At 40.4% G+C, this 288,358-nt stretch overlaps 1 protein-coding gene across 1 annotated transcript; it reads right to left on the bottom strand.

Annotated features, from left to right (window-relative positions):
• Nucleotides 1-120,496: 120,496 nt before the first annotated feature.
• Nucleotides 120,497-288,085, bottom strand: LOC126416712 (eukaryotic translation initiation factor 2A). The gene is made up of 13 exons (XM_050084523.1): nucleotides 288,003-288,085; nucleotides 287,377-287,521; nucleotides 248,845-248,963; nucleotides 234,016-234,115; nucleotides 222,710-222,885; nucleotides 202,781-202,869; nucleotides 192,843-192,993; nucleotides 192,583-192,753; nucleotides 181,210-181,384; nucleotides 160,442-160,605; nucleotides 149,002-149,097; nucleotides 139,025-139,227; nucleotides 120,497-122,693 (listed from the first exon to the last, which is right to left on the bottom strand). Exons 1-13 carry the CDS (start codon nucleotides 288,043-288,045, stop codon nucleotides 122,568-122,570), a joined length of 1,758 nt encoding a protein of 585 aa, XP_049940480.1. The 5' UTR covers nucleotides 288,046-288,085; the 3' UTR covers nucleotides 120,497-122,567.
• Nucleotides 288,086-288,358: the final 273 nt, after the last annotated feature.

Here is a 288,358-nt window from a genome sequence, read left to right as displayed (position 1 = left end):
ATGTGATTCATCTGTAAAGGAGACCGCTTATAAAACACTAATATGACCTATTCTTGAGTACTGCTCGAGCGTTTGGGATCCCTATCAGGTCGGATTGAGGGAGGACGTAGAAGCAATTCAGAGGCGGGCTGCTAGATTTGTTACTGGTAGGTTTGATCATCACGCGAGTGTTACGGAAATGCTTCAGGAACTCGGGTGGGAGTCTCTAGAGGAAAGGAGGCGTTCTTTTCGTGAATCGCTACTGAGGAAATATAGAGAACCAGCATTTGAGGCTGACTGCAGTACAATTTTACTGCCGCCAACTCATATTTCGCGGAAAGACCACAAAGATAAGATAAGAGAGATTAGGGCTCGTACAGAGGCATATAGGCAGTCATTTTTCCCTCGTTCTGTTTGGGAGTGGAACAGGGAGAGAAGATGCTAGTTGTGGTACGAGGTACCCTCCGCCACGCACCGTATGGTGGATTGCGGAGTATGTATGTAGATGTAGATGTAGATGATTGCAAGAGGTGGTAAATGACATGGCTGCTTTCACAGGTAGCTCGACCCCTGATGGGATAGGGTAAACCTGTGACGGCACTGGAACAGGGAGTACTGGGTGGGTGCATTGGGCAGGTTTTGCACCTGGGTCGTCCAGAAGGTTGTTACGAAGAAAGATACGATGTTCCTTCGGACATGCATGCATGTCTGAACACTGCATCTTTCTTCTTAACAACACAGGCACTGCAGTACCGTATTTATCTGTAGCGCCGACAACCGCTCGGCCACCCCGGTCGGCATTTAGACAATGTCTTGGATGGAAGATATAGGGTGAACATCAACGAAAGCAAAACGAAGATAATGGAATGTAGTCGAATTAAATCAGGAACAGTTAGGGAATTAGATTAGGAAATAAGACACTTAAATAAGTAGATGAGTTGTGCTACTTGGGCAGTAAAATAATTGATGACGGCAGAAGTAGAGAGGCTACAAAATTAAGACTGGCAATGGCCACAAGTGTTTCTGCGGAAGAGAAATTTGTTAAAATCGGATCTATATTTACGTGTTTGTGTGAGGTGTAGCCATATTTGGAAGTGATATATGGATGATAAACAGTTCAGATAAGAAAAGAATAGACGCTTTTGAAATGTGGAGCTACAGACGAATGCTGTAGATTAGATCAGTAGATCATGGGGAGGAAGGAAATTTGTAGCACACAACTTGACTAAAAGAAGGTTCAAATGGTTCAAATGGCTCTGAGCACTATGGGACTTAACTTCTAAGGTCATCAGTCCCCTAGAACTTAGAACTACTTAAACCTAACCAACCTAAGGACATCACACACACCCATGCCCGAGGCAGGATTCGAACCTGCGACCGTAGCGGTCGCTCGGTTCCAGACTGTAGCGCCTAGAACCGCTCGGCCACGCCGGCCGGCACTAAAAGAAGGGATCGGTTGATAGGATGCATACTAAGACATTAGGGAAGCACCAGTTTATTATAGACGGAAGAGTGTGTGTGTGTGTGTGTGTGTGTGTGTGTGTGTGTGTGTGTGTAGGGGGAGGGGCAGGTAACAAGTGTAGAGAGAGACTACGAGTTGGACACAGTAAGCAGGTTAAAAACGATGTAGTTTGCAGTAGTTACTCTACATCTACATCTACATCTACATTTATACTCCGCAAGCCACCCAAAGGTGTGTGGCGGAGGGCATTTTACGTGCCACTGTCATTACCTCCCTTTCCTGTTCCAGTCGCGTATGGTTCGCGGGAAGAACGACTGTCTGAAAGCCTCCGTGCGCGCTCTAATCTCTCTAATTTTACATTCGTGATCTCCTCGGGAGGTATAAGTAGGGCGAAGCAATATATTCGATACCTCATCCAGAAACGCACCCTCTCGAAACCTGGCGAGCAATCTACACCGCGATGCAGAGCGCCTCTCTTGAAGAGTCTGCCACTTGAGTTTATTAAACATCTCCGTAACGCTATCACGGTTACCAAATAACCCTGTGACGAAACGCGCCGCTCTTCTTTGGATCTTCTCTATCTCCTCCGTCAAACCGATCTGGTACGGATCCCACACTGATGAGCAATACTCAAGTATAGGTCGAACGAGAGTTTGGTAAGCCACCTCCTTTGTTGATGGACTACATTTTCTAAGCACTCTCCCAATGAATCTCAACCTGGTACCCGCCTTACCAACAATTAATTTTATATGATCATTCCACTTCAAATCGTTCCGCACGCATACTCCCAGATATTTTACAGAAGTAACTGCTACCAGTGTTTGTTCCGCTATCATATGATCATACAATAAAGGATCCTTCTTTCTATGTATTCGCAATACATTACGTTTGTCTCGGGGATGAAGAGGTCTGCACAGGACAGAGCAGCTTCAAGAGCTGCATGAAATCAGTCTTCGAACTGAAGACCAAACAAGAGTTACCAGTCGAAGGGAAAAATATTTTAAATTAAGTCAATTTCGAATGTGGGAAATGCCTTTCCTCGAACGACACGCGCAGGATAATGTCTATTTCATGCGTGCACTGAGCAGAAGCAGCCAAGAAAATCTCATACAATTTTTGGAGGATATGTAAGTGACTGACAGCATTAAGACTTCGCTTAACTCCAAAGGATCCTACAAAGTTTATGATAAAATTAAATTACAAAGACAAGGAAAGAAAAAATTCTAAGTTGTGCAGGGTTGATATTAATGAAAATTTCTATTTCTTACGTTTGAAAATGTTTCTTTAATACAGTAGACGTCTGTCAAGATAATCACGTGAATAATTTCATTACTTTTTTAAAGTATTTTTGTAAAAGCTGTAATATCGTACAAACGTAAGATTATTTAGCGAGCACAGTTATCGCCTGCAGCGGTTAACAGCGACCTGTTGAAATAAAATTGCGAAGCAGCACACATGTTGCACACCACTTTCCTTTATTGGCACGTTTCACTCGTGAGACGCAAACATCTTAAAAAAAATTACGTGACCAATGGCCACACTTTAAATACGTCTGACAGATTTTTAAAAAATTGATTTTATCTGGATGATTTATCGTCAATTAAAAGTCATCCTTAATTGGTGAAGGTTTATAGGTTATGACAATTTTGTGGGTTTGTTATGATTGGCTTTCATTGTACCACCTCCTTCATTATCTTACACCGTCCATTTCCTTTCCACACTATACCACGGCTTTTCACACTACAGTTTAACTAAAGCCCTATTGCAAGTTAACTGGTAACTTCGAAACTCGACAAAAATAATTTTATGGGAGACTAGCCAGTAGGCTTCACTGTCAATAAAAGAAGTAGGTAAGTTCTGCTGTTCTTCAGGTCTACGTTACAGCAGCGAATCCGCTTTCCTTACCACAAAGGACTGATTCAGCATTTAGAAAAGTCAAAACAACCTTCGGTGAGCCGGCCGGTGTGGCCGAGCGGTTCTAGGCGCTACAGTCTGGAACCATGCCTCGGGCATGGGTGTGTGTGATGTCCTTAGGTTAGTTAGGTTTAAGTAGTTCTAAGTTCTAGGGGACTGATGACCCCAGAAGTTAAGTTCCATAGTGCTCAGAGCCATTTGAACCATTTGAACCTTCGGTGAAATTAAAAGCGTGAGTGTCAAAATTGATAGTGCAATGGGAAACTCACTGTTGTACACACTGAGTAGAGCGGACAGGTAAAAAGTAGACACTGAAGGTATTTAGGAAGGGGGGAACTTGCTCGATGACGTGACAGAAGAAACATTGTCATGTATTGAAAGACATTGAAAGGTGGCTACACTGTGCCACTGCGCCAGAGATTGCGCCAAAGAGTACTATTAAGCCGCCTCCACAGTGGTTGTTGAGAGTTCATAGCAGTCAGTGCTAGTAGAGAGCTCGTAGAGGACAGTGCGTGTTAAGAGTCGTGCCGAGATGTGCTAGTGGGCACTGCTTGTCGTGAAGTCGGAGCGATATGTTGTGGAAAAGAGTGTTGTTCCATGTCTTATGCAGTTATTTGATGGGAGAGATAGCAGATGTTATTGTAATGAGTGCATTTCGTCAATATATATGAAGGTAAAACTTACAATGTTCTTTTATTGGTTGTGTATCTGAAATAATGTGTCACTACAGGTTCAGTCAACAAAGCATCTGGCTTGTGTTCTTGGATTAGAGTGTAATTGTGATTTTCTTGCGTAATTATAGTTTTTCTAAATTTCTTTTGTCACGTCAGTATAGTTGGTATTTAAAAATTCTTGTCTTGTTGGAAAGGAACCGTGCCAGATGTGGGCGTTGAGTCACACTCCCACATACAGAACAGTTACTCTTGTGCTTGGATTTTGTAGGTTTTATAGTTGCTGGGGACTTAATTAATTAATTGTGTTTACGAAAATCTACTTACATTGTTTGTTGCAGTCAGATAGCGTAATAATACTAGTCAGGGCCAACCGATTACGAGACTTACGTAATCGGACATACTAAAATTAAAAGTATTTTCAAATTTATTTAATTAAGCCCCCATGCACGTGGCGACCCTGCCAGGATCGTCCCTTGGATTCTTCTGATTGTGAAAATTGTAGATTGTAGTATTGTTGTAGTAATTCTTGTCTTGTTGGAAAGGAACCGTGCCAGATGTGGGCGTTGAGTCACACTCCCACATACAGAACAGTTACTCTTGTGCTTGGATTTTGTAGGTTTTATAGTTGCTGGGGACTTAATTAATTAATTGTGTTTACGAAAATCTACTTACATTGTTTGTTGCAGTCAGATAGCGTAATAATACTAGTCAGGGCCAACCGATTACGAGACTTACGTAATCGGACATACTAAAATTAAAAGTATTTTCAAATTTATTTAATTAAGCCCCCATGCACGTGGCGACCGCTGCTTCGGATCGTCCCTTGGATTCTTCTGATTGTGAAAATTGTAGATTGTAGTATTGTTGTAGTAATTTGTAGTTTAGTAATTGTGGTCCATTTTGCATGTGTAGATTTGGTAATTGTCATTCTTCTAATGGTATTTTTTTTTCTCAGAATTAAATTTGTTGTCTTGTCAACGGTTTGACAATTTAGTGCAATTATTTCAATTGTTCGATTGATCGTGTTTGAGGGAAACATCTAGTGTGAATAGTATTGTTGGAGATAAAGAGTCACGGTGTGTAATTTTCGTACAGTGACGAATCTTTCGTATATTTTGTAAATGATTACGCGATCGATGAAAAAGACAAAAATGATGAATAGTGAGAACGAAATTGTTGACATGGCGAACTCGCCAACACAGGACAACTGTATGATGAATAATGGAGTTGAAAATAATTTAATAAGTCGGGAAGACAGTCCGGAACCATTTCAAAATTTTTCTCAATCGGAAAATTCACAGAATCTGAGATTAACGACAGAAGATTCTGAAATAGTATCGAACACAGATAGCCTTACAGCTGTGACGAAGGAAGTTAGTTTTGCGGGAGATGTTAGGGGCGAAAAGAATTCTGAACAATTTAACATGGAGCAGTTGATGAGTGTAATATTAAATTTTCAATCTGAATTAAAAACTGATATGGGAACAAAGTTAGACTCACTGGGATCACAGATGGGAACAATTAAAACTGAGATGGGAACAATTAAAACACAGATGGGAACAATGGAAACACGGTTTGGATCTGAATTAAAAACAGAGATGGGAACTTTACGGGCTGAATTAAAAACTGATATGGGAACAATGGAAACACGGATAGATTCACGAATAGGGACATGTTTCAAAAGTATGAAAGATGAATTAAAGAAAGAAATCAGGGAAGATTTAATGAACGCGTGAAAAAGGAATTTGAGGCATTACGGAAGCAAGTCAAGCAGATTGAAGGCGAAATTGTAGGAAAAGATAGCAGAAGAAATTTAGAATCACAGGTAGCAGAGGGGTTTGAAGAAAATAATTTGTTTCATTTACGGGATGCAACAAGAGAGCGCCAGGCGCGCGAACTTTACAATAATCGACATTCGGACCGGGACAGACGCGGTAGGTCTTTGTCGCCACGAGGCGAAAACTATGATTATAAACACTTTTTGACTGTCCGGAAATTTAAGATCTTCCGCAATTCTAAGAATGACATACATCCATGTGCATGGCTAGATCAATTTATGTACGCACTTCCACCAAATTGGCCACTAAGTCACAAACTAGAATTCATGTGTGGATATTTAGAAAACGAACCGGCGACGAGGATGCGCGCACTCATTAGAGATTGCAATAATTTAAATGATTTTTATCATGCATTTCTATCGGCATATTGGTCCGAAAACACGCAGGACAGAGTTAAACACAGTCTTATTATGCAGCGTAATTTCAAACAGTCTGAGTTCCGCACGCCGGCAGAGTACTTTGAAGACATGATTCGAAAGAATCAGTTCTTGTCCAACCCTTATAGCCCGACTGAATTAATTCGCATTTGTTTAACTAAGCTGCCACAATCCATAAGACAAATTGCTTTGGCCGGAAGATGTAAAGACGACATTGAGACTTTTAAGACTTTGTTGCAAGAACTTGAGTATGACAACGACGACGGGACCTCTTGTAACTTTTTCAGTAACAGTATTTACAATAGATTTCCAGAGAAAAGAGATAGTGATCGGAACGGGCGTTATGTGAGTAACTTTGAGAACGATAGACGTAACAGACAGGACAATAGATACCAGCCCTATGACAATAACAGACGTTCTAACAGAAATTACACAGACAATAGCGGTAATTCGTACCGGAATGATCAATCATACGGAAACAGTAATCGGTATCATCAGGACAGAAATTATTCATACAGTAATAGAAATTCTTTCTACAGAAACAATCAGGGTAGTAGATACAACAATAATTTCAGAAGTGACAGTCGAAATTACACAAGGAGTAGTTATGCAGACAGACAGGAAAACAGAAATTTTAATAACAGACACAGACAAGAATTTGCATCCAACAGACAGGAGGGACCTAATTGGCATCCTCCACGTGACAGAACTTCAGAGAGACAAGTGCAAATAGTAGAAATTGATCCGCGAAATGACGCGAATAGTCAAAGACGTGACGCAAACAATCGACAATGACTCGCAGCTTCGGCTTCTGGCAGCAATATAGACGGCTCAGAAAGTAATGACACTACGACTTTACACTACGTACGCCTGGAAGACATGAGAGACATTTTGTTAGACGAAAAGGAAAATAATGTTGACGTATTTTTACATCCTGTTATTGAAGTATGTGTGGGTAAGAATAAGTTCACTGCAGTTTTAGATTCTGGGAGCCCATTGAATGTCATTAGTGAATCAGTTTTTCGTATATGTGAAAGAACTATTGCCTGTCCTGTGTTACCTGTTTCTAAAACTACAATTCGAGGTGCTATTTCTGGAAAAAGTGTGGAAGTTAAACAACAGACCAATTTAAATTTCATTTGTCAAGGATACGAATTTTCTGCTAATTTTATTACTGTTCCATTACTCAGTACACAAATTATATTAGGTATGGAGTTTCTTAACGCACATAAGGCAATTTTGAACTTTAAAGAAGGAAGTGTAAATTTGACTGTTGCTGGAATGCCGAAATGTTTAAAATTTTTCGAGTGTTTAACAAGATCTGAGTCAGATACAAAATGTTTAAGGTTTCTTACTTCTGATGTTTTCGTTGAGCATTATGACGACAATGTGTTTATTCATGATAATGACAACAGATACAGAGACGCGGTGGATGATATAATTAATGGCGAAGAATTAATTAATGAAAAGGTTAAGAAAGCTGAAGTGCCAGATGACGTTGCAAGAGAAGAGCTGCACCACATTTTGACTTCACATGCTACAGTGTTTAGTCATCACACAGGAACTATACAAGGCTTACAATATTTATTTAAAGTAAAAGAACACACACCATTTCGCGGGAAAACGTACGCTATTCCTTTGGCTTACAGAGACAAGGTTAAGAATGAACTTCAGTACATGTTAGATCAGGGCATTATTGAGCCTGCAGTCAGTCCTTATACTAGCCCATTACACGTTGTTCTTAAAAAGGATGGATCAATTCGTCTGGTTCTGGATTCCAGACAGATAAATAATATCATTATTCCTGAAACTGACCGCCCACAAAATTTAGATGAACTTCTTCAACATTTCCATGGAATTAAAGTTTTGTCCACGATTGATATGCGCGCAAGTTTTTGGCAAATAGAACTCCACCCTGATTGTAGAAAATATACTGCCTTTTTAGACTTTGGTAACTGTTACCAGTTTCGGAAATTACCGTTTGGACTTTATACTGTATCTTCAGCAGCATTCATTCGTAGTTTAAACGAAATGTTACCTGTTTATCTTCGTGACAACATTACTTCTTATGTTGATGACATTCTTATTGCTAAACGTTCTTGGAGTGAGCACAACAAAATTTTGGATTCATTGTTACGTATCTTTGCAAGAGTTGGCATTACAGTGAACTTGGAAAAATATGAATTTGGTCGTTCTCAGGTGAAATTTCTCGGTCACATTATTTCTACAGAAGGTATTCTCCCTGATCCAGAGAAACTAGACGCTATTCGTAATTATGCTGTACCTACCGCAAAACGTGATGTTCGTAGTTTGCTTGGTGTCTGTAATTTTCTTAGACGCTTTGTTAGATTGGACAATTTGGCCACACCTCGTTTTTGCGATCTATCTGGAAAGTTCTTTTTAAACGAAAATCCGTCGACAACTCTGTTTGGTTAGTTTGTATTCCTGATGAGTGGGTCAATAAATTGATTTGGTATACGCATTTCAGTTATGCACACTTTGGTCCCAGAAAATGCTTTCATAAATTACGAGAAAATTGTTACTTCAGTAATATGGAAAAACGTATTCGATCTGTTCTTGCCAAATGCAAATTATGTCAAATGGCTAAGCCTCCAACGATTTCTCACAGAGCACCGTTGTTTCCCATCATTCCAGCGAAATTAAAGGAGATGGCTGCAGTCGATTTGTTTGGTCCAGTGGTTCGTTCTACTAATGGTTTTGCGTACATTTTCGTAGCAGTGGAGTTGACGTCAAAATATGTGTGTTTTACACCTTTACGCAAAGCAACAGCTCGTTCAGTATCTAACGCTTTCATCAAACATTTTCTTAAAGAAGTTGGTCATGTTGACAAGGTTATATCAGATAATGCATCACAGTTTCGTTCTAAAATGTGGCTTCGTACTCTACACCGTCGTAAAATTAAACCAATCTTCATTTCACTTTTTCACCCTCAATCTAACGCTTCAGAGAGATGGATGAAGGAAATCAATAAATTGTGTCGTCTTTATTGTCATCAGAATCACAGAACTTGGGATCAGTATCTTCATATTTTTCAAAACATTCTGAATGAACTTCCTAATGACTCAACTTCGTTACCGCCTCTATTGATATTAAAAAATAAAGCACCAACAAATCGCATTTCTGAAATCGTTCCTTTTCCGCCTTCACGGAAACTGCGGCATTCTGAAGTTGTCAACCTGGCTCTGCAAAATATTGCATCTGCGGCTGCTAGAAGAGAGAAATCAGCTAAGCGTCCTGGTCGTTCAAAAATCTTTTCAGTTGGTCAGAAGGTATTAATTAAGTCCCACCGTTTGTCTCATAAAGGAAAAGGCTTGTGTCGCAAATTTTTTCTGCTTTATAATGGTCCATATAGGGTTCGCAAAATTATTCATGATAACACTGTCGAAGTAGAAACTCTTAAATCACGACGCTCTAAAGGAATACATCATATATCAAACGTAAAGATTTTTGTGGAATGACATACTTGTGAGAAACTAACAGCTAGATGTAAACATGCGGAGAGTACAAGGATACCGCGCTGTGTTTTGGCGGCGGCACATACTCAAAGCAACAGTGAAGTCTGCGCGCCGCACAAGGCAGTCGTTGACCGCGAACAATAGCTTCCTACGTCATGCGCCCACAGCTGATCGAGCGCTCAGTGCGAATGCACTGACAGACATAAACAAATACACAGTTTAATTTCTCCGACTAAATTCAGTATAAAGCTATAGTGACTTGATGAATTGTGTTATTAACATTCAGTATTTTTCAGGATACGGTTCTATAAAATATTTAAGAACTTCAGGTAAATTCTGTGTGTCTCCGACGTTAAGACGACTTGCTATCGAGAAATTTTCAGGAAGAATGTAATTTCGAAGAAGAAACTAATTAACTAAAAAAAAAAAGGTAACTATTAATTGAGTTTATTTTCAGGTAACCTATTTCCACTTAGGTACGTACTTTAGACGTAATTTGCTGCTCGCGATTACGTGATTCATACTTTGCGCTAAATTTCATGTGCTATGAAATTACTTGTGAAGCGACGTGCTTGCGTACGTTAACTGATTTTGACAATGATTATTAATGAACTGGGTTGTGACTTGTATATATGATGCTTCGCTTGGCTGCACTGCTATTTCACTGATGTCATATTTTTCTATTATGTGCCTGCTGTGCTTATTTATTTAAATTATAATTGTCATCTGATTAATTGTGCTGACTGTGATTATGTATGTAAGTTATACTTTTTGGATTTATCTGCTTGCGCATCCATGTTTACTTGCTAAGATGACATATGAACATTTATTTGCTCAGGCTGATATGATGCTAATGACTTGTTTATTACGTAAGATATATGTTTACTGCTATGCGTATGTATTGCATATTTATACATTTCTGTTTGTTGTCATAACTACTCTTTAATTTGGTGTATAGAAATGCTGATATACTGTGTATGAACATAGAGTTTAGGTCACATTACTGTATTAATTATAGATTGTTCGCTTGGCAGAGCCTCGTTGTAGGAATTGTGCTGCATCCACTTGTTGACATTCGGTTCTCTACTGGTATATTTACTCGCTATTGCAAGTTTTGCTTACGCTCAGTGCCTTATATTTTTAAGATAAGAAAATTAACTGCTATAATTCGACGAACGACATTAGTACAAGAAAATCATTGAAGTCACATGAGCTAAAGTTTTATGGAAGCTGTATAAATTTATGCTAATAGGAAGGAAGCTAACGACATGACATACCAATACTAGGTTTAGACCATTGACAATTATTACACTGCATTTTTCGTGAGCAATTGAAATAGGAAGTGACACTTGACACAAGAAATACTCCACATGTTTGCTTCTGTCTGCCATAATTCTTGAAGTGGTGTACACACTGTGAAATATTATGATCATTCACACTCCGTAATCGTACTTAATTACTGAGAGTTATTCGAACTAAGTCTGTTAGAGGTCATGTATGCATTTCTTTGTTTATAATTTATAATGAGTAGAAAATTTGGGTCAGATGGATTACACTGAGGTTGTGTGTGGACACTGTGTCTTCGGATTGTATGGGATGCTGAATTGAAGTTGCACTAGGATTTTGTCTGTACTTGTTCGAGGAGACTGACTAGAGGAAAGAGTTGTGTTGGAAGCGAGATGATATTGGCAATAAGGTTCACATTTATCGACGTATTATTGAGGTATAGAGATTATATGAAGTTGATGATTATTGGAGTTTTTGTGGACAAGAGGTAAGGTAAATGATATTGATGATAAGACGTATTGAAGAGGTATTATTAAGGTATTATTGAGATTGTGTGAAGCTGATGATTGTTGGAGTTTTGGTGTATAAGAGGTAAAGTAAGTGAGATGCATATCTTTTTTTTGTTGGTCTTATGGAACAAGGAGGATGAAGATAGCAGACTAGAACACTAAAGTAGAAGGAAGATAGTCTATACACACACTTTGTTAAATCACTAAGCAGTATATACTTTTTTTTGGAGAGAGGAAGCATTGCATATCTTGCCACACTGACAGTTGTTCAGTAACAGTACATTTTGATCTGGCTTGGCAAACAGTGGTCTTGACATGATGACTATTATACATTGCTGCCAGTACTACTTGATACACATGATGAACATTAAATTTTGACAGAATTGCATTTACACAGTTAACACTATTCAATTACACAGTAGTACTTAATGTGGATGAGAGATGAGTGAGTGTGTTCTGTGTGTTTTCCTTTACTAATCCTACCCACCTATCTCCTAAATATTATTTTATTTGTTGGTAAGTGGCTTGCACTGACACCCATGAATATTATAGGTTTACTGGTATTTGTGTATTGTAATAGTTAATAGGACAATTATCTGACATCATTTGTGTGTTTGTTATGATTTGTATGTTACTGTAAAAGCATTTGTATGTGCATTCAAACTATTGTTCATGCCTGAACTGTCTGATTAGTGAAGATAAATATTCTGAACTGTTACCTGCACTTTTCGACATGATGTGTGGCATTTGGTAGTGTTTAATTTCTGCTGATGAACTGTGTGATCAGTGATTGTAAAAAAAAAAAAAAAAAATTATTATGGACTGTTACTTGTACCTTTTCTACATGATTGGTGCCACTAGGACATGTTTAATTTCTGCTCATAAACTCTGATGAACAGTGTGATCAGTGCTTGTGAATTTTTTGGAACTGCTTCTGCTGAGAGATGAGACTTGTTGGTGTCTGCACCTACTCAACATTGCTGGGTGCAACTGATGAACTGTTTCTACTGAAATGAAGTCACTTGTTGCTGTCTGCACCTGCTCAACATTGCTGGGTGCAACTGATGAACTGTTTTTACTGAAATGAAGTCACTTGTTGCTGTCTGCACCTGCTCAACATTGCTGGGTGCAACTGATGGACTACTCCTACTGAAATGGTGTCACTTGTTGGTGTCTGCACCTGCACTCAACATTGCTGGGTGCAACTGATGAACTGTTTCTACTGAAATGAAGTCACTTGTTGCTGTTTGCACCTGCTCAACATTGCTGGGTGCAACTGATGAACTGTTTCTACTGAAATGGTGTCACTTGTTGCTGTCTGCACCTACTCAACATTGCTGGGTGCCTCTGATGGACTGCTTCTACTGAAATAATGTCACTTGTTGCTGTCTGCACCTGCTCAACATTGCTGGGTGCAACTGATGGACTACTCCTACTGAAATGGTGTCACTTGTTGGTGTCTGCACCTGCACTCAACATTGCTGGGTGCAACTGATGAACTGTTTCTACTGAAATGAAGTCACTTGTTGCTGTTTGCACCTGCTCAACATTGCTGGGTGCAACTGATGAACTGTTTTTACTGAAATGAAGTCACTTGTTGCTGTCTGCACCTACTCAACATTGCTGGGTGCCTCTGATGGACTGCTTCTACTGAAATGATGTAACTTGTTGGTGTCTGCACCTACTCAACATTGCTGGGTGCATCTGATGGACTGCTTCTACTGAACTAATGTGACTTGTTGCTGTGTGTACCTCTTGAACTTTACTGAGTGCCACTGTTAGAACTGTTTCTACTGAAATGATGTTACTTTTTGCTGTCTGCACCTACTCAACATTGCTGGGTGCCACAGATGGACTGTTTTTACTGAAATGGTATCACTTGTTGGTGTCTGCACCTGCTCTCAACATTACTGGGTGCAACTGGTGAACTGCTTTTACTGAAATGAAGTCACTTGTTGGCGTCTGCACCTGCTTAACATTGCTGGGTGCATCTGATGGATTGCTTCTACTGAACTAATGTGACTTGTTGCTGGGTGTACCTGCTAAACTTTACTGGGTGCAACTGATGGACTGCTTTTACTGAAAAGATGTTACCTGTTGGTGTTCTTTTTTGTATAAACTAATCATTGAAAGCATTTTATGTGAACATTTGTATAAACTGATTTTTTGTATATTGTGTAAACTATTATGTAAAGTCACATGTATGAAAAGAAGTTGTATTGCTTACTGTATTTCATATATTAGGTTAGTAAAAGGTCAGTGCAAAGCCAAAATTTTTAACTAATTATGTGATATTTAGGTATTAATATTATCTTTTATTTTTGTCTGTATTTTTCTGGACGAATTTGGTGGTATTTTCACCACCAATGCTGGCAAAAATACCATCAAATTCTGGCCTGTGGAGGAGGGGCATATGAAAGGTGGCTACACTGTGCCACTGCGCCAGAGATTGCGCCAAAGAGTACTATTAAGCCGCCTCCACAGTGGTTGTTGAGAGTTCATAGCAGTCAGTGCTAGTAGAGAGCTCGTAGAGGACAGTGCGTGTTAAGAGTCGTGCCGAGATGTGCTAGTGGGCACTGCTTGTCGTGAAGTCGGAGCGATATGTTGTGGAAAAGAGTGTTGTTCCATGTCTTATGCAGTTATTTGATGGGAGAGATAGCAGATGTTATTGTAATGAGTGCATTTCGTCAATATATATGAAGGTAAAACTTACAATGTTCTTTTATTGGTTGTGTATCTGAAATAATGTGTCACTACAGGTTCAGTCAACAAAGCATCTGGCTTGTGTTCTTGGATTAGAGTGTAATTGTGATTTTCTTGCGTAATTATAGTTTTTCTAAATTTCTTTTGTCACGTCAGTATAGTTGGTATTTAAAAATTCTTGTCTTGTTGGAAAGGAACCGTGCCAGATGTGGGCGTTGAGTCACACTCCCACATACAGAACAGTTACTCTTGTGCTTGGATTTTGTAGGTTTTATAGTTGCTGGGGACTTAATTAATTAATTGTGTTTACGAAAATCTACTTACATTGTTTGTTGCAGTCAGATAGCGTAATAATACTAGTCAGGGCCAACCGATTACGAGACTTACGTAATCGGACATACTAAAATTAAAAGTATTTTCAAATTTATTTAATTAAGCCCCCATGCAACATACAATCAAATAAGATGGAGAGCACAACATTTTTCGAAATTTCTAAAATCACTGGGGAAAACTGGCAACCAAACGACTATTAAGGTCGGTGTGTAAAGTCTGTGAGACTGAGACATACCCTTTCATTTTCGGACAAATATCATACACATGATTATGAAGAGAGCAAGGGCAGATAAGTACGAGAACTGTCCCACAATCAGCGCCCTATCTGCTGACAAGAATAATATAAAGAAGAATTGAAATATATTTTAGATGACGATCAGTTTGGTTTTCGGCAAGTAAAAGGTACCAGAGAGGTAGTTCTAATTTTGTGCGTGACAATGGAAGCAAGACTTAAGAAAAATGAAGACCTGTTCATAGGAAACATCTTCGAAATTCTGAGAAAAAGAGGAGTAAACTATAAGAAAAACGGATAATTTAAAATATTTATAGGAATCGGGAAATAACAATAAGTAGGCTATGGAAGACTTAAACGAAGTGCTCACATTAAGAGGACTCTAAGACCAGGATGTAGTCTTCCTCCGCTACTGTTCAATCTACACACGGAAGAAGTGACGGAAATAAAATGAAGGTTCAATGGGAATAAAATTCAGGGCGAAAATATGTCAATGATATGATTCGCTTATGTCGCTCTCCCCCAGTGAAAGTGAAAGTAGAATGGCAATAGCGATTTTGTGCACTTTGTTTACATTTGTGATTTGTGCAGATGAGTGCCATGCGTATGACATCAAATGCCGCCCCCTCATCATGACGTCACAAGATGTGGCCACTTTTCATGACGTCTCAGTAATGATGTCATAAGCCACGCACCATTCACATGACGTATTGACGGGAAATTCAAAATATCGGCAATGGAAAGGGTACAGGCAAGCACAGCACAGTAGTTTACTGGTCATTGAAACGAAACAGCTGGTCAGTATGTAGCCACAATTTTCAAAAGTATCTGAACGTTCTGAATTTTGTGCCACATTCAAAAGAATCCGAATGGCTAGCTGTATTTATCTAAATACGTACGCCTGCCCTAACTTGCATAAACTGGCGTCATTTTCAAAAGTATCCAAATGACTTTAATTTAACATAAACTGACACCCATGTTCGAAAGCATCTTAATGATATGAATTTCTCACCTTATTCAAAATTATCCAAATGAACCAAATATTGTGTAAATTGGCACCATGTTCAAAACTATCTGAATAATGTGAATTTTGTGCCATGGTAATGGATTATTTATCAAAAATACATGACAACTTTGACAACACTGGCGTAGCTTGGCGCTAACGATCTGACATAGGTGAAGCAGCACTTGCCAACGAGCTTAGTCCGATCTCTGTGCCACGCTAGGTGTAGGGCACAAGGGAGCCATCCAAATTAAATGTCTCCACACCTACGGTATGTGTGCTGTTAAGCATGTACGCATGCCCCCCTCCCACACACACACACACACAGTGTTAATGTCAAGACTCACAATGTGATTTCCACGTCTAAACTATGTCAAAATTGATGTCTAAAACATGACTGTGGTCACTAAAATTGTGGCAATGCTGTGTCCATCTCTAAATTGTTCTATAACGGTACAAAACACATGTGACATGCTAAGCAGGCAGCTGACATTTCATTTTAAGCATAACTGAAGCTACGTACAAAAACGATCCTGCCAAAGGCTATAACTTTACCAAATACGTATGTTACCTAAAATACTATGCTAAATAGGCAAGCAGTGATAGTTTACACAAACAGATAGGTTGTCTGAATAACTGTTCTACAACTGTCAGATACTGGAAGAGTGCACTTAACGGGTAACTTACACTTGATGCCTATAACGTGAGTGTGGACTCTCAAATTAACTGCAACAATGCTATTTCCGTGTAGAAATTGTCTGTAATATTTGTCAGAATAAGTAGAGATATTGGCATTCCGGTCTTAGGCCTACTTGAGTCAATGTCGAAGGTGGTACAAGGATCAGACTTCCGTCATGTGACTTTTTTATCAGTTTTCCAGTAGTTCTTCGCCTCACCAAGCACTGTTTTATAGGGAAGAAGATAATGTATCATGTTCTCCAATACAAAAATATAATCTACTTGACTGGTTACTATAAATTTTTATTACATTTGATCTAGATGTACCTGTGGTAGTGGTTTATCCAACAATGTTACGTTTTTTCGACACTTCAGCTCAATAAATGCGTTGTGTTTAATAGATTGTTTCACTTACACTCCATGTTTTGGTAATATGCTAAGATAACTTAATAATGTTCCAAATACAAAATGTAAACACCGAGTGAGGTGTTAGCACACTGGACTTACGTTCGGGAGGACAAGGGCTCAAACCTACGTCTGGCCATCCTGACTTAGGTTTTCCATAATTTCCCTAAATCGCTTCAGGCAAATGCCGAGATGGTTTCTTTGTAAGTGAATGGCCGACTTCCTTTCCCATCGTTCCCTAATCCGATAGGATTGATGACTTCGCTGGTTGGTCCCTTACCCCAGATCAACCAACCAACCAACGATATGTAAATGCAACATAGCCAAAGGCAATGGACAAGGTCCCACACAAAGAGGAAAGTTTGATATCTCAAAACTATGATCTTTACACAAAAAATTATTTATCAAATGTGTAAAGATTCTGAGTACAAAACATACGCAATTTGCTTACATACTAACTCATCTCTCATCACGAACAAAATTTCAAACTTTGTTCTGAATTAAATTGCCTGCATCATTTAACAAAATACGTAAAGATTTAGAGTACAAAACAAACCATCACTGCCACCATAACATAAGTGTTTTATAACATTAAAAAAATACACATGGCTCACATAATAGCACTACTGATCTAAATTACAGATTAAGCTGCAATTGTCAAAGAGCTTAGTTCGATTATTGTACCACACAGTAAAGAACCAAAACTGTCTGCATTATTTATCAAAATATAAAAATTTAATGTTTATGATTCAAGCACCCACTACAGTTATCTACATCTACATCTGCAATCATACTCCGCAAGCCACCTGACGGTGTGTGGTGGAGAGTACTTTGACTACCTCTATCGGTTCTCCCTTCTATTCCAGTCTCGTATCGTTCGTGGAAAGAAAGATTGTCGGTATGCCTCTGTGTGGGCTCTAATCTCTCTGATTTCATCCTCATGGTCTCTTCGCGAGATATACGTAGGAGGAAGCAAGATACTGCTTGACTCCTCGGTGAAGGTATGTTCTCGAAACTTCAACAAAAGCCCGTACCGAGCTACTGAGCGTCTCTCTTGCAGAGTCTTCCACTGGAGTTTATCTATCATCTCCGCAACGCTTTCGCGATTACTAAATGATCCTGTAACGAAGCGCGCTGCTCTCCGTTGGATCTTCTCTATCTCTTCTATCAACCCTATCTGGTACGGATCCCACACTGCTGAGCGATATTTAAGCAGTGGGCGAACAAGTGTACTGTAACTTACTTCCTTTGTTTTAGGATTGCATTTCCTTAGGTTTCTTCCAATGAATTTCAGTCTGGCATCTGCTTTACCGACGATCAACTTTATATGATCATTCCATTTTAAATCACTCCTAATGTGTACTCCCAGATAATTTATGGAATTAACTGCTTCCAGCTGCTGACCTGCTATATTGTAGCTAAATGATAAAGGACCTCTCTTTCTATGTATTCGCAGCAGGTTACACTTGTCTACATTGAGATTCAATTGCCATTCCCTGCACCATGCATCAATTCGTTGCAGATCCTCCTGCGTTTCAGTACAATTTTCCATTGTTACAACCTCAAGATATACCACAGCATCATCCGCAAAAAGCCTCAGTGAACTTCCGATGTTATCCACAAGGTCATTTATGTATATTGTGAATAGCAACGGTCCCACGACACTCCCCTGCGGCACACCTGAAATCACTCCTACTTCGGAAGACTTCTCTCCATTGAGAATGACATGCTGCGTTCTGTTATCTAGGAACTCGTCAATCCAATCAGACAATTGGTCTGATAGTCCATATGCTCTTACTTTGTTCATTAAACGACTGTGGGGAGCTGTATCGAACGCCTTGCGGAAGTCAAGAAACACGGCATCTATCTGCGAACCCGTGTCTATGGCCCTCTGAGTCTCGTGGACGAATAGCGCGAGCTGGGTTTCACACGATCGTCTTTTTCGAAACCCATGCTGATTCCTACAGAGTAGATTTCTAGTCTCCAGAAAAGTCATTATACTCGAACATAATACGTGTTCCAAAATTCTACAATTGATCGACGTTAGAGATATAGGTCTATAGTTCTGCACATCTGTTCGACGTCCCTTCTTGAAAACGGGGATGACCTGTGCCCCTTTTCCAATCCTTTGGAACGCTACGCTCTTCTAAAGACCTACGGTACACCGCTGCCAGAAGGGTGGCAAGTTCCTTTGCGTGCTCTGTGTAAAATCGAACTGGTATCCCATCAAGTCCAGCGTCCTTTCCTCTTTTGAGCGATTTTAATTGTTTTTCTATCCCTCTGTCATCTGTTTCGATATCTACCATTTATGCAGTTGGTAACTGACTAAAGTCTATACACTTCCAGGTCTCAAGGTCTCAGCCACATTTTCAGGTGTATCTACAAATAGCAGGTCAAAACATCCATGTCAAAAGTAACTACAAGGCAACACCTCTGCCACACATGGCTCATTAGACTAAATATAAATATAAGCGCACACAACAAGCATCTTTCAACTGTAACTGACGTAATTCACCCTTATCCCGAAACCTGTAGTGAGGGGCATGGAGTGAAAGGACCGGCCAATCAAATCTTTATGTAACGCTTTCGTAAACAGTTGATGGATTGATCCTTTGACTCTGTGCCTCCTCGCCACCACTTTCAGGGTAAGAGTGACTTATGTCAGTTACAGCTGAATGGTTCTTGTTCTGTGGACACATTTGGGTATTCAGTCTGATGACACATATACAGCAGATGTGTTGCCTTGCAAGTTAGCTTTGACAAGGATGCTTCAACCTACTGTTCATAGATACACCTGAAGATGGAGCTGAGTCCCTGAATCCAGGTAATGTAAAGGCTTCGTTCGTTTGTTGTATTATTTGGGGGGAAGGGACCAAACAGTGAGGTCGTCAGTCCCATTGGATTAGGAAAGGGTGGGGAAGGAAGTCGGTGGTGCCCTTTCAAAGGAACCATCCTGGCATTTGCCTGAAGCAATTTAGGGAAATCATGGGAAACCTAAATCAGGATGGCCGGTTTGTTTTTGAACCAATGTCCTCCTGAATGTGTGTCCAGTGTGCTAACCGCTGGGTCACTAAAAACTTGAGACATAAACAACTATACAGCTGCAGCGAATATTTTAATCATGACCATTACATTGAACAGTTTTGGACCTCCCACCAACAAAAATTAACATAAAAATTGTTCTATGACTTCATAAAACATATATGACACTACTGTTGAACAAAAATACAGCATAAAGCATATTTATTGATGAGAATAGTTTGATGTTTGTACCAAAGTAAACAGTGTTATTCTCACATCTAAACTGTCTGTATTGTTTGTAAAAAATTCATCTTAGTATGGCTAAAATTGATATCAAAGTTATCCATACATTACCATGATCGCCAACTAGAATAAAAACATTATTTAAAAACTTTATTCAAAATTTAAATAGTCTTATTACACAACAAACAGACAGTACAGTTAGAATGCAATACAATAAGTAGTTTCTATGGTTCTAGAATAGTTTGATATTTGTTCCAAATTAAACAATGTTATTCCCACATCTAAACTATCTGTATTGTTTGTCAAAAATTCATCATATACGTCTAAAACTGATATCAAAGTTAACCATAGATTGTAGTGTCCCTATGCTAGGGTAAAAATTTTATTTAGCAGAACAAAATGTTTGTCAGCGCCTGCTAATAATGCTAACTTAGCTCTTGTAGAGTGGAGCCAACACAACACCCAACACATGACCATTTTACAGCAAAAATGTTGCAGATTGGCTCATACATAAACATGTTACAACAAAATCGTAATTAATTGGCCTGTACATCAACACTGCTACACGAAATCGCAACAAATTGCACTATGTACCGTCTTGTTACAGCAAAATTGTAATAAATTTCTACACACATTGCTACATTACAACAAAATTGTAGTGTATCATGGGCTGGAATTGAAAGTGAGAACTGAATTAGTAAAATACAGAGTTTCATTTATTAATTGAAAATAGTACAATTTCTGATACTCAAAATTTAAATAATTTCAAACACCAATAAACAGGCAATAGACAGTTTAAATTCAATACAATGAGCATGGCTCCTTGGGAAAGAATGTTCCTCCACAGGTTACAAGAATCAAATACTTAGGGTCCTTCTTGACCTCTCATTTAAATTTTGCATACAATAAATATTCTTCTCGTCTGGAAATAAATCACGTTAGAGTTTGGAGAAGATATGAGGTTACAGTCCCTGTACCACCTAAGCTCTCAAAATTATGGCAATTAAATTCCTTCTCCACATACAATTAAGGTAGTTAATATTTTAAGGACACATGCCCAGCTTGGAGTTTAAAAAGTTAATGGTATACTAGTGAAAAAACAAATAATACTTCATGAAATGACTAGCATGTGCTGGACAACATAGGTTCAAATAACACCCTACCAGATCAGAATTTAAAATTTAACACAAATGTTAATTAACAGTTTAAAATGACGTGTCATAAACTATCTACCACGTGGGGCTCCATTTGACTTTCAAAATCCCAAGACATCATATGTCACGTAATTTTAACACATAATTAATAACAGCAACAAAGTACTTGATTAAATCAAGCATTTAAAAGAGTTATTCCCTGGCCACCCCTGTGGTCTAGTTACAGCAAACATGATGGTAAACATTTTTTAAAGAAGATCTCCTGTACACCATGAGCTGCACATGAAACGTTTTGTTTGCAAAAACTAGTTTACTGGGTTTATAGCTCATCATTAGTGGCATCTGATACAGAGGAACAAACAACTGTATGGACATTGATTTCTACAAAATGATAACTGTACATATAAGAGTAATATAAGTCTACTTATGTTATGTATTTCTATAGCAATGACGTACAGTAGAATCTGACATCAGTCCCATAGCATAACACGCAGTTTGTCACATATGTTACTGAAGTCAGTTCTTAGGCAGTGACACCTATATGACAAAACAACCAGACAACATACTTAATGAACAAACAGATTTATAAAATAGCATGTATATACTAAATTTCAACATTGTTTTAACCAAATAATTTTCGTTTACTGTCTATGTCCTGCATATAAAATTACCTTTTATATTCTACCTCCATATACCAATTGTCAAACGATTGTAATTTTCATATATGAATGTACGTTATAGACATATAATACAAATATGACCTGACGAATAAAAAAGTCAGATAATGTAGATTCCTTGACCTGTCAGTTCCATATTTATTCTATAAGAAATTTATGTCAAATATTATCTAGAATTGTCACTGTCCACGATCTTATAGCAGTAGTATATGTAACAAATTGTGTACTATGTTATAGGACAGATTTCAGGTCCTGTCATGTCACAGAAGAATGCCAGGAACTGAGTGTTAGTGTCATGCAATGGGTATGGTATTAGGCTCCTAAGCACAGGGTTATGTTCGAGACCCACACTGTGAGTACATTTTAATTTCTATATCTAGTTCTAGTTCCTTCTAGATGTGCCAAGAACCAATGTTCATGAAGGTTCTGGAGGTATATATACTGTGTAATATTTCGCTGGACGCAGTTCACTCTATGCTTTTGTGTATGTGCATGACTTCAGTTCTCAACAAGTCTTCGTTGAGTTAAAACCAGTGTTCGTTATTCACCTTGATACATCTAAGAACACCCGATTCTTGTCAGCTATGTGATATTATTCTGGTGGAGGCGCTGGGTGTTTGAACTTGTGATCGCACGTATCGTTCAAGCAGCAAGTAATGACAGAGCAGCCGTTTGCGTGGCGAGATGCCCGAGTTCAAGCCATACTCTGCTGAGTGGAAGCTCTCGGCGAAAGAAGAAGATGAGGTAACAAAAATGGCGCCATCCGTTTGCCAACATATAAGACATCCAACGGTGTTCTCTGGACATAACGGCCAAGACCCGAACAAGTGTTTAACGATTTGAACGTATCATCAACTTCAACAAGTGGGTCGACCGGTGTGGCCGAGCGGTTCTAGGCGCTTCAGTTTGTAACCGGGCGACCGCTGCGGTCGCAGGTTCGAATCCTGCCTCCGGCATGGATGTGTGTGATGTCCTTAGGTTACTTAGGTTTAAGTATTTCTAAGTTCTAGGGGACTGATGACCTCAGATGTTGAGTCCCATAGTGCACAGAGCCATTTGATATTTTTACCCAACAAGTGGGACGAAACAGTATGCTTGGCTAACCCATTTTTCTACTTGGAGGGGACCGCCAAACAGTGGTATGAGAACAACAAGGTAAAGTCGACAAGCTGGAAAATATTCTTGTGGGAGTTATAGAAGTATTTTGGAGTCACCCAGCGACAGAAAGACCAGGCAAAAGAAAACTGAATTGCAGAGCATAGCATTCAGGAGAAACTAAAAAGTCGTACATTCAAGAGGTCTTGGAGCTGTGCAAAACTGTCAAACTTCGGATGAGGGAGGAAGAGACAGTTGCACATATTATGAAGGGGGTTGCTGAGAACATGCACCAAACTCTTCTACTGAAGGAAGTGTCCACAGCTAACAGTTTCATAAAATGGTTCCAGTACACTGAGACCATGCATAAAAAAAATGGCTACAAGTAGTTTGAACAACTTCCGACTATTAAATCGATGGCTGTGATGGAGAATGACAGACATCATTCGTCAGATAGTGAGAGAGGAAGTTCAAAAGGCACTGGGAGTACCCATCGAACGAAAAACATAGGCACTGCAAGAAATCATAAGAGAGGAAGTGCAACAACCTCTCATCGTCCAACTCCGTAAAAACGGTGAAGCAGTCGAAACCAGAACGAATATATGGTCCTACAACACAGTGTGAGAATCCTGTTTCTGCCACAAGGAAAATGGACATCTGGAGAACCCGGGACAACACTGCAGTATGTTTTTGACGTGACGTGACGTGTGGTGTGCTACTGTCGAGAAAGATGGCAAGTATTTAATGATGCCAATTTCAAGGGAATGCAAGTAGTACTAAAACGACGACAAAGAAGGACAAGAGGGTGTAATTACAGGATGTCGTAGATCACCTTCGTTGGAGAGGACGCTCCCCCACACGCTGATCAAGGTCTCCATCGCCGTTTATAAGCTCCAGCCGATCACCTAACTGCCAGCCACAGCCTGGAAAACTAAAGGGTGCGACCTTCCTTGGAGGGATGCCGTCGAAGAGAAAACTCCTCCACCATCAATCATTACAAAAATGATGGGAAACTACGTCGATATACCCATGGGTGGCTGACCAGCCCGAGCTCTTGTGGACTCTGGAGCATCGCATTCAGACATTTTGGAGAAACATCGCCGCCAAATGCAGAAGGCCATATTCGTCGATAGCAAAAACTCTTCGCTGAAAGTGGCTAATGTGAAGTATGTCCAACCTACAGGAAGATGCATTATTCGTGTCTGTGTAAATGGTCATGCACAGTCCTTTGAGTTCATTGTCTTACAAGAATGCAGTCACGACGTCATTCTCCAGTAGGACTTTATCAAGGCTTCTCAAGCAGTTTTAGATTGTGGAAGCTCAAAGATTGTTAGACAAGATGAGAGACTGTGGAGGAGAAGATACACATTCACTTGTGTTGAGACTATGTGTGCTGAATGAAGCGATCATTCCTGTGGCCAGCGCCGCAAAGGTAACTGTCATGTGTCATGCAGTGAATCAACCCATGGTTCTCATGGCTGAATGTAATAGAAGCGTACCACTGGAGAAAGACTTAGTCATTCCGGCCTCTGTTGTCTCATTTAAAAATGGATTTGGGAAATTGTGTGTAGTTAACTGCCACAAAGAGCCAAGATGCATATGTGTAGCAAACGCTGAGCCATTAACTGATTTAGCACACTGGACTCGCATTCGGGAGGACGACGTTTCAATCCCGCGTCCGGCCATCCTGATTTAGGTTTTCCGTGATTTCCCTAAATCGTTTCAGGCAAATGCCGGGATGGTTCCTTGGAAAGGGCACGGCCGAATTCCTTCCCCATCCATCCCTAATCTGATGAGACCGATGACCTCGCAGTTTGGTCTCTTTCCCCAAACAGCCCCAACCCCCATCAACTGAAGAGCAGCTGAGTATCATAGAAATCTCTCATGTTCCGGCTGCAAGTGTGATTAGCACTACGACTACAAGACAAGATCTTCATGCTCGGCTATTGCACGACCTAACAACAGGAGAAGCTACTTGCCATTCTTCAAGAGTTCACTGAATGTTTCGGTCCACAGGTGAAAATCAAGTTAGACAAACCGAAGGTGAAGCACTGAATTAACACTGGTAATCACCAGTCAATCAGCTAGGGAGCACACCACGTGTCAGCAATGGAGTGTGAAATAATTCGTGAAGAGATAGAGACAACGATGAAGGATGATGTCATTCAGCCATAGCAGAGCCCATGGTCATCGGTTGTTCTCGTAAAACTTAGTCCAAGAAAGTGTCTCTTTGGAATAATAGAAATCAACATACTTGGACATCTTGTGGCCAAATTTAGAGAAGGCGAGATTTACAACGGAACTTCCTATTCCTAAAAATAAGTGATGTGAGAAGCTTCCTTCGACTGTGTTCTTATTACCAGCGTTTTATTAAAAGCCAGGCCACTTCTTGTTAAAAGCTGATGCTAAATTTATCTGGGATAAACCTCAACAGGATTCTTTAAATACCCTGCAAAAAGTTCTGCCGACTGACCCTATACTTGTCTGTATGATGAGAGATCAGCTACAGAATTGAACACAGATGCCAGTGGATGTGGGATTGGGGCCATTTTTGTGCTAATTTCAGATGGAAAAAGAGAACGTAATAGCTAACTCTTCCAAGACACTTATAAAAACTGAGAGAAACTACTCTACGATGGAATGAGAATGTCTGGCTGTTATCTAGGCCATAAATTTCGACAGTATCTCTATGAAAGACCATTCACAGTTGTTACAGATTTTCATTCACTTTGTTGGTTGACAGGCCTTGAGAACCCATCAGGACGACTTGCCAGATGGGGGCACTACGTCTTCAAGAATATAACATTAGTATAGGGTACAAAAGTGGAAGAAAACATCAAGATGCTGACTGCCTCAGAAGAAACGTAATGGAAGGTCATCAGGAGAATGATGTAGACAGTGACTGCCTCACTATACTCCATGATCTCTTTGATGAACAGGACGATAAGTTATTACAAATCATACATGCTTTATATCAGTCAGAGGTTGTGAAAGGAGAATTTGGAAAATAGGTGGCTACCAATAATTCCTAAACATATGGGTCATTGACCTTGAACACATGAGGTCACAATCCAAGATGGTGGCTATATACTGATGGACTGATTCATTTTAATGGCCTGTTTCGTATTTGTGGCCAGTGTTTTGAATTTACAGCTAACATGGCGTTATGTAAACTTGGTGTGGCCTGTGGCGTCAAGATTATGACGCCATGAAAGGGAGTAATAACTGATGATGTCATGGATAGGGGTGTGGCTTGTGACATCGTGGGTAGATCAATGATCAGCGCAAATGTTGTCACAAATGTAAAAGAAAGTGGATCACAACTGCTGTAGCCATTTTGCTGGTGAAGACATGCCGATTGGAATGAATGGTCTAAGGAATATGATTGTGAGTAAACGTAAGAAAGAGGAAATAATGAGAAGTAGCAGAAATGAGATTGGTGACAAACTTAAAAACAAAATTGGTGATTACGGATTAGACAAAGTTAAGGAATTCTGCTGGCTTGAAGAAAATTAACACATGATGGACGAAGCAAGGAGAACATTAAAAACGGTCTCCCACAGGCAAAAAAGGCCCTCCTATCCCCGAGAAGTCTACTAGTATCAAATACAGGGGTTAATTCGAGGAAGAAATTTGTGAGAATATGCTTTTGGAGCTCAGCATTGTACGGCAGTGAATCACAGACAGTGGGAAAACCGGAAAAGAAGAAAATCGACGCCCTTGAGATGTTGTGCTAAAGCAGAATGTTGAAAATTAGGTGGTCAGATAAAATAAGGTGAGAATGAGGAGCCTCTTCACAGAATCGGCGAAGAAAAGAACATATGGAAAACACTGACATTTGTTACGACATCAAGGAAAAACCTTTCCGTGGTACTACAGCGGGCTGTAGAGTGTAAAAAATGTAGGGTAAGACGGAGGTTCGAATACATCCCACAAGTAATTAAGGATGTTGGGATCAACTGCTATCCTGAGATAAGAGGTTAGCAAAGGAGAGGAATTCGTGATGTGCGACATCAAACCATTCAGAAGACATATTAGTCCAAATAAAAAAAAGTAACTGGCAGAACTTACAAGCCATGATGGCCCTTGAGTAGCACGAGGCACGGTATACATTCATCGGCGTGCGTTTAATTTAAATAAATTTATTACCACGTACTGGCAACCCGCGAGGCGGCTTCGTTCGCTCGAAGAAGAGCCGGAGATATGAATTTTCTTCCAGAAGGTTGGCAGCTTGTTACCTTAGGTGGTCTGCTCCTTTATTTTCAACAGTTAAGAAGTAGAAGACTGAACTTAAATACCGCGCTACTCTTTAAAATGACTCACTGAAAGAACGCGTCAAAACTAGGAGTAGAGATGAAGACGTTGGCAAAACACACAAAATAGTATTCGACGGTTGGCGATGACACGTTTCCGAAATATCGCATGCCGTAGGTACACGATGGGAGCGTGCACAGTACTTTTCAAATGGAGACGTATACGAGGAAGAAGTTGCACGATGACTATCACGTTTTTCAACTTTTGACCAAAATCCAAGGTGTCAACCAATTTTCTATATTTTCTTTCTAGCTTTAAAAAAAAAAAATCCAACAAATATTTTGGGCGGATTTGCTACTACTAGCATTCTTACTTGCAACACTTCACACGCGAAATTAAACAGGAATCAGTGTAGTGGGTGCCGTTGACTAGGCAAAGCGAAATCGATTTCAGCTGGCAGAAAGATTATGATCAATATTTGTTATGTAAATTAATTATTCTTATTCTTTTACTTGCGAAGGAAAAGAATAATACGCATGAAAAAGGCACGCCTTCATTGCAGAGGAGAAGAATACTGCTTGACGAAACCGCACATACACAACAAATCTGCTTTTCCAGCGACTACACTGTGAGATTTTAAGTACGAATTATTGGTAGATCCAACCCCTTCACCGGATCTGACTCCCACTGATCTGTATGTACTCCCAGAACTAAAGAAATTTGTGGCTGGAACACGTTTTGATGCCACTGAAGAGGGGACAATGTGGATTGATCTAAAAGCGGTTATTTTGGAAGAGGAGATAAGTACATATCGTGGTGACAGTACTCACGACTCCAGAGAGTACCTCAGCACAATCGATAAGCCGCACTCGAAACACTCGTGGCGCAGCAGCTGTGTGGGTTGGCAGTGCGATCTACACCGAGGTCCGACAGGGGCCGCAGCTACCAACCCAGGGGCATAGCGATAGGTCGATGCCTCCTTAAATACCGGAGCACTGAGCTAAGGATACAAGATCCGAGCACAACTACAAGCCGGTAAGCCTACTGCCAGCCCTCTCTAAGGTTTTTGAAAGGCTTTACACCAAACGGCTATGCAGACATGTGGAGGATGAGCACCTCCTTCCGGATGGGCAGTTCGGTTTCTGGAGGAGGCACTCAACCCAACGACAGCTCCTAAGGTTGGCTGAACTGGACTGTAGAGAGTACCTTGGGGCGGTAGTCCTCGACGTGTGTAAGGCATTCGGTAGCGTGCGGCATCACGGCCTCCTGTACAAGCTTCTTGTACTGGTGGTACCGGAGTCACAAGTCCACCTGCTCAAATCCTACCTGAGTGACCGCACTTTTCGAATGCGGGAGGGAGCGCCGCAGGGGTCCGTTCTTGGTCCAATGCTGTACACTCTGTATACGTCTGACAAAAAATGTTCAAATGTGTGTGAAATCTTATGGGACTTAACTGCTAAGGTCATCAGTCCCTAAGCTTACACATTACTTAACCTAAGTTATGCTAAGGACAAACACACACAGCCATGCCCGAGGGAGGACTCGAACCTCCTCCGGGACCAGCTGCACAGTCCATGACTGCAGCGCCCGAGTCCGCTCGGCTAATTCCGCGCGGCATACTTCTGACACACCGAATATTCCCAGAGTGGAGCTTGCGCTTTACGGACACGACACTGAGCTCTTTGTGCGCAGTCTCAACGCCCACATAATGAGGCGTCGTCTGCAAGAAGCATGCGACAACCTTGGATCTTGGGTGACCAAATGACGTCTCAAGATGAATGCGGCTAAAAGCCAAGCTCTGGTCATCACCAGGAAAAAACTTCCTGCGGATTTAGTACCGCTTCGTATCATGGGAGGCCCCATCCCACGTTCACAAACCGGAAAATACCTCGGCATAACCCTAGATCGGCACATGACCTAAGGACTTCACGTCTGCGAAGTAAGAGGAAAATCTTTGGGTCACCTAAGCACGCTTTATCCAACCTTAAATCCAACTACGACGCTATCCACTCAGTGTGGATTAACACTATACCTGGCACTTATTAGGTCCATTTTAAAGTACGCTTCTGTGGTATGGGGAAATGCTGCCAACATCCACACTGAAAAACTACAGGAAGTGCAGAACAAAGCTCTTTGCCTTGCTCTGCACCTACCCAGACGTTTCCCCACTATGGAACTTCACGAGCAAGCTGGTGCTCCAATGTTAAGGGACTGCATCAAACAGACCGCCCGCCAATTCTATGAAGAGGCGCAGCGGTCTGAAAACCCATTAATCGCCAATCTGGACAACCAGATACACTGGCGGCCGACCAGAATGTGGCCGGACCTATTGCCTGTATAGAACGCGAAATAAGAGAAATAGGTTAATAAAAGAAGAATGGCCCTTAAAGCAGACATACCAGAAAGAGAAGATTTAAAAGGAAAGAGCACGTAAGTAGGCAAGGCACCACAAGTGCCAGAACTACAAAAGAAAACAGATCAAGAGATCTCCAAAAGGCAAGTGAGTGAGTGGGTACGGCGGACAGTTCTCCTCAGTGCGCCGAGCCGCGTACTGTCTGCAATTACCACCGACTCTACAGGCTGCAGTGATCGTCCGTCGTCTCCGAGACTCAGGCTCCGTAGGCAGCGTAGGCCAGCTCTGGACTCTACGTAGGCATCACTCCGAGGCACAGTGACAGGACTTCAATGTTTTAAAGGACTCGTAATTATTTCAAACAATTAATTGTGCAGCATATTTCACAAGAAGAAGCATAATTTGAGTATTTCTTCATATTTAATAAATATAATTTTGTTACTTATTTTTGGGAATCTTTCTGTTTGAAGATCACCTATTCTATCCCTTGCATTTCCATCACATATTTGGCGTAAGAATGGTTCAAATGGCTCTGAGCACTATGGGACTCATCATCTTAGGCCATAAGTCCCCTAGAACTTAGAACTACTTAAACGTAACCAACCTAAGGACATCACACACACCCATGCCCGAGGCAGGATTCGAACCTGCGACCGTAGCAGTCCCACGGTTCCGGACTGCAGCGCCAGAACCGCACGGCCACCGCGGCCGGCATTTGGCGTAAGATATCCCTCCTTACCAGATAGGAAAAATGTTCAACTAGCAGGAGAGCACCGCACAAGATTCTTTCCTCTGCTAACGTCGTTACGCTTGAGTGAGCGATTGCCGTTTCTAATATGGGTCTAGGGAACACAGATTCGCCGGCCGGTGTGGCCGAGCGGTACTAGGCGCCTCAGTCTGGAACCGACCGACCGCTACGGTCGCAGGATCGCATCCTGCCTCGGGCATGGGTGTGTGTGATGTCCTTAGGTTAGTTAGGTTAAGTAGTTCTAAGTTCTAGGGGACTGGTGACCTCAGATGTTAAGTCCCATAGTGCTCGGAGCCATTTATGAAGTTATTTCACAACATCGCGAAAAATCTTTATTGGAAATCATATTCGAAAAATTTTAATATTAAGAATCTTCTTCTCTGTGTGCACTAGCATATAGTGATTACTGTTTCGAATAAAGTACATCTATTGCTGAATAAAATGTCTTTATTGAAGAAAGAGGAAGGAAACTACAGAGAGCAGTACGGTTTCACGATAGGTGAGCCTTGTGGTTCACGTATGGGCACCTCCATTTACACCTTAGTGAATCATGAAAAAAATATTTCATTTGCATTCGTGTCACGCTTGTTTATTATTTTGCTGTAAAAAATGGAAAGAGAAATTTCCTGCCATTATTTTTATCTCAGGGGTAAAGAGGTCATGATCGCATGCTGAATAGCGTCTTGGTGAACATTTGGGAAGCTATACAGCATCCATTCTGCGTGAGATGGGTGCGACAAGTCATTGGTAGCTTTCCGTAGGTGTAGGGCACCAGGCGCCTATGCGGAGCTCATGCGCTTCTGGTCAAATGCAGGCCACGTTTTGTGCGCACGGAGCGTCCCACAAGTGTCCCACCGTTTACAGATCAGGCGAATTTTGTAGTCGAGGCATCAGCGGAGCATTCCCACCATGTAACGCAAACAACTGTATCGAGGTTCTGGCTGGAGGATGCCACTGACCTCGGAAAAGACCTCAAGCAAGAAGGAACGCAGGTGGTCCACAATAACGTTACTGGTTACTAGGTTACTACCACACGTCCCATCACGGCAGGCCAGTTGATTGTCTCCCAACACGTAACAAGCGCCGCCCCCCCCCCCCCTCCACCCTCCCCCGCCAGCCTCCGATCGTGGCGCAGTGCGCGTTTCGATCATCCGTTCGTCTGAATGACGCCGTATCCTGACGCGGCCATCGAGTTGGTGTAACGAAAAACGTGGTTCATCCTTGTAGGTAACACTTTCCCACAGACCCGCGATCTACATCTACATCTACATACATACTCCGCAATCCACCATAAGGTGCGTGGCGGAGGGTATGTCGTACCACAACTAGCATCTTTTCTCCCTGTTCCACTCCCAAACAGAACTAGGGAAAAATGGCTGCCTATATGCCTCTGTACGAGCTCTAATCTCTCTTATCTTATCTTTGCGGTCTTTCCGCGAAATTTTAGTTGGCGGCAGTAAAATTGCACTGCAGTCAGCCTCAAATGCTGGTTCTCTAAATTTCCTCAGTAGCGATTCACGAAAAGAACGCCTCCTTTCCTCCAGAGACTCCCACCCGAGTTCCTGAAGCATTTCCGTAACACTCGCGTGATGATCAAACCTACCAGTAACAAATCTAGCAGCCCGCCTCTGAATTGCTTCTATGTCCTCCCTCAATCCGACCTGATAGGGATCTCAAACGTTCGAGCAGTACTCAAGAATAGGTCGTAGTAGTGTTTTATAAGCGGTCTCCTTTACAGATGAACCACATCTTCCCAGAATTCTACCAATGAACCGAAGACGACTATCCGCCTTCCCCAAAACTTTCGTTACATGCTTGTCCCACTTCATATCGCTCGCAATGTTACGCCCAAATATTTAATCGACGTGACTGTGTCAAGCGCTACAGTACTAAAGGAGTATTCAAACATTACGCGATTCTTTTTCCTATTCATCTGCATTAATTTACATTTATCTATATTTAGAGTTAGCTGCCATTCTTTACACCAATCACAAATGCTGTCCAAGTCATCTTGTATCCTCCTACAGTCACTCAACGACGACACCTTCCCGTTCACCACAGCATCATCAGCAAACAGCCGCACACTGCTATCCACACTATCCAAAAGATCATTTATGTAGATAGATACTATGCTCCCTGCAATTGTAATTGACGCTGTTGTCGAGTCAATGTGGGTACACATAGCGGTCGTCCGCTCTCGATCCCCGTATTCAGCAAAGTGAGCTGAAAGTGTGCTCCGAAGCACTTGTGCATGCATCAGCATTGTAACTTGTCCTCAGTTCCGCCGCCGATCGCCGCCTAATTTTCTTTACAGAGCGGGCAATCCTCCGTCACCCTCGTTCAGTGATGAGGAACGAACGTCATACGGCTTGTCGCCTAGTAGTAGCTTCGCCATCCTTCCCGTTTTCCACAGCTGGTCACTACAGCAGCAAGCGAGCAAGCGACCAGCTGCATGCTCGGCCCATAACAATCTTCTCTTTGTCGTTTTGCTTATGTCTGTAGATTTTCCCATTTTCGACTCGTATTGTCGCTGGAATGAGTCCCCATTCGTCCCATCTCCACTTATTTCTTTACCAAATCACGTGACCTTAACGCCACCAGGAGGTATTAATTTTCACGGTAGGCAGTCGCTGTAATGTTGTGCCTCATTAGTTCATTTCACAGTATTAACTGACAAGTTCGCACAGAGTTAGGCGGAACTATTGCACAAAATGTGAATATTCCTATGCTCAATAAACATAGTTCGTAGCTTTACGACTCCGCGTAGCATGGACATCATCTGACCACCAAAGTTAACTTGTTTACCTTCCCATTCATTAGCTTACCTAACCACTCGCAAGCCAGAAAAAAGCTAAGGTCCCTGTCAAGTTAGTTCAAATGTGTGTGAAATCTTATGGGACCTAACTGCTAAGGTCAGCAGTCCCTAACCTTACACACTACTTAACCTAAATTATCTTAAGGACAAACACACACACCCATGCCCGAGGGAGGACTCGAACCTCCGCCGGGACCAGCCGCACAGTCCATGACTGTTAAGTTAGTGCGTTGCGTCTGTCGGTCTAGCCTCAAACCCACCAATAGGAGACAAGATTGTCAGTTGTGCCTCAAAAACCAATGTCACGTGTCCCACCACTTTGCAAATACGTGATGTGAGCATCTGCTCACAATACAGGGTGATTCAAAAAGAATACCACAACTTTAGGAATTTAAAACTCTGCAACGACAAAAGGCAGAGCTAAGCACTATCTGTCGGCGAATTAAGGGAGCTACAAAGTTTCATTTAGTTGTACATTTGTTCGCTTGAGGCGCTGTTGACTAGGCGTCAGCGTCAGTTGATGCTAAGATGGCGACCGCTCAACAGAAAGCTTTTTGTGTTATTGAGAACGGCAGAAGTGAATCGACGACAGTTGTTCAGCGTGGGGCACTGAGAATCCGCGGGAAACAACTCAGTATGAACGTGACTCGCCTAAGGTGAACGTTTTCTGTGCCATTTCAGTCAATAAAGTATTTGGTCCCTTTTCTTCGAAGGTGCTACTGTAACTGGACTACAGTATCTGGAGATGTTAGAGAATTGGCTGTTCCCTCAGCTCGAACAAGAAGCACAACAATTCATATTTCAGCAGGATGGAGCGCCACCACATTGGCACTTATCTGTCTGTAACTACCTGAATGTCAACTACCCGAGGCGATGCATCGGCCGCCAGGCAGCCCGTGACAGAGCACTTCATCACTGGCCTCCAAGAAGCCCTGATCTTACCCCCTGCGATTTTTTCTTATGGGGGTATGTTAAGGATATGGTGTTTCGGCCACCTCTCCCAGCCATCATTGATGATTTAAAACGAGAAATACCAGCAGCTATCCAAACTGTTACGCCTGATATGCTACAGAGAGTGTGGAACGAGTTGGAGTATCGGGTTGATATTGCTCGAGTGTCTGGAGGGGGCCATATTGAACATCTCTGAACTTGTTTTTGAGTGAAAAAAAAACCTTTTTAAATACTCTTTGTAATGATGTATAACAGAAGGTTATATTATGTTTCTTTCACTAAATACACATTTTTAAAGTTGTGGTATTCTTTTTGAATCACCCTGTATTTCGTCTTATATAAGTTTTACCACTGCAGCAGCTTAATTGCTCCAGTTGACATATACGTCTAATTACCAGGTTTTTGTTTTCCCAAGTGCTGTGCTTACACAACGGGGCTGCAGTCAGTGACAAGTTCGATAGATGAAGATAAATGCAGGAATGCAACCTCGACAGAACAGCAGTAAGGAAAACTTCTTAATTGTTGTCCGCCTGTTTAGCTGGGTGATGCCGGCCTCTGTGGCCGAGCGGTTCTAGGCGCTTCAGTCCGGAACCACGCGGCTGCTACGGTCGCAGGTTCGGAAACCTGCCTCGGGCATGGATTTTAAAAGACAGCACGGCAGCTCAGCGGATGTCTTGTGACGTCCGGCCAGACCAAATGTAACGAACTATATCGAACAAAATAAAAAAAAAATTAAAAAAGGTAGTAACGTGCTCACCTCCCGTGCAAGCGGGCCCGGGTTCAATTCCCGGCCGTGTTGAAGATTTTCTCCGCTCGGGGACGGGGTGTTGCGTTGTCCTCATCATCATTTCATCCTTATCTCCGGCGCGCAAGTCGCCCAGTGTGGCGTCGACTGAAATAAGACTTGCACTTGGTAGCCGAACTTTCCCCGATGGGGCCTCCCGGCCAGCAATGCCCTACGCTCATTTCATTTCATTTTTCTTAATTATTGTATCATAGACTCACACACAACTACAAAAAATGATGTTTATTGTAGCAAGAGGTGGTCTACAAACATGTGAAACAACGGGTAAGACCGAGCGAGGTGGCGCAGTGGTTAGGCACTGGACTCGCATTCGGGAGGACGACGGTTCAACCCCGCGTCCGGCCATCCTGATTTAGGTTTTCCGTGATTTCCCTAAATCGCTCCAGGCAAATGCCGGGATGGTTCCTTTCAAAGGGCACGGCCGACTTCCTTCCCCGTCCTTTCCTAATCCGATGAGACCGATGACCTCGTTGTCTGCTCTCCTTCCCCAAAAACAACCAACCAACCAACAGGTAAGAAAGAAATAGTTTAAGAAGAAATGTCTTTAATAAAGAGTTTTTTGTAAGACTTTAAGATGATCTAGGTACTGAAAAATACGATGAAGCGGAAAAAATAATGTGTCCAACAAAAGAAAGGGACGAACTCGCTAATCAGGAAGACGGTTATACACTGGGTGAGATACTGGAGGCTTTGAAACATGAAAAACAGGAAAGCTGCAAGGTCTTGTTACGACTGCACCAGAAGATTTTAAGTCTTTTATTTGTGTGGGCTGTACGCGACCTAAACGATTAGGCGGCTCGTTGTAATGTCGTACAGATTCGTCGCACACCGGCGCTCTGAAGCCCATGGATGTACTGAACGACTGACTTTAGTCCCTTGCAATTTAGTAGGCAGGTTAGCGAAATAATTTATAAAGAAGTAACCTGAGTAGATAAGTAGTTAAATACCGTGGGATTAATAATGTCGCCGAAATAGGATAATTATCGTTTAAATCAAATAAATATTTACTAAGGATAATTCATTTCATTTTAAATTTACCACCGTTTCTACCATTATGTGCATTGAGAAGTTCAGCCTTCTCCTCAAACTGACGAGTTTGTGAGTTGTGCCTTTCTAAAAACTTCAGTCTAAATACGAGGGGCGTCTGAAAAGTCCGTGCAAAGTCCGAGAGATGCCGCCACCAGAGGGTATCGAGGTCATGTCTTCGACCATAGATTCTAGTAGACTGGCCTTGCTGTGCAGAAGCTATAGGGCTGGTGTGGCTCCAGCATAAACCACGTGACTGTTGGCAAAACGTGGCGGGATTTCAAATCAGCGGTCTGCCATCCTATGTTTGTATCGTATTTTACCCACATTTCTCAATTGGCTGCCAAACGCTTCCAACACAAATTACTTTTTTATTTGCGAAAAATTATGTGAGAACTACATTTGACCTGGATTTGTTCACAGTACCATTTATAAAATCTAACAAATACATTGAACGCCCCTCTGGTGGGCAGCTGGACGAAATTACTATAAACTATCAATTAAAGTAAAATGTCGTTAAAATTCTTTTAAACAGTAAGAGCGGGCTCGTGTCAAAACTTTAAACATTGGATTCGCCCCGTTTTGAGCTCTAGTCACTTATAAAAGAAAATGGGATATGGGAATTATGTCAACTATAGGTGCCAAAATTGTCGACTTTAGGAGCAGGTCCATTTTAAAGTATCAATTTTAGGTGCACTTCAAAGGTTCAGTTCCTACTATTTTTACAAAAGTTTAAACTATCAGTTTTAAAAAAAATTATGTTTTAGATGAAAGATGAGACCCTGAAGTTTCAGAAAATAATTTTGGAACCTACATTTATTTAATAGTATTAGAAGGTAGAAAAAAATTCTCTTCATCTGTCGACTATAGGTGCTCTTACCATATTATAATCTCACTTGTATATAAAAAAGGGCGCTTATGTGCAGATGGCTTAAAATTTTTCCGTTCCAGGGAAAGCTGCCTTCGGTTTTCATCCTTAGGGAACCTTTGAGTAGGAACGAGAAACAGTTATACTTACTTCTGTAACCGAATTATCAAAGATACTTTCCAAAATGTAATATGAGTCTGACTTTACAGGCATCACTTTCAACACTTTAATTTACGTGATACTCTATTTCAAGTGTAAAAACATATAAAAGTCACTTCAGCAGATTTCAATAAACTCATCTGCACTATCACATAAACACTTGCACGTGAAATGTAATGCCATTTCCCAAACAAAACGCTGAGTACAGCCATAAGCGCAACACGAAAGAACGATGTTTTGCCAACATTCACGTGACTTTAGCCCAGAGATGTTGGAGCCACAAAAATGACGTCAGGGCCAGTCTATTATATTTATGGTCGAAGGGTCATGTTTAGTTAGTAGCATCTTTGGAAAGAATGCACTCCAGGTTTCAGCCATATTGGTCTATTTCTTTGTGTTTGGCATTCGTGTGAATCAAAGAAGTCGAGTGACTGTCTAAAAATGGAAGAAGAACAATTTCGTGTGGGGATTAAACATTACTTCATGAAAGGCAAAACGCCTCAGGAGACTAAATAGAAGCTTGATAAACATTACGGTGTCTTTGCACCTTCAATTAGAACAGTTTATAAGTGGTTTCAAAATTTTCGGAGTGGCCATGTGGGCACAAGTGGTGCTGAACGTTCTGGACGCCCTGTGGAGGTTACGACTCCAGAAATCATTGATAAAATCCATGATATGGTGATGGATGACAACAGAGTTAAGGTGCATGAGATTGTTAGTGTTGTGGGCATCTCAAATGAACGGGTACATAATATTTTGCATAAATTATTTCATGAGAAAGCTATCGTCAAAATGGGTTCCGCGATCGCTCACGCTTGACCAAAAACGGAATCGTGTAAAGTGTTGCAAGGATGGTTTTCAGCTGTTCAGGGAGAATCCGCAGGACCTTAAGCGTCGTTTCGTCACTGTGGATGAAACAAGGATACATTACTATACTCCTGAGACCAAACAATAAATTAAACAATGGGTTCCCAAGGGAGAATCTGCACCAAAAAAGGCGAAGACCAGTCCTTTGGCCGGAAAGGTTATGGTGAATGTCTTTTGGGATTCGCAAGGGATAATCCTCATCGAGTATCTGGAAAAGGGTAAAACTATTACAGGTACATATTATTCATCGTTATTGGAGCGTTTGAAAACCAAGCTGCAAGAAAAACCTCGGCGATTGGACCACAAAAAAGTCCTTTTTCATCACAGCAATGCACCAGCACACACCTCAAAAGTTGTGGTCGCAAAATTAATGGAAATAGGATTCCATCTCGTTTCACATCCTCCCTATTCTCCAGACTTGGCTCCCTTGGACTACTATTAATTCCCCAATTTGAAGAAATGGCTGGCGGGACAAAAATTTTATTCAAACGAGGAGGTGATTGCAGCAACTAATAGCTATTTTGCAGACTTGGACAATTCCTATCATTCGGAAGGGATTAACAAATTAGAACAGCGTTGGACGAAGTGTGTAAGTCTAAACGGAGACTATGAAGAAAAATAAAAAAGGTTTACCCTAAACACGTAAGCAGTTTTTATTTTTGCACAGACTTTTCAGACGCTCCTTGTATTTCTGCTGCATGGCAGTTCAGACCAGCTGACATTCTTTGCAGCTATGTACAACCATCAAAATAATAAAATCCATCTTCCTATCTTCCCCCCCAGTTAGCTGCGAGTACACACTCGAATTGATTCGCAGATATGTTACTAGATGTCCATAGCTGCATCAGTTGACAAATCTCTGGTGTTTCCAAAACTTGTATCTGCCAGATTCTCTTCCCTCTTATCGACACACTGACCGCCGGATCAGTTCTATGGTAGCCCTAATCCAGATATTTCCTCCGCTCACATCACAAATGAAGCTGTTTCATCGTGGTTCTCTCTTACATCCATTACTCTCGACATCTGATGTCGTCCTGTTGTGTTGTCGTGCTAGCCTGGTGTCTCCTCCAGCTATTTACAATACCAGACCTTGACCCACGTGATGCCATTTGTCCTGATTTTCGGTAGGATCTGCAGCTGCTACAGGTTCAGTAGGAGCGTATTCCACGCACCTGTTGTCCTGTATTTTACTGAATTTCTCTGAATGTTTGACTCTGTACACTGCTCTCCTTCTTATGACAACGTACTGCCAGAACCTGAACTTGTTCGCCTGTTTCAGTCAAATTCTGATTTTAGTAAGCTAGTTCCGTGATGGAATGCTCAAAAGTACTTTACAATTCAATAATCTGTACGTCACGATTGTTACAAGTTGGTTGTAATGTTCCTGCAACGTGCCGTTTGTGGCTACTACTGAGTTTTCAATTGTGCTTATCAATGCGCTTTGGTCGATAAGTGTATCGCTCTCTCTCTTGTAACGATTGCTGAAACAGGGTAATGTGTTACCTTGTTTGTCAATTGCTTCACGTTGTTTCCGCGTGTGTTTTTTACCTTGTTTTTGTGCAGCCTGACTTCGTTCGTTACCTTGTTTTCTTGCAACTTCACGTTGCTCTTGAATTACCTGTAAAAGTAATCGGAAATGCCCAGGTGCAATTCCTCTGCCCGCCGTATCCTGGCCCTCTTGTGTCGGTATAGGCGATTGCACGGCTTCCATCGGGCGTGGCTGCTTATCCTTATTACGCATGAGTGAGAAACGAGTTTTTGTCGTGTCGCCTTCGGCAAGTACACTGCGGACTGTCCCCTCTTCGGTTGAGTAACACTGATCTAGATAAGCTGGCGAGTAACAAACCGTGAAGTAATATCACCTATGTTAGCACGTCATTGTTGTTGCTTGGGCCCAAAAGCTTTATCCCCACTATCAGCTCTGACGTCATCTCTGCCACGTCTTGCTTTGGCTGCGACTGCACAGTTTGAGAATTTGTTTCTGTTCTAGGGATTGCGATCGCCGTAACCTTTTACCATTATTTCCTCTTTCTTCAACTCAGTATTTTCAGTGTTCTTACTATCGCGATCGACTCCGTCTAGTGACTCGAACCATAACTTCTAATCAAGCATCAAAATATTCAAAAGAAATACTATCCACGGTCTATCACGTGACATGTGTACTTACATCAGTAATTCCTAAGTACTCAATTTAAGTACGTTGCATGCCTCAACAAACTTTTCCAGTAAAATCATTGTAAGATTATATAAGGTTAGTTCACATCCTTTGCAAGGCTGTTACTCTATTTAGATACAGTGTTAATAACATGACAGAAACACGGGGCTGGTTTCATACCGAAGTACTTCACTAACACTGTTACTATTCCTCGTCAGTACTGCTGTATTGCAGATAGTAATAATAAAACTACGCATGTGGAATTTAGTGATAATATTTCCACTGCAACATATCCTGCGACGGGGAGCAAAAATAACTCGCTATCTACTAAGTTTTTCTGGTTTTGGACTTTTGATTGTTAATTTTTAAATGTTTAATTGCCCACTGGATTTTTAATATTTGTTAATATAACGTAATTCGATTATAATGAAATGTTAGTGAGAGAATATACACTGAAGACAAAAAACAAAACAAATAAACAGGTACACCTGCCTAATATCGTGTAGGGCCCCCACGTGCGCGCAAGAGTGCCGCAACACAACACGTCATTGACTCGACTGTGTCTGAAGTAGTGCTGGAGGGAACTCACATCATGAATCCTGCAGGGCTGTCTACAAATCCGTAAGATTACGAGCGAGTGTAGATCTCCTCTGAACAGCACGTTGCAAGGCATCCTAGATATGTTCAATAATGTTCATGTCTGGGGAGTGGTGGCCAGTGGAAGTTTTTAAACTCAGAAGAGGGTTCCTGGAGCCACTCTGTAGCAGTTCTGGACGTATGATGTCAGAGTCGTATCTAGACATATCAGGAGTCCCATATCACTCCAACGGCACACGCCTCACACCATTACAGAGCCTCCACCATCTTGAGCGGTCCGCTGCTGACATGTGGGGTCCATGGATTCATGAGATTGCCTCCGTACACGTACGCGTCCATCTGCTCGATACAATTTGAAACGAGACTCGTCCGACCAGGTTTCCAGTCATCAACAGCCCATGTCGCTGTTGACGGGCCCAGGTGAGGCGTAAAGCTTTGTGTCGTGCAGTCATCAAGGGTACCCGAGTGGGCCTTCGGCTCCGAAAGCCCATATCGATGATGTTTCCTTGAATGGGTCTCTCGCTGACACTTGTTGGTGGCCCAGTATTGAATCTGCAGCAGTTTGAGGAAGGGTTGCACTTCTTTCACATTGAACGATTCTCTTCAGTCGTCGTTGGTCCCGTTCTTGCAGGATCTTTTTTCTGCTGAACTGATCTCGGAGATTTCGTGTTTTACCGGATTCTTGATAATCACGGTGCACTCGCGAAATGGTCGTACGGAAAAATCACCACTTCATCGCTACCTCGGAGATGCTGTGTCCCATAGCTCGTGCGCTGACTATAACACCACGTTGAAACTCACTTAAATCTTGATAACCTGCCATTGTAGCAGCAGTAACCGATCTAACAGCTGCACCAGACGCTTTTTGCCTTACACAGGCGTTGCCGACCGCAGCGCCGTATTCTGCCTGTTTACATATCTCTGTATTTGAATTAGCATGCCTATACTAGATGTTTTGGCGCTTCAGTGTATGACTGATAACTTTAATCTTGATCATTGAAATTCATGAGTCTTTATCTTGAATCAATGTTCTTGTGGACCTTCCTCTTTGATGTCGTATTCTACTACATGTGCGTATAATATGCTCTTCGTTAGCTTCAAGATGATGGTGAGCTCCGCTTGAGTGCGTCCATCTTTCCTTGACACTGATTCACAGATAAATGATTAATGTCTTGTTAAATGTCTTATTAAAGACATGTCATTAAATGTCTTATTAAAGACACCTACAGTGATTCCTTTTGAGCCATGCTTTATTACTGCCATTTCCTTTTACGGCATTAGCTGTTGTCAATTTTACCATAGATTGCACCACATTTTTCACTATGTTCAGTATTCTGTCAAAAATTGTTTAGTACCTCAATATTTCTACAGCACTGCTCTCGATACTTGAGGCCGCTCTGTTGTCTTGTGATGCTATCCCGATGTTCCGTCCCGCTGTTTGCCACTCCTACATTGCACGCTGCGCTTTTCACCGACTGAACCACACTGATTCATGTGACCTGCCGACAACTGTAATACTCTTCCAAAAATCTGCCTTTTCAAAATGGTTCAAATGGCTCTGAGCACTATGGGACCTAACCTCTGGTGTCATCAGTACCCTAGAACTTTGAACTACTTAAACCTAACTAACCTAAGGACATCACACACATCCATGCCCGAAGCAGGATTCGAAACTGCGACCGTAGCGGTCGCGCGGTTCCAGACTGAAGCGCCTAGAACCGCTGGGCCACAACTGCCGGCTCTGCCTTTTCCTATCGCTGTTTATGTCAATAAAGTTCTGCATAAAAATGGGGCTTGTCGCTTCCCCGTACAGATTCTATATCACCAGCTTGGACGAAGGTGTGGCCGGCATGGCACAGCTAGCACGTTAACGACAACATCGGCTGAGGTCTGGCAAGTTACCTTTAACGGAGTGAGAGGGAGAAAGTTTCCTAGGATCCTTAACACTGGTGATTTTGGAACGGAGAGGAGAAGTTGTCGGTTTCGTAAGAAGTGAATAAAGGTGCAAAACTTAACGATTCGATTTAAGAACTGTTATCTACCAATAGTTCAGCCTTATTCGGAGAGTTTCTTACAACAGCTTTATGTCTTTGCAAATCAGTGAGTACACCGTACCACTCTGTGTACACTACTGGCCATTAAAATTGCTACACCAAGAAGAAATGCAGATGATAAACGGGTATTCATTGGACAACTAGAACTGACATGTGATTACATTTTCACGCAGTTTTGGTGCATAGATCCTGAGAAATCAGTACTCAGAACAATCACCTCTGGCCGTAATAACGGCCTTGATATGCCTGGGCATTGAGTCAAACAGAGCTTGGATGGCGTATACAGGTACAGCTGCCCATGCAGCTTCAACACGATGCCACAGATCATCAAAAGTAGTGATTGGCGTACTGTGACGAGCCAGTTGCTCGGCCACCGTTGACCAGGCGTTTTCAATTGGTGAGAGATCTGGAGAATGTGCTGACCAGGACAGCAGTCCAACATTTTCTGTATCCAGAAAGGCCCGTACAGGACCTGCGACATGCGGTCGTGCATTATCCTGCTGAAATGTTGGATTTCGCAGGGATCAAATGAAGGGTAGAGCCACGAGTCGTAACACATCGAAAATGTAACGTCCACTGTTCAAAGTGCCGTCAATGCGAAAAAGAGATGACCGAGACTTGTAACCAATGGCACCCCATATCATCACGCTGGGTGATACGCCAGTATGGCGATGACGAATACACGCTTCCAATGTGCGTTCACCGCGATGTCGCCAAACACGGATGCGATCATCATGATGCTGTAAACAGAACCTGGATTCATCCGAAAAAATGACTTTTTGCCATTCGTGCACCCAGGTTCGTCGTTCGCAGACGCCCCTGTCTGTGATGCAGCGTCAAGGGTAACCGCAGCCATGGTCTCCGAGCTGATAGTCCATGCTGGTGGAAACGTCGTCGAACTGTTCGTGCAGATGGTTGTTGTCTTGCAAACGTCCCCATCTGTTGACTCAGGGATCGAGACGTGGCTGCACGATCCGTTACAACCATGCAGATAAGATGCCCTTCATCTCGACTGCCAGTGATACGAGGCCGTTGGGATCCAGCACGGCGTTCCGTATTACCCTCCTGAACCCACCGATTCCATATTCTGCTAACAGTCATTGGATCTCGATCAATGCGAGCGGCAATGTCGCGATACGATAAACCGCAATCGCGATAGGCTACAGTCCGACCTTTATCATAGTCGGAAACGTGATGATACGCATTTCTCCTCCTTACACGTGGCATCACAAAAACGTTTCACCAGGCAACGGCGGTCAACTGCTATTTGTGTATGAGAAATCAGTTGGAAACTTTCCTCATGTCAGTACGTTGTAGGTATCACAACCGGCGCCACCCTTGTGTGAATGCTCTGAAAAGCTAATCATTTGCGTATCACAGCATCTTCTTCCTGTCGGTTAAAGCCGGCCGCGGTGGCCGTGCGGTTCTAGGCGCTCAGTCCAGAACCGCGTGACTGCTACGGTCGCAGGTTCGAATCCTGCCTCGGGCATGGATGTGTGTGATGTCCTTAGGTTAGTTAGGTTTAAGTAGTTCTAAGTTCTAGGAGACTGATGATCGCAGCTGTTAAGTCCCATAGCGATACGATATCGTATCGCGAGCCATTTATTTGTCGGTTAAATTTCGCGTCTGTAGGACGTCATCTTCGTTGTGTAGCAATTTTAATGGACAGCAGTGTATTAGCCCTTTCCAACAACTCCCGGTTCCTGACCTCTGCCGTTCGCCACCTGAGGCGAGAGCTGTGCTTGCAATACACAATCATATAGTTAACGTCAATGAGAGATAAGTGCAAGACACCGCTTGTCTTCTTAATATTCCGATACACGAAAAATATGAACTATGAGTCGTTGCGACTGTACGCAGTCATTCACAATAGGAAAGTCTGTAAAATAGCGCTTCTTCCCCTCTTTATATTCTGAGACATGGAAAATATCAAACATCACTAGTCACTACTGCCAGAGACATACTCTTGAGAGCATGTCCTTTTCTAACAGGCCTAACACTCAAGATAATACCTGTTGCTGGATAGTTATCGAAAGCTCAGTTCTCCTCCCTCAAATTTTTCAGGACTTCTCATAGTTGTTACCGCATCATCATCAGAGAGACACCTTATAATGACTGCTCCCGACAACTTGTCGGTCGTATTGCTCCTAGCTGCTTCCTGGTAATCGCTCCTGACTGCCTTTATTGCCTGTGCTGGCCTCAAATATCCTAATTTTTCGGGGCTCTTAGATGCATTTCTCTCATAGTGTCGCTTTCCCCTGATTCTTCCCTGATTTCTGGAAGTGTTCAAACTCGGTTGAAGTGATTCTCAAACGCGGACGACCTTGCTTCTGTTTACGCGTTCGCCTCTGCTGTCTGGCCGCTGTTACAACCATTGTATATCAGACGTCTTATTGCTTGGTAGCGACCTTGTGTGTTCGCCTCTCTACTTCCCGCTGACCGTATCCTACAAGTATCGTGCTTACATTACTACAATTCCATAGCCATGAGACCTCTTATATTAACAGAATCTGAAGGCCATGACAGGCTGAGTTCTGGCTGAATTTGAATCTGAATTTGAATATTTATTTGCCTATACAAAATATTTAATTATTTGTTAATTAACAGAAATGCGAGCTTACATTGAAGGTTTCTGAAGACACGGTTACCTTACCTTACGCCTTTCCGATGACCTGTTTTGCAGGGGGAGGGCCAGACAGAGCTGCACATAGCGGCTGGAGACGCCATGAGTCTATGGTCAAGTACTTCTACACGGTGCGGGCCAACCTCTCCTCATCGATAACTATGGTACGTAGGACAGGCAAACTTCTTCACACGCAAACACTGCCGTAGGCACTGAGTAATTCTACTGTGATCTTGTAATCGTAATTAAACATGCCAGGTATTTCCCTCTGCCGATTTTTCTACTCATCTTTGTTTTCGATTATAAACGTAACACTGAGGACGTTTCACACTGACTTGTTCCATCTTTGGAGTGCACACTTGAGCTTACTCATGCTTCCCTTTAGCTTCATCTGTGTTGGTTAGTTAATTAGTTACATGTACCATAAATCATTTCAACGATTCTTTAATCGAAGTGATGTGAACGAGTCTGTTTACAGGATATATATACATAATTAGTGGTAATTTATTTTACTGGCTACCAGTTTTTAAGCAGAAGTTCGTCGATAGAAGCAGCGGTCCAGGAGAAATGATTTTATATTAGATTTAAAACTTGCTTCGCCACCTGTCAGATATTTTATATCATTGGGAAAATGATCAAAAATTTTTGTTGCTGCATATTGAAGTCCTCTCTGAGCCATTGCCATCTTAAACAGTGGGTAATAAAGAGCATTTTTCCCTCTAGTGCTGTGGGTATGAACACTGCTGTTCTCAAATTGAGATCGATTACTTTCATTTCATGGGCGAAAATATCTAATGTGACAGCGTAGTTAAAATGCCTAGCTCCTTGAAGAGGTACGTACGTGACATCGGAGGGTGAACACCACATATTATTCTTACTGCTCACTTTTGTGCAATCAGTACTTTCTTACTAAGTTATGGGTTACTCCATAAAATTATCCTGTACGACATTATATGCACAATATGTCAAGAGGTTTATTCGTTTGTTTCTAGGATTAGCATTGTATGAAGAGCAAAAGTAGCTGAACGTAACTGTTTGAGAAGCTCTGTAATATGCTTCTTCCAGTTCAATCGAAGGCACAATCATTTAACAACTAACTACGCTGTGAAAGGTAATTATTTTTCGAACACGCATGCTGCCCCCTCCCTCTCATGCTCAAGCTGCGCTGCTTTCTAAATTTTCTTTTAAACAAATTCCAGCTTTCTGTGAGTGAGCCAAGGACGTTATTTTCCAGTCCCGGCAATCTTCGGACAAAATTATTGTAACTGTTTTCAGTTGTCCCATACAAAAAGTAAAGACGCGTGTGAATGTCCGTAGGCATATAGGCCCTATGTATGAACGTGTGAATGACTTGTGAGTGGAGAAGCATGCCTATCTATGCTTTGAGGTGCCAAAACTACGTAACAATGTTATACTGAGGCACTCAATGCAAATGGCGGAGAAGCAGTGAGGCACGTTTGGCCATTCTTTCGTTACGCGGATAATATATCGATCCAGCTTACTAAATTATTTGTCGTAAATATTGGAATACCTGCCTTCTTCTAAAATTATGACCCTCTACGCTTCCCTGTACAAACATGGAAGTTATTCCTATATTTCTTGCACATGTCCTATCATCCTGCTCCTTCATGTAATTGCTGTTATCGACATGTTTCTTTCGTGGACGCTTCTGTGGAGCATCTCCTCACTTCTTGCCAGTCCAATTAACTTTCGGCAACTTCCTCCAGCTCCACATATCAGAAATATTGATTCTCTTCTTCCTCCTGTTTTCCCACAGTCCTGTCGCCTGCTGGGTGTGTTTTGCCTTCTTGTTTCTTTCACGGCCTGCTCTCGCTCAGCCCACACAGCACGGACCCATAGCGTGGAAAACACAAGAGCTCTCGCTTGCAATTCGTGGCTTGAAAATACCGGCCTTATTTCACCAATTTATGGGACTTCATGAGAGAGAGCTATCCAAACAATTTCACACTAGGTTCACTGCGAGGCAGTCAGAATTGGGACAGGCTAGCTGAGTGATGCTTGGACTACGAACAACTAACATGGTTGTAATTTCGACCGCGCGGCTTTACGACTTCTATCCCAGCACGCGTTTCAGCTTTCCGGTGGAAAATTGTCATCCGAAGACGAAGGTAGTGGATTTCTGCGCGCTGTATGTGAATGTGCCGCCGATATGAGTATTACGCCTGTAATTGGACAAATCTTTAAGGGTAAAACTATTCGTTTCCTGCCATCTGTTCCTCCTCTCAAAGAACCCAGTTTTGGATCCTCTACTAGCTGCGTAATTTTTATTCCTAAGCATTTGGTATACCATGTGTAATGACATCACTACCGCAGCCGACGAGTGTAGACCCAAATCTGTTCAAATGGCTCTGAGCACTATGGGACTTAACATCTGAGGTCATCAGTCCCCTAGAACTTAGAACTACTTATACCTAACTAACCTAAGGACATCACACACATCCTTGCCCGAGGCAGGATTCGAACCTATGACCGTAGCTGTCGCGCGGTTCCAGACTGAAGCCCCTAGAACCGCTCGGTCACCGCGGCCGGCCTCAAATCTGTGTGTCCACAGTAATTGGACTGTTATTCTACATCGGCACTTAAACGTTCCTGTGCGGATGAAAAATAAATATGTTTCGTAAACACTTTTCTAGCGGTACCACTCCGTCCAAAGAGTTGTACGCTAAAGGAAGAGTAAAGTTTTATTCTATAAAGCACCAGCTCAGTACTTATGAAAACTCGAGGAGATGTTCATCACGAAACTGATATTTAACCCTTCAGTGTATTCAGAACTGATATCCATCAACATCTGTATGAGGTGTGTTTCCTATGGACACGAATACACTCATTTTATTTGTTGTGGCGTGGAGCAAACATCCCATGAATATCACCTTGAGGAATTTCTTGCCATGCTTAAAACACATGCTGCGTGAGTTTGTGAAGATCGCTGGTTTCAGGCTGCTATGAAAGTATTTGTCTTCCCAGGCGACCTCAGACACGCTCGATGGGTAACAAATCAGCGAATCGGGCAGGTCAGCCAAGCATCCGTGTATTCGTCAAGGTGTTTGTAGTGTGAACTGCAGTGTGGGGTCTTGCATTGTCTTGCAGGTTCCAAAAATGTTCAAATGTTTGTGAAATCTTATGGGACTTAACTGCTAAGTTCATCAGTCCCTAAGCTTACACACTACTTAACCAAAATCATCCTAAGGACAAACACACACACCCATGCCCGAGGGAGGACTCGAACCTCCGCCGGGATCAGCCGCACAGTCCATGACTGCAGCGCCTGAGACCGCTCGGCTAATCTCGCGCGGCTGTCTCGCTGGTCATAAATGGTACGACAACAGGGTTTACTAGTTGTTCCCACATACAACCGAGCATTCAGCCTCACTTCAATAATTACCAACTCGGACCTCTTATCGTAATTATCCAATAACTGTCCAAATATTAATCCCAGCTGTTGGAATGACATGGGTCTTGAGAAGCGCCCGTTCTTGTGAACTTTCACCAGGTATTTTACGAACACTTCAGTGTCGATCTGATCGCCGCGGAAAGAAGTGAAATTCACCGCCGAACGCCACGGAACGTCACTCAGTGTCTCAATCAACTCTAGCTCTGCACCGCCAAAGCCTCTGTTGTCAGTGGTAAACAACGCACCGAAACTCTTTATATGTCTCAATGAACGTTGGAGTAATCTGTTCCTGGCGGTTCGAGGTCCGATTCCGCCTGTAACATCATTCCAGAATCATCTGCTGCTTCCGTCGGAGTTCTATAAACGGCAATAAGCTGAACGAGCACGTCTTCTGTGTGTGCTGCGTCGCGATCGCCACCCAAAAAGTTGCAGTAAAGTCAGACGCACCCAATAGCCAGCCTGAACTCACGCTACAGTATGTTAAAAATAAACTCGGACAGCGATGAAATTTTAATCAACCGAACTATCAGTTTAATAAGTCACAGCTGCAAAATACTAACACGAATTCTTTACAGACGAAAGGAAAAACTAGTAGAAGCCAACATCGGGGAAGATCAGTTTGGATTCCGTAGAAACACTGGAACACGTGAGGCAATACTGACCTTACGACATATCTTAGAAGAAAGATTAAGGAAAGGCAAACCTACGTTTCTAGCATTTGTAGACTTAGAGAAAGCTTTTGACAATGTTGACTGGAATACTCTCTTTCAAATTCTAAAGGTGGCAGGGGTAAAATACAGGGAGCGAAAGGTTATTTACAATTTGTACAGAAACCAGATGGCAGTTATAAGAGTCGAGGGACATGAAAGGGAAGCATTGGTTGGGAAGGGAGTAATAGAGGGTTGTAGCCTCTCCCCGATGTTATTCAATCTGTATATTGAGCAAGCAGTAAAGGAAACAAAAGAAAAATTCAGAGTAGGTATTAAAATCCATGGAGAAGAAATAAAAACTTTGAGGTTCGCCGATGACATTGTAATTCTGTCAGAGACAACAAAGGACTTGGAAGAGCAGTTGAATGGAATGGACAGTGTCTTGAAAGGAGGATATAAGATGAATATCAACAAAAGCAAAACAAGGATAATGGAATGTAGTCGAATTAAGTCGGGTGATGCTGAGGGAATTAGATTAGGAAATGAGACACTTAAAGTAGTAAAGGAGTTTTGCTATTTGGGGAGCAAAATAACTGATGATGGTCGAAGTAGAGAGGATATAAAATGTAGACTGGCAATGGCAAGGAAAGCGTTTCTGAAGAAGAGAAATTTGTTAACATCGAGTATAGATTTAAGTGTCAGGAAGTCATTTCTGAAAGTATTTGTGTGGAGTGTAGCCATGTATGGAAGTGAAACGTGGACGATAAATAGTTTGGACAAGAAGAGAATAGAAGCTTTCGAAATGTGGTGCTACAGAAGAATGCTGAAGATTAGATGGGTAGATCACATAACTAATGAGGAAGTATTGAATAGGATTGGGGAGAAGAGAAGTTTGTGGCACAACTTGACCAGAAGAAGGGATCGGTTGGTAGGACATGTTCTGAGGCATTAAGGGATCACCAATTTAGTATTGGAGGGCAGCGTGGAGTGTAAAAATCGTAGAGGGAGACCAAGAGATGAATACACTAAGCAGATTCAGAAGGATGTTGGTTGCAGTAGGTACTGGGAGATGAAGAAGCTTGCACAGGATAGAGTAGCATGGAGAGCTGCATCAGATTAGTCTCAGGACTGAAGACCACAACAACAACAACATCCCACAGGCATGCAGTTTACGTGGACTTATGGCTCTTCTTGCTTCAAGTTAACTCCAGTATACACCGAGGTGACGAAAGTCATGTGGTAGAGATACGCACATATACAGATGGCGTTAGTATCGCGTACACAACGTATAAAAGGGCAGTGCACTGGCGGAGCTGTTATTTGTACTCATGTGATTCACGCGTAAAGGTTTCTGATGTGATTATAACCGCATGGCAGGAATTAACAGACTTGCGGAATGACAGACAAGGAATGATAGCTGGAATGTCCCACGCGTCTAGCTCCAATTCGGAAATCGTAAGGGGAACTCATTATTCCGAAATCCACAGTGTCAATAGCGTACCGAGAATACCAAATTTCGAGCATTGCCTCTAGCCATCTACAATGCAGTGGACGACAGCCTTCACTTAATGACCGAGAGCAGCGGCGTTTGTGTAGAATTGTCAGTGCTAGCAGACAAGCAACACTGCATGAAATAACCACAGAAATTAATGTGCGACGTGCTACAAACGCATCCGTTAGCACAGTACAGCGAAATTTGGGGTTACTGGCCTATCTCAGATCGATTCCATATTCCTAGATTTCCAGAAGGCTTTTGACACCGTTCCTCACAAGCGACTACTAATCAAATTGCGTGCATATTGAGTATCGTCTCAGTTGTGCGACTGGATTCGTGATTCCCTCTCAGAGAGGTCACCGTTCGTAGTAATAGACGGTAAATCATCGAGTAGAACAGAAGTGATATCTGGCTTGCGCGAGGTAGTGTCATAGGCCATCTGCTGTTTCTGATTTATATAAATGATATAGGTGATAATCTGAGCAGCCCCCTTAGATTGTTTACAGATGACGCTGTAATTTACCGTCTATTAAAATCATCAGACGATCAATTTCAATTACAAAATGATGTAGAGAGAATTTCTGTATGGAGCGAAAAGTGACAATCGGCACTAAACAAAGAAAAGTGCGGGGTCATCCACATGGATACTAAACGAAATCCGATAAATTTTGGGTATACGGTAAATTGCACAAATCTAAGGGCTGTCAATTCGACTAAATACCAAGAGATTACAATTACGAGCAATTTAAATTAGAAAGACCACACAGATAATATTGTGGGGAAGGCGAAACAAAGACTGCGGCCTGCCGCTGTGACCGAGCGGTTCTAGACGCTTCAGTCCGGAACCGCGCTGCTGCTACGGTCGCAGGTTCGAATCCTGCCTCAGGCAGTTAGTTAGGTTTAAGTAGTTCTAAGTGTAGGGGAATGATGACCTCTTTCGCTTTGTTAGCAGAACACTTAGAAGATGCGACAAATCCACTAAAGAGACAGCCTACATTACACTTGTCCGTCCTCTGCTGGAATACTGCTGCGCGGTGTGTGATTCTTACCAGGTAGGATTGACGGAGGACATCTAAAAAAGTGCAAAGAAGGGCAGCTCTTTTCGTGTTATCGCGTAATAGTGGTGAGAGTGTCACTGATATGATACGCGAGTTGAGGTGGCAGTCACTGAAACAAAGGCGGTTTTCTTTGCGGCGAGATCCATTTACGAAATTTCAATCACCAACTTTCTCTTCCGAATGCGAAAATATTTTGTTGACACCCACCTACTTAGGGAGAAATGAGCATCATAATAAAATAAGAGAAATCTGAGCTCGAACGGAAAGATTTAGGCGTTCCTTTTTCCCACGTGCCATTAGGGAGTGGAATGGTAGAGAATTAGTATGAAAATGGTTCGATGAACCCTCTGCCAGGCACTTAAGTGTGAATTGCAGAGTACCATATAGATGTAGATGTATACCGGGCAGAAGGAGATCTGACACAATATGAGGAGGTATCCAATGACTTTTGCGACCTCGGTGTGTGTCTCCTGCTTCTTGAGAGGAGGCGTAATTTCTATTCCCTAGATAATATTCGTCAACTTCACAAAGGCATCAAACTTTATTACCGAAGTGTAGTCTGTAGAGACAGACAGCCGTACAGCTTCTGTTCTGTCTTCAGCCAAACTGTAAGAGGGATATCTTTTCAGGATTAATACCTGGTTGCCAACTGGTTCTGAATGTTGTTGTTGTTGTTGTGTTCTTCAATCCTAAGACTGGCTTGATACAGCTCTCTATGCTACTCTATCCCGCGCAAGCCTCTTCATGTCCGAAATAGCTGCTGCAAGCTACACCCTTCTGAGTCTGCTTACTGTATTCATCTCTTGGTCTCCCTCTACGATTTTTATTCCTGCACTTCCCTCTAACCCTAAACTGGTGATCACTTGATGTCTCAGAATGTGTGCTATTAACCGATCACTTCTTGCAGTAAGGTTGTGCCACAAATTTCTTTTTTCCCCAATTCTGTTCAGTACCTCCTCATTAGTTACATGATCTATCCATCTAATATGCAGTACTCTTCTGTAGCACCACGTTTCAAAAGCCTCTACTCTCTTTTTGTCTAAACTGTTTATCGGCCGTGTCTCACTTCCATACATGGCTAAATTCTATACATGTGCCTTGAGATATTATCGATGATTGGTTGTTACAGTCATTAGCTTCGACACTAAACACAATACTAACAACTATCCAAAGGCACTCAAGTTTCAAACAGTGTATTAGAAACCTTTTTACTTATCGTCTGTCTGTAGCCTGAGCTTCCATATATTGCCGGCCGAAGTGGCCGCGCGGTTCTGGCGCTGCAGTCTGGAACCGCGAGACCGCTACGGTCGCAGGTTCGAATCCTGCCTCGGGCATGGATGTGTGTGATGTCCTTAGGTTAGTTAGGTTTAACTAGTTTTAAGTTCTAGGGGACTGATGACCTCAGCAGTTGAGTCCCATAGTGCTCAGAGCCATTTGAGCCTTCCATATATTATCTCGAATTCAATATCAGCTCCATTCTGTTCGTTTTCCTCCAGTTTGACGTCGGTACAGAGAAACTTTCCTTCAGCCATTCATAACTGTATCTGACGCTTGTATGGGAATCGTTTCTTTTTAGAGCAAGTGGTCAGCAGTTTTAATGGTTACGTGCACTACACTGTACTTGAATGCCGTGAGCATCTCCTCTCAGGGATTGGTCTGCATTTTCCAGTGGGTGTAGACTAACCTTGACTACTTACGGCAGCACTGACTGCATTTTGTCACTATTCTCTAGCCACTAATGTCAGCGAAATTTCCTGTTAGGAGGGCAGTCATTTCCGGCTTTACTTAAGATGCTGTTGTCTGAAGTTAATGTTCAGTTTGGTTTGGCAGTCCTAATGCTTCCTGTTTTCTTATCGACTCCAGTGTCACCTTACTTATCGGATCAATAAAGCTGGGGCTACTGCTTGTGAATACCAGGAATAATCTTGTATTTAGCTCCTACCGGGGGCTCAGTGCCACACACCAAACTGCGATGCACCTGACGGCGGAGAATGGCCATGCAGCAATCACTGAATCTTTGAGGGGCAGTGGCTATCACCAGGCATTATCTCTTTCAAGGGCGGTGGTTATCAATGTTAACCACCTATTTTACGACACCTGGTGACCGAAAGGGGCAGCAGTTGTCACTGCGAGCCACACAGTTAGTTGAGGGAGTTCTCCCTAGATGGCATGGCATTGGATATCACGCATTTTGCTTTCCTATTGTTGGTACAGCACAATTCGTTTGTTGCCTTGCAGCAGTTTTGTGCCGTTTAGTTGGTGTGCGTTTTGAAGAACAAATTTGGCCCATATATACTACTTTCATTTCCAAGTAAGTATATTAATATATAAATTTAGTTCATGCTAGTGGCCTCCAGTGCAATAGTTACATGAAACAAGTTTACTTATTTCATACTTTTGTTACTTTAATCTAGGTTAGCGCTCCTAACCACCGCGCAACTGGGATACAGCTTCCATTCAGTATGGCTAGGAGGTGTCTTAGTGATGATGAAATACGAAAACTGCTTTTCGTGGACCTTCCATCAGACTCAGATCGTGAAATAAGTTTGTTAGAAGACTCAGACATTGATCCTACATATGAACCTGACTGTGATAATATTGTGTTATCATGTTCTGCAGAGAGCAGCAATGAATCAGATGATAATTTACCAGAAAGTAATCATCACTTGTGCGATAATAAACAACCGTGCATGACTAAAATTCCATCAAATGATGATTCGTCTGCCTCTGAATCAGTTTCTCCGTCCATGCCTAGACGTTCGAGATCACCACTGGCTAAAGCAACGACATCTGTGACAGTTAATTCTTCACATATACAGCCAAACATCCCAAATCATTCTGGTACCTCTGGTGGATCTGGAAGTGTACCCGTTGTTCAGGATGATCCTCCACAATGGAGCCAAAATTTCAGAGTTGAAGCACTGCCTTTCGTGGAAAAAATTGGCGCTACAACTATTTTTACAGAGATGTCAAATCCATCGCCACATAAAATATTTTGTGAATTTTTTACTGATGAAATGGTAAAACATATTACATTTCACACCAATTTGTACGCCACACAAAAAGGAAAGCCTTTCATCACAACTACTGAAGATGAGATAAGGGTTTTCTTAGGCATCAATTTATTTATGAGTGTCAAAAAATTACCAAGTTATCGATATTATTGGTCTTCATCTCCAGATTTAAATGAGTCATATATATGTGACTTGATGACTGTAAAACGATTTAGTTTTCTCCTCAGTCATATCCATTCAAATGACAACTCGATGATGCCTAAAAGGGGACAGGTCAAATTTGACAAGCTTTTTAAAATAAGACCTCTTGTTGAACTGTTGAACAAAAGGTTTACACAATGCTATCAGCCTCATCAAAAAGTAGCAATTGATAAGTCAATGGTGAAATTTAAAGGCAGAAGCTCAATGAAGCAATATATGAGGGACAAGCCTGGGAAAAGAGGCTATAAAATATGGATGCTGTGTGATGAATCTGCATATAATTTGAAGTTCTAAATTTATACTGGAAGATTAGCTACAGAGTAGTCTGAACTGGGACTGGGTGCACAGGTAGTAACAGATTTATGTGAAGAACTTTATGGCAAAAATTATATTGTTTTCATGGATAATTTTTTCACATCTTATAATCTTTTTGTCCTACTAAAAGCGCAGAAAACGTTTGCAGTTGGAACTGTGAACCCTACACGTAAATTCCTCCCAAAACTGAAGGAAGATAAAAAGATGAAACGAGGGGACTTTGACAGCAAAGTCAGCAATCATGGTGTAGCATTTACAAGTGGATGGACAAACGAGCTGTGAATTTGATCTCTACTATGCATGATCCTAGTGACACCACAAGTGTAAATAGGAAGGAAAAAGATGGATCAAGTACTGTAGTGGCATGTCCCCGTGTATTGAGTGACAGTAACAGGAGCATGAATTTTGTTGACAATTTTGGTCGTCTAAAAGGAGACTATGGTTGTGATCACAAAAGTAAAAAATGTTGGCATAGGATTTTTTTTCCACTTATTGATATGTGTGTAGTGAATGCGTTTACCATACACAAAGAAATTGAAATGGAACAATTCACGAATAAAGACTTCTGAAGGAAAATGTACGAAGGACTGCTTGCCAAGGCAGTTGTCCATTGCAGTGGCCTAAGTCAAAAAGGGAAGAGCGTAAGTCTCAGTAAACATAAATCATACGTGGACAAACAAATCAGATTGGAAGGTAATGCACATCAGCCAAAACAGGCCACCTCAAGAAGATGTGCAGTATGCAGCACACGTACTGTTTCTGTTAGAACAGTGTGGATGTGTTCTTCATGTAATGTACCTCTTTGTCTACGAAAAGGCAAAACTTGATTTCAAACATTTCATTCTCAATAATGATGTACTTTTGAGTTGTTTGTGTAAATAATTTCCTAAGAAAACTGTTCAAAATTTTACCTCTCAAAATTTCTCAACAAATAAGTAACTAATGAATATTACGGGCGGTGGTTAACAGAGGTAACCACAATTTAAGTGACTGTAATTAGAAAAGTAGGCAAAATATTGTAAAATTGTATTAAAATAAATTGTTTTATTTGGTAAGAAGTTTTATAATTTTGACAAATCACGTGTTTTCACGGAAAAAAAAATTTCTGCCCCTCAAAGAGTCAAAAAATATGAGGTTAACACTGATAACCACTGGCCCTGAAAGAGCTAGCGGAAAGTACAAGGCGTCCATCTACGAGTGCACCAAGGAAGGCAGCACGCTGATGCACATCGCCACACTCGCAGTTTAAAGTTTGCAGTCCAGTTTTCTTCTGCGAAAAGACCAGTACAGAACACTTGTATCAGGGCATTCTGGAAAACTGACCCATGCCACAACTGGAGATCGACAGTGCTGACTTCATCTAGCAACTGGATGGTGATTATGATGTTTGTGAATTCTTAAACAGGAAATTTAGAAATCAGTGGTGGGGCTGATGATCAGCAATTCATGTCATGGCCTCCACACTCTCCCAACATAATTACATGCAATTTTTTCGTGTATAGTTATTTGAGAGAGTTATTGTTTACGCCTCCTCTACCAACAAACCTATCGGAACTATGAGTTCACATCAATAGTGCTTTTCAACAAATTGATAAGGATATGATGTGTCTAACGAGAAAAGAACTTGATTATTGATTTAATAATTGCAGAAGCAGTAGGGGGCACACAGGAGCACTTGTAATATGTCAAAAAAATGCTTTTTGAGTTTTTCAATGTGTGCAAAGGACTGTGACAATGTATCAAATAATGCAGCTACAGCAAACCTGTGAAATCGCTTCAATCATATATAACAATCTTATGTCTGTTTTAATGACGAAAAACACGCAGTGAGCTCTATGACAATTCCCCTTTGTAATGTGTGTTATATGCACATATTTAAAATCATCAAATATGAGTGTTATCAATAACAGTGGCTATAAGGAAATATTTTAGGACGTACTTGATGGCTAACGTTGTAATATCATTCATTTTTAACAAGTTATTGCGTAATTTCGCCACAGAGATTGCTCCCCAAACAACATTACGCGACCCTTCAACAAAAGTTGTGTAACGTGGAGTTTGTTCACTTTGTGGAAAGCGGCTGACAGGTGGTGACCACGTGTGTTTGCAGGGTGGTGAGCGCAGCATCCGCACGGCTGCACGCTACAGACACGTGGGTATCACCAGCACGCTGCTTCAGGAGGGCGAGAAGGTCGACGTGCCCATGCATGTGCGCACCACGTGGCCGAGGATGCTTCCCAATGATACAGGAAATATATTTGAAACTCGTACGTGAACTTTTTCGCTACTGACCTATTACTACCTGTGCTGATGGCGATCTGTCCTAAGCTACATACTTCCTTCTGTTGAACTTGATTTGCAAAGTACTCACAAAATGAGGATGAAATGACAAAGAACCCTTATCTTATGGATAACTGAAGACACTAGGAGCGTACTAAATGTGTGGACAGCCGATCGGTAATTACAGTACCTGGCAAAACAGGCGAAGCAGCCAGAATCGGAGTATAAAATCAAGTGAAACTTCACGGCCCGGGAGTGTAAGTGATGTTATTGCAATGATTATAAAATGGAGTCAAATTACAAAGAAGATAACAGTATGAAAGCAGTAATCAGTATGTCTTTGCACCCTCTCTGGCCTCGTTTCAAGCACTCGTTCGGATGGGAAGTGTGCCATAAGGCGGTTGTACCCCGTTCTAAGGCAAGCTGACCCAGAACTGCGGGAAACGGTCCTTGATGTCCTGGACAAAGTACTGGGACTGGGTTGACATCCTAGTTGGTCTCACACACTGGAGCAGGTCTGGAAGTCTTGATTGCTACAACGATACCTCAACATCACACAGACAGTCTACAGGGACATGTGCCTCGTGTCGATGAGCTGGCTCCTGTCGAAAAACAGCACCCGGCCAACAATGCCACATGATCATTTCATTTTTACCACAAAAATGTCGCATGGAAGGTAACTCGTGAGGATGCAGGATGTCCAAGGTGCAGCACTGTGCCATCTGAGTCCCCTCAGTCACTACCAGCTGTGAACTGAAGTCGTACCAATGGCTTCTCAAACCATGATGCCAGGAGTAACATCACAGCACCTCTCCAAAACGTCACAAGAATGAGAATCTCGCCAGGCCGCCGCTGTACTCGCCGACGACAGTCACCCAGGGTAGAGGAGAACCGTGCATACACTTCACAGTCATGGGACCAATTCAAAAGCAGCTTTTTGTGTTGTGGCGTTAATGGCAGCATACACTTTGCATGGTAATTCACTAGCCGGGCTACTGCTAGCCACTGACCTAGAATTATGTACACCAACATATCAACATGGATTAGTAGCTAACCTTGGGAGACACTGCATAGGGATATTGGGATCGAGGTCACATCCGACACCTCCTCCCTGGGCAGTGCAGGTGAAGGGACCTCTACTACTCAATCTGTCCTATCTTCTTCCTTTGCTCTCCTTAAATCAAATTTTCTCTTTTATAATTTCCTATTTCCAGTATGATGTATAATAATTTTACACGTACAGGGTGATTCAAAAGAACTTTCCAAATGTGGAATGATATAAAAATTTATCGTGTTAACTTACAGAATCGACAGATGTGTCATTTTGTAGCAGGCAACCTCAAGTTTCACATAAACGTGTCAAGTACCATTTTGGCTTGATGTGACTTCCATTTCTGATGCAGCAAACATTGCACAGGTAATCAACTTTTTCCCTTACAGGGGATTGGGAGTAACTTGTGCAACGGCAGTGTGGATTAGATTCTTACGCTCAGGTAAATTGTTTGATAGGTGAAGAACTTAAACATGTTTTATAATAAGACCTCACAGAAAGCAATCCATTGTTGCCAAGTATTGGGAGCGAGGTGGCCCTGCGACTGTTCCTTCACGGCCAACCGACTGACCGGGGAAGCGTTTGTTCAGAAAACCTAGGAAGCGATCATCGAGGAAATCTTGAACTTCCATGAGGAAGTGAGGTGGTAGTAAACAATCCAATCTCAGTCATCTTCATCGATCTGTGGAATTAAAAACTTTTCAACATATCCAGAGACACAATACCAGTGGCAGTTTTCTCCATGAAGAAGAAAGGGCTGTGCACTTTCAATTTCCTACGCAGACAAAACACATTAACTTTGGAGTTGTCATGAACGTGTTCCAGGGTTGCATGTGGCTTTTTGCTGCCCCATATTCTGCAGTTATATGTACCATTAATATGAAATATCGACTCATCATTGAAGATTATTATGTTTAGGAATGTCTCTTTGTCCTCTATCCGGTGCAATATATCCCCACCTAATCTGCATCGCTGATGTGCTCTGCCTTTGTCAATCTGTATGGCTTCAAACATAAACGTCTACACCGTACTCCCCAAAGAATCTTTTGTGGGATGCTATAATCCGTTCATCATAAGAACAAACCTGATGTAAACAAACACAAACGCTTCGATTGATCAGAAGCCATAGCACACGTACAATGGTGTTGTTATGCTCTTGGAAGTAGGTCCTACTTATGTATGAAATATCTTATTACTAAGTTACGTTAAATGAAACTTTAAGATATTCAAATATATTAATAGCCATTAACGTTTTTATTAATCACGCTTTAGCTACGTAGTTTCTATTTCAAAAATCATGTATAATCACAGCCTCTACAGCGTTGTGCTCTGATTGTCGCGTTGTTAATGCGCAGTACGAAAATGGCGTGGAACACGGTTAAAAAGAGCCGAAAAATAGGCTGTTCTTAATGTTTTTGATAAATTTAGGGAGATAATCGACTTTGAAGTTTTCCCAGCGTTGCATATACTGCAGTAGATAAACAAACCCACATTGAGCGTGTGGCGCAGTCGGTAGCGCAATGGAACGCAAATTGTGCGTTGGTTCAAATCTGCCCCCTCCATTTTTTTCCGTTCAATTTGAAATACATACATCTCGTAGTTATAAACCTGATCATTATTTATAAATAATGCACATCTTCTTCTTTCTAACTACAAAAATTGGTTCAAAAGGCTCTGAGCACTATGGAACTTAACTTCTAAGGTCATCAGTCCCTTAGAACTTAGAACTACTTAAACCTAACTAACCTAAGGACATCACACACATCCATGCCCGAGGCAAGATTCGAACCTGGAACCGTAGCGGTCGCGCGGTTCCAGACTCTAGCTCCTAGAACCGCTCGGCCACCACGGCCGGCCTCTAATTACATATTGGACACGAAACTCCTGTTTCCATTTCAAATACAAATTCTTAATCATCGATGTTTTATGAAAGACTGTTCATAAAAGTTGTTTAAATTAAGGAAACATTTTTTAATTTAATTTTTAAGGCAAAAATGGAAAATCAAATCCTCTTTATTTGGACTATGCCCACCGTTTTATACCACAGAGGTAACTAAGTATCGTAGAAACATGAACAACAATCATTTTCACAGCATCGAGCACATCATGCCAATGCCGCATTTTTACATTGTAGCTGTATCATTACAATATGAACACAACAGAACTGATCTTGGGCCAAGTTGCGGGATTTGGCCCGAGAAGTAGCAAGGGCTATTAAGCTGCCAGACGTACTGGAACTACACGCAGGCAGCTTTTTCACACGTCACTCCCGAACGCTGGCGGGATATAGAATGGCTCGTCATAAAAGAAGAGGAAATGCTGCGCCTGGTTGGTTTCGTAGGTTCTGTTGTTGATAGGCTCGTTATCAACGTAGCAGGTGACATTTGCAGAACTGAAATGTATTTCTCGGATTCGGATAAAGAAGGAGCTAAGAGATTACCCGACGACTGACTGTAAGTAATACCTTCAGTGGCTTTAATATTAAACTATACGGTGAAATCCTTCAATACTCTCTTACGTTACACACAGCTTATGTAGAAAAGTCACCCTGTCGTTAAGTCAGGAATTTTCATCATTCTTGTTTTTAATTACAATAGTACGTTAGCTAAAAACCATAACGTGTTGCGGTTTTCGTCTAAGGAGCGTATTTTGGGAGATTTGCAGCGTATTGTTTCATTATGCTTAAAAATTAACTGACATTTCGAAGCTGCATTGCTCCTCTGGTCGTCTCTTTTTACGTGTGGACTGCAGCTGGCCACGTAACTGCAGGCTAGCTGTACCAGCTGACCGGCAAGTCCTGTCCAAGTTAAATGCGCCGGTAAAACTGTTGTCCCGTACTATCGCTAAGCCGATGCGCGCGTAACGATCAGCACAAAACGTACGCTTATTATCGTACTTGACAGTACTCGAGAAATCTTAGGTGCATTCCCACGTGACACGGAAATCCAATGAGGTTCCAGGAAACGATGAAGAATACATAGTGCAATATTTACATCAGGTTTATTCTTACGATGAACGGATTATAGTCTCGCGAGAGGCACATTGCTTTGATTTTTGTGGACTGTTCAAAATGGTTCAAATGGCTCTGAGCACTATGGGACTTAACATATGTGGTCATCAGTCCCCTAGAACTTAGAACTACTTAAACCCAACTAACCTAAGAACATCACAAACATCCATGCCCGAGGCAGGATTCGAACCTGCGACCGTAGTTTGTGGACTGTGAGCGAAGCTGACCCTAACCTATTCGTCATAATCCTCAACACGCGGGCGACCTAGTGATTTATCATGTCGCAATGAATAACCCGTTTCAACAAAGTTCTTGTGTCAAGAGTGAATTGTAGGCCTGCTTGGAGGTTCTTTGGCGTATTTGGTGCGAAACTTAGCCGAACAGTTGTTCCAGAGTTCGTTTCATGAAACTAAAACTCATAGCGAGCACTCTCCGCACCAGTGAAAGTAGCCATTTTAACTGTGGACTACACTGGCGCTCCTGGTGGCGGAATTGGGTACTGATGCACTACGTGAATCAAACTTGATGTTGTTTGCTACAAAATGACATATCCAACGATTCTGAAAGTCATCTCAATAAAGTTCTGTATCATTGGAAAGTTGTACAGTCCTTTTTGACTCACCCTGTATTATGCAGCGCCACTTACGAAAAGAAAAGAGAACAAAAGATTTCGAGGCCCACGTCCACGTGGAGCCTGCAGCCTGAGCTCCACAGCGTAAGAGCTGCGTGGCGAGGGAATTTTGTTCCGACTGACTACTGAGTGTAGCACTAAGGCCCGCACGAAGCTCATTAGATGGCGAGCCCTAGCAGTTCAAATGCAGCAATGAAAAACAGAAAAAAATGAAACTGACAAATGGTGTGGTGTGGCACAGAATGTTGTGGGGTGTCCATTACTTGCTCTCGGGTGGTAGCCGCAAATGTGAAGGGGTTACGATGTGCTTGGTGCACAATGCAGCTGTCCTCCCCTGTGGTGGTCATACGTGGTCGATTGGACCTTCACGACTCACGGGCATGGCCAGTCCAACAGAGAGCAACTGTCCCATCCAAACGTCCCAAAAATCTCGATATCGCACTATTCGACTAACCAGCCAACTGGAGACTCACAATGAGACCTCTTTCAAACTGAGGCAGGTGCTGATAATGCTGATTTGTGGCATCCCTGTGTCCTTCTGACGCTGTTCCCGCCCCTTATATACGCTAACAGGCCTGTTAACAACAAACTCGAACAACACTAATGCTCTATGGTGACCATTCTGTCTAATAACCTACATACCCGCTAAAGCTGTATATGTGCACAAAGTTATATTTACATCCGACCATGTCTTCTGGGTGCTTCACTTTTTTTTTTTTTTTTGTCTGGCAGTTACATTTATACGTAGCCGTTGTCTGTAATATGGGGTTATAAACCGTGGAGTCACGTGATCGCAACAAAATCAAACAAACAAAAATCACCAAAATTAACTGAGAATCATCCAAATCGGAGCATCTAAAGGATGATGATCTTTCCCCCCCCCCAAAAAAAAAAAAAAAAAAAAAAAAAAAAAAAAAAAAAACTAATGAGTTAAGTTTAGCCCATTGGCCTGAAGTGCAGCCCACTTACCAGAATGTGACAAAGAAGTCAAGTCGTTTCTCTTCACAGTTGAAGTGAAACAGCAAGATCTTGTACATGTTTATGCATACATATAAACAGACCAGATCAAGAGTGTACCCAAGCTATGAGCTAGAAGTGGGAGGGACCTCCGCAGTGGATGATGAAATAGCTTTGAAATTTAACAAGAAATGAGTCTGGACACGTTTGGAACTAGTCATTGTCCATTATCTTTTCTAGTTTTCAGCGAAGTTATGAAGGAGGTGATTTTTCTTTTTCTGGGAAAGGAGGGGGCAGGAGGCATCTGCCCTTCCCAACCTTGTGCTGGATACACTTCCTGCCGACATAAAATTTTGGAGTGTTTGAATGAATAAATTCTGAGGAGCGATGGATACTATCGGAAGGAAACTATCGAACAGCGGTGGTATTCTGCGCGGTACTCACCAACACAGCAGACCATTTGCTTCTGCGCATTGGGGTTATATTCCTGGAGTTAGCAAACAGGAAACAGTCCTCACAGCACGAGTTTTCGCTGCTCACTCTTGAAACCTCGCCACAGTGATGATCTGTCTTTCCCAATGAAATTTAGAACTTTCTTTCGCCTAACGGTTATCCTGCCTAGTAACGGATCGGCTTTTTCAGGAGTTGTCAAATTATATTTCATTATGACCGTGGTCTAGGGATAGCGTCTCTGATTGGTGATGAAAACGGCCTGGATTCTAGGTACGAATCTAGCCACTGCTTAAATCATCAGCAATTGCGGCCGAAGACTGCCGGTATAACGAGACACCCTCGTTCTGCCAACGGCCTTCTCAAAGAGAGCGGAGGAGCGGGCAGATTTTCAGATCAACAGCTTGCCCTTAAGGTGGCAAACAGTCCCTAAATGGTGGAACAATCAGCTATGATTGACGGTGTGAGGATGCAAAAGGCAATGGAAATCACTAAATTAAAGACGTGCGATGTGTATCCGCAGAACTTGTGATCTGTAATTGAAAAAGCGTAATGATGATCTCTCCACTGGCAAAAGATTCCGGATTAGTCTCCCCTTAGGATCTCCGGGAAAGGGTTCAAATGGCTCTGAGCACTATGGGACTTAACTTCTAAGGTCATCAGTCCCCTAGAACTTAGAACTACTTGAACCTAACTAACCTAAGGACATCACACACACGCATGCCCGAGGCAGGATTCGAACCTGCGACCGTAGCGGTCGCGCGGTTCCAGACTGTAGCGCCTAGAACCGATCGGCCACACCGGCCGGCCTCTCCGGGAAAGGACTGAATGTTGTGTGTGTGTGAATTTCTGAGGGACCAAACTGCTGAGGTTATTGGTCCCTAGTCGCACACACTACTTAAACTAACTTATGCTAAGAATAACACACACACACCCATGTCCGAGGGAGGACTCGAACCACGAGGCGGGAGGGGCCGCGCAGTCAGTGACATGGCGCCTCAGACCGCTCGTTCACTACACGCGGCGGGAAAGGACTACTAAGGAGGAAGTAGCCATGAGAAAAAAAAACTTAATAACCAACGAAAAGGTAGCACACTACGAGTCAGAGCATGGGATGTCAAAAGTCTGAACGTCGTAGGGGAGTTAGAAAATGTGAAAGAGAAATGAAGAGGCTTATCCTAGATATAGTGAGGGTCACTAAAAAGAATGGAAAGAAGAGATGAATTTCTCGTCAGATGAAGATAGTGTAATATCAACAGCAGCAGAAAATGGTATAACAGGAATGCGATTCGTTTTGAACAGGAATGTAGAACACAGAGTGTGTTACTGTGAACAATTCTGTGACAGAAATGTTTTCATCGGTGTCGACAGCAAACCAACTCCAGCAATAATAATTTAGATATACACGTGGACGTAACAGGCAGATGACGAAGGTATAAAGAAAGTATACCGGGATAATTCAATATGTAGAGAGAGATGAAAACCTGATAATCATGGGGTATGGGAAACCGGTGGCAGGGGAAGGAACAGAAGACACAGTTGGGGAAAATACGGGCTTGGTAGTAGAAATGATAGACAAGAAAGATTAACGGATTTTTGCATTACATTTCACCAAGTAATAGCTGATAAAATGTTAAAAAAATAACAAGAGGAGGAGCTATAGTTGGAAAAGACTGGAGACACGGGAAGATTCCAGCTGATTACATCATGATCAGAAATAGATTCCGAAATCAGATATTGGACTGTGAGGTGTACCGAGGAGAAAATATAGACTGGGTTCACAGTTTATTAATGACAAAAGGAAGCTGAAGATAAAGAGAATCGTCCGGAAAAATCCCACTGTATAGCGTTGAAAGAAAAGAGATACTAAAGTAATGGGGATTGATGAGATGCGTTTGCAGTTCTCTGAGACTGTAGATGCTTGAGTAATGTATATCACAGTAGGCATTCCAGCTGACGTGAGATAGACATCTCTAAAAAGTTCAGTCACAAAAGTTGGATAAAGTAAACACAGATAAGACGGAGGTCACTGCGAAGAAACTATGAGTAACAGAAGAAATAACTCAATTGATCGACGAAAGAAGAAAGTATAAAAACATTCAGGAATTTATTTAGCTTGTGGCTAGTACAGTCATATCAATGATTACGTATACGTACATACAAATGTAGAGATGAGAAACAGTAATGTCTGTGCTTGACAACTGGATATTCAGTCCTTCAATCTAGCGCACAGCATCTGGAGTTGCCAACAGGAAGTCTTTTTCATGACCATGAAAGACTCGAATCTTGCAGTCACTGACAAAGTGATGAATAGTCGGGTATGGAGCTCCGCTGTCATAGTCTGGATTAGGCAGCTTTTTTCACTTGTGGAAAACATCTCCGCAACGGCCATGGTCTGTTCTGATTCTGTTCAGAGCAGTCCATATCTTGCGTGACAGGTGGGATCCACTTGGAAGTCCAGCATCAGTAAAAATATTATGCTGAGTAGTCGTTCAGAAAAACAGAAATGTAAGTCACTTAGGAATGAAATAAAGAGTAAGTGAAAGGAAGGCATGAGGAAATGGCCGCAAGAAAAGTAAAGAAATCGAAAAAGAATTCACCTTCGGGAGGACTGATACAGCATGTACAAAGATCGAAACAACATTTGGTGAAATTACAATAAAGTAATGGCGTCAACATTAAAAGGACAGTAGGACGCAGAGGAGAGAGCAGATATGTGAAAAGAGTACTTTGAAGGCATGTACTAGGAGGAGGAAGATTTGTCTGATGACGTGATAGAGGAAGAAATGGGAGTCCATACGGAAGACCTAGAGGATCCTGTACTAGAATCAAAGTTGAACAAAGCTTTGAAAGATTTGCGATCAAATAAGGATGATAGATAACATTTGTTCCGAAACTCTGAAATCACTTTGGAAAGTGGCAACGAGACGAGCAAGTTGATGTTCAAAATCTATGAATCTGGGGACATACCATCAGACTTTCGGAAAAATATTATCCACACAATCCCAATGACAGAAAAGGCAGACAAATACGAGAATTATTGCACAATCAGCTGGACGGCTAATGCATTTAAGTTGCTGAAAAACCTGTTATACAGAACTATGGAAAAGAAAACTGGGTGTCTGTTAGGAGACGACCAGTTTGGCTTTGGGAAAGGTTAAGGAACAAGGGAGGCAGTTCCGACGTTGCGAATGATAATAGAAGCAAGAGCGAAGAAGAATCAAGACACCTTCATAGGATTTGTCGACTTGGCAAAAGCGTTTGACAATGTAAAATGCTGCACGATGATCTAAATTCTCAATAAAATAGGAGTAAGCTGTGGGGGAGAACGAATAATATGCAATACGTACAAGAGCTAAGAGGGAACAATGAGAATGGAAAATTAAAAATGAAATATATGGATTAGAAAGTGTATAAGACAGGGATGTGTTCTGCCAACCCTTGCTGTTCAATCCGTATGTCGAATAAGCAATGACGGACATAAATGAAAGAGTAAAGAGTGGGATTAAACTTCTTGGTGAAATGATATTAATGATCAAATTCGGTGATGAAATTGTCATGCTCAGTGATAGAAGGAGCAATTACACGCCCTGTTGAATGGAATGAACAATCTAACAAGCACACACTGTGGATTAAACGTAAAACAAAGAAAGACATAATAAGAAACAGCAGTAATGAGATTACCAATGAACTTAACGTCGAAATTGGAGACCACGAAGTAGAAGTGCAGGAGCAAAATTACACAAGACGGACAGAGCAAGGAGAACACGAAAGGCGGGCTAGCAAAAACAAAGTGGACATTCCTCGCCGAAAGAAGTCGATGAGTACCAAACACCGGTCTTAATTTGAAGAAGAAATTTTTGAGAGTGTATGTAAGGAGTGGAGCGCTAAATGCAAGTGAATCATCAAACGTGGGAAAAGAAAAGAATCGAATCATTTGAAATGTGATGCTTTAGAGGGAAACTGAAAATCATATTGACTGATAAGATAAGAAATTTGTTGAGTAGAGAGACCTCTGAAAAACATTGACAAGATGAAGGGGCAGAATGCTAGGACAGCAGTTAAGAATCAAGGAGTACTTGGGAGCTATATGTCGTAAAAACTGTAGGGAAAGGCAGGCTTAAACATAGGGTTGAGGCCTGAGTTAGTAGTGTTTTTCCATAAAACATAGATGTAACAGAGACTTTAGTCATCAATAATATATTCTTCTTCACTATTTACAACAATATTCCAACGCTGGGGTAACTTTTCGGTTCCGCGACTGTAGAAATCACGTAGTTCTGAGGCCAAGAACTCATCAGGCCATGTTCGGAACGCATTTTCCTTCGGCAAGAAAGTTCCTTGAAGGCTGTTCGATAGTGAGCGGAAAAGGTGAAAATCTGAGGGCGCAATATCAGTGAACAAGATGGGAGCGGAATGACTTCCTAACCTAACTACTGTGTAGTGTTTTTGTCAGTCTAGCAGAATTTGAGCGGGCATTGTCGTGGAGTAACATCACTTCATACAGCCTTCCTGGTCGTTATTCTTGTGCTGCGACTGCAAGACGTATCAATTGTTGACAATAAGTGTCAGCAGTGATGGTTACAGCAAATCGCAGTACACCACATGGTCGCCGTTCCACCAGATGCATAACATTATCTCTTGTGGAAGAGCGCAGGTCTTTGTACGTGGAGTGGTTGCTTTGTTTGGGCTCATCGATTCCTTTCTTTTCCTTAAGTTTCTATAAAGACATCATTTCCCGTAACCAGTAACAACACAAGTTAGGAATAGTCGGTGTTGTTTGCAAGCCGATTGATGCCGAGCAAACAGAGACACACATATGATCACCTGCTGATTTTTGTGATTTTAGCTTAGAGCATGCGGTACACGACTTTCTGAAAGTTCCCCATTGGATGTAAATGTCGCGCGATAGTGGAGTGAACACAGTTCATCATGTTTTCCCGTTCTCGAGTACAATGACGTGGATCATTGTGGATTAATGCGTTTAAACCATTTTGAGCAAACCCTGAAGGTCTTCCCGAATGTGGAGAGTCGCTAATGCCAAAAAGATCCAACTTAAAATGGGAAAACAATTTTTTTGCCGTGCTCTGCCCAATGGTATTATTCCCATACACTCGGGCAAGATCAGTTTGGATTCCGTAGAAATATTGGAACACGTGAGGCAATACTGACCCTAAGACTTATCTTAGAAGCAAGATTAAGGAAAGGCAAACCTACGTTTCTAGCATTTATAAACTTATTGAAAGCTTTTGACAATGTTGACTGGAATACTCTCTTTCAAATTCTGAAGGTGGCAGGGGTAAAATACAGGGAGCGAAAGGCTATTTACAATTTCTACAGAAAGCAGATGGCAGTTATAAGGGTCGAGGGACAGGAAAGGAAAGCATTGGTTGGGAAGGGAGTGAGACAGGGTTGTAGCCTCTCTCCGATGCTATTCAATCTGTATATTGAGCAGGCAGTAAAGGAAACAAAAGAAAAGTTCGGAGTAGGTATTAAAATCCATGGAGAAGAAATAAAAACTTTGAGGCTCGCCGATGACATTGTAATTCTGTCAGAGACAGCAAAGGACTTGCAAGAGCAGTTGAAAGGAATGGACAGTGTCTTGAAAGGAGGGTATAAGATGAACATCAACAAAAGCAAAACGAGGATAATGGAATGTAGTCGAATTAAGTCGGGTGATGCTGAGGGAATTAGATTAGGAAATGAGACACTTAAAGAAGTAAAGGAGTTTTGCTATTTGGGGAGCAAAATAAATGATGATGGTCGAAGTAGAGAGGATATAAAATGTAAACTGGCAATGGCAAGGAAAGCGTTTCTGAAGAAGAGAAATTTGTTAACATCGAGTATAGATTTACGTGTCAGAAAGTCGTTTCTGAAAGTATTTGAATGGAGTGTAGCCATGTATGAAAGTGAAACATGGACGATAAATAGTTTTGACAAGAAGAGAATAAAAGCTTTCGAAATGTGGTGCTATAGAAGAATGCTGAAGATTAGATGGGTAGATCACATAACTAATGAGGAGGTATTGAATAGAATTGGGGAGAAGAGGAGTTTGTAGCACAACTTGACCAGAAGAAGAGATCGGTTGGTAGGACACAGCTGATTCAGGTTTTGCTGATCTCGCAGTCTCACTAGATGGTGCACTGCACATTACACTATACGAAAATCTCCAAATACAAAATTATACACCAGTGTCTATGTATACAAAGTGAAACAGAGAGAGGAAACTATAAAATAACAATTTACGTGTGTGATGATGGGGTATTATATGGTGAAAGGAGATGAAACAGATTCCTTTCACATTCTGCTGGCTCTAATCTGCAGAACATCCATTTTTGATCAGCATAAACGTTATGCTTAGCTCTGTTCTTCCTTGAGTCTCAGACTGCTGAATGAAGTGGTAGTGTGGCATTGATGGCCGAGAGGTCCCACCCGAGAAGTTCTGCCGCCGGGTTGCAAGTCTTATTTCACGTGACGCCACAACGGGCAACTTGCATGCCGGTGAGGATGAGATGATGATGACAACACAACACCCAGTCCACGGGCGGAGAAAATCTCCAATGCGGCCGGGAATCGAACCCGGGCCCGCTGCGTGGGAGGAAAACACGTTACCACTCAGCCAAGCGGGCGGACCTGTGCTGAATGATGAGTGTTTTTAGAGGGACAGCCACGAGTAACGCAGACACAATACTCTGTAAACCACATAGCTACTTTCGGACTGGGAAGACGTAAAACCCAGCAACGTACAGGGCAGTTGGGAAGCTTCTGAGATGTCGTGATGTTTCACCTGGTGCGACTTTGCCCTCAGGACTACTACACGGCTCTGCAGATTGCTGTGGGTGCTGTAAACCTGCCATGGTGGAGATCGTTGCTGGGATACCGTACGGATGTCCATGTCAGAGGTAAGTCATGGCGGCCGGGCACCTTCGACGCAAACCTGCACATGGCAACAGTGGAACGCTCAGCTGTTGGAGCGACTGTCCAAACAATAGTTGCGTAAGCATGAAACAGGCGTTACACACAACACACCACACTTAACAGTATTACATAAAAATGACGATAGACATCTGAGACATGGTCAAGCCCTTCCAGAACATAGTCATGACACAGAAGAAACACAAGTACATCTGGACACACCGAAACAACATAAACGTAAATTAATCATCCCCTCGCCAGAGGACAGATTACCGTATAATGAAATAATAATACAGACTAATACACACATCAAAAAAAGTTTTCATCACCCCAGTTCCCAGATGAAAATAGACGTTGACTGTGGATATTGTATCACAGACACTGTCCCTCTGACTGTTCAGAGATGTCACTAAACCCACTCAAAGAAGTAAACAACCGCGCATGAGCAGCGCCTATTAGACGGAGGGGGTCTGACAGCCGATCAGTTCCAGTCATTCCACCAGGAGGGAGGTACACGGCTCGTGTTGTCTGTAGTTCAACCATACCTAGACGGTCAATACCGCGGTTCGATCGCGTCCGCATTGTTACTTTGTTCCAGGATGGGCTCTCAACAAGGGAAGTGTCCAGGCGTCTCGGAGTGAACCAAAGCGATGTTGTTCAGACATGGAGGAGATACAGAGAGACCGGAACTGTCGATGACATGCCTCGCTCAGGCCGCCCAAGGACTACTACTACAGTGGGTAACCGCTACCTACGGATTATGGCTCGGAGGAACCCCGACAGCAACGGCGCCATGTTGAATAATGCTTTTCGTGCAGCCACAGGACTTCGTGTTATGACTCAAATTGTGCGCAATAGGCTGCATGATGCGCAACTTCACTCCCGACGTCCATCGGGAGGTCCATCTTTGCAACCACGACACCATGTAACGCTGCACAGATGGTTCCAACAACATGCCGAATGTGCCGCTCAGGATTGGCATCACATTCTCTTCACCGATGAGTGTCGCATATGCCTTCAACCGGACAATTGTCGGGGACGTGTTTGGAGGCAACCCGATGAGGCTGAACGCCTCAGACACACTGTCCCGAGAGTGCAGCAAGGTGGAGGTTCCCCGATGTATTGGGGTGGCATTATGTGGGGCCGACGTACGCCGCTGGTGGTAATGGAAGGCGCCGTAACGGCTGTACGATACGTGAATGCCATCCTCCGACTGATAGTGCAACCATATCGGCAGCATATTGGTGAGGCATTCGTCTTCATGGACGACAATTCACGCCCCCATCGTTCACATATTGTGAATACTTCCTTCGGGACAGCGAGATCGCTCGACTAGAGTGGCCAGCATGTTCTCCAGACATGAACCCTATCGAACATGCCTCAGATAGATTGAAAAGGGCTGTTTATGGACGACGTGACCCACCGACGACTCTGAGGGATCTACGCTGAATCGCCGTTGAGGAGTGGGACAATCTGGACAAACAGTGCCTTGAGGAACTTGTGGTTAGTATGCCACGACGAATACAGGCATGCATCAATGAAGAGGATGTGTTACTGGGTGTTAGAGGTACCGGTGTGTACAGCAATCTGGACCACCACCTCTGAAGGTCTCGCTGTATGGCGATACAAAATGCAAAGTGTGGTTTTCATGAGCAATAAAAAAAAGATGGATATGATGTTTATGTTGATCCCTATTCCAATTTTCTGTACAGGTTCCAGAACTCTCGGAACCGAGGCGATGCAAAACTTTTTCTGATGTGTGTATAAATATGACTCATCAAAATACAAACAAACTGTACGTTTCATCCACGGTGGGAATACGCACGAAAAGACAGCGCAGTTGCAAGAAACGACTGTCAGTGTGAAACAAACGCACAGTAAAATTCAAACAACAAAAAGTGACCATGCGCGGTATGGATAGTGAAAACAACATGAACACTCAAAAAGCTCACACTAAAAAAACACAAAAATCTTTAACTGACGAGACTCTGCATCACTAAAAAACAGAAATTACATAAAGAGAACAGAAATTACATCAAGAGATAAACACCACGATCCGTTACATCAGAGCTACAAAGCCATGAAGTACGAGACAAAATAGACTTTGATGACATCTAAGAGAACTGCGCCTGTGTCGACTGAAAAAGAAAGGAATTTATCAAAGTGCGCTAGTACTAGTAACAAGACTGAATCGCCCACAGGGCGACACTATATGCTAACCCATCACTGAACAAACAGAATAATTCTAGGAACCGAAAACCTACCGATAAATAAACGCGAACTCTGTCATCTTTTACGCAGATCATGTGGATGAAGAAATGAAGCCCTGAAGCTTCACAGTGTTTGCAAACACCTGGTATGTGAGTGTGGACGCTTGTACCTCGATCACTCCCAGAGCGCGCCGAAGCGCTTAGTTTTTACTAAATTTCCATAGTGAAAGACTTGCAGCTAAACTATATGGGAAGCACGACGGTGGACGCAGAGCTTGGCAGGCTGGTGAACTGGTGAACGAGGTGTGCGCGGACACATTGTGTCTACAATGACCACACGCACACGAGGTGGAAGAATTTCACGCCTTCCGAGGGAGTATACGCAAACCACAGACGCAAACAAAGCCATGGCTGCAATCGTTGTAGTAAACACCGACTTTACAGTAACACAAATAACGCAAATACGCACGCAGTCGAAAAGAACATCAGGCAGGAAAACATGGATCATCTCGTCGGTCTACGCGCGGCCTTTTGTTGAAGTAATAAAAGAAGTTCTGCGATTTGCAAGTGGTAGATGTCTTCCTATCTTAACAGATGTAAATACTCGGTCAACCATCAGGTAGACTGACAGAACGGACGCCAGAGGACAAATGATAGTCGACGTTATAAATGAATGTAATCTTCTCATTTTTAACAAACTTGGCCAGCCACGAACTTCCCGCAGAAACAGTGGAGTAGGCAGCAACATACATTAATATTTCTCTGGCAAGCGGCGCGTCATTAATACAGGTAACGAACTGGCAGGTGCTCGATAGGAGAACACTCAGAGATCATAACTCAATAATTGTATGCCGCAAACAAATACAGACACAGAAACATCACAGCATCCGAGGCTGCTGCCACACAAAGCAAACTGGCAAAAACTAAGGCATGGCCGGCCCCTGGTGGCCGAGCGGTTCTAGGCGCTTCAGCCTGGAACCGCGCGACCGCTACGGTCGCAGGTTCGAATCCTGCCTTGGGCATGGATGTGTGTGATGTCCTTAGGTTAGTTAGGTTTAAGTAGTTCTAAGTTCTAGGGGACTGATGACCTGAGATGTTACGTCCCATAGTGCTCAGAGCCATTTGAGCCAACTAAGGCATGTGATTGAATTTTCCTCTGTGTCACCCAATAAAGTATCGATTATAGAGCTCACATTCTAACAAGACGTTTTACAGAGGGCACAAGTTTCAGCAATACCTGTAATACACGACGCACCCAAACAAAGGGCACCAAGGCTAAGGAAAGCCACTCGTGATAAACGATGATATTAATACAAATGGAATGCAGCACATGAAAGAGAAATTAGACATCAATACCACCACGACGCTAAAACACTAAACAAACACGAACAACGAGGGTGGTTTGAAAAGTTCTCGGAATCACCAAGCCAGGTCAGCACCAGCGCAACGAGTTGTTCACGTGATCTTCATTGGGCTGTTGCTTATAAACACGTGCCACTTCAGTGCTCTTGGAAGAGAGCTGTGGGGGTGACATGGTTCTGTTATTATTCCCACGTAGTGATCTTCGAAGATGGAAAAAATCGAGATTCGAGCAGTGATTAAGTAGTTCTCAAAGAAAGATATGAAAGCAAAGGACATTCGTGAAGATTTCCAGAATATACTGGGGGACTTTGCTCGTTCAACTGTTGCCAAGTGGACAAATGAATTTGAACTTGGTCAGGAGAGCTTAGATGATGATCCGCGCACTGGTCGGCCAAGATGTGTCACTACTCCAGAAATCATAGCAAAGGTGCCCAAACCGGTCATGGAGGATCGCCGATTGAAAGTGTGTGGAATTGCCCACGCTTGCGAGATTTCATCTGAAAGGGTATATCACATATTAACTGAAGAATTAGAAATGAAAAAATGATTTGCAAGATGGGTGCCGTGACTCTTGGCACTGGATCAAAAACATGTGCCATCGCCATGGCAAAATTACACGAACTAAGGTATGAATTGTTGCCACACCAGCCTTATTCACCTGATATAGTTTTGTCAGACTTCCATCTCTTCCCAAAATTGAAAATTTTTCTTGGTGGCAGAAGATTCACTTCAAACGAAGAACTGATAGTCAGAGTTGACAACTATTTTGCATGCCTGGAGGAAACTCATTTTCGAGACAGGATCAAGGCACTGGAACATCGTTGGACCAAGTGCATTAATCTACAAGGGGACTACATTGAAAAATAAAAAAGTTTCAATGATGTAAGTTCCTTTTTTGTATTCCATTCAGAGAACTTTTCAAACCACCCTCGTATATAAAATTAGGAAAGACCATTGGGACACATATGTTAGAACAAACTTACGGATCAACATCTGGGAGGAGCCATTTAAACTGTAGACTGAACGTATCAAGACCTTGACAGATTATCAACACTGTAGAAACCATATGGTACCAGCACAAGAGGTTGGAGATGCACAGCACAATATCTCCTCAACAAACTACTTGCTGACGATGACTACACTCAGGATAACCAACTAAATACCGACCTTCGCAGACTACTTGACGACAAACATGAAGAACGAACGCATCGCCATTCCCTTTGCTTGCGAGGAAGTTGCATTGGCAGTACGCAAAATAAAGAACATAAGGGCTCCAGGCCCAGATGGCATCCACCCGAAACTATCAAACGAGCTACTTCACTTACTGAATGATGCTCTACTAGAAGAACGAATGCCGAATCTGTGGAAGACGGAAATGCAGTAATAATCAAGAAAGCAGAGGACAAAGACCCGACTGACCCTAAGAAATACAAGCCAACATGCTTCATTAATATTCTGGCAAAGGTGCAGGAGAGATGGTGCTCCACAGCTTTCAGCTGTACCAGCGCTATTTGTTCTTAGCCCATATCAGTTTGGTTTTCAGTCACATAAATTCATCATAAATTCATCGACAATGCAGTAAACACGGCCACAAAAATGACACAGACAATAAATGATAAATACATAGTAGCAATCCTAATTGACAACCTTTGGTGACCAGCAATGCTTGCAAGACTTGGAGAGATAAGTATTCTGCTGGCTCTGTACAACTGCCTTAGAGATTATTGTAAAAATAGGGTACCAGAGCGGAAGACTGGTCGCCAAAAGTTTATAAAGAGGATAACCAGGGGCTGTCTGCAAGGATCCACATGTAGGCAGAGCCATAGAATAACTACTGAATATGTTAGAAGACTACAACATGCAAATGGGGTGGTTGCATACTCAGATGAGCTTGTGGTCATGGTATGTGCAAACTCCAGGTTCCCATCAGAGAGTAAAGCCATGCACCTTGTGTTCATTGATGAATGGTAAAAGACAACAAACTCACAACAGCAACTAACAAAACTGTTTACTTACATCTAAGAGGCACACTGAAGAGAAATCCAATTATAAAGTTAAACAACATATCTATAAAAAGGAAAACTATGACAAGATACCTTGGCATTTATACTGACAAACATTTACACTTGAATGATTATGCCGAACTAACAATTAACAAAGCGATGAAAATCATACACAGACTTGCAAGACCGATCACTATATGATACAGGCTACCCCTACAGACCATGAGGAACGCTCTTTAAGTAAATAACTTGTTTTCTGGCTAGTGCTTTGGGACATTGATAATGCTTATGTACACATAAAACCACAATGAGGCACAACCAGAGGAGTGTTCTACTCAAAATCTCGCAGCTTTCAGTGTGACCTCAGCTGAGGCACTGTGTATGATACTGGGAGTTTTACCTATAGGCATTACGGTTCACCACAGAGTAGCAGCCTACTGGCTAATGAGGGGAAGTCATTACAAAACAGGAGAAATAACTGGACAAAACATAACCGACAAATGGAAATGAAACAAATGGAGTATTGACACATGGCAGAAAGACTGGGACACAACTGACAAGGGAAGATGAGTCTACACATTCTTCCACAGTATCCAAGAGCAGATGAACTTGAAGTACATAAACCCAACACACAGCATGGTGCACTTTCTCATGGGCCATGGCCCATATCCTCTACACCTCCACAGGTTTGGCCTAAAACAGACTCACACTTGTGCCTGTGGTGATAATGGCTGACCTGAACACGTAGTATTCATACGCAATCCGCTAGGACATGTGAGGCAGAGTTTATGTAATCAATACATAGGACAGTTAATGTGCAGACAGCATGACTGGAACTCTGTGAACAACATCGCAGACAAAGAATTATGTGCACTACATACGACATACAAACAGAAGAGACCATATGCTCCACATCTGACAGATCAGCAGTACAGGGATGCTATATCACACACAGAAAGTGAAGACAGGATACACATACAAACGTAGTAAAAGTAAGCTAAGGTCTTCCACCATTAAATCGCCTCTATCTGAAAACGCAACTCTCTATGTAGTTGGTTGCTGTACCATTCTGGAACATGTGACATTATCTGAAGATGTGACATTTATTCTTCTTTTGCTGCATCAGGTGTGTTTAGTTCCAGGTCTTACCGAGCCCTTGCGCCTGATGCAGATGATTATGACATATTAAATCAGCTCCCAATCTCCACTATTACCGAAGTTCAGAAATATATTGTAACCTAAATGATCAATATGTTACTCATTATTACCCCATATGTACCACACCAGTATTACCACATATGTAGCAGATGTATACCAAACACATAAAAGGTATAAAGGGAAGAAATATCACATCATATCTAAGTCAAATTTAATGTACAGCAAACACACAGAGGTATAAAGGGAAGAAATGTCACATCATAATTATCTAAGTCAAATGTATTGCAATTTCCTGTGTCTTCCATTAAATACAATTTTAATTTTAACTTAAAATACACCCACAACCTTTCATGTGCCTTATTTATTATCACTACGTATGTTAGCAACAAATTTAAACAAAACTGTATATATGCATTTGTACTTCATTTCTACTTTTCCTTTTTTTGTCCTTTTTTAAAATTCTTAAAAATTGTATTTACAATAAAACGGAATTTGCGTGATATAACATGTAAAACCACAAAATGTATGACCTGCTATATAATAACAGGCAATTGATCTTTACTTGAGAAATAAATAAATAAGAGATAAATTGACTTAATCATTCCATATGTCCCATCAAGAAAGACAATGGTCAGGAAACTGCAACTTGACCAAAGCGAACATTAACTAAAAGATAAGCAAATTGTAGGAACTTGACCTGTCTGTCCAACAAGCTGAGCCAAGTGCAGGATATGTAAGTTCTAAAAGTTTGATGTCACCTGTAATTTTCTGTTTACTGCTATCACTTGGTATCAATAAAGACTTACTGAACACAAGAAAAATGTAAGAAATATAATATTAAATGAATGTTATTACTATCCCTTTAACATTAACGTACCACAGTCCAAATAACTGCACAAATTACTAAGTGCAATCTAAGTATACTTATTTTTCTTGTTGACCAGAAGCTAATTGTTTCCTGTTAGGTGAACATGAGACAAATCAATTGAAGCAAACGCATTATTTCTTGTCTGCTGGCTGCAGTATTGTTATAGTGGTACACATATAACAAGGCCAAGTGATAAGATGAAGTGCAGTGGCAATGAACGAAGAAGTGCCATGTGATGATCTCGCCAACACTTTGTGTTTTGAGGTGCCTGTGTAACATTTAGCGCTGATTTTCATGTTAGATTAAGTGCTGTAAGTGTACTTAGACACTGTAGTGTTCATTATCGGTGGGACAAAGCAAACATGACAAATATTGGGTTAAGTGGTGACAGCGGTAGTTTATCAAGCATTTAAATTTACCTAAGGAAAGCCAGAAGCAGTAAAAGTGGCAGTTCAGTGTTGTCAGCTTCAGCTCCCACAAAATAAGGTGGCCCGTGTGCAGAAACGCATTCTTGTCATCGCCACTGGGTGAATCCACCAGCAGTAGGGAGATGGCAATTTTGATATCAAAATGATATGCAAATTAATTAAGCTGATCAATTAATTACCCCCCCCCCAAGATGATATCATGTGCTTTCCTCAGCGGGCACATGGGTCCCCGCCCTCTTCCCACCCCTCCGCCTCCTCCACCTACCCTATTGGTGGGAATTTCGAATTTTGGCGGGAATTTTAAATTTTGGCGGGAATTTCAGAGATGGCCTCCAAGGCTGTACTGACCTCCCACTCAACTCCCCACCTGGGAATTGGGGGGAGAAATTCGAAATGGCAGTGCCCTTTCCAGGCCTCGAATCCCAGTCTGGAAGGAAAGCCCGAGTGCAGCCCCCCACACAATTATACCACCAGAGACGCATCAAACTGGCATTAGCCAACAGGAACACAGCATCTGATCACATCAGGGATTTAAGGTGGGCTCAGCAGCTCTGCAGCCTCAGTTGTAGTCAGCATGAAGTGCCAGCTGAGATTGTCCAGCACTACCCAGCATCAGCAGAATAGGAAGAAGCCACAAAAGAGTAAGTACCCCTTACTTTACGTCTGTGTTTACTGTCTTGTGAGGAAGATGAAGTCTTTGTGCCGCTATTATTGCTTGTAACGTGCAGTGATGTGTCTCAACCTATTGGGACCCACAGCAGCGGCAGCACCCTGGGATCCAGTCGCACGTCTGGTCAACTTGTTGGAGCAGGACAGTGAGCTGTCATTGTCAACTGAAGACACCCAGCCGGGTCCTAACTCACAGAAGTGCCCTGAGGTACTAATGAGCAGGCTGCAGGTCGGTATTGGTCCTGATCAAACATGCCATCACAGAATATTCCAGTGACACTGCATGGACAAAGGGAGGATGTAGTGGATGAGAAGATACCAATTAAGTCCTGTGCACCACTACAGTTCACTTCAGTTTATAATTTAACCGCTGGTGGTTCGAAGCATTTTTGTATTGGTATAGAAGTGTCTGCAGACAGAGACTGGCATGTTGCCACAGAGATGGAGAATGCAACTAAAAGTGTCAAAGTGCAGTTTATGGAGGTAGAATGGGATGAACTGTGTAGTACAAAAGCCTACACCAGGCAGCAGTTGACTGCCGAGTATCATCCAAGCCGTCCTCCTCCAGAGACTTGCTGTGCTGCTCTTACTCTATCCATTACAACAGTGTACGATGACTCTAACTCCACATGAAATCAGGTAACACATCCATTTATCTACAGCACTCCACCATTACAACCTTGTTTGGTCTACAGATGACGCCATTCATTGTGTTGGAAAGACTGAACAGATGGCTGATTTTGTTAAAGCCGTATATAGGGACATTGTAGAGTATCAGTGTACAAACAGGATGCATGTAGATGACTTTGAACAGGGATCAATATGGTACTAACGGAAACTAATGTACTGCCAATAAGTTTGGGAGAAATACATGCTGAATTCTGGGCCTACAAGAAGGCCTCATTTCCTGTATTCTGTACTGGCGTTAAAGTAAGGAAAGAACCTGTTGATATAGTGCACCCCGTGTAGAATTACTGAATAAAAATTTTTATAGACATGTATATGTTTTTATTTCTTACTTCTCATTATATTGCAAGCACTAAAGCTATTGCTACCAGTATTTTCACTGTAAACATGCAACAGCAAACAAAATCACGTCATTTAACTAAATTCACTGTAAAAGCCCATTGCACACTAGTACCTGACACACTCGGCTTCATGGCAGGGGATGGTGTTCATTATTTTCCATAAAAACCCTTTGCACACCAATACCTGACGTAGTAGGTAACATGGCATGGTGGTTGAAGTATAAAGACTTTGTTGTAAGCGACTGGAGCTGTGACGGCGAGCAGAAAGACTGGAAGAATGGCATCTCCTTCCCGACTTCATATGTGCAATAATTGTTGGTCCATCCAACCGCAGCAAGACAAATGTTCTCATGTCACTGCTAACATACCCCGATGGAATCCGCTTTGAGCATGTATGTGTATTTTTAAAAATACTGTTTCAGCCCAAATACCAACTACTACTGGAGATATTGCAGGGTGTAGATGGTGTGACATACACGGCATTCAGAGAGAGCAGTGATATCCCTCCACTGGAAAAAAACAAACACAGTGTTCGTGTCTGACGACGTTGCTGTGAAAAACCAAGATCAACTTCGACGATATTTCTGTTTTGGTCGTCATATCGCTGTCGATGTATTTTATCTGAGTCAGACATTCCAGAATCCCACAACAGCTGGAGAGGGGTAATGCAAACCTGATTATAGCATTCAAACAGGACAATCTGAACCTAAACACATTTACAAGGCTCATGTAGGAACCGATATGTCATTCAATGATTTTGTAAAGATATGTGTAGGTTTCTGGAATCACTCACAGTATGGGTTTCTCGTTACTGATAAAACAAGAAAAGTGAATGATGGCAGGTATAGATGGTTTCGTGTACAACGAGATGTGGACGAAGCATAAAGTGATCGAGGAGTGGAAGACCGTTTGAGAGAAGCTACAGTTGCTGAGGTTAGGGCATTTGAAGATAGAGCAGACACTATAGAAACCTTTACACCAAATACTCAATCTCTCTATGAATTCTCAGCGAAATTACACAGTGACGATGATAACGTTATTGCCGATTTCATTACCCATCACAGTGATGCTAGGATAGACAAAACATTCGGTGTCAGTGGTAAAAAATGTTGGGCACGCAACCTATAGCTTTAACTGGGAACACAATAAAGATAGCCAATACACAGTTTGAAAGAATGTCCGGTCTACTGAACCTTATTTTTCTAACACCCATATAAAACTGTAAATTATTCGCCTAATAATCTGTAAATATATCGTAAAATATTGCTTCTGACTGATTTGCATAAGAATGCAAAAAGCTGAATCAATGTGAAATACAAATCCATTATAAAACCTGTATTTGATGGTGAAAAAAACAGCAGGAGTGACGGTATTAGCATTCAGCATGAAAGATTGAGCAATCGACTCCCACAGTATGTACGAGGTGTGGCTAGAAAAAAACCGGACTAGTACTGGTGAAACAACAAAACGAATGCAATAAGGCTGAAAGTCGTGTGGCCTGTCACGTGACTCTCGCTCCGCCTACTGCTCGAGTTTCATCTGCCTCCTGCACTCAGTCTGCCCGTGGCGTCTGTTTTAAGTAGTTGACGTTTTGTCTGTGCGTCGGAAAATGTCGAGTGTACAGAAAGAACAGCGTGTTAACATCAAATTTTGTTTCAAACTAGGAAAATCTGCAAGTGAAACGTTTGTAATGTTACAACAAGTGTACGGCGATGATTGTTTATCGCGAACACAAGTGTTTGAGTGGTTTAAACGATTTAAAGATGGCCGCGAAGACACCAGTGATGACACTCGCACTGGCAGACCATTGTCAGCAAAAACTGATGCAAACATTGAAAAAATCGGTAAACTTGTTCGACAAGATCGCCGTTTAACAACCAGAGCAGTGTCTGAGTTAACAGGAGTTGACAAGGATTACCGATTTACCGATTTTTTCAATGTTTGCATCAGTTTTTGCTGACAATGGTCTGCCAGTGCGAGTGTCATCACTGGTGTCTTCGCGGCCATCTTTAAATCGTTTAAACCACTCAAACACTTGTGTTCGCGATAAACAATCATCGCCGTACACTTGTTGTAACGTTACAAACGTTTCACTTGCAGATTTTCCTAGTTTGAAACAAAATTTGATGTTAACACGCTGTTCTTTCTGTACACTCCACATTTTCCGACGCACAGACAAAACGTCAACTACTTAAAACAGACGCCACGGGCAGACTGAGTGCAGGAGGCAGATGAAACTCCAGCAGTAGGCGGAGCGAGAGTCACGTGACAGGCCACGCGACTTTCAGCCATATTGCATTCGTTTTATTGTTTCACCAGTACTAGTCCGGTTTTTTTCTAGCCACACCTCGTATATTACAACGACCCCAATGAGCGAATACATTGGCTACGACTGTTCATGGCATCAGCTGCCGCTGGTAATATAGGTCATTCGAATGAAGTTGTTTAAGTAACATCTAAGCACAGAGAGACATCATCGAATAAGCATGGAGACTGTAGTTCGAGAACTGCACAAACCAGCATGCAAAACATATCCTCGAAGATATGTTATGATTAAAGTTTTGGACGACCTGTCACAGGAGCATCTTCTCAACATGAGGGAATATTCACATGTGAATAACGGATTCAAATATATCTTAATGGTCAATGATACTTATTCTAAATTTTACTGGGCATTACGCGTGAAAGTGAAAACAGGGAAGGATGTCACGCATGTGTTTGAAAAGTCATAAATGCCAATCTGGTCAACCGAGATAATCACAGTTTTCAAAGTGTGAAGAACGAATCCTAGAACCTACCTCTTAAAGGACAGCAGCGGTACTGAGATTGCACAATTCTTTTCCGCACAAGAGTTGCAGAAGAGTTCGTAAGCAGATGCGTAATCTCGTACAGAGGGTCATACATACAGTGTCAAGAGAATAGAGCATTAGTTAAATGGCTTGGTTCTCCCGCATCACAAAACACTGGATCGATGCTGACGATCTGCTATATAACAGGGAGTGGAGACCACAGCCACCTCAGTAGCATAACACGCATGATAGGAGATGCATTAGAGGAGGAGGCGCTATTCTCGACAAACTACCAGTCGAATCGCACAATCCTGGATATAACTACGGTGTACCTGGAATAAAACTTCAAAAACGATTGGCTCGCGTTGACAAGAGAATAAATCTGCTCGAGGAAGCGTGTGTGGAACACGACATCGGAGACACAACAAATAAAGATCGTCACACTTCTCATCATATTGTAGCTGATAAAACTAAGGCAATACATGCGAGAAGGGATATTTGTATAGGTAAACGCATTGCAGCATTTGCAGGTGGAAAAACTATTAATGGTAAAGTTAAGCTGGGCTACGGTGTGAAGAAGTTCAGCCAAGTTATGACCGCTGCACATAGGGTGCTAAGGAAGCAGATGACAACCAAAGGGTGCATGAAAAACTGCGCCATTACAGTGATGTATGCAGCTAAAAGTGCAGCAGAAAGGAGCAAGAAAAAGAAGATCGATTAAACTACCCAGGGTTCTACCAATACCCAAGACGTCGGTTGGAAACATTCCCTTTCTCATTTCTGCCCTAGCTGGTCCCTCAGCGATGGGTTCACTGGCTACGGGTGCTACTGCTATTGCCAGGATGCTCAAGAATGTCACAAAACACTCAGGAGCAACTGCAAGAGGCACGAAGACATAACCCATGTTGGAGGCAGCAGCCTTCGGAAAAGGGCTATACTTGAAACCATACAAGAAATCATAAACATAAAAAGCCCACTAGCAGTCCTACCAGACAGGGCGCTTACACATGCAGATCTGCTTGAGTTTTTTTTTAAGAAGAAATTCAACATTCCGAGATTCCAAGGGGTGTTTATGTGGAATGCATTACCAAAGACTATATGGAAATCTGGGGAATGCGGAATTGTGAATCTAGATGTATCAGGAGGACCTGGTACTCACTGGGCAGCATATGGTAAAAAAATAAATGCAAATAACGTCTACTACTTCGACTCATTCGGCGACCTGCAACCCCCAGAAGAACACTTTAATGCATTCCTGTGTGGTCATCTATGCATCACGTTCCTCCTGACATTTATGAATGATATATAAGGATGGGCATTAACCATACATTCACCAGTTGATGTTTAGATGAAACATCATACACTCTGACATTAAAAGAATGATCTCTGTATTACGTGAGAATTACTTCCCACGAATTGATTTAGGCATTTGAGGTTGTAGTATAACACTGATGGGACTCTAGACACACAACACAATTCCAAATATTGCAGAGGCTAACAGTAAACGGCATCTGGAAATTAATGGTAGGAACGAAATTGTGCAAATTGAACCTGGATATTCACAACTTGACTGAAGTTTTAAAACAGTCTGGAGAAGGGATTGAGATCTGTGCAAACATCAGTACACTTAAATCTGAAATAAGGACGGTGAATGCATCGATAGACTTTAAGCAGAAAGATTCAATAGCCCCACTACTGGGTTTCACAAAGGGACGGGTTTTGAAGGTAGATCCCAGTAAATTTTACAAGTGTGATCAGTCAGTGAATATTTTCCCTGTCAGTACAATCCGTGTTGAGTGTAACATTGCAACAAACTCGTATCTCAATGATAGACTGATTCATTCAGTTTACGGATTCTTTCCATCATTTGGAACAGTTATAAGATTGTTGGGACTCCTACCAATGTTGTATACCTTCCAGTGACAGTTCAGACATTGGACTACCCGGAGCTGCATATTGTGGACCAGAACAACCAACTTTTTTACTTTCATGGTGAGAAATCCAGTGTACGACTACATCTAATACATGATAGGCATACGGTATAAATCCAGCGCACACAATGCACAGCACAGCACTTCGCAGCAGAGCCGCAAGGCCATAACACGAGCGATATCGCTCAGTGTATCTTACCAAGTGGAATATGATGAGTGAATCGTATGCCAGGAATATTTCTCACACAAACCTTATGCTTCAACAACATTTGACTTGAATGATGAAATTAGGATTGTCATCCAGCACCAAGAGACTTTAACTCTTCCATTGAGAGTTTCATACATTTGGATGGATCATTTAAGAAAAAGGATAGTAGTCATACAGTGGGATCAAAGATTACAAGTAATGCTTTGGCATTTCTGTTCTAGGAAATACGATATGAACTTAATGGGGTAGACATTGGTCATATATGTAAAGTTGGCATGGCATCAACCCTTAAATCATATGTCTCACCATCATCCTCGGATTTGAATGGTTTAGAAAATGCAAGATGGTTCATAGATGAGCCTGTGACCAGAACAGCAGAAGAATACCGTCGATTTACTGCATGAATACCTCTAAAAATGCTTATGGGGCACTTTGAGGACATGCAGAGAATTATTATGAATGCTAAATGGAACTTATTCTGATGTGGAGTGCAATGGATAGCAACTCATACATTCAAGGAGCTGAAGAGGTGAATCAGATTATCATGAATAAAATTATATGCAAAATGCCGCACATCACTGTGGCAGACGAGGGGCGTTTGAAGCTTTTAGAAGTTCTGAATACTGACGTATTTCCGCCATTAACTTTCTGCTCATGAGAGGTTTTTGAGTATCCAAAGCTACCGACGGCGAGCAGATAAGCATGGGCTATTAAAACCTCCATGCAGCTGCAAGCACTGATATTCATCATATTTTCATTTCAGACAAATAGAAGGGGAAAGTTAGCACATGATTCCACCATATTTGACAAATGTAATTTAACTAACGTCAGAATCTACTTGAATTCAGAATTTACTACTGCAGTGGGACCAAAATGTATACAGTCTAGCATATGACATGTATGCACGGTTCTGTGCTTCTGTCTAGCATATGACATGTATGCACGGTTCTGTGCTTCTAACTATGATGGTGTTGAAGAAGAAGGATACCTACTCAATCCATGGAAATTCAAGGAGGTGGCACCAAACATTACATCAGACCGTTCTAACATGACTGAGATAATAAAATCAGGACCAATAGATGAACGAATCGAATTTGAATCTTCATCCACTTTCCCAGAATACACTGCTGCATATACTTTACCTCTACATGAAGGTGTGATTAACTATTGCCCACTTACTGGTGTTGTGCAACGTCTGTACAAATTACCAAGAGTTGTGTCTCACCCAGGGCATGATAACTTGGAGTATGAATGTCATTGCTGACATTCAAGGTTTCTCTGATGATGAGTACAGGCAATTCGTATTTAAAGATTTTACATTCACAGCATACAAAGAAGATGCCAGTACAATAGAGTTATTCTCAGGAAGAAATGCATCACTGAGGCCTTTCAAGGATGCGAATTGTGCTAAAACATGAAGGAGTGCAAAGTGGTTAACATGTTTCTTCCATGGACTTCAGTGGAACGATCCTGGTATGCCTTATAAAGAAATTATGTCACTTTTTAGTATTCGATCATCTTGATACCATCATCCATGTCAAAGACGAGGAAAAGATCACATGATTGCAACGAATCTGCAACTTTTTATCTGTTCAAGATCTGGAATTCTATGGGTGCCCAGCTATCCATTCCATCAGCGGAAGAAGAAGATATGTGAAAATAGTGTTGTGTCTGCTTATGAAAATGTAAAATTACTTTTAAGTTGTTTTTAGACAACATAGTTATATGGAGATAAACAGCGATTAATTTACTTATAATCAATTATTCAAAATTACAGTCACAATCGCATTATTTATTTTGCCACCAAACGGTTTCAACCTGCAATGGGATCATCTTCAGGGCAATTTACACCATTTGGTCGCTCGCTGGAGTCGTCACCCTCCCTGTGCACGGTTGGTAACTATGCCAACAGTGCGCAGGCAGGGTGACGACTCCAGCGAGCGACCAAATGGTGTAAATTGCCCTGAAGATGATCCCATTGCAGGTTGAAACCGTTTGGTGGCAAAATAAATAATGTGATTGTGACTGTCATTTTGATAATTGATTACTTTTAAGTTGGATTAATGAAAATAAATGAATTTTTTACCTCATGTACTATGTTTTTCTTTCGTTACACTCAGTTGCCACTTAGATAATATGTAGCATTGCCCAGACCCTATGTGTGTGGCTTTGTTCAAGAACAGGTGATATAATTTCAGACATGTTTGCCATATGTCTTTGGAAGTGTACACAATCACGCTCTGCCTGTTCCCAAAATCCTACACATGCAGCACGATGGGTGAAATCCCATGCAATCATTCCATATATTTTGATTTCCCCCATCTTAAATGTCACCTCCCTCTTGCTTCAAACTAATACCTTGTGCATCTTGCACAGCCTATATATACATTTGTAAGGGTAACAAATAACAATTTTTTATGCAGACATAAATATTCACAGTAGCAAGACAGCTTAACATCCACAAGTCTTGTTGTTTTTACAATACACGAAGTAATATTGCTTTTAAGTTCATAGTTATAGTTACTATTTGAAATTTTTTATTCACAGTTCTTGGTTTTAAAATAATAGTACTGGCTGAAAAAATGTTTACTTTACATTGCAATACTGATTACAGCTATTGCAGAGCTACAGTTTCTCTTATACTAATACTGTTACTATTACAAGTGAAATCCCACACAAGACTTAATTTATACATTGAACTGGGCGGATCTAACAAACTTTCCACCTAAATCAGCTGAAATAAATAAATAAAACAATGAAGTGGATGGGCCTAAACTGTCCATCCCAAACAGCTGCACTAAAAAGAACTGGGTGGAACTCACACTTAAAACTAGTATGACTTAGACCGCTAACATTAGGTGAAACTCAAAAAATATTCTATTTACACATGCACTCACACAATCACATACATACATGAAGTGCAAAAGAGAGAAAAATATGGTACAACTATTTTTTTCTCCATTTACAATTCCTAAACTTTTTTGATGGTTTTACTCCAATTTTTATACTTTCGTATAAAAATTGCGTATTTTTAACTCTTTTTATGACTTTTATAATATTTTTTTCCAGCACAGGGTGCTTGTGTATTCATGCATATGTAGTATGCTACTTATTAAGAAAAAAATAATGTGTTTAAAAACAGGCATACATATTTTCACAGGCATCCACACTCAAACGCACTCACAAGCATATACACAGACACATAAGCAATCACAGATGCAGGCACATCATACATCACATGCATATTATATTTGCACTATGAAACTATTCAGCACAAGCTCCCACTCAGCCAGTCACTCTCTCTTATTCATGCTCTCAGAATCCCCCACCCCTTCTCTCATGCTTAATGCAAATAGTGTGAGTACAGGTTGGTTTCGATCCTGTCGTCACAAATGGCTCTCTCATCGTCATGAGGTGACAATCTGACTTTAGATTGCAGCACAGTTTACACCTCACGACCTCGTGATCGAATACTACTATGCTGTACCAAATTTGGAGGTTGTGACAGAGAATCGTCAACACCACCATACAGGCACTGTATGTAATCTTCGACCATGAGGACATGTAATGTCACATGTCACACATCCTTAGCTTCCCTCTGGGTGGCCCCATCTCGATATGATTAAATTTTGGATCTTAGACCCAATAACTCCACAGTCAGCAATCCATCTGATTCATCTTTCATTATGCCATAACCTTCTTGTTCTGAGGAACAGTACGATAAGAATTATCGATTGCATATCCTGAAGTGTCGAGTTCATTACTTCGTGTGGATTGCAGTTCTTCACCCAATAGCTGAAGCTGTCTGTATCCATATAAAGTAACTTTGGTTCCACAAAATGAATTTTATCAAACTGGTAGTGGAAGTGGTACATGTGGAGTTTGGAGATGTCCAGTATACACATATCCAAATATATAGGTTTTTGTAAAATCTACCAAAACCTTCGACATCTCCACAGCAACAAAGTTCTCATTAAAAATAATGACCTGTTTAAAGTTTGGTCTTGTGATGTAGTTTGCCGGCCGAAGTGGCCGTGTGGTTAAAGGCGCTGCAGTCTGGAACCGCAAGACCGCTACGGTCGCAGGTTCGAATCCTGCCTCGGGCATGGATGTTTGTGATGTCCTTAGGTTAGTTAGGTTTAACTAGTTCTAAGTTCTAGGGGACTAATGACCTCAGCAGTTGAGTCCCATAGTGCTCAGAGCCATTTGAACCATTTTTTGTGATGTAGTTTCTTAGGCCCCAAGGCCCCTCCTATTCAGTGCTAATCTAAATATCGTGTTCATTTCTTACATTCTGCATGGTTTTGCCGAAAAGGGAATTATTCATTAATTTATGAAAATCTTTTTTGGAAATGACTAGTCACACCCATCCTCTTTCCGGTATTGAATTCAATATACTCCTTCAACCAGGGGGACTGATGAAGGAGACTGTCCAGGTGATTCTACATAGCTCCATCCATAAGCTGAGGCACTGCTGGAGGTTACAATAACGAATAATGTACCTCTGCTTGTGTCCAGTAGTGGTCGTCTGTTTAGGTATAGTGCTTCCTCGCTGAACTTGTTGCTCCTGACATAATAGCAAGTCATTTGTCATTTCATGCATACCAACACGGTATTTGAGGTCTGCCTCCACCACATACCCTACATCAGAATCAGCTGCCAGACCCATATTTTTCCTCCTAATCCTTCTAATTCGACTTGGGCACCCATTGAAACCCATCAATTGGCAGTGGTTGCATCATGGCATGTCCATATAAGTTATTCACATCCAGATATAGAATATAACTTTAATTGAGGGATGCATTGAATCCTGCACCCAAATGTGGATTTTTTGCCTTGGCGTATCTATGGACACACTGGAAAAGTCCCCTACAGATCCTGTGCTCAAAGAAAATAGGCATATCAGTGTCAGTCAAAAGTTCGATGCTGCGCCTCATTGTCTTGTTCATCATGTCTCCGAACTACTCAGAATCTATGCATTAAACAGTGGGGTCTAGATAGTTCTTTTCAAAAATATCCATAAGCAAGTGCACATCGGTGTCCATGTTTAATCTTGCATATTCACCCAAATTTGGAATGTTGAATTGCTCAAAGACATTCATGGTGTGCTCATAATCTGCACTAGTTATTGCATCGCCTGTAAGAGTACTGGTAAATGCAGATATTTGGATAGGCTGGTTTCGTCGCATTTCACCTTACTATCCAGATACTCTTTGGAGGAAATTCCTTTCCTAGCCACTAGCTGAAATTTTTCCTCATTGAGGTATTCAGATTGGGTGATACGCATATCCTCCTGAGGTAGAGTTTTAACGAGTTAATGGAGTCGTGCCTGTATAGAACGTAGTGTATAAAGGAAGCGGAATGTAATATTTGGCGTCGTTCATTTCGAGAAAGAAATATACTTCTCTAGAGAGCAGGCTTTTCTCCTCAGCAGCACCCTGATATATGGAAGAGTGAGCCAACTCACAGCAGAATACTATGTTACATTCAATGGCATTAAATCTTGGCCCATCTATGGTGCTGAGGAGCTCTGCCTCCAGCACTGTGATGCATGCTTCTAGAAACCTGACTATATTGCAATACCCTCTGGCTGGATTCTCAATTCTGGTGAATGAGGTACAGCCCTCAAAGCCCCTGTCAACCACTGAGTATTCTAGAGGGGTCATGACTCTGCTAATCTGTTGTCCTTCACCATCAGGGTGGGAGGGAGCACTAGCGCTAGCTAGCCACAGGTTCATTATCATTAACACTACAACTAGGAGACAACTGCACCCACCTGGTGGTTGATGGTGATGGGGAAGGGGTGGCTTCTTGGGTGAGGTATATGTGCCAAGGCACACATATCTTTTGCTACTGGCGAGGGCAAACAGTTGGAGCTGGAGCAGGAGGATAAGGTGGCAGCGAGCTCCTGAGGGAACATCCAGCCTGTGGAGCGGGTAGAGGCTGCTGCATGCTGCTGCATGCTGAAGCCATCGTCCACCTGTGGGGTGGGAGATCGTTGCTTCGACTGAACCACACACAGACGCCAGAGGGTATGTGATAGTGTAGGGGGCAGAACTACAGCAACCACAGCTGTTTCAGCTGCCTCTTGCACAGTCACGAGCAGCACTTTGCATGGCAGTGAACCTCGCTTGGTACATGTTTGATGCCTGCCCCCACAACCACTGCTCTAGGTGCCCATGCGACAGCAAGCTGTTGTGATGGTGGTGTTGGTGGCACCTCTGTAACATACGAATAATGGAAAAAATTAAGTACAATGCTCAAGATTTTTTAAATATATGCTGTAAACAAATAACAACATTTAAGTACATCTGCACCCAGAACAATAATTATATACTATAATGACAATGGTGCATTACAATCAGCTTTTACACTCTGGATCCCAGGAATGAGCAGTTCAGTCGATCTTTCTGCTAGTTCTCCTACCCAATCAAATATTACCTCCTCCTCATCCAAAAAGGGCGAGAAGGCACTGCCTTTCAGCAGGCGCCATCTCATGCAACCACTTATATTTCACCATCGCTGGAATTGTTGTTGTGGAGCCACTGATCCATCTCACAGAAATGTCTACAACAAGATACTGGTTATAAGAAACAACAGCAAAAGAAACCTATGCTGAATTTGGTTGCAGTGAGATATTGATTATACATAACTACGAAAATATAAAAAGTTCATACCAGATGTAAGTGATGACTCCTGGTGATCATTCTCGATGCATACCCCTACTAGATTCTCATTTTCCTCTTGCTCCATAGCAACATCTTCAACAATGAAGAAGATATACCCCACACAAATGTATACGATGAAAAAAAAATATCTAACAGCAATATATTACAAAAGTACTCACATTTTTTCTGCATTTCGGTCTCCAGCAGCCACTCAGGATTGGTCAGCTGCAGCTCTCATGCTACAACAGTGACATCAAAAATTGTATAAACACTTATTACGATTTGAATACATCAGGAACTGTTTTCCAAATATGCAAACTACCATGCAGAATTTGGGGATGTATTTACATGATGGTAGCACAACCTCTTCAGCCTCCTGGCGACTTTCACCTTCCAGCTGACACTCTAATTCAGCCAGCATTTCGGGATTGAATGCTAAAATAGCAAGAAATAGAACTTCGGTAACCATTTGTCACGAAAATGTATCACAATCTCGAAAAATCTGAATACCTTGCTACATTTTATAACTGTCACAATTTCAACTCTTATTTTTTTTTATAATAACTTACATCATAACTGCCCCAGGCTGGGCCGTTTCCCATCACCACTGCCACTGGCATCGCCACTGGCTGGCCATTTCATATTGTGAGAGTCACACAGACACAATTAGGCACTGTCAAAGACTGAAGATGGTTGTGTGTTTGGGGGCAGGGGGGAGGAAGGGGGTTGGGCTTTATATTCCTTCAGACTCAATCCTGTGTTTTACAAAGGACTAATAGCAACTCAGATTGCCATACCAGTAAGTTCTAGCTTACCTTCTTTTTCTTCAAGCAGGTGAAGGAGGCTTGGTTCAGGTGGCTGAGAAACAGAATACTGCCGTGCAGAAGAAAAAAATTCTGGGATAGACAGATAGAGGGAACTATTGAAAACATCTGCACCATTGATCACGAACTGATTGGGGCTCTCTGGTTTGAGCTGAGTGGAAGGATGGAACTAGGGTCTTCAAGGTTCTGTTACATGCTATGTGATGACTCCCTAGCCTTATGACATGGAGTTAAAAACTGTAGGATCCCACTAATACATTCTACAGATCAAAGACTGTTACCCAGGTGGCTACCTGTGTGTGGAGTGCACACAGGATGTTTTTTAGCCGTAATTGACTCTTCATCCAATGCAGATAATAACAAGTATAGGAGAGATATGGTCAATTAGCAGCATGGGGGACTGCTTGCGACCTGCTACTGGTTCTTGTGCAGCCCACCAGGACAGCCAGAATTTTTATGTAACGTTTTATACCTCTTCTGAAATGTAAATTATTTTAAAAGGAGTGGCCCTCCCCTAGCCCCTGCTATCACAAAGTGGCCTCTGAGCTAAAACTATTGATCACCCCTGCTATGGGAGACACAGAAGTTGTAGCATAAAACCGTTGAACTGTCATCCAAAAAGTGATAAACTCCTGAAACATTCACAACAAATTCATTCCCAAAAATCAGTGGTGCTCATATAATACTAGGTGCAGAGAGTGGGCTAAAACCCAAAATTGACAGCAGTCGGATTTTTTGGGAAAATCTAAGTGTATATAGACATAAAACATAATAACAATATAACGTTTTTTACAAAAAAATATCATTCGGGATCAGTACTGGATGAAATTAATGTCTCTCTATTTTTTTTTCAAATTAAATATGTCACCCACCATGAGGGAATGCTGACAGTTCTTTCTTTTTTGTCAGACAGGCAGAAGAGAAGAAATGATGATATAAGTCATGGTTTTAACGTCAGCTGCAAGTTAGTATTGTGTGTGCAGTGATAGATTCAAATGAAGACTGTATACTTATTTTTCATGTTATTGAGCCGACTTGTTCCAAGTATGTACAAACTTAAGACATGTACTTGTTCCTGGTTCAGGAACACTTCTCCACACAAGTGACTTATCATATGGAGCCCCCATCCCCTTTCCCTTGTATACTTTCATGTGCCAATTTTTGCGACTAATTGTGATTCACATTGCATACAAAACAAGCCTTTCAGCTTGGCACCCCAGGGTGACGACTTGTGTCACTTGGGCCTTAAACTTACCCTACTTGTATGTTAGATACAGCCACATGATGTAGTGCATTTGTTAAGGCGCCAACCTCAAATTTGAGGGGATGGAGCATGATGCAGTTGCCTGGCCATCCTGGCCTAGATGTTCCATGGTTTTCTTCACGAAAATGCTGGAATGATTACTTCTACAAGGCCACATCTGACCACCTGGACTCCCTTTATCAAAAATGTGTATATTTGTATGTCGACACACACGAAAAATGAGACAACCTTAACTTTAGGATAGGGCACAACTGAACAAGTACATCTTAATAAAGGAGGATGTGTTATAAATTCAAGAAATTCAGTCTAGAATTTCAGTGGCTAAGCAGCCATTCTGCAGGAGAAAGAAGCTACTTTGCGAAAAACTAAACAGACCACTGAGAGAAAGACCTGTTAAATATTTTATGAGGAGTATACATTAAGGAAGGAAGATGAAAAATGACTGCATCCTTTGAGAAGTGAATATGGAGGGAGTATTGAGAAGAAAAAATGAACAGAAGGAGTTAATAATCAAGAAGTATGAGGAAGAGTTGGTGGAAAAAGGCAAAAATTTCACTGGATAATGGTGTCTAAGTGGGCTATCGTTCCATTTTAACTATCCTCAAGGTATGTCTCTATCCTTCCCAAGAAATGAACTATTAGCTCGGAAAGCTAGGTAGTATTTAGTGTGTCCCTTTAACTTTTACATGTGTTTCCTGGAGGCAAGGGTAGCGATTATGTCTCATAAATAGGGACAGAAATGTTTTACAAAAACGATAACGCGAAATCGATGGTTTTTAGCAAAGTAACGCGAATTTGGCGAGATATTTACAAAATACTGAAAAACTTTTCATTTTTCCGCATTAGAAATGTAATAAATTTGAATAGGACAGTGTATCAATATTCGTAACTGATATTAATTGAATGTTGAAATTTCTTTTTTCCTTCATTTTTCCTTCAGACTGAAGTTCGTGTACTCATATAATTTTAGAATGACAATTATTTTCCTGCGCAATCATCTATGAAATTACGTCAAAAATAGCACAAAAATTGGCAAAAAATTTCGGACTTGGTAAGAAACACCGGATATGGCACAAAATTACAACGAATTTGATAAAAGAAACGCTGAATGATACATAATAAAGACCAATTCTGGTAAAAAGGAACACTGAATTTAGCAGAAAAGTAATTCTGAATCTAACAGAAGTTTACATCAAATATGGCAAGAAATTACACTGATTTTGGAAAAAGAATAACACCGAGTTTGTCAAAAGTAACACTCAATTTGGCAAGAAATAACACAGAAAGTGACAAAAAAGCCTCAAAACAAACACCAAAAAAGAAAAAGTATAATACCAAAACTTGTAAAAAAAAGTACCTGCGACATCGAATTTAGCAAATAAAAACTCACCAAATTGGCAAAAATCACAGGATGGCCAAACTGATCAAAACTAACACCAAATTCCGCACAAATATAACACCGCATTTGCCATAAAGGTAATTCCGAAATTGAGAAAAAATAACAACGAATTCGGCAAAAAATAACACAGAATGCGACCATGAATCAAAACGATTTTTTCCTGTCCCTGCTCATAAGTTATTAGGTTTCCCAGTAAATTTTCCTTTCATAGAAACAAGTGTGTTGGCTCATTTTGCATGTTTTTATTCCATGTTGTCTTACGAAATTATACTCTGGGGCAATGCACCCAAAGCAAATAATATGTTTTTTCAGCAGAAGCAAGCAGTAAGAATATTGTGGAAAGTAAACAGCCATAAATTTTGCAAAAGCCTGTTGCCCACAGAAATTATCCACTCACTGTGATTTCCCTTAATGCCTCCATAAACGATCAAACGTGTTTCACAATATCAGTCTTATTAGCTATGGATTTTCCAATTAAGCCTGTACAAGTTCAAACTATGTTTGTCATGTAAACCTCAGTCTGAAGTAGATGCTGTTCATGTTCATGAGTATTTTGACAGTAGTAATAACAGCTACAAACACGCACAACACAGTCCTGGCGTTGACTCTGGCATTGTGTTTAAAGAAGGAGAAGAAAACAAAACTCTGGTCCAGCAAATGGCTTAAAATTAGTGATTTGTCCATGAAAATCTTTTAAGGGGAATTTTACTCTCAGAACCTGATGATTGTTTCAATTTTCTTCCAATGCACAATTAAACTATTTAAAACATGTTAAGACCTGATAAAAGAGCAAACTTTTCTGTCAGGTTCTTTCTTATTTAGCCAGACATGTGTCAAACAATATAGTACATATACTAATAAAGCTTGCTAATTTAACCTTACTTCTGAATCAGGTGCTTTTCGTCTATTCTTTATTTTGGCACTAATGGGAATGGCTACAAATGCGGATAAAGCATTTCTAGCATTGACTTTGGCACTGTGTTTAAAGAAGAAGAAAAGAAGAAGGTAATACAGGGAATGGTTTGAAATGAAAGAGAAATATAAACATGAAAACCTGTTAGAGGGGAATGTTACGCTTAGTACATGATGATTACATCAGCTTTCTACTGATGGATAGCGAAACCCTTGATATCTTGTTTAGCGTTACGTTGCCCTTGCATTGAAAAAGAATACAAGTCTGTGAAATTTTATTCCCTTTTACTTGGTCCTGTAACGACAGTTCATTAAAATACCACAACATGGGAACATCATCCATGGAAGAAACGGAGAACATCGATTTCCTTTGTTTCATTCCACTCCTACTTGTATGATACTGTATGCATAAAATATTGATCTCCATGCATAATATATGGTTGATTTTGTTCTTAACTTCTTCAGGTGTAATAGGCCTATATGGCTGGGTAAAACGTGATTTCTCTACCATTTTGGCACTTGTCAGTGCTATTTTGTTTTTATACTTAATCATAGTTTCCAGAGATATGGAAACACACAATACAGTGTGAAAAATTGTAATGAAACTATTTGTCACTAATAGTATGCTGCAAAATATCAACACAAACAACGTCTGCCATCTTGTCAAACTTTTCGTCAGTCAGAATTTCTCGCAAACACGACAGATACAATCTGAGATTGACAAACACGTCAAACAGTATGGCACATGACCATATATTTCGTAACGACAAAATGGTTGTTTGTTTACGACGCTCAAAAAATCTCGGAGTCTGGTTTTCCTGACTGTTGCATCTTGGTACATTATTTCTGAGCGGTTACGGCTTGAAGTCAGGAACGAAAAATGAAATTTATTGTAATATCTGTGTAATGTGAATTTTTCATAACTTTGTCATATGTGTACAATTGAATCTTTGGGCAGCAGAACTGAGGGTCCTCGTCTTTGTCACAAAACCGGTCGTATTGTGTGTGTGTGTGTGTGTGTAAATCTTATGTACTTTGTAGTCAGTTTTAAATAAATAATCTTAACAAGTTATGCATACAGACAGCGTGAGAACAGCCGCGAAGTAATTGTTTTCGCTCGTGACTAAAGTAACGTGAATTTTTCCGTTGTTAGTGCGTTCGACGAAAATGGCAGCCGGTGTTGGTGATTACAAAATACAAGTAGAAAAACTCGAAGCACCTGAACACTGGGTGGGTAATTTCCAAGAATGATTGCCTATCGAAGTCCCTATTTCCAAACGATACATATCGAACGTGCGATCGTAAATCGATCATGCGACACTGGCGGGCGTTATGAGTATGTTTATGTTGGTCACTACAGCAACGACATAAGGAGAGCGTTACAAAAATACTTTTAATTGCAAAGGAGGCGACTTACCTTACTCGACGTCGGTGTTGTCGTCATCTGAAAGTCCATTACGGTGATCTGGATGGATAATTTGGAAGTGACGAACCAAGTAATCTTCCTGAAACTCGTTCGTTTTCCGCACTGTCAGCAATGAAATTGTAACGGTATTTCAGCATCGAAACTGTTCTTATGGAGTTTTATACACTTCGCACCACCACAGTCTGCACAGTCCCTTCTTTCCTTGTCTGGTAGTACTCCATATTTGCGACAAAAAGTCGAACAATTTTCTACGATGTATAAACATGGAATTAGACTCTTCCATGTGAGAGAATCCGCCGAAGAAACGTCAAGAACACCAGACATCCCACTCAGTAACAACATAAATTTTCTGGGTTTCCCTAGCAACTCACAAATAATTCGCGAAGGTATGTAATTTATAGCAAGTAAGGGAGCGACGGAAAACAGATAAAAATGACCATCACAAGTAATCGATCACAACGCCCGCCCCCAGCGTCGCATGATCGATTTACGATCGCACGTTCGATATGTATCGTTTGCACCCAGCGACTTCGATAGGCAATCATTCCTGCCTTCTTGGAAACAGTGTTGCCAAATTAGCGACTTTGTCGCTAGAAATGGCGACTTTTGCCTTCGTCTTAGCGACAAAAAAAACCTTTTTGGCGACAAAAATTATTTAGCGACTTATCTGGCGACTTTTGGACTACTAACGACTTTTGAAGTACAAATCAAAACTATTTTGGCCAGTATTTTCATTAACAAAACTAAGATTTTAACTATAGAATGGGTACTACACTGACTTTGTTCGAGATTTAAGAAGTTAAATTAAGCTCTTAGCAGATCATGTAGCATTGTTCAGCATTTAGTAAGCCTGAATGTAGGAATTGCCTACAGAATAAGAAAACCTTGACTATAGAACAATTTATCATTCATTACATAATAGCCTGTTATCATCGATAGCGTATCGATCTATAGTTCTTCAACTTTTGAACTCCTTTTATTTTTCGAATTGACAAAAAACATACGTAATATTAAGTACAATAAAATACATTTCTGTCCAGCAACCTCTAATTTTTCGAAATTTTAACTAGCAGTGAAATTATTACCACATGCACAGTGGTAACGCAAGAACAATTCGGTGAGGGTACCTCAGGCATTATTAAGTTTTAAACAATGAACAATAGGACTGATATCGAGTTACCGAGTGAGTAGATTGTTTCATGACTTCTAGTTCGCCTGAGTTTTGATGTATTTTCAGTGATTATAAATTGATGAAACTTATGTTGTGGTGGCTTACATAATGGATTTACTGCAGAAGAAGAAGCAGCACGCTCAAAAATATCGGAATGCGTTGGAAGCAGAACCTGAATTCAATGGGCGGCTGAAACCAGAGTTGGAGACTTATCCAAGGCAAGATGTCAAGTATGTGCAACAGAGTTTGTGATATTAGAAAGCATTCGAAAACTATTAAGCATAAACAAAAAATTGATTTAAAAGAAAAACACAAACCACCTTACCTGTGAAAATTGTTCCGAAAACTACAGTTGGAATAGCAAGCAGAGTGGAAGGCGCCTTTTCTTTATTTATTGCTGAACATTGTTCTATTTTAGCTGTAGATCATTTAGGAATACTGTGCAAGATGGTGTTTTCCGCTGATGATGGCGCTAAAAACATGCAATTACATCGTATGAAGTGCACTAACATTATAACTGAAGTTTTGGCTCCATATTTTACACAATCATTGACTGAAGCTATAGGTAACCAAAAATACAGTGTACTAATAGATGATTCCACAGATGTATCAATATCTAAAATGCTAGGTATCGTTATACGGTACAATATTGTAAACAACCAAACCATTAGATCAGCATTTCTCAAACTCGCTGTAGTAGAAACTGGAGATGCACGAAATCTGGCTGTTGATCTTGTGAATTCTTTGAAAGATCTCAAACTTCCAATCGCTAATATGGTAGGAATTGGCACAGATAATGCTTCTGCAATGGTTAGAATAAACAATAGGCTTTTTGAACAACTCAAGAGAGAATATGGTTTGAAGCATTTGGTATTGATCCGTTACATTTCTCACTCTCTTCAGCTTGCAGTTTCGCTCGCCTCAGTGAATACCATATCTAGAAACATAGAGTTTCTTGTATGGGAAACCTACGATTGATTCTCCATTTCACCCAAAAGACAACAGGAATATGAAAAGGTGTATAAGACAATAAATTGTGGAAAACAGCCACTAAAAATTTTGAAGGTCTGTGCAACACGTTGGCTTTCAATTGAACCAGCAATACGAAGAATTCTGGAGCACTGGGAAGAACTAAAGCTACATTTTTCACTTGCCATGGTTCAAGACAGTTGTTACACTGCCGATCTTTTGTATAAGATGTATTATGACAACTCAAATCATCTTTACATGTGTTACCTTAAACATGCTTTAAAAGGCGTACAAATAGCAATAAAAGCTTTTGAAGGAGAAGGCAATGACCCCACTAAATTACTACATGCACTTGTATTTCTCATGCAGTCCCTCGGACAAAACATAGTTTTCCAACTGTTGATTTGTTGACAAAACCAGTTCCAAGAGAATGTATGAACGCAAATCCGAACCTTGGCTTTATGTTTGAACAGAAATTGTCTGAATCAAGTTTGTCTGAAGAAAACAAAGTTTATTTGAAGAAAAGATGCATTCAGTTTAGTATGAAACTCACAAAACAAATTTAACAAAGACTGCCAAGTAACGTTACGATCCTGAAAAAAAAGGTCAATGCTGAATGTTGAAGAAACACTAAATGTGAATAAAAATCATGCTGTAGCGGATGTAGCCAAAGAATTAGGTTTTAGTGGCGATTTCACAGACGGTATGCTGCAAGAATCGCATAATATCAACTTCATTAGCTGGAATAACACTTCTAATACTGTTCGATTTTGGAGTGAGGTTTTGCAGTATAAAAACGCCGCAGGTGAGAATCCCTTTTCTTTGATTTCACAACTAGCAATGACTGTTCTATCCCTACCGCACTCAAATGCAGAAGTGGAAAGAGTATTCAGTTCTATGAACATTATAAAAACTAAACAACGTAACAGATTATCGTTAAAGGCAATTAATGCTTTGATCATATTGAGAGACCAGTTGAAGAAACAAAATAAAGATTGTGCATCTTTTGACATACCATCAGACGTATTGGAGCTTATTGGTGCGAACAAAAGTTACTCTTTTGCGACAAAACCAGTCGAACTGCAACATCTTTTGAGCGATGTTCAACCCTGTACATCAACTACAGTTCTGTCAAGCATGAAACAGAAGAGTTATTCGATCTTCTGAGTGACGACGATGAATAGCTCACATACCGGTATGTATATATTTTGTAACCTAATTTGAGTTCTTGCTTTCTTTTGTTACAAATATAGTTGTATATTTCTAGTATATTTGACTACTGTGATTGAAACAACAATTTATGTGTTGTGTCAATTATGATAACATGTTTAATTAAACGTTAGTGTATTTTATATGTATGTTGTTGCAAGCGATGCATCATTTAATTAAGACAATATAGCAATTATGTATGAGACAATTTTTATTAATATTTTATTACCCCCCCCCCCCCCTCCCCACTGGCTTATTGCACCATTCAAATTTTCAGTACAACTCTAGTAAAATCAGTTTTAGCGACTTTCTAGCGACTTTTGATATTGAATCTAGCGACTCAGGTTTTTTAGAGTTGGGAACACTGCTTGGAAATTGTCACTGGGTGAAATGGAAATGGCACGTGTCGCTGCTGATGCGAGCATTGCTCTTGAAGTCACCGTCAATGGTACACACAAGTGTCCTGAACTGCCACACGATGCAACTGCGGAGAAAAAGGTGGCACATAAGCAGTGACTGAAAGACGATGCGAAAGCAGCAATTTCACTAGCAAGTGCATTAGGAAAGTCCATTCCCAAGCTCGTGTTAACATGCACCCATGCAAGTGAAATTTGGGATATGTTATTGTACATGCGCTTGTACCAGTAATTTAGTTTTGTAAGCACCCGAAAATTCTCAAACTAACCTATTTCTCAAGGAATTATACAACGAAAGAAGAGAACGATTGTTTTGAACGAAGATAGGCCTACCGTTCTCAAAAATTATGAAAAGAACACAGTTTAGTTTAGGCCTACAATTGATGATAACAGTACTAGTTTACCGCAGCGCTCTCGAATGTTCGAAATTTCACAATATATCACAGTACAAAAGGGCATTGATACAATCAATGAAAGATTACACAGAAGCGGCGCTGACAGTAAAATATGGGAATCTAGAACTTTAAATCAGCACATGATCTTGTACATGCAGCGTCACAAAAGGGAATAAGTCGGTTGTTATAAATAAACGTGCTTATTGCACGGATTTTTCACTTAGCTGAATCTGTGCACACTTCTACATTAATAACACCACAGCGTTAGTTTATCTCGATCAAAATCGCTAAAATGTGCAGCACCAAAAAACACGTCTTCTGCCTGTTGCAACTATCAATGCTCTAACTCAATTAATCGAGTTGTTTAGTGATTTGTGATGGCGCAAGGGACATTCCTGATGATAAAGAAATTAGTTTTTGTGTAGATAGTGTGATGAAAATTTGGACCCTCATGAAAGTTATTTGGGGTTCCATAAAACTCATTTGTGTGGAGCAGACATAGCTGCACTCATCTGTGATATTGCTATAATATATTGCACTTATCTATAAGTAACCTTCACGGGCAGATATGTGATGGGGCAGAAAACTTAGGCGGGATTCATAAAGGGACACAATCAGTAATAATTGACAAGCAAACTCTGGCATATTGTATAAGCAAACTGCGTAATTTCAAAAATGTCAAAGACTCCATGAAAGCAGCAATTAGGAATACTATTTTCAAATACAAAAACAAAAGACAAGTTTATTCTTATTATTGGAGCTGCGGCTGAAGGACCTGTCAGTAATGTCACCAAGATCATGGCTTTATGACCTACAAGATGGCTATATGGGTGGTCACAAATGAATGAAATTTTGAAAAAAAAATTCTTTGGTTCTCAACATACTGAATGAACAAGGAAGGAACCATTGTTCTACTTAGTGTTTTTGATGCCGGTTTCATAATGGAAAAAGAAGTAATTAAGCTTCTAGAAATCTTGAACAAGCATTTCCAAGGACTTTACCCATGAGCTAAATTTGTAATTGAGGGCATTAACAAGCGCAGGGTGAATACAAAGTTTTCTTCCTTATACAAAGAATGTAATGTTAACGTATCTGAGCTTGGCTTAGAACAGCTGCAACTTCCAAGGAAAAAAGAAGTTCCTAAGTTGTTGTCCGAGGGCACAGGTCCACATGAATTTCTAACGCTTGAAATCATTGAGATGGCCTTCCAAGATTTTAGATTTGAATACTTGGCCAACCTTGCATGAAGAAACACATTTGCTTGGGAAAAGTGTTGTCAGAGAAGAAAGGACATGACATGGGACCTCCATGCCCAATCAATATCCAGTCTTTGAAAATAGAGCTAGAACTCTTTCATTTACAGTACAACATAAAATGCCTGAAAGGCACTATAGATGTTTTGGTATCTATGAAAAAAGAAGTTTAAGAATTATTTGCTAATGCTGAAGCACTGGTAAGACTTATGCTTCTGTGTCCAGCATCAAGCTGCAAAGCAGAACATAGTTTTCCTGCTCTATGATGACTGAAACACTATTTGCATTCAACAATCATACAACAGAGGCTCAGTTACATAGTAGTTTGCAGTGTGCAGAAGTTTCTGTTCAATCAAATAGACTTAGTAAATGTTGCCAGAATATTTATATCCAGTTTTGATAACAGGAGGAGTGTATCTGGATCACTATAGGATGAACTTTGTAAAACTATTTTATCGTATGCTCTTTACATTGTATTTAATTATTGTTTCTCACTTTTTAACAACTTACATTTTTATTCCCAGGTTTTGTAGTTTTTTGTTTGTGTTTTTAAATGTATTTTCGATGTTTGAAAACTAAACCAAATAAAATTGTATACATAATAGGCTATTTATTTACTTTTCCCATGAAAATCAAGCAAAATTTAGTATCAAGAACTTCTCAACTCGAAATAGATGCCATGGTACCCAGAATGAAATTTTCACTCTGCAGCGGAGTGTGCGCTGATATGAAACTTCCCGATCCTGAGTTCGAGTCTTGGTTCAGCACACAGTTTTAATCTGCCAGGAAGTTTCATATCAGTGCACAATCCACTGCACAGTGAAAATTTCATTCTGGGAACATCCCCAAGTCTGTGGATAAGCCGTGTCTCTGTTATATCCTTTCTTCCAGGAGTGCAAGGTCTGCAGGAGAGCTTCTGTGAAGTTTGGAAGGTAAGAGACATGGTTCTGGCAGAACTGAAGCTGTGAGAATGCATTGAGAGTCATGCTTGTTTAGCTCAGATGGTAGACCACTTGCCCGAAAAAGGAAAAAGATCCAAATTCGAGTCTCAGTCTGGCACACAGTTTTAATCTGTCAGAAAGTTTCACATCAGTGTACACTCCACTGCAGAGTGAAAATTTCATTCTGGAAACATCCCCAAGACTGTGGCTAAGCCGTGTCTCCACTATATCCTTTCTTCCAGGAGTGCTAGTTTTGCAAGACTGCAGGAGAGCATCTGTGAAGTTTGGAAGGTAGGAGATGAGGTACTGGCAGAACTGAAGCTGTGAGGACAGGTCATGAGTCATGCTTGGGTAACTCAGATGGTAGAGCACTTGCCCGCGAAGGGCAAAGGTCCCGCATTTGAGTCTCAGAGTGGCACATAGTTTTAATCTGCCGGGAAGTTTCAGATTCCATGGTTGTTTAGTACATACTACATAACAATCATACACACTGTCAATTTAAATGTTAATATTATATAACTTTTTATACATGGTAATCATAAAATGTGTTTTAATCCAGGCTTAAACTTGCACACTTTAGGAGTTTTTAAGTCTATTGAAATATAATGCCCCAAAAATTGGTTTTAGGTCCTAATTTCTTACATGAGATCTCCTATTTAAACCCCCTTGTCACATATAATCAATCTATTGAGTCATGTCCCCGCTGCCTCACCCCATCCTTCAAGTAATATAATGCTGCCACCTGGGCTCTGGTCTAACATAAAACAAGAAAAAAGAAAATTCCAAAAACCTCATTAGCCTCTCTTTCTACAAATTATGTGGATATTTAGATTAAGGGATTGAAAAGTTCTGTTACCTACTTGGCAAGGAGGAGTTTTCATGCCAAATCTGCATGGCGTTTTGATGAAGTGTGAATAGGACTCAGTATTTACAAATGTTAGTAAATATTTTCTTTGAAAAATAACATTGTGATCAAGTAAATATTAAGCTCTCAATAAACAGCAGCTTTATAGTATAATTGAGGATGAAGCATTCCCCCCCCCCCCCCCCTGAGGCTTAGTAGGTGTCTTTCTAATTTACTGAGTTAAATTTTGCTGTCGTTAGCATAAATAGGATTAAATAATATCGCTCTAGATTAAGGTCCTTTGATTTCTTTGTCTTTAATTAATATATGCCTTGACTTGATCCATATTCCTAAAGGTTGTCCTCCTTGATGGAATCTGTGGAGCATGATGAATGAAGCTACTGACATAATTTAGCAGGGATGATGAAAGAAAAAAGAAAAGAAGGAAGGAAGATCAGAGTTAATGTTGACAGCATGGTCATTAGAGATGGAGCCCAGGCTTGGATTACAAAAAGATTAGGTAGGAAATGTCCTTTACAAAGGAATCATCCTGCCAAATGGCTGGAGCAATTTTAGGAAAATCGTGTAAAACCTGTGGAGCAGAAGGAAGGAAGGATGCTCGGAGGGTTATTTACACAGTTGTCCTCCCAAATGCCAGTCCAGTGTGCTAAGCGCTGCGACATCTGACTCCATAGCAGGAAAAGATACCAGTTGATAGATAAAGTGAACATGCAAAACAATTATGTAATGACAAAAACAATGGCTGAATATAGAGAAAGATGGGGAACCTAGACATGCTTAATGGGCAGAACACTAAAATAAATATAAAATCTATGTATGATTTTTCCTTATGTTAAGTTGACAAATCCTGTATTATTATTAAATACCCTAGAATGCATAATCACTAATCCTAATACTCTCTTTATTAAATATATTATGAAAATAGTGGTAACCTCACTTCATTGCATTGATGAAACTGTAACATCTAATTACAAACACTATTCATGTAGAGAAAATGATGCATGGAAAACCTATACTAACAAGCAAAATTGGCTGAAGCTTAAAATCAGAACATGACATTGAAAATAGGTTTCCAAAATTTTATTTCCATCTTCCACAAGTTGTGTCATGTTATTCTTTCTTCATCTGGGACCCTTACCACATACAATTTACAAAAGATGTAGGAAAAACACAAGAAAGAGCACTACTTTTTGTCATGAGTTTACCTAGCAAGAACATGAGCATCACAGAGATGCGTGTCCAACTTAAGTGACACACATTAGTAGAGAGTTTTACTGCTACAATTCTGAGTGTGCATGTTTCAAGAAGTGTCAAGCATGTATCTCTTAAAATGACCCTTATGGTAAAATAACTGATTACTAGCAGTCATCTGTTCTACTCACAATTCGGCAATAGAAGAGGAAAGGTGGGGGGAAGGGGGGGGGGGAGAGGGGGCCATCACAAGGGTGTCAAAAGTATCCCCACTGCTCACAATAATGTAGTTTGTGTATTATACTTACAGATGTATACACTGTATACAGGATGAACCACGTAACAGTTACTTCCCAAGCATATCGTAGCTGTGTCTATAGGTATTGAAACAAAGTTGCCAACAAATGGGAGCAAGCAAAAGCGCAGGTAATTTAGCCTGCCCTGTGCAGTCTAATGTGTTGCTTACTGAGGGGAATGACGTGCTGGTCCCCGGCACGAATCCGTCCGGTGGATTAGTGTTGCAGAGGTCTGGTGTGCCAGCAAGCCTGTGGATGGTTTTTAAGACAGTTTTCCATCTGCCTCAGTGAATGCGGGCTGGTTCCCCTTATCCCACCTCAGTTACACTGTGTCGGTGATTGCTGTGCAAACACTGTCTCCATGTATGCGTACACATAATTACTCTGCCACACAAACATTTGGGGCTACACTTGTCTGCTATGAGATGTTCCTGGGGCAGGGGTCCACTGGAGGTTGAATTGCACAATAACACTGGGTTCGATGTGGGGCGGTGGCGGGATGTGTAGACCGCTGTGGCCTGTTGTGGGGTTGTGAACCACTGAGGGATACAGCGGGATGAAGCTTCTATGTCATTTTTAGGTTCCTGGTTCAATACACACGCACAGGTAATTTGTTTTATTGGTGACAGTTTGTAATATATCATTCTCACCCATGACACGGGTCATCCTCTTGGTGGATAGGGACGCCACAATTGGGTGCTCATATTCTGGTGAAAGAGGGTTTTGTACAGCTTGGAGCTGGCAGAAGCCAGCACTTTTCATAGAAGTGTTATTAGTGGAGGCGGGAAATGGTGGAAGAAAATGCCTGCACTTCAGCTCCTGGGGACAACTAGTTTAAAGGCCTTAATTCTAAAAGGATTTTGTGGAGCTGTATGATAGCCCTCCTGGGTGCAGGAGGTAAATCTTGGGCCCCGTATGGGAGATGATGTTTTAAGTGTGTTGCATATATCTAGTCAGGTATGAGTTATCATTCATGATCCACAGTGTTATATGTCAGTACAGAAAATCTCTTGTAATTCCCCAGTGCATTTCCATGTACGGGAGTAGAATTCTGGTTGAGTCACTTCTGACTCTAGTTGGAAGTCCTGGATTCATGAGTGTGGGTATGCTTAGGAGCAAGAGGCCTCTTTATCAGAACATGGAACATGCAGCCAATATCTGTCTAGGGGCAGTATTTAATAAAAGTGACAGACTTGAAGTGCAGTTTTTTGTGATTATTGAAGTATACTGCCTGATGAAAGAAAAATTAAGCACTCAAGAGGGGAGGAGCAAATGAAACAAAACTTCATGGGTTAGAGGGTATGTTAAATTTAGTGATTAAAAAATTAGTAAAATGTAGAACTAACTTGCCAATATGAGCCCACTTACCAGTATGGCATTGCTCATCCTCTGACCTGGATGCATGTACTGATTTGGTTGGGAAGGGTGTGATAGAGTTGTTGTAGCACCTCCTGAGACAAGCTGGCCCACATGATGTATTGAAGCATGTGGAAGAAAGGAGAGAAAAATAGAAGGGAAAGCTAAATTAGGGGAGAGATAACAATTTTCCAGTTTATTTTGAAGAAACCATTTCAACAAAATTTGTATAGAATGATTCAAGAGAAAGAACAAATTGAAGTTGTTTATTAAAACATATGAAAGGTAGAAACATGTTGTGCTTGGCACTGGATAGACGAAGGTTCAAAGTTTTATGTTCACATAGACACTATACCATACATTCAAAATGAGCACCATGCATTGCTCGAGAAATCCCGAAATGGTAGTCCATTTCATTCTACACACAAATCAACAGGTCCCTTCTTATTGAATCAACAGCTTCAGTTATTTGATTTCTCAACTCTTGAAGAGTAGCTGCAATAGGTGGGAGAAAGACTCGGTCTTTTATGTCTCCCACAGAAAAAAAATGCAAGGTGTGAGGTTTGGTGACCTGGGAGGCCAAAAGCAATGAACAAGATCTCATTGTCTACCTCTTCCGATCCAACATTGTGGGATGGTGTTTTTAAGGTAACACTGCACCTCAAAATGGAAGTGAGGTGGGGTGTTATCATGCATAAAAATGAAATCATTTGAATTTTTGAGAAGTTGAGGAAGCAAACAATTTTGCAGCATGTCCAGATATGATATTCCTGTCATAGTTTGCTCTGCAAAAAAAGAAAGGTTCATAAGCTTTATGAACTTGGGACAAAACAGATTCTCTTTTGGTGAGTCCCTTTCATGTTGATGTCAGCATCAGGATTTTGTGACCCCGAAATTCTTACATTACGGTGCTTTACTTCACCCATGAAATGAAACATCAATTCCTCTGAAAAGATGAGTAGTTTGAAAAAAGTGTGCGCTGACATATCCTGGAGAACTGAAATGCGAAATTCGTACCATCTGTTGTGGTCACCAGGACGTGTTTGCTGCAATAACTGCAACTTGTAAGGCTTTATATGCAGGCATCGTTTTAGAACACACCGCACTATTTTTTGAGGAAGTTGGAGTTCCTGGTCTGTCTACTTGGTAAGCTTACAAGGACTCTGTGCGAATAAAACTTGGATACACTCAACATTTCCAGCAGATGTACACACGATCTACCAGTTTTCTTCGCTTTGCATGTGCAACCAACTTCATAAACTTTGTATGCCAGACAGAAATGTGCTCATGCAGAAGCAGCTTCTTGCTAAATCAGTGTTGGTTCTCGCTGAATGGAGAGCGGAATGCATGTTGCATTTGAACAATAGATTGATTTCATGCAAATTTCAAAACACAAAAGATTTCTCTTGGGTGTAGTTACCATGTTGCTACAAACAACAGCACAGTTGTGTCAAAACTTTGAACCTTCCTCCATCCAGTGACGTGCACAATGTGTTTCTATCCTTTATAGTTTCTCTGACAGTTCAATCTGCACCTCTGTCCACATTAAACCCGCCAACTACCAACAGTACCTGTATTTCAACAGCTGTCATCCCTTTTACACCAAAAACTCCCTTCCGTACAGCCTGGCCACCCGGGGATAGCTGAAGGTCTCACCATGGCCTTCACAGACAGACACTGTCCCCAGACTTAGTCTGCAAACAGATCTTCCCCTGCCATCTCCCTTCACATCCTCAACCACCAAGAACCAGCCAGGAAGGAATGTCCCCTATGTCACCCATTACCACTTTGTACTGGAACAAGTGAACCACATCCTTCGTCAGGTGTCTGATTACCTATCATCATGCCCTGAAATGAGGGCATCATACCCAAGATACTTTCCATCCCAAATAAAATGATTTGTGTGATTTTTCTTGTTTTGTTCTGTTTTAGGGCACAAAAACAACTAGGGTCATACACACCCATGTCAAAACTGTAGAACACAAAGAGTACTGGAGTTAAAAATGATTACACATCAATCCCAATCAACGGAAGAGGAGACAGCTAAAAACAGGGACGTGGAGGAACGTCTGTAAAATACGCCATAGAGAAATGAAGTCCAGAACTAAACAATAAATGGGCTTCTCCATATTGCTACAACAGATAAAAAGTAACACGCAGTCAACAGCCCGCGCATTGTTTGCTAAAGTGGCTGATAACTCAGACAGAAAACACAAATGAGAAAGTATGCAGTTAAAAAATGGGTATTCTGTCAGAAAATGGTGGATTGTCAAAACATTAGCACAATGTGCGCAAAGTGGTGGGGGAGCACCACTTAACAAATGGCAATGGCTAAAAAGACAGCGCCCAATACGCAACCTAGTTAAAGCGATCTCCTTGTGGCAAGAAAGCTGAGAGGAGGTTGTCCAACCCACTGGGTGAGGCTTAATAATCTAGAGCTTGTTCCCATGAAGAGAATACCAGTGGTGATGCCAAAGTGACACCACTTCCTGACACACAGCAACACAGAGATCATCAGAAGGAATGTAAGAACTAGCGGGCCGACGTATGAGGACTGCAGCCTTGGCATCAGCATCAGTGGTCATGTTTCCTGTCAGTCCAACATGACCAGGAACCCATATAAACATTAGAGTGGCTCCAATCAGAGTGAGCAAGTGACAGCTTTATTGGATCTGTTGGGCTAAGGTATGAAGAGTGTGCAGCACACAGAGGATTTGAAGGGCACTGAGAGACTCTGAGCAGATGATGCAACTGAAAAGCCTGTGTCGCTGGATGTACCGCATGGTCTGACCTCTACTGCAAATACTGAGCAGTGTTCTGGAAGCTGATACCGAAAACCATTGGTGCCAACGAAGAAGAAACACTCAACATTACGCTCAGTCCAAGAGCCAACTATCCCCAAGTTCCATGTGGAGGTCATGAAACTGAAGGCGATAGAGCCAAGCTGGAGTAGTGTCCTTAGGAAGTGAATGAAGGCCAAGACGAACAAAGGCTACTGCACGAAGTCAGTGAAGGATTTACACCCACCAGGAAAGTTGCAGGCAGCATGAAGTTAAGCTGCCAGAGCAAGAGCCGAAGCGAATTCCGGGAGGTAACAGAGAAGAGGGACGTGCCCCATACTGGCGATCTTAGGAGTCATCAAAGAAGGAGGCATAGGATGCGTGGCAAAGCATGGCAGACAAATGGCATGCATATCTGTTGAGGAGAAAGTCACAGAGGAAGGTAGTGGTAGTTCGTCAACTTCTGCATACAACCAGCTCGGCCACTCCGGCCGGCCGGACAAGAAGAGAATAGAAGCTTTCAAAATGTGGTGCTACAGAAGAATGCTGAAGATTAGATGGGTAGACCACATAACTAATGAGGAGGTATTGAATAGAATTGGGGAGGAGTTTGTGGCACAACTTGACAAGAAGAAGGGACCAGTTGGTAGGACATGTTCTGAGGTATCAAGGGATCACAAATTTAGCATTGAAGGGCAGTGTGGAGGGTAAAAATCATAGAGGGAGACCAAGAAATGAATACACTAAGCAGATTCAGAAGGACGTTGGTTGCAGTAAGAACTGGTAGATGAAGAAGCTTGCACAGGATAGAGTAGCATGGAGAGCTGCATCAAACCAGTCTCAGGACTGAAGACCACAACAACAACAATGGTTTGATCTGCACCCCAGGAAGTACCATGAGGACATGTAGGACACTGAGGGACCATACACGGTGGGCTGCCAGGTAAGACATGTCAGAGGACCAAGGGAGTTTCGTATCAAGCGTGAGCCCCAGGAATTTCCTAGTTTCAACGAACGGAAGAGCAACTGGCCCAAATGTAAGGACAGTGGAAGAAACCAACTGCGCCACCAGAAATTCATACAAACAGTTTTGGCAGTGGAAAATGAATGCTGTCATCAATGCTCCATGAGTAAAGACGATCGACAGACTGCTGAAGATGCCGCTCAATGAGACAGGTCCATGGAGAACTGCAATAGATGGCAAAATCGTCAACGAAAAAGGAGCCGGAATGTCCGGTGGGAGACATGCCACAGCATTCGATGGACATTGACACGAACAGGATAGCCATAGAGGACTGAAGCTGCAGCAGTAGTGCTTGAGAATGGGAAGTAGTTTCCAAAAGCGAAGTGCCATTGCATAAATGAGAGCAGGATTTCACAGGGCCAGGTATTGCGTCAACACCTTTCTGAATAATAAACAGATCTGATAGCGAAGAACTGACCATCTTCAGTCCAACTGGAAGCCCCCTTCAGAAGAGGGCGCACCCGCATTAGATGATTGTTCACACCTCAGGTCACACCTCCCACACACCTGATAGAGGGACCAATCGGCAATTTGGGAAGGTAGTAGCTCAGCCAGGATCCCCTTCCTGGGCCTGGCCTGTACCAGGGGGTATGTGCGAACCCTATCTGCCAACCTGGGGCTGGGAATAATGCATTACCCAGTCACTTGTTATGCGTCAGATGTGCGGACTGGCCTTCAGGAGTGCACAGTGAGGAAGAAGAAAAAGAGGAAGCTCAAGCAAGAAAACAGAGGAAGGATAGGTGATGGGGAACGAAAAAAGAAAGAAGGAACAAAAGACAGTTGGACAGACTGTTCTGATATCAGCGATTGAATATGCAGAACACATTTCCAACAACATTCCAGACATGTTCCCCAAGGAAGGGGAATAAGAACAGCAAGAAGAAAGACATGCAGCATGGAAGGGAAAAGATCCTGCAAGGGCTGGGGCTGTGTGGGAGCCAAGCACAAACCCGTCAAAGAGCAGTGAGCCCCCTGAGGGGACATGAAGTGGTGTTCCATCGCTCACCCAACCTCCAAAACATCCTAGACCATCCCTACGCTGCCCCCCCCCCCCCCATCCCAACCTCTCACCACAAGGATATCATCCCTGTGAGAGACCCAGGAGCAAGACCTGCCCAGTCCATCTACCCAGTACTTTCTATTCCAGTCATGTCACAGGTTTATCCTTCCCCATCATGGGCCAGGCCACCTGTGAAAGCAGTCATGTCATTTACCAGCTCTACTGCAATCATTGCACAGCTTTCTATATCAGTATGGCAACCAACCAGCTATCCACCAGGATGAATAGCCACTGCAAAACTGTGGCCAAGAGGAAAGTAGACTACCCTGTAGTGTAACATGCAGCTGACCCTAACATGCATGATTTCAATGGCAGCTTCACTACCCAAGCCATCTGGATCCTCTCCTCACCACCAGTTTTCCTGAACTGCGCAAATGGGAATTATCCCTACAACACATTCTCTGCTCTTTTAATTATTCTGGCCTCAACCTTCGTTACATACTGTCCCCACGCCGTTCACCCAACAGTTCCATCTCGTTTTCCCATAACCTCCTCCTCATTCTCGGCTCCCACCCTTTTTGTTTGTCACCCTCTACCAATGCACCCGACCATCTTTCCCTGCTCTTCTAATTCTTTTGCTCCTTTTTCCCCACCACCCTGCCCCACAACCTCCTGACATTCTAGTCCTGCACACTCTGCCACACAGTGTTTGTCTCTCTCTCCACCCGTAAACTACTACCCCTTCCTCTTCCCTGTCCCCTCCAAATTTCTGCTTACATTCCCCATGATAGTTGCATTCCGGCCCAAGATGATGGAGATGACGGTCATGTGTTATGTGTGGTTGTTTGTAGGTAGCAATGGTGTGTTTTTCTCGTTTGCTCATGGAGACTGTGGCTGAAAGCTTTATGCAAATGTCTCTTAATTGTGGCTGTCTGCAGCTTAATGTGTCTTCTTTACAGTAAGTAGCAATCTTATCTTTTCTTGCATTGTTGATATTCCTACCTAGAGTTTCCATTGTTTGATTTAAACAAGATGTGTTAATCTTGTCAACCTGCTTTGGACTGCCTTAACAGATATGACATAATGGTCTAGCAACTTTTAGCAATGTACTTGAGATTGGCATAAATGCCGAAATCTTGATAGCACAGAAGATAAATATAGTAATACACAGTCAAATGGCAGTTTACTCTTTTAAGAAATGTGTCATGATTGTGACTCAGCACCTTCAAAAACTCTGTGTGTTCTCAGCCTTGGCCTACCTCAACACTTCTTCATTATTTCAGCTTTGCTTGATCCCTCTCCAAATTACATCACTACAGTGCGACATTTCATTTAGCAGTGGGAAGTGACATCGTTTCTTTCAACCGGTGGTGTGGCATTTTACAGTCAGTACGACTTTCTTCAGTGCGGCAGAATCATGGGGGCTGCACTTTCTATCCTTCGCTGTTTGCTGAAAGTGTAAAGTAATTTGAAATGTCCAGTGACTCTTCGTGCAAAAGGTTCCATAATCAATGAATACTGCAAATTTTCTGTAGAATAGAATAACACGAATAGTCACTAAGGACATAAAGACTTGCTTGACTATGAGAAAACAAAAAGTTACAATGATCAATTGACAATTTGTACAGGATTCGTTTTATACATAAAGAATAACTCTGTAGGCATGGAGCATGTGATCAAATTAGTGGTACAAATAGTACATTTTCTGAAGCAGCACTCATTATTACACCATCAGTTTCAATAGTTGTTAATGATACTGAACAAAGAGCGTGGAGACAGTATTATTACTGCAAAGTGGATTAGTTAAGTCAGGGTGTATGAATGGAATGTTTTTTTGATTTAAGACCTGCTACTGTTGAGTTTATAAAGGAGCCAAATTTACAATATCCAGGATGGATTGCAGATCTTGCTTTTTTAGTGGACTTCACTGTGCACTGCCCTCAGTAAGACAAGAAGCAACTTATTTCTGATTTGATTGGGAAAGTGGATGCATTTGTACTGAAAATTGGATTTTTGGAAGACAAAATTTTTGACAAAGAACACCACCAATTTTCCTAAGCTCTCTGGCGTTAAAGGAAACCTAAGGTTTGGTGAACTCTTTGCAGTGTTGCAAAGTCTATATGAACAGAATATTTTCACTCTGCAGTGGAATGTGCGCTGATATGAAACTTCCTGGCAGATTCAAATTGTGTGCCGGACCGAGACTTGAATTGGGGACCTTTGCCTTTCATGGGCAAGTGCTCTGCCAACTGAGCTACCCAAGCACGACTCACAACCTGCCCTCACACCTTCATTTCTGCCAGTACCTTGTCTCTTACCTTTCAAACTTCACAGAAGCTCTTCTGCAAACCTTGCAGAATTAGCACTCCTGTAAGAAAGGATATTGCGGAGACATGGCTTACCCACAACATGGGGGATGTTTCCAGAGTGAGGTTTCCACTCTGCAGCAGAGTGTGCACTGATATGAAACTTCCTGGCAGATTAAAACTGTGTGCCGGAGTGAGACTTGAACTCGGGACCTGAGCTCAGTTGGTAGAGCACTTGCCCATAAAAGGCAAAAGTCCCGAGTTAGAGACTTGGTCTGGCACACAGTTTTAACTGCCAGGAAGTTTCTATAGGAACAGCTTTCTAAAAATTTTCAGAACACTGTCAGTCTCAAATCTGTTTTTGAGATAGTTAACCATTTCCGTTGAAAGTGCTCACGTACATGTGCAGACAGAACTGACTGATCTGTAATTCCCATTTGAAAGCCAAATTATTTTACTTTAAAACTGTCCAGGAGTACTATGTTGTTTTCCTCGGGTAGTTTTTCCACATCTCCATAATGAGGCTGCAAAAGTGATGTCAGTCTTTTGATCAACATATGTGTGTGATATCAAACAATGGAAAATCCAAGATGGAATGTAACAATATTGTGAAAAGGAAAGTTGCTACTCGCCATATAGCAGAGATTCTGAATTGCAGAAAGACACAACAAAAAGACTTTTGGCCAGTAAGGCCTTCATCAAAATTCGAAGACAAACACACACGTACACACTCTCGCAAACGCAACTCTCACACACGACTGCAGTCTCACGCAACTGAGGCCACACTCAGTGTGTGGCCTCAGGGTGTGGTCTCAGTTGCGTGAGAGTGCAGTCATGTGTGGGTGAGTTGCGTTTGTGAAAGTGTGTGTTAGCTGTCCTTATTGGCCAAACGCTATATTTGTGAGTCTCTTTGTTGTGCCTATCTGCGACTCAGAATCTCTACTATATGGTGAGTAGCAACTTTCCTTTACACAATATTGTGTACGTGATATGCTTCTTTAATAATTATTATTATGAAACTTAATAAGGCACAGTTAGGTGGAAACCTAAGTGATGAAAATTTGCGAAAGTCCGTGTCTATTCATACATCAACAGTTTGTGCCAAATATAAATATTATTACGTCTTCGGCGAGAAACATGAAACCAAGTAGTTCAAATTTCCTTGCAAGACTACATTGCCATCTAATGAGGCACATCCACAGTTTCCCCATCTTCTCACTCAGACAGTGTGGGAATGGTTATGGGTGAAGTGTACAGTCACACAAGAGAGATCCACAGTGTCCTTGGCTGCCTTCATTATGGAGAATCTAGTAAGTTTAGTGAAAGGCGTATTTATATACATCTGCGTATCAACTTTACTGAAGTGTGATACTAGTTTCAGTCAATACGGACCACCTTTTTGCATTTCATCTAACAAAGATTGGAAATATATGTATGATCACATTTTATTCAATAGTTGTTCTAAAATTTACGGTCTTTTGAAGTAGCCTAGTTTAAGAGCTACAGAGGTGAAATTTTGCAGTTAACTGTTACTTCACCACAAAACTCAAACCCTACAAACCACACTTGGTCACCATTCTTATTTTAGGCATTACTGAAATTTTATGATATTTCACGTTTTTTCTATATCAGTTGCATATGGAGTACTAGAAATATTTAAGACATAGTACATACTTTTTGGTATAGATTAAAGAAATTGATACAACTGTTCTGGGTCAAATTGAACACTCGTAGAGAAAAATTATTATTTATGCAAGAAAAATTGCTATGTACAGCACATGTTCTGACTGACTGTCTTGTAGAGAAAAGCCGGCCTGTGAAAGCAGGAGAGCTGCAAGTCACCTAGGAAAGTGACTGACCAATTGAATAAAGAATAGAACTGGATCATCTTACATTTATGAGCTTGGAAATGAAATCATGATATGGCATTGCTGGCTGGAAACCCCCATCTGGGGTAGATCAGCCACCTAGTGCAAGTCCTTTTTTATTTGAAGTAACTTCAGAGACTCTCACATCGCGGATGACAACAACATAGCTCACAGTCCCCAAGCGGATAAAATCTGTGACCCAACCAGGAATCAAACCCAGCATGGCAGTAAACCACCAGTGACCACTTGCTACTGGGGAAGATAATTGGTCTCATTTAGTGGACTACAATGCTTCTGGATACCAGAGCAAGCAAGTTGTCTCATGTTGTTTGGTGAGAGGATCTGTGTTGTTTGGTCATCTTGCACCTCAGAACATTGAAATAGTATGGGACTTAAGACTATTTCTGTACAATGTCTTCACTGGACATGTTTTCTTCACCAAGTGTTCACGAACCAGGATACAAACTTTTCATGTCATGAAGGACTTTGATTATTATTATTATTATTATTATTATTTGAGTGATGTGGTGTTGGGAACTCGTACTGCCTCTCAGGACAGTAAACATTATCTTACTGTATATCATCCATTAAATTCTGAATGGCAACTGAAACATTTTTCATGACTGAATTATGAAATGTTCATCAAATAATTTTTCTATGCAGGAAGCATGGATTTACAGTACATTGGTTCTGAGAAGAGAGTGTGAGAGAGTGTGTGTGTGTGTGTGTGTGTGTGTGTGTGTGTGTGTGTGTGTATCTAGTTTTTGTCTGATAACTTAGTTTACTTTAAAATGTGCCCGTCTGCCTTCCAATGCCTTCTCTTTGGTATGTAGCAATCTATCTGAATTCATTTTGTTACTCTATCCTTTATTTTCCATCATTTCATTTCACCTAGTGGCCTCACACACACAATTCAGTCAAGATTTTGTACCTCCTAGGGTAATCATTTCTGGTACCAACGGTAGCACATCTCGGTTGACTCAATTTAGGATTTTCTATTGTCTGCATTATTCTACACCTGAAGGATTGAAACACCTTTAATTTGAATTAGCTGTTGAACTTTTAATTACTTACTAAACATACTTGGCAGGAAACATTATCCACAGCCTACAGCTCACAACATACTAATGGAAGAAAGTGAGGGATGAAATTGTGCAACAGAGCACAAAATAAACTGTCCCAGAAGCACAGTGGTTTGCAATATTAATACAATTTTATACATTTTGTCTCCAAACTCCACATCAAAGATGTTCATTTAAAGAGACACGTCATTTTGATACCAGCTTTTCAAAAGCAATGTATTTCTTTTTTTCTATTTACACCTCCATAAAAAATTGTAATTATCATGGACACACAAATGGGTGCTAACAGTCAACTCTTTGCATCTGATTAGGTGTCTGCAAGCATATCTTAAAGTCACAAGCGTCTGTGTAATTTGGTGGTGTATGGTAGCAGGTCAGAGTTCAAATTCCACCAACAGTCATATTAGAGGTGCAATCTATATTCAGCTGACAATGAACTGAATCTGCTAAGGGATTTGCCAGCAGGGAGTCTGAGACTAATGTAAATCAGGATTTAAACCCACTTCTCCAAATATGAGTTGTATCTTATCACCATGCAAGTTTCTTCAGTAACTCAAGACTTTGTTCTCAAAAAGATGACTGGCAATTACCTTCAGGTGTTAATAAAGCATTCTGTTTTAGTACATATTGATGAATCCTGAACTATATGGGATACTCTTATAATGCTATACCATTGCCAGATGCAAACTTATGGCACTTTCCCCAAAGAAAATAATGTGTTTTTCAGATTTGAGCACAGTTATGCTTGTGAACATCTGTCCCAGATATCTAAAAAGGTGACAGGCATCATCCATCTCAGCCAAATTAAGGCAATTGTGAATTTAATACCAACAAATAAACATCCTAACAGTTACCTGAAATATTTCAGAAAGCTCAGTGAAGATTTCAGTCCCACTCCTGAACATCAGTATGTAGTTGTAATCATTAGGTATCACCGTAAAAGGCCTACATCAGCTCCGACATTGTTCCGACACAGGATAATGTAAAGCATTCTTATTTAACACTGCACATGAAATGTAACAACTTAGCTGTTTATCAGAAAAACAAGATGTATTAATTTTCTTTCTAGATTGCTGTATTGGTCATTTGAGCATACAAAATGAACAAACGATTAATTTTTGTCATCAGAATACTGTCCTGTATATTATTCTTTCATGAATCTTGCTCATATGATTTGTACATGTACATTACATGTTAGTAGTATTCACAATCACAGTGCACAGATAAATAATTTTAGAACATGCACACACAATTCATTTTGGCAAATAAATGCTCTGGTTTTATGTCAACAAATGCACAATGCAGCTCACATAATTTTATTACAGCCTTTTTTCTGTTAGATCATTGTTAGAATATTCATAAATATAAGCCCTTATTACATTACCATCTCGTTGTAACAATATATTGTGCAATTACAACTATGTAAAGATCTAATGACATCATCACACTTTTTAAGTTGTCAAAAAGTTGCTGTAATAACATAATAGAGGCATGTAGGTCTTTGTATGGTAAAAAAATTCCACTTGAAAACAACCACAAAACTTTCAGAATAAAGTTATGTAACATTACGTTCCGTACTCCATTGAAGAAAAAAATTTCACCATCACAGTAATAAAAGGTGAAAAGCTGAAACACTCTCAAATGTAACTGATTTTGTAACAGTATTCCTAAAACACAGCTAACCATCTGCTAGACCTGACTACTGTATATAAGTCCTTCAAAACACACATATATTTAAAAAGAAGTCAATGTCAAATTTGCAATTAACTTTAGTTTTTGATTCACATCTGTGACATTTGTGCATTATTAAATAAAAGAATTCTGTTTTCAAAGCAGCCAAATGTGGATGATCTATACAACCACTAATTTTGAGAACTGAAAGAAACAGAGAGAAATGGCATACGACTGTATAATAAAAACACAGTCGGTTTTCTATAGCACTTATACTTAACAGGTCTTTGGTTGTAATCCACTACAGAACAATACTACATAAAAGGAACATAATAGGCAAGTAACTGTGCTAACATCTCTTCCAATATAAGTGTAATTATATATTTTTAAAAATCATAACCCCTTCATAACAGCAGACTGTACAAGCACACTTAACAGCAGTAAGAGTACACTAAAAGCAATTATTTCAGCTATGAAGTATGGAAATCATACTGCACTGAGGCAACAGAGTCATCACTTCTGTCACAAACAAATATTATAGTGTTAAAGAAAAATGGAAACACTGATATGTCAATGTGTTTGTTCAGTACATAATTTTTTTTTAAATTTTTTTCCTTACCAAGTGACACTGTGTGATGACTGTAAAAATGACAATATATTGTCATTTCAATAGGTAATGGAATACTATACTGGACAACATACACTGCAAATCGGTTTTTTATTTTTATAGAGCATCATCAGATCCTGAAGTACAAAGAAGTTATGAATGAGATTCTTAATGTAAAAAAAAAGTCTGTTCTGAAATTCGTATTGATTACGTACCTACCCCACAGCTGTCTTGCACACAGCAGTATTATTTGAATTTTCTTTTCACAACAATAATAAAAAAATGCAGCATGCAGGAAACAAAGGTAAATCAGCACCAATTACATGAATTATGCCCACTTTCTATACAAAAGTATTAGTAACACTTGCTGAAGAAAAAATTACTCCAATTTACTGCCTTCTTTTAATTAAGTGCTGATTTTAACACAATTCCTGTACATAACATGCCCACTCAATATACATAAAATGTCACACAGCCATTTAAATAATCATAATAGGTACATAATTTCTGTCACTTGCAACCATAATTACTGTACTGCATAATGTATCAATTTCCAAATTACAATATGGAAAATTTTATACATAAAAAAAGAGGAAGAAGAAAGAAGAATAAACAATAATCTGGCAAAGCAATTGCAAAGTTCATTATCAGATATTTTATTCAAACCCAAAGGATGGTGAGAAGTTTCACATGCGAACATAACACAGTTTCTTTGAAACTGTTGACAATTAATGTCGACAAGATGTTATCATATTTTGTTTTATATTCTTTTCCAGTTTGAGGATTCACTATAATACATCAAAAATTTTAAATCTGAAAAGAAACAAAACTGCGCTTAGATAACTATGTTCATGGACTCATCAACGCCATCTATACACATCATATTTATAGATATATATGTATATAAAAATATATTTTGCAATGAACTTATTTAAGCTACTATTCATATGAAGACATATGTATGTTGCAACACTGATAAACAACTGAATGTCACTGCCTTTTTCTATGTTCAAATGAGCTATTAAATTAAAGTAATACCAATCACAAAATTCAGAATACAAATTAAGCACTCCAGTATACATTTATGTTTGTAAACTGGGCAAAATAACATGATCAGAAATTTTGTTTACTATCACAAAATGAACAAAATACATAGAGCAAGCTCTAGACTTTATACAGGAAAATTACTATTATACTCTCATATAGAAAGTTACATGAGGACACAGAATCTGAATTTAGATTTACATTTAGGACAGTACATAAATAAGTTTTCCTACTGTAATTTTTTCATATTTCTTGTCAGCTAATATACATATCTAACAGCTATAATTTATATTTGTTTTAATGGACTGTTCCAGTACTTAAATACATCTTAAAAAGATCATTACGTGACGAATCAGCTTGACATTGACAAAATACACTCCTCAGCAATATATAAATGAATCTTTTCTGTATTTATCTATTTCCATGTATCATACAAATTTCACATTTTGATCCGGCATAAGCAATTCCAACAGAGACCAAATGCCTGACTATGTTCTACTACTGAATGTGCTCCACAAATGTTTTGTTTTGGTCTTAGTTGTTCACATCCAAAATTACTCAGTTACACACTCACTTTTATTCTTGTTCAGGTCATTTGTTTCTAAACTTCAGAGTAAAATTATGTACATATAAATTTTCATTAAAGTATAATAAAATGTGTAACTCTCATAGAGAATATGTAGCACCACCCAATCAGTAATAATATAGTATAATTTTAATCCATTTCATGTATTCTTTACATTGTTTGAACATTACTTTTCAAATCAATGTAAAGCTAAGTCCCATAACAACACTATTCACTATATCACAAAAGAAAATTTATACTGATACGTCCACAAACAACAGGCAAAGTAATTCACATCAAAGCACCAAGTATAAACTGCATACATACCTCTTCAAGAAAATAAAAGAAGACTGATTTTCCAGCTGTTTCTATAACACAATTAGATATCCAAAAATAATTACACAAACAAAAAAATACTTTCTGAACTGTAGCGATGAGTCAGGCAAAGCAATTGACAGTTCATTTTTGCTCAATATTGATGTGAAATCAATGACATAAGTTTGGAGGTGTACTGTTTGCTTTCAACTGTGCGGGAACTTTTTGTTTACGAGTTGGCAACATTTTGAGATTGCACAACCCGAGCCGTATATCGTTTTGTCATGTCGGAAGCCCTCAAACTGTAACCACTGGTCCACTATCACAAGACGAGGCTCTGCAATTCCTTGAGCAGCTCATCTTCCTTTTTAATCTTTTCGAGCTGATTGAGTTCCAGCTGGCGACCTGCAGCACGTTGCTCCTTCAGGCGTGATATTTCAGTCAGCTTCTAAAAACAGAAACAATCAAATAACCATTTGATTCAACATTAGTAACACAATGTCAACAATTCACCTCCACTTTTATCATAATCACTCTATCTTCTCCTCCTCCTCTCCTTGTTACTACTACTATTAAAAAATTGGCTAAGAAGGTTTTGCATGTGGCTCACACTGAACAAATTAAAATTTTGTTCTGTGCGTGTTTTGATACATGCCCACATGCACTATAACCTCTCCTACTGACTTTGCCACTACTGTTGAAAGTTAGCAATCAAAAGGTACCACATTTGTTGAAGATAAGCATATTCAAGGCACATCTTTCCTGAGGCTTAAAAGTTGGTCATTGCTATTATGAAACATGTTTCACATTTGAAATGGATTTTAATCATCATTTTGGAATATTTGGATGGCTCAGAGAATTTCCGAGGCTTAACTTGCATATTTGCATACCTAAAATGCTCCCATTTGGCCCACCTTTCTTCAAGAGTCTACTCATGATAGAAATATATTGGCTCTATTGCCTACAGATAGACCTGAGGATGTCCACTTGTAACTGGTATCAGTGACCATAAGGCAGCTGTAGCCACAGCGTTTACCACATTATAAATGGAAACAAAAAGAAGTAGAAAGATTTGCATGTCCATCAAAATAGATAATGAGACAGTCAATAGTATCATATCTCAATGAAGAGCTTTAAACATCTAGCTCTGGACAGAAGTATAAAAAAATGAATTTTGGTTCACTTTTAAGAGAGTAGTTCCCAATGCCCTAGATAGATATGTACCTAGTAGAACGAGTTCATGCTGGATGGGACCCAACACAATCACTGAAAAGACACTTCTAAACCAACAGAGACTTCTGTGCAATTAGTTCAAAACAAAGAACAGGGACATAGATAGAAAGATGATGAATGAAATGTGTTTGGCTTTCAAGAAGGCAATGTGTGAAGCCTTCAATGACCACTGTAGCAGAATATTATCAAAATTCTGGTCATACGTAATGGATATTTGTGGCACCAATGTTAGTCCTCTAATGACACAATAACCAAAATTGAGGGTCGCAAAGCAAAGGCAAGAATGTTGATCTCAGTTTTCAAATGTTTCTTTACAAAGGAAAACAAAGAAGTATTGCCCAATTTAATCTTTGCAGCACTGCAGACAGTAGCATCAGTGGTGTTAAGGAACAGCTGACACTGCTAAACTTCAACAAAACTTAATTAGTGCTGCCATAAGTTTCCCTGACTGAAATTCCCTGATATTTCCCTGATTTCCAGACAGTTTTTAACATTTTTCCCTGACAAATTTTGACATCTCAAGGATAACTTACGACGTAAGTTGACACACCTCTTTGCAGCTACGATACAAGAAACAATAGAATAGTGCAAATGACGAAACATCTAACAAAAACTTGCAAGCAGATGATGTTTCCTGATATGAGCAAAAATATTATGTACTAATATCAACATCTTTTGTAATGAACTGTTTTTAAATGGAGAAAGCAAGACAAATGGTATACATTTTTTATTTAGACTACTGATTTTATTTTTTTCAAAAAAACAAAACACATTTGGTGACAAAAATATGAATTTCCTTGGAGTCGCAAGACAGGTCTAAAATACCTTCACTGATTTCAGAAATAACATCAGAAAAAAAATTGGGTCCCTTGAAAGAAGTGTATAAGGTGGGGAAGAATTGTGTAGACCTACACTGTAGGTGACTGCAACAGAATGTTGGTTCTACTACGTTCATTATTGTTGGTTATTACTCACTGAGTTCTATCTATTTTTTTACAGGTATTTTGTGATTTTTATTTTGAGTAATCTATGAATACATAGCATACAAACTGTCAACAACTGACACAATTTTCTTCTTCTTATTGTCCATACTTTCCAACATATAAACTATTTTTGAAGTGCAAAAATGTACTAGAACGAATAAACTGTCTATAAAATGCCACACTGTACAACACACTTGCAGTGAGGCAGTTGCAAATCCTGAAATCCATCACCCGTGCCCTCTGGCGTGCTGATGAGCACCACAGTCCTGGGTCCATGGATAAACCGTAAAAATCTGCTGCTTTACTCCACATACAAACAGACCTGGCCAACAGGGAGATCGGGGAGACTCAATCTGATGAGCAGGGTCTGCACATTAGTGGGAACCGAATGTCTTCAGATCAGCAGGCACAACCCCATTACAGATACCCGCAGGAACAGCCTGTGGTTTTGGCCTGTTGTAGAAATCCACTCGTGTGGCCAGCTATTCATGAGCCAAAGACAACATGTTGTTGAAATGAGACCACAGTCATCAATCCACGCAACAATAATTTGTTCAAATACTCTGAGAATCAATAAAAAATGAGGACAGGTAGCAACTCACCAAAAAGATAACTGCTGAGCTGCTGACAGGCATATAGAAAAGACAATACTCTCACAACTAAATTTTCAGCCATAGCTTCTGTCAGAAAATGAGAGCACACGCACACACACGCACGCACATCCACACAATCGTTCAGACACAACTCGTGCACACACGACTGCCATCTCCGGCCACTGCATCTATTATCTCTGAGAATCAGGTCCAAACAAACCACTCCTCATGCCCTCACGCCTCCCTGCCTCTTGTCGGCAGCTGCTAGGCTAGTGGCAAAAAGTAGTGGCAGCACTGACTGCAAGCTGAAGGGAGGGGTAGGAAGGGGAGAAGCAGTAGTAATGAGGAGGGAGTAGGGAAGCAGTGCACGTACTCAGTTGCACCTAACCAAAGATAATGCACAACACTTCAATAAACAAACCATTTCATCTACTGAGACAAAAACAAGATTTTTCCAGTGTTTTTTTTTTTTTTTTTTTTTTTTTCCAAATTTCCCCGAGTTCCGTGACGTATTTGAAATTTCCCTGATTTCCAGAACCTGTGGCAACCCTGTTAACGGCCTGATGGAATCTCTAAAGATTCTATACAGAATTTGCAACCGAGTAATGAAACATTCCCAGAAAATGAAAGAACGACCAGCATGAATTCCCAAATCATCACACAAAACCCAATTCATTCTTTCCTCACACAATATCCCGAAAGCCTAAGCCGTAGATCAGGGTAGTCAGGTAAATGCAGTATTTTCTGAGTTCTGAAAAGCAACTGTTTCAGTACCACACCTGTGGTTATCATTGGAAGTAAGATTGTTTGGGGTACGAAGTGAAATTTGCAGCTGGACGGAAGATTTCTTGGTAGGAAGGGCAAAGAATGTACTTTGGATGAAGTCATTGACAGATATAAAAGTAACTACAGATTTGCCCGAGGGAAATGTTTTGGGACCCTTGCTGTTCATATTGCGTATTAATGATTTCCAGACAATATCAACAGTAATATTTTTTCACGAATGACACTGCTATCTATAATTCTTTACTGTCCGAAAAAAGTTGCACAAATAGTTAGTCAGATCTTGATAAGATTTTAAAATGGTGCAACGATCAGCAAGTTGCTTTAACAGGTTTGGATATGTAAAGTTTTCCACTTTACAAAATGAAAAGAACATAGTATCCAAGAATGACAGCATCAATGAATCACTACTGGAACTGGTTGCTCATACAAATACTTAGGTATAGCTATACTGAATCCTACTACTTATCTTCCAAGGTAAGTTGAAGAAAGCAATCTCACTTTTATAGCATTTGTAGACTTAAAGAAAGCTTTTGACAAGGTTAACTGGAGTACATTCTTTGAAATTCTGAAGGTAGCATGGATAAAACACAGGGAGCAAAAGGTTATTTACTGGTAGTACAGAAACCAGATTGCAATAATAAGAGTTGTGGGGCAGAAAGGGAAGCAGATGTTGAGAATGTAGTGGAACACGACTGTAGCCTATCCTCAATGTTATTTGATCTGTACAATGAGCAAGCAATAAAGGTAACTAAGAAAGGGAATTGCAGTTGAGGGAAAGAAATAAATATTTTGAGGCTTGCTGATGACAATGCAATTCTCTCAAACACACCAAAGTACTTGCAAAAGTAGGTAACCGGAATAGGTAATGTCTTGGAAACAGGTTGTGAGATGAACAACAACAAAATTCAAACAACAGTAATCGAATGTAGTTTAATTAATCAGGTGATGCTGAAGAAATTTCATTTGGAACTGAGACACAAAGTAGTAGATGAGTTTTGCTATTTGGACAGTAAAATAACTGATTATGGCTGAAGTAGAGGGGGTATAAAGAGCAGACTGGCTATAGCAAGAAAAACATTTCTGAGAAAGAGGAAATTTTGGAACATCTAAGATGAATTTAGATATTAGGAAGTCTCATCTGATGTTATCTGTATCAAGTGCAGCCCCCTACAGAAGGGCAATGTGGACAATAAGCAGTTCACACAAGAGAATGAAAGCTTTTGAAATGTAGTGCTAAAGAAGGATGCTGGAATTACAGGGATAAAGTTCTTAACTGATGACGAAGTCTGAATTGATTTGGAAAGAGTTCTTTGCCTTTACAAATGTCTGCTTGTGTCTGTGTATGTGCGGATGGATATGCGTGTGTGTGCGCGCACGAGTGTATACCTGTCCTTTTTTCCCCCCTAAGGTAAGTCTTTCCGCTCCCGGGATTGGAATGACTCCTTACCCTCTCCCTTAAGACCCATCTCCTTTTGTCTTTCCCTCTCCTTCCCTCTTTCCTGATGAAGCAACCGTTGGTTGCGAAAGCTAGAATTTTGTGTGTATGTTTCTGTTTGTTTGTGTGTCTATCGACATGCCAGTGCTTTCGTTTGGTAAGTCACATCATCTTTGTTTTTAGATATATTTTTCCCACGTGGAATGAAGATGATGTGACTTACCAAACGAAAGTGCTGGCAGGTCGATAGACACACAAACATCACACAAAATTCAAGCTTTCGCAACCAACGGTTACTTCATCAGGAAAGAGGGAAGGAGAGGGAAAGACGAAAGTGTGTGGGATTTAAGGGAGAGGGTAAGGAGTCATTCCAATCCCGGGAGCGGAAAGACTTACCTTATGGGGAAAAAAGGACAGGTACACACTCGCACACACACCGATATCCATCCGCACATACACAGACACAAGCAGACATTTGTAAAGGCAAAGAGTTTGGGCAGAGATGTCAGTCGAGGCGGAAGTACAGAGACAAAGATGTTGTTGAAAGACAGGTGAGGTATGAGCGGCGGCAACTTGAAATTAGCGGAGGTTGAGGCCTGGCGGATAACGAGAAGAGAGGATATACTGAAGGGCAAGTTCCCATCTCCGGAGTTCTGACAGGTTGATGTTAGTGGGAAGTATCCAGATAACCCGGACGGTGTAACACTGTGCCAAGATGTGCTGGCCGTGCACCAAGGCATGTTTAGCCACAGGGTGATCCTCATTACCAACAAACACTGTCTGCCTGTGTCTATTCATGCGAGTAGACAGTTTGTTACTGGTCATTCCCACATAGAAAGCTTCACAGTGTAGGCAGGTCAGTTGGTAAATCACATGGGTGCTTTCACACGGGGCTCTGCCTTTGATCGTGTACACCTTCCGGGTTACAGCACTGGAGTAAGTGGTGGTGGGAGGGTGCATGGGACAGGTTTTACACCGGGGGCAGTTACAAGGGTAGGAGCCAGAGGGTAGGGGAGGTGGTTTGGGGATTTCATAGGGATGAACTAAGAGGTTACGAAGGTTAGGTGGACAGTGGAAAGACACTCTTGGTGGAGTGGGGAGGATTTCATGAAGGATGGATCTCATTTCAGGGCAGGATTTGAGGACGTCGTATCCCTGCTGGAGAGACACATTCAGAGTCTGATCCAGTCCCGGAAAGTATCCTGTCACATGTGGGGCACTTTTGTGGTTCTTCTGTGGGAGGTTCTGGGTTTGAGGGGATGAGGAAGTGGCTCTGGTTATTTGCTTCTGTACCAGTTCGGGAGGGTAGTTGCAGGATGCGAAAGCTGTTTTCAGGTTGTTGGTGCAATGGTTCAGGGATTCCGGACTGGAACAGATTCGTTTGCCACGATAACCTAGGCTGTAGGGAAGGGACCGTTTGATGTGGAATGGGTGGCAGCTGTCATAATGGAGGTACTGTTGCTTGTTGGTGGGTTTGATGTGGACGGACGTGTGAAGCTGGCCATTGGACAGACGGAGGTCAACGTCAAGGAAAGTGGCATGGGATTTAGAGTAGGATGTCTGCTTGTGTCTGTATGTGTGGATGGATATGTGCGTGTGTGCGAGTGTATACCTGTCCTTTTTTCCCCCTAAGGTAAGTCTTTCCGCTCCCGGGATTGGAATGACTCCTTACCCTCTCCTTAAAACCCACTTCCTTTTGTCTTCCCCTCTCCTTCCCTCTTTCCTGATGAGGCAACAATTTGTTGCGAAAGCTTGAATTTTGTGTGTATGTTTGTGTTTGTTTGTGTGTCTATCGACCTGCCAGCGTTTTTGTTCGGTAAGTCACCTCATCTTTGTTTTTATATATATATATATATATATATATATATATATATATATATATATATATATATATAGGGCGTGTGTGGGGGGGGTGATTAAAAATTGTAGAGGGAGACCAAGCAATGAACACTGTACATAGATTCAAATGAATGTAGGCTGCTGCAATTATTTGGACATGAAAAGGCTTGCACATGATAAGACTGGTGTGAAAGTCACGTCAGATCAGTCTTTGGAGTGGTGACCACCACCACCACCACCACCACCACCACCACCACCACCACCAACAACAACAACAACGATAACAACTTGTATGGATGTAATGGAAGAATCACTTAGGTTAAGACATATGTAAAACAGGTTCAGTGGCAGGATACTGGAAAAATGCAATCATTCTACAATGCAGGTCTTACAAATCATTCATGCAACCTACAATATTGGTCAAGTGTGTGAGGCCCATACCAATACGGATAGCAAGAGGCATTGAACAAATACGGAAGAAGTGTTGCATGTAACAGTCACAGGCTTGCTTAACCCATGGGACAGAAAGTAGTGGAGATGCTAAATTGGCAGATGCTTTAAGATAGATGTGAACTTTCCATAAATATGTAGTTATAAAGTTTCAAGAATAAATTTTAATTGAGGAATCTAGGATTATACTACAACCCATAGGGTTCAAGGGGACAAAATTAGAATAATTACAGAGCGCACAGAGATATTTAAGCAGTCAGTCTTCTTGCCTTCAATATGTGCATGGAATCGGAGGAAGCCCAAATAATTGGTACAATGGGAAGTATTCTCTTTCGTGCACTTCACTGTGTTTTGCAGTGTACAAATTAGATATGTTTCACAGATGGTCATCTTTATACAAATTATTTTGCAAAAATAAATAAAAAGAATCACCTAAGGAACAATCTGTGTCCAAAATTGTATTTAAACGTTTTGTCCACTATATAATAAAGACATCTTCCATATTCCAATGACTCAGAAAAAAAGAATGATTTGATCCTGTAAAATTGGATGAAAAGAATTATGTACTGCCATTTCTGATGCAGCCAATCAGAACCTTACAATGTTCATTTGAAGACTACAGGACTTGCAATGCACAATCTGTATCGTACTGTGTGTCTGGAGATTAGGAGTGTGGATAGACATGTGTCAGTTTTGGCCTTTTCTTTAACCCCTTAATGCCAGATATTGCAAATTTTCATCATACCAATGTGACTCTAATAAGTGAAAGGGTAACTGTTTTCGAACACCAGTGCCGGCAGGCAGAGATTCTACATGAAGCTACCAACACTCCTGACATCTGTCATGTCCTGAGAGTTTTTTTCTTCCATAAGAAATTTATTCAGGTATTAAGCCATTAATGACAATAACTGGCATTTAATGTTGATTTATTCCGATGGAATACAACAGACCTATAATTCTGCAAATGTTAAATCTTTCACCAATCACCTTTAACATATAATGAATAATTATTGCTACTTTTCTCTGCAATCACATTAAAAATACAAGAGTTTTAGTTATAAATAGCCCGTTTAAACACAGGAGTCTTTAATGGTGTCTATAAATGACTAACACATTTTTAAATTCTGTCTGTGTTCCTCATTGCCACAACAGAAAGTGCCAAAAACAATACGTTTTGTACCTGAAAATATCTGTTAACAAAACTAAACAATAGACAGAGCAACAACAACATGGAATATATAGACTGGTACTCACCACACAGAGGAGGCATCAAGTCGCAGGCAGACACAATGAAAAAACTGCTCAAATAATAAAACATTTGAGCAGTCAATTTTATTGTGCGTATCTGCCACTCAATGGGTGAATAGCAATCTATCTTTTCCATATATCATCTAACAAAACTAGTTTGTTCATTTGTTGGGTCAAACATCTTTACTTCATCACAGTTCATCTTGTGCCTTTCACTACAGAATCTACAGCATTACTGGTGTGTATGGTGCCAGCCTTGTTATATGAGGGGCATTCAAATAAGTAATACAACCCTTTTTTCCTCACCCAATTTCAGTTTAAAAGTGTGAAATTTGTTGTGGAACATCATGGAATATTCCCACTTCAGCCCCAAGAGTTTCAAAATGGTGTCTATTACGGATGTGCGTTTCAACCAGAGGGCTCTTATTGAGTTTCTTCTGATGGAAAACCAGAGCACTACAGGTTTCCAAATGTGCTTCCAGAACGTCTACAAAGACCTGGCAGTGAACAAAAGCATGGTGAGTAATTGGGCAAGGTGTCTGTCACCATTGGACTGTTCTTGCTCATCCACTCTACAGCCTGGATCTCGCACCTTCCATCTTGTGACTGTTTGGTCTAATGAAGGATGCACTTTGGGGAAAGCAGTATCTGGATGACATGGACATTACCGATGCAATAAGATGTTGGCTCCAACATCGACCAGTACAATGGTACTATGTCGGCATAAAGGCCCTCCCAGTAAGGTGGATAAGGCTTTCACATTTAATGCAGATTATGTTGAAAAATATGGTTTTGTTGCAAAAAGAATGGGGAATAACATGGTATATGGGAATACTGAATAAAATCAACCTGTTTTCATAAAAAGGTGTTGCATTAATTATTGAGCACTTCTCATAGCATAACCTATCAATGTTCATTGATATTGTATTGACAATTTATGATTGTTGTTTAACTTATATGCTAATAATTTCTGCTTTATTACATTTTCAATTTGAAAGTCAATAATTTCTTTGTGCAATTATAACGGCAAACAATTTCAAGCACTAAATTGAACCATCAATCTCTGATGATGTGCCTTTGATCTAATTTCACTACACTGCTGGAGACCAAATTTTAAACAGGCCACAGGAAAGAAGGGAATTTCCTGAGGAAGAGGAGGCTAATGAAACTTAGGGATAAGATAGCTCTTTGTCAACACTCTCATCACTAAATGTAAGTAAATGATTGCTCGATAAGCTATTTCAAGGTAGTACAGACACAACTGCATATACCTCACTCTTTATGAAACAGATGCTCTTTTCAAGATTTTCTGTCACTATTCTGATGATTTGTTATTTGTCAAAACAGAGTGAAATCAACTGATAATATGATTACATTTATTTAAGGAATACAAGGGAAATGTATAAAATACTCTTGACATTGTTTTGTTTTGCTTTGTTTTTAGGGTGCAAAAAAACAACTAGAGTCATACGCACCCAAGTCGAAACTATACAACATGAACACAGAGAGGAGGGAAACGACTATACGTCAGACCCAATGGAAAAAGTAGGAGACAGCTAAAAACAGGGACGTGGAAAAAGGGCTAAAAAAATACCACACGAAAATGGAGGTCCAAAACTAAAAATTAAATGGCCTTCGCCACATTGCTTCAGTGGATAAAAAGTAAAACGTGGTCAACAGCCCGCGTGTCATTCGCTAAAATGGTTAATAAATCAGACGGCAAACCCAAGCTGGAACGTAAGTTGTTAAAAAAAAGGTCATTCCAACAGGAAGTGGCAGACAGTTAAAATTTGGCCGCAATGCTTACAAAGCGGCAGGGTAGTGCCACTGAGAAAATGACGATGGCTAAAAAGGCTGTGCCCAATACGCAGCCGAGTTAAAATGATCTCCTCCTTGTGGGAGAGCCGAGAGGTCGTCCAAGGGGACAGGAGAGGCTTAATAAGCCATTGCTTATTCCTGTGAAGGGACACCACCTCCTGACAGATGGCAATGCTGAGATCATCGGAGGGAATATAGGCACTTGCAGGCTGAGGTACAAGAACTGCAGCCTTGGTAGCAGCGTCAGCAGCCTCGTTTCCTGGCAGACCAACATGACCAGGGCCCCCACAGAAACATGAAATTGGTTCCACCAAAAGTGAGCAAGTGACAGTTTCCCTGGACCCACTGCACTAAGGGATGAGCAGTGAGCAGCACACAGAGACTTTGGAGAGCGCTGAGTAAGCCTGAGCAGAGGACGCAATTGGGAAGGCTATGTCACTGGATGTACTTCGTGGCCTGATACAAGGCGAAAAGCTCAGCTGTAAATACTGAGGAATGTGCTGGAAGCCAATGTTGAAAGACACAAGTGCCAATGACGAAGGCACACCCAATCCCATGGTCAGTTCCAGAGCCACCAGTGCATACAAAGGTACTATCATGAAGTTCCATATGAAGGTCGTGAAACTGAAGGTGATAGACTGAGGCTGGAGTAGTGTCCTTAGGAAGCGAATGAAGGCCAAGGTTAACATGGGCTGCTTCACAAAGCCAAGGTGGTGAAGGGTTCACTCCCACTGGGAAAGTTACAGGTAGTATAAAGTTACACCACTGTAGCAAGTGGCGAAAGCTGACTCCAGGAGGTAACAGAGAAGACGGATGAGTCCCATACTGACGATCAAAGGAATCATCAAAGGAGGAGGCATAGGAGGGGTGCCCACACATGGCAGACAAACGGCGTGCGTACCTGCTGAGGAAAAAGTCACGGCAGTAGGACAGTCTTAGTTCAGCAGCTTCAGCATACAGACTCTCAAACAGGCTAGTGTACTAAGGTGCCCATGGCCAAAAGGAAGCCATGACGACAGATACTGTTGAGGTGGCATAAAAGGGATGGGCGTGCAGATGGATAAACAAAGCACCCATAGTCGAGTTTTGAACGGACAAGGGAGCGGTACAAACGGAGGACAGTGGTTTGATCGGCACCCCAGGAAGTACCATTGAGGACACACAGGACATTGAGGGACTGTATACAGTGGGCTGCCAAGTAAGATACAAGGGAGGACCAAGAAAGTGTCCTATCGAGCAGGAGCCACAGGTATTTTGTAGTCTCAATGAACGGAAGGGCAACAGCGCAAAGATGGAGACATGGTGGGAGAAACCATTTGCGCTGCCACAAATTCATACAGACGGTTTTGACAGCGTAAGCCATTGTCGATGCTCCAGGAGTGAAGACGGCCAAGACAGTGCTGAAGGTGCTGCTCAGTGAGACAGGTCCATGGGGAACTGCAATAGATGGCAAAATCATCGACAAAAAGGGAACTGGAGATGCCCAGTGGGAGACGCACAATTATAGGTGATAGCAAAGAGGACGACGCTCGGGACAGAACCCTGAGGCACACCATTTTCCTGGCTAAAGGTGTCTGACAAGGCAGAACCCACACGCACCTTGAAAACTCTGTCTTGTAAAAATGCCCAAAGAAAACAGGGCAGGCGCCCACAGAAGCCCCACGTGTAAAGAGTACAGAAGATACCAATTCTCCAGGAGATGTCGTAGGCCTTCTCCAAATTGAAAAACATGGCCAGGCTGGGATTTTCGCAGAAAACCATTCATGACATGGGTGGACAAAGTAACAAGATGGCCAACTGCAGGACGCCGCACTCTAAACCCACATTGTGCATTCATTAGTAAATGGCGAGGCTCGAGCCACCACACCAGCCAGGCATGAATCGTACGTTCCATCACTTTGCAAACACAGCTGGTAAGAGAGATGGCGCAGTAGTTAGAAGGAAGATTTTTGTGCTTACCAGGCTTAGGTATGAGTATTACTGTGGTTTCACGCCAGCGTCCAGGAAATGTGCCCTCAGCCCAGATGCGGTTGTATGTGTTAAGCAGAAAGTGCTTGCCCAAAAAGAGATGTGCTGCAACATCTGAATGTGGATGGTGTCTGCCCTTGGGGTGGAGGATTGGGATGAACTGAGAGCATGATACAGCTCACTCATAGTAATGGTGGCATTGTAGCACTCACGATTCTGAGAAGAGAAGGGTATCGCCCAAGTCTCCTCCACTCGTATCTGATGGATGAAGGCAGGGTGGTAGTGGGAAGAGCTCAAAACTTCTGCAAAATGGCGGCCCAAGGTGTTGGAGATAGCAATAGGGTCCATGATGACATCGTCAGCTACCATCAGGACAGAAATTGGGGAATGGAGCTTGGTTCCAGAGAGCTGTTGGAGGTTGGACCACATGACAGAGGAAGGTGTGGAACTGTTAAAAGAACTATTGAATGAAATCCAGCTAGCTCTTTTGCTATCCCGAAGAACGTGACGACACTTTGCACTCATTTGTTTATAATGAATGCAGTTTTCCAGCATAGGGTGGCGATTAAAAATGCGGAGAACACATCTCCGCGCGTGAATTGCATCGCGGCATACCTCAGTCCACCGAGGGACTGGGACATGACGTGGTAAAGAGGAAGTGTGAGGAATGGAACATTCTGCAGCAGTAAGGATAACATTGGTGAGATAGTCCACATGATCATCACAACTGGGGAAATCTTGTTCTTCGAAGGTCGCCAGGGAGGAGTAAAGCTGCCAGTCAGCCTTAGTAAGCTGCCATTTGGGTGTGCATGCGGACGGGATAGGAGTCAGCAGACGGAGTGCACACAGGAAATGTTCACTCAAGTAGGCGACAGGAAGAATGAATCTCTCAAGAGGATGGGCAAGCTGGGCAGTGAAAAAGGATAGGTCCAAACGGGAACAGGTGTGTGAGGAGTCCGAAAGGAAAGTGGGTGCTCCAGAGTTAAGGCAGAAGAGGTTAAGTTGGTTAAGAAAGCCAGCCAAGAGGGCACCTCTCTGGCAGGTCCTGGGAGAACCCCAAATGGGATGATGCACATTGAAGTCACCGAGTAACAGAAATGGGGAAGGTAGCTGCCCAATAAGTTGAAAGAAGTCGGCCCTGGTGACAGCGAATGATGGAGGGACATATATGGTACAGAGGGAGAAAGTCAGGTGGGGAAGGGAAATGGAGAACTGCAACAGCTTGAAGACTGGTAGTCAGGAAGGTGGATTGACTATGAATGTCGTCCCATATGAGCAGCATGATGCCCTCATGAGAGAATGCTGACCTCAGGGGGACAGTCAAAACGAATCGGTAAGTAATGTGAAAGCTCAAAGCAGTCATGAGGGCACAATTTCGTTTCCTGAAGGCAGAGTAAATGGGAATGCTGCGATGCTAAAAGCAGCCGTAAATCCTCTTCGTGGGACTGAAGGCCACGAACGTTCCATTGGAGAACAGTCATGAGGAGGAAGAGATGCAGGTGTGTCAACTCGACGGCCACCACGTGACAGGCGGTGGAGAGTCGCTACTACAGGGCACATAAGCAGGAGGATCCTGCTCCGTGGTGTCCACAGAAGCATCGGCGTGCTTGTGCAGTCGGTCTGTGGAGTCCAACGCTGAAAAACGGTTGGTGGTGCGCACCGGCGAGACAGAGGCTGGCTGGGCTAAGGGACCACGTTGCGACACCTTTGAGTAGGATCTTCGAGTTGGCAAAGGAGAAGACCATTTGTCTTTAGCGGACTTCTCCCAGCCCTTCTGGTTAGAGAAAGACTTGGGTGTTGTTTGGCTGGAGGGACGGAGGAAGTTTTCACGGGAGTACTCTTTCCGTCCTTTCCTGCCAGCTGGTTGTGTAGTGAGTGGCTTTGCCCCTTGAGGCGAGAGTTTGACAGTTTGTTACACAGCGGGACGGCGAAGCTACCTTGACACTGGGCGATTTCTCAACCGCAGAGCCGAATTTGAGGTTGCATGCCTGTGAGGCCATGTCCTTCATGGAACGAGGGGTAAAAAGAACAGAACTACAGGTGCCAGAATGGAGAACACAGGGTTTGTGACTAGTCAGAGACATGCGAGCTACTGGGTAAGGCACTTTTTCCTTTACCTGAATCTCTTGAACAGACCACTCATCTAGGTACATGGGACAATCCCAAGAGGAGATAGCATGGCCGCCATCACAGTTGATACATCAGGGAGGAGGCGGCGGGCATTTACCCTTGTGTGCATCCCTGTCACAGGTTACGCATTTGGCTGGGTGTCGAAAAGATGTTCGAGTGTAGTTGAAACGATGACACTGGTAGAAGTGCATCGGATTTGGAATGTACAGCTTGAATGTGATAATTTCATAGCCTACTTTGATCTTGGACGGCAGCACCACCCTATCAAAGGTGAGGAAAATAGTGCAGGTTGGCACCAAGGAGGAATCGATCTTTTTCATTACACGATGGATGGCAATAACATCCTGATCAGAGAGGTAAGATTGTATTTCAGCCTCAGTTAGACCGTCAAGCAGCCTGGTGTAAATTACACCACGGGAAGAATTCAAAGTTCTACGTGCCTCGAGACAAACAGGGTAGCCGTGGAGAAGCGAGGCAGGAAGCAGTTGTTGTGTTTGAGAATCAGAAGCCATCTCCAAAAGCAAAGTGCCATCCCGTAAACGAGAGCAGGATTTCACAGGTCCAGCAATTGCATCAACACCTTTCTGAATAATAAGCGGATTGACCGTGGCGAAGGACTGACCGTTTTCAGTACACAAGACCAAAAGGAACTGTGGTGCAGTGGGAATGATCTTTGAATCAGGAGCCTCATTAGGTTTATGTTTCATAGACATTGATGAGGAGGATGATTGAAATTACCATGATTGCCAGCATCTCCGATGGCGAGCTCCTTCCAACTGCGGGCCCCCTTCACAAGGGGGTGCACCTGCCTTATGTGATTGTTCACACCTCAGGTCACACGTCCCGAACACCTGACGGAGGTACCAATCGGGAATTTGGAGAGGTTACAGCTCAGGCAATCACCCCTCCCTGGGCCTGGCTTGTACCAGGGACTACGCGCGAACCCTACTTGTCGACCCGGGGCTGGGAATTACGCGTTACCCAGTCACCTGCTACGCGTCAGATGTGTGGGCCAGCCTTCAGAAGTGCACAGGGAGGAAGAAGAACAAAAGAGGATCCTTAAACACTGAAACGGAGCAATGAGAGGAGACGGGAAACAAAGAAAGGAAAAGGGAGCCAAAAACAAAGTTGTGACTGTTCGTACGTCAGTGACAGAATGCAGAACAGTGACAATAATACCCCAAACATGTTCCCCAAGGGAGGGGAGAAAGAATAGCAAGAGGACAGACATATAGCACGGAAGGTAAAAAGTGCTGCACAGGTGGGGGCCCCATGGTAGCGAAGCACGAACCTGACAAAGAGTGGCGAGCCGCCTGGGGGGACTCTTGACATTGTGTACATGGCCACATATAAACACCATAAGAACTATTGTTAGAAGTTTTTTAACTGTGATAATGGGAAATTCCTGTATGAAAACAAAAATGAGCAATCATTCACATACAGCTGACCGGCAGATGATGCACAGACACCCTAAAACAGCCTAGAAAACTGAACTAGCCTTTGAATGAAACAAAGATGCTGTAACTTAACCAAACAAGAAAGCGCTGGTAGATAGACACAATAAAAAACACACACACACACACACACACAAAAATTTCAACCTTTCACAACCCAAGGTTGCTTCATCTGGAAAGAGGGAAGGAGGGGGAAAGACGAAGGGATGTGGGTTTTAAGAGAGAGGGCAAGGAGTCATTCCAATCCTGGGAGCGGAAAGACTTACCTTAGGGGGAAAAAAGGGACAGGTATACACTCGCGAGCACGCGCGCATACATACACACACACACACACACACACACACACACACACACACACACACACACACATCCATCCGCACATATACAGACACAGGCAGACATATGTAAATGTTGGGCATTTACATATGTCTGCCTGTGTGTGTGTGTGTGTGTGTGTGTGTGTGTGTGTGTGTGTGTGTGTGTGTGTGTGTGTGTGTGTGTGTGCGCGCGCGCGCACTTGAGTGTATACCTGTCTTTTTCCCCCCCTAAGGTAAGTCTTTCCGCTCCAGGGATTGGGAATGACTCCTTACCCTGTCCCTTAAAACCCACATCCTTTCGTCTTTCCCTCTCCTTCCCTCTTTCCTGATGAAGCAACCTTGGGTTGCGAAAGCTTGAAATTTGTGTGTGTGTTTTTTATTGTGTCTATCTACCAGCACCGTCTCGTTTGGGTAAGTTACAGCATCTTTGTTTTTTTATATATATTTTTCCCACGTGGAGTGTTTCCCTCTATTATATATAGTGTGTGTGCGCATGCGCGCATTAAGAATAAATAATTAACTTACACTCTTTATCTTCTTGATTTTCTTGCTTTTCTCGGGATCATCGGGCATTTCCACTTCTGCAATTGCAGGTGGGAGCTTCACTGTGTGTGAGGTTACTGGAGCTGATTCTCCATTTGTAACAACCTGAGAATTGTCTTGCTCTTTCCGTGCCTTCTTGGCTTCTCGTTTCTTCTTTTGTTTCAAGGCAGCTTTGGATGGGTTGGCTGTAGGGAAAAAAACACATTTTCTCTATATATACAAAAAAACAGAAGCATACTTCAAAAACAAAATTTTGTGGCTAAATTCCACAATTATTATTATTGTTGTTATTACAGTCAAAACTCCATATAACAATTACCAATACAACGATAAACCTGGGTACAGCAATAATTTTATATGGTCCCGGCTGATTTCCCATATGTACTATGTTAATTACCCTCATTACAATGATGAACTTAATTTAGCAACACCCTGTTATAACGAAGACAAAATTTTGAGCAATTTACTGTTTCCTACTTCTAAGCAGCTCACTATAGTGGTATGTATTGTTTATTTAGCTACTAGACTTTCAGCGCTTTATTTCCTGAAGTTTCGCTACACAAAACTGTATTTATCCTAGCGGTAAAGAGAATAGCATACAGCCACAGGCGGGCTGTGCTGAGCGGCAAATGTCAGAGAGCTCCTTTGTTTGAACGAGTGTTTAGTTTGTCTGTTGTTGAGATTCAGTAGCAAACAGAAGTGTTTTGTTGGGCTCACAAGCAGCTTATCTGCATGATTTTTCCAATCTGTGAATGTTTTTAATTGATGAAAACACTTTGGACTTTGCTAAAATTTGGACAATGACTGGAACTCAAAAATAAATAAGGTTGGAGACAAAAGCGGAGGTTTCCAAAGACACTGATAATGGAATGAAACAAGTAGATGTGGTGAGGAAGTATGGACTTGCATGATCGACATTATCTACAACCCATAAAAAATGAAAAGAAATTGAAGAAAGTTTTGTAGGTGGCAAATTTAACCCTTCAAGAAAAAGAATGAAGATGGCTGCTGCTGATGATGTGGACAGTGCTAAACCGCAGCGGTTTAACGAGATCTATGCACAGAATGTACCAATTGATGGTCTATTGATATGCCAAAAAGCTTTAGTCGCTTGGTGATTCTAATTTTAAGGCAAGTAAAGGATGGTTGCAAAGATTTAAGGGCACGCATGGGATCATTTTTAAAGCGATTTCAGGAGAAGAAAAATCAGCATCTTTAGGTGATGCAGAATGTTGGAGGAAAAACACCATGTGTAAACTGTTAGAAAAATACAGTCCTAAAAATTTGTACAATGCAGGTGGGACGGGATTGTTTTATCAACTGATACCAGAGAAAACGATGGCCTTTAGAGGAGAAAAGTGTAAAGGAGGGAAGCAATTTAAAGTATGCCTAACTGTTCTTCTCTGCAGCAGTGCATCATCAGGGACACACAAATTAACCCAACTGGTGATCGGACTATCAGCAAACCCATGGTGCTTCAAAAATGTAAGAAGCTTACCAGGTAACAGGGTACATACATTTTATTTTACCTTCCTATAATTTATAAGTTAATTCAGTACAGTATAGCTTCAGCTGTAATGTTTTGCTACAGACTTATTGTGAATGTGATTTCTTTTATTGCAGTCAATTACAAGGCAAATCGAAAAGCATGGATGACGTCTACTCTTTTTAGTGAGTGGTTCCTTTCGCTTGATAAAGAGATGTCAATGAAGAATAAGAAAATTGCAGTGCTGGTGGATAACTGTAGTGTGCATAACAACATGCCAGCTTTGAAGAATACTGAACTATGCTACTTCCCCCCGAACTGTACTTCGATTCTTCAGCATGCTACTTCCCCCTGAACTGTACTTCAATTCTTCAGCCACTAAATATGGGGAAAATTAAAAACTTTAAGAGAAAATACCGCTCATGTTTAGTTTAACACATGATTGCAAACACTGAAAGATGGGGTGAGCAATTCCAACAGTTTCAATGTGAAGCAGGTTTGTGACATGACTGCTAGTTCCTGGAACAGTGTACAGCCGAACGTGATTGTGAACTGCTGGAAAAATGCAAGAATTTGCTAAAGTGAAGATGTTGGTGAGAATGTTGTGGTGGATTAAATAACACAGGACGATATTCAAAGTTATCTGGAGATTTATTCAGCAGTTACTGGTAAAACCAAGGGTGCTTCAGTAGCTGAATACTTGTCAGTGGATGACGAGGCATTGGTGTTTGAAGCATATACCGACAAATCTACAATCGAGGAGTTAACGAATAATTCACCTATTGAAGATTCTGACGATGACAGTGATGTGATAAGTGTGATCCCCCCTCCTCTGATGAGGTAATAGGTCAGCTGGAAACCATTCAGCAAGTAGCATCTTCAATCCCCAGTGTTTCAGCACATAAATTGATTGTGGTAGAGGAGATAACGACAATATGCACAAAGAGAATATTTAGAGAAAAGAAACAAAGGAAAATACGTGAATTTTTCTGTACCCAAAACTAAGATATTCTACAGGTATAGTATTAATAATGAAGTGAACAAAATGTGTTTCATTATTTGTCTTTTAACGTTATTTTTCATCAGAAAAGTACTACAGTAATGCACTTCTCAGCCATGAAAACATGTTTCCTTGCTCGAATCATGGCAACAAAACCTCATTATAAAAATAGCCCTAGTACAGTTTGGTTGGATTGTGGGGGGTTGAAGGGACCAGACTACAAAGGCCATCGGTCCCTTTTTTCCACGACCATGAAACACCCACAAGGAAGAAAAACAAGCAACAGAGAGAACAAGAAAGACACAGACAAAGACCAGAAAAAAGGAAATAAGAGCACACAGAGTTTTACAGTGGTTGGCCGACCATGGAAACAAAAAGAGGGAAAAGCCAAGCACCAAGAGACACACTAAAAAGCCCAATATAAAACTGTAGGCCAAATGCCAGACTCAACACTCAAAAGAAACAAACCCTCAGATTGAGCGATAAAAGCCCCCTGCGCAAATAAAACTCAAAACTAAGCCTGCCATTGCAGCATCATCCGTTAAAAGTGCAGGGAGTGTATCAGGCAGCGCAAACGTCTGCCTGAGCGCAGTTAATAGTGGACAGTCCAACAAAATGTGGATCACTGTACGCTGAACCACAGTGACAGAGAGGTGGGTTCTCACGGTGCAATAAATAACCGTGCGTCAGCCAGGTGTGGCCAGTGCATAGCTGGCAGAGTACATCGGAGTCCTTGCGAGAGGCCCGCAAGGAGGAGCACCACACACCGGTAGTCTCCTTGATGACCTGAAGTTTGTTGGGTGAAGGCAGGGTGCCCCATTCATCGCCCCAAGTACCAATGCCGCAAAAAGGACTGGAGATCACACTCCGAAGGGCCAATCTCCAGGGCCAGTGCACCAACAGCCTGTCAACCCGTTCATTACCCGATATGCCGACATGACCCAGGGTCCACACAAAAACCACAGAGCGGCCGCAACGGGCAAGAGTATGGAGCGACTCCTCGATAGTCATCACTAGACAAGAGCAAGAAAAACACTGGTCAATGGCTTGTAAGCCCCTCAGGGAGTCACTACAGATGACGAAGGACTCACCTGAGCAGAAGCGGACATACATGAGGGCGTGAGAGATGGCTACCAGCTCCGCAGTGAAAACACTGCAGCCATCCAGGAACGAGTGTTGTTCAGAGTGATCTCCAAGAGTAAAAGCATAACCAACTCGACCAGCAACCATCAAACTGTCGGTAAAGACTACAGCGGAGCTGGCAAACGTGGCAAGTATGGAAAGAAAGCGGTGGCAGAGGGACACGGACCCGGAAAGGAGGCAGGAGAGGGAAAAACTCAAGCCCAGAGAGAAGAGACCGGACACAAACTGCAATTGGACACCCTGACCGGGGTCGCCATTCTGGAAGATGGACGACCGAGTTGGGGAACAGGAGACGGTAATTAGGATGACCGGGCAAGCTACAAACATGTGCAGCATAAGCGGCCAGCAGTCGTTGGCGCCTGATCCGCAACAGAGGGACATCAGCCTGTACAAGTGGGCTGTCGACAGGGCTTTTGTGGAAAGCTCCAGTGGCGAGTCGGATCCTGCAGTGAAGGATGGGGTCAAGCAACCGCAATGCTGAAGTGATGCCAAACCGTAAGCCAGGCTCCAATAATCGAGACGGGACTGAATCGATGCATGATACAGATGGAGAAGGGTAGACCAATCGGCACCCCAGCTGGTGTGACTCAAGGACTCAAGCAATGAAGAACAGCCACCACGTTTGTTTAAGCTGCCTAAAATGAGGGATCAAGTCAACCAGGTATCAAAAAGCAAGCCCAAAAACCAATGTGTCTCCACTACGCAAGAGGTACGCTGTCAAGATAAAGCCTTGGCTCAGAATGAACAGTGCGGCACCAGCAGAAATACATGATGCAAGTCTTGGCGGCCGAGAACTGGAAGCCGTGCGTGACGGCCCAAGACTGTGCCCTGTAGCTGCCATTCAGCAACTGCAATGCCAGTGGAGCTATAGTATAGGCAAAAGTCATCAGCATACAAATAAGCCAATACGAACATTCCCACAGCAGCAGCTAGTCCATTGATAGCAACTAAAAAGAGGCCGACACTCAAGACAGAGCCTTGAGGGACCCTATTCTCTTGAACTCGGGAGGAACTATGGGAGGGACCAACTTGCACCCAGAAGGAACAAAGCGACTGAAAATTTTGAATAAAAATCAGGAGCGAGCCCCTAAGACCCCGCCCATGAAGTGTGGTGAAGATGTGATGTCGCATTGTTGTATCACATGCCTTCCGCATTTCAAAAAAGACGGCAACCAGATGCTGATGGCAGGCAAGTGCCATACGGATGGCAGACTCCAGGCAGACCAGATTATCAGTGGCAGATCGGCCCTTATGGTACCCACCCTGAGACAGAGCCAGAATGCCTCGAGACTTAAGAAGCCAACTCAACCTCCGGCTCACCATGCATTCGAGCAACTTGCACAGAACATTGGTCAGGCTAATGGGGTGGTAGCTGTCCACCTCCAGTGGGTTTTTGCCCTGCTTCAACATTGGAATGCTAATGCTTTCCCATCACTGAGAGGGGACCTCACCCTCAACCCAGATATGATTGAAAAGGTCTAGGAGGTATGGCTGGCAGTCCAATGAGAGGTGTTTGAGCATCTGATAGTGGATGCAATCCGGGCTGGGAGCCATATCAGGGCAAGCAGCTAAGGTACTTTGGAATTCCCACTCAATGAATGGAGCATTACACAATTTGGGGTGTTACGTATGGAAGGAAAGGCTCCGACGTTCCAACCGCTCTTACAGGGAGCAGAAGGCCAGCAGGTAATTTGGAGAAGTGGAACTCTGAGTGTAATGCTCTGCGAAGAGTTCGGCAATCATGTCTGAGTCAGTACAAACGGCTCCATTCAGGAAAAGCCCAGGGACACTGATGGGGGCTTGATAGCCATACAATTGCCTAATCTTGGTCCAAACCTGCGATGGAGAAGTACGGATGCCAATAGTGGAGACATACGTTTCCCAGCACTCCTGCTTCGGTTGGCGAATAAGGCGATGGGCTGGGGACGGAGCCTCTTAAAGGCAATAAGGTGGTCCAGGGATGGGTGCCTCTTATGACACTAGAGGGCCCACCTGCGATCTCGAATCGCCTCAGCAATCTCTGGTGACCACCGAGGCACAGTCCTCTGCCGAGGGGACCCGGAAGAGCAGGGGATTGCAGATTTCGCCACAGAAATGATGCCAGTGGTTATCGTGTGAACCACCACATCAATGGCATCATGAGATAGAGGTGCAATATTGGCAATGGAGGCAAACAAGTCCCAGTCGCCTTATTCAAAGCCCACTTGGCAAGGCGCCCAAAAGAGTGATGCTGCGGCAATGACAAAAAAATCGGAAAGTGGTCACTACCGCACAAGTCGTCGTGCACACTCCAATGGACAGATGGTAGAAGGCCAGGGCTGCAGACCGGAAAGTCGATGGCTGAGTACGTGCCATACTCCACACTTAAATGTGTTGAGGCACCATCATTTAAGAGAGAAAGGTCGAGCTGCGCCAACATATGCCCAACGACAGTGCCTCGGCCCATTGCGACCAATCCACCCCACAAATGGTTATTGGCATTGATGTCGCCCAGTAACAGAAAAGGCGGCAGCAGTTGGGCCACCAGCACAGCCAATACATGCTGTGGGATATCACCATCCGGTCGAAGATAAAGGCTGCACACAGTAACAGCCTGCAGCGTCCGCACCCTACAAGCGACAGCCTCTAAAGGTGTTTGAAGAGGGACACGCTCACTGTAAACAGAGTGAAGAATGTAAATGCATACTCCACCAGATACCCTTTCATAAGCTTCCCGATTCTTATAATAACCGCGATAGCCATGGACGGCGGGGGTTTGCAATGCTAGAAACCAAGTTTCCTGGAGAGCAACGCAGAAGAAAGGGTGGAGGATGAGAAGTTGTTGGAGTTCAGCAAGGTGGTGGAAAAAACCACTGCAATTCCGCAGGAGGATGACACACTGCAGCCGGAAAAGGCGTGAAGGGATCGAGGGGTCAGATTATGCTGCTGGGTCATTGACAGGCACCAAAAAAGAGAGCCTGAATCGAGAATCAGTGTGTCTGAAGTAGGGACAAGATTGAGGTCATCGGGGGATGCCAAAAATCTGCAGATCCTCCTCAGACTCGGAGCTGGGAAGAACAGGGGGCACAGAGGCAACCTGAATCTCGTCCGTCTTACCCAGTCAATTCTCCTTCTTCTTTTTCTTCTTCTTTGCCTCCTCCTGCTCCTCCTTAGGAGCAACCTGGGAGGGAGACTCAGAAGGAGCATCAGGGACAGACGAAGAGCAGGAAGCTCTTCGATCCACCGCTCGTGGCTCCCTGAGCCACTGACTGATGTCAGCTGTCGCGCTGGAGGAGGCCTTAGAAGATAGACTTCCAAGGGACTCTTTCTGCACGAGAGAAGCCAAAGGAGGCTGCTGTACCTCTGGCGGGAGGGGTGGGGGCGGGTGGGGTGGGGGGTCCGACATCCCCATCAGTTTTGGGGGTTGGTCTCCTAAAGGAGGTGCCTTGGGAGTACCAGAAGAAACAGCGGCCCCCATCACAGACACGGGGGGATGAGCCAGGGCGGCCCCGAGGGCCCACTGGAGGCTTAACAACCGCAGGGACAGCTGTCGCCACAGGGGCAATGAAGTCACAGTCTCAGCATACGATGTAGTCATCTGCACAGGATGAAGCTGTTCATATTTCCACTTCGCATCCTGATAGGCGAGCCTGTCCAGGGTTTATATTTTCACGATTCGTCGCTCCTTATGGAGAACAGGGCAGTCAAGCAAGCAGGGGGAGTGCTGCTTCCCACAGTTGACCCAAGTGAGAGTAGGCACTCATGGAGCGCCTGGGTGCATAGGACGACCACAATCCCTGCATGTGGTGCTGGAAGTACAACAAGATGACATGTGACCAAACTTCCAACACTTGAAGCACCGCTTACGGGGAGGGACGTATGGTTTCATGTCACAATGGTAAACCGTCACCTTGACCTCAGGCAACGAGTCACCCTCAAAGCCAAGATGAAGGCACTGGTAGCAACCCTGTTGTCTTTGTGTTCCCTATGCATGTGCTGGACGAAGTGGGCACCCCGTCACTCTAAGTTAGTGTGTAGCTCCTCATCCGACTGCAAAAAGAGGTCACGATAGAAAATAAGACCCTGAACCAAATTAAGGCTTTTATGGGGAGTAAACAAGACGGGGATATCACCCAGCTTGACACAGGTGAACAATGCCTGTGACTGCGCAGGGGAGGCCGCTTGGATCAAAATCGCCCCACTGCGCATTTTAGACAACGCCGCCACTTCCCCAAACCTATCTTCAAGGTGGTCTACAAAAAAGCGGGGCTTAGTTGCCTGAAAGGTCTCTGCATCAGTCCTGCTGCAAACCAGGTACCAAGGCGAATACGGCTCACGAAACCGAGTCGGCCTATGGTCCTCCCAAGGTGTGGCCAGGGGAGGATGGGAGGTAGGGAGGGAGGGGGGGACAATCGAGAATCATAGGTCGCAGCACCAAATTCATTTCGTACGTGCTTTGAGACTGCTGGGACTGAGCATCCACCAGATTGAGTTGATTTAACCCGTTTCATTGAGGGTCAGCCTCTCCGATGCCACCCACTCTGATCAGGGGCTCTCCCCTTCGGTGCCACCCAGCTGCAACAAGGGCCACCTGGCAGGATGGCCATTGCCGGGAGTCCTAGTGCCCCAGAAAGGATGGGCACCTACTCCTTGGCATATGCGGGGAGGTCATAGCTCAGGCATCAGCAGTGTGATCCCTGTGTTGCCAGGCGGCTACCACCAAGAGGGTACTTGACAACCCCACCACGACGGACTGGCTACCGCACTGGATTTAGGGTGGCAAAATGGTCCAGAATTGTCGAAGCCGCGAAGGATGGTACGGTGCGGGAGACAAGAAGTAGGCAACCTACAAGACTGAGGGGGCTAAGCCCGCCACACGACAATAAGCAGCATGCAAGATCTCAGTGCATGATGGACAAACAAAAAACACCTTATAAGGCATCCTTCCCCAAATGGCACACACTATCAATAGAAATCTGAAAAAGGTGGGGGTCAAACCCAAAAGGAGACCATCACAGAAAAGCCGAAAAGTTGGAGACTCCTTTTAGTCGTCTCTTACGACAGGCAGAAATACCATGGGCCAATTCTAACCCCCGAACCCGCAGGGGGTAACCCTGGTACAACAGCTTAATTTTCATGGTCCCAAGATATTCGTTATATTGAGGTTTGACTGTATTACAACTTTATTCTCACACTTTTTGTTTCAACAAAAAACGATGCAAGTAATATACAAAAACATAATTACAATGAGGTGTATAAAACAATTATCTGCAGGAATAAATGAGAAAATGAACGAGGTGCAAGCTGTGACATGTAGATGGGAGGAAGTAAGTAAGGAGCATGTGGAAGTGATCACAAAACAAAGAGGGTTCAAAGGAGCAAAAAATAGTCAATGGTTGGTTAAGATGAAATAGCTGCCAAGTGACATCGTTTAGATAGCAAATTTATATGAGCTGACATGTACAGGGGCACGACAATCACCTCAGTTAATGGGATTTTATTCTAAGAATGATTTTACTAATCTTTGCCACCTGAGCAGAATACAGCTTTGATATACTTTCTTCTCATTTGCTTGAATCTGGTTATTTGATGGTGTGGTTTATATAGTGTGACAATCTGCGTGACAATGAGAGGTATTCCGTATTTGTGTTTTAGGAGGTGGTACAGACAGTGTTGCTTAGATAAATCAGGATACAATATGCAATTAGATGACCCATGATGCTCAAATTGGGTCTCCGCCATGAACTACGAGTACATCCTAAGACTTCATACTAGTGGGTAGTGTTCACTGTGACACAATGATGACAGCTCAGGCTTCAGTACCCAGGTAACAACTGGACTGCATTGCCGATATTTAAGCTCATAAATCCTGGTTGACTAATCTTAGCTTTTCTCTGAGGATGTAACAGAGGAATGGAAACGCATTCACAACGTCCTGATAGCAATTTTGCCCCAATTTCTGCAATTCTTCACAGTTTCTGAACATTACACTACAGTTATATATCAAGATGTGATGAATTAATTGAATTTTGAGACAATTCATCATTTTTCATAAAGCATGATATCTGATTTGGGGCAATAATGATTAATCATTACATATCTGACTGAAACAGTCCTTTGGCGAACATGTTAGTAGTCTGAAATCAGAATCTATTAAAAAATCATAATATTTGAGCTTAATATTCCATTTTTCCGACCAATATTTCAGTGACTGATCTAGTTGTGGTCTCAGGTGACTCTGTCAATCAACATAATATTTTGAAGAAAGATTAGAATTGTCAAGCTGGCTACATCGATCATATTTTATCACAACTGTGAAGGAAACTATGTTAATTTTGATGCTATGCTTACACTCTGGTTTAAGGTTGGTTGGTGGTTCATCTTCATGTAGCCGAAAGTTGCTCTCCCTGCCACGAGCTGATGGCGGTCTGTATACTTGAGTTGAGGCTGCAACAGAATTAAAAACAAATATCACTATTATCACCAACACTATTATCAGTCATTATGTCATGAAATAATTAGTAGGACATTAGGAACCAAGTCAGAGAGATTGTGACAATGTCCTTTGTAGAAAATTAGTAGAAAAATGAGTCTGATCAGTCAACCCTTTCTGTATAATTTGTTTCGTGTACAATGGGCATCATAAGGACATTTTATATTCAAAGAGTAAGTGGTTGAGTGACAGTTGGGAGAGAATGTCACAGGAAGACTATAGAAATGTTTCAACGAAATGTGGGGACCACTTCTGCAATGCTTATTAAGCACAAAAAGTACTGTTGTCTATGATACAACAGATGAACAGATCCAACAGTCCACATCATCTTCACACAGGGACATTAATAACAGAAACTGCAAAGAGTAAAAAACTCAAAAACAGATTCCAGTATCTCGGGGTCTGAAATTGCATCTCCCCATTATGCAAGGGAGAGCCAATATGTAAGGGAAAAAAAAGATCTCATGCATGCATAAATACCCCATGCAAATTAAATTCCACATCTAGGAAGAAGAGACAATGAAAGCTTTCAAATGCTGCTGGTAGATGGAGTAGCTACGCTGCAGCACTTCAAAATACAGTTTCCACATGGAATTGCTGGTCTATATAGGTCGGCAATTGAAGCAAAAACTTTAATTACGTTTTTGCATCTAAAGGAAAAATACCCAGGTGCAATTCTTCAAAATTTTATGGAGTGATCGTAATGTCATGGAAACAGGTATGGTTCACCTGCCATGAATTCGAGAAGGCAGTATAGATGTGCAAAGCTAGTGAAGGGTGACCAAGCATGTTAACCGCAGCTAACAGTTTGTACTATGTCAATAGGTGATTCAAGCTGATCATCGCAGTCACGTGAGGCAGACCGCAACATGAACACACCTCCACTAGCAGTGTAATGGATATCGTGTGTGGCACATTCGAATACTGGAAAACTTTGTCATGCTGGGTAAAGCTCCAGACAAGAATAAAGCCATATCAATAGCACTGCTTTCAATTATATTCTATAAAATCTTCATCCATAGCTTGTCATTGAATGGACACATTTATTAATTCAGAATGATGTTCATTAAATAGTGGGAGGCTCTTAGAGGTTATTCTGTTTTCTCTAGTCTTCCAACTATTGTTAGCATTATCATTTCTGGTGGACTCTCCTATCTGAGCAAATTCCAAGCAGAAAACTGGTATTTCTCTGTTGCACATGGTAAAAATGGTGCAGAGAGTATGATAATTGCCAATAAACTGATGACAAAGGGTGTTGCACTGGCAAATGTTTATCTCCCCAAATGACCAACCATAGCTTGGAGATAACTCAGTACACCAAATTATGTAATTATAGCACACTGATCGCTTGGTAAGCCTTTCTTAATAAATGTCACACTCCAAAATATGTATTATCAATATTTCTATTTTATATTCATTACTATCTGCTGTAAGGATTGGTACATCACATCCTATAATAACCTCTTTATTACACCATAGAAATGCATGTAGTGAGAATGCCTACCATTCTCCCTGGCCATGAGGCAATGGACAATCATCGTCCACAGCCACAAAATCCTAAAATATTTCATGAGTTAATAAAAACAAAATTCTATATATGCAATGAACTACTACTTTCACTTTATGCCTTTTTTAAAATAATATCTCATTATTTCCTTTATAATAATAAATTTAATCTCATTTATAGCAAGCTCTATTTTGGACCAAAATATAAATAATTTAAATGAATATTCAATTCATGGCTGACATATTCATGGTTGACGTTACGTATTAATATCTGAATCACGTATAGTACCCTCCTATCCTTTTAAAACCATTTAATTGTTATCTTATCCTTTTAAGTTATATAATGAGGTTCCAACCTCAACTGCACAACAGTAACATATCGTTAACAGCAAGATGTAGTACGTTTTTTGTAATTAAAGATCATGGCAATTTACTGGTTGTAACAGTAGGCAGTAACTTATCAGTAATAACAGATGATGACAATTTATCGGTCATAATCAAAGCTAGCAAATTTTTAATAGTAACAAGAATTTGTAAACTCTCAGCAGTAACAGGTGGTAGCAACATATTAGTAGTGACTGACTGATGACAAAATCTCAATACTGACAGGAACTGGTACATTCTCAGTAATACCAGAGGGGAGCAAGTCTTCAATGGTAACAGGAAACAGCAAGTTCTCAGAAGGAACAGGAGATGAAAATTTATCAGTAGTAAATGAACCTATTAATTTATCAGTATTAACAGAAGAAAGTGGCTTCTCTATCAATCTCTATCATGTATACTAACTTCACCATCACAGAATCCACAATAACTTCTACTATCTGCAACTGTGGTTCCATTTTATGTGTAAATATTGTAACAGTATCTATATTATTAGCTGTAACTTGTACTAAATTACCTGTTTCCAATAATTGAGTTTCTAGCATTTGCTCTTCATTTACTGAACTAACATTAAAAGCACATTCAACATTATTTTCAGTCTGATCTTCCTCTAAATCTAAACTTCATCAAAATCTTGTACCTGTCCCCCCCCCCCCCCTCCCCCAAATGTACTGATCTATTTTGTCCATCCTTCCATTCACGTGAAAACCAAAGTCATACAGTTTATAATCCATTTCATTTATTTGTGTTGATATATTTTAAATTGTCTGCATAATTTCTCCGAAAGTTATACTTTCCTCTATGAGAGCCAACAAATATTAATATGAAAAGTCAGAGAAACTGGCATTCAAAAGTAACTAATAACAAACTATTTGGTTTTATATATAAAATAAGAGAAAGTCAACCACACATGTATAGCAGACTAATGTGTGGCAAATAGACACATGTAACAGAAATAGTGTTCATTAGCTTTTGAGCTCTTTGACTCTTCTTCTGGTAGAAAGTACGTACACATTCAAACGTACGCTACCGTGGTGACATTGGTTATTGATTATCAATCACTGAGAGCAGTTGCCTGACTGATGGGTGTGGGGACAGGGTAGGGACAGATACACGAGACAAGAAAGAGCAGTGGGGTAGTGTGAGGCACGGGGTGGGAAGGACAGATGACTTAGACCACACAACAAAACAAAAGGAGTTCTGAGGAGGTATAGCACAAAGAAGACGGCCCACAGAGTTCAAAAGCTGCTGAACACTGTTTTCTGTTATGTATGTTTACCATCAGTCAACCATAGGATAGTGGTTGCCTTTCTGTTGTTTTATTTATGTTTCACCCAGGAATTTAAATTATTTAGTTTTGTTTTATTTATGTATTTCTAAATTCAGTAATTAATTAAATTCCCTGAACAAGTTCTCTCTTTCTAAACTGAAAACTGTTTGGCAGATTTATTTTTTAACTGGGTAGTCACCTAACCACTTCATTCTACCAACTGACAAAATAAATTGCAACTGAGAAATCACTTCACAGTTTGTTGTATCTTAAAGCAACAGAACCCACTGGCTTTTAATACTGTGGACACCGCTGGGATGTTTTTATAAGTGTCTGCCACCGGATGGAGGAGAATAGGAAATGAAGAGTGGGAGACAAGGAGAGAAGAGAGCAGGGAGAGGAGTGGGAAAGGGGAGGGAGAAAGCAAGGAGGGAAGAGAGCAGGGAGAGGGGTGGGAAAAGGAAGGGAGAAAGCAAGGAGGGAAGGGGAGCGGGAGAGGGGACGAGGGAGGGAGGGAGGGAGGGAGGGAGGGAGGGAGGGAGGGAGGGGGGGGAGAGAGAGAGAGAGAGAGAGAGAGAGAATATTTGCATCGGGGGGGGGGGGGGGGAGGTGAGAGAGTAGGAGAAACCAGTTTCATTTTGTTTTAGGGTGCAAAAACAAGTTGACTACTTGTCATGCCCACATAGAATGCTCCACAATAATTTCAGCATAGCCTGTATGTAACATGGTTGCTTTCACAAATGGCACTGCCTTTTACAGTGTAGGAAATGCCTGTGAGCGGACTGCGGTAGGAAATGGTGGGTGGATGTATGGGATAGGTCTTGCACCTGGGTCAGCCATAGGGGAATGGCCCATGGGGTGCAGGATTGAAGTAGAGATGAACAAGGATATTCTGTCAGTTGGGTGGGCACCTGAATGCTACTTTGGGTGATGTGGGTACGATTTTAGGAAGGATATCTCTCAGCTTGAACAAGAACTCAGCATTCAAATTGTATTTAGAAGCTTGATATACCACAGTGATTAGGATGGTGACAGCATTTGATTGTGTTACTCTTATTTTGTCCACTACCAAACTTTAAAAGTGCAGATGAGGTTTCTCCTCAAAATGCATGAACCAATCTGCAGAATGACAATCGGCACATTTGGCTAAAGCAGTATCATCAGCATCAAATTCTTGAGCTGCAAAATCAAATGGCACTTGAATCACATTTTTTAGTTTATCAACCTGTACAGGGGTACTGTAACCAGCTGTTTGCCAGGAATATTGAAGCATAGGCCGATACACTGGAGCAAACAGCTGGATATGAATAATAGAGTACATTTTAATTATGAAAATTCCATTTCCTAATTTTCTGTCGAAGTCACTTCAGAGTCCTTATAGAGTCTTTTGTCCTTCTTGCATATATTTCACATTGCCTAAAGAAAAATAAATCCAAAGGCTGTAAGTATTTCATCATTTTTTGGCAGAGTGATCATGCATTCAATGTTTTTACCAGAAAATGAATCATTTACTATTTTTGTCTCCTTGTGACTACTCCAAGAGCCAAAAAGTAGTACAAACTTCTGGATATTTGCGACATTGACATTAGCAACATTCACAAAATGTTCCTTTGGCATTTTCCCCTCATACGCTAGCCTCCAGATCTATTTTTGGTGGAAGATTCAATTCATCACACCTTTCAACCTGACCATCTCAGATTTCTTTCAAATTTGGTGCATTCAATGACCCAGATAAGAGATGGAAAAATATCAATTTGCAGATGCGTATTACAACTGTGAAGAAAGTTACAGGTCTGGAAAGTTTGGAATTTGTGCTAAATTTACATGCGTATGTGACAACATAACTTACTGTAATTCTGGTTCAATTCAGTTACAGCAATGAAAATGGTACCACTGGAAAGCTAACGAATAGACCTTTACATTGATATGCCACATGGCAGGTTTCTGAGAATTTTCATACTAAAGGTAACTGGCCTTGGCCTTTGACCTTTAATATCTAAAAACACCCCATTTTCAATTTTTTTTAAAAAAATATATATAATTGCACCAGTATGTTCTATAAATATGGTAAATATCAAGATGGCACACCAAAGGCATCATGCACCAAAAATTATTTTGTCAACTTAGGTACACCATCAACATGCAGTAAGCAGCTACATATCCAGTTAATTAACTAAAATCTCATAGAAAAGTGGATAAACAAGTTACACAAATGCAAAAGTCACATTTATCTTGTTTGCTTGACGTGCATCCTGAGGAGTATGGGACGTGCTGGTTATCGATTCAAACAAACCCTGAACTCTACCACAAGACAACAAGAATTCATTTCTAATACATTTGGCCGAATATTAACACTGAAATGAACCGAACAGCACACAGCGGAAGAAATGGAAGAGAATACTAAAGCATCTGATAGGAACAGCCAACAGTAGCGACAATGACTAACTTTGGCAATATGGCCAGGTTACTGAATCACCATTTTAGTGGAGTGTGAATGTCAAACACGGCTGAACAAAGGTGTATGATAGGTCTTACTTTGACTGATGCACACTCCAATGAATAGCTACTGGTACGGAGAGACAGTCTTGCTACCACACCGGCAAAATAGAGGAAACAGCACTGATAGAATTTCCGTAACGCCTTGAATCAGACACCTCTATAGAGACTCCCAGTACAAAGACCTGCATGCATCCACAAGGGATAATGTTATGCATATGGTGGAACAGCGACAGGGTGTGGTGTGCAACGAACTGCTTCCCTGATGAATAACGATCACTGTCGACATTTACTGTCAACAACAGAGACTTTTTGCAGATGTAATCCAAAAACAATAACCAGGAAGACTGCGTTTAGTGATGGTACTCCACAATAACACTTGCCCGCATTCTGCTAGACTGATGAAAAACACGAGTTGGTTTGGGAAGTCATTCTACACCCACCCTATTCACTTGATCTTGCACCCTCAGATTTTCACGTTTTCCACACTCTATTGAACAACCTTCAAGGAATTTCCTTTCCAGATGAAAATGTGCTCTGAACATGGCTTGACGAGTTCTTCACTTCAAAACAACATGATTTCTATAGTTGCGGAATCAAAAAGTTACCCCAATGTTGGCAAACTGGTGTAAACAGTGAAGGAGAATATATTATAGATGACTAACGTCCCTGTTTTGTGTATCTTTGTGTTTATTAAACTTATGGAAAAGAGCTACAAACTTATGCACTTACCTAATATAACCATGAACGGTTGGTTGGTTGGTTTGGGGAAGGAGACCTAAATCAGGATGGCTGGACGCGGGATTGAACCGTCGTACTCCCGAATGCGAGTCCAGTGTCTAACCACTGCGCCACCTCGCTCGGTTAATCATGAACGTATAGATATATACATTTTCCATGTGGATACACTCTTAACACACTCTAAAATGATCTGCCATTCTAGAAATACCCCCCAGGCCATGGCTAAGCCATGGCTCCGCAATACCTTTCTTTCAGTAGTACTAGTCCTGCAAGTTTCGCAGGAGAACTTCTATGAAGTTTGGAAGGTAGGAGACGAGGTATTGGCAGAAGTGAAATTATGAGGACAGGTCGCGAGTTGTGCTTGGGTAGCTTAGTTGGTAGAGCACTTGCCCGCGAAGGGCAAAGATCCCGAGTTCGAGTCTCGTTCCGTCACACAGTTTTAATCTGCCAGGAAGTTTCAGATCTGCCAATATTTTACAATTCATTGTTGACTAATGTTCTTTACTGAAGGATTAACATTGCCTATACTGTGGCTATCTTTAAGCAGTCCACATGGTGTCGTAAACTCCATATTATAACACAACACAAACAAATATTTATGGTAACACATGATATCATATGTATAAAAATGTGCCCCTGCTCATTAATTGAAGCCTACTCTCTGTTGTAGCGTTGACATACAACAAGTTTTCTCTTTCACAGATGATAAGGATACACGAGTCATCACACCTCTGACTTTTAAGAGAAAATACTGAATTTAATTCCACAAAAATTCTGTACTCTCATGAGCTGGACAGGATTGCAATTCATATTTACACACCAACATTCACTTATTATGGTGTCATATGCAACATAATCTTGACATTGCCTTAAGGTGAAGTAATATGAGAAAAAGAGGATGCTGCTCACTGTTGGCAAGACAGACATTTCAAGTGATCCCAGTTGACAGCGTCCACAGGATATTATAGTCACCAAGGCCCTACTTGGTAAGTAGCTTGTTTTATCTATCCACTCACATTATATTGTCAAAAACTGATTATTTTTGTTGCTATAGGTCACACTAAACCAGACCTATACAATAATCAAATTAGGGATGATTGGCTACGCTTGTAATGGATGAGGTACACTGGATCGAGCTGAACTTCCAATGCCAAATTCCTGTCATAACCTGCATGAATATGTCACCTTTTATGGGTGAAGCTGGTTAAGAGCTATTCCTTCTTGAGAAAGGAACAACATTTACAAAGATTTTTGAATTTGAGTGCTATCTGCCTCACGTGAATACAACCATCAGTTTGGACCAACCCTTTACACATGCTTGGTCACCCTGATCTTTGCTCATTTTCACATCTGTTGTGTCTTTATCAAATCTGTGGCTCCAACAACATCTGCTTTTGTGACAGCTGACTCGTTCTGTAAACATCCATTAGTTCGCAATGAATTGGAACTGGATTTTTTTTATTTTTTTTAAAATACCAAGAGCCCCCCCTCCTCCTCCTACTACTACTATTATTTCTTGTGCCTCTGTCCACATCAGCATAGGGTTAGTACAGTTATGAATGGATTGGGCACAATCAGTTTAAGGGGTGGCCCGATGCCTTTTCTGTCACCATCCTGTTAATCCTGGGATGGAATATGTGTACTCAAACTGTCTGCAGTTAGTGTTATTCAGGTGAAAGCAAGTGAAAGTCTTCCAAATGTTTGGGAATTGTGTAATTGAGGCAGTACTTGGGTACCAGTCTGATATTCATCTAGTGGGATGTGGAACGCTGCCTAAAAATCACATCCAGGATGGCTGGCACAAGAACCCTCATTTTTAATCTATTGAGTGGAGTGGTGCACCTCCCAGCTCTGGAAGCAGCAGTTTAACTTGCACAGCTATCCACGAGGGTAAATACTAAGATATTCTTCAAAGGAATATATCTCACCTGGCTTCTACAAGAGGAGTTCTTTACAGATAGTAGGGATGGTCATTTGTGTCAAATGTAATATTTCATTCAAAAGAACTGACAAACTAAAACCTTGTAATATACTGAACAAAACTTTTAATGGTATGCAATAGAATAGTGTTTTCAGGGAAAAAAATGTGCAACTATGGCACTTTACTGATTTCCCCGTTCAGAGCACAGGATTTTTCTCACCATATTGGTCACTGTGTTACACCCAATTCTTAAGAAAGAAATCAAGTTGATTTTGCGTAGTGCTTTCAACTTATGTTTTCTTGACTGATTTGTTACACAAAAGAATGTTAATGATCTGCTGGAGTCCTACAGCCTGATAGATAGATAGATAGATAGATAGATAGATAGATAAATAGATAGATACATAAATATTTGTTACACAGAGCATGAATACGACACTTTGTAATGATGTGGGACGTGTCAGTTTAACATAGCCCTAAGGTTTCTTTACACAATACCATTATTTATTTATTTATTTTTATGATTATTACTTCATCTAAAAATTCCTCTATTGAGTAGGATGAACTGTCATACATAAATTCTTCTAATTTGTTTTTAAATGCTGATTGGCTCTCTGGTCAGACTTTTAATGCTACTTGGTAAATGAAAAATGACTTTTGTGGCAGCATAATTCATCCCTGTCCATGTCAAAGTCCAATTTAATCCAGAATAGTAATGAGCATCATTTCTTCTGGTGTTATAGCTACACACTTTGCTATTATTTTTGAACTGGAGCTGTACAAGGGAATATTTGTACTGTAAAGGTACTGTGAATATTCCTACACCCTTGAATAAACATCTGCAAGGTGATCTTGGGTGGGTTCCAGCTATTATTCTGATTACACACTTTTTTCCAATGAATACTTTTTATATTAATGACGAATTATTCCAAAATATGATGCCATATGAAAGCAGCAGTGAAAGAAAATAGGCACAGTAGGCTAATTTACTGATATGCTTATTATCAAAATTTACAATAAACTTAATGGCATGAGTATAGTGAACCTAAATGTTTCAGCAGATCATCAATGTGTTTCTTCCAGTTCAACTTCCCATCATTGCACACATCAAGAAATTTTGAATATTCTGTCTTAGCACCATACTTCAGTTCAAAGTCTATATTTATCACTGGTGTTATGCCATTTATTGTACAGAACTGTATACAGTGTGTTTTCTCAAAATTTAGTGAGAGTCGATTTGCAGAGAACCAATTAATAATTCTCCGAAAGACATTATTTATTCCTCGGCTAATTCTTGTTTGTTGGGTTTGATTACCATACTTGTATCATCAACAAAAAGAACTAGCTTTGCATCTACCTCCCCAGCTAGAGGACTCTGCTGATTTTTGCAGACACTCTATACTGCCAATTTCAACCTTCTGCATTCTTCCAATTAAATATGAATTAAATCATTTGTGAACTGTCCCACTCATCTCACAATACTTAAGCTTATCTAGAAGGATTTCATGGTTCACACAGCCAAAAGCCTTTGAGAGGTCACAACAAATCCCAATGGGTGATATTCTGTTATTCAGAGCATTTAATGTTTGATCATTGAAAGCATATACAGCATTTTCTTTTGAAAAGCCTTTCTGAATACCAAATTGACATTTACTTAGTACTTCACTTTTACAAATATGTGAAGCTTATCTTGAATATACTACTACTTCGAGAATTTTGGCTAAAGCTGTCAAACGCGAGATTGGGCAGTAGTTGCTAGCATCAGACCTATCACCCTTTTTATACAATGATTTAACAATGACACATTTCAGTCTATCTGGAAAAATGCCCTGCTTCTGTGAGCTACAAGAAATGCAGCTGAGAAGCCTGGTTATCTGTTGGGAACAAGCTTTTAGTATTCTGTTGAATATGCCATCAATTCCATACAAGCTTTTACTTTTTAGTGACAACGTACTCTAGATCTAGGACAAAAAAGCAGCACAGTCAGAGATAACTTCATATACTTAAATTATTTAACTAAGAGACATACTGCGGGGAAAATATATTGGTGGTCTTATTTCATGATGATCAAACATTAACAGTGATAGGAATCAAGACTCAATCATACCTGAAGGGAGTAAAGTAAAGATGTAAATATACTGAAGTATTTTAAATATACGCATTTGAAGTCAAAGAGTGCAAGAGCACACTTGGCAAGAAGACCAAATACAATTTGTATGGCAAATATATTTTTAATAATATTCTTCACTTTATTTGATGGTTCTTTCCATTAAAAAGCTATAGGTAGTATTAGTAAGCAACCAATCTAGTAACTGTTGGAACTAGAATATAATGCTATAATACAATACGAAGTAACAGTAGTACTAAAATATAAAGGACCATCACAACACAGCAACACAATTTCCATGCAGACAATACCATTAAGTGCTAACGATATCAGATAGCTTAAGCTATGGATTAATAGGGAGCTCTAAGAACAAAATTGAAAATACATGGTCAGTTTTAGCAGGTATAAGCTGCAAACTGAACATACTAGATCTCTCTTAAGAGAGAATAGCACTGTTGGTGATCTACCAGAATCTTGAAATATCATTAACAGCCACTTCCTGAAATTAGCTGAAGAGGAAAATAAAAATTTTGCTGATGAAGTACACAGAAGCAAGTGTTTCAAGACAGTTATGTATTATACAGTTACTGACTGAATTATCAAAAAGAAAAAATAATAATAAAAAATAAAGTCTAAAATCTCTCACATACAACAGGTGTATCAATGCTCACTTCCAGTTGTAAGGGATCTAATCAGTATCACAGATTGCTTATATTAGTTCAAGTAGATACTTTATCACATTTGGAGAGGCTTATTTTCGTAACTCGACTGTTACACCTTTCACTGACAATTCATCAATCTTTCGCTTCCTCATCTTGTTCATAGTTTCTGTATTACCCTTTTTGTGGTTACTACAATTTTTTTAAGTGTTCTTACCTGGAGTCTGGCTAGGCTGAATTCCTTCTACAGGTTTGTAACTGATTGGAGGTTCCTTAAATACTCCTTGAGGAAACTGCTGCCAGAGGACCTCCCATAATTCTTCTTGTTTGTTCCAAGGGCGTTCATACAACAATGAACCAGTGTAGTGCCATATTTTAAATCTGTGAACATTATTCAGTAATCAAGGGAAGCACTCAAAAACACTATATAATTGTAATAATACCTTAAATAGTACATGCCCTATTTATCCGAGTTGACTATAAGACGAGACCCCCCCCCCCCCCCCCCCCAATATTCTTCATTTGAAAAATACATGGTTGTCTTACATTCAGGGTAAAGCATTGTGTAATAGCTTAATATACGGCTGTCTTACATTCACAGACTGTACTTTGGTAGCTGAGGTCACACTTATGTTTAATTTGACAATTTGAAAAGGATGGGATGGGGTGTGGTGCCACCAGCCCCGGCCAATGTTGGGAGGGTAGAGGCCAGCAGGCAGCAAATATTTGTCATGCTGCCAACCATCCCATATACCTGGCTTTTTATGAATGTCTACCACATTTGAACTGCAGTTCATCTGAATCTAAATGTAGTTGGAACTGACTGACTTTACAAATGGGCAAATAGTCAGAAATATTACACATTCCTGCAGGAGGCAAATTAATTCTAATATAAATATGTTCACACAGAACATCTGAAATGTGACATAATAAATTAACCATGAAGGTCATCAAAGGTGCTAAAACAACTACTGTTCCACAGCACTATTGTTTTTCAAGGTTGGCAACAAATGCTGAAGTACACTGTTAGCTCAAAGTGGTCCCATTTCGGCTGATTCAGCAGATTAACATAATATTGTTACTCAGTTTGTTTAAAGTTGTAAAAACTGTAAATTATAGCAACTGATAATGGATGCAAATCACAGCCACAACAGTTGAGAAATGTGGATCTAAGAGTTTGCAGTCCACAACTGGTTCAATCAGACAATACAAAACTAAGTTTAGGTTTATTGTTAATCATGATGCAAAGGCTACACACACCCATGCAGGGGGAAGAAAATTTGATGTCACAGAAACAAATGCAATGAAACGACACAATTTCAGAGACTTTACTGGTCTCATACAGATATAATTTATGTATACAGACTCAAGCGGCAAGTGAAAATTTGTACCAAGGCCAGGAATCAAACCCAGGTCATCTGCTTACTAGGCAGGTGCATTTGCCACTGAGCACCCTGGCACGCCTCCCTCCTCGATCTAAATCCTCACTGCCACTGCAGTCTACTTTAAGTTCCCCCTTACATACGAACAGTGTGCCAGAGTAATACATGCAGTTTTGTGAACCGCTGTGCTAATGTAGCCAGTGGCTAATGCACCTGCCTAGTAAACAGCCTTGATACAATTTTTTACTCATTTCTTCAGTCTATATACACAAAAACAGAAACAAATGTTTGTATGTAGCTTCAGATGGAGAACGAATTATAGATAACCATTTTTACACACCAAACTTTCAGGGGACCAAATCATGGAAGATTTCACAAAGAGTAGCAGCAGGTTGTTCAGTATATGCAAGAGAATCACAATTAAGGCTTCCCTATTACTTGAGAAATTATCTGAATGAAGTCACCGTAGATAAAGAGGAATTTTCCAACTGCATATGTCGCAGATTCCAAAGCAAGCACTGAGCGAGGTGGCGCAGTGGTTAGCACACTGGACTCGCGTTCGGGAGGACGACGGTTCAATCCCGTCTCCGGCCATCCTGATTTAGGTTTTCCGTGATTTCCCTAAATCGCTTCAGGCAAATGCCGGGATGGTTCCTTTGAAAGGGCACGGACGATTTCCTTCCCCATCCTTCCCTCACCCGAGCTTGCGCTCCGTCTCTAATGACCTCGTTGTCGACGGGACGTTAAACACTAATATCCTCCTCCTCCTCCTCCTCCTCCAAAGCAAGCACAAGCCGGTGTATGACTGCAATGAAGAGGGTGGGGCTTACATTATGATGCAAAACAAACACAAACTTACAGACTTCCCGTAGCTTTAGGCGAGTAACTACTTGCATATCAGCATCACATCAGTCCATCAAGAGACACACAGATAGAAACAAAGTGTTGACTTTTTTTAGGCAGATGTCTAGATATTTTATGTTAATAAAGCAGTCTCTAAATTCAATTGTCAGAATTCAATAAAAACAAAAATTTCTCAACGAAATTCCTCGTCTCCTCCTCCATTGTCTTATATTCAGGGTTGCCTTGAACATTTCCCCCAGTATCTTGTAAAAGCCTGAACCAAAATTTTCATTTGTGTTTTTCTAAAGTCTCATATGATGCAGCATACTTTCTCTTGAAATCTGGTATCAACAATGAAGCCCTGTTAAGCTTAGAAGTCTTCACAACAGGAGTTATTTTAAACAGATGCACGGACAGTGGAGGGATAATTCCTGGGATTAGCAGCTTGTGCTCAGAACAGTGAGCACAATGTATGGCCCATGTGGCAAACATCAAACAGAATTATTTACAGGACACTGTATGATATGGTTGTTTACAGTTTGGAGCAAGACATAAACTTATGTACTGTCTCCGTGTTTACACATTTATTTACTAGTAACAGCAATGGTGCTGAATTGTTGCTGCAATGGATGCAGTTTGAATTGTTTGTCAGAAGAGGAAAAGGTACTTTTCATACTTTTCCATAGTTTTCATTGCCTAAAGGTTAATTACTGCTATCATACTAGCAAAAAGCACTTTGTGTGTTGATTATTATGAAACACACTATAATGAAGGCATAAGTAAAATTGTGGAACTACTTTATGTGACTGTATGGCCATATATTTATGATATATGCATTGGATAATTTTGGTAGTATGAGAGTGTACTACTGATCAGTTTGTTGAAGGTGCACACATTTTCATCAACGTTGCCCTGCAGATAAAATTTATATAAGAAAACCTGAGTCATTTCTTTGCTTCACATTAACCCGTTTTCCAAACCAATGTGCTTTTTCTGCAGTAATCATGAAGTTCCTATGATGCATGAATGATTATGTGCAATTAATATTTTTGTTTTCTGAAGGATGAACAAAGATTGTACCAGAAAGTAAAAACAGAAGATTTCATGTTGAAAAATAATTCAGAGTGAGGTAAATCAATAATTTGCTGTATGTGACAGCTCAAAATTCTAATTTTTTTGAGATACTTTCACTTTGGCATACTACAAAGCCGTTTTGCAATGGAGCCACAGCATAATTCATAAAAAATAGATGAAACAAAACAATAAAGTATTGTAGAATATATATATAAAAAATGGTGATTAGACTACTCTTTCTTTTCCTATAACGCACATGTACACAGTAACATTTCAACTGTAATGCTTGCTGCAAACATGTGAAATACCCTTGGAATTTATCTCTTCAAAGGCTTAAGCCAAGATCATACCAGATATCAAATTCAAATTATTACAATACCTATAAGATGCAGGTAGGAAGCCCATTTTACTTTTGAATGGGATCTCTTTGTACTAGTGATGTAATGACACTTATAATCTGAAAGGTGCTTATGGACAACCTTACATCACACCACATCAATGTGACTGTTGCTGTCCATTCATGTGAGTGGCAAAAATTATTTTCTGTCCATACAAATGCTTACTCCATTGATATTCCTACCATATGACTAGGAAATGTTCAATATTAAAACCTTGATATGACAACCCCTACACTATCAGCCAATGACTTGGGGCACATTTCTTGCTGTAGTGACACCCACTCACATTACAAGAGCTAAGCAAATAACCTCTTATTACAGACCCATTTAAGGCCTTCCAGTCTTGCCAAGAACTTTAAGAAAGTGGCCTATAACAGAATGATGGCTCATTAGTCTGAGCAGGACTTGTCAACTGCCTTCAGCTGGGTTTCCAAAAAACGATTCTCCACAGCAAAAAATCATGCTAGACCTAGAAATTGCAGATCTATCAAGTGATCTAGTTACTGGGAAAATTAAAAAGCTGAGGTATTAACAGCATCCCTCATGCATTTGAGTCTTAACTTTTTAACAGAAAGCAGACATTCACAGAGTCATACTGTGTCCCAGAAGTGAAATTAACTTCGGAATGGAGGACATAATGTGATGCACGACATCTGTAGCCCTCTGAGTCTTGTGGAGCTGGGTTTCACACAATCATCTTTTTCAAAACCCATGCTGATTGTAGTAGATTTCTAGTCTCCAGAAAAGTCATTATACTCAAACATAATACGTGTTCCAAAATTCTACAACTGATCGACATTAGAGATATAGGTCTATAGTTCTGCACATCTGTACAACGTCCCTTCTTAAAAACGGGGATGACCTGTGCCCTTTTCCAATCCTTTGGAACGCTACGCTCTTCTAGAGACCTACGGTACACCGCTACAAGAAGGGGGGCAAGTTCCTTCGCGTACTCTGTGTAAAATCGAACTGGTATCCCATCAGGTCCAGCGGCCTTTTTTCTTTTGAGCGATTTTAATTGTTTCTCTATCCCTCTGTCATCTATTTCGATATCTACCATTTTGTCATCTGTGCGACAATCTAAAGAGGGAACTACAGTGCAGTCTTCCTCTGTGAAACAGCTCTGGAAAAAGACGTTTAGTATTTTGGCCTTTAGTCTGTCATCCTCTGTTTCAGTACCATTTTGGTCATGGAGTGTCTGGACATTTTGTTTTGATCCACCTATCGCTTTGACATAATACCAAAATTTCTTAGGATTTTCTGCCAAGTGAAAGATCTTGCCGCAAACCCGAGAAAATCTTGGTCATTCATAAAATCACTAAGTAGCTTGAAGGTTTCTATCCAATTACTATTTAATTGGCAACAGATGACAGCAAAAGAGAAGCTGAAGTTTTAAATTTCACATTTAAGAAATCATTCATGCAGGCAGATTGTACAAACATACAGTCATTTGACTGTCACACAAACTCCTGCATGGACACAAAATTAGGCACCCTTGGCATAGAGAAGTAACTGAAAGAGTTGAAAACAAATAAGTCACTAAGTCCAGATGGAATCCCAATTTGGTTTTCCACAGGGTACTCTGCAGAACTGGCCCCTTACTTAGTTGCATTTATCATGAATCTCTCGCCCAATGCAGCGTCCCAAGTGAGTGGATAAGAATGCTGGTGACTCCTGTATATATGAAAGGTACAAGAATGGACCTGCATAATTACAGACCAATATCCTTAACATCAGTCTGCTGCAGAATTCTCTAACACATTCCAAGTTCGGATATAATAAATTTCCTTGAGACATAAAAATTTCTGTGCATAAAACAGCACAGATTTAGAAAGCATTGCTTATGTAAAACTCAGCTTCCCCTTTTCTCACTTGATACCTTAACAAACCACTGAGAGACGACAATAGGCTGATTCCATACTCCTAGATTTCTCGAAAGCATCTGACATGGTGCCCCACAGTAGACTGTTAACAAAGGTATGAGCATACTGAATGGGTTCCCAGATATGAGAGTCGCACGAAGACTTCTTCAGTAACAGAACCCAGCACATTTCTCCCAACAGTGAGTGTTCATCAGAGATACGGGTATCGTCAGGAATATGCCAGCGAATTGTGATAGAAACGCTCTTATTCTCTGTATACATAAATAATATGGCAGACAGGGTGAAGAGCAATTTATGGCTTTTTGTTGGCGATGCTTTGGTGTACAAGAAGGTGTTATCCTTGAATGACTGTAGGGGGATACAAGGTGACTTAAACAGAATTTCTAGCTGGTGTGGTGAATGGCAGCTTGCTCTATATGTACAAAAATGTAAGTTAAAGATGATGAGTACAGAAAACAATCCCCTAATGTTTGAATATTGCATTAGTAGTGTGCAGTTTCAAACAGTCACATCAATTAAATAGCTAAGCATAATGTGGTAACACAATATGAAATGGAATGAGCAGCCCATGTTGATAGTCATGAAGACAAATGCTTGACTTTGCTTTGTGGGGAGAATTTTGGGAAAGTGTAGCTCATCTCTAAAGGAGATGGCATATAGAATCCTAGTGTGTTTTCAGGTCAAATTAAATAAAGACATCGAAGCAATTCGGAGGGGGGCTGTTAGATTTGTTACCAGTAGGTTCAATCGGCAACCAAGTATTCCGGAAATGCCTTGTGAACTCAAATGGGAATCCCTGGAGGGAAGATGACGCTCTTTTCACAAGGCACTACTGCGAAAGTTTAGAGAACTGAGATCTGAGGCCAACTCCAGATCAATTCTATCACCACCAACGTATGTGTTGCATAAGGACCATGAAGATAAGAAAAATCAGTGTTAGGAGACCTATAAACAGTTGTTTTCACCTCGCTCTATTTATGAGTAGAACAGGAAAGGAAATGACTAGTAGTGCTACATGGAACCCTCCGTCATGTACCTTGGCTTGTTGAGTATGGATGTAGGACACTTCAAAAGAGTAATGTTTGTTGATGAAAAGTATGCTGATTAAGGGCTCACCAAAACCTTACTAAACATGACCAAAAGATAGTTTACAAGCCTACAGCTAGTTCATAGCTAACAGTTCAAGCCTTAACTTCACAGAGACTCGCATCATGCAATTGATGTACAACAGAATTATACATTAATGGTCTACTAAAATAAATTGAATGTAAAATTCGTTGGAGTCTAGCTGTATAAATAGTAAAAATACAACTGTAGAATCAAGAATCTCATTTTGGCACGTTTTGCTATTGGTAGTCTCTCTCATTTTGTTGGGCCAAAGACAGGAGGGTTGCCTACGATGAGGGCAACCAAATCTTAGATCGATGTACAACGAGTGTGTTAATGGCAAGGTGTGCGGCAATGATACGATGTCAGAGATAATTGTGTGATCTGATGAGGCACTATTTTTCAACTCAGTGCTAAGTAATCACCACAATCGCATCTACTGGGCTGCCGCGTATCTGCATGCCAATGTGGACAAAGCCGCGAATGGACCACAAGTAAATGTGTGGAGTGGTGATCTTATTGGGGATTTTGGGTTTGATTAGATCTATCTTCTCTGATGGAAAAGTTACAATGAAGTTTACCCAATGAAGCTAAAGACATCCATTGTACCTGCCATCTGTGAACTATATGGGAATGAAAGGTTTTACTTTCAACATTATGCCCCATCCCACTATTTTGAACATGTCCGGGAGTACCCCAACAAAAATATAACCACACGATGGATAGACCAAAGAGGTACTGTTGAGTATCCACCATGTTCTCCAGACTCAACATCTCGAGCCTTTTTAACTACAGAGAACACCAAAAGATGCCGCTTATGGCCAAAACTCATGAAAATTGGATGAACATCAAGACTGCAGCAAACATTCCTGAGCAGCTACCCATCTAGACACATTGAAGTCAATTTTGAAATTATTAGCAATTTAACAGTGCATACACTTTGTGGGGCACTCTCTATGTTGTGTACAGTAGATAACTACATAACTGCAAAGTGTTCTGGAATTCTTACACCCTATTCCTTAATGGTTTTTGTTACTGATAAAAATCAGTTCTGGCTTAACTGTAATGCACACAGTCACAATACAACATACAAAAATAATTTTAAGTAGGCTTTGTCTTCTTCTTACGGTTCAAAGTGAAACTATTTATTTTTTTGAATGATTTAATTATGCTTTCAGCTGCCATTATCTTTAAAAGTGAAACTATTTATTTTTTTGAATGATTTCCTTATGCTTTCAGCTGCCATTATCTTTATTCCATGTGCAATTATACAATTTTTATCTCAGACTATTTTCAAGCATTTTATAGACAATTCTTTAGTGATATATTACAGTACATATGTCCTTGCTCCCATGCCTGCATGTAACTGTCACAAAATAAGTTAAAGAAGGTTTTTAGCTATTTCAGGAGTATGTTACTTTTGAGCCCGAGCTCATAAAACAACGAAAAACTTTTTCTAATTTATTTTGTGACAATTTCACACAGTCATAGGGGCAAGGATGTTCATGGCATAATAGACCACTAAAGAATCATCCATAAAATGGTTCACGGTGAAAACTCAATGACTGCACACGGAATAGAGAGAATGGCAGTTGAAGGCATCATGAAATCATTCAAAAAATTCACTGCAGCTGCAGACCCTATCCCAATGAAAATTATGAAGCTACTTACTTTGGTGCCATGGTCTTCCAACAACAAAAAATTGGGAATCCAAACTAATTCAAAGGAAAATTAGAAATTTACCTCATCCGCAATTCCTACGAATGTACTGAAGGACTGAAATTTACTGTTGGCTACATGGCAAGCAGCCACATTCATCATAAAACTACTTCATGAGTAGTAATACAGTGTAAACAGGCATGTGGTGTTATAGTTGTGGCTATGTTTTTATGGTAATACTATATTCTTGTGAATATTACACTACCAGTATGAAACAAATAGCAGTTATATTAAATAACTAAGGAAGCAACAGTGCAGATTTGCTAGGTTGCATTACGATGGTGTAAGTATTACTTAGTAGTAGTAGTAGAGAGTGAGTCTGCTTTTAATACAGTGTACAGATTAAGTTCCTGAAATTTACAGTTCTATTTTTAAGGTCTGTCTTGACTAACTCCACACCCCTGTGATGGAGATGTGATCAACAGAACACGAGGCATGAATAAATGGGTGGAATATAATTGTAGCAGAATGGAACAATGACATACACTTAGTTTGCTTCTATATTATTTTCTGGACTGCAGATTGTGGTGACAGACTGATTTGCAGAATAGTCGCTACCTCCACATAGATAGATGGCAAACCACTCTAGCGATGGCAGAGCCACATACTAGTTCCAAATGAGTATGGAGTGCGGGAAGAGTAACTGTTTAAGTACCTCTCTCTCTCTCTCTCTCTCTCTCTCTCTCTCTCTCTCTCTCTCTCTCTCTCTGTGTGTGTGTGTGTGTGTGTGTGTGTGTGTGTGTGTGTGTGTGTGTGTGTGTGTGTGTGTGTCCACCTTATTTCAAGAGCTGACTGAATATTTGTGCAGCTTTTTCAGATAGTGTTCATTACAGATAGCTGCATCATCTGCTAAAAGTATGACATCACTATTGCCTGCCACAAAATTAATATACAAGATACCGTATTTACTCGAATCTAAGCCGCACCTGAAATTTGAGACTCTAAATTCATGGGGAGAGAAAAGTTTTAAGCCGCATCTCCAAATCGAAACAAAGTTGGTCCACTGTAATATGAGACAATTTAGTTCAAATGAATGACGATACAGCTACAGTAGCTTGGTTCGAGTCGTAAGCTTAGCAGTTAAGCTTTACCAGGTAGCCATTGCTATGCGTCAGACGCTCCGTCCGTATTTATACGGGTACCCTTCCTTTTTCACGTGCTTCGTCTGGTTTGAATAGATTGCTTATTTTTCTTTGATCTGATAAGCTCCGTTTTCTTTGTTATAGGTGTTTACGTCACTCTAAGCTGAAAATGCATTACTGTATTGTGTCATGCATTGTCGCATTCTGGTAGTGCGTGTTTACGGCCTGTCGCCGCTCACGGCATGGCTTGCTTTTGTGCGCGCTACCGCCGCTTACAATTAAAAAAAAAGAGAGAGGAATCGTCTCATTAGCCAAACAATGGCAAGAGACTGCTATTTGTTGTTACTTACACTGCTGCTTTCTTTGATAACGATCAACAAGAACCAAATAACAGACTGTGTATGATAGATGATGTTCTGATCGAGAGTTTAGCGAAAATTTTTCTCTGTTTGAAAATCTTTGCAGGCGCCTCTTTAGTACATTACATTCTGCACAGAAATTAGAGTCATCTTAGATTTAAAACTCTAGTCAATTGCCACGCTTCATTTCTGACTGTATCACTATTAGGCTTAAGAATAATACGAATATGAACATGACATGATATGTATATTCTTCCGCGCTTGCTGTTGTCTCACTCTAGTTTTGTAGTTTATTAGGCGGACAGGATTTAAATAAGATAGCAGCAAACACGAAACAATACATGGCAAAATGTTTATATTCGTATTATTCTTATGGTGAAGAGAATACTGCATGTGATTCACAATTCATAAAAGTTCCTATTAGCAACCATCTCTTCTCACAAGTAGGAAAAAATTCAGAATGTAGAGTTGGCCATATCGACAAACATCCCAAACAGGCTTGCCAGTCGGAATTTCGTAGTACATTGAAATGCTCCTACATTCGAAGATGAACAATACGGAATTTGTATTTACTTCGTTGGATAATGTATGAAAATGCAGTGGTCGAAACTCGTGGTGCAGAAAAAAGCTCGTCTTTTACCTTTTATTTAAATTTATTTGCTGACGCAGAGGTTTTGGTGCCAGTATTTATCTTTGGTGTGCCTTTAAAGCATGACTGTGTAGCGCTACATATATTCGACGGCAGAAGTTAGTTGTGGTGGCACCCACCAACATTTTTCAGAACTTCCCCTTGCTGTGCACTCGATTCTAAGCCGCAGGCGGTTTTTTGGATTACAAAAACTGGAAAAAAAGTGAGGCATAGATTCGAGTAAATACGGTACACAAGGATTTCAACACACTTCCCTATATCACATCTGGTCTTACAGCTACATCTGTCAATGGGTCTCCATCCAAGAAAACACACTGCACCCTTTATATCAAGAAATCCCCAGTCACAAATTTCGTTCGATACCCCTTATGATTGTACTTTTGATAATAAGCATTGGTGTGGCATTGAATCAATGCTTTCTGGAAGTCTAACATCGACCAGGTTGACCTGACCGAGGCGTTTCAGGATAACAAGTGAAAATAGCTGAACTTGATTTTGCATGATTGATGTTTGTGGAATCTGAGCTGTTTGTCACAGAGATGGTCATTTGTTTGAGATACCACATGTTGTCTGAGGTCAGAATATGTTCTAGGATTCTACAACAGATGGACATCAAAGAGATTGGATGTTAGTACTGTGGTGGTTCACTTCTGCTACCATTCTTGTAGACAGGTGCAATTTGTGCTTCCTTCCAATCGGCACAGTATTTCATTCAAGTGATGTTATACATTATGGTTAAAATGGGGACTAACTCTGCTGCAAATCTGTACAGAATCTGATATGATCCAGAAGCATTGTTTAACGTTAGTGATTTCAGCTGTTTCTCATATACATGTATCATTCATCTTTGCAGTGATGCGAGACATGAACGGGGGCAGTCCTTGGTATCTTCATCAGTAAAGGAATATCTGGAAAGAGAGTTCAGCATTTGTGTTTTTGCAACACTGGTGCTCAGTTTTGGATCCTGTGTCATCCTTGAGTGTCTGGGCACTTACATTTGTGCCAGTGACATCTTTTACAAATGACCAGAATTTCTCTATGTTATATGTGAGATTATTTAACAGTATTCTTCTGCAGTAGTAATCAGAGACTTCACTCATTGCCCTCGTAACAACAAAACATGTTACATTCAGCATCTCTCTCTCTATAGCCCTATGCTTTGCTTCATAGTCATTGTGCAGAATTTGCTATTACTTTAAAAGTTTCTTTGCAATGACTTATACATGGAAGGTCAAACCAACTATCATGAACAGTTCTACTAGGAACATATCAGTCAATGTTAGAGTGGAAGTGATGAGTTTGGTTGCAAGTTTGCAAATCTACATAATGTGATATCATGAGAATAAATATAATTCTTGCTTTGTGTGTATTTTACACAATTAGATTTCAGTGATAAGCATCAGATATGTTGGTGAATGTTAATATCACTTCTTCTTCAAAAGTTCTAATTTCTTTTCTAATAAACATTACTTACACAAGGACTTTTTTGCCTTAAGAGAAATACTTGCTTTTCTTTCCACTATAATTTTAAAAACAGAATGTGTGATGCTAATAGTTAAGAGATATAAAGCAGTGTTACCTATATTACTAAACAATAGCCGCACGGTCCTAGTTGCAGGTTGCCTATCTAACAGCTTCCAGGGGCATCAAATTTGATTTTCAATATTTCATAAAATTTAAAATTCTGCTGTAATATAACTGTTCCAATGTCCAACCTTACATTAAAGGTTTAACACGAAAAGTCAAGTATTACAGGTATAAACTGTGTCTGTGTCTTGGCGCCGTCTCATGCAGTGTTTAAGAATAAGAGCACTTAGGGATTTATAACAAACTTTACACATGATTTCAAATCTTTTTGAAACTTTTATCCTCCCTGACACTACTCATAAAATAACGAAAGGAACAAAGTTCACGGCTTACTATGATTTCACTGTATATGGAGTAAAATTTCAGCATCAGTCACGACATTTAATTTGAATGTCACTGCAAAATTACAACATCACTGTACAGCACATAATTCAGGTGGCATGGCGTGGTGTACAAGGTACTTTGATATTTTAAGGAATCGAGGGTAACAGTCCGTTGTTTGTTTCTTTCTAACAGAAAGCACTTATGCAACTGCTGCACATGTACTTTAAACATGACTCCCTTGTAACCAAAAATAGAGAAAATGAAAAGCACATATACCAAAGTTTACCATTATCTTATAAAATAGATTAAGGAAAGGCAAACCTAAATCTGTAGCATATGTAGACTTAGAGAAATCTTTTGACAATGTTGACTGGAATACTCTCTTTCAAATTATGAAGGTGGCGGGGGTAAAATACAGGGAGCGAAAGGTTATTTCCAATTTGTACAGAAACCAGATGGCAGTTATAAGAGTCGAGGGGCATGAAAGGGAAGCAGTGGTTGGGAAGGGAGTGAGAAAGGGTTGTAGCCTATCCCCGATGTTATTCAATCTGTATATTGAGCAAGCAGTAAAGGAAACAAAAGAAAAGTTCGGAGTAGGAATTAAAATCCATGGAGAAGAAACAAAACCTTTGAGGTTCGCTGATGACCTTGTAATTCTGTCAGAGACAGCAAAGGACCTGGAAGAGCAGCTAAACGGAATGGACAGTGTCTTGAAAGGAGGATATTAGATGAACATCAACAAAAGCAAAACAAGGATAATGGAATGTAGCTCAATGAAATCGGGTGATGCTGAGGGAATTAGGTTAGGAAATCAGATGCTTAAAGTAGTAAATGCGTTTTGCTATTTGGGGAGCAAAATAACTCGTGATGGTCAAAGTAGAGAGGATATAAAATGTAGACTGGCGTTGGCAAGGAAAACGTTTATGAAGAAGAGAAGTTTTGTAACATCAAGTATAGATTTAAGTGTCAGTCATTTCTATGGACGATAAATAGTTTAGACAAGAAGAGAATAGAAGCTTTCGAAATGTGGTGCTACAGAAGAATGCTGAAGGTTGATGGGTAGATCACATAACTAATGAGGATGTATTGAATAGAATTGGGGAGAAGAGAAATTTGTGGCACAACCTGATTAGAAGAAGGGATCGCTTGGTAGGACATATTCTGAGGCATTAAGGGATCACCAATTTAGTATTGGAGGGCAGTGCGGAGGGTAAAAATCGTAGAGGGAGACCAAGAGATGAATACACTAAACAGATTCAGAAGGATGTAGGTTGCAGTAGGCACTGGGAGATGAAGAAGCTTGCACAGGATAGAGTAGCATGGAGAGCTGCATCAAACCAGTCTCTGGACTGAAGACCACGACCACAACAACACCACCACCACCAACAACAACAACCATTAATTATTATGTTAGAGGTAATTTCCCAATAAGAACAAATTTATTGCAAGCAATAAACTAATCATTGACATAGTAGGCATTTTATCTGCATGTTTACTACATTTCAAACAATGGAAAGTTCAGGATGGAATAACAATCATATGGAAAGGATATCCACACAGAAGAGGCAGTAAGTCACATACAGGAACAATGAAAAAGAATTCTATAAATTTTTCAACTTTCAGATAAAGTCTTTCTCCAAAAGTAGAAAAAACACACGCACAAGCTCAAAGGTGCGTGCATGGTGGTGGTGGTGGTGGTGGTGGTGGTGGTGGTGGTGGTGGTGGTAAGGTGCGTGTGCATGGAGGAGGACTTTGTCTGAAAGCTGAAATACAAGGGTCGGCCACAAAGTAGGTTCCGTTTCTATTTCTATCCGTTGCAGCACTACTATCACAGTTCCGAGCACGTGCAGCAGTTACTCTGACTCAATGAGAAGACACGTACGCCATTTTCAGATCGCTGCTGCCGAAGTGTGCTTTGTAGTGGTTCTTTATATCATCAGCCGTAACTGAAAATGCCGCCGTGTGTGAAATCAGATCTGTGATTCCTTTTCTATATGCAAAGAAAGTTAAACCAAAGGAAATTCATCGGCAAATCCGCGAGGTTTACGCACAAAATGCTATGAGTGTTTCACTGGCTAGAAGATGGGTCAGACTGTTCAATAAAGGATGTGATCAAGTGCACAATGAAGAATGAAGTGGATACGCGTCTGTGGTTACTGATGAACTGGTTCACACAATTGAAGAGAAGATTAAGCAAAACCGTAAGTTTACACTTAGTGCCCTTGCAAAGGAAGTTCCGCAAATCTCACAATCATTAATTCATTGAAAAACTGAAATTTCGAAAACTCTGTTCACATTGGTTACTCAAAATTCTTACTGAACAACACAAAAAACAACGGATGGGCAGTGCACTTCAGTTTTTGACGCACTAGAATGGAGAAGGCGATGATTTTCTTTCTCGGATACTCACGGGGGGGGGGGGGGGGGGGGGGGGGGGGTCGAAACTTGGGTATTGTACGACACCCCTAAAACAAAACGGCTATCAATGGAGTGGAGGCACACTTCATCCCCAATGAAGGTTAAGCCTAAGCAAATCTTGACACCTCGAAAAGTCATGTGCACTGTTTTTTGGGACAGAAAAGGCATTTTGCTGCTTTTACCATGAGGTCAAACAATCAACGCATGTGGTTACTGCGAGACCATTAAGAAATTGCACCACACAACACAGAACAAGCACCGAGGATTACTGTCAAAAGGTGGTGTTTTTTTCCACGATAATGCCCGACCTCACACGGCGAATGTGACCAAACAACTCTTACGGGAATTTCACTGTGACACATCTGATCACACTCTGTACAGCCTAGACCTCGCTCCTAGCAACTTTCATCTCTTCTTACACCTAAAATCTGTCCTTGGTGGTCAACACTTCAACGATGATGAAGAGCTGCAAGAATGTGCTACCACATGGTTGAATACACAGGCAGCAACCTTCTAATGAAGAAGGCATACAAAAACTTGTGCCACGCTATGACAAGTGCCTACAAAATTTTGGAAGCTATGTAGAAAAGTAGTTTATCAGTTGTAGATTTTTGTACAATAAATATTTTTTTCTGTATCTGTACATGTTTGTTTTATATAACCAAAGGGAACTTACTTTGTGGACGACCCTTGTATTTCTAGTATTCTTTTTCATTGTGCTTATCTGTGACTTAATGCCTCCTCTATGCCATCTCAAGTAGAGGTGAGTAGCAATATATCCTTTCTACATAATTGTCGTTATTCCATCCTGGACTTTCCATTGTTTGAAATGTAGTAAACACACAGATAAAATGCATGCTGTATCAATGACGAGTTTATGATATACAAACATTTTTATTGTTTGTTTTGTTCTCTTTGTTTAAGTTACTCTCAAGAATAGAACAGGCAGTGGAAGCAAGGCACAAAAAGAGAGACATGCAATGAATGAAATTGCATTACTTTCATGTTCCATGGACCATTTGCACAGTAAATCATGATGAAGTGGAATGAGTCATTTTACATTCACATCAGAAACTTTCTTTGTAAATATGGCTGCATACTGATTATTTATAGGTGTTTATTTCATTTTTATTTTAATGACATAAAAGTGTGTCAGTAATATCTACCCACACCTCTTACACATTAAAATAATAGAAATTCTTTTATGGAATACGAGGAGTTGTCAAGGAGAAACTTTTTCAGCTTGTTTTCAAATTCTCCATCTGTCACACATTTTACATCACTGGATAAGTGCTAAAAAGTTTTTGGCTTCACCACTGAACACTCCTGTTGTGCTACAGCCAACTGTATTTTCCCTTCTTGTATTGTAATTATGTACATCATTGTTCCTTTTCAACTGCAGTGGGTTATTTACAACAAACTTCGTAAGGCAATAAATGTACTGTGAAGCAGTAGTAAAAATGCTTAAACACCTCAAACAAATGCCTTCAAGATGACTGTGTGTGAGCACCACATGCCAGTCTTACAACATATTTTTGGACGAGGCAGAATTCCTATTTAAACATGAATTACCCCAGAACAATATTCCATATGAAATTATTGAATGAAAACATGCAAAATATTTCAACTTACTGATTTCTCTCTCGCCAAGTTCTGAAGCCATGAAGGCCCAATGGTACAGACAGGCCGCCGCGTCATCCTCAGCCCAAAGATGTCACTGGATGCGTATATGGAGGCGCATGTGGTCAGCACACTGCTCTCCCGACCGTATGTCAGTTTCCAAGACCGGAGTCACTACTTCTCAATCAAGTAGCTCCTGTTTGCCTCAAAAGGGCTGAGTGCACCCCACTTGCCAACAGCACTTGGCAGAACGGATGGTCACCCATCCATGTGCTAGCCCAGCCCAACAGCACTCAACTTCGGTCATCTAACAGGAACCGGTGTTACCACTGCGGCAAGGCCATCGGCTTCCCTGAAGCCAAAATGATCACCATCCAACAGATTCTCAGTTTTCTTTTCCACTCATCTGTATATTGTTCACGTCAGCAACTTGGACATATGAGCTGTTAAGCTGATTGTGTGATAATCCTCCAACTTGTCAGCTCTTTTTGTCTTCAGAACATGGGGAATGATGTTTTTCGAATGTCTGATAGTATACAGCCACTCTCACAAATTCTACATACCAAAGTGAATAGTTGTTTTGTTCCCACTTTCACCAATGATTTTAGAAATTCCAATTGAATAATATCCATCCCTTCTGCCTTATTTGATCTCACGTCTTCTAAAGTTCTTTTAAATTCTCATTCTAATATTGGAATCCCATCTTTTCCCTACTGACTCCTGTTTCCCCCCTCCCTATAGCATTGCCAGACATGTCCTTCCCCACATAGAGGCCTTCAATGTATTCCTTCCACCTACCCACTCCCTCATCTGCATTTAACAGAGGAATTCCAACTGAACTCTTGATGTCGCCGCCCTGGCTTTTAATTTCACCGAAGGTTGTTTTGACTTTTCTATATGCCAAGCCAGTCCTTCCGACATTCCTTTCTTTTTCAATTTCTTTATTTTTCCATTCAGCCATTCCACCTTAGCTTCCCTGCACTTCCTATTTATTTCATTCGTAAGTGAATTGTATTTCTGCATTCCTTAACTTCCTTAAACATTTCTGTACTTCCTTCTTTCATCAATCAATTGAGGTACCAACATTTGTGATTGCCCTTCTTAGTGTGTCCATGCCTCTTCGCCTGAACTGCCTACTGAACTATTCATTATCACAATATCAACAGCCTCTGAGAACTTCAAGCATATCTCATCATTCCTTAGTATTTCCATATCCCACTACTCAGCACATTAATTCTGCCTGACTTGTCTACTCACTATCATTACTAAATTGTGATTTGGGTCTCTATCTGCTCCTGGGTACACCTTACAATCCAATATCTTATATCAGAATCCCTTCTCGACCTTGATGTCCCAACTGAAATCTTCCGTATCTCCAGGATTTTTACAAATATACATCCTCCTCTTGTGATTCCTGAACAGGGTGTTCAGTATTACTGCCAGAAATTTATTAAAGAACTTTTTGTCTTTCTCCTCTCTCACTCCTACTACTAAGCCCATATTCCCCCTTAATCCTTCCTTCCAGTCCTCCTCCTATGATCGTATTCCAATGAATATTATATTTTCATCTCCCTTAATCTTCTCCATTGCCCATTCAATATCCTCATATAATTTCTTTACCTCTTCATCTTCAGCTTGCGACATTGGCATGCATACATGAACTACTGTAGTCGGTGTTGATCAGCTGTCGAATATGATGAGAACAACACTATCACTGAACTATTCTCAGTACCTACCTCTCTGCCCTAATTTCCCATTCATAATGAATCTTACTCCCACAATACAATTTTCTGCTGCTGCTGGTATTACCCTGTACTCATCTGACCATAAACCTTTGTCTTCTTTCCGATAAATTAAGTCTTAGCATTTCTCTTTTCAGTTTTTCTAGCTTCCCTACCATGTTCAAACTTTAACATTCCACGCACTGACTCTTAGAACTTTATCCTTTCCTTGGTTATTCAATCTTTTCTCATGGTGACCCCCTGCCCCCTCTGGCAGACCCTTCCCAGCGATCAAAATGGGGGACTAGTCTGGAATCTTTAGCCCATGGAGACATCGTCATGTCACTTTTTCAATTACAGGCCACATGTCCTACGGATACAAATTATTTGTCATTAATGCAGCAGTTTCCACTGCCTTTTTTATTCTCATGACTTAAATCACTGCTGATCCTTGCACCTTTTAAGGGCAGTTTCCCACCCCAAGTACAGGAGAGTGTCCTGAAACTCCATCCACTCCTCCACCCTCTTTCATAAGGCCATTGGCAGAAAGGTGGTGACTTATTGTGCTGTAAGTCTTCAGGCACCATTGCTGATGATTTTTACACAAAATTTAAGCAGTGGCGAGGTTTGAACCCGGGACCTAGGATGTTCTTAATTACTAGTCAAAGATGCTACCCAAAGACCATGGTTGCAACTGTGATTTAAGGAAAATATTATTGTTGCTCAGGTAAGATGGTACTCAACAATATATGACCACCTCAAGAGTTTTGGAAAATGATGTCAGTAGTGAGCAAATTGGTGTGAAAGTGTTTAAAAATATATCTGCACAGATTTTGGGTAAAATAAAATAATATTTTAATTATGTTTGTAATGTAAAAAGCTTCTGTATAACTTAATTTACATAATGTCATTTTGTAAAATGATCCAAGGTAAAATAAATAGCACTACTAACTGCACTGCTGGTCTTCAGATCACACAGGCTTTGATAGAAATAGCCATTTGTGTATCATGCAAGCATTGACCTGTAAGTGGTTCTTTCTTTCAGTGACAATTAATCTTGTCAGATACACAAGACGAAAGCAGTTGTGCTCTAGTACTTCTTAACACCATCTATGCAGAATATTTTGCATATTGATCTACATGTCATCATACGTTGTGGGGCAATGGGCAACAATTTTTACAATATCAGAAATGTGGCCACTTCTATCTAATACGAGGATGCAGATAGTGTTTTCCTGATACTGAGTATGCTAGGTAAAATTTACTAGGGGAGGGAGAGGGAGAGGGAGAGGGAGAGGGAAGATAAATGTCCCACAATAACAAGTTGATTAGAAATAGTGCATTCGCTCTAATTGACATGAAGTTAAAAACTGGTGACAGTTTTTTCAAAGGAATCATTGTAGCATCCACCATAGGCATTTCAAGGAAACCATGGAAAAGGTACATCAAAAAGGACCAGGGGGATATGAACTCCTGTCCTGAAAGAGAATTCAGTGTTTTAATCACTGGGCCATTTGCTCAATCAGAATTTTCTGTTGTTTCTAGTGGAGTACTGTGTGAAAGTGCTGCGGATACACTGCTGTATAGGAATGCTATTCAGTTGTTTCACCTACACAGTATCAAGCACTCCTGTGAAATGAAGCAGTACAGTAGAGCTGTATCGCCATACCGCTTCTAAAAACAATGGTGATTTTTTTTTTAATATTTATTGCCTGACAAGTGCATAAGCTGTTTCAACTGTACAAAATTTTCACCTTCAGATCAATATGCAGCAATGTGTTTTTAAGTCTTGAAGTCAATGCAGGATCCTTAATAAGACTAAAGCCACCATGCTGCACACTTATATTAAAATGGTTCTGTGGTTCGGTTGAAAGTGGTCTTATTAGAATACACTTGTGATTGTGCCATTATGCATGTATTTTTGTAAACAAATATTAGTCACAGGTCTCTTCATATGATTGTGATGTCAAATTTAATAAAACTGGGTATTTTGCCCGACTTTTATTCACTTTCAGATTCGGAATTAATGTTATTTTGACACGTCAATATTTTAGGATGCTCTAATTTGCTTATCCACTAACACAACTGTTCTAACTGCCAAGTATCACATATCCACATTCAAATTATCAAGAGTAAATATCTTTTTTATTTGTCTTACATACTTGGCAGTTACAGAACAATGAGCATTATAGCAATACGCAGATTCTGGAGCGTTAGAGCACGACAAGATGAATATTTAATTTCCACAACACTAAAGAAAATTTTGCAATGGACATCATTGGCAGGTGTGGACTGGTGGCACAAGTTAACTCTACAAGCCACTATAAGCACATTAAATGTTGTTCAGAGAAATTTTCATTCATTTCAAACAATATTCACTGCCATTTGCAAAGAAATGACAATTAGGACAGATTATCTGTAGAATAAAACACAAAGTTTTTTAAGAAGAAGACGAAGAAGAAGAAGAAGTAGTAGTAGTAGTAGTAGTAGTAGTAGTAGTAGTAACTTGGTAATGATCAGCTCCTCATATCTACTGGAGATAGCAGCAGCAGCAACAGCAGCAGCAGCTGCTGCTGCTGGTGTTGTTGCAGCAACATTCATAATCTAAGGTTAAATCAAACTAAATATAACATGAAAAGCTTAATGGTCACTGATTCTAGTAAATCATGCTGAAATTAAAATTATTTGTAAGTAAGGTTTTTTATTCAAGCTTTAGACAGTTACAACCTTATGTTCATGGAGACAATAACAGGAACTCTGGGTATCTCCACGACTACAACACATAGTAGTAAAAGAAATTCAGTCATAGCTTTACTTACCCATTGCCCACTCTGAGCCGTGGAGCAGTTGTGGCAGTCATGAAATGTTCACCATCTGGTGACCATAAGAGTAATGTTGTATCAGGGGCACTCATTTTTGTTATCAGCTTCTTTGCTTGTGTGTCCCAGATTTCTACATAGCCTTGCAAATTACCAAAGCCTCCCAGCAAAAGAAGTAGATAAAAGTCAAGGAATACATATGATAAAAAATACTATAATTTATATGCCGTTAATACACAGTTATAACATGATGACAGTTATGTAACTATTGAGTCACTACGCCCCTCCCCCTCCTCCTTGCAAAAGCACCATATGTCTTTTAACACCAAAATATTTGCTAGAAAGAACTAACAGCAACTTATTAAATGCTACTGGCTACTGATTACCACAAGCAATTTTGGACAACTTCTAACAAAAAAACACAATCACTGCAAAACTGTAAGATACAGGGAAACATCAGTACATCTAGCAAATATGTTCCTAGTGACAGGCCACAAAAATAATAATGTGAATACTAACATGAGCAGTATGCACGGTTAACTGGTGTTATGTCTGGGTAACACATGCTGTTCACAGGCAAACAGCTGTAAGGACATTATTAACAAACTGACAATCTATCAGGTACATTATTTATGTACTTTTAAACTAAGAAATGACCATCCACTGTACCATTAAAACATGATAACTGACAAAATATGCAGTTTGTATGATATGTATGAACTTTACAAGAAGAAATTTATAGTTACATTACAAAGTATGCTATGAACTAAGCCAGGGTCAGCCGAGGCATGCGAAACTGCACATGTGCACAGTGTGCTGCAAGCGCATGGTCCGAAGTGTTGGCCTGCCTTAGCACTGCTCAGTCCTCCTTTAAACCATTCTGAACAGCATGATATTTGCTTTAGCCCTGCTATGTAACACTGTTTCTTCCACCATCTTATGCAGAATTTTTTGGCTGGTACACCTTTCTCCAGTTACATGGAATCTAGTTTTGGTGCTGTTTATCCTTCACTACTTATTTGTGGAATAAAGGGAGTTCATAGGTTAAGTGGTTGTTTGCAAAAATAGAGGCTGTATAGTGATTTATAATCTCAAGTTTTAAAAATGTGTAGAAACCATAGAAGGATGAGAATTCTCAATGGTTATTTTGCAATCACATAATTGATGGGTACCACAAATTTGCAATAGAATGACATTACATCACCATGCATAAAGAAAGATTTAGTTGATGATGAAAGAGCAAAAAATTACAATAATCAACAGACTCATTGTGCTGTACATCAAGAAGTACTTTGTGCTAAATTAGCAGGCATGGAGCACGTGATGCAATTGGTGGTATGAATACTAAATTTTCTGAAGTCACATGTGCTAGTAGACTGTCAGTTGCAACTGTTGTTCATGCAATTGAACGAAAAGTGCGGAGACATTATATATTATTGCGAAGTACATCGGTTAAGTCAAGGGGCATGTTAGGAATGATTTTTCAATTTTAGGCCTACTATTGTTGAGTTTCTGAAAGAAAAAGGAAAGTAGGAAGGAAAAATTAGATAATCCAGAATGGATTGTAGACTTCACTACACACTGTGCATGGTAAAACACTGCAAGGTAAAAAAACATCCTATTCCTGATTTGGTCAGGATACATTGCGAAAGAAAATCACATTGTGGTAGGGCTAACTTCTAACCAAAAAGTTGTCCATTTCCCTGAGCTCACCGGCATTAAAGAAAACATGTATTCTGAAGAATTCATGGTGATCCATGTTGTCATGAAATATGAAGCCAGGCCACATACAAGGACTCAGTGTTCCTTGCATTAAGTGTTGCCATCTAAATGTGGCACATTCACAGTTTTCCACTCTTTCTGATCAGATATAACAATAACATAATTTCCTAAGTGTTGGACATGGAAAATTTCATTTTCTGGAACAGATAAATGTACCTATTGGGAATATTATCTGAAATGGGTCACTACCCTATATTACATAATGCTCAAACATAAAATCTTATTTTTAATGAAACATTTTGTGTTATATTAAGCCACAATGAGATGAAAGAAATTGGTTAGACAGTTAAGAGGGGAGAAAAATTTAATTGTGATGGGGGATTTGCATACGATAGTAGTAAAGGAAAGAGAAGGACAAATAGGAGAATATTGACTGGAGGAAAGGAATGAAAGAGCAAGCCGCCCTGCAGAATTTTGCACAGACCATACGTTAATCATCACTAACACTTGGTTTACTGCTCATGAAAGAAGGCTGTATAAGTGGAAGACACGTGGAGACACCAGAAGGTTTCAGATTGATTATATAATGCTAAGACAGAAATTTTGGAACCAAATTATAAGACATTTCCATGAGCAGATGTACACTCCAACAACAATTCATTGGTTATGTATTGAAACTGAAGAAACTGCAAAAAGGTAGGAGGGAAGGAAGATTTTCGTTTAACACCCTGTCGACAGTGATCATTAGAGATGAAGCACAAGTTTGGAGTGTTAAAGGATGGGGAAGGAAACAAGCCATGCCCTTTAAAATGACCCATCCCAGCATTTGCCTGAAGTTATTTTGGCAAATCACGAAATCCCAAACCTCGGTGGCTGGAAACAGATTCAAACCATAGTCCTCCTGAATGCGGGTCCAGTGTGCAAGCCACTGTGCCATCTTGCAAGAAATGGGACCTGAATAGAGTGAAAGAACCAGAGATTGTAGAAAGTTTCAGAGTAAGCATTAGGTAATGACTGACAAGAAATGGGGAAAAGAATAGAGTAGAGGAAGAATGCGTAGCTTTTACAGATGAAACACTGAAGGCAGCAGAGGATGAAATAGGGCAAGAGGCAATGACCAGTATAAATCCCTGGATACCACAGGAGGTGTTGAATTTAACTGACAGAAGGAGAAAATATAAAAATGCACCAGATAAAGCAGGCGAAAGGGAATACAGGCATCTAAAAATAATTCTGGCCATACTCAAAAATAAAAAAATGTTGCTCATCCTATGAAGGATGAAGTATATAAAATGGCTCCACCTCTCAGCGATTTATGGGGAATAGTACTTATTTGCAGCAATTTACATGGAATTAAATTTAGCCTGTTGGACACTTAAAATTATTGTTACATCACAAACACTGCAGCACTGAGAATTCACAATATGTACTGAAATATTCCGAGTGGAACTCAGGCAGCTGGGCCCACAAAGACTTTTAGGTCTGTACTGCAACCTGTGTTCGAGTCATTCATCAGTCTTCCCATATCACATGAATGTCATCCAAAGTATTTTATCTTTCAAAAAAATATAGTGTTTTCATCAAAGCTACATTTTGGCTTGACAAAGTACCACACTTGATTTAAAGGTACAAATTTAGTGAAGTGCAATGTACGTTCACGACACTGATTTGTATTGTTTCTGTTAGAGCTCAGACAGGATACTTTATGAGATTACTTTTTTAACATTCTAAACAATATAAAATGTAAACTTACAAGGCCAGAAATGTCATAATTAGTAAAATGCTCCTGGCTATTACGCTGAGGTCGAACGGATCTCACCTTCAAAACCCAGTGTTTCGTCCCCATCTGAAGAGGACATTTTCATGGCGGATCGTAGCTTCTTTGAATGACCAATTCACACCCTGGCTCGCTACTGACTACAGCAAAATTCCGCTTCTGCGCAGTGGCGCGACGTCTCATTTTTTGAATGTGCAAACACAGTTGGCTGTTGTCAACTGCTGTCATCGTCACCCCAAGTTGGAAGACTGGTACACATTTTCTTCAGCACTGGAATCCAGATGTCATTCAATTTCATGCCCTTCTCCTCCATATTGAAATGCCTGGGGTGTTTTACGACCTCTATGGCCTCTCTCTATAGCCTTTCATGGTATCCGCCTTTGGCTGCCAGTCCTTGAGTCCTATAGAAACGAATGTGGTGGTCTCCTGGCTGCAAAGCATTTTCTGCAACAGCTGATCCATCAGTCTCTCCTCTTCTGTAGTTGTCCTTGTGCTCTTCTAGTCGTTTTTTGACCGTTATTTTTGTAGTACCCACATACACCTGCCCACAACTATACAGGATCCTATAAATTCCTGCTTTTTCCAGTGCTTGGTGAGCATCCTTAGCCAATTTTAGGTCATCTTGTATCTTCTGAGTGGGTTTGTATGTTACTGAGATGTTCCGCTTCTTCAAGATTTTTCCTACACGGTCAGTAACGTCCTCACTGAAATGCAGGAAAACTTTTGATTTCACCAGTACTTGAGCATTACTATGATTTCTATGCAGTGGTCTTAATGTTCTTTTCACCTCAGCGAACGAATAACCGTTCTTGAGCAATGAATGCATTGGTGAGATGTTTTAATTCTGCATCAAGCAGCTCTGGTTCGCACATTTTCCTTACTCTGAAGGGACCAGACTACTAGGGCCATCGGTCCCTTTTTCCATGAACTTGAAACACCCACAAACAATGGAGATGAAAAGAGACGACACAGGACAAGAAAGATACAGACATAGACCATACAAAAGGAATTAAAATCACACCGAATGTGACAGTGGTTGGGCGACCATAGGAAAAGCCAACCACCAAGAAATGCACCAGTCTAAAATTGTAGGCCACAGGCCAGACTCGGCACAAAAAAAAAGGACAAACACTTAGATCAAGCGATAAAAACCCCCTGCACGAATAAAACTCTAAACTAAATCTGCCATAACAAAGTCAACTGATAAAAGTGCAGGAAGCGTACCAGGCAGCTCAAACGTCTGCCTGAGCGGAGTTAAAAGCGGGCAGTCCAACAATATGTGGACCACAGTCAAAGCTGACCCAGAGTGACATACAGGTGGGTCCTCGCGGCGCAATAAATAGCTGTGCGTCATCGACGTGTGGCCAATGTGCAGCTGGCAGAGGACAACAGAGTCCTTGCGAGAGACTCGCAAGGAGGAGTGCCGCGCACCGGTAGCCTCCTTGATGGTCCGAAGTTTGCTGGCTGAAGGAAGGGCGCGCCATTCTTCTCCTCAGGTGCGAAGTACCTTCTGCCGCAAAACTGACCTGAGGTCACTCTCCAAAAGGCCACTCTCCAAGACTGGTGCACCGACAGCCTGTTTGTCCAGCCTGTCAACACGTTCATTTCCCGGGATGCCTACATGACCCGGGGCCCACACAAAGACCACAGAGCGACCGCAACAAGCAAGAGTATGAAGGGACTCCTGGATAGCCATCACCAGACGAGAGCGAGGGAAACAATGGTCGACAGCTCGTAAACTGCTCAGGGAGTCACTACAGATAACGAAGGACTCATCTGAGTAGGAGCAGATATACTCTAGGGCGCGAGAGATGGCGACCAGCTCGGCAGTGAAAACACTGCAGCCGGCCGGCAATGAGTGTTGTTCATAATGATCCCCCAAGAGTAAGAGCATAATCGACGTGACCAGCAACCATCGAACTGTCAGTATAGACAATGTCAGAGTCTTGAAACGTGGCAAGGATTGAAAGAAATCGGCGGCGGAGGGCCTCAGGAGGGACTGAGTCCTTCGGGCCCTGTGCCAAATCGAGCCGAAGACATGGGCAGGGCACACACCACGGGGGTGTACGCAGAGGGGCCCAGAAAAGACGTGGAAGATGGAAAACCTCAAGCCCAGAGAGAAGAGCTCTGATGCAAACCACAATCATACACCCTTACCAGAGCCACCGTTCCGGAAGATGAACGACCGACTGAGAGAACAGGAGACAATAATTGGGATGCCCGGGCAAGCTACAAACATGTGTAGCATAAGCGGCCAGTAATCATTGACGCCAGAACTGCAATGGAAGGACATCTGCCTCCGCAAGTATGCTATTCTCACGGCTGTGAAGGATGGAGTTGAGCAACCGCAATGCGGAAGGGGATGCCAAACCATAAGCCACGCTCCCACAATCTAGATGGGACTGAATTAATGCCTGGTACAGCCGTAGAAGGGTAACTGATCGGCACCCCAGCTGGTGTGACTCAAGCAACGAAGAGCGTTAAGATGCCACCAGCATGTTTGTTTAAGCTGCCGAATATGAGGCAACCAAGTCAACCGGGTATCGACAACCAATCCCAAAAGCCAATGAGTCTCCACCACAGCAAGAGGTTCGCCGTCAAGATAAATCCGTGGCTCACGGTGAACAGTGTGTCGCTGGCAGAAATGCATAACACAGGTTTTGGCAAACGAAAACTGGAAGCCATACGCTACAGCCCAAGACTGCGCCTTTTGGATAGTGCCCTGCAGCTGCTGTTCAGCAGCTGCAATGCCAGTGGAGCTTTAGTATAGGCAGAAGTCGTCAGCATACAAGGAAGCTGAGACAGACGTTCCCACCACTGCAGCGAGCCCATTAATTGCAATCAAAAAGAGGCAGAAACTTAAGAGAGATCCTTGCGGTATCCCATTCTCCTGAACTCTGGAGGAACTATGGAGGCCGCAACTTGCACACAGGAGGAACGAAGCGACTGAAAATTTTGTATGAAAATCGGGAGGAGACCCCGAAGACCCCAACCTTGAAGTGTAGAGAGGATGCGATGTTGCCATGTCGTACGGTATGCCTTCCGCATGTCAAAAGACGGCGACCAGATGCTGATGGCAGGCAAAGGCCGTACAGATGGCAGACTCCAGGCACACCAGATTATTGATGGCAGAGCGGCCCCATATGGAACCCACACTGAGACGAAGCCACAAGGCCCCCAAGACCCAAGTAGCCAACTCAACCTCCGGCTCACCATGCGTTCGAGCAACTTGCAAAGAACGTTGGTGAGGCTAATGGGGCAGTAGCTGTCCACCTCCAGTGGGTTCTTGCCAGGTTTCAACACGGGGATTACGATACTTTACCGCCATTGCGACGGGAACTCACCCTCAACTCAGATACGGTTGAAAAGGTTTAGGAGGCGTCGCTAGCAGTCCACCGAGAGGTGTTTGAGCATCTGACAGTGGATGCCATATCAGGCAAGCGGCTAGGGCATTTTGGAATTCCCACTCACTGAACGGAGCATTGTACGATTCAGGGTGCGCGTGTGAAATGAAAAGCTCCGATGTTCAAACTGCTCTTTCAGGGAGCGGAAGGCCAGTGGGTAATTCACAGAAGCGGAAGTCTGAGCAAAATGCTCCGCTAAGCAGTTTGCAATTGTGTTGGAGTCAGTGCAGACTGCTCCATTCAGTGAAAGTGCAAGTATGCTGACAGGCTTCCGATAACCATAGAGTCGCCTAATCTTTGCCCAAACCTGTGATGGAGAGGTACAGTGGCCAATGGTGGAGACATACCTTTCCCAGCACTCCTGCTCGCGTTGGCAAATGAGGCGGCGGGTTCACACACAGAGCCATTTAAAGGCGACGAGGTGTTACAATGAGGGATGCCGCTTGTGACGCTGGAGTGCCCGCCTGCAATCTTTAATCGCCTCAGCGATCTTGGGCGACCACCAAGGCACAGTCCTCCACCGAGGGGACCCATAAGAACAGGGAATGGGAGATTCTGCAGCAGTAACGATGCCGTTGGTGATCGAGTGAACCACCGCATCAATAGCATCATTGGAAAGAGACTCAATAGTGGCAATGGAGGTGAACAAGTCCTAGTCAGCCATATTCATAGCCCATCTGCAGGGGCGCCCAGAAGAGTGACACTTTGGCAGTGACAGGAAGATCGGAAAGTGGTCACTACTGCACAAGTCATCATGCAAACTCGATTGGACAGATGGTAATAGGCTAGGGCTGCAGATCGAAAGGTCGATGGCTGAGTATGTGCTATGCGCCACACTGATGTGTGTGAAGGCACCAGTTATTTAAAAGAGAAAGGTCAAGCTGTGCCAATACTTGCTCAACGATGCTGCTTCGGCCTGTTGCCACTGATCCACCCCACAGAGGGTTACGGGTGTTGAAGTCACCCAGTAACAGAAAAGGTGGCGGCAATTGTCCTATCAGCGCAGCCAGGACATGCAGCGGGACATCACCATCCATTGGAAGATAGAGACTGCGGACAGTAACAACCTGAGGCATACAGACCGGAACAGTGACAGCCTCTAAAGGTGTTTGTAGAGAGACAGACCTGCTGTAAAGGGAGTGAAGGACGTATATGCAGATGCCACCAGATACCCTCTCATAAGCTGCCCGGTTCTTATAATAACCCCAATAGCCACGGAGGGCGGGGGTTCGCATTGCCGGAAACCAAGTTTCCTGAAGAGCAATGCAGAGGAAAGAGTGAAGGCTCAGAAGTTGTCGGAGCTCAGCAAGATGGTGGAAAAAACTGCTGCAGTTCTACTGGAAGATAACATTGTCCATGACCGAGAAAGTCGTGAAGGGACCGAGGAGGCAGATTACGCTGCTGGGTCACCTGCTGCCACCGATTGAGTACATGTGTGAGTGACATCCATTGCGTCCGAGAGTCCGGCGAGATCTAGGAACTCAGCAGACGCCAGAATCTCTACCTTGCCCTCATACACAGAGCTTGTAGGTTTTGGTGGGGTGGGTGCCACCGTAAGTTCCTTTGTCTTAGAGGTCTTCTTCTTGGACTTTTCTCGCTGCTCCTTGGGTTTCACTGGCTGGGAAGGCTTCACTGATTCAGTCTCTGGGACGGAGGAGGATCGCAAAGTCCTATGACCAGCTGCTTAAGGCAATTATGCCACTGTCGGGCGTCATCCTTCCCATTTGTGGAAATCTGGGAAGGGAGGGACCCAAGTGAACCCTTGCAAGCAAGAGGAGCTGAAGAAGTTGGAGACTTCTCCGGCTTAGAAGCGGGGACAGATGTCCCCAATGGGTGGGGAGGGGGGAGGGAAGGGGGGGGGGGGGGGTGTTGCTCCAGAGGCAGGTGGCGCAGGAGCAACAGGGTGGGTAGTGCCCCCCATGGGCAAGGGGGCAGGTGGAGTTGTACGGCTTTGTGAGCCAACTGGAATGCGCTGAACTGATGGGGCTATAACGGTTGTCGTAGCGGGGGCATATGAGGAAGTCATTCGCACAGGATGGAATTGTTCATTTTTCCTCTTAGCCTCAGTATATGTCAGTCTGTCCAGGGTCTTGTAGGGCTTGACATCACAGCGGTAGACCATCACCTTGACCTTTTCCAGTAATGTATCACCCTCGAAGGCCAAGATGAAGGCACCGGTAGCAGTCTGATTATCCTTCGGACCCCGATGAACACGCCGGCCGAAATGAACACCTCGACGCTCTAAATTAGTGCGCAGCTCATCATCAGACTGAAAACGAAGGTCCCTATGGAAAATAATACCCTGAAACATATTTAAACTCTTATGGGGTGTGATGGTAACTGAAACATCCCCCAACTCGTCACAAGCAAGTAACCTTTTTGACTGGGCAGAGGATGCCGTTTTTATCAATCCTGCCCCGGAGCGAATTTTGGACAAGCCCTCCACCTCTCGAAACTTGTCCTCTAAATGCTCTACGAAGAATTGAGGCTTCGTTGACATGAAAGACTCCCCATCAGCTCTCGAACAAACTAGGAACCGGGGCGAATAAGTGTCACTGCCATCCTGAGCCTTATGCTCCTCCCACGGTGTGGCCAGGGAGGGGAACGTAGACTGCTGGCAGCTGGCCACCAGCAAGAGATGATGTACCACACTTCATTGTAGATCATCCGCCGTGATGCCACCCACTCTGATCAAGGGCGCTCCCCAGGGCGCCACGCAGCCTCAGCAAGGGCCACCTGGCAGGATGGCCATTTCCGGGAGTCCCGGTGCCCCAGGGAGATAGGCATCTACTCCCTGGCATACGTGGGGAGTTAACGGCGCAGACATCAGCAGAGCGATCCCTGTGTTGTCAGGGGGCTACAACCAACAGTGTACATGGTGGCCTCATCACAATGAACTAGCTACCATGCTGGATATTAGGTGCAAGGAAGTCCGTGGTCAACGTCTCCGCAAAAAGCAACAATGCACAATGCATGGTGGAAATCGCACCCAGGAATGTATCCTCGCCCAAGAGATGGAGAACGAATGGGATGGCAATGCAACCATGAGAAAGCTGGCTAAAGGTCTCAATGCATGATGGACATAATGAACCATGTAAGGCTCCCTTCCCCAATTGGCTCCCCATTCGGAAGAATTTGGGAATATGGAGGTCAAACCCGAGAGGGGACCATCACATACAGGCCAAAACGTTTGAGACTGCTTTTAGTCACCTCTTACAACAGGCAGGAATACCGCGGGCCTATTCTAACCCCCGAACCCGCAGGGGGTGCTTCTCGCTGTATTCAAATATCTGTTCAGTGCAGTGCCATGATACGTCTATGGACTCAAATGGAATACTGTTTTTTTACATACATAGCCACTCCCCCACCCCGCATGGAACTCCCTGCCAGTTAATCTGTATCCTGGTAAAGGAACCCTCTGAATTGTCCAATTATTTAAGTGGTGCTCCGATATACCAATAATTTCAGAATCAACTTCTATGAGGAATTCACTAAATTTATCTCTAATACCTCTTATATCTTGATGAAATATGCTAATTTCTTCTCTACTTGGAAACATGATGTCCTCTGAAGGTGAGCCCTTAGTTAGAGGGACTTCCTTTAAGCAAGTATACCTAACAGTGACTTCAATCTAAAAAAGATGCAGCTCTAACACCAACTACCACAAGAATTTTTCCATGAGTGATCCCACCACCACCCACTACACTTGTCACCTATAAGCTTTGCCAGCCCCCCCCCCCCCCCTCTCCCCTTTCCCATACCTATTGAGGTACTGCGATCCTCCATCTTCCATTGTTTGTTAATGCGATATGTCCTGCACATTTCCATTTTAGAGCTTTTACCATATCGACAATATCCTGAATGCCTGTTATTGCTCTTACATCTTCACTTCTTTTCTGACCTTTCTAAGTGGTACCTAGCAGTAACCTTCCCATAACTCTGAGTTATTCGTCGTTTTATTTTGAAAAACCAGTTAAAAGTCAATTCCATATGCTAGTATTGAAAGAACACACTGACTGAGAACAGCTTTTTTAAATGTTTGTTGGCATATTAGATTTAAAAACAGTTGCAATTCTTCCGTAAGCCCTCCAAATATTGTAGAGGGAGACCAAGGTTGGAAAACAGCTAGCAGGTTCAAATGTCTTCAACTGACTAATGAATCAAAGGTAAGCCACAGATCACTCAGATGTTGGAACAGTTTTTTACAAGTACATTGCAAACAAAGGAATGACAAAACATTGGATGCATGCATCAAATAGCAGCCCTTGAATATTCAGCATAATCAGCAAGTAGTAAAACACTACTCTTGCCTGAATTTAGACATAGTTAATACACACAATGAATTTGACTACGTGTTCATTTTTATACAAAGTCTATAACTAAGTGTTAAATACAACCACAAGTTAAATATGTTGTCATAATGCAATTCAAAACACAATAAACAAAGACAAATTGCAGTAAAAAGGATATTATTCCCATGAGGATTGTAATGCACACAATTACGAGGTCCTGTGCCAAAATCAAATACTGGTTCACATTTGATATTATATAAAGTAGCTTTCGCAGGAACAAAACCATAAATAACACAGAATTCATTGCCCTTCGGACTCCACTCAACACTGTAAATTGGACCTTCTTTACCTATAAAAAAAAGTTGAAAGCAGTAAATGATGCTGCATATACGAAGGTATGAAAGATCTCAAAAGCAAACACACAAATGGAAAACTCACTAAGCAAAACCATCGCAGTTTCGCCTTTAGTGCTGATAAAATGAAGAGCTTGTTTTCCATAATATGAGGATCCTGATTTGTCAATCTCTGTACTTGTCATTAGCAGCACACCATTTCCTTTCTTATTCCACATCATTTCAACTTTATCAGCCTGAAATGTAAGAGTTTGTTACATAATTACACAAATACGACATAACAAATTTTCTACAAAACATATTTCTTATTAATTTTTCCATCAAATCAGTGTCTCAAAATAAAGAAAATTCTTCCATGAAGTTTTGGGAATGGTTGTCACACAAAATATCATGGCAAGATGTCGACATCATCTGGCTGCAATCCCAAAACCTCTGGGAATAATACTGAGAAAACTTCAAGACACACAAAGGAAATTCTGTTTCTGAAAACAAATTGTGTGAAAGAAGTAATTTACTGTCTCTATGAAAATATACAAACAATATTATGAAAAGGATAGTTGCTACTCACCATATAGTGGAGACGCTGAGTCACAGAAAGGCACAACGAAAAGACTTAGAAAGTTAACTTTCAGCCAACAAGGCCTTTGTCAGTACAAACATGCACACACTCACACAAACACAACTCACACATACACGACCACAGTCGCTGGCAGCTGGAACTAGACTCTGCCCAGAGTCTGGCTCCAGATGCCAGAGACTGTGGTCATGTGGGTGTGAGTTGCATTTGCAAGAGTGTGTGCATGTATGTATGTTGGCTATTTTGACAAAGGCCTTGCTGGCCGCAAGCCATTTTTCTGACAGTCTTTTTGTTGTGCCTTACTGCGACTCAGCATCTCTGCTAAATGGTGAGTAGCAACTATACTTTTCATTACACTGTTACAGACCATCCCAGATTTTCCATTGTTTAAGAAAGACAAACATATGCACAAGCAAAACAGTCAGAAATCCAAAGCTTGGCTTTGACAGACTAATTCCTCATTATAATTGATATCAGAAGTATGTCCTTGCTCTCTTCTTATTTCAGTAATGAATTATCAAGCAATACTAAGATGACTGAAGTTTAGCATGAAATTAGTGGCTCACTTTCTGGCCTACTTCCCTAATGGTACAAAGCCTGTTCCCATGATACTATTTTCTGTTGCTGTTGATATTACCCTATATTCAATTGAGCAGAATTAATTTTTTTTTTTTTTAACTCGTCACTGACCCCCACTCTATCTAAAATGAGCTTTTGCATTTTCCTTTTTGGATTTTCTAGCCAATTCATAGAATGTTATCCCTTTGTCGCTTATTCCATCTTTTCCTCAAGTTCAGCTCCCCTTTGTCAGTCGCCTCGTGGAAATCCGAATGGGGGACCAATTTGGTATCTCTTGCCAATGGAAAGATAATCATGACACTTTTTCAATTACAGGCCACATCCCCTGTGGATACACACTACGTGTCTTTAATGTAGTGGGTTCCATTGTCATGCTGTTGATCATTGCTGATTCATCTGCCTTTTTGGGGCAGTTTTCTAACACAAGGACAAGTGAGTGCCCTGAATCACTATATGTTCCTCTAGCTACTTTGACAAGGCCATGGTCTGAGCGAGGGTGACTTCTTATGCTAGTAGTCTTCAACTGCCACTGCTGATGATTTTTATTCAAAATTTAAGCTGTGACTGGGTTCGAACCTGTGATCCAGGACGTTTTGAATATTAGTCAAAGGCTGGATTAACATGATGGAAGGAAAGGAGATTGGAAGAACTGTATTCCATCATTACTATTTGTTTTCTTGTGACATGACACACATGAAAAGGCTGAAAATTAGTGACTATTGGTGCAAAGACATACTTCTGGATATTTCAGTTTTCAGCTAAACTATGTTGGTTGGTTTGTTTGGGGAAGGGGACCAAACATTGAGTTCATTGGTCCCATCGGATTAGGGAATGCTGGGGAAGGAAGTCAGCCTTGTCCTTTCAGAGAACCATGCCGACATTTGCCTGAAGCGATTTAGGGAATCATGGAAAACCTAAATCAGAATGGTCAGACACCAACTCGAACTGCCATCCTCACTAATGCAAGTCCAGTGTGCTAACCACTGCACCACCTCGCTTGGTAAAAATATGTCCAGAGACAGTTTTTTCAGTTAATTCTGAGAATGCTTAACTTCAGCTACAACTCTGCCAGTGACAGGGACAGGTTATTCAATAACAGAAGCATTCCATAATGAAATTTTCACCCAGCCACAGAGTGTGTGCTGGTATGAAACTTCCTGGCAGATTAAAACTGTGTGGCAGACTGAGACTCAAACTCAGGACCTTAGCCTTTCGCAGGGAAGTGCTCTACCAGCTGAGCTATCCACGCATGACTGATAACCCATCTTCACAGTTTCACTTCCGCCAGTAACTTCGTCTCCTACCTTTCAAACTTCACAGAAGCTCTCCTGTGAACCTAGCAAGATTGGTGCTTCTGGAAGAAAGGATAAAAAGAAAAAATTTCATTCTGGAAACATCCCCTAGGCAGTGGCTAACCCATGTCTCCATAATACCCTTTTTTCCAGAAGTGCTAGTCTTGTAAGGTTCACAGGAGAGCTTCTGCGCAGTTAGGAAGGTAGGAGGAGATGAACTGGCAGAAGTGAAACTGTGAGAATGGGTCGTCAGTTGTCCTTGGGTAACTCATTTGGTAGAGCACTTGCCCGCAAAATTGTGTAGACAGGTGCAAAACAAAATCTGGCTTCCACAAACTGGGGAAAAGTGAGAGTGTTGTGGGATAACCACTTTTCATGATGTTCTCAAGAACAGGCACAAGATGCCAAAACTACAGCACAAACTGAAGCAAGAAGAAAGAACTGAAGCAAGAGAGCACTTGCCCGCGAAAGGCAAAGGTCCCGAGTTTGAGTTTCAGTCCGGCACACAGTTTTAATCTGCCAGGAAGTTTCATATCAGTGCACACTCCGCCGCAAAGTGAAAATCTCATTCTGGAAGAAGAAACCAAGTTTATGTCCACTGATATAATGCTTGCCATGAAGTGGGGCAATAAAAGTGAAGTGTGAAACTTGACAATCTGGAATATCTCATAATAGTTTAAGATGGGGAAAAACTAACAGAAAGACTGGTCAGATAACCAAGAAACTGTACTGTGTTGTAGATTTACAATTAGAGTATGAGGCACTGACAAGCAACTGAGTTTGCCGAATCAGTAAAGAAGACTGAGGTGGTACAAGAAATTCATTTTCCACACATTGGACCTGTGCATTTTTAATGGTCATGCTTTTTATGAGGTAGTAACAACATGAAAAAAGTTTCATCTGCATCTGGTGAAAACTTGTTCAAGCTTATGTCACACAAGAGTAAAATCCAGCAGAAAAGACAGTCAATGATAAAAATTGCCTATTATTTACTGGGAGGCATATTCCAAATATTGTTGAGAATGAACACTCAAAGACAGATATGCCAGTTTGCCTGTGTGTAATTTGCTTGAAACAAAAAGTACTGCAAGAAACCAGACAAGAATGCAGAACATGCACAATAGCATTATATGTTATCCCATGTTTTACAATTTATGATTATAAAAAAAGAAAAAATAGTTTGACAATGACTAACTGTATAGTAAGGATGATCTTACATTGAGAATGCTTTAAAAAAAGAGAAGGCAGAACACGCACGCACGCACGCACACACACACACACACACACACACACACACACACACACACACAGAGAGAGAGAGAGAGAGAGAGAGATGGGGGGGGGGGGGGGGGGAGAGTAAAAGTCAAGTATGTCCAAAGCATGGATCAAACAGAACGATAGAAAATACATACAGAAGATGTAAAAGATAATCAAATACTGAAAAGGTCTTGACTTAGAAAATTCTCTACATATGAATTACTGTGCTAGTAAACACACAAACTTCACAAATTTAATACGCTGTAATATCTATTTAGCATATTAAGTGCGAAAATTAAAAACACAACATACATTGTGTTGCTGGAATATATTTATACAGAACAGCCTATTTGTAATGTGCAACTTTTATTTGGACACCTACAAAAAAGAGTCTGATTCATTTATCATTTAGTTTTGAGGGCTGCCAACAGAAAGTTTTGGGGTTTGTGCTTGAAAGGTAACAGTACTTCTGAGGAGTTTTCTGGTACACACATCTTCTCTTGAAATTTGTTTGCAAAAGAGTTACCTTCCTCACACAGATGAATAAGAATGGTTGGCCATTTCATTTTCTATAGCTGTTGGAGTCAAGGGGCATGAAAGGAAAGCAGTGGTTGAGAAGGTAGTGAGACAGGGTTCTAGCCCACCCATAGTGTTATTCAATCTGCACATTTAGCAAACAGTAAAGGAATCCAAAGAAAAATATGGAGAAAGAATTAAAGTTCAGGGAGAATAAAAATAAAAACTTTGAGGTCTGCCAATGACGTCATAGTTCTGTGAGAGGCAGCAAAGGACTTGGAAGGACATTTTAATGGAATGGACAGTGTCTTGAGAAGAGGATGTAAAATGGGCATCAACATAAGCAAAACAATGATAACAGAATGTAGTCTAGCTAAATCAGGTCATGCTGGGGGAATTAGAACAGGAAATGAGATGTAGTAGACGAGTTTTGTAAAATAACTGATGATGGCCAAAGTAGAGAGGATATAAAATGTAGACTGGCAATGATAAGAAAAGCGTTTGTAAAGGAGAGAAGAGTGTTAACACTGAATATAGAGTCAAGTGTTAATAAGATTTTTCTGAAGGTATTTGTCTGGATTGTGGACAATAAACAGTTTAGACATGAAGAGAATATAAGCTTTTGAAATGAGGTGCTGCATACAAATGCTGAAGTAACTAATAAGGAGATACTGAGCACAATTGAGGAGAAAACACGTTTATGGCACAATATGACTAAGAGAAGGGATCAATTAATAAGACGCATGCTGAGACATCAACGGATCACCAGTTTAGTATTGAAGGGAAGCGTGGGGTGTAAAAATCATAGAGGGAGACAAAGACCTGAATATAGTAAACAGATTCAGAAGGAAGTAGGTTGCAGAGATGAAGAGGCTTGCACAGGTTAGACTAATATGGAGAGCTGCATCAAATCAGTCTTTGGACTGAAGACGACCACCACCACAACAACAACAACAACAACAACAACAACAACAAAGTTTATTTCATAATTTACATTTACAAAACTCACTATCACTGTGCCAAAAGAAGTTCATTTGGAGAGAGTCAACCATTCCCAATTGACAAGAAATGATTCAAAATTAAAGTATTCTTCGGTTAGTCACAAGACAGGACAGCAACATCCATCCTTCACTAATATTGTTCACGGATATAGTTATTATAGGTAGACAATTTGTCCACCTGTGACTAAGCTTCTAGTTTCCTACAATTCTAAGGAACATAACATACAAGAAATTACCAAACACCTCTCATGTAACAGATACAACAAGACTGACTAAAAAAGTTCTTACTATGGTTCACAATAAATGCCGATGTATTAAAGTGGTATGACATACAGTCAAATATCCCTTCTCCTATAACAATGTAATAGGATGTTTTGACCTACAAAACCACCCATAGGCAGTGGTTTGTTCTATCCTCCCTTGAGTTAGTGCAGCAATGAATACATGGCAAAGACCAGGTATTAAGGATGAGTACGAGGGAAAACTGAACTACCTTTATGAATCTAAAATTCTTTGTAAAGAAAATAATTTTAATGACTCTGTGAATTTGTGCAGTTTTCATCTGAAGAGAAGCTTCAAAGCCAATAACTGGTACATTAAATGATTTGCTATCCACTAACAGCCAACTTTGAGGACATGAAAGCTTTGCTACAATATCTTAGAGATTGCTACTATCCATCCGCACTGTACAAGGCGTGATCAAAAAGTAATGGGAATTATTGTTTTTCTTAAAATATCTTTATTTATTCTTTTCTTTCTTTTTTTCTTTGGGTATCTTTAGTTATTCATCAATATTAACTCTGCCCCTTTCAAGTAATCCCCCTCAGATATAACACAACTGTGCCAGCACTTTTTTCAATCTTGGAAGCAGTTCTGGAACTCACTTTTCATTATGGCGTTCAGCTGCTTCACCCATTCTGTTTTTATCTCATCAATGGTGGCAAAATGACGTCCTTTCATAGTTCTCTTCAACCTCGGGACTGGAAAGAAGTTGCAGTGGGCCATGACCAATGAGCACAGTGCCTGAGGCAACATAACCTGTTAAGTTTTTGCCAGAATATCGTGAACATGCATTGAGGCATTAGTGGGGGCATTATCGAGATGCATCAGCAATTCCTGGGCAATATTTACACAGCTTTGTTTTTGGTTGAAATTCAACAATTTTGAAACAAACTTTGCTGCTACACTTTTCATGCCCAAAACAACCGAAAAAATTGCTTGGCATGAGATAAAGGATATGCCGACATCATTAGCAACCTCTCTGATGGTGATATTCCAGAAACACTTTGTTTACTTGTTCCACATTGTTATCAGCAACTGACATGTTAGGGCATCCAGTGCAGTCATTGTCATCGTCATCTTCAATATCTTCTCGACCTTCTCTGAAACATTTAGATCACTCGTAAACTCCTGACTTACTCATAGTACAGTTGCGGAAAGCCACAATCAATGTTTTGAAGGCAGTGCTGCACTTTATTCCAGTTTTCAAACAAAACTGAATGCAAATTCTTTGATCCATCTTTCTCGTAAGTAAAAATTCTCCAAGCACTCAAAAACAACTATAATCATTTTTGATTGTCAACAATAAAAACTCAAAACAGCTGAAAATGTAAACATACATCAGTAATGTGTATACCAACAAGATTAAAGAAAAGTTATGAAAATCAAATGTATAAGGCCCGTGAAATTAAAAAATTTCCATTACTTTTTTACCACACCTCATACACGCTGATATTTGCCTTAGATGTATCCAAATCATACTCCTAGAGCAATTTATCAATAGTTGTTTAGCAACATGTCCAAATTTACTATGCATGAAAATACATCTCATTTGAATTTATTTGAGACAACCAAAGATGGTGGCTATATGAGGAGGAGGAGGAGGAGGAGGAGGAGGAGGAGGAGGAGGAGAGGGAGGAGCCCAATTGTCTATGGCTCAAGACACCACTTCACATTCAAAACCACATAGAAAACATAAATTTAAATATTACACAGAAATGGTCATGTTTCCACTACATGACTTACAGTTGCCAAATATTAAACAAAGGAGGTCCTTAACAACACTGAAAATTGTGACAAGAATTATGATAAATCTTTCTTGAAACTGTAACAACTTAATCAGTTTCAAACCTCTCCAGTGTAACTCTTATAAGGTGCAATCTGCTTCTGAATTTACCAGCAAATATTGTGCTGAAAAAGCATTCCTTACTAAATATCACATATGTGACTCACTAACATGTACGACAATTATGGACCCATTTGCACCCTGTTATGAAGACTCTTATATGATCAGGTTACAATACTTTGAGGCAAGAGCTCACAGCTGTCACAGCCCAACTGCTTCTGGTTATCGCTGCCGACAACCGAAATGGATGGATCTGTTAGTGATGTGGCACAAATACGGCCACACAACAACATGTCTTCAGTTCGCAGGCTTGTATGAAACAGCCACCAACAAACCATACTTTGCTGGTAAAACACTGCATGTTGACTGGCTTTGCTACACACACAACTTTGGATCTGGATTACAGTTTTATTTGTACTCACAAAGTAAACATACACTTAGCTCATTTGTTTTTGCAATGCTGTTCACTCTTATAATTTAACTCTGCTGCACTTACCAGTACCCTCTTTCCGTCTTTCTCTATCGACAACTAATGTGACAGTAAAGACTTGTAACTCTGCTGCTCTGATCAGAGTCTGTCAGTGTAAATAATATTTGTGTACACAGTGCTACAGTAAAGGCCCTTTAATGCCGACAGTAACACCGATATACTGAATTACTATGAAGGTGGTCATATACCAGAGTATGTTTTCAAGTGCCACTTTGTACAAATGAGAAGCTTAATTTCTGGTACCACTGGGTGTCCTACACAATTACAAATCATGGGTAGTCTAAAATGAATCATTTTGTCAGGAGAATAATGGATATTAAGATTGTCTGTGCCTTCTGCCCTTTTATGATGCTGTACTGGAAAGAGACAATGTTTGCATATACGAGATGTGGCTAGAAAAAAACCGGACTAGTACTGGTGAAACAATAAAACGAATGCAATAAGGCTGAAAGTCGTGTGGCCTGTCACGTGACTCTCGCTCCACCTACTGCTCGAGTTTCATCTGCCTCCTGCACTCAGTCTGCCCGTGGCGTCTGTTTTAAGTAGTTGACGTTTTGTCTGTGCGTCGGAAAATGTTGAGTGTACAGAAAGAACAGCGTGTTAACATCAAATTTTGTTTTAAACTAGGAAAATCTGCAAGTGAAACGTTTGTAATGTTACAACAAGTGTACGGCGATGATTGTTTATCGCGAACACAAGTGTTTGAGTGGTTTAAACGATTTAAAGATGGCCGCGAAGACACCAGTGATGACACTCGCACTGGCAGACCATTGTCAGCAAAAACTGATGCAAAAATTGAAAAAATCGGTAAACTTGTTCGACAAGATCGCCGTTTAACAATCAGAGCAGTGTCTGAGTTAACAGGAGTTGACAAGGAAAGTGTTAGGCAGATTCTTCATGAAAGTTTCAACATGAACAAAGTGTGTTCAAAAATGGTTCCAAAGTGTCTCACAATTGAACAGAAGGAACGCCGAAGAATGATTTGTTCTGACATCCTGGAAAACATTGAAAGTGATCCCACCTTCTTACAAAATGTTATTACTTGCGATGAATCGTGGTTTTTTACTTACGATCCCGAAACTAAATGCCAATCGATGCATTGGAAAACTCCTGGTTCTCCACGACAAAGAAAAGCACGAATGTCAAAATCGAAATTCAAGGCAATGATGATTGTTTTTTTTTACATCAAAGGGATTGTGCACATTGATTAGGTACCAGAGGGACAAACAGTGAATCAGCATTACTACATTAGCGTCCTGGCTACCCTACGTGAGCGAGTACGGAGAAAACGGAACGATTTGTGGAGAAAAAAGTCATGGATCCTTCACCAAGACAATGCCCCAGCTCACAGTGCGTTGTCAGTGAAGACGTTTTTGGCAAAACACAACATTCCCATCTTAGATCATCCACCCTACTCACCTGATTTGGCCCCCTGTGACTTTTTTCTTTTCCCTAAAGTCAAGTCAGCTTTGAAAGGAACTAGATTTGAGACTGTTGAAGCAGTAAAAGAAAAAGCGACGGAAGTAATGTATGGACTTACCGAAAATGATCTGCAGCATTGCTATGAACAGTGGAAAATTCGTATGGAGCGGTGTAGAGACCGAGGAGGAGAGTACATTGAAGGAGATAACATGAAATTGTAAATAATTGTAAATAAATTTTTTTTTCCAGCATCAGTCCGGTTTTTTTCTAGCCGCACCTCGTATTACATATTTTTAGGCTTTCTTTGTGATATACCAATTATAATTTCCTCATAGGCCACCTTTTTCATGAAGAAGGTAATCAATGAAATGTCTGTTGTCATAGCAACTAATACATCCATTTCCTTAAAAAATTGCCAACAGACTCTAAAGAGAATTGGCTGTTAGGGAATATATCACAATACACAAAAAACCAGACAGTTCCACAACATGCTGAAAGAGGAGTACATTGTGGCTTCACCAAACACTCGTTTTACATCAATTGTGTGTTTTATTGTAGTCTGAATTCTTAAAAAGATTTTAATGTTAGTTACATGTGATAATGCTCACAGCTTTGTATAATTAAGATCACCATGTCTTTACATGTACGTGCACATGGAGAAACCACAACAGCTATCTAACAGTGTAATACAGATGACCATCTTCACTACACTCTCTGAAACCATAAAAAGAACAAGCGCATTAATCTCCAGAAAATAAAATTACCTGGAAGAAGCTCTTGTTTGCTAAGGAACTGTTGCTGTCAAATTTCGGATACTGAAATAGTCTGCCAAAGGATGGTTGTCCAGATTTTCCTAGAAAAATACATGAAAAATACAATATGGAAGAAGTGTGACGTGGAGAACCGTTAATAAGTACAAAAACAAAAATAATTGCATTCACAATGTTTTAGCTTACATAATTTTCAGGTTAACTACGCTGCTAATGAGTCTTTAGAAGTGCAGCTGTTTGATGATTCACCATATTACAAGCCAGCCTTATTTCAGAAGAAACTGTGTGGTATCCACAATGTTGTCCAGGAGTCAACAGTATCAGAAACATTATTTATTAAAAGTGTCCAATAACTGTAATTGTGCATGTTAAGAGCTTCTTGAAAAACACACACACACACACACACACACACACACACACACACACACAGAAGCAAGCACACCTGATGCACGCATGACTACCATCTCCGGCAGCTTGGGCCTGAATTCCAGTGTGAGCTGCCGGAGATGGCAGTTGTGTGCATGAGGTGTGCTTGCTTGTGTGAATGTATGTGTGTGTGTGTGTATGTGTGTGTGTGTGTGTGTGTGTGTGTGTGTGTGAGGGGGGGGGGGGGGGATTATCTTATTTTCTGAATGATAATTATATAAAACAGTTACATATTTAAGTAGAAATTCAAAAAGTTTTATGGCTCACTACATAATTTCTCCATTACTAACAACAACAACAACAACATAACTAACTCACTTGAAAACATTTTTTATGAATATATATTTGTGATTAAGAACTCAGGGAAACAACATGGGGATGTAAAATGGGGAAAGCTAGTACGTTATTCTGAATTTAATGACGTACCTACTCTGAAAGTCCTCCACTTACTCTTTTCAGTAAATATTTTATTTTTAACCTCCTATTTCAAAACTCACTCATAATTAAAAGTTTCTGTCGTCCAGAACCTTTTATTTTTTACCACCACTTCTTTCTACAATTCCTTTATTTTTGTAACTTTTATTTTTCTGATTACAAAAGTGCCTACTTCTACTAGGAAAACACATTAGTTTGCTGGCTTCAGCTGCCCGATTGTGATCACGTGTATGTGTTGCGTCTGCGTAAGTGTGTGTGTGTGTGTGTGTGTGTGTGTGTGTGTTACAAAGGCCTTGTCGGCCGAAAGCTCATTATGTGACAGACTTTTTGTTGTGCCTATCTGCGACTCAGCATCACTGCTATATGGTGAGTAGCAACTATCCTTTTCATAATATTGTTACATTCCATCCTGGATTTTCCATTGTTTAATCTAGAAAATTACATAAATTACCCAAATTTGGTGGAAACTGGGAGTCACAGGAGTAGACAGGGCATTCACAATATGGTCCATACAATTTGATCACTTTTCCAGTCATCCAATCCCAAAGTGAAACAGATTACTTTTTGGCTCAGTTAGATAAGAGTAAATCAAAATGTAAATATAAAATTCAATAATTATTCATACGCTCCTCTATAAGTAAAACCACTGGACAATGGCCCAGTGAGCCATAACTTTGCCACCAACTAGAGAACAGCTATGTGTACCATTTTTAGGACTCACTCTGTAATTAATTAGTAATTGACAATCATAATTTAAACTATTGTTTAGGGACCTGTAACATATGTAGGAATTGTGGTGCTAAATTTGATAATGAAACTGTTCTTTCTTGTGTGTTCGTGTATTTACCAAAAATAGTTCTGCATTGTAACATCTGTGTAGTGTGTAATGCCACCTTCTTTTGTATGGATAGGGACTGTGATTGCTATTTACAGATACAAGTCAAGTTGGTGACCCTTTGCTCATTTCTCCATGCAGTGCTGGCTTTGGTAATGCAGCTTGAGTCTGTTGTCCATGGGCATTACAGTGGGGGCAGGAGCGTTCTCAGGGACGTCCACCAGCACATCCCATGTGCCCTCAATCGGTCCACTACTGTGGCTGCCCCCGTTACTGCCTGCACTGAGACAGACCCCTCACCCATGGCCGAGTGGGAGATTGTTGGTAGGTGTGGCAGGCAATGAAAAACTTCCCAGGGTGTGAATCAAGAGGCCTCTCTGGTTCGTTTGAATAACAGATTTCAGGCACTATCTGTGTCTGGTGAAGTACCTGAGCCAGATGGAATCACTTGCCCTGTTTCAAAAGCCACTTCGTATGCAAGATTTGGACAGTTACAGAGGGTGGGATTACTGGTAGTTGTGAGCTCCAACGTTGGGCAGGTAATCGAGATCCTTAGGGATATGGCTGCCTAGGAGGGGAAGAAGTCTAAGCTGCACTCTGTGTGCACACTGGGGTTGGGAGTCATCCCAGAAGTGGAATGGGTGCTTCCAGCTGTCACGAAGAGCACATGATGAAACCAACTACAGGTGGTGGCTCATGTAGGTGCTAACAATATCTGTCACTTTGCATTGGAAGAGATTCCCTCTAGTTTTGGGTGGCTATCTGAAGTATTGAAGACTGCCAGTCTCGACTTGTGAGGTGAAGGCAGAGCTCACCATCTGTAGCATCGTCAACAGGACCAAGTGCACACCTTTGGTATAGAGCTGAGTGGAGGGTCTAAACCAGAGGCTCAGACAATTCTGTAACCTACATCAACTTACATCATAGGGTGGTGGGTTTTCAGGTTCCACTTAGTATGTCAGGGTTCTACTGTCTATACGAAGCAACTACATGGGTAGCAGGGGCCGTATGGAATGGACTAGGCAGGTTTTCAGCTTAGAGGATCTCAGAAAATTACAGGAAAGGTTCCAGTCTCAAAGCATGTAGGGCAAATGCAGGATGAGGGTACACCTAGCAATAGCCAATACTGCTGTTGTAAACTCTCACAGCTGTGTTTGGAAGAACCAGGGATCCAAGTGCCAATAGAAAACACTGAAGCTCAAATCATTATAGGTACTGAAAGCTAGTTAAAGCCATAGATAAGTTCAGCTAACATTTTTGCGATGGACCTAATGGTGTTCTGAAAGGGCAGATGTATCTAGAGCTGTTAGAAGTAGTTTACCTTGTAGCGAAACTGGAACAGATGTTCTAGTCGCTGTGAGTCAGTAGGGTAGAGTTTATCTTTACAACCAGACTAAATTAATAATTGGCTTCTTTTAACGATCCCAGACTCTGATGACAGTTGTTGCACAGTTCAAAGAAAACTAAGTCTCATTTCAAATAAGTACCCCACCCACAGAATTACATTTGGGGACGACTTCAATCTACCTTTGATATATTGGTTAAAATGCATGGTTAACATCGGTCATTGGCATAAAACGTCAACCAACATTGTACTGATAGTTTTCTCTGCAAATTATTTTGAATAATTCATTAATGAGCCCACTCGAACTGTAAATGGTTGCAAAAACATACCTGATGGCTTAACAACAAATAATCCTGAGCAAATAGGGAGCATAATGGGGAACATGGGGATTAGTGACCACAAGATTGTTGTAGCAAAACTGAATATTATAATATTCAAATCCACCAAAAATAAATGCAAAATACGAGATAGAATCCAAAATTTTTGGGACTGGTGCTGTCATCTGGAAAGTAGGGGTAGTAGATCTTTGCACCGCTGGACGGCGGGAGCTGCATATCTGACGAGTCGGTGTGCGGAGTGGCATTCAGCTGGGAGGACGTGTTGCATGTCCACAGTGATTTCTGTAATACTCTGTGTTTGATATGTGGCAATTTTACGATGGTTCTGCGAACAAAACAGTACGTGTGTATCAAATTCTGTGCGAATCTCGGGAAAAGTGCTATGGAGACCCTTGCTGGATTTACGGCTATGACCCAAAGACAAAGCAACAATTGTCCCAGTGGAAGAGCTCGGGCTCTCCAAGAGACAGGTGAAGAGCAAAGTGAAGAGCATGATCATCGTTTTCTTTGATACCAATGGAATTGTGCACAAAGAGTTTGTCCCACCCAGCCAAACAGTAAATTCCGCATACTACTGTGACATTTTGGGACAGCTCCATGAAAACGTGCAGCGACGGCGGCCCGAACTTTGGCGTCAAAGGAATTGGCTGCTGAATCACGGCAACATGCCCTATCACACGTCCTTGCTCGCCAGGACTGTTTCGGCAAAAAACAACATGGCGGTTGTACTCCACCCACTGTACTCGCCAGATTTGGCACCTTGCAACTTTGCACTACTCCCAAAACAAACTCAAGTTGAAAGGTTGTCAGTTCGACACGCTAGAGAGGATTCAAGAAGCATTGCTGGCGGTGATTAATGCCTTCAAAGAACAGGACTTCCAGAAAATGTTTGACCAGTGGCAGAAGTGCTGGGATCAGTGTGTACGTGCGGATGGGAACTACTCCGAGGGTGATGGTGACTATTAGTCCAAAGGCAAGGTTTTTAACAGATGGCAGCACCAGTCCCGTAAATTTTGGATAGCACCTCGTATATTCTAAAAGACAGTATCCACTCCTTCCCCAAAGTATCTATGTGAGTGTAGATCAGATGCAGCTTACATTCAAAGAAGTAGTTTCAATGGCAATTAAGATATATATATACGTATCAAGTAAATTAATATAATGGAAAGAAACATTCCACATGGGAAAAATTATATATAAAAACAAAGATGAGGTGACTTACCGAACAAAAGCGCTGGCAGGTCGATAGACACACAAACAAACACAAACATACACACAAAATTCAAGCTTTCGCAACAAACTGTTGCCTCATCAGGAAAGAGGGAAGGAGAGGGGAAGACGAAAGGAAGTGGGTTTTAAAGGAGAGGGTAAGGAGTCATTCCAATCCCGGGAGTGGAAAGACTTACCTTAGGGGGAAAAAAGGACAGGTATACACTCGCACACACGCACATATCCATCCACACATACAGACACAAGCAGACATATTTGTGTCTGTATGTGTGGATGGATATGTGCGTGTGTGCGAGTGTATACCTGTCCTTTTTTCCCCCTAAGGTAAGTCTTTCCGCTCCCGGGATTGGAATGACTCCTTACCCTCTCCTTTAAAACCCACTTCCTTTCGTCTTCCCCTCTCCTTCCCTCTTTCCTGATGAGGCAACAGTTTGTTGCGAAAGCTTGAATTTTGTGTGTATGTTTGTGTTTGTTTGTGTGTCTATCGACCTGCCAGCGCTTTTGTTCGGTAAGTCACCTCATCTTTGTTTTTATATATAATATCAAGTAAATTAACAAGAGATGGTACTGATTCCCTGTGTTATACAAAACAGTTAAGAACACTGTTACAGAAGCAGTGAAACAAAGCATGCCAAATTTAAAAGAATGCCTAACTCCACAATTGGTGATGTTTTACTGAAGCTCTAAATTTAGCACTGACTTCAATGTGAGACGCTTTTAATAGTTTCCGCAATGAAATCTGGCAGAAAATCCAAAGAGATTCTGATTGTATGTAAAGTACCTCAGCAGCAAGACACAACCAAAACCTTCACTGTGTGATAGCAATGGTAATGTTATCAATGAAAGTGCCACTAAAGCAAACACAGTTTTCCGAAAGTCCTTCACTGAAGAAGACAAATGTTTCAGTTCAAATCAAGAACAACTGACAAAATTAGTAAGTTACAGGCAGATATCCTTGGCATTGCAAAGCAACTTAAATCACTTAATAAACGAAAATCTTCCAGTCAATATAACAACTAGATTCCTTTCAGAGTATGCTGACAGAATAGCTCCATACTTAGCAATCATTTACAACCGCTAGAATGGCGGAAAGATCCAGACCTAAAGACAGGAAAGTTTTGCGGGTCACATCAATACTCAATAAAGGAAAACTGCTGAATTACAGATCTATATCACTAATGTTGATTTGAGTAGGATGTTGGAACATATACTGTGTTTGAACATTATGAATTATCTTGAATAAAACTATCTAGTGGCAAACAGTCAACACAGATTCAGAAAATATCATTCTTGTGAAATATCACTAGCTCTTTATTTACACAAAATAATGAGTAATAATGAGTGCGATATGCTGGGACCTCACATCAAATCCATATTTCCAGATTTTCAAAAGGTTTTTGACACCATTTCTCACAAGCAACTTCTAATCAAAGTGTGTGCCTATAGATGATCGTCTCAGTAGTGCAACTCAATTCATGACTTCCTGTCACAAAGGCCACAAAGTTTGTAGTAATTGACAGAAAGTCGTCCAGTACAACAAAACTGATATCTGGCATTCCCCAAAGAAGTGTTATACACCCTTTGCTATTCCTAATCTATACAAGCACCTTAGAAGACAATCTGAGCAGCCATCTTCAAATGTTTGTAAGTGACTGTCTTTTACTATCTCATAAAGTCATCAGATGATCAAAAACAACTACAAAATGATTTAAACAACATATCTGTATGGTGCAAAAAGTGGCAACTGACTCCAAATAATGAAAAGTGTGAAGTCATCCACATGAATACTAAAAGGAATCCATCCAATATATTTTGGTTACATGATTGCACTTATCTAAATATTGTTGTTGTGGTAAAAGGAAAAAGGTTTTAGTGTTCACTGTAAAGTGTTATTCCTTGGTACTTCTGAAATATTCTTGTTTTTATATAAATAATTTCTTTGAAGTTTGTTTGATTTATGAAGTAAAGCTGTACCTTGAGAAAATATGCCGTTCCTAAGGAAAACTGTGTTCTTCAGGCTTTATAATTTACAACAGGTTTTGGGCCCAGACCACATCTAAATGAACGAAACAGTCTAAAAAAAAAATAATAAATAAATAAATTGATTCAATCCAATGCGTGCTGGCACAAGAATTTTTTGTTGAAACGAGTTGTACAGTAAGAACATGGCTACAAATGGAGATTATAAAGTGAATGCTGATGAACGTGAAAGACCTGACAACTGGTCAAAATGGAAATGGGACCTCTATGGCACTCCGTTGATATTCCTGAAGTGGTTTCATTAGGAAGGTACTAACATGCATGCATTTGGTCAACCGTCTGTATCAAAATAAGACAAAACAATAAATGGTACTGTGCTAGAAATGAAAATGTTTGATATGTGGCGATGCAAGCACTCATCTGTTCTCAGCCAGAGCAATTGCATGTAATGCCTATGACATAATATTTGACAGCAAAAGTATTGGAATTCGGGAAAAAGCCAGTAGTGACATCGTCCTGACATGCTATGTGGAAAATGAGCTATACATGTTGAATATGTATGTTATTAGACCAGAAAAGGTAATCAAGTAAACATATTGACATCTTCTGAAATATTACAAATGTACTATGAAAGATTGGGTCACCAGAATAAACAACACATCAAGAACACTTTGAAGAAACTTAACATCAATGTAGAAGGTTGTAAGGATGAATTTTGAGATGGTTGCGCAATACGGAAGATGTAGACACTACCATTCAGACAATGAGCAAATCCCTCCACAGATGCTGGCGAATTAATTCACATAGATGTCAATGGACCATTTAGTGCAGAGTTGTTTGGAGATGCTCATTGTTATGTATGTTTTACAGATGATTTTAGCAAATTTCCTTGAATTTTCTTTTTCAAGCACATACATGAAGTGTATAATGTGCTTAAACAATTTTTAAATGAAGCTCAAACCAAAGGTCATGCTGTTAAATAGTTTAGAAAGGAGGTAAAGAATTTAATAACAACAGAGTTAAGGAACTGCTCATATATAAGGGAACAAAATTACTAATTCCCCCACCCTATGCTCCTGAACAAAATGGTTTGGTCAAATGTGAAAATAGAACAACTACTAAAGCTGCATGTTCAATGCTGAACACAATCAAACTACCGAGAGGATTGTGGGCAGAAGCTTGCAATACTGCAATCTATATTTTAAATCATATTGGAAGGTCTTCAGTCCCAGATGAGAGGATTGTGGGCAGAAGCTTGCAATACAGCAATCTATATTTTAAATCATACTGGAAGGTCTTCTGCAGGTTCAGACAAATTTCCTTATGAGCTGTGGTGTAGGAAAACTCGATCACCTCAGAATTTTTGGCACAGGTTGCTCCATTCACATAAACATTTTTGTTCAAAGTTTGATGATAAGGCTTATTGGGTCTGCCAGTGTCAAAGATGGATTTAGAGTCTGGATTCCTTCCAAAAAGAAAGTGGTCTTGAGTTATGATACAGAATTTAAGCCAGAAATAGTTTGTAATTGCCATAGTGACATTCCTGAGCATTCTGCTTCTGGAGGAAGACAAAGTGAAGAAAAATTTAACGCACTTAATTCTGGAGGAAGTCAAGTATCAGATGACTATAACATAGAATCAACAAAATTCCTGAAAGCCGGAGCTCACAAATTTTCTGATGAATATAAATTGAAGAGCACAAGATAATGAAGAAAACCAGCCTGGATAGAAAGTGGAGAGTTCTTAATGCTAACAAAATTCAGTGCTGGCAAACATAAAGATTCAAATTTTTTTCTGACATTTTGCTTTCAAATGAAAAGGTAAAAGGATGCAAGCTATTAATGAAGAAACAGAAACACTCAAGAGGAACAATATGTGGGTGTTAGTCGAAAGTCCCACACATGCCAATGTACTGCAAAATCTACATCTATACTCTGAAAACCACCATGAGGTGCACAGCAGAGGGTATATTCCATTATACCAATTATTAGCTCTTCTTCCCATTCCATCCTCACATGGAGCACAGAAACAATGACTGACCGAATGCCTCTGTGCATTGATTATTAAGATGCACATAAAACTTCCTGGTAGATTAAAACTGTGTGCTGGACCAAGACTCAAACTCGGGATCTTTGCCTTTCACGGTGCAAGTGCTCTACCAACTGCGCTACCCAAGCATGCCTCACAACCTGCCCTCACAGCTTCAGTTCTGCCAGTACCTTGTTCCTACCTTCCAAACTTCACAGAAGCTCTTAGGCGAACCTGGCAGAAAGACTCTCATTCTGAAAGATGCATATAGTCTTGTTGCATATTATGACACTAATCAAGTTTTGCTAGCGGTAACTGCTTTAAGAAGATGGTGATGAAACAATTTGATGTGTAGATGGTCTTTTTGAATAGAATACTTCAGGATGAAACAAATATTGGAAAGATTTCGAAACGCAGAATCCAACATGATTTCAACTGCAACTGGGTACTGTAATGGATCTGGGAGATTTTATTTTTTACCGTATTTGTCGATACTGAATTGAAAATGTTTTCTTATATTTTTGTCAGAATTTATTATAATTTGTCTTATTATTTGTTAATTTACTTCTGTTTTTGAGAGTAAAAGCATATTGATTACTATTAGAAAATGTATAGAAGAATAGCAAAGAAACTGATTGTGTAAAATATCTTTGACGTTGGAGTAGTCATTGACTATAGTCAGTCCGAGTCGGAAGCTAACTCTTGGTGTGTGTTGACGGACGAACAATGTGAAGGTCGCAGTCATAAATAATTTTGAATTATGTTAACTATTATTTTTGTATTATCTGAAAAGAAGAAACTACATTGGAAGAAACTGTATTTGAAACACCAAAATGAGAGAAACACGCTGAACCACGTCATTTTCTGCAGCCGACAACGATGCATTGTGGAATCATACTTAGACAACTGAAGCCAAGACTTATATTTGCTTGCAAACGTCTAATGGAAAAGGTACTGTCACGAAATATGGCAAATTTAAGTTTATAAAAAAATAGTGACCACATTTTCAACTTGTGTAATAGCCGGGAAGGCATATTTCAACTGGGGACTGTAGCCGGGATATTGTGTTCACGAGATCTTCAACAGTGCTACGAGGAAGAAAATTTTTGTGTGTTAATACCAGTTTCTTCAGAATGTGTGTTACAGTGTTTGTGTTCATTGGGAAGTAAAAGTTTTGGAGAAGAAATATTTCGGCAAAAAAAAAATATAATTTTCGACAGAAGAAAATACTTCAAGAATTTTGGTCAACAATCACATGGATGGAAAACGTGGTTTTGCAACAGTTGAAGAGTGTTCCAGATAAGTCACGAAACCCTCGTATTTTGTTAAAACAATATTTTTATCTTGTTTTGTATTGTTGTGTATAAATTTTTGTTCTTCACAATGACTTATGAGATTTTCGAGAGTATTGTGCCTAAAGTAGAAAGTAGTAATTTCATAGACTTCGAACATCAGGACAGGTCAAATGAAAGAGAAAGAACCGATCAATTTGATTTAAAAAGTTTTCTTGTAAATTTCACGAAAGAAATTAAACAATCAGTTGACGACAATAAGACATACTGGGATGAAAAAATTGATAACATTTTGTTGCAAGTCCAAGCAGTCAATACCCAAGTGGGTGAGCTTTCGAACAGAGTTGGCAGTGTTGAGGAAAAAATTGAATCTGTGGAAGCAAAAGTAAATGAAATTGATGTTAAATTGAGTGGTGAAATTAATACTGTAAAAAATGAGTTACTGGTAGATAGGGAAAGAAATTTAATTGATTTTAATGAGATAAAAGGGGAAATTAAAAATTTGGATGAGAATACAAAAGTTTTAGTTAAAAATGTACAACAAGAAACTGACAATCGTTTGGTTACTCTAGAAGAAAAAGTAGAATGCTATGATGTGGAAAACAAAAAATCTGTCAAAGAACTTAGCGAAAAAATTGAAATTTTTGACATTGAATTTCAAAGCAAAAATTACAATGTCAACACGTGTAATCTTATATCTAATATTCCAGTGAAGCACTTTTCGGTAGATGGACCCTTACATCCCGTTGATTTTATGCAGTATTATAAGGATTGTTTTTTTACCTCACTTACCAGATGAAATAAAAATTAAATTTGTGAAAAAATTCTTGGAAGGGGAAGCTTTGACTTCGGCAAACCAGATTGTAACTTTGGGGATGACCTTTTCAGAATTTGAATCAAAATTTTTGGAAAAATTTTGGGATGATCTTAAACAAACTAGAATCAAAAGTGAATTTTTGAATGGGCGAAACTATAGGGAATCAGATGGGAACATGAAACAATTTTGCAAAAGTGAACTTCAAAAACTTATTCATTTAACAAAACCTTTGGATGACTTGATCAAAATTGATACCTTAAAGAGAAGATTGCCATCAGCAATGCAGTTGAGTTTAGTTCATTGTCCTGATAGTAATGTAGAGCAGTTTCTCAATTATATTGAAAAGTTGGATAGGGTAACAACAAGAACACACAGTGGGTTTACTCAGAAAGGTAATGGTCAAAATTGGGGAAATGACAACTTTCAAAAAAGGGAACAAAACAATTATCATGGTGTCAGTCAAAATTCAGGGGGATATAACAATTTTGAAAAGAAGGACCATAATTTTTATCCAGAACATTTTCGCGTTAATAATCAACAAAATAGAGAACACTTTAGGGATCAAAATCACAGAAATTTTGGTAGAGGTCAGTACAATAGAAACTACCAACAATCAGGTAATGTTTGGCATAGGAATGGGATCAGAAATGTTGATCAGAGACATTGGCAGAACCATAATCAGCAGTTCAAACAGGAACCGGAAATAAAAAACGAGTAGACGCCCCCTTGAAGGTCCGCAAGGTTGAGGCAGAAGGTGAGCATGATGAAAGGACCAATGGATGTGACTATCATAAACCCAAACAGGTCAGTTCCAAACCTAAGCTATCACATGAGGTCATTAGTTGTTACTTATTGAAGAAATTTCAAGAGGAAAATAATAATGATAAAGATAACATTTTCAATACACAAGAACATACAGTAGATAAAAGTAATTGTGATTCATTTAATTTAACAGAGTTTTACACTTGGGCAGAAAAGAAAAACACTTTGTCGGATGATGTAATTTGCAGTAGTTCAGAGATGTGTGTGAATGAAAGAGAGAATGCATGCTGTGAGAATGAAAATGTTGGTGAAAGGGATCTGGTAACTTTAGAAAGGGGAAATAATATTTTGGGGGATAATTTGAATGTGTATGACCTGAATATGTGTAATGATAATGATGTTGTTGATAAAGTTGATAATGATGGTAATGGTATTGATGATGATGTTGAGGAAAGGTATTTCATTAGTTTAAATAGGGAGTTGGGTATACACATGGTTGAAAATGGATTAAATAGTGAGAATATTATAGAAATTCCCAGGGATGTTACCAGGATGAATAATACTCGCAATCTGGGTGTATGTAAAAGTGTGAATTCAGATGTTGCTGGTAAAGAATCTGACTACACAAATAACGATGACACATGTATAACTTCTTACCTAAGTGAAACTTTTATAGATACTAATGATACACACACATTTCTTATGAATATATGGCTGAACAGTGAAACTATTTCTTTTGACAAGAACTTTAGAAAGATGCTTATTAATGTATGTGAAACTGTATGTCCTGAGTGGTGGAAAAAGATGAGATATTTTATTTTTGAAAAGCTGAAGGATAAGTACTTCAATAGTATACAATGTGATTTGGATGAAAATTCTTGGCTATTTGAGATAATAGAGAGTACTAATGACAATTTTGTATCTTGTGCAAATTTTATAACTGTGACAAATAATACATATAATGGTATACCATATGATTCTGATAAGTATAGGTTTGGGGAAATTGAAAGTGATTTATTACATGAGGATACAGGTTCTGAGAAAAGTGATCAATTTTGCAGTCCTTATATAAAAGTTCAAATTGGGTCATGGATTGGTAAATGTTTAATTGATACAGGAAGTGAGATCTCGGGAATATCTGAAAGATTAAGCAAAAAATTGAAAGTGGGGAAAGATTATGTTGAAATGCCAGTTGTTGGGGTAAAGATAAAAGGTGCTACTGGGAAGAGCAGTAAATTGGTAAAAAGCCAGGCTTTAGTGACATTTTTAATTGAAGGCAAGTTGTTCACACATGGATGTTTTGTAATTCAGGAATTTAATGAGGATTTTCTTTTGGGTATGAATTGGATAGTAAAAGTAAATACAGCATTTGATTGGGTTGGAAGAAAACTTTTGATAGAAACTAGTGAAAGGGAATACATTCAGACAAATTTTGTGAACACACTTGGTGATCAGAGTAATGGAAATTTTGACAGTATTAATTTACTAAAAGAAAACAGATTGGAGAATATTGAAATTCATAGATTTGATACTGATGAAGTTGAATTTGGGAATTTAGCAAATTTGAAAATTTCAGAAACACAGTATTTATCTGGGGAGCAAAAACAACAGTTAGAAAATCTGCTGTGGGAATACAGTGATGTTTTTAGTGACATACCTGGTAGGGTAAAGGGTTACCAGTGTGAGTTTCAGGTAAAACCTCATGAACCATTTTTCATAAAACCATACACTATTGCAATATCAAAAAGACCTGCTGTTGAGAAAGAGCTGAGAAAGATGGAAGGATGTAATATAATAGAAAGGAGTATCAGTGCATATAATAATCCTCTAGTAGTAGTTTCGAAAAAAGATGGTGGAGTAAGATTGGTTTTGGACTCTAGACACTTAAACAAAATTGAGTTCAGACAGACAGACCATCCTGAAAATATTGATGAGTTACTCTATAAATTTACAGATATAAAATATATGTCAAGTTTGGATCTAACTTCGGGTTTTCATCAAGTACCACTTTCGGTTAGTTCTAGAAAATATACTGCTTTCTTGTACAATGGTAAGAGTTACCAATATTGTGTTGTGCCATTTGGGTTAAATTCTTCTGTTTCTGAATTTATAAGAGCTTTGGATCATGCACTGGGGCAAGAACTTGCGTCTAAACTGATAATCTATGTAGATGACATTTTGGTTACAGGGAAAAATTGGGAGGAAGATTTTTTGATTTTGAAGTCAGTTTGTGAAAAAGTTAGAAAAGGGGGGATGACATTGAAATTAGAGAAATGTAAATTTGCAGTTTCTGAATTAAAATTTTTGGGTCATGTTGTCACAGATAAGGGAATTTTGGCAGGTCCAGAAAAAATTAAAGCAATTTCAGAAATTCCTATTCCTAAGACTAAAAAACAATTAAAGTCGTTCTTTGGGTTATGCGGTTATTACCGAAAACATATAAGTGATCAGAGTCTGAATGCACCATGTTTAAGTCAGTTACTTAAGAAAAACACTGTTTGGGTTTGGGATAAAAGTTGTCAGGAAGAGTTTGATAAAATTAAGCAAGAGTTGAGGAAGCAACACTTATTACACAGACCTGATTTTAATTTACCATTTTGTTTGAACACTGATAGCAGTAATTATGGGCTTGGAGCAGAGTTATTTCAAGAAAGAGTAGAGAATGGAGTTAAGATACATTGTACCATAGCATTTGCAAGCAGAATGTTGCTCAAGCATGAGAAAAATTATACAGTCACAGAGAAGGAACTTTTGGCAATTCATTGGGCTTTTACAAAATTTAGAATTTACCTTATTGGACATAAAACCATAGTATTTTCGGATCACAAAGCTTTGAGTTACTTACAAGAGTGCAAATTATACCACAGTAGATTGACCAGATGGGCAATTTTTCTGCAACAGTTTGACTTTGAAATCAAACACATAAAAGGTTCTGAGAATGTAGTAGCTGATTCACTTTCAAGGTTACCAATTGGGGGAGAAAAGGAGATTTTTGAACAAGAGGAGGAAAAATTTAAAATTAGATACTTGAAAGGGGTGGAAAATGAAAAAACAATTAGAGCTATGTGTAACAAAATTAGAAAAAAATCAAAATTTGGATCAGAGTTGGAAATTAATCAAAGAACGTTTAGGCAAGAAGGGGTATGAGAAACTTGATAAATTTTACAAATTACATAAGGGGATTTTATTTCGGAGAACAGATGTAGATTCTGATAATTGGAAACTGTGTTGGCCAGAGGCAGATGCTGAAAAGCTGATCATTTACATACATGAAAGCTTTGGTCATTGTGGGATACAGAAGTGCATTCAAAAGATACAAGAAAATGTTTATTTTTACAATATTGGAAAGAAGGTAAGAAAAGAATTGGCAACCTGTGACAAATGTCAGAGAGTTAAAGTGAGCAATCAAAGACGTGGTGGAGAGATGCAAAACATTATTCCGGAAAAACCTTTAGATCTTATCACAGTGGACTTATATGGAATGTTACCAAAGAGTAAAGGTGGTCACTGTTACATATTTGTTATGGTAGATGTATTTTCAAAATTAATTAAACTATATCCAGTGAAAAAAGCTACTAGCCATGAAATTATAATAAAAATTGAGAGATTATTTCGCACAGGTGGGTAAACAAAAAGCTATATTATCAGATAATGGTTCACAGTTCACTTCAAAAATTTGGAAAAAGTTTATTGAAAGATCAAAATTGAAGCATATACTTATATCTGTTTATTCTCCGTCGACTAATCCTGCAGAAAGATATATGAGGGAAATTGGGAGACTTTGTAGAACCTATTGTAGCCATAAACATCCAACTTGGTTTGAGCACATTCGAAATTTTTAAGATATTATGAATAGCCTACAACATAGTTCCACAGGATTTTCACCATATGAGATTATGTTTAATATTAGACCTCCAAATCTTATATCAGAACTTATTGAATTTCCTAAATGTACACCTTTAACTATGCAAGAGAGAGAAGATATTGTCAGGGAAACTATGAGGAAACAAGGGGAAAAGAGGAATAAAAGACATAACAATAGGGTAAGATTAACCACTTTTAAAATTGGGGATCTTGTTCTGGTCAAATCTCATGAAATATCAAAAATGTTAACTTCAGAAATTAAAAAATTCTTTGATATCTATATTGGGCCTTTTGAAGTCATAGAAAATCCACACCCTAATGCTTATCGTTTGGTGTATCCTAAGTCAAAGAAATTATTTGGTCTTAGGAATGTTGTCTCTTTAAAACTGTATAAACAGAAATCATAATTTCAAAATTTAAATAACCTATTATCATCTAAAACAAAAGTCCTCCACTGGAATATGCTTGTTAGAACAAAACTACCTGTACAACCAAGTATGTATATTTGCATGTATAAATTAATAATTTGAAGTCACATGTTAATTGAAACTGATGAAAAAAAAAACACTGATGTAACAAAGAATGAGAGAAAGATTTATTTTTACTTTTTTACAAAAAAAGTCTCCCTAGTGAGCATTTCTGAATTTTTCTAATTTTGGAAGCTAAGTCTTCCCTGTGGGTGAAGGCATGCATGTGAGGACATGCATGCAAAGGTATAAGTTTCAAAAACAATTTTAGATAAAGCCTCATGATATATGAGCAGTTTATTGTTGTTTATACTGATGTTGTGGGGAGCAAAAGTACTCTTCACAAGAATGTGACTTGTAGTAATATTGTAGTAGAGAGGAAAGTGTACATAAATAATTGCAAAAAATTTAGATAATACTGATGTATCTTTAGCTGTACTAAAAGAAGAAAATCATAAAAAAATATACAAAAAAAACAAAAAAACCATGACTAATAAAAAAACATAAAAATTAAAAAAATCAGAAGTTAAAAAATATATATATATAAAAGGCAAATATAGAGAAAAACACATTACACTATATATGTCCAGTATCATTTTTACTGTTACAATATGTAAGCATAATGAAATTAACATTAATATAAAAAAAAAAAAATTAAATCTTATTCTAGGAAATGAGTTTCACCTTTCTATTATTTTCAGTCTGTATGCTGTATGTTAGAATATTTCTCATGTATGTTTTATACCATGTATATTTGTCATGTTAAATAATTTCTTTACTTGAAATTTTTGTGTATGGGATTGCTGGGGAAGTATCATTGCAACAACAGCCAGTAACAAGTCCACAGATTCAAAGAGTCCAAATTTGGAAGAGGTTATCAGACTGCATCATTAATGTACTAATTGTGTAATACAGATCCATCACTGAGTGTTGTCGGGATTTTGTTGTATATGTCCATAACAACAAAAGCCCTGGGGAGCAGTTGTAATGGATCTGGGAGATTTTATTTTTTTACCGTATTTGTCGATACTGAATTGAAAATGTTTTCTTATATTTTTGTCAGAATTTATTATAATTTGTCTTATTATATGTTAATTTACTTCTGTTTTTGAGAGTAAAAGCATATTGATTACTATTAGAAAATGTATCGAAGAATAGCAAAGAAACTGATTGTGTAAAATATCTTTGACGTTGGAGTAGTCTTTGACTATAGTCAGTCCGAGTCGGAAGCTAACTCTTGGTGTGTGTTGACGGAAGAACAATGTGAAGGTTGCAGTCATAAATAATTTTGAATTATGTTAACTATTATTTTTGTATTATCTGAAAAGAAGAAACTACATTGGAAGAAACTGTATTTGAAACACCAAAATGAGAGAAACACGCTGAACCACGTCATTTTCTGCAGCCGACAACGATGCATTGTGGAATCATACTTAGACAACTGAAGCCAAGACTTATATTTGCTTGCAAACGTCTAATGGAAAAGGTACTGTCACGAAATATGGCAAATTTAAGTTTATAAAAAAATAGTGACCATATTTTCAACTTGTGTACTAGCCGGGAAGGCATATTTCAGTACGAAGAAAATTGCCAAGACGAAGCAGTTTCATCCTCAGTCCAGTATCACGAGGCAATTACATGTCTTACGTATTTCTCAAAAGCAGCTTGTCCAGACATAATTCCTGGAGTGAATAAAACTGCTTGAGCTATGGAAGAACCATCCACTGAGGACTGGAATCGACTGAAACATTTCGGTAACTGAAAGGTACATTTCATTATGATATTATCTACGATAGAGAAGGAAATTCCAGGATTTACAGTGGTGCTGACTTCCCTGGGGACAAGTAGGCACAACATTAAATAACTGGCATTGTGGTGGGGCAATATCAGGGACAAGTCAATTGCAGAAGGTTGTGGCGACATCTACAACCGAAGCAGAGATTATTTCAGCAAGTGAAGGAGCTAAAGAATTCATTTAGTTACGTCATTTATTAAGTAAAGTAGTTTACATGCTATAACAACCATTAACATTTTATATTGACAATGCCAGTGCACTAAAAACATTAGTATCGTCGCCAATCAAAATATATACAGCACTTTTATGTTTGTGAAAGGTTTCTGAATGGCGAAATTATGTTGGAATGTATAGTTGGAAGGAACCAGCTGGCTGATCTTCTGACAAAGCAACTGGAGTAAGTTCACTTTAGTTTGCTGTGTGCAGAGGGTGGTGTGCAGGAAGTCGAGCAGTAACTTGTTATATATTTATTTGATTGATTTTTTTTATTTTTTTATTTTATTTTTCCTTCTGGTGCATGTGTTGTGTTAAAATGAAAAATGTTTTAGCATGCAGTGTAAAGTGTTATTTCTTAGCTATTTCTGAAATATTCTTGTTTATATGTAATCTCTTTAAAGTTTGTTTAAATTATAAAGTAAAGTTGTATCTTGAGCATATATACCATTCAAAAGTAAAACTGTGTTGTTCACACTTTATAATTAACAATTGTGAATTCAGCTAAATACTTAGGGAACAACTGCAAATAACTTAAAATGAAATGATTACACAGAAAATGTTATGGGGAAAACTAACCAAAGGCTGAGCTTTACTAGATGAACACTTAACAAGATGCAACAGGTCTACTAAAGAAACTGCCTACACTATGCTTATCCATCCTCTGACAGGGTACTGCTGTATGGTAAGGGATCCACATCCAATAGGATTAATGGAGGACATCGAACAAGTTCGAAGAAGGCCACCACATTTATCATAAATACAAAAGAGAATGTCATGGATATGATATACAAGTTGTGGTGGAACAATTAAAACAAAGGTGTTCATTGTGGCAAGATCTTTCCACAAAATTTCAGTCACCAACTTTGTTCTACAAATGAAAAATATTTTTTTGGCAATCACCTACATAAGAAGAAATAATCATCATAACACGATAAGAGAAATCAGAGCTCATTAGGAAAGATTTAAGTGTTTGTTTCTCCCAAGCACTGTTCAAGAGTGGAACAGCAGAGAAATATCTTGAAGGCCATTCATGAACACACTGCCAGCCACTTAAGGGTGAATTGTAGAGCAATCATGTAGATGTAAATGTAAATATGGATGTAGGTATGTCAGTCATTTGCCCATCAGGTTACTAAACCAACCTGTTTCCAGAAAGAACAAGAATTAGAACAATATCTACCAACGTACGTGTAGAAAAAAAGACAGCGTGAAGCCAGGAGTAGTAACTGTGAAGAAATGCTGAGATACTAGAAATTAATGTAAATTAAAGCCAGGCAGGTGGCTAGAACCACGGACATGCATGTCATAGAGCCAGTTCCAACCTATCACTTGTGGTGAAACAGTCACCACGGTCAAAACTGTCATGTTGTAGGGCATTCTTTGCAACAGGATTGCCAGTATTCACCATTTGCCTATGCCCATTCATCCGAACTGATAACTTGGAGGTAGTCATGCTGATGTAAAAGGCCGAATAATGATTACTTAATAGCTGGTATATAATATGTGTCATTTCACAAGTGGCTCTCTCTTTGATAGTATATGTCTTGCCAGTTACAGGGCCAGTATAGGTGGTGGTAGGAAGGTGCACAGAGCAAGTCTAGCAGTGGGGATGGTCAAAGGGATACGAGCTATAGGGTAAGGAGATGGTTGCAGAAGGAACACACAGTGTGACAAGGATATTGCGGAGATTGGGAGGGCAACGAAAAGGAATGGTGGGCAAAATCTCATACAGAATGGATCTCATTTCAGGGCATGATTTTAGGAAGTCATGGCCTTGTCGAAGTAGCTGATTAATACATTCAAAATCAGGATAATCCCGAGTGAGAGCACAGCTCTGCGGTTGTTTTTCGGTGGGATCAGCAATACCAGGATTCGGTGTGATGGCCCGGAGAATCTGATTTTGAACTAGGCTGATGGGGTAATCTGTCAGTTAACAATTTTAAGTAACCCAGACTTGAAAAATATTTAAAAAAAGAGTGAGTCACACTAGTAACATACGTTGGTTACCGTTCATAGCATATCACTCAAATTAATTCTATAAAGATTCATTACTTTTAAGAACCACTGTTGACATTGGGTATCATTACACTCACCAGGACAATAACAGAGGACGTGGTATGGTGGAGTACCAGGAGCAAGACTAAAGTTTTCCACCTTCTGAATATGAATCTTATTTGCAACTGCATTAAAATTAGCATTTTCATAAAAAAGAACATCATTGTTCACAATTCGGGCACATATCTTCTCATCCTGGCTCCATTGTGGTTCCCTGCAAAAGAAAGCGATTTCTGTTAAATTAATATTAAAGGACATCATAAACATAAAATACCTGTTACTGTTGTGCTGTGAGTGTGTTTTCTGAGAAAACAATCTGACACTTTCAAGGAACATGCTAAGTCATATAATTACGGTGAAATGCATCCATTAAGTAAAATTAATACTCCATATTACGTCTTAAGAGGTCCTCAGAATTCTGCCTTCGTAGTGACCATGAAGGTGCTCAATAATGTAGAATTCACATGTATTGAGATTCCAGTCACAAGCAAGACAAAGCGGTGAATGGTGAAAAAGTAGCTTCGAAGGTGTTCTCACACAGCACTATAGTGACATGCTAAGAGAATATGCAGCAGAGCAAGATGACTATCAAAATCTTTTGTGGATGAATAATGACTCTTTCAATGAATTGGTGAACTTCATCATATCTTATTTACACAGAAAAGATACCGATCATATACTCATTGTACTTTGCTTTCCACAATGTTAGTAGTGATCTATAAACCTGAAAAGACTAAGATACATTACTTTAGACACATTACTTTTGTTGACTGTTTCTATAGCTAATTACTACATAAATATTAAATATGTAATCAAACTACTCCCCTGTGTGTACTTCAACAGATGATTCCTTTCCCCTACCTTTCCTCATGTATTCATAGTCATCATATGAGGTCACTGTCTTAGTTGTTCGCATGTCCGTACACCACGAAGTCTCGACAGGAACCGATATGTATTACACAATATCCCACCAGGCGGTTCGACATACTACACAATACATTAAGCATGCATCAATATATGTAAAACTCTTCGGTCTCCTTAAATATATTGCACAAACTGTCTGTACCGCTCTCAGATGGCCAATGATATTGTGCAATATTCAGTACAGCACAGTAAATATTGAGTGTATGGGGACCCTTGAAAATGCTGCTTGTTTTCACTACCTTTATTTATTTATTTATTTGGTTTTTATGATACATATAAACGAGAAATCAGAAAGTGTGTTGGTATCTGTATGATGTTGTTGCTAAATATTCAGCTATTATGGAATATTTGTATTTGTATTTGTATTTATTTATTTATCCTGTGGATCACATATTGTACAAAGTACACATGATATAGGACAAGTCATTTTTCTTAACAAATATGTAGTTTGGAGAAAAAAATAGGCAATGGACTGCCATTTAAAAAAATGTACACAAAATTGTTCATTGATGAATATAGTAACTTCACATACAGAGAATACAAACAATTTACATGGGGAACTAAGAAACATGTAGGCAATGTAGTGCTACTTTAAATTTACACAAATAATCACTGAGATTACAGAATAGTGAAAATGTCAACTGGAAACACAACAGAAACATGTAGGCAATGTAGTGCTACTTTAAATTTACACAAATAATCACTGAGATTACAGAATAGTGAAAATGTCAACTGGAAACACAACAGAAGGACAATGTCATTTAAAAACTACATTAAACATGAAATTAACATTGAGATTTCACAGACAATTAAGTTTTAATACTAATAGAATGTGTACTTGTACATTCAAAAAGCGAGTTAAAAAATTTGGGGAAGTGAAACTGAAACATAGTTGCGTATAGTAGAAATTAGGTTATTATTTTGCCTACAGAATGTTTTACTCTAATCACAGTATTTGCAAAGGAACTTTATAATTTTTCATTTCCAAGAATTCTTGTACTGAATAGAAACAGTGCTTTGTCAGAAATGCCTTTAGTTTATTTTTAAATATTGGATTTGGAGCAGTTTTTATTTGTTCTGGAATTTTATTGGAGGCCATTATTTCAAACAATGCTCTAACTCAAGTGTGGACCCATTGCATCATTAATAGAGAGGCACTCACATTAAAATATTCAAGATTTTCACTAAATCTAGCCTTAAGACGAACGCAGATTATATGAACATAATAAACAATATAAAACAGAGATGCTGAGTCGTAGATAGGTAAAACAAAAAGACTGTCAGAACGTGAGCTGTTGGCCAACAAGGCCTTTATCACACACACACACACACACACACACACACACACACACAGTCTCTGGCTGCTGAGGCCAGACTGCTAGCAGCAGCACATAATAGGAGAAGCAACCAGATGGTGCGGGTAAGGAGGATGCTGGGGCACTGAGAGGGGGGGGGGGTAGCAGGGTAGGGTGGGGGACAGTAAATTTTTGCTTGTGAGAGTGTACAGGGATGAGGCGGAGAGAGGGTACGGCAGCTAGATGCAGTCGGGAGGGGAGGTTAGATGTAGGGAAAGGGAGGAGGGGAGTGCAGTGGAAAAGGAGAGAAGTAAAAAGACTGTCAGTGAATTATTGGAATAGGGGCCTGTGTAGTGCTGTCCTGGGAACAGGGGCACTAAAGATGCTACCGCTTCACAACACTATTAATTTTCAAGGTTGGCAACAAATGGTGAAGTGTACAGTTAGCCCAAAGTGACCCAATTTCCGCCATTTCAGCAAAGGACAACGTATTTCCATTACTCAGTTTGCTTAGATTGTCAGGACTGTAAGAGCAATAAATTGTAGCAATTAATAACGGTTGCAGCTCACAGCCATGACTCTGTTGAGAAACATGGATCTAAAAGTCCACAGCTCACAAATGGTTCACGCAGACCATGTGGATCTAATTAAGTATCAGTGACTCGTGAAATAAAGGCCACAAAAAACTGTGAGGCAGGAAGAAAATTTGATGTCACAGAGGTGAAAGTTCCAAGGTGGCAACATATGAAGAATACCAGTTCTACATGTCAAACTTCAGGGGTCCAAAGCAGGGAAGGTTTCATGAATTGGAGCAGCAGGTCATTCAGTATGTGTAAAAGAAACACAATGAAGGGTTCCCAATTACTCAAAGAAATTATCCAAATGAAAGCTCATACAGTAATGAAGAATCTATAACTACATGTATCGCTGCATTCAGATCAAGTACCAGGTGGTACTTGATGATGAAGAGGATGGGGCTTACATAGCAGACCAGCACTACCTCCATGACTTTCTGCAGCACTGGACAAAATATTATTTGCATATCAGTGTCGTATAAGCTATCTAAGAAAAGGATGACTATTAGGCAATATGGGGAACATCAATCAGATCCCATTGGTTGTAGCTGAAGCAGACTTTGAAGAGAATCTATAATGAAAGGATTCAGAAAGTGGTACATATCAAATGCCATGGATGGCTCAGAAGATGACATATTATGAGCATCCAGGAAGGATGAGATGGCAGCAAGCTTACATATGGATTATCATCAACATCACAATCATTAAAAATACAGTGATACTGCGGATACTGGCTCAGATACTTCAAAAAAGAAGAGAGAGAGAGAGAGAGAGAGAGAGAGAGAGAGAGAGAGAGAGAGAGAGAATAAAAATTCATGTAAAGCATTTCTAACAATGGAAAATCCAGGATGGAATGTAACAATATTGTTGTTGTTGTTGTGGTCTTCAGTCTGAGACTGGTTTGATGCAGCTCTCCATGCTACTCTATCCTGTGGAAGCTTCTTCATCTCCCACTACCTACAGCAACCTACATCCTTCTGAATCTGCTTAGCGTATTCATCTCTTGGTCTCCCTCTATGATTTTTACCCTCTGTGCTGCCCTCCAATACTAAATTGGTGACCCCTTTATGCTTCAGAATATGTCCTACCAACCGATCCCTTCTTCCAGTCAAGTTGTGCCACAAATTTCTCTTCTCCCCAATTCTATTCAATACTTCCTCCTCAGTTATGCGATCTACCCATCTAATCTTCAGCATCCTTCTGTAGCACCACATTCTGAAAGCTTCTATTCTCTTTTTGTCTAAACTATTTATCATACACATTTCACTTCCATACATGGCTACACTCCATACAAATATGTTCATAAAAGACTTCCTGGCCCTTAAATTTGCTACTCACCACACAGCGGGGATGCCGAGTTGCAGATAGGCACAACAAAAAGATTTTCACACTTAAAGCTTTTGGCCAATGGCCTTTGTCAACAACAGGCACACATACGCACACACACATACAAGCAAACGCAGCTCACACACACGACTGCAGTCTCAGGCAACTAAAACCACACTGTGAGCAGCAGCACCACTGCATGATGGGAGCGGCAACTGAGTGGGGGTAAGGAGGGGGCTGGGGCGGGGAGGGGGAGGGATAGTATGGTGGGGATGGCAGACAATAAAGTGCTGATGGTTAGCCGGCGGGCAGGGGAGAGATGGGGAAGGGGAGGGGGGGGGGGGGTGAAGTAGCTGAAAAGGAGAGAACTAGATAATCAAAAATAAAATAAGAAAAAAAAAGATTGTGTGTCGCGGGGGAATGACGGCTATATAGTGCCGGAATGGGAGCAGGGAAGGGGCTGGATGGGTGAGGAAAGCGACTAACGAAGGTTGAGGTCAGGAGGGTTACGGGAACGTAGGATGTATTGCAGGGAAAGTTCCCACCTGTGCAGTTCAGCAAAGGTGGTGTTAATGGGAAGGATCCATTTGGCACAGGATGTGAAGTAGTCACTCAAATGAAGAATATAATGTTTGACAGCGTGTTCAGCAACAGGGTAGTCCACTTGTTTCTTGGCCATAGTTTGTTGGTGGCCATTCATGTGGACAGACAGCTTGTTGGTTGTCACGCCTACATAGGATGAAGCACAGTGGTTGCAGCTTAGCTTGTAGACCACACGACTAGTTTCATTGGTAGCCCTGCCTTTGATGAGATAGGTGATGTTAGTGACCGGACTGGAGTAAGCGGTGGTTGGAGGACGTATGGGACAGGTCTTGCGTCTAGGTCTATTACAGGGGTATGAAGCGTAAGGTAAGGGCCTGGGAGCAGGGGTAGTCCTCCCAAATGCAGGTCCAGTGTGCAAGCCATTGTGCCTCCTTGCTCTATGCAAAAAGGCAGGAAATGGGACCTGGATAAGGTGAAAGAACCAGAGGTTGTAGAAAGTTTCAGAGGCAGCATTAGGTAACAACTGGCACAAAGTGGGGGAAAGAATACAGCAGGAAAAGAATGGGTAACTTTGACAGATGAAACAGTGATGGCAGTAGGGGATGAAATAGGGCAAAAGGCAATGACTAGTATAAATCCTTGGATACCACAGTAGATGTCGAATTTAACTGATGAAAGGAGAAAATATAAAAATGCACCAGATAAAGCATGCGAAAGGGAATGCAGAAATCTAAAATAATTTTTAGCCATACTTAAAAAACAAAACAAATATTGCTCATCATATGAAGGATGAAGTATAAAATGGCCTCACCTCTCAGCAATTTGTGGGGAGTAGTACTTATCTGCAGTAATTTACATGGAATTAAATTTAGCCTGTTGGACACTTAAAAGTACACATCACAAACACTGCAGCACTGAGAATTCACAATATGTACTGAAATATTCTGAGCGGAACTCTGGCAGCTGGGCCCACTAAAACATTTAAGTCTGTACTGCAACTCGTGTTCGAGTTCTTCATCAGTCTTCCCATATCACATGAATGTCTTCCAAAGTATTTTATCTTTCAAAGAAATGTAGCATTTTCATCAAAGCTACATTTTGGCATGACAATGTGTCACACTTGATTTAAAGATATAAATTTGGTGAAGGGCAATGTACATTTCAAGACACTGATTTGTATTGTTTCTGTTAGAGCTCAGACAGGATACTTTATGAGATTACTTTTTTAGCATTCTAGAATGAAATTTTCACTCTACAGTGGAGTGAGAGCTGATATGAAACTTCCTGGCAGATTAAACCTGTGTGCCAGACCGAGACTCGAACTCGGAACCTTTGCCTTTCGCAGGCAAGTGCTCTACCAACTGAGCTACCCAGGCACTTCCCTGCAAAAGGCAAAGGCCCCGAGTTCGAATCTCGGTCCGGCACACAGTTTTAATCTGCCAGGAAATTTTTTAACATTCTAAACAATATAAAATGTAAACTTATAAGGCTGGAAATGTCACAATTAATATTCCTGGCTATTATGCCGTGGTCGAATGGATTTCACCTTCAAAATCAAACGTTTCATCCCCATCTTCAGAGGATATTTTCAAGGTGGATCGTAGCTTCTTTGAATGATCAATTCACACCCTGGCTCGCTACTGATTACAACAAAATTGTGCTTCCCCGTAGTGGCATGACGTCACAGATTTTGAATGTGTGAACAAAATCAGTGGCTGGCGACTGCCATCGCCCACTACTGGTATCTCCCCAGCACTGGGAATCCAGATGTCATTCTGGCGTTGTCCCCTGCTCCCAATCCCTTACCTCATGGCTCATACCCCTGTAATAGACCTAGATGCAAGACCTGTCCCATACATCCTTCCACCACAACCCCCTACTCCAGTCCAGTCACCAACATCACCTATCCCATCATAGGCAGGGCTACCTCTGAAACCAGTCGTGTGGTCTACAAACTTGGCTGCAAACACTGTGCTGCATTCTATGTAGGTGTGACAACCAACAAGCTGTCTGTCCGCATGAATGGCCACCAGCAAACTGTGGCCAAGAAACGAGTGGACCACCTTGTTGCTGAACACACTGCCAAACATGATATCCTTCATTTCAATGACTGCCTGTGCCATATGGATCCTTCCCACCACCACCACCACCACCTTTTCTGAACTGCACAGGTGGGAACTTTCCCTGCAATACATCCTATGTCCCTATAACCCTCCTGGCCTCAACCTTTGTTAGTTACTGTCCTCATCCATCCAGCCCCTTCCCTGCTCCCATTCCAGCACTACGTCGCCATCATTCCACCACCACAGCCAGTCACTTTTCCACCCAGTCGCCACTCCCATCATGCACTGGTGCTGCTGCCCACAGTGTGGTTTCAGTTGCCTGAGACTGCAGTCGTGTGTGTGTGTGTGTGTGTGTGTGTGTGTGTGTGTGAGTAGCAACTTTCCTTCTCATAATATTATAAACCATTTCTTTTTGGGTTTTTTTATTTCTCCTTGTATTAACGAAGTCTATAAATGAAGTTTTTGAGACGTGTGTGAGTAGCAACTTTCCTTCTCATAATATTATAAACCATTTCTTTTTGTTTTTTTTTTATTTCTCCTTGTATTAACAAAGTCTATAAATGAAGTTTTTGAGATATTTTATGTCAATAAAATAGTTTCCAATTTTGAAAAAAATTCAGGATGGAATTATGATTATTATGTAAAGGATAGATTGCTGCTCACTATATAGTGGAAATGTTGAGTCACAGATAAGCACAATAAAAAGACTGCTAAACAAGTAAGCTTTTGGCAAAAAAGACTTCTCCTGAATTAGACAACATACACACATGCACGCGCATGCACACGTGCACACACATGACCACTTTCTCTGGCTGCTGAGACCGACTGACTTAGCAGCATTTTAGTTGTGCCTGTCTGCAACTCAATGTCTCCACTATATGGTGAGTATCAATCTATGCATTTCATAATATCGTAATAGTTTCAAATTTTGATTAGTCAGAATATGTTAAAAATAAAGGAGTCTCTTTAAAAAAAATTGATGTAATCTTATATAGAGTGTGGTCTTATAGTCACCTACTTAGTCTATCTACTCTTGCGTGAAATAACTGGACACTGACTCCCATGCATGGATTAAATGTTAATGGCTTTCTTTAATGAGCTGCTGGTGTGTAAATTACTTGTGCACCAAGCTGTTCTCGATATTAAGATTTGAAGGGAAGTAGTATGAATTCCGATACAGCAGTTGAAAATCAAGTTGCTCTGGAGGTTAAGATTTGAAAGGAAGAAGAAGGAATTCCGATACAGCACTTGAGAAACTGCATATCAAAATTGGAAATTTTGCATTTAGAATGGAGCCAACTACAAAAACATGCTGGAGAATCATCGGACATTCATGGCAGCAGGTGGGGGAAGACGCGGAATTTTTTTTTTTTAAGTACTTGAGGAAACAACAGTTGCTAATGCTCTGATTGTAAATGCTATTGAAAAAGATAGCTAATTTTTTTATCAGTCAAGGAAGTCCAAAACTGATGCAAGGAACTAATCGCCAGTTATTCGAGAAAGAGTTTCTGAGAGCAGAGGGGCAGCCATGAAGGAGTGAGGCCGAATGAAATATGACATTTAACAATTCAATAGGATATCAGTACGGCTACTCAAACTCGAGAAAAAAAAGTTCCCCAAGAATTCCAGGTACGTGAAGGAAGATGGTGTCATAAGCAGCTCCAGGGGGAGGAAGGAGATGGGGATGGTGATGGGGATGGGGGTGGGGGTGGAGGTAGGGGTGAGAGTGTGGGTGTGGGAGCTTACCACAGTAATAAGTTTCCTTCGTTCTCAGTTGTGATATATTACTCATAAGCAGTAGTTTAACTGCAGTTTTTAAACATCAATAATGTGCCTAGAATAATATTCATACACACCTTGAAATATTAAGTGTTTTAAAAACTGTGATTTAGAAAAATCAGAACCATGAAATTTCAATGCTAGTTTAAAAACACAGAATTTCCTGAGATTTTATGAAATTCCTTGAGATTTCCATGATTTTTCCAGGTAAAATGTAATTCCCTAAGAATTCCAGGTTGCCAGTGGAATTGTCGCCCTGGATACGTATTTATACACTCATGATACAAATTTTACACATAAATGTATTTAAAAATAAAATGGAAAGTGCATTACTCATCCATTACTGCTAATTTTATGTATATTTTGGTAATTTAACATGGGGTGTATAACGACAAGAAAGAAAAATTGCCATATTTCCTGGTTTAAAACACGCTTTTTCTGGGTGAAAATACACTATACCCTGGGCAAAAGCACATTTTTTCTGTGTTATGTGTCAATTTATTTACCCTTGGAGCCATACAACGTATCAATCCTTTGAATGGTGAGGGTTTTACACACTGCCGCAGAGCTCCCTGGCACTCACAGCAAAAAAACAACACTTTTGGAAATATCTTTCATGCGTAGCAACATTTACAGCATATTTTGGTATTACGAAAGTATAAATTCAAATTCGTCAAATACAGCACGGCATTTTCCAAACACAGAACACAAAAAATACAAGAGGTTGTGATACCCATGCAACAATACAGAAACTGAAACCATAGTAGTGTTCCGAGTCGCCTGGCAGTGAACTTCGAATTAGGGAAAATATCGGGGCGATAACATCTATTCTCACTTTGCAAAATATGACAACTAGATGATATTTTTCATCAAGTAAAGCTAATCTTTGATATATAACACTGGTCGTCAAAATTTTTTTCCTGTCCCCCCCCCCCCCCCTCCAGATTGTGGTTAGGCAGGATCTTTTCCATGAATAAGCTGATTATGTGTGAAATTCTCAACAACTCACTTTGCACTTTTTTTAATGTATAATTATGCTTTTTGCCATCATTACTGTGCAACTTGTAATGAATGAAAGAAAGAACTAAAACAAATACGAAAACTAGCCTTGAAGATTAGTCTTTTTCAATGTGTGTCACCCTTTAAGATCTATCACACACAAAAGTGTCAGTAAAATTTTAATTGATGGTATAAATGGCTGGTCCTCTGCCTGAATTTTTTCTACGTGGTTGGTCCTCAAAGTATTATATGTTGACACTCAAATACTCCATGATTTAAGAAATTAATTGCACATTCTCACATGTAGCACAATTCATCTTGCATAGACGGAAATTTACTTTAAAAGCAATGTTTCTCAAACCACCATTCACAATATTTTCCCGTGACCTGTTAGAAATGTGCACAGTTGTGATGTCAAACTCATCAAAAGCAGTTTGCTGTTACAAAGAATTGCATAGTCTTTGTCCTAAATCTTTTGACATATATTGCTGGTGGAAGATGCAGTATGTGCACTGTGGTTTGTTATTGTGAACAGCAAATTTTCTTTGCAAGTTAAGTTTTATTTTGGTGTTGTCTTATTTATGTTTTATTGCTGCAATATTATTCTGCAGTAATGGACTAAAGTCAAATTATGTGTCTGAGTATCAGTTCTTACCTGTCAAAATTTCTGAAATTTAACTGACAACTAAAATAATGAAAAATTTCCAGAATCCTGAAAAATTCTTAAGTATTTCCTGGATTTTTCCCGGAAGCAAAAATTCCTGATTTTTCATGGATCTCCCATGCAATAATGCCAACAAAACCATTTCAGACAATTGTCATGTGCACATGAAGGATTTTGAATTTCCTACTATAATACGCTTGATATGCTTACTAGATGAAGATAATATTCTCCTATAAAATAGTGGTGAAGCAGATAATAGCAAGATCTGCACACCAGAACACTAAATCCATCTGAGTCCTCGCTTAGGTGTGAAGATCTCCATGTAATTATTATTTTCCTGTCTCGTATGGTGTTTATGTCAGTCACATTTCAACTGAAACTGATTTTTGATTTTAACACTAAGTATCATTAAGAACTAAAACTACTGGGAAACGAGTACCAAAACTTAAATATGTTTGAAGAGGCCTTAACAATATGTGCAATTCCATACAAAGTATGCTTGCTTTTGTTGAATGAATACTTTACATACGTTAGCTGTACTGCCACAGAAGATGGTTGCATAAGAAGAAGGAAGTGAAAGTAATCAAAATAAGCCAGCATCATGTACTACAAGTCAGATCAACGAGAGATACTTTTGAAGTGATAAACATGCCAGACAAAGATTCTTGATCAGTTTGTGAATATGTTGACACTATTTAAGGTTGCTACCCAGCTGAACCACAAAGACATTTTACTCACAGTGCTTCATTTAGTATGTGGCTATTAACTTCTATTACAGGTACCAGTAGGTCATTTTTAATTGTTTAAATGTTATATCATCAGTACTTTTAAGATTAAGACTTTAGCTATTGGCTATGAACAAGTCGTAGAATTGTTCACTTATCACTCGTTTATGTTTGGAATAACTGAATTTGAGCTCTTGTTTACATTTGTATCACGGCAAAGGGTGTACAGTAGTAGAGTTAGCGAGTTTCAGGTATACCATTGCCAGTTAGGAGGGGGAAAGAACATAAGAAAATTGAGTGAATGGACCTATTTGTGAATGAAATTTTGTAAGGGCGACAACAATGATAATTTATTATTATTTGAGAGTAATTTCTGTTGTCAAAGGAACTACTTTATGTTACATCTACATTACACCATTACACAATCTGTAAGTTACTTATTTAAACTTACCAGCCAGAAAGCTTCTTTTGCACAAATTCTTTTATTAAATCTCCAGTGTCCGACTTCCAGATGTAAAGATTTGGTCCTCCCTGTGGATTTGCTGGGGTAACTGCAAAAAAGAAATTCCCCAGAAGCAATATTAAATTTCTAACATTTTGGATGCTTCCCATTAACATTTCATAAGCAAACCACCTATGAACACACAGGTAGCCTCTGAAACTTCCTGACAGATTAAAAGGGTGTGCTGGACGGAGACTAAAACTCAGGACCTTTGCCTTTGCCTGTCAGGAAGTTTCATATCAGCGCACACTCAGCTGCAGAGTGAAAACCTCATTCAGGTAGCCTCTGATTCATAGAAACAATTTTTTTTTCAATGGTGAATTTTAAGATAGTCAAGGTTGTAGTTGTAGTGTGTCGAAAATATCATGACATATGCTATAACACTGGAAAAAGATTACACCACAATTTTTTGACTCTAAGCCACCCATCACCATCAAATGAATTTGACGATGTTCAGAACGTGCCTCAGTATGAATTTCTTAATGAAGCATATTGTGCAGGACCTTTAGAGTGGAATGACATAACCAGAATAAGGAAAGGGAGGGGAGGGGGAACTATGTGAGAGGTGTGCTGGGAAAGGGTCATTACTCATTAGGCCCAGAAAAACTTGTGCTTTAGTCTCGGCAATGACTGAAACTTTGGAAATAATTACCCAAAGACTAATGTTCATGGGTCAATCCATTTAAAATCACCCAATATGAATAAAATTTGTTGCTCAACATTTTTGATTTTCTTGATTTTTTTATCATGAGTTCCCTTTAGGCAGGCATTCACAAAACACTGTTTTAAAAATTTTTATAAGTCATAGTTTTTTTCTGGCAGCAATTTTTACAATAGCGGTTGGGCAAATTTTAGTGGAAATCGACGTTTGCGGAAAGTTTTATTTTAAAAGATATCAGAATAATTCAAAAACCAGTGTGCTCAGCATGAAATGAACTTCAGGCATAATTTTTTAAATTGTTCTATCATGCAAGAGAGTCACTCAAACTCTTTCTGTAAAGACTCTGAAAAAATTTATCAATATTCACTTTTTAAGGCCTTCAATTTTCATGAAGGAAGAGAGACTCACTAATAACATGTTATCTATATTTGTGTACTTACATAACTACCTGCAGTAAAAGTTGCAGTCCTGAGAATGCAATCCTGTTTTTTTTTTTTTTTAGAGCTTTTCAAAAATGGCCAAAACCCTTCTAACGTCAATTTTCGCAGGTCAATATCTAAAAAGGGACTGAATGAAAAGAAGTGAAAATTTTACAGAATGTTCTTTATTCTCATGGGAATATCTCACAAAAAAATCATGACTGAGACTCAACTACATTGAGAGTAATAGAGCAGCAAATTTCAGTAAAAACGCTACCCCTCTACATGCTCGTGCAGTGCCAAGTTAGCAAACAAGGGCTTGAAATTATTACGGTTGACATTGGTCAAATGATGTTTAAATCATTACATACAATAAATGATCAAATATTTCTACTTTTAAATAACAATGGGCAGAGATAACAATTGGTAAGAGTTCTAATTCTTAAAATTGACGGTAGATTTGTTGTACTACACTTGCTTACAGTATACACATAATAATGTTTCTCCATGTATACAGATTTAAAACTTCAGTTGTAACTTCTTTCCCGGTGCAATTTTCTTTAGGGAGTTAAACAAACACAATGTTTCATTGCATAGTTTATCAGTTATGTTGTGTGTTCTACCAGACACTGTTGCAAGTTCCAGCGGAGTCAGCTTTCGTACTATTTTATTTGCAGGCACACAAGCAGTGTCATTTTTGGAAAGTTGAAAGGCAGTTCTTGGACTAGAAGGGTGAAAGAAATGCACTAAAACATCATTGTTATCTTCACTTTTCTCTTCAGTTTTTCCAAGCCACCGCTTCTCATCATACATACAAACAACAAAATTGTTATTTGTAAAAGATGATACATTTGTAAAGAGTATTGAAGCTTGATGATCACCAAAGCTGGAGCCTTTGGAAGTAACAAAACATCTTACAAATATATATCTAATTCCAGTAATATTCTGTTGACAGTATTTGAACAAATCATGTGGAGGCAGGATCTGTTCTGTGTAAGGTCTTTGAAGGGAAGCTCGTGTAACTTCTCTTTTTGTTGTTCCACCTATCCCATCGCAAGAATTCTTTCCGTGTGATGAGGCAAAGAAATTCCACTCTGCTGGTAAACCAAAATCATTTTTGTGTTGGCAGATATTAATGAAGTTATTCATATTTTTGTACTGGCTGCTTGCGCCAAAAGTAGATTATCTTTTCAACATTACTATGATATTCTTAATTTCTCTAATGAGGTGATGTTGAAATGCATACACAGTCGTGGTATTATGTTCTAGATGGTCTCTAATTACACAAATAGATTTGCAACACACGTTGTCTTCTTTTTTAAAGTAGATGACAAACGGATGCAGTGTCGCTTGTGCATTAGCCCAGTGAAAACTTTGAATTTCATCCTGTACTGTAAATATATAGTTTTCTGAAAAAACACCAATCACTAAACAGTGGGTTTCTTTCAGGTTTTCTTTCGTTTCCTTAAAATATTGAGCTTGAGCTTTTGAGATAAAGTGATGGGATTTTAAAAGCACCAGCTTATCGACAAGAGACTAAAAATTCTTCACTGGGCATTACCTGTGTAATAAGCTCAACTCCATCAGTTTGTACCCATTGTTTGAAAACTACTTCATCATATGTCATCATATGTCAGGTTCATTTTTTAAGACATCAAGTAGGGTATCTGGTCCAGGACATCCTGCACATAAGTGAAGCATACATTTTTCATTATCAATATCACATACCATGAAAGCTATCAGGTCTTTATAATTTGCATTAAGCTTTGCTCCTTCCATCATAAGCTTTGTGTTTTGGTGATGCTATCAAACGCATACAGTACGAGTTCCTGATGAACCCGGAAGAACACACGACTTTGGTCGTAGAACACAAAACATAGAGTGGCCAACTTTGTTATCTGGGTATTTTTGTTTATACAGGCTGTAGAGCTCATTCAGCAAGAGAAGAATTAACATTTTCTGCTTCTGCACCTTAACATTGTCAATCACAGTTGAAACACATTCCTTTTTACCAGGATACATGTGACTATTGTCATCATCCTCATAAAATTCTTTAACACTATTAATAACAACTTCACTTATTTTGTTGGCACCTTGTCTTTTCAAAAGATGTGGTAAGATACCTTGATCCATAATTAGCTGCCTAGTTAACTTCACCATGTACTCAGATGCACCAAATTCCTCGATCATTTTTTTCTTTGACCATGATCTTGGCAAGAGGCTAATTATCTTAATTTTGTCATCTTTACTGGAAACTTTGAATTTTTCTTTCATTTTGGTAATAAGTATATCATACTCACTTTGTACATTTTCTGTACTATTTCCATTCTGAGCATCTAAGTCATTGTGGAAAGATTCTTCCAATTTTCGCTTGACAGCACATGTAATTTTATCAGTTTTTCTTTGTAAAGCTGATAGTCGCTGGTCTTTGTTGAGCTTTGTTATTTTACGTAAAGGAGATAATTCCAAAGTTTCACAGATTGATTCTACTTGATACAAAGGATCATCCTCAACCAATTCAAAAGGCTCAGGAAGAAATTCAGGATCATTCTCAACACTAATTGCCACTTTTTCAGCTGGTTTATTTACAAATATTCTTGATGCGCAAGTTGGGCATAGAGCTTGTCCAGGAATTAGGTTAATATCCACATTTTTTTTGTTTAGGTGTTTAACTAGTATTTTATGCAAACCATTTTTAATTGGCTTTTTGTGAGTACCAAATGGGTCACAACACTTTTTACCAAAAATGTGGTTGTATTTGCATAAATATTTATATTTGTGGTAATAACAAATATTAGAAATTTCTTTCTAAATTCTTAATTTTAACAAACATTGTTCTTCAGCTGGCAAGTCACTCACTCTTATTAATTCTTGATGCACTTTCTTCTTGTAGTGTTGTTTATGGCACTGTTCACTTATTAGTTCACCCACAAAACAACTCATTTCAATACTTGAAAAATCTACTATTCTTGAAAACAGTTGAAGATGGGAGGCTTCAGATCTACACTTACAAAACTCTTATTCACTTGTTTATTGTCTTGGGTCCTGGAAAGAAAGTAATATGAAAAGTAACTCCAATGGAATTCACAAAGTGTCTGGTAGAACCCACAACATAATTGATAAACTATGCAATGAAATATTGTGTTTGTTTAACTCCCTAATGAAAATTGCAGCTGGCAAGTAGTTACAACTGAAGTTTTAAATCTGTATACATGGAGAAACATTACTATGTGTATACTGTACACAAGTGTAGCACAACAAACGTATCGTTAATTTTAAGAATTAGAACTCTTACCAATTGTTACCTCTGCCCATTGTTATTTAAAAGTAGAAATATTTGATCATTTATTGTATGTAATGATTTAAACATCATTTGGCCAATGTCAACCGTAATAATTTCAAGCCCTTGTTTGCTAACTTGGCACTGCACGAGCATGTAGAGGGGTAGCGTTTTTACTGAAATTTGCTGCTCTATTGCTCTCAATGTAGTTGAGTCTCAGTCATAATTTTTTTGTGAGATATTCCCATGAGAATAAAGAGCATTCTGTAAAATTTTCATTTGTTTTCATTCAGTCCCTTTTTAGATACTGACCTGCGAAAATTGATGTTAGAAGGGTTTTGGCCATTTTTGAAAAGCTCTAGAAAAAACAGGAGTGCATTCTCAGGACTGCAACTTTTACTGCAGGTAGTTATGTAAGTACACAACACAGAGATAACATATTATTAGTGAGTCTCTCTTCCTTCATGAAAATTGAAGGCCCTAAAAAGTGAAGATTGATAAATTTTTTCAGTCTTTACAGAAAGAGTTTGAGTGACTCTCTTGCATGATAGAACAATTAAAAAAAATTATGCCTGAAGTTCATTTCATGCTGAGCACACCGGTTTTTGAATTATTCTGATATCTTTTAAAATAACATGACAATTAAACTTTCCGCAAACGTCGATTTACACTAAAATTTGCCCAACCGCCATTGTAAAAACGGCTGCCAGAAAAAAAACTATGACTTATAAAAATTTTTAAAACAGTGTTTTGTGAATGTCTGTCTATAGGGAAGTCATGATAAAAAAAAATCAAAAAAATCAAAAATGTTGAGCAACATCGCCTGTGTGATTTGAAATGGATTGACCCTCATTTGAGTTAGCTAATGTCAGATTGCTAATGTCAGATTGCGAATATATAAAGGGTGTTAAAGATGCTGTACAAGTTACAATACTCTGTGCTAGTGCATTAATGATGTGCTTCCTTTTGACTGTTGCCCCCATCCCCTTTCATTGTTCAGATCGCTGGGGAGCCATCAAGTTCAGTAGTAGTGTATACTAATTAAATATAGCAATATTTTGAAAATGACAATTGCTACTCACCATACAGCGGAGATGCTGAGTCGCCGATAGGTACAACAAAAAGGCTGTCAGAAAGTGAGCTTAGGCCTTCATCAGAAATAAACAACACACACACACACACACACACACACACACACGCGCGCGCGTGCCCAACTTGCAGACAGACTATGGTCGTGGTCGCGTGCATGTGCGTGTGGGCGCGCGCGCGCATTCCAACAAAGGCCTTGTTGACCAAAAGCTCATTTTCTGACAGTCTTTAGCTTGTGCTTATCGATGACTCAGTATCTCCGCTATACGGTGTGTAGCAGCTACTCCTCCAGTACCTTCCCCTGTCTAATTAAATGTAGGTCATACGTTCTGTCATGTCTGACAGTATTGCTGAAGGTATGCAAAGTGTGCTGTAAGTCTTTGTTAGGCTTGCTCTAGCAAAGAGAAAATAACAACAAACAAATATCAAATAGAAGTACACCCTACAATCATGACTACTCATTGGTGTATCAGGCAAATGGAGATAAGACTGTTTTATGCAACTTTAGCATACACGTAACTTAATAATTATCATTCAAAAAACATTTGCAGGGACTGGTGCTGACTGATGCATTTCTTTATATGCGTGAGCGGGAGATGTGAACCACATACCCTCAGGATTTCCTGAAAAGGAAGCCTTACAGCTTTAGATCAAACACTGAAACAGTTCAGTGTTATGAGGTACAAAGAAGCCACTGGATTACCACTCTACTGTATACAGAACAGGAGGTGGCAGCATTTATGAACTCCTGTATGCAATCCTCAAGAGTTAGGAGTGTCCATATTATCAGCCACTGGAAAATTTGGATACTGCAAAAACTTCAAGGAGCTTTTTTTTTTTTTTTTTTTGCTGTACATATGCTAGAAAGGACATTCTGGAATAGGGGATAGGGGAGAGCCAGAGAAGACCTGCAATACAAGACCACATGTGAATACAGCCACTCCGAGGTGTATCAGTAAGAACTGAAATGAAGAAAGGAATTACCTGGAGAAGTAATTAAGTACTCAGCACAACAGAAGGCAGAATGGACACACACATTGTTGTGCATACATGTAGATTAGAATAGAATATTTTCATTCACCTTTCAGTTTTTTTCATACAACTGGCTTCGTCAAAGTATACAGTGGTGTCAAGTTTTATACAATAATCAATTACATGTACAGAAAATAAAAAGGGAAAACACATATTATAATGTTTACTTTCTAGGAATTCTTCAACTGAATAGAATTCATTGCGTGTAATATGTTCTTACATGGCACTGTACAAGCTGAGTATGGCAGCTTACTGAAAAATTTTATGCTCAAGTATTTATAGTTATTATGGACTAGGTAATGTCATTATGCCAAGACATTTAAAGTGGTTTCTACAGGACTATTTGGTGATAATCCTACTAAATATTTGATTGTCATCTTCTGCCATTTGAAAACACGTATAGTTCCTGGGGTATTGCCCCAGAGCAATATTCCATATACAGATGACAAATGAAGAGAGCAAAATATGAGTGGAGCTAGAACTGTTTGCTCATACTGTTCCTTAATTTATACAATAAAAAGGACATGAGCTAGTGTGCTGCACAGATGGTTTTTGGCCTATGAACAGTCCGAATAGTTTTACTGTTTTATTTTAATTTTTGGTTATCTTTTGATTAAAAATTATTTCTTATGTTTTTGTTTGGTTTATGCACAGCTGATTGGCCTGACTTAAATAATTAGTTATTTTCATTACTCCTCTGTTGTTAGGTAGTACACTTTGTAAATTCTCAGCTGTGATTATTAATGTCACATCAGCAGCATGTAGTATGTTTTTACATGTCACCTAACTTGAAAAGTGATTAATGCAGACAACAGAAAGGAAAGGTCCAAGAACAGAGCCTTGGGGTATTCCTCTTTTTATCAGGAGTATTGGTGATCTCTGCTTATACGCATAAACAAGCTGTAACCTACTGCTTAAATAAGATTTGAATAAACTGCGTGATTTATCTTCTATGCCACAATACTGTAACATATTGATGCTTATGCCTTGTGACACTGAGTCAAATGCTTTGTTAGGTCAGTATGTGTTTCAGACATAGATAGGCTTTTTTTCATCCCCTCAAACATTATTCACCCAAGCTTCAAATGCTTTTACAGTAGATATGTGAGACCTGCATCTGAATTGTTGATCATTTAAAATTTTGTTGCTTTCAAAATACGTGTATATCTATTTATGAATACAATTTTCTATTATCCTGGGTATGATTGGTACTTTTGAAATGAGTCTGTAATTACTTAGGAGGTTTTATCGCCTTTTTTATACATAGGTAATGTAACTGTGAGCTTGAAGTATTCTGGGAAAATTCCTTCATCTAGTACTATGTCAAACAGTGCGAGAAGTGGTATTTTGATTTCCTTTGCTATACACTTTGTGAAGAAACTACAGAGTGCAAAATAGTCTTCTGTTTTAAAATTGCTCAGTTTACATAGTGATTTATAAACGTCATTTAAAGTGATTGGGTTCAAATAAATTTCTCACTTGTATGTTTTGCATGAGTTAGCAGGGATTCTGCACCTAATGTAGAATTATTGAGTGGAGTGGTAGTGCTGGCACTATTCAAAAAAATATTCACTAAGTGTATCACAGTCAACAGGGATACTGTTTTCTTTATTGATACTATTAATTTCCCTTTTCATGAGTTCCAAGCTGCTTTACAATTATTTTTGGAATTTAAAATATACTCATCATTTACATTGTGCCTAGCATTTTTTATTTTGGATCTGTAGGGTTTTCTCATGTTTATGTAATTTTTCTTTTCAGTCATTTTTATGAAACTTATCTTTCACAATTCATAGCAGTATCCTAAGTTTTTTTAGGTTGTGGAGTGTACCAGTTGCTGGTATGATGCTGCTTATGTGTAATATCAGTATGATATCGTTTGGTTATAGTGGGGCACATCTTTTCTACTATGCACTTAATCTCAGTCAAGAAAATGGAAAAGCATTTGTCAAAACCTTTTGTTATTATCCATTATGAGAGCAATCTATTTTCTTTAACTGATCTGTCTCCTAGCAGTCTACATCACTTCTCATCCTCCAGTACTGAGAGCTGAATTTTTAATTTGAAGCCACAGCCCTGCGTGATCTGGCATTCCTAATTCTATGACATCATATTCAAGAGAGTCTCTGTGTACATTACTAATTACATTTATGATCAACTACAATTATAAATTTATGCTGTTTATATTTGGCTAACTGCAATATTAAAGTACCAAGTTTCTCTATAAATACAATCACATCAGAGCCTGGAGTTCAATAAAATGAGACAATTACAATTTGTGGGGTGCAATGAAGGAACCTCCCTGAAGATTGTGACAGCAAGATAAACGAGAACTGCAATCGGGCGCACCCCAGGCAACGTTAATCTATCAGTGGCTAATCCTTCAACAATCGGAACAGACTTCTGAGAAAATGAAAACCAATAAGACCCTACCCAAACGGTCTTTTCTAAGGCCACTTGTGACAATGTCGATAAACACTGAAGGAATATAGAAAGACAAAGAAGTTTTATTATCTGACCTGTGTAATGAATATCAATGTGACTTCCTCCTGATTCAAAACACTCATCGGGGCAGTACACAGACCCACACACAAAATAGATGGAATGAAGATGATCTTGGAGAGACCACATAAACGGTACAGTAGTGCCATCTTCGCCAGGCCAGGAATTAGAGTCACTTCTGCATCACTGACTGACAGGCAAGACATTGAGATATTAACCATTCGAACTCAGCAGTATAACGTTACCTCTGTGTACAAACCCCCAGAATCAGGTTTTGTCTTCACTGAGCCTGGCAATTTCAGTTACCAAGACTTTAATTTTGTATTGGGCAATTTCAACTGTCAGAGCACTACATGGGGCTATAAAGAAACTAACAGCAGCAGAGTGGAACTGGAGACCTGGGCTGAGGTAGACGATCTACTGCTCATACATGACCCGAAACTGCCAAGCTCCTTTAATAGTGGCAGATGGAAGAAAGGGTACAATCTCGATAACATCTTTGTTAGCAAGAAACTCGCTGGCCAATGTGGAAAACTGATTGGGGAGCCAATTCCCCATACGCAGCATCGGCCCATCCCATACGCAGCATTGGCCCATAATTTGCACGGTCAATGCAGTTGTTAAGCCTGAACAAGTTCTTTTCAAAAGAAGGTCAATTGGAAGAAAAATAGCGAGCTCATTGATGTAGAAATAACAAAAATCCCCCCACAACCTGAGATGTACGACTCTTGTCAAACTCGTTCACAAGGTGTCTAGGAAAACAATACCACGAGTATGCAGAACACAGTATATTATGGGACTGTCTGAGGACGCAAAGCCACTACTGGAGAGATACCAGAAGCTCTTCGATAACGACCCATTTGATGATGAGATACTTCTAGCAGGCGATGAACTCATGTCAGTCATAGCTGAGAACTGCAAAGCCAAATGGTGTGACCTCATGGAGAACCTGGACATGAAAGTAAACAGTAGGCGGGCTTGGAAACTGTTAAAGAACCTTAACGGTGACGCCACGAAGTCAAATGATAAATTTACTAACGTCACGGCAGACTAAGTCGCCACTACACTCCTTATGAATGGCAAAACCCACGGAAGAAAGTACCAGGAGCCATTAGCACATGATCCGGCAGAGGAAAATCATCACCTCAAGGCACCATTTACAATGTCAGAACTTACTGCAGCCATTTCCAGCTTGAAGATTAACAGAGCTCTGGTATCGATGAACTTAAGAGTTGAGCAAATTAAAAGTTTTGGAAGTAATACCCTACAGTGGCTGCTAGATTTGATAAACGCATATGTAGAAAGGCTCCATATTCCAAATATGTGGAGGAAAGCCTGAGTGGTTGCACTTCTGAAACCAGGAAAGGACTCTGATGATCCAAAAAACTTCCGACTTGTGTCTCTTTTATGTCACTGTTTTAAGATCTTGGAACGCCTGACGCTAAGTCACATAGAAAGCGTCTTGGAACAACAGATCATCCCACAGCAGGCAGGTTTCCGACCAGGCAAATCGTGCTGCGGTCAAGTCCTGAAACTGACCCAACATATCGAGGATGGGTTTGAGAGGAAAGAAATCACGGGAGTGGCATTCATAGACCTTTCAGCTGCATGTGATACTGTAAACCAGCAGAGGCTTCTTAGGAAAGTATATAATGTGACACGAGATTACCATTTAACATCACTGATAAGTACTTTCCTGCATAATAGATTTTTCGTCTGTCTCCAGGGCAAGAAGAGCAGGTGGAGAAATCAGAGGAATGGCCTACCTCAGGGAAGCGTCCTCGCCCCAGCTCTGTATAATATATATACAAATGACCAACCAGTGCGAAACATCACATGCCAATTTATGTATGCCGACAACACTGCAGTTGCAGCCCAAGGTAACAATTTTACGGATGTAGATGAGAAATTAACCAGTACCGTGGAAGCTCTCTCCCAGTATTATGAGGCAAACCACCTAAGGCCGAACTCTTCCAAGACACAGGTCTGTTTATTTCATTTAAAGAACACGGAGGCAAATTGTGAATTAAATGTAATATGGAGGTGAACGTCTCGAGCACTGTAAAACGCCCAAATACCTTGGTGTCACGTTGGACCGCACACTGACCTATACACATCATTGTAATGCCACAAAGGAAAAAGTCTCAACTAGAAACAACATCATCAGGAAACTAACCAGCAGATCCTGGGGTGCAAACCCAAAAGTCCTGAGAACTTCAGCCCTTGCGCTCAGTGTGTCAGCCGCGGAATACGCCGCTCCAGTATGGTCTGCATCAACACATGCGAGAAAAGTTGATGTCGAGGTGAATGAAATGGCACGGATTGTTACCGGATGCGAGGCCAACCCCAGTGCACAATCATGGGGATCGCACCGCCCAACATATGACATGACATCGCTGCCGAAGCCGAAAAAACCAAGCAAGAAAAGGACATGCGTCACCCTTTATATGGACACCAGCCTGCTGACTGATGGCTTTGTTCGAGGAAGAGATTCCTGTCACGTACCCGAGCCCTGGAAGGGTCGGCTGCAGAGAATCGTGTGAAAAGGTGGGAAATCGACCTGAGAAACCCCAATAAAGATGTAAAAGAAGAACTGGTGCCTGGTGGAGACCTATCATACACAGTCTGGAGAACCCTAAACCGCATGAGGGTAGAAGTGCCAACGTGCAAGACAAACCTGCAGCAATGGGGTTTCCTAAAAGAGAATGAGAACATAACTCTGTCTATGTGGTTCTGTCCAGGATCCTCAACACCTGCCTATCTGTCCATATTTAGACCAGCCCTGCACAATGAATGACTTATTGGAGGCAAATGACAAGGCCATACTGGCTGCTGATTTTTGGAAGTCTGAAGTCTAGTTCCGGACACAGAAAGTAAATAAGTATTACAATTTGTGTGTGCATTAGCATACCAGCTACTTCAAATATGCCTTCAAGGCATATTCTGCTAAGGTCTATGATTGAGCAATGTAAAATTACTTTTAATGTAGATTGAGACCCAACCAAGTAGCACGCTTTTTCTGCAGTAGATAGTAACTAGCAAGTGTACATGAGGAACACACAGGTCTATTTCAGACTCACTCACCAAGTGTTCACTGATACACAAAACACTGCAGTTAATTTTATCAAGCCAGTATTGTTGATCACTGACTTTACCTCTAAGAGATTGTACATTTACACGAAGAAAGAGAACTTTGGTACAGAAAGGTATTTTGATTTCACCATGTCTTACACAATCATTTATTTTCACTGGATGATCTAAAACGCACCATTGTCTAAATGAATTAGTCTGCTGCAGTTTTCTCTTAATGTGGTTCCTACCCTTCCTTCCCTTGTAATGCAGTTTTCCCTTATAAATGAGGTATACTAACATGCACAGAAAGACTGTCTTTTAAAATGAGACTGTTGCATTCACAAATTTCATGTACAATTATGTTTATCTTTTGACACACAAGTTTCTCATGTTCAGTGTGCTGAGTTTTCTCAAGTCTACTAATATCTATTACATTTCATTTTGCGAAGTGGAGTATAGTTGTGTGATTTTTAACATTGGTTTTAAGGATCTCTTTGTTAACACATGAATTAAAAATCAGGTCATGTCTATGAGGTATCATCGCAACAACAGTGTTTTCATCTTGTTCATGCCTAAAAAATTCTTCAAACCTGTTATACAATTTTTGGCTTCATTGTTTGCACCAATCACATAAACAACAAAGTCACTATCCTTCTGTACATTCTTATGTTTTGAGAGGTCTTCAATAATGTTTTTCATTTTCGTGCCGAATTTCACAATGCCGGTTGCACAAACGTTCATATTAATGGCCTGTAAAATGCTATCCAACTTTCTTTTGAGGTTGTCCGCTAGAAACAGCATGTTGCCTTCCCTAGACTGTTCTTTTTTATTGCTGCTGACTTTACTTCCATTTTATATTGACTTTCACACGGGCTGAAATGTTCACTTTAAATGTTTATGAAGTCACTGCTGCTTTCCAATAAAACACTATACCTGTTTGCGCATAAGAGATTAGTTTTATACAATGAATTCTGTCAAAAGTGAGGCATGTATTTAATCACTTTGTTAGGCATTCGAAGAGAGCAAGGAAGAGTGTTTGAATTGTTTACACACTTTTGGCTGTTACTTCCACTGGGAAGAATGCCTGAATTGTTTACACACTTATGGCTATTTTTCTTCACTAGCACACTGTAAACACTTCTGCATATTAGTATATCATATCATTTGTTGTTTTCCGTATCACTTTTGTAGCTTGTAAACTGCTTTGAATACTATTTGAAACCAATGTTTGTAACTCACAGCTTTTATTTCTATGATTAGCATTTTCTCACCTGAGAATATCAACAACTTGCTGAAGGCTTTTTAAATATTCATTTAATTCCTTAATTGCACACAGTTTTCTGTAAAGTAAATATAACCTTTAGCCATATCAATATTACTTAACACCATCTATAAAGAATTTAACAACAAATTTGTGTAACTTATGCCTTTTACTGGTAAATGAAATGCATTTTTTTCTTTTCTGTAACGGATATAATGTTGTTATTACTACATGACCGCCACTGTACATAGGTAACACTCAAAACTGATAACTTTCAATGTGGATACATTAGAGGTGGCTACATGGTCAAGCAACTAAATGCTGATAATAAAGAAAAAATCTCATCCACCAACGATGTGCCACTGCTGTACCTATGTCCAATCATTTCCATAAACACACAAAATATACAATAACTTATTTAATGCAGCTTTCATTGGCATTATCAGCTTATGAACACATCGTGTATCCATTATTTTGATAGCTATCTTTGTCTAATGAAATCTCTCAGGTTTATTAGGCCTGATTAATTAATGGTGTGCTTAGGGTATTCCGCTAAGCTATTGGATCCTTCTCCATTAGAATGGAAATAATAGCTCAGCAGAACATTTGAAAGCACACAGTTTATCCCGTGTCTATTTTTTTCAGTTTGTCTGTAAATCTCATCTCATTTATTCATAAACTGCAGCTAACCTGTAATACATGCAGAGGAGTTTCTTATAGTGCCTTTTGCACACACATAAATACGGATGCAATCATTTTGATAATATTTCAGACAACAAGAGCACACTCCACCATCGTAACTATTAAAGACTGCAGCACGTCAAAGACAAAATTCTTGGAATGAACAAATTGCACAGCACTCGTTGCTCATTAACTGAGGTAACGACTGGAATTAATTTTGATGTAAATCTGCACCCAATTAAAATTCAATGCAGAATATTTCACAATAAAACCTTCTATTCTTCTGCACATTTTATTGTTGTATAAAATCAAACCTTTCCAGTTTTTTTAAAAAAATCACACACACACACACACACACACACACACACACACACACACACACCTTCACACAAACAGGCACATCTCACTCATGCATGACCACCATCTCCGGCAGATCAGACTGGAATGCCAGTCTGAGCTGCCAGAGATCGCGGTCAGGTGTGCATGAGGTGTGCTCGCTTGTATGAAGGAATGTGTGTATTTATTTACTTTTCTGTAGAAGGCATTGTCCAAAAGCTAATGTGTAAGTGTCTTTTTGTTGTGCCTGTCTGCAACTGAATTTGTCATCTTTACAGTGAGTAGCAACCTATCTTTTCCTTATATTGTTGATATTCAAACCCGAAGTTTGATTTAGTTGAACAATACACATTGATAAAAATCTCAAATTTATATCTAGATGGCCTTTATTAAAAGTAAAGATTTTTCAAAAGAAATTGAAGAAAGGAAGGACGTAATTTGTTACCCATGTACTGCTCCCAAGTCATGATGTATGTCCCTTTTGGTGAGAAGGTGATATTGGAAACTTTTGGTCTTGGAATTTCTGCCAACACTTTCCACGTGTTTGTGCTGGCAATCTTCACACTAAAACATAAAATAAATGAAAGAATATAAATATATAGTTTTAACTTGTGTATCATCATTTGTATGCAGTTTTGGAGTTCCTATTTATTTCCTCTACCGAAGTCTGCCTTTAAACTAATCCTACAAGCAAGCAAGCAAAAAATATAAATGGTACACAATAACTTATTAATGGTGTACAAACTATTTTAAAACACAATAAAAGTAAAGAAATCCAAATATGTTATAGGATCAAAATGAAATATAGTGAAGACATCCAAAACAACTTCAGAAAATCTACAAACTGTTATGTTATACAAGTGAATCATAAACAGCTGATGATTCATACTGCTTCACAGATTACAAAACCCTCAGCTCATATTATTAGTTTTTCGCTGGGAGACTGCCCCCCCCCCCCCCCCCCCACCCCTCCCACTGCAAATATCGAAAGTGATACCTTTGTCGAAAAGTGGTACTAAGCACAAAGTTGAAAATTATTAATCCTTTTTACTCCTCTCAATATTCTCTAAAGTAACTGACAAATTAATGAGACAATGAATCACCACATACTTAAGTGGCCGCAGTCTACTGAATAATAATCAGCGTGGCTTTCGAACAGATAGAAGTACAGAAACACCAGTACTGGATTACACCTTCAAAATAGTTAGGAACTACCAATAAAATGATAGAGGTCTCGTAATCGTTGGCAATTCAAACATATAACAAATAATGGTACCCCTTAGTGTAAGGCAGAAGAAGGAACACCAGGTGCACGCAGTGTGTATACCTGGGGGCCTCTTGCAACAAGTTGAAGAGGCTATCCTAGCAGCCACTGAGGGAATAGGGTGCAGCCAACTGCAGATTGTGGTGCACTTTGGAACGAATGATGTCAGTCTTCTGGACTCTGGACTTGAATAATACCTGCATCTGGCAGAAGAGGTTGAGAAACTCACAATTTACAGCATTGCCCCCATAAATACGTCTACATGATTACTCTGCTATTCACAATAAAGTGCCTGGCAGAGGCCCCTGGTTCGGAGTCGAGTGGAAGGATTGAGGGTTCTGTGCCTTCCTGGACTTACACCATAGTGTTGAGAACTGTAGAGTCAGCCGTGCACTACATGTTAGAGGCTGCTACACAGGTAGTGGACAGTATGCGGGGTGCACAGAAAGGTTTTTTGGATTGGGCAGCCATCTATCCAGTCCAGATAACAATAGCAGTAGGAAACCCAGAAACATCAGTGTAAGATCGCAAGAAATGAAATCCACAAGTGAGGGTATTAAAATAGTAAACTGCCGAAGCATTTGCAATGAGATGCCAGAATTTGAAGTGCTCATGAGAAGCAGTGAAGCTCCCGTAATACTAGGTACAGAAAGCTAGTTAAAACATGAAGCCGACAGTAGTGAGATTTGTGGGGGAAATTTAAATATATATCAAAAGGACAGGCAAATGGGGACATGGAGGTGGCATATTTGTCACAGTAGACGAGACTCAAATCCATCGAGATAAAAATTGGAGCTGCATGCGAGATTTTTTGGTTAAGATTCAGTATCAGTGGGTATATAATTATAATTGGTTTCTTCTACAGACCACCTCTTGATGTAACTGAAATGTTTAGAGGTAACTGAAAAGTTTAGAGAAAACTTCAGTTCACTTGTACATAGGCTCCCTGTTCAAACTGTAATCACTGGTGGCAACTTTAATTATTAATCAACTGGAAGAATTGGTTTTGTTAATGGTGGCTGTAACAAGACATCCTGAGAAATATTACTAAATTCCTTCCCTGGAAACTACTTAGAACACACAGTTCAGGCTCCAATCATGATGGAAAAATATTAGGTATAATGGCAACAAATAGACCAGATCTCTATGAGGATGTCCACATTGAAACTGGTACCATTGACCATGAGGTGATTGTGGCACCAATGACTACCAAAGTACAAAGGGCAAGTAAAACAAGTTGGAAGATATATATGTTCAACACACTCAATAAAAAGCAGCAGTAGTGTCATAGCTCAATGAAGAACTTGAAACTTTTACAACAGGACAGTAGCATGTAGAGAAACTATGGACCCAGTTTTAAAATAAGAAAAGCTGACCATGCACTGGATAGGTAAGTGCACAGTAGAACAGTTCATAAAAGGGAGGGGGGGACCCTCCATGGTATACAATCACTGTAAAGAATCTTCTACAGAAACAGAGATTGTGTAATAGGTGTAAAACAAAGCATAGGACTTTATGTAGAGAAATGCTAAATGAAATGTGTTTGGCTGTCAAGTCGGCGATGCATGATGCCTTCATGACTACTATTTTCAAATGATCTTTCACAAAGCCCAAAGAGAGTCTGGTCATATGTAAAGGCTGTTAGTGGCACCCAAGTTAGTGTCCAGTCCCTGGCGAATGAGACAGGAACAGAAATTGACAGTAGCAAAGTAAAAGTTGAAATATTTTAACTCCATTTTCAAATGTTCCTTTACAAACAAAAACCCAGGAGTATTGCCCCACCTTAATCCTCGTACCACTGAAAAGATGAGTGAAGTAAGTGTTATTGTCAGTGGTGTTGAGAAATTAATGAAATCATTAAAACTGAACAAAGCTTCAGGGACCAATGGAATCCCTGTACATTCTGTACCGAACTAGCTTAGTGCCCACTGCTTTGCTCATATATGCTGTATGACCTGCAGAGTATTTTTGTTTTTATTTAATCGAATTTTTATGTTGTTCACAAATTGGAGCAACTTCTTAGCTTTTTACACTAATTAAGGCCATATAAGTATGGTCTTTTCTGAACATACTTCTGACCAAAAAGCAGTTCTGGCAGCTGGAGTCCAAAGTTTTTGTTAATCATGCCTTTTGCATTCTTGTGGAGAGATTTCCGTAGCAACTTTCATACCCTAACTAATATTTCTTTGTATCTAACCAAGAACTGAACTACAAATTTTCATAAATTTAGCTTTAAAATTTTTTAATGTAACAAAATATTTTCTTGAAAATTTTCGTCCCCTATTGCACTACCTTACGGGTTGAATTTCCAAAAACAGTGACATACATAATTTTTTTTATTTGTAACAGGGAGCCAAATACAAATTTGCACAGATTTAGCTTCAAATATGCTTGCAGAATGAAATATTTCCATAAAAGCTTTCATCCCTATGTCACCCCCACAGCAGTTGGATTTCTAAAAAGACTGAAACACGTATTTATTTCTTACCAAGAAACCAAATACCAATTTCTGTAGGTCTAGCTTCAAAATTGCCTTGATAGTGACAGTTTTCAAAAAAATTGTTCATCCCCTATATTTCACCCCCTTAAGATGGAATTTCGGAAACTTCTTTCTTAAATGACACCTATCAGTATACGACCCATACCTCCAAATTTCAAGTTTCTATCCTTAGCAATTTGCGCTGGCCAATGATAAGTAAGTCATCCAGGACATTGCCTTTTATATACTGAGATTTGCGGCTGAGTTACCCCCTATGCTAACTATAATCTATTGAAGATCCCTCGAACAAAAAACTGTGTCACTTAGTTGGAAGAAAGTGCAGGTCACACCAGTTTCCAAGAAACGTAGGCAAAGTGAGCCACAAAATTACTGTCCAACATTCTCAACACTGATTTATTTTAGAATGTTAGATCATGTTCTGAGCTCCAACATAATGAGAAATCTCGAACAGAATGACCTCCTTCATGCTAATCAAAATGTACTCTGAAAACATTCATCAGGTGAAACCCAACTCGCACATTTGACAGGACATACTGAAATATTTGGACCAAGGCAGTAAAGTAGATGTTATACTTCTTGATTTTTGAAAAGTATTTGACTCCGTACCATATCTATACTTATTATCAAACTTTGTGACTGGAGAGAGGACTTTTTGGTAGGACGACACAGCAAGTCATCTCGGACGGAAAGTTGTCAACAGATTATATAAGTCTTCTTTATACTTTTGTCAAAATTAGCTGCAAAATGTCCCCCTCCCCCCCCCCTCCCCCAAAAGGGTCAGAGACAACTGAGATCATAAGCCCCCTTACAATACTAATATGAAAAAGAAGTTAAAAGCAACTAAATGTTAAGCCTAATTGATGGGACCAAAGACAGCTAAGAACAAGGGGTTCCTCTTGGAGAAAGGTCCACAAAATATGCTGTACACACAGCAGAGGTCCCTAACTAAAGATTACATGTCTTTCTCCATTTTGCTGCGACAGACAAAAAGTAAAACGCGGTCGATAGCCCACATCTACATCTATATGTAAGTGATTACTCTGCTTTTCACAATAAAGTGCCTCGCAGAGGGTTCACTGAACCACCTTCAAGCTGTCTCTCTACCATTCCACTCTGAAATGGCACGCGGGAAAAATGAGCACTTAAATTTTTCTGTGTGAGCCCTGATTCCTCTTACTTTATCACAATGATCATTTCCCCCTATGTTGGTGGGTGGCAACAATGTTTTCGCAATCGGAGGAGAAAACTGGTGACTGAAATTTCATAAGAAGATCTCGTCGCAATGAAAAACAACTTTGTTTTAATGATCGGCACTCCAATTCATGTATCATGCCTGTGGCACTATCTCCCCTATTTTGGGATAGTACAAAACGAGCTACCCTTCTTTGAACTTTTTCGATATCATCTGTCAGTCATGGTTCATGGTGTGGGTTCCTGGTATCATGTCCTAGTTCATGAACCACGGGCAACGTATGAGAGGCCAAGTAAGTGGTCCTGACAGTCGGGATACCAGTTACTTTCGAATAAGGCTGGGCATCTCGGACATATTCCGAGTCGTGGCCACCTTTGTGCTCAGACGGCAAAGACTACCAAATCCACCGGTTAGTCCCTCAACCGTTAGGGTTAAACTCAATGGGACCCAGGGCAAGTAAGGCTAGCAACCTGCTTCCCTGGTACTATAAATATGATGCTGGCAACAATCAGAGCAAAACGCCTCGGACCTTTTGAGGTGACGGAGTCCCACCTCTAATTGACAAACCAGGGACTCCTAAGATACGACTCGGCAAACGAATGGTAACGAGATGGGGAGCTATTAATATCAATGGGGGCTACTCTGGGAAGAAGGCAGAGTTGGCAGAGGCTGCAAGTAAGATGGGGTTGGACGTTTTAGCTGTTAGTGACATTCGGGTAAGGGGGTGAGAAAGAAGAGGAAGTGGGAGAATACAAGGTCTACCTGTCAGGAGTCAAAGCAGGAATAGCACAATGGGGTGCACGGCTTTTCATCAGGAAAGAAATGGAACCCAGTGTAGTTGCAATAAGGTATGTAAACGAACAACTGCTGTGGATAGATTTGACAGTGTCTAGCAAGAAAATTAGGATTGTGTCAGTATACTCACATTGTGAAGGGACAGATCAAGATAAGATGGATAGTTTTTATGACACACTCAGTGATGTAGTTGTTAGAGTAAAGGACAAGGACAGTGTTCTGCTCATGGGTGATTTTAATGCCAGGATTGCAAATCGAACAGAAGAGTATGAAAAGGTTATGGGTAAATTTGGAGAGGATATGGAGGCCAACAGGAACGGGAAACAACTCTTGGATTTCTGTGCCAGTATGGACTTAGTAATCACAAACTCCCTTTTTTAAACATAAGAACATTCACCAGTATAATTGGGACGGCAGGAATACCAGATCTGTCATTGACTATATAACAACAGATCAGGAATTCAGGAAGGCTGTGAGGGACACACGTGTATTCAGGGGATTCTTTGATGACACTGATCACTATTTAATCTGCAGTGAAATTGGTATTGTGAGGCCGAAAGTGCAGGAGGTCAGGTCCATGTGTAGGAGGATAAGATTGGAGAAACTTCAGGATAAGGAAATCAGACACAAGTACATAACAGTGATCTCAGAAAGGTACCAGTTAGTTGAATGTAGTCAATTGCAGCCACTGGAAAAGGAATGGACAAGGTACAGGGACACAGTTCTAGAAGTGGCCAAAGAATGTCTTGGAACAGTAGTGTATAAAGGTAGGATGAAGCAAACAGCTTGGTGGAATGACACAGTCAAGGCAGCCTGTAAAAGGAAAAAGAAGGCACATCAAAAATGGGTACATACTAGAACTCAGGTAGACAGAGAAAGTTATGTTGACGAAAGAAACAAAGCCAAACAGATAATTACAGCATCCAAGAAGAAATCTTGGGAAGACTTTGGAAACAGGTTGGAGACCTTGGGTCAAGCTGCTGGAAAACCATTCTGGAGTGTAATTAGCAGTCTTCGAAAGGGAGGTAAGAAGGAAATGACAAGTATTTTGGACAATCGGAACTCATCAAATACAGTGGAATGTCAGGTCTTAAATGGCTACACAGGATAATTGAAATGGCGTGGGAGTCGGGACAGGTTCCATCAGATTGGAAGAAAGTAGTAATCACACCAATCTTTAAACATGGAAACAGAAAAGATTGTAACAACTACAGAGGTATCTCTTTGATTAGCGTTGTGGGTAAAATCTTCTCAGGTATTGTTGAAAGGAAAGTGCGAGTATTAGTCGAGGACAAATTGGATGAAAATCAGTGTGGGTTTAGGCCTCTTAGAGGTTGTCAGGACCAGAGCTTTAGCTTACGGCAAATAATGGAGAAGTGTTACGAGTGGAACAGGGAATTGTATCTATGTTTTATAAATCTAGAAAAGGCATATGACCGGGTTCCTAGGAGGAAGTTATTGTCTGTTCTACGTGATTATGGAATAGGAGGCAAACTTCTGTAAGCAATTAAAGCTCTTTACATAGATAGTCAGGCAGCAGTTAGAGTTGACGGTAAATTGAGTCCATGGTTCAGAGTAGTTTCAGGGGTAAGACAAGGCTGCAACCTGTCTCCACTGTAGTTCATATTATTTATGGATCATATGTTGAAAACAATAGACTGGCTGGGTGAGATTAAGATAGGTGAACACAAAATAAGCAGTCTCGCATATGTGAATGACTTAGTTGTGATGGCAGATTCTACTGAAAGTTTGCAAAGTAATATTTCAGACCTATATCAGAAATGTAAGGACTATGGTATGAAGATTAGCATCTCCAAAACAAAAGTAATGTCAGTGGGAAAGAGAGATAAATGGATTGAGTGCCAAATAGGAGGAACAAAGTTAGAACAGGTGGACGGTTTCAAGTACTTAGGATGCATATTCTCACAGGATGGCAACATAGTGAAAGAACTGGAAGCGAGGTGTAGCTAAGCTAATGCAGCGAGCGCTCAGCTACGATCTACTCTCTTCTGCAAGAAGGAAGTCAGTACCAAGACTAAGTTATCTGTGCACCGTTCAATCTTTCGACCAACTTTGTTGTATGGGAGCGAAAGCTGGTTGGATTCAGGTTACCTTATCAATAAGGTTGAGGTTACGAATATGAAAGTAGCTAGGATGATTGCAGGTACTAGTAGATGGGAACAATGGCAGGAAGGTGTGCACAATGAGGAAATCAAAGAAAAACTGGGAATGAACTCCATAGATGTAGCAGTCAGGGAGAACAGGCTTCGATGGTGGGGTCATGTTACACGCATGGGAGAAGCAAGGTTACCCAAGAGACTCATGGGTTCAGCGGTAGAGGGTAGAGGGTAGGAGGAGTTGGGGCAGACCAAGGAGAAGGTACCTGGATTCGGTTAAGAATGATTTTGAAGTAATAGGTTTAACATCAGAAGAGGCACCAATGCTAGCACTGAATAGGGGATCATGGAGGAATTTTATAAGGGGGACTATGCTCCAGACTGAACGCTGAAAGGCATAATCAGTCTTAATTGATGATGATGATCTGTCAGTCCCACCTGATGCGGATCCCACACCACACAGCAATACTCCAGAATAGGGCAGCCAAGTGTGGTGTAAGCAGCCTCTTTAAAAGACCTGCTGCACCTTCTGTGTGTTTTGCCAATGAATCACAGTCTTTGGTTTGCTCTACCTGCAACATTATCTATGTGGTAGTTCCAATTTAGGTTACTTGTAATTGTAATCCATTAAGTTGAATTTACAGCCTTAAGATTTGTGTGACTTATCACATAATCAAAAATTAGCGGATTTCTTTTAGTACTCACGCGAATAACTTCAAACTTTTCTTTATTCAAGATCAACTGCCACTTTTTGCACCATACAGTTTACCTAAATCATTTTGCAATTCGTTTTGGTAATCTGATGACTTTAAAAGACGGTAAATGACAGCATCATCTGCATACAATCTAATAGGGCTACTCAGATGGTCTCCTATCTCATTGATATAGATCAGGAACAATAGAGGGCCTATAACACTTTCTTGGGGAACACCGGTTACTACTTCTGTTTTACTCGATGACTTTCCATCTATTACTACGAACTGTGACCTTTCTGACAGGGAATCATGAATCCAGTTGCACCACTGAGGCAATGTTCCATAGACACCCAGTTTGGTTAGAAGACACTTGTGAGGAACGGTGTCAAAAGCCTTCTGGAAATCTAAAAATATGCAATCAATTTGACATACTCATTACTTCATGAGTATAAAGAGCTACGTGCATTTCACGAGAATGATGTTTTCTGAATCTGTGCTGACTATGTGTCCATAAATCGTTTTCTTCAAGGTAATTCATAATGTTTGAACACAGTATATGTTCCAAAACCCTACTGCAAATTAGCGTTAGTGATACGGGCCTGTAATTCAGTGTATTATTCCTATTTTTCTTTTTGGGTATTGGTGTGACTTGAGCGCAATTTTCCAGTCTTTAGGCATGGAACTGCTAAATATGGAGCTATTGTATCAGTATCCTCTGAAAGGACACTGACTGGTAAACAATCTGGACCGGAGGCCTTGCCTTTATTAAGTGATTCAAGCTGCTTTGCTACACCGAGGATATCTACTTCAATGTTTCCCATCTTCGCAGTTGTTCTTGATTGGAATTCAGGAATATTTACTTCATCTTCTTTGGCAAAGGAGTTTCGGAAAACCATGTTTAATAACTCTGCTTTAGTGGCACTGTCATCAGTGACTTCACCGTTGTTACCGCACAGTGAAGGCATTGATTGCATCTTGCCACTGGTGTGCTTTATGTATGACCAGAATCTCTTTGGGTTTTCTGCCAGATTCCGAGACAGTTTCATTGCGGAAATGATTAAAAGCTCGTACTGAAGTATGCACTATATTTCAAACTTCTGCAAAACTTTGCCAATCTTGGGGATTTTGCATTCTTTTAATTTTGGCATGCTTTTCTCGTTGCTTCTGCAACAGTGATCTGACCCATTTTGTGTACCATGGGGGATCAGTACCATCACTTATCAATTTATGTGGTATATATATATCTCAAGTGGCATTGATACTATCTCTTTGAAATCATTCCACATCTTTTCTATGCTTACATGATCAGATCAGAAGGAGTGGAGACTGTGTCTTAAAAAAGGCATTATTATTATTTCTTTACTTTCTCAGACGTTAAGTCTGGTTAAAAATGGGACGTGACGCGGACCTTGATCAAGCGTCACTTCCTTTTAACTGTACGGTATATGTTATATTGCATTTAGGAACTTTCGGGTAATTGAACATGTATCAATAATTACGGATTTCTGTAATTGTATATATAAGTTTGGATGTAGCTGTATTGTATTGATGTAATGGTGGATATTGTGTGGTATGACTCCTGTAGTTGATAGTATGATTGGTATGATGTCAACTTTATTCTGATGCCACATGTCCTTGACTTCCTCAGCCAGTTGGATGTATTTTTCAATTTTTTCTCCTGTTTTCTTTTGTATATTTGTTGTATTGGGTATGGATATTTCGATTAGTTGTGTTAATTTCTTCTATTTATTGGTGAGTATGATGTCAGGTTTGTTATGTGGTGTTGTTTTATCTGTTATAATGGTTCTGTTCCAGTATAATTTGTATTCATCATTCTCCAGTACATTTTGTGGTGCATACTTGTATGTGGGAACATGTTGTTTTATTAGTTCATGTTGTATGGCAAGTTGTTGATGTATTATTTTTGCTACATTGTCATGTCTTCTGGGGTATTCTGTATTTGCTAGTATTGTACATCCGCTTGTTATGTGATCTACTGTTTCTATTTGTTGTTTGCAAAGTCTGCATTTATCTGTTGTGGTATTGGGATCTTTAATAATATGCTTGCTGTAATATCTGGTGTTTATTGTTTGATCCTGTATTGCAATCATGAATCCTTCCGTCTCACTGTATATATTGCCTTTTCTTAGCCAAGTGTTGGATGCGTCTTGATCGATGTGTGGCTGTGTTAGATGATACGGGTGCTTGCCATGTAGTGTTTTCTTTTTCCAATTTACTTTCTTCGTATCTGCTGATGTTACATGATCTAAAGGGATGTAAAGGTGGTTATGAAATTGCAGTGGTGTAGCCGATGTATTTATATGAGTGATTGCTTTGTGTATTTTGCTAGTTTCTGCTCGTTCTAGAAAGAATTTTCTTAAATTGTCTACCTGTCCATAATGTAGGTTTTTTATGTCGATGAATCCCCGTCCTCCTTCCTTTCTGCTTAATGTGAATCTTTCTGTTGCTGAATGTATGTGATGTATTCTATATTTGTGGCATTGTGAACGTGTAAGTGTATTGAGTGCTTCTAGGTCTGTGTTACTCCATTTCACTACTCCAAATGAGTAGGTCAATATTGGTATAGCATAAGTATTTATAGCTTTTGTCTTGTTTCTTGCTGTCAATTCTGTTATCAGTATTTTTGTTAGTCTTTGTCTATATTTTTCTTTTAGTTCTTCTTTAATATTTGTATTATCTATTCCTATTTTTTGTCTGTATCCTAGATATTTATAGGCATCTGTTTTTTCCATCGCTTCTATGGAGTCACTGTGGTTATTCAATATGTAATCTTCTTGTTTAGTGTGTTTTCCCTTGACTATGCTATTTTTCTTACATTTGTCTGTTCCAAAAGCCATATTTATATCATTGCTGAATACTTCTGTTATCTTTAGTAATTGGTTGAGTTGTTGATTGGTTGCTGCCAGTAGTTTTAGATCATCCATATATAGCAAATGTGTGATTTTGTGTGGGTATGTTCCAGTAATATTATATCCATAATTTGTATTATTTAGCATGTTGGATAGTGGGTTCAGAGCAAGACAGAACCAGAAAGGACTTAATGAGTCTCCTTGGTATATTCCACGCTTAATCTGTATTGGCTGTGATGTGATGTTATCTGAATTTGTTTGAATATTAAGTGTGGTTTTCCAGTTTTTCATTACTATGTTTAGAAACTGTATCAATTTAGGATCTACTTTGTATATTTCCAATATATGTAGTAACCATGAGTGGGGTACACTATCAAAGGCTTTTTGGTAATCAATGTATGCGTAGTGTAGCGACCTTTGTTTAGTTTTAGCTTGATATGTCACCTCTGTATCTATTATCAGTTGCTCTTTACATCCTCGTGCTCCTTTGCAGCAGCCTTTTTGTTCTTCATTTATAATTTTGTTCTGTGTTGTATGTGTCATTAATTTCTGTGTAATGACTGAAGTTAATATTTTGTAGATTGTTGGTAGGCATGTTATGGGGCGATATTTAGCTGGGTTTGCTGTGTCTGCTTGATCTTTAGGTTTCAGATAGGTTATTCCATGTGCAAGTGTATCAGGGAATGTGTATGGGTCTGCAATGTAACTGTTAAATAATTTAGTTAGATGTGAATGTGTTGAGGTGAACTTCTTTAGCCAGTAATTTGCTATTTTATCATTTCCAGGGGATTTCCAATTGCGTGTAGAATTAATTGCTCGGGTGACTTCATGTTGCAAAATTATCACTTCAGGCATTTGTGGTATCATCTTGTATGTGTCTGTTTCTGCTTGTATCCACCGTGCATGCCTGTTATGTTGTACCGGATTTGACCATATGTTGCTCCAGAAGTGTTCCATGTCTGTTATGTTTGGTGGATTGTCTGTTTTAATGTGTGTGTTATCTATTGTTTGGTAAAATCTCTTTTGGTTTGTGTTGAATGTTTGGTTTTGTTTCCTTCTATTTTCACTTTTTTTGTATCTTCTAAGTCGTTTGGCCAATGCTTGTAATTTCTGCTTCTTTTCATCTAATTGCTCTATTGCTTCTTGTTGTGAGATTTTACCTAACCTTTTTCGTTTTTTGTCTGATATTTCATTTCTTATAAATTGTGTTAGCTGTCCGATGTCTTTTCTCAGTTTTTCTATTCTGATCTGTAGCCTGTGTTGCCATGCTGGTTTGGGGGTTTCTTCTGTGTATTGGTTTGTTCTGATCTCTGCCTAGTGTGTATATTTAGTGTAGTGAGTGCTCCTATATAAACCAGTAGTTGTAACTCTTCCATAGTTGTATTTTCATTTATTTTGTTGTGTATGATTGTGTTGATAGTTTTTATTGTTGTTTCGACTTGTGGGTTATTTGGTGGTCTATGCAAGAATGGTCTGATGTCTGTATTTGTGTCTTTGTATTCTATATATGTCAGCTGAAATTTCTCTTCTATATCTAACACGTGTGTCTCTTCGTGTTCTATTTGTGCTTGTTCTGGTGGCTGTCTTAAGATTTCGTTTTCCTCTGATTGTTTAATTGATGCGTGTTGGTCTTTGTTTGTTTGCTCTGGGATGTTTGAGTCCATTACTGTATTTTCTTCTTCTTCTGATTGCACATTATTTTGTTCCAGTATTTGTTGTACTTGTTGTTTGATGTTTTCTAATTCTGACTGGGGTATCCTGTTATTTTTTATTATTACACGGATCTGATCAGCTAGTCGTTGTTCTGTTAAAAATTTTAATTCCGGGTATCTGGTAATAAATGTTGTGTATACTTGTGATCTGTATCCAGTTGTGTTGGTTCCTAGGTTTGTTGCTTGGTAATAACAGAACATGAGGTGTCGATTAACTTCATCTGACCATCTCATCCTCTGTCTTTGTTTTCCTTCTAGGATGGTTGCAGGAAGCATATCCTGCAAAACACCTCTATTTGGATTTAAATCATTTTCCAGTTGGCTAGCAGTGTTGTTACCATTGTGGGCGGGCATAGGGTTCAAGCGTCGTCCCCGACCATGACGGCGCTTGTCCGAGGCTTCTTTAGTTCTGTCCTGAACCAAGTAATCACACTAAAAGGGGGGTTAGCCCTATTAGTGGTTTGTTCTTTTCGTCGCCTTTTACGACTGGCAGAACATACCGGAGGTCTATTCTTTTCCCGGGCCTCCACGGGGTTTATTATTATTATTATTATTATTATTATTATTATTATTATTATTTATTTTATGGTCTTCATTGGACCACTGTAGTCAAAAATACAAAGTTCTAAACAAGTTGTTACACATGGATACAATTTGGTTCAACAATAACTTAATATATTTATGTAATATAATTATTAGAGGCTATTCTTATATGAAAGGTGTTTTGCTCTTCTGTCTGCCCAATATTTCTTCATTCTTTCAGATATTTTCTTTCTTTCTTCATCTGAGACAACTCTTCCTGTACTCCTTTTATTGATTTTCATTTGTAGTCTGGTTTGCGGGTCTTGCAGTATTCTGGTTTTCTCTGTCTTGTTTTTTAGGTCATCTACTGTAATTTGAAGTTCTTTTATATCTTCCTTAATTTCTGTGATCCATTTAATGTCGCTCTTGCTATTCCACAATTTTTGTATTATTTTTTTAATAATTCTGTTTTCTGGAGTTCTAATCAGATGTCCAAAGAATGAGATGCGTTTCTTCTTGATTGTGCTCATGACTGGTTCTATTTTCTTATATACTGTTTCATTTGATGCTATTCTCCAATGTCCATTTATTTTATACTGTTTATTTATACATGTCCTAATTATTCTTCTTTCTATTTTTAGTATTCTCTCAATTTCTGCTGTATTAGCTGTTTTGAAGATAGTTTCAGCTGCATACGTTATTTCTGGTTGTGTAACTGTTTTATAGTGTTTTAATTTTGCATCTATAGATAGGCTTTTTTTGTTGTATGTAGTTTTGGTAATGTAATTTGCATAGTTCAGTTTTTTTATTCTATTTTGCCATGATGGCTTCTCATTTAGATTGTATGTTATTATTTCGCCTAAATATTTAAATTTATCAACAATTTTGATTTCCTGTTCTCCTATTGTGATTTTGTTTGCAAGTGGTGGATAGGTTAGCATAATCTCCGTTTTTTCAAATGATATTCTAAGGCCTACTTTCTCTGCTATTTCTTGTAGTGATTTCACTTGTTGCCTGGCTTCTTGAACGGTGTTGGCTAGGAGGGCAAGATCATCAGCGAATCCCAAGCATTTTAAGCTAATATCATCTTTTGCACTTCCAATTCTTATCCTCTTTGGATTGTCCTTGTACCATTCTCTCATTATGTATTCCAGTGCACAGTTGAAAAGTAATGGTGATAGGCAGTCACCTTGTCTTAAGCCTGTTTTTATGAGGAATGGTTCTGAAATTTCTCCTCTAAACTTCACTTTTGATTTGGTGTTGGTTAGAGTGAGTTGTACTATTTTAATTAGTTTTGGATGGAGTCCTAGATTTCTTAAAATTTTTAATACTGAAGGTCTGTGGTGACAGTCATATGCCTTCTTAAAATCTACAAATGTTATTGCCAGAGGTTTGTTCTGTTTCTTGTAGTATGCCATAATCAATTTTAAACTAATTATCTGCTCTGCACAGCTTCTCCATGGTCTGAAACCTCCCTGATATTCCCCTAACTCCTGTTCTAATTGCTCCTTGATTCTTTCATATAGGATCTTGGATAGAATTTTATATGTGCAATCTAGAAGAGAGATTCCTCTGTAGTTGTCTTCATTGCTCTTATCTCCCTTTTTGTGTAGTGGGTGGATGATAGCTGTGGTCCAATGTTCGGGAAATTGTTCTGTTACCCAAATTTTTGTTAGAGCCATGTGTAAGGAGGTCTTGACTGTGTCACTTGCATATTTCCACATTTCAACAAAAACCTGATCTTCTCCACATGCCTTATAATTTTTTTGTTCTTTAAGAATTTCTTCTACTTCTTGGAAAGTTGGAGGGTCTAGTTTGTTAGGTTTGGTTTTTATTGGGGTATTTATGTTGATTTGTAAGGGTTCTTTGGGTTCCTCGCAATTCAGAAGTTTGTAAAATGCTTTTGCCATGATTTCTGCATTTTCCTTGTTACTGTGTGTCATTCTTCCATCTTCATCTTTCAGTATTAGTGTAGGGGCCTCATATTGTTGTAGTTGTTTCCCAAAGATTTTGTAGTAGTTCCTGGAGTTGGTTTTATGATAATTACCTTCTACAGACTAAAAAAGGCATTAAGAGCATTTTTACATTTTTATCAGCTTTTTTGAACAGCTGTACTTTGCATTTCTTTTTTATGGTTGTAGGTGTTACGGTATTCAGCCTAGCACCAACTACTTTACAGCTGCTAATCCCTGCATTTGTCACGATACTCCCTATTTGTCCAGGATTATCTGTTGCTAAGAGGTCAAGTATGCTTTTGCAACCATTTACACTTCAAGTGGGCTCATGAACTAACTGTTCGAAATAATTTTCTGAGAAAGCATTCAGTACAATCTCGGGTGACGTTTTATGTCTGCCGCAGGTTTTAAACGTATAATTTTTCCAGCATATCGAGGGTAGATTGAAGTCACCACCGACTATAATTATATGAGTGGGGTGCCTATCTGAAACGAGGCTCAAGGTTTCTTTGAGCTGTTCAGCAACTATATCTTCCAAGTTGGGGGGTCGGTAAAACAATCCAATTAATAGTTTAGTCCAATTGTCAAGTATAACCTCTACCCTTACTATTTCGCAGGAACTATCTAGTTCAATTTCACAACGAGGTAAACTACTTCTGACAGGTTCTCAATGCCCAATTATCAATCTCAAGCTGCAAGGTGGTATGTTCCATATAATAATGGAACTTCTGCAGGGCAAAAAGAACTGCCAGTGCCTCAAGCTCCTAAACTGAGTATTTCCTCTCCGCATCAAATAATTCCCTCAATGCATATGCAATCCAAAATCGGGCAACACTAATATTGGAGCTGAGGAAAATGCTTCTTTCAGTGCCTGAAAGGCAGCTTGTTGTGATGGATCCCACTCAAACTTCTGCTGTTTCATCTGACATGGTTCAACAGGGATGCCTTTTAAGCAAATTGAAGGACAAAATTCCTAAAAACATTTGCCATGCCAATAAAACTGGCTATGATAGATCTTGGACAACACAGAAAAGCTTGTACTCTCTTGGGGATCAACAACTACTTCCTCTGCAAACACTATATGACCCAGAAATGCTCTCTGTGCAAACTTCACCTTATCTGGGTTAACAGTCAACCCAGCATTACACAATCTACCCAAGACTTCGTTCAAATTACCCCAATGTTCATCCATAGCCGTATTACACACAAGCATATCACACAGTCACTGGAACACAAACTCTAACTCAATATGTGAGAAGACGGGAGTTCAAGAACTGTAATAATACTGCCGCCCCAGTGGCCACACCAAATGGAGCCTTGCAAATTCAAATAAATTCCAGTCTGTAATAAATGCAGTGATTTTCCTAGAGTCCTTATGTAAGGGGATCTGATTGTAGGCCTGGTTCAAATCAAGTACTGTAAACAGTGCTGTGCCCTCGAACCAGGCGAAACATGAAAATCAGGTATTGAAACTGACCTAAGAACCACCTTTTTATATAGGCTCATTATAATCTACAACCAGTCTTGAACCTCCATCTGGTTTGGGGATTAAAAATATCGATGCCATATAAGAAAATCTCGACAGTGTAATGACCCATCGCTGTAGTACCTTCTCAATGCACCCTTTAAGCTCCTTTAGTCTGGGTGCAGATAATCGGTATGGCACCTTCCTCGCGGGCACTTGATTAATGAGCAATCTCATATTCCACTTGCAAAGTGATTCCCAACTCAATACAACACAGTTCAGGTACTTGGGAGCCTCTGCTCATTACTGAAATGCTCCAAATCATTCAAGTGCCACCTTCCTTCACTGGTGTTGCCTCCCCTTCTGCCTCAGGAACATTTCCTTGTATCATTTGGCCTATCATGATCACACAACCGATACCTCAGAATTTGAGCACACTTATAAGAGTAACTACTGCCTGCCCAGTCAAAAACTACCCTGACCTTCCTTATCACATGTGAGCCAATGATTAACGGAGTTGACAAACACAATCATCATAACCTTAACCTTCCGTCTTGCATTCTCAATCCGATAACCAGCACTCCTTGGACATCCAGCTGGGTGTTGCTAGCTGCCACTGACGGCACTGATTCCTTTTCAGTTTTTCCCCATTTGCTAAAAATTACTATTTCTACTGGCCCACTGCAGGTCAATGTCACCACAACACTGCCTGAATCCAGCAAGCCACCGACTGGCTCATTATGAACATAACAAAATATTTACGGCATCCGTTTAGACAGTCTCAATTCTACACTTTTAACTGCCCCAACCCGCACTTCTCCCATAGTCACCACACAGGATGAGTGGTCCGACTGGCACTGTTCTGTTCCCCTGCCTCAACCTACAGGACAATGCCAGGCTAAGTGACTGTGTCATCCACAAGCAAAAAACCTTAAGTTCCATTCGGCCGCAGACGTGGTACTGTCACATAGTTTGGTTTCCACAGTTCCTTTCTCTTTCTTTCGCTCACTGACATAAGCAATCCCTTGCATGGCAACCATATCACTCAAGGTAATATAATCAAGGGTTTTTTTACACAACACCAATCTCTTGTCAGTTCTCCGGCTCCATACCCTCTAGGATATGCTGTAAACTTGCGACTTAACTCTACCTACACAGTAGGTGAACTGTTGCTGAAAATCTTGCTCGCACCCATAATTCAAACAAATGAGCTCCTGCATCACTCTATGGGGTAAGGATCCCCTGCATATTGTGTAATGAAATTCACCCTGAAAAATGACAATTTTGCACCTTCTCCAACAAGACCCCATCAACCTTAGTGGCTACTACTCTTAACAATTCCTCCTGTCTAATGTTTAAGGCTCCACCCTTCTCTTCCAATTAATCAAAAATATACAAAATCTTAACTGCTTGCAGTGCCCCCCCCCCCCTTTTCTACAAAGCAGATTGAACATCTTACCAAAGTGACTAAACCCAATATTCCCTATAGTTTTATCTACCAAACCCCCCTCTTCTCTCGACCTCAATCTAAAACTAGCCCACCACAGTTAGAAGGTAAAACAGCTGTCTTGCAGTTCCACCAACTGTGATCTATTAGTAGTAGTTTTAGTCACTTAGAAGTTATTTTAGTCACCAACATCAAATCCTTAATTCTGTTCCTGTAATGTTCCAGCCCTGCGCCCAGCTTCTGAATCTGACCTGTGGATGGCACAGAATTAACTAAGAGGTCATGACAAATATCAAGCTCTTTCAACACTGTCTCAACGACTGGAAGTGCAGCTTCTATATCATGCTCCTCCTTGGACAACACTACTGGTTGCTCCAAGTCAACCTCCTCCGTCTGCTTCAACATCTCCCTCTCATTGTAATTTCATAGATCAATTCCTCCTTACAGAGATCACTATGACCTTGAATTAATCTTGGTCCTATCTTCCGCCATTGCAGTATTTATACGGGGACATAAGAGATTGACCATAACTCATCCTTAAAATGCCATTCTCAGTATCTTTTTAAAGGCAATAGTGTATTTCCTCTACAGAAATGGAAAGGGCATTCAATTTTGAGCATAAAAATTGTAATACATTTATACAACAGGTGTGACAGGTAATGTGATATTGGACAAATATGACAGCAAATGGTTTTCACACATTTTGAGTTCTCTCTATCTCTATTTTTCTTTTGTTATTGTTATTCAATGAAGGAAATTCATTTGTTTAAGTCAGCTTGTTTGTTGATCTTTTATTTGTACTCCCGTAGTGATACTCTTACAGGTTTGTTGACATCGGCACATTGTTTATCCAGTACCAATTTAAATGTCATAAGAACATTACCTACTATTCTTAGTGAACTCCACTTCAGTTTGTAATCATGGATGCTTGATACAACAGGCTCTACTACAAATTGAAAATGGTACACTTTCAAATACTTTATTTTTTGATGAGGCAACATTCACAAATCATGCTCAAGTGAACCGACATAATACGTCAGCGGAAAATCCAAGATGGTTACAGGAAGCTCAGCATCAAAAGCAGTGGAGTCTTGAGTGTTTGGTGTGGAGTTCTGGGATTACGTACCACTGGACCATACTTCATTGATGGTAAACTAAATGGTCAGAAATACGGAAAGCTTTTGGACCAAGAACTTCCATTGTTGCAAGAAGATGTGCCCCTTGTGGAACAGGGTGCCATGTGGTATCAACACAACGGTTGCTCATTACTCAGCTACAGCTTGCGATATACTAAACAGAGATTATCAAGATCAATGAATAGGATATAGAGGGCCTGTTCTTTGGCCTGTTTGCTTCCTGGATCTCACTCCTCCAGACTTTTTTATTGGGGATACATTAAAGACAAAGTTTACCAAGAAATGTCAACTACACCCAAAAATCTATGTCAACAAATTACGAATGTGTCTACCGGTATCAGCAAAGAAATGTTGAGGCATGTTCAACACTCTTTTGAAGCACATTTTCGGAAATGCATCAAAGTTAATGGTTGTAACTTTAAACATTTAGTAAATTGAAATTGATTGTAATGTGAACACAAATTATGGTTATGCAGTGTACAAGTGTACTGTACATATTGTATGTAAATGGATTCCAGTAAAGTCAAAGTATGTGAAAACTGTTTGCTGTCTTATTTGTCCAATATCACATCACCTATCACTCCTACTGGATAAATGCACCACAACTTGGGGGTAAAGCATCTATATAATCAGTCAATTTTTCTATGTGACAAATGATGAGCCTCCATCATAAAAAAGAATTTTATAACACCACAGCTGTTACAGGGACTCAAAGTATTTTCCATTTGTTTTTATAAACAAAGCCAAACATAAAGCTACAACTGTTTCTGATTTTAAGCGTTTTGATGTTCATAAAATTCAAATGTGTCCAGGTGTTGCAGCTTTTGAATAGATTACAGGTCTTCTGACTTGTGCCCATGACAGCACATGGTGGACAGCCTATGTGCTATCAAGAGATAGGAAAGTAGACGTAAACCTTCTATTTACACATCACTGTGGAACACAACTTTCTTGTTTGATAATCAACAATACCAGATGAATCGATTGCAATTAAAAAACTTCAGACTTTTTAAGTTAAATCACACAATTACCATGGGAAGAACATAAAGACTATCAGATGAAGAGCTACAAAAAGCCTCAGATTATATTATGAAAGGACATGTTGTTACATCAATAATCAGCCATTATTGCTTGGGAGTACTAGGTCATGGCACTTGAAAGAAAACTGCAATACATAATAGTAGACTCTAATAAAATAATTAGTGTGTCATCATAACATCTATCTTGTTGAAGACGAATAAAAAAATTCTCTTTTCAAGGCACTCAATTAATAAACTGTTAAATAACAACAGCTATATCACTGTTTAATTAATAATATTGATTAATATTAATGTTTCCCCAACTGCGACATAGTCGCGTATACAAACAGTGATCCAATACTGTCAAATGATTTTTATTCCAGTCTTTGATCACAATATCAATTCTTTAGACGATGTCCGGTTTCAGTCCGTAATGACCATTCTCAGATCTTTTTTTACACCATGTCCTAAAGTTATAAGGCCATAATGGCATCATCGAAACACATAAATATAATCAGCACAACATTGTCACATAGATCTAAAATAAGGTGTAGAATAGGCCACATCGTTCACACAGTCATTATTGCAACTGGCTACTCAAAATTGATATTGTGATCAAAGACTGGAATAAAAAACATTTAATATTAATGTATTTGAAAAATGAATGTATAATTAAGTAAATTATTCACAGTCTTTTTTAATCATGTGTTGTTAAGTTGTATGTTAAAATATTATAAGGAAAGACTGGAATATAGCTTTCAGTCACAATCCCATTGGTTTGCCATTATTCACGCGTATCCAGATTTTAGCTATAAACACCCATCTTTAGAGCATTTATATGAGTTATAACCCAACAAACTCCCTGCAATACATGTCACCAAACTCCTGCCTGTACACCAATAAAGTCCTATCGTGACGTACACTGCTAGGACTTTGTTGGATTATAACTACTCAAATGCACTAAAGATGGCTATGTATAGTTGAAATCTGGATACGGATAAATAATAAAAACCCTACGGGATTGCGACTGAATGCTATATTCCTACGCTTTCTTATAATATTGTACTGTCATTGTGCATAGAAGTTTCATATAGAGACAATGTTGGTGTTAAAATATGTTCACGGTTAACACGGGATAGTCAAATGTGAATTTAAATTTAAATGTAGTTTTAATAATGGAATGAACTGATTGTCACTAAATAAAAAAATAATAATTTGACACCCTTACTTGGTTTTTGCCATCTTACACCTCAATAACAAGTCCAAAGTCCTACAGGCTACATATCAGGTGCTGCACTTACCAGTAAAAGGAAATTTATTTTAATATGTTCTCATTGGAACACCATCAGGAAATCTGGCATATGCATTAACGAATAAAACACACTTTTTTTCCAAAACAAAAAAAACAGATTTTGAATTTTCAAAAATTAAAAATAATTTAATCTGGGAAAATTCAGGATTCTTATGAATATCGCCAATTAGCACACATTTTTAAAGCTTACAAGAAACAGAATAAAATGATATGAATTTTAGAAATAATTCCAGAATGAGAGGTCCAAAAAACTTCAATATGAGATTTTTCATGTAAACAATTACCACTACAAATACACATAAAAATTATCAAAATCTGATATGTAAAGAACCAGACCATTGGTTGATTTCATATGGACTGATCCTCTTACAAGGACTGATACAGCCGACAAATCATCCAAAAAGATAATGAAGAACTTATGAGAAAAAACTCCTTAACCATTTGTATTTTTCTTGAAGAATTTCACTGAAATTTTATCTAAAATAAAATGTGAATTGCTCCAAAATGTGCTGTAACAATAATTTATAGTGCTCACTCACAAGCATCCTTTAAATGTCTTTTTAAGGAGGTGGGAATTTTGGCTACTGCTTGACAGTACATTTATTCCCTCATGAAGTTCGTTGCACATAATTTACAACATCACGGCAGCTATCTTTTGTCTCAAAAATGGTAATTAATTTAAAAATTCTGACCTGTGTGGAAGATTAGTTCATATGTAAATGTTACCATGAGCGAATCGTCAGATCTCAAGCGTCACTGCTGTGGCAATGTCTTCACATATTTGATTCTTTCAGTTTTGGTATGAGGTCATAATGCAATGTGTAGGTGTTCAGGACATTTCTCCTGAACAGCGCTTTGTAGGCGTCATTGCAGGAATGTGCAACAGTGGTACAGTACATTAACAGTTTGTCCATGTGGGATGAAATGGCACAAAAACACTCCTCTAACATCAAAGGCTATGATGAACATTAATTTGACAGGAGAAAAATTGCGACAAAATTTATGCGTGCGTGGTGAGCGTGGACTGGCATTTCAGTTATGGCTAATAGGCACTGGCAAAAAAGTCATCTATGGTGATAATTCTCGTAAGCATATTGTCTCCTTTGTCTCATAATGTGCTAGATGAACACTACAAGTTCCATAATGTGCCCACTTTCCCATATCACTTAGTGCACGAGGCACCCAATTAGGAGCAAACTAATGCATGTGTGGCTCGTTGCATAAAATCCTGTAGACTTGTCTTCTTAATACCAGTATGGCAGAGTAATTCCTCCAGCGCCCACCTTCTGTCATTCTCCAAGCACTGGACGACCTGGGTATGAGCACAGTCTGTACGCACACCGACAGGCCACCCGGACCGGTGCAGATACGCCCTTGCAGCTCTGCCATGCTTGAATGGACCTACCCATCGAGCAACCATTTAGTACATAGAATGGCATTTCCTACCACTTCCATAAGCTCCTTGCGTCATTGTCACGCATTCCTTCCATGGTGAGCTGCAGTCTTTATGTAAGAGCACTATTCAAGTTGGGGAACATCTATCCTGAATGGCTGCTGAAATCACACTGTGGTATCTCTTCACACTTCATTCTCCTGGAAAGGGCTGCCAACTAGCATCACATCATGTTATGTTACTTTGGACTCTTGGGGAGACTCCTGATGCCATGGAATGTGCATACTTTGTAATGTACTGAGGTGTGCTGTTGCAATTGACAGTAAAACATGTTTGCAATGACAAACTTTTTTTCGACTTTTTCTTATCTTTATGGTGGTGTGCGTGTTCGTCCATTTCCCTACACATAATATTTAAATATCAACTGACATTCTGTTTGTATATTTCATAATTTTTTAATTTGTTACCATTTTTTGGGATAAAAGATAGCTATCATGACTTTTGCAATACATAAACACTCATAAATGCTCACCATGTATCTGCATATACAAATTAACTGCGATGTGATGTAAAATGACTCATTCCACATCATCACAATTTATTGTGCAAATGATCCATAGGTCATGAAACTAACTAGGTGGCAGCCTATTCGGTAGTCAAACACTTTCTTTATCTTATAGAGGGCAGAGAATTCACACTATTCACAAACTCTGTTTCCAAAGGTTCTTTTACAAAGGAAAACTTAGGAGTATTACACCAATTTAAGTTTCATTCCACTGCAAAGATGAGTGAAACAGATGTAAGTGTCAGTGCTGTTGAAAAACAGATGAAATAACTGACACTGAACAAAGTCCCAGGGCGTGCTGGAATCCCTGTCAGATTCTGTACCCAGTTTGAATCTGGGCTAGCCCCTTTGTCAACTATAATTTATCGTAGATTCCTCTAACAAAAACCCTACCAAGCAGCTGGAAAAAGAGCGCAGATCACACTTATCTACAAGAAGGGTAGTAGAAGTGACCCACAAAACTACTGTCCAACAAGGTGGCTACCCAAACTAAGAAGAAAAAAAATTTCCTGAGAATTCCAGCTATGGAGAAATTATAGGTGGATGGGTGAGTGGGGAGTAGGCATATCACAATAGTGACTTTTCTTTCCTCTTGGCAGTAACCTGTAGTTTAACTGGAGTTTTTACACATTGATAATTTATATTCCCTCCCAAGGGACACTGCCTTATCGAAGGTACCTTCAGTATTGGGCGGGAGGATTTGTGTGCTCCAGCGAAGTTGAGGGCTATGCCAGTGGTAGCATAGCTACTGGCAGGGTCACCCAAGCCGGACAGGCCTCAATGGAGGAGCCAGACGAAATGTGTCCCACCTAGGGAATGGGGGTCTCTATACGTGCGGTGAAGGCAACCCTCCTAGGGGAGTAAACCCTGATGTCAAATCCTAGTCCTCCTAGTTGGGGGTTGGGTCAACGGGTCAGCACCCGATTATCCACAAAAAACTTCCATAAGGTTAAAAGGCGGGAGAAGGGACTAAACTATGAGGTCATTGGTCCCTTGTTCCTAATAAAACAATGCCACAAGTGTGAGGATAAAACGGACGAAACATACAACACAAAACAAAAAAAGGAAAAGCCTCAAGAACGAAGGGAAGGCAATGAACACTAAAAGGAACAAAAGAGGACAAGAAAACAACAGAGAAACACTAGAAACAGAAGAGAGTAAAACATGAGAGTAGATTACAGTGGCTGGCCAACCACGAGAATAAAAAGGGAAAGCCAGCCGCTCTACAACACATTAAAACCTCCACCCTAAAAGCACTAGGGTGGAGGACACAGAGGGGCAAAGGATATGCGCTAAAACCTACACAGAAGTATAAAACCTACTCTCACGCATAAAACGTAAAACTAAAGCTGCTGTGGAGCCATTGTCGCCCAACACCAAAGGCAGAGTGCTGGGAAAGTTAAAACTCTGTTGCAGAGCGGCTAAAAGTGGGCAGTCCAGCAAGAGGTGGACGTCTGTCATTTGGGAGCCACAGCAACACTGAGGTGGGTCCTCGCAATGGAGTAGGTAACCATGCATTAGGCACGTATGGCCAACGCAGAGCCGGCAGAGGACAACTGATTCCCTGCGAGAGGCCTGCATGGAAGACTTCCACACATTCGTAGTCTCCTTAATGACACGCAGTTTTTTTGTGCGTGCTGTTAAGCCATTCCGTCTCCCAAAGCCGGAAAAACCTGCAGTGTAAGACAGAACGCAGTTTCTGTGTCACCTGTTTGGCCAGCCTGTCGCTAAGTTCATTGCCGGGGATTTTCCGTCGGAATAGTAAAACTTATCAATCCTTTGAATGGATATGGTTTTATGGAATAATATTTGTCTCTAAGATTAAGAAACAAGACATGAGAGGATGCTCCAAGAGCGTCAGAATTTCGTGAACCATGCTAAAATGCATGGTTCGCCATACAGTGCACATTCGTATGCCCAGATTCCAAATGACGTAGACCTCGACCTGATATGAAACTTTGCAGTGTGGTTTTCAGGACGTACATTTTCTTGGAGTAGCAGTGCTGTATTATCTCATGTTTGGTTCTTTATTATGGCATAATGCCATACGTGCTAGAAGGTGAAAACGCACGTGAAATGCAGCGAATAGTGTGGAATTAAACACTTCGTTTCAAATAAATTTACTGCCTCAGCATGAAAGCTTAATAAAAGCCAAATTTCTTTAGCAAACAGACAAAAATAACTTTATTGCTCTGCGAGGGGATTAACGCTTGACTGTCAGAAAGGTGGAAATAAAATAAAATAAAATCTGAAACTAGTAACATATTTTTTAGCTTTCCATAATTATGTGATGTATTTTAATTCACTTGATAGCTCCCAGCCACAGAAATCTGTCTTGTTTTCTTTTGACGTGAGAGCAGTAAACTAAGAGGAAAATGTAAAGATGGGTCACGTGGAGACTATCCCCCCCCCCCCTCTAACTCTGACTGCTCTGTGCATCAGAAGGTAAAAAATAAATAAATAAAAATAAACCTTTTCAAAAATAAGTTCATTTTGTAGCGCACATCTTTCTGAGGAGTTTGATACAAAAAGATATACCTTCGAGGAAATGTAAGACATGTTATTTGGTCTTAAGTGTGCCTCTTCAAACAACATTCTTATAACGCACGTCACTGTATTTCGCTCTGCGGAACTCAAACGTGTATATTTTGTAATGGATGCCATCAAACTATATTCAGGACAGTGGAAATTAAAATGTCCTATGGTGCCTCTCCTGCTCCCAGTAGGCCGGTTTGACACCTTGCCCCTTTTAAAAATTAAAAAAATTAAAAAATTAGCACACATTTCTTCAATCCTTAGGTCCTAGCGATTTTTCTCTCTGATCTTGCTACAGCTTTACATGGCGTGCTTTCCTTTCTGGGAAAGAACTATTACTTCATCAAACTTCGACAAACGTTTTGCTACATGAAAAATCGAAATGTCATCGTCTAATACATAAAAAGCTGTTAACACAAATAGTACCCAAGACTGGTGTGGTTTCTCGATCTGATTACGTCTATTTTGTCACCGTGTGCTGGACAAAATGAAATAGGCCTTTCTAATATTGCAGCAATTGTAACAGGCACCAAAAAAGTGAGACTGCTTTGGCAATAATGATCATTTTTATACTGCGACAATATAATTCACGAAGTACCAATACAAAATACCTGTTTGGCCTACTACAATCAAAAAGCTTTATGTTAGGAAATAGTTTCACATTTCATTCATAAGCTCCAGTTTCTCATGCACGAGAAAGAAACGTAGTAGAACGAAATTTTGTATAAATTTGGAATCGTCATATTCTTCCATAATTTGTGTGATGTCCCCATTTCTTCTCCTTCCTCGTTCTAATAAACAATCTTGTCATCACTAATTCTGTAACTATTCCTACCACTGTCAAAACTCATTTTCCAGTTAACTTTACTAACCCTGCCGCAATCACTGGTTTAGTTACCAAGCAATTATTCTCCGGTTAGGCATTATTACGTGTTCGTACAATGCGTTTTCTGCGCTACTCCCAGAATGGAACTTAAGCCGGGGACTACAACTGGCCCTGTCTCATGTAGAGTTCTGGCCAAAAATGTTCTGTCAGAATTTCACTTTCTTGGATACACCGTGAAGATAATACATAACCTTTCTTACCTATTATTCGTGTTAGTCGTTTATTTCCACTCTGGTAGTCTGAATCTGGATTTCATTAGTAATCATAACAACCCTGAACATTTGCAAACCGATTCAACCACATAAACAAGCAGCAGTTGCATTCACAGGTTCGGCTTCATTCAACTCAACTCGTATAGCCCCATCCCGTTTTGTCTGCAGGAAAGTTCGTTTCTAGATGCAACGAGGATTCCCATGGCAGAGACATCACATACAGTATGCACGCATTGAAAAATAATTTTATAATAATCAACATAGACTGTGTTCAAAAATGTCCAAAAACCAGCAGGGGTGCGTTTCAAAATCATATGAATAATTGATAGCCCGACGTGGGCTGGATGCTAGGTGCTTTGAGAGACAAGGTTTTTTTTTCTCAAGAATATGAATTTGCTCCCCCCCCCCCCCCCCAAATTGCCGCCCGGTCCAGATACCACAGTTTGCCGCCATCCTCCACTAGATCCGGGCCAGCTGCGGACGCATGAGTCTGGCAGCTTGGGCGCGCCAGTAAAATTCTTCCGTGTACCCCATGTGGCTGGTTGCTGCTACTGCTGCTTACACAGCCAACAGTCACACTTCTGTAGCCGGAAGCAGGAGAAGGTATTACTCATACGCGACGTAACTGCGTATTTGCCTGAGCCCGCTTGTAACTGCTTAAATGAATCTAATGTAAACACTTGTGATGTCAAGCTCATTGGAGGTAATTTGTTATGAAGCATTGCATAGTCTTCCTAAAGCCTTTGACCCATTTTGCTGTTGGCAGACGCTTGTATGTGCACAGTGTTATTTTATATGGTGCATTTCCTTTGCAATTTAAGTTTTATTTCGTTTTTTTTTTTCTCTTGTTCGTGTTTTAATGCTGCAGTATTGTTCTGCAGTAGCAGGCTACAGTAATATCCTTTGTTAGAGTATCGGTTCTTACCAGCAAAATTACAAAAATTTAACTGATAACTAAAACAACAAAAAATTCCCAGGTTTTTCCCAGATCTCCCGGGTCGTATACACCCTGTAGATGGACTCTTGAATGGACGCTACCAGAGGGTGGCGAGGGTAGCACTGGTTGATAGCTTGTAGGCTGCTCAATGAGTCAGTACACCGGAGAAATGACTCACCAGGGCATGAGCGGATGTACTCAAGAGCGAGAGATATAGCCGCCAGCTCTGCAGTGAAAGCACTGCAGCCAACTGGCAAGGAGTGCTGCTCAATATGTCCTCCATGAACATATGCGAAGCCTACGTGACCATCACCCATTGAGCCGTTGATGTAAACCACTTCAGAGCCCCGCAACACATCAAGAATCGAGAGGAAGTGACAGCGGAGAACAGCAGGGTTAACGGAGTCTTTAGGGCCATGCAAAAGGTCCAGATGAAGCTGCGGCCGAGGCAAACACCATGGAGGCATACGTGAAAGGATCGCAAGTAGAGGTGGTAAAGGGAAGGACTCCAGTTCAGAGAGAAGGGACAGCACACAAACCGCAATCGTTAGCCCCAATCTGGGCCGCTGATGTGGAAGATGGACTGCCACAGACGGGAAAAGTAGACGGTAATTCGGATGCTCAGGGGAACTATGAATGCTTGCTGCGTAACTGGCAAGCAGTTGCGCACATCTGATCTGCAGTGGAGGGACACCAGCCTCCACCAGTACACCGGTCACCAGACTTGTCCTAAAAGCTCCTGTCAGTAACTGAACCCCACAGTGGTGCACAGGGTCGAGTAAATGCAATGCTGAAGGCGCTGCTGAACCATAAACCACACTTCCATAGTCAATTCGGGATTGGACAAGGGCTCTGTAGAGCTGCAGCAGCGTACAGCGATCTGCACTTCAATTGGTGTTGCTCAGGCAATGGAGGGCATTGAGGTGCTGCCAGCACTTCTGCTTAAGCTGACGAAGATGAGGGAGTCAAGTCAATTGAGCACTGAAAACAAGTCCTAGCAATTGATAAGTCTCCACTACAGTGAGTGGATCGTCATTAAGGTACAGTGGGGGTTCCGGATGAACGGTACGACGGTGACAGAAGTGCATGGCACATGGCTTTGCGGCTGAAAACTGGAAGCCATGGACTAGAGCCCATGACTGTGCCTTGTGGGTGGCTCCCTGGAGGTGCCGCTCAGCAACAACAGTACTGGAGCAGCAGTATGAAATGCAGAAGTTGACTGCATACAGAGAAGGTGAGACGGAGGGCCCGGCAGCTGCTGCTAGACCGTTAAAGGTCACTAAAAATAGAGAGACACTCAATACAGAGCCCTGCGGGACTCCATTCTCCTGGATATGGATGAACTATGGGAGTCACCAACTTGGACATGGAAAGTACGGAGCAACAGGAAGTTTTGGATAAAAATCGGGAGTGGTCCCCGGAGACTCCTCTCATACAATGTGGCAAGGATATGAAGTCGCCAAGTCGTGTCTTATGCTTTACATAAGTCAAAAAAGACGGCAATCAGGGGTTGCCATCTGGAAAAGGCTGTTCGGATGGCAGACTCGATGGACACAAGATTACCAGTAGTAGAGCGACCCTGGCGGAAGCCACCCTGACATGGAGCCAGCAAGCCACGTCACTCCAAAACCCAACCCAACTGCCGCCATACCATTCGTTCCAGCAGCTTACAAAGAATGTTGGTGAGGCTGATGGGCCGATAGCTATCCACATCAAGCGGGTTTTACCGGGTCAGAGCACCGGAATGATGGTGCTCTCCCGCCACTGCGATAGAAAGACGCCATCGCACCAGATCTGGTTGAAGATGACAAGATGTCGCTTGTAGTCAGATGAGATGCGTTTTATCATCTGGCTGTGGATGCCATCAGGCCCAGGAGCTGTGTCGGGGCAATGTGCAAGGGCACTGCGGAGCTCCCACTCTGGGGTTTTATAGGATTCCCTGCAGCGAGTAGTGAATGAGAGGACATTCCCTTCCAGCTGCAGTTTGAGTGTGCAAAAGGCTGGGGGTTAATTATCTGACACAGAGGCTTGAGCAAAGTGCTCAGCAAAGTGCTCGGCAACCGCGTTTGCGTCGGTACATAACACACCATTTATGGTAACACCAGGGACAGCTGTTGGGGCCCGGTACCCGAAAAAACGTTTGATTTTTGCCCTACTTGGGAAGGTGACGTGTGGCACCCAATGGTGGAGACATATCTCTCCCAACACTCCTTCTTCCATTGTTTGATAAGGAAGCAAACACGGGCATGGAGCCATTTAAAGGCTATTAGGTGCTCCAGGAAAGGGTGCCACTTACGCCGCTGTAGAGCTTGTCGACGCTCCTTAATTGCTTCAGCGACTTCCTGCAACCACCAAGGGACTGCCTTACGCCTCGGGCACCCTAAGAGCGAGGGATCGCGTTTTGTGCTACTCACCTGCTCAACCATCACATCGATGTTACCGTATGGGGGAGATTCAGTGAGGTGAAAGTCTGCCTTGTTCAAAGCCCATCTGGGCAGTTGTCCATGCACCTGATGCTGGGGCAGTGACAGGAAGATGGGGAAGTGGTCACTACCACACAGGTCGTCATGTGCTCTCCAGTGGATAGATGGGAGAAGTCCTGGGCTGCAAATTGATAAATCAATGGCCGAGCAACTACCATGAGCTGCACTGAAATGTGTGGCAGCCCCAGTATTTAAGAGGCAGAGGTCGAACTGAGACAGTAAAGTTTCAACATATCTGCCTCGGCCAGTAAGCATGATACCACCCCACAAGGGGTTATGGGCATTAAAATCTCCCAGAAGTAGGAAAGGTTTAGGGAGTTGATCAATCAGTGCAGCTAATACATTCAGGGGTACTGCACCATCTGGAGGAAGATATACATTGCAGACAGTTATTTTCTGCATCGTCCTTATTCTGACAGCCACAGCTTCGAGAGGGGCACATGTTCACTACAGACCAAGTTCAGGACATAAACGTAAACTCCACCTGACACTCGATTATAGTCGCTACAGTTCCTGTAATATCCCTTATAGCAGTGGAGGGCAGGGGTCCGCATTGCTGAGAACCAGGTTTCCTGGAGGGTAGTGCAGATAGCAGGTGTAAAACTTAACAGTTGCCATAGCTGAGCCAGGCGGTGGAAAAAAATCACCACAATTCCACTGGAGGATGACACTGTGAGACTGGGAAGGCATGGAACATTCAATGAGGCAGTTTACACCTCAGAGTCACCTGCTGCCAACAATTTATTGCCTGAGCAGTCTATATCCATTGTGTCTGAGGGTCTGGAGAGATCTAGGTCCTCAGCGGACGCCAAAATCTACATCCCATCCTCAGCCACAGAGCTTGTAGGTAGCAGTGGTATAGGTGCCACTGCAGTTTCCTTGGTCTTATGGCTTTTCTTTTTGGATTTCTCTCACTACTCCTCGGGTTTACCTGGCTGGGAGGACTTCACTGGGTCAGTCTCCAGGACTGAGGATGAGCGTGAAGCCCTATGACCAGCTGCTTTTGGGCTCTTCAGCCACTGGCAGGTGTAGTCTTTCCCACTAGAAGAAACCTGGGAAGGGAATGACCCAAGAGACCCCTTCCTAGCAAGAGAAGCCGAAGAAGACTTACGCTTCTCCGGCTTAGAAGTGGGGACGGACATCCCTGATAGTTGGGGGGGGGGGGGGGGGGGGGGGTGTTGCTCCCAAAGTAAGTGGTGCAGGAGCAACAGGGAGGAAAATGCCCCCCACCATCAAGGAGCCAAGAGTAGTCTTCCGGCTCTGAGAGGTGACCTGGGTTGGTAGAGCTGATGGTGCCAGACCTGTTGTAGAGGCGGCGTAAGATGATGTCATACACACAGAATGTAGGCGTTCAAATTTTCTCTTAGCCTCAGTATAGGCCAGTCTGTCCCGGGTCTTGTACTCCATGATTTTCCTTTCCTTCTGGAGAATCCTGCAGTCAGGCAAGCAAGGCGAATGATGCTCTCCGCAGTTGACACAGATGGGAGGGAGGGCACATGGAGTATTGGGTTGTAATGGGCGTCCCTAATCTCGGCATGTGATGCTGGAAGTACAGAGGGAAGACATATGGACGAACTTCCAAGACAAAGAACTGCATTGGGGGAGGGATATAGGGCTTTACATCACATCGGTAGACAATCACCTTGGCCATCTTGCGCAATATATCACCCTCAAAGGTCAAGTGAAGACACCGGTGGCGACCTGATTATCCTTCGGACCCCGGTGGACATCCTGGATGAAATGTACACCACACCGTTCTAAATTGGCGTGCAGCTTATCGCTGAACTGCAAAAGAAGGCCTCTGTTAAATATGATAGCCTGGATCATATTTAAGCTCTTATGGGGTGTGATGGTTACAGAAACATCCTCCAGCTTGTAACAAGCGAGTAACTCCCGTGACTGGGCAGAGGATGCTGTTTTGATCAAAACTGACCCTGATCTCATTTTGGACAAGCCCTCCACCTCCCTGAACTTGTCCTCAAAATGCTCAACAAAAAACTGAGGCTTCCTTGTCATGAAAGATTCCCCATCAACTCTCAAACATACATGGTACCGGTGCGAATAAGATCCGTTGCCATCCTTAGCCTGAAATTCCTCCCATGGTGTGGCCAGGGAGGGGAACGATTTGGGGGTCGTACTTCTGTGTGCTGAATTGAGCACGTGATCGCTTAGAAACAGCTGGTGTTTCACCACCAGCAAGAGATGATGGACTACGTTTCATCGCACGTCATCTGCCCTGATGCCACCCACTTCGACCAGGGGCCCTCCCCATGGGCGCCACCCAGCCGCAGCAAAGGCCACTTGGCAGGATTGCCATTGCCGGGAGGCCCAATGCCCCAGGGGAATGGGCATCTATCCCTTGGCATATGTGGGGAGTTAATGACGCAGGCATCAGCGGAGTGATCCTTGAGTGGTCAGGGGGCTACAACCAACAGGTTACATGGCGGCCCCACCACAACAGACTGGCTACCGTGCTGAATATCAGGTGCAAAGAAGTGCATGGTCATCATCGATGCAGAAATCAACACTGCATAGTGCATGGTGAAAAACACACCCAGGAAGGTGTCCTCGCCCAAGAGATGGAGAATGGGCAGGACTGCAATGCAACGACGAGAAACTGAGCTAAAGATCTCAATGCACGATGGACACGATGCACCTCATAAGGCGCCCTTCGCCAATTGGCTCGCTCTTCAGGAAAATATTGAAGAATGGAGGTCAAACCCTAAAGGGGACCATCACATAAAGGCCGAAATGTGTGAAACTCCTTTCAGTCGCCTCGTACAACAGGCAGGAACACCTCGGGTCTATTCTAACCCCCGGACCTGCAGGGAGAAACTTCCACAACCTCAAGAATTTAAAGTGGAGCCTCGGAAATCAGATGCGCTACATAAAGAGGTTTGGTGGAGGATAACAGGAATAGAATAAGACGTTATCAATTAATCTTTCTATTGATTAATCCTGTAATAATAATATCAATAATAATAATAATATAATTTATATGAACTAATATTCAAACAATTGACACACATTTTTAGTATTTTAAAACTTCTGAATTGTAAAGCTCAATAACATTAAACTACACTGTTAGGTTAAAAACAAATAACTCCCTGAGATTTTGTGAATTCCTGAAATACCCTGAGACTTCCACGTTTCTTCTTGCTAAAATGTAAACCAATTACAGGTTTTCCAAAAGAATCATTACCCTTGTTTAAAATCCTCAACACTGACTTGTAAAATCTTAGAACATATTCTGAGCTCCAACATAATAAATTATCTCCAACAGAATGACCTCCTCCATCACCAACTAATAGATTTCGGAAATGTCAATCATGTGAAACCCAACTCGCACTTTTCTCACATGACGTACCGAAAGCCATGGATCAAGGCAGTCAGATAGCTGTCATATTCCTTGATTTTCAAAAAGCATTTGACTTAGTACCACATCTGCACTTAGTATCAAAAGTACAATTGTATGGTGTATCAAGGGGAATCTGTGACTGGATTGGAGATTTTTTGGTAGGAGGTAGCAGCAAGTTATCTTGGATGGAGATTCATTGACAGATGTACATGTAACTTTGAGTGTGCCCCGAGGAAGTTGGGTCCGCAGCTGTTCACAGGGTACATTAATGACCGTCAAACAATATAAATAGTAACCTCAGATTTTTATCACATGATGAAGTTATCTGCAATCAAGTACACTCAAAAAGAAGCTGCATATATATTTTGCCAGATCTTGGTAAGATTTCAAAGCAGTGCACAGATTGGCAACATGCTTTAAACGTTCAGAAATGTAAAATGGTGCACTTCAGAAACAAAAAAAGTAGTATCCTATGCTTACGGTATCAACAAGCCACAGTTTTAATCAATAAATTCTTCCAAATACCTGTGCATTTGTCATGGGTAAACTGGTAGTGGACTTAGATTTATTGGTAGTACACCAGGGAAATGCAATCAGTCAACAAAGGAGATCGCTTACAAATCACTCATGTGACACATCCTACAATACTGCTCAAGTGTGTGGAACCCCTGCCAAATAGGACTAACAGGTGATACTGAACGTATACAGAGAAGATCAGCACGAATTGTCACAGGTTTGGTTTACCCATGAAAGAGAGTTACAGTGATGCTGAAGAAATTGAACTGGCATGCACTGACAAACTAGTCCAAGAAAGCCTACTTACAAAGTTACAAGAACTAGCTTTAAATGTTTACTTTTAGAAATATACTACAACCCCCTACACATCACTCAAGGATAATGAGTACAAAATTAGATTAATTATAGCACGCACAAGAGCATTTAAACAGCCATTCTTCCTGCTACCCACATATAAATGGGACAAGAAAAAGCCCTTCGTACTAGGGAATGTACTCCCTCCCATGCACTTCACACTGGTTTGTAGACTGTAGATGTAGCCCATAAGTCATTAACATTTGCCTTTATGTAGACATTGCTAGGGCAGAAGGCAATGATCCAGAAATATTCTTTACCATTTTTAACAATATTTTTCACCCGATGGGTCGCAGCTACTTTCTGATAATTCCACAGGTAAATTCAGACCACATGTTGTTCTACCCTACCAACAAGTCTTCCATGTACTACACGAGTTTACTGATCCTGGCATCAGATGCACAGTGGACTGGATTACACAGTGCTTCATTTGGGCTTCACTGAAAAAAGATGTAAAGTTGTGGGCAAAAACATGAATTTGCTGTTAATGAGCAAAAGTTTCTGATGATACAAACATTGCTCAGGGAACTTCCTGTGAAGTTAACAATTACTTCCTGCATACCCACGTTGGTGTGGTGAGGCCACTATCTTGCTCTCAGTGCTCTGTGTATATCTCAACAGTGATTGACAGGCTTACATATGGGCCAGAGGACTTCTCTGCAGAAAATGTTGACTGCACTCTTATCATTGTGGTTTGCTCATTTTGGAGTCCTAAAAACCAACACCACCAACAGAGGATGACAGAGACTGTCAGCTGTTCGCTCACCTCACAAACACCTAGGTCTTCTACTCATCAAAATCAACGCTTACCTCCAGCATCAGACGGTTAAGTTGACCATAAACATCGTAGCCTTAAGGCAACATCAAGTGTCTGATTTTAATGGGTCTCCATGCTTATGTGATTCCAGAACATAACTCCATTGCTGCAGAAATGACTTACAGCATGACAACAAGGCTTCCAATTGTTGTTTTCTTTGGGTTGTGAACATTCCACCTTTATTTTCAAGTTGATGCAGCAGGCTGCATTATTTAAACTGATACAAGTCCAGATCATGCTACAAAATTGCCTTAATCCACCCTGAAATTACTACCTCTTCAAAGTATTTGTAATACATGATACACAGAGGACACCTGTCCCATCTATCTAGGATGGACCAAATTTGGTACATGCTCTGAAAAGCACTTTGTTGTTGAAACACTTCTACGTCAGAAGGCCGTATCCATATACAGATGGAAGCCAGACTTCCTGGTGAAGAATACAGATCCCATAAAGCCCACATTAACTTCCAAGTAAACAGCCGGCTTCAGCCATTAAAACTCCAGAGTGTCATCAACCAATCCAACAAAGTAACCATTCTGGTTGCATAGTGCATTTCCCAAAGAAATACCTGTACATTACTTTTAAGGGGGTAGTTGTATGTGGCTGGGTAGCTGACACTGTGAAATGCAAATTCTGCTACAAGTATTGACACATAATGCATTAATTAGTCTTTTACTTTTGTTTATGGTATCCTTGGCAACATAGTTGTTAAAACATATGCACATTCATGATAGGGTGTTGTTATTGTTTTTGTTCGTATGCAACAAAAGTAGTGTTAATAAATAGTAATTTTAATCAGAATCAAAGTACTGTGGCAACAATACATCTACATATTTCATAAGTAACCAAGATCAAATTAATATATCTAAAAACAAAGATGATGTGACTTACCAAATGAAAGTGCTGGCAGGCCGACAGACACACAAACAAACACAAACATACACACAAAATTCAAGCTTTCGCAACAAACTGTTGCCTCATCAGGAAAGAAGGAAGGAGAGGGATAGACGAAAGGATGTGGGTTTTAAGGGAGAGGGTAAGGAGTCATTCCAATACCGGGAGCGGAAAGACTTACCTTAGGGGGAAAAAAGGACGGGTATACACTCGCGCACACACACACACATCCATCCACACATATACAGACACAAGCAGACATATTTAAAGACCCTTCTACTGTCACTATTTGCAACTCCGTTCACACAAAAGTACTTCTGTGTCTATCTTCTTAACGTACATATACAGATAAATGCAACTGGGACAGGTCAATGAAAATACATCTAACATGAACAGAGTTAATAAAGCTTGAATTTTGTGTGTATGTTTGTGTGTCTGTCGACCTGCCAGCACTTTCATTTGGTAAGTCACATCATCTTTGTTTTTAGATATATTTTTCCTACGTGGAATGTTTCCCTCTATTATAACCAAGATTAAATTAAGTTAGTTATAAGTGAAGGCCCCTCTAAGAATCCATTTAATGAAATATCAGTCAGTGCAGCAGTAAAAGACCTTAATAAAACCACTTAGAAAATATGAAGCTCTATCTCCTCTATTTTAGGTCATTTACTTATATTCAAGAACCAAAAACCACCTACAGTAACTACTATTACCTAGTAATTTGAGATATTTCATATTTCACAGATGAATAAGCATAGTTGCAATATTCTCATCAAGAATTCCATGACATTTTACAAACAACTCACTCTATATCTCTCTAATGGAAAACAGCAGGAAAATTTCTTCCCCCTTTCAGTGTCAGATCAATAGGAAAATTCGATGTTAAATGTTGGCTTTGACCAGTGATTTAATGTCAACAGTTGCTGTGGTTTCACTTTTTGGTTTGTGTTTTGAAAGTTCAGTTGTTAGTTGGGGAAGCTAGCAAAGGCGGGGCAAAAAATCCATGGCTACGGTGACAGTATGACCTTTAGCTGCACCCATTTTTATATCCACTGATATGATGCCATGATCGCTACGCTGTTTACAGCATTTGTCGCATGCTTGCTATGGCACTGACCAAAGCTGACAACTAGTATGAAACATTCCTCTTTATCCCCAGTATCTTCACATTACATATTTAATCACATGCATTCATTCGCAAATATGATAGGCCTACTGTCAATATTTGATGATGTCATGAGTTCCATAACAACGAAGATCCCTATGGTATTCAACACAGGTACAAAGGCTACGCATGCTGCTTAAGGGAAACACCTTGACCATCTTGCAAATAAATTTATTTAATCCTGTTTTACAGGCTTGTGGTCACAATTCTATCATATCTGGTTTTAACTTCTTATTAAGCAAAATTATTTGATCTGGATACATTACATAGTAACTCTTGAAAATGAGGAGGACAGCACTCTGGTTAAAGCAAAACTGGTTCTCAGGCAATTTGTGTGACCAAGGATGAGAAGAAATTTATTTCAACACAGTTCCTGGCAAAATTTCTTCAGCATTGGTGGTTTATAGAAGAGATCTTAAAGAAGTGTCAGCCGCTGAAAAAAGAATGTTATTTACAGATGGTGTCCTCAAGTAAATGGCCAGTTCAGTAGGCTAAATATCACGTGTATTCGACCTTTTAGTGCAGCTAACATGTTGGGAGGATAGGATAAACATATGACATATGGCTGTTGCACTGTAATACATCAGTAGTTTTTCAGATGCAAGGGGGCATTTTTTAAAACAATCCCTTGTTATTTAAAGATGGGGAAAACTAGACTCATGAGGTCCGATAGCATTACTGCAACTGTAAATAGTGGATGGTAATTGATCATACTGGTCCATAAACGTAATTTGCCAATGGATGCAAAAATGTTAGAATTATTGCAACAGCATTACATAAAACTATTCACAAACGCAGAGTACAACACAAGAAACATTGGTAGCAGCGCCGCGATTTAAAACAAACATCTTCACTCACCATGTTCCGTTTGCCCAGGCAAAGTATTTTCCAGTTGGATCGAATGCCATAGTCTTGCATGTTTTGCTGTCCTCTCTTGCAAACGATGAGACAAGATCATAACTGGGTGGACCCAAACTGATTGAAATGCCCGTTGATCCCCGAACTGTCAAACACAAAATCAAACTCTGCGTAAAACACGCGTGTCTGCCAACAATCTAGATAAAGCGAGAGTTGTCTAGTTTTGCAAAATATTATGGTTTACACTAATGAACTTCCTGGATAGACATAAATGCCGGTAAAAAACGAAAAGAAACATGCTCTCGCATAACCTAGATTCGCACAGTTGCAAAAGTAACTCTACAATAAAGAGGCCCTCGTAGTCAAAATTCCCGTAACGTGTTTATCAAATGAGTCAACTTCTTTACCTTCGATGTCTTATACTATTCCATAAAATCTATTTCACCCTTACGTATGGTGACAACAGCAGCACGGGATTCACGAATACAAATGATTGTGCTACGTGTCTTTGACCAGCCCTGTCATTTCAGATATCAATTAGTATGAAAAATGGTGTACCAAGAAAAAGTTTGTTCTTTCTGTTAGACTCACACGTAGGCAGTATACGAAAAAAGTATCACCATTACCTGCAACAACGGGCACATTCGCCGCCATCTTTACTCTGACCATGTGCAACGTAAATGAAAATAGATTAGGAATATCGGTGTTTTCTTACAGAAGTGCTTTGAAATGCGTGTCCCATGTCATGCTGCTGTTTTATTTGTCTGGTAATGCCTAAGAATGGTGGTGTTAATCGGGGGAATATGCTCGAACTAAGAAACTGTATGTAATATAACTGGTGTGATAATTATCATGTATGAACAGATTTATCCAGATAGCGTTTTCAACGCTAAAAAGTTTGACCATGTAGCAGTTAACAGCATTCTGTCAAAAGTGTTTATTTAGTCAACAGGCTTTACAGTTTTCATTGCATTACACTGAC

The sequence above is a fragment of the Schistocerca serialis genome, chromosome 8, assembly GCF_023864345.2.
Source record: "Schistocerca serialis cubense isolate TAMUIC-IGC-003099 chromosome 8, iqSchSeri2.2, whole genome shotgun sequence".
In the NCBI taxonomy this organism is placed as follows: domain Eukaryota; kingdom Metazoa; phylum Arthropoda; class Insecta; order Orthoptera; family Acrididae; genus Schistocerca; species Schistocerca serialis.
The sequence above is the reverse complement of the archived record's forward strand: the minus strand, read 5'-3'. Positions and strand labels throughout refer to the sequence as shown.

What these genes read in the sequence shown, in the direction of transcription:
- LOC126416712 (XM_050084523.1), bottom strand. Translation starts at nt 288,045, where the DNA reads ATGGTCAGAGTAAAGATGGCGGCGAATGTGCCCGTTGTTGCAG. An exon ending in GACTTGGGAGCAGTACATGG is followed by an intron (nt 234,116 to 248,844) that starts GTAACAAATTAC and finishes TCTTTTTTGCAG; the next exon opens with TTACCCCAGCAAATCCACAG. An exon ending in AACTGCGATGGTTTTGCTTA is followed by an intron (nt 192,754 to 192,842) that starts GTGAGTTTTCCA and finishes TTTTTTTTATAG; the next exon opens with GTAAAGAAGGTCCAATTTAC.